Source organism: Denticeps clupeoides, chromosome 6 (genome assembly GCF_900700375.1).
Source record: "Denticeps clupeoides chromosome 6, fDenClu1.1, whole genome shotgun sequence".
Taxonomy (NCBI): Eukaryota; Metazoa; Chordata; class Actinopteri; order Clupeiformes; family Denticipitidae; genus Denticeps; species Denticeps clupeoides.
Genome location: NC_041712.1, coordinates 6,221,412 through 6,503,255, shown reverse-complemented (window position 1 = coordinate 6,503,255; position 281,844 = coordinate 6,221,412). Strand labels below are relative to the sequence as shown.

General features: G+C 43.6%; 5 protein-coding genes across 22 annotated transcripts; 1 reads left to right on the top strand and 4 right to left on the bottom strand.

Annotated features, from left to right (window-relative positions):
* Positions 1-48,475: 48,475 nt before the first annotated feature.
* Positions 48,476-223,927, top strand: tenm2b (teneurin transmembrane protein 2b). Of its 10 annotated transcripts, XM_028982317.1 has the most exons (32): positions 48,476-48,670; positions 78,829-79,099; positions 91,066-91,125; positions 95,392-95,667; positions 102,739-102,786; positions 162,237-162,461; positions 173,176-173,392; positions 184,244-184,482; positions 194,456-194,578; positions 196,170-196,375; positions 197,325-197,520; positions 199,351-199,452; positions 201,821-202,015; positions 202,548-202,748; positions 203,792-203,977; positions 207,334-207,480; positions 209,701-209,911; positions 210,003-210,122; positions 210,345-210,606; positions 210,988-211,255; positions 211,901-212,044; positions 212,585-212,837; positions 213,133-213,153; positions 213,530-213,762; positions 214,990-215,144; positions 215,688-216,562; positions 216,808-216,983; positions 217,896-218,131; positions 218,940-219,236; positions 219,913-221,533; positions 221,712-221,842; positions 222,258-223,927. In XM_028982317.1, the coding sequence occupies exons 2-32, from the start codon at positions 78,874-78,876 to the stop codon at positions 222,987-222,989; spliced, it is 8,382 nt and encodes a 2,793-aa protein (XP_028838150.1). In that variant the 5' UTR covers positions 48,476-48,670; positions 78,829-78,873; the 3' UTR covers positions 222,990-223,927. The 10 variants fall into 10 exon arrangements, with proteins under 10 accessions (XP_028838150.1, XP_028838152.1, XP_028838151.1 ...); XM_028982319.1 differs by lacking the exon at positions 91,066-91,125 and having other exon boundaries at positions 222,258-222,989; XM_028982318.1 differs by lacking the exon at positions 102,739-102,786 and having other exon boundaries at positions 222,258-222,989.
* A 730-nt stretch (positions 223,928-224,657) lies between these two features.
* LOC114791843 (cysteine-rich and transmembrane domain-containing protein 1-like) lies at positions 224,658-229,029 on the bottom strand. The gene is made up of 3 exons (XM_028982328.1): positions 228,952-229,029; positions 228,013-228,343; positions 224,658-224,958 (listed from the first exon to the last, which is right to left on the bottom strand). Exons 2-3 carry the CDS (start codon positions 228,335-228,337, stop codon positions 224,855-224,857), a joined length of 429 nt encoding a protein of 142 aa, XP_028838161.1. The 5' UTR covers positions 228,338-228,343; positions 228,952-229,029; the 3' UTR covers positions 224,658-224,854.
* Positions 229,030-231,119: 2,090 nt separating this feature from the next.
* Positions 231,120-235,861, bottom strand: mat2b (methionine adenosyltransferase 2 non-catalytic beta subunit methionine). Of its 3 annotated transcripts, none has more exons than XM_028983781.1 (7): positions 235,201-235,263; positions 234,648-234,842; positions 234,438-234,552; positions 232,881-233,027; positions 232,599-232,792; positions 232,042-232,155; positions 231,120-231,813 (listed from the first exon to the last, which is right to left on the bottom strand). In XM_028983781.1, the coding sequence occupies exons 1-7, from the start codon at positions 235,261-235,263 to the stop codon at positions 231,637-231,639; spliced, it is 1,005 nt and encodes a 334-aa protein (XP_028839614.1). In that variant the 3' UTR covers positions 231,120-231,636. The 3 variants fall into 3 exon arrangements, with proteins under 3 accessions (XP_028839614.1, XP_028839615.1, XP_028839616.1); XM_028983782.1 differs by lacking the exon at positions 235,201-235,263 and adding an exon at positions 235,749-235,861 and having other exon boundaries at positions 231,637-231,813; XM_028983783.1 differs by having other exon boundaries at positions 231,637-231,813; positions 235,242-235,731.
* A 4,486-nt stretch (positions 235,862-240,347) lies between these two features.
* eif4ebp3 (eukaryotic translation initiation factor 4E binding protein 3) lies at positions 240,348-242,945 on the bottom strand. The gene is made up of 3 exons (XM_028984035.1): positions 242,613-242,945; positions 241,381-241,542; positions 240,348-240,887 (listed from the first exon to the last, which is right to left on the bottom strand). The coding sequence occupies exons 1-3, from the start codon at positions 242,743-242,745 to the stop codon at positions 240,856-240,858; spliced, it is 327 nt and encodes a 108-aa protein (XP_028839868.1). The 5' UTR covers positions 242,746-242,945; the 3' UTR covers positions 240,348-240,855.
* Positions 242,946-243,796: 851 nt separating this feature from the next.
* On the bottom strand, positions 243,797-272,116 carry ankhd1 (ankyrin repeat and KH domain containing 1). Of its 7 annotated transcripts, none has more exons than XM_028983221.1 (35): positions 272,056-272,116; positions 271,689-271,970; positions 266,086-266,239; positions 260,822-260,978; positions 260,301-260,463; positions 259,961-260,108; positions 259,412-259,645; positions 259,236-259,330; positions 258,789-259,026; positions 256,473-256,664; positions 256,188-256,297; positions 255,924-256,011; positions 255,354-255,481; positions 255,054-255,197; positions 254,814-254,916; positions 253,498-254,388; positions 252,865-252,998; positions 252,543-252,654; positions 252,098-252,243; positions 251,749-251,891; positions 251,422-251,635; positions 251,126-251,301; positions 250,878-251,040; positions 250,626-250,721; positions 250,349-250,465; positions 250,075-250,237; positions 248,961-249,468; positions 248,693-248,848; positions 248,148-248,297; positions 246,416-248,043; positions 245,434-245,622; positions 245,014-245,265; positions 244,752-244,927; positions 244,497-244,661; positions 243,797-244,403 (listed from the first exon to the last, which is right to left on the bottom strand). In XM_028983221.1, the coding sequence occupies exons 1-35, from the start codon at positions 272,113-272,115 to the stop codon at positions 244,344-244,346; spliced, it is 7,935 nt and encodes a 2,644-aa protein (XP_028839054.1). In that variant the 5' UTR covers position 272,116; the 3' UTR covers positions 243,797-244,343. The 7 variants fall into 7 exon arrangements, with proteins under 7 accessions (XP_028839054.1, XP_028839057.1, XP_028839055.1 ...); XM_028983224.1 differs by having other exon boundaries at positions 245,449-245,622; XM_028983222.1 differs by having other exon boundaries at positions 252,865-252,995.
* Positions 272,117-281,844: the final 9,728 nt, after the last annotated feature.

The following is a 281,844-nucleotide window of genomic DNA, read 5'->3' as shown; positions in this document are numbered from 1 at the left end:
AAGCAAGGCATCCTCAGGATTGACATTAATAGATAATTACAAGTAGTTGTAATTACAAGTAATTACAAGTAGCAAAAATGTGTTTTAAAAAATAAGAGGAGCCTGAGCACGCCATTTCTGGATTATTTAAACCCACGCCTGTCACATTTGCAAACAATGGCAAAGATACTGCTATTGTATGAACTGTTTATTTATCTGAGGACACATTTGACCTTACACTAGCGAGCTAGCCCCATGTTTAGCGCAAAGTACTGCCCTAAATTGCCCTAATTGCATTTTAAAATGTCAGAAATTGTCATGAAGTCAGATTCCAATCCTGTTCCATTTGGCAGAGGTAACATTCAGTTGAACTTGTAATGGGTGAAACTGGTGAAGCAGCCATGAGACCAAAAACTGAAAATGGTTTGTTTTTGATGCACACAGAGCAGAAATGTCATAATCGCAAGCAATTCAAAGATATTGGACATGTGCTGTGGATGGCAGAGAATAACTGTTTGATTTGAAGAACTGTTTCTACACATGACGTCGCTACATAAACACACCCTGGGAGGGGAGGTCTGCAAATCTCAGAACGTTTGGCAAAGCACAAGTTCTGCATTGCTGTGCTGGGCAGATAAGAGAGGGTCTGTGGTTTCCAGAGCACAAGGCCACGGCGGAGACAGAAGGGCACACTGATGGGTAGGAAAGTGAACTCCAACATCTTTCCCTGAAGAATAATAAAAAATAAATATTGACCTTAATTTATGAGAAAAAAAATCTTTATAAAAAATGTATATATTTTCATGTGAAAACATTTTATTTCACACATTACAGCAAAGTTACTAACTTTGTTACAAACTGATTCTTTCAATCTGATTCTTTGGTGCAACTGGGTTTACCAGTTGGCAATTATTCACATGCCCAGGGTGATCAGGACCCTTCAAAAGTGAACCTGTGTCTCATGCTCCCTGTCGGGAATTGTCGTGGTAATTTGTGTGGATCACTGTAATGTCTGGAACTTCCATTTTTTAATTCACGCATTATTATACATTTTTATACATTTTATACATTTCATAGGTGTTGATAAAACTACAAATTTGGATTAGTGTTTCACAAGGGCCTTGCATGAGGCATTTTGTGGCTTTTGTTTCAATATGACAACTGATCCAACAACATCCAAGGTTACATTGGAAATGTGTTATTTCCAAAATAAGTTTATCAGGTTAGTAAGTAAAGAGTTTCCCAACTAGTTTCTGACCATGGCCAACTCAGCATCAGCAACCCTTCCAACCTTATGTTTGTGTTAATATAATGTATGTAAAATAGGAATAGCATTGGTCCTAGAACTGAACCCTAGGGTACCTCACAGGCATATTTCAGGTTTGCAACTGGCAGAGCTGGACCCACATACTTGCAAATATAAAATTATGTAAATGGATTGCTTTTCTAGCTTCTAAGCTTTTGAGAACCATAACATGACTAGACCATACATGCTATATGCTTGCCGGTAATAAAACCAAAGCTGTTTTCAACTAAATAAATCAAGCCATCACCCTGCCCATGTGGCTGCAATGATATCATTTCCAACGGGCAAATGTTTTTCATCCCTGCAGTGCTGCTATGAGGCAGTTAAATAAAACATTCTCTGGAAATATTAATGCTTCAATGCATCCCCCAAGCCATGTTTCCCTCGGATCTGTAGGCAAGGAGAGAGAGAGAATTTATGAAGTACCAAGCCACCTCTGGACACAGTTTAATGGAGAAAGGCAATTTTTAGATGCCTCGACTAATTAATGACCACAGGTAGCAGGGTATTAGAAGGCGAGGGAAGGGAGGGAACAGTGGTTACGTGCAGAAAGCCTTGAGTTCACATCCCTTAGACAAAACTCAGCTGTGGGACCTCTGAGCATGTTCTGCTTATTAACCTTGTTTGATACAGTGAATATCCTGTTGTGGAAAGGGGAAAAGCTGATAAATGTTATTCCGCCTCACTCATGTTCACTGACTTAATTAAACCTGGGCATTTTCAAAGATCAGTGTCGGCTTTTATGGAGTATAGCAGCCAGGTCACTCTGACAGAGATATATGCTACAGATTTTTTAGGTGCATCGACATCTTGAGAGGGGATAATGGAGGTGTTTGACGCATGGGAAAATGTACAGTCAGGGCAACAGATTGGAAAAAAAATCTGAACCCTAATTTATTTCACCAAGACTTAACCTACATTCAAAAAAATGTTCATGAATTCCATTATGATACTTTTCACATCCTCAATAGATGTAATTAGCAGCAAGGTTAATGCCAGTAGTGCCATGGACCGGACTTCTTGTCCTGCACACCAGGTGAAGTAAGTCAGGATCCTCTTAATGGGATGGCATAACATAGAACATTTAAAGCAATTCATAAGTGGCCTGGCAACTATCTCACTTCCTCAGTTCCTACAAACGTGGCAATCCAGGCAACCTATGCTTTAATTCACTCTGCATTGCCTCAATGTAATTCTGAATTGCTTCACAAGTACTAAGGCAGTGTGAGTAGGGTTTTGTTTTAAGTTGCCAATATACCTGACTTAACCCATGAAGGACTCATTAACTCAATTCATCATGTAGTTACAATAACTTTTACAAGAAGAAAAAAAAAAAAAGCTTTGTATCAGACATAAATGCTTGCATTTATAGCTTGATTGTGTTCGAGAGTGTGTACAGTATTGATAGAAGGGAGTTTAAAAAATCTAAACTACCCCAAAATGTTTGCTCACCCCTACTCTAAATCATCTTGAGATGTGTTCATGAGAAGCTCATGTATCACTCTCACCTATTTATGTTCCATGTTATTAATAGGGTGCCATGCGCTACAAATCAATATTCTTAATATCAATTTTGCTGCTTGGCAGGCTGAGACCGAACATTTGCTTCAGGCTGAACTTATCATTTAGAGCTGTCTGAGGATTGATTCTGTGATCACGGATGGTTATTCCCAGAATGTAAGCAGAGCAGGAAAATGTTTGGGATGTGCCGGCCTGTTTCCAGCGATCAGCCATTTAGATTAAAAGTCTTGTCACTGATGGTAAATCTCAGCTCTGTCTGCCAAGCGATAACCTGCTTAAGTTCAGGATCCAGCTGGGCTCAAGATAGGGGTGGCAGTATCTATTAGACATCACATACATATTTTAAGGGAAAAATTGATTTGTGCTGAATTGAGCCTGCAGCCCAAAAAAAGGAGATGCATAATTTGGTGGAGCTATTTAAATATACCTTTTTTTAATCGGACATGGGCTTTATTTTCTCGATTATTTCTAATCACACCAGTCAAACATCCCAGGAAATATCCAGAATGGTGAAAATGCTTATAGACACCCAGCCCCAGGGATTGTTTATATATCTGGTGATTGTGCACTCCCATGGCAAGTCAATGGCCGGAAGGTCGTTTACTAAAATTGAATTCTCTCCCGGGTCAAAGGTCAGATTTTCCTCTCTCAGTCTCTGTGAAATTGCTTTGTGTGTTGGCAGATACAGTGGGCTGCTGTGTAGCCGTGCTGATGAGGCCACCGGAAAGATGTGAGGTCACGGACAAGAGACGCGAGCAACAATCTAGTTTCCCCAAGTCTGAGGGCAGCTGCCGCTCCCCTCCTGCCACCACAATCATCCCTCCTCATCCCACCATGGGTTTATTTTTACCACGATCTGCAAGCCCTGCCTAGGCATGTTAGACAAGGATGACAACAGCAAAGGTGAAGGTGAACTCCAGTGGTGCCATGAAGATTGCTGATTTTTAGGTGGCCACGTGGATCTGAGCTCATGAAGAGCCCGGAAAAGAAGGAGCCTCCGTTTTCTTGAACTTTTTTTTTTAAAGAGAAAGACTGGCTGAGTGTGGGAAGGGGTTAATGGGGACTGCAAGGGCTCACCTATTAATGGACTCTGGGATGGCACTGGGAGTTGGTGGTTCTCTGGGTTGATGCTGCCGATTTCGGTTGCAATTAACGAAAGAGCTGCATTAACAAAGGGCCAAGGTAGATTAGCCTCTACACTAATGAACATGGCAGCACAACAGTGATTTTCTAAGTAAATTAAGTTCTTAAGTGGAAACCATTTCTATAGGAACAGTCCGCTTTAGGCCTAAATGTTGATGTGAGATGGTTGAACCAATGCTAATATTTTCATTCTAAAAGTAGAAATTATTCTTTTAAACCTAACGCCTGTATCTGTTCTACATAAAAGGAGACTGTGGTGTAGGTAAGACATACATTTAATTTATTTATCTTGTGCAAAAGGCCTGGCGTGTGCCAGATAAATGCAAAATTATGCGAGCAAATAGCAGTTTCTCATTTTACCAGTGATGTGCTAATGTCTGCAAAAGCCAGCATGCCTGCAAAGAGCTTTGATTAATTTCTAACTAATTGTCCATTTTTTTTACTGCATGAAAAGGCACGAATGCCAGTACAAGCAGATCTGCTGCTATGTCTCTCAAAGGTAAACCAGCATTTCATGTCTTAGGTCTTTTAATCTAACACAAAACTGCTCAATTGTAAGCGCTGTGAGCTCTAGCTGTGTTGACATTTTTTTCAGGCATCTGCAAAGTGACCTTCACCAGTGGTCATGATAAATTATGTGCACTTTCCAAAACTGACCTGCACAGAAATCCCACTGGAAGGCAGGGCACTGAAAGCATTTTTTTTGCACTTGTGTGATGATTTTTATTAAAAGTACTTTTTTATCTTTTCAGACACTTTTAACACACTAATGCCATTTACTGAATATGTTGTATATGGCTTATTGTATTCACTTTCAATACCACTAATAGTTTGGAGCTGACATTTTGACAAGATGAATCCTGAAATTAGTTGCATTTCACATTAGGCCGCATCTCATTAAATCTCATTCTGCAGGGTCACACTCAGTACTCGAGTTGAAGGGGGATGAAGGGAGATGAAGGGTTAGTAGACTATCAGAGTGCACACACACTGTATTTGAGTGAAAATTCAAAACCTGACTGCTTTGGGAGTAAATCTGAGGAAAACATCCACACCATGTGTGTTGTTTTAGAATAGTAAATTATATTAATTATGTATTTACTTAAACAACAATGCAAATGGTACGCTGTTGATCTCCCAGCGGTTAAGGAAGCGGCCACGTAATCAGAAGGTTGCCGGTTCGAATTCCGATCCGACAAGGTGCCACTGAGGTGCCACTGAGCAAAGCACCGTCCCCACACACTGCTCCCCGGGCGCCGGCCATGGCTGCCCACTGCTCACCAAGGTGATGGGTTAAATGCAGAGGACAAATTTCATTGTGCTTGCTGTGTGTAACAATGACATTCACTTCACTTTCGTTTCACTTGTACCCGCATATGCCTCACACCAGTGCTGATATGTCACGGTTGGGCTTGAGTTCAAGAGTAATTACTGATGCCAGGGTGGCTGATGGCCACTCTTTAATCTAAATAATAATTACAAATAGCTAAACTGTAGCCCAATAATTGATCATCTGAACGTCTGAACGTTTCATCCGCCTCTTGAGCGGAAGCATTGGGCAATGGCAATTACGCTAAAATGACACTAATCAGCCTGATTAGTCAGTCAACAAAATAAAAAATTGTGGCATTATTTATCGGCCAACAGATTAATTGGTGGACCGCAAATTAATGCCACAAAATTTGCTGTTTATCTGCAGCAAACCTGGTGCTCCTGAACAACCTGGTGCTCCTGTTGTTCTCCTGTAATAGAGGATTCGGGTTGGAGACGCATACACTTTTGTTCCAGCAATCAACTCATTCATCATCTTCCAAAAGAGACAAGCATCTCTCAGATGCGTCCAAGCTTTAAATCCAGGGAAGGGTAGAAACCGACTAAAGGAGGTAGGGCAAAATATGGAGCAGGCGCGGCGGTGCCGTCCAACAGCCTCATTAAAAGTGATCTCTGCGAACACCTCCACCTAAGCAGTGGACAGCAACGTTTGCGTCACGTCTCACTTTTTCAGACAGACCTGCTTGGTTAGTCTAGGGCTGCTGTCCAGGAGGAGTTTTAATTTGTCCACATTTGCCATGCAGTGCGGAGAATGGTGGGAGTTTTCACCTGAGGGGCGCGGGAGAGAGACTCATTTGGCCCCTTTTTAAAGACACCACCTCCCGTCCTGGTTCCACTAAAACCAGAATTCAGCATGATGGAGCTAACTCGTCCGTGGCATATATAATGAAGCAATTGAAGGAAACTATAAGACTGAGGAGGGGTGTGGAAAGAAGGAGGGACTAATTGGAGGAGTGGAAGCCTCAAAGACACTTTTCCCTCTGCTGAGGTTCTACTTCACTCACCCACATAACGCCTTCAGACACACTGTAACACACTTGTTCGAGGGACTCCGAATGATGTCTTTGAATAGTTTGCAGACGTTTCATTTCCCCTTCTTCAGGAAGATTTAGAGAGGCGAGTTGCAGGAGACGGGGGCCAGCTGAGTTTCTGCCTGCTCAGAGTCGGGGGGAGAGGTGGATGTCCCTAATGGAGCTCTGTCAGCTCGAGCAACTCAGCCCGGCCAGTCATGCATGCGCAAGGGCCGCTCCCCCGGCTGCCTAAAAAGCATTTCCGTGTCATTTGCCAGTCTAGACTCCAGCCTCCTGCCGGATTCGGCCTGTCCTGCACAGGCCCAGGTTTGGTTCCACAGCGTCAGACAAATGCACTTCATTTAAATCTTAGGGAAGAGAGTGCGGACGTGAAACCTAAAGCCCTGTGAAGCTCCTCATTGAGGTACAGACTCCTCTTTACCAGCCGAGGTTTGGCTCCTTTTCAGAAGACCACGTTTCACAAGCACTTCTGCAACTGCAGAAACACTTGAAGGCAGTGAAATCATCTTCCATTTGATGTGTGAAACTCACATTTTTCACAATATGCTGGTGTCTGGGCTACAAGCCAACTATTCTTTTAATACCACCACACGACACTTTTTTTTTTTTTTTGATTATTGTTTGTTAACGCTGCATTGTTTTTGCTTTTTATTTGGAAATGACACATGCAAATGAGCCACATTCTAGAAGCAGTTGTGAAAAATAAGAACATTCAGGCCAGAGGCATATGTCTGAAATAGCAACGCTGTTGCTCTCATTTAAATAGTCATGTCAATAAAGGTTTAATCACCTTTTTTAAAGTAGTGAGTTGCATGCTGTTTTCTGTCAGTCGCATCCAAGATGAGGGTCACAAGTTGCTGCAGTCCAACGGCGTGAGTTGCACGTGACTGGCTGGAGCTGGAGCTATTACAAAGAATTTTAAATAATGTTATCACAAGGTCATAGAGTCAGTACTGGGAACAGAGCAGGATAACTAAAGAAAACTTTTCATTCTACTTCTGTCTTTTGCACCAGTAATTTCATGGGGAAAAAAACAAAGACTGAGTGTCTGGGCCCACGGTATATTCTCCGTTGATTAAAATCATGCCTTTTGCAACCAAGACAGTGATAATATAGAATATATTATAGGATCTGTAATCCGAGTACAAGAAATAGTTCTTAATAGAGACCTAGCACTGCTAGACTTCCATTTACTTTCATCATCACATCACCCCGCTGGGATTTATTTCCCAGCAAATGACTCATTCACTGTAATTTACCCCTAACATATCTACAGCTCAGTGACCAATAAGAAACAAGTACTGAGCAATGCTCTGGAAAACATATTGTTAAGTGTCATTGTAATTATGGTAGTTTATAATAATAATTATAATAAAAGACATTTCCTTTTCCTTTCCAAAACTGTGGATTGTACCGCAAAATATACAGGACTGATCCTTTGGGATACCATGTTTGTACATAATTTGGGAAAGTACATAGTTGTACCTATGAACCTGCACCACATGGAAATGATCCCAATTAACCCCAATGTACCAACAAAAATAGTGATGGAATGGATAGTGGATTTGACCAATTTTTCCAACAATGGCTGATGTTCGTGTTTGTAAAAGTATTTTTTTTTTCACAGCAGCGTAACACAACAAAGGATAGAAGGAATGTACATGAAAATACATCAATGACAGAAAAAAATCACAGACACAAAATATATAGCAGCGTATAGCTCATTGGAGTTGAAGGTTGCCGGTTCGAGCCCAGGCTTCCCGTGTCTGTGGCTCCTTACGCAAGGTCTTTAACCCCCAGCTCCCTGGGCAACATAACAAGTGAGCTGAGCTTTGCAGACATCTACATCATACTCATATGTAAATATCATTTTAAATTCCAGTCATGACAAGAACACAGTTCTGATTTAAATTGTACAGATAGCTAAGGTACAAAATAGTACCTGTGAGGACAGGTACAGATTGTTCCTCAGAAGGGCCCTGCCCCAGCGACAAGCATCTGTACCCATGTAGGTACACAGTGGTACTTCCATTTCACTGTGTTCAAGACCCAGAAACAGTGTAGAATGTTACATCAGATATTGTCTTTGTTTTCAGAAATATTTATTTTTGTTTTATCTCTTATCCATTTATATTAAAGAAAACTATATTTTCATCTAACAGCTGTAGATTTTATCAATCCATCAAATTTGACCATCTGCGAGTCTGCACTTGAACTGTATTTTGGACGTGGAACTTTCACACGAATCTGGATGTGTCACTGCTGTTTGTCTCTCGCTGCTGTAGGGCCTTGCCATGTCCAGGAGCACCCGCTGGTCGCCGCCCCTCGGTTCTATGGCATATGTACAACACTCTGCAGGGATGTGAGGCATTTCCATCCTAGGGAGCGGAAAGGTGAAAATCCACCTTCTCAAAAGTGGCACAGACCACTACATCCTCGCATTCTTTCCTGCTCCCATCCACCTGTGCAACCGAGCACAGAGCTTCTCCGTGGCAGGTCATTATTTCTGCAGCCGGCCATTTCTATCTCTGCCCGCAACTGGAAACCAGAACTTTATTCTCTCTTTCTGTTTCCTTTTCATTTTTTTTTTTGTGTGGCTGCAGCGTTTTCAGGAGCAATCACAGCAAAGTCCACATGTGCTTTAATATTTGATGGTTTAAATATTTATCTTAAACCTGCCCGCTGTGTCCCAGCTCACTCTTCTCAGCGAGGGGTAACATCAGATGAGAGATTCGCTGACGGTGAGATGCTGAAGGACAGAATCTTGTCCCAAAGCAATTTTCCAATTTGCCCAAGACAGTGTTCTTTTTCTAAAATGAGTTTGGTTTTCTTAATTGCTTGTTTATTCTTAACAGTTGGTGGTCGGACTTAATTCTATTTTACATAATCCTGAGGACTTTACTTTGGTGTGTTCTTTCTTCTTCCTTTATTTTTGAATGCACTGTCAGTCGCTTAAGTAATCTCAGTGGATGCCACCTTTTATTATTTCAGCTCAGAAACTCAGCTTCAAAGATAAAACATGAAAGGGAAGTGTTAATTTTGTAAATGTGAATAATTATTTGGAAATTGAAGAATAAAGAAACTTTGCACAGAACCTGGCTTTCTATTTAAACTAGAAGTGTTGGGAATGCCAGAAGGTTTTTTTCCTGTTGAAGAGAGTATGCATTTGTGTATGAAGTCGTGTGGACAATAATAATAAATGAAGCACCATATATAAATCATGCATGTGTTAGACTGTGGTGCTGAAACATACATGACTCGGGTGGTAGCCTGGTGGGTTTTACACTCGCCTATGAACCAGACGACCCCAAAGTCACAGGTTCAAACCCCACTTACTACCATCGTGTCCCTGAACAAGACATTTAACCCTGAACAGTCTGCATGGGGACTGTTCCTGTAACTACTGTTTATAAGTCAATCTGTATTAGGGCATCTGATAAATGTCATAAATTAGACAAGTTCAAGCACCAGCACCACCAGGAACTGATGTAAAACCTCTTAACAAGACATCATGTATCTCGCTACAGGACATGAGTTCTATCCAGAACAAATAGGAAACATGCACACGCTATCTGCTTGCCTGTGTAACTGATGCAATAGCCCACTGAACTGGAGGGCACATCTCTATCTCATGAAGCCCCTACCATCTCACAATAAATAGTGTGACAGAAAGTGAAGTGATTGTCAATGTGATACACAGCACAGCACATGTTGCACACAACAAAATGTGTCCTCTGCTTTTAAACCACCACCCTTGGTTGAGCAGTGGGCAGCCATGACAGGCGCCCGGGGAGCAGTGTGTGGGGACGGTACTTTGCTCAGTGGCACCTTGGTGGATCGCAATGCGATCTTCTGATTACGGGGCCGCTTCCTTAACCGCTAGGCCACCACTGCCCCAGCAAAAGGGTTAACTTAACAATTTATTGTTGTTATGGTTGTCTGGGGAGAGATCAGTGTGTTTGCGTTGTGGGTGTGTGCGCTTTTTTTTTTAGGCTAATGGAGGGGAGGAGCCAAGGCCTCCTTGTTACCTCGTCAGCTGTTGTCAATATAAGGAAGCTACCCAGATATTTCTTACTGGCCTGGTGCTTACTAATTGACATAGACTGAGCATGTTGATGCAGTGGCTTTGAGGAAATACACCTCAAAACATGGTAAGCCCTGGTGTATAAGTCATCAATTTCATCAATGGGTAAAGAAGAGAAGTATTTCCCCTGCCTTCATTCATGCTTAATGTGACAAAACCGCCACGGAGAACCAATCACATTGTTTCCTGCTGGCAAAACAACAAATTGGCTAGCGTCTGCACTGTATATTTGTAAATTTGTAAAGTTCGGCTCTTCAACTTTGAAAAAGTTGTACTTTTCTCCACCTTCTGCCTCAAGCAAAACAACAAAAGCAGCAGGCCCATGGTTCAGTCTGTTAACACATGATGCCATCCCATTCAAAGTGAATGAGAAAAGTCTCCATTGATGCCAGAAGCATAAAGGGCAGGGTTACACACACCACCACGAGCAAAAGACAAAGCTTCAGTCAACTGTCCACGGTTCTGGAACACAGACAGAGCAAGATCTGCGAAACTGTGAAAGTGATGTAAGCAACCCAGACGATCCACACGAACCACACATTATATAAAAATAATTGTAATAACTATTTATACATAATAAGATAGATAATCCTTCATATCTACATGCACAACCAGACAGGGGCATCTTATTATTTATAAATGTATGATTTTATAGAGTAATCAGATGAATGCGCTGGGCTTCTTGAGGCTGTGTCAGACGTGACCTGAGAAACCATCCCTGTTGCATAATGCATGATACTGTAGCCCACCATGTTAAATGCATACAGCGTATATCAGGGTGGGGCCCAAAAACTAGGCCAGTCTCCATTTTGTCAAAACAGATGTTCTCAGCAGGCACAGTCCTCAGGTCAGCTCCTTCATGGGAGCTCTCCACCACTTTTCCTTCAATCAGAGACCCCGGCTAATCGAAAAGGGGAATTACTGACCGAGAGGCACTGGGGCAGGCAGCAGCCGTCCATCTGCTTGTCCTCCCACGGTTCGCGGTGACACCAGGAGACAAAATAACATTTCATAAGTCTGTACATGTAAATGAGAATTAGGTAGCAGCTCCCATACACGTGTTTGCCTGCTCTCAGCTGCATGTCTCTGAGAAATGGGTCTATGCTGAGACTGCAGCAGCACCACTGATGGACGTCACAACCGGCCCAAGGAGAAAAAAGCAGAGAACCGATGGAGATGTGTACACAGTGGTTTTTAAAAAAGGCTCTAAGAGAATGTACACTGGCTAATTAATCAGAACACGATAATATACGATTGTCTAAAACCTGTCATTCACACTTTATAAAGCTTAGACTCACCGCCGTTCCCAAGGAGAAGATTGCAGATTGTTTGCCCTGTTTTCACTCTAATCATTGTTTGCAATTATCAATTGTTTGGTGATATTGGCATATACCAAAACTATTGTGTTTGTTGTTGCGATGATTGTGGTTCCCAAACTGTGTGGTGCGGCTGATTCCATTGGAGTCTGAACAATAAAGGGGTGCATAGGAGAAAAAACTTTGCAACCGCACTATCATTTGGTGTGTGTGTAACACGAGCAAGATGAACATAAAACATTTCTTGCTGAGACCAGGGTGAAGTGGTGATGAGAAGTAACCTAAAGGACTTGAGGGCAGGGTCAGAGTCATGTACTTCATGTTTTTTGGCGTTCATTTGTCATAAAATGAGCTTTCAATGCTATTGACAAAAATATTTTGCCTAAAATGTGGATTAATTAATAACTTAAGGGCAGTCGAGGCCAGGCAACTGGCGTCCTACTTATATATGACCATTTCTTAAGCAGTAGATCAAGCAGACAGTAGGAGGTTCTAGAATATTAATGAGCTCCGAGATGGCAAGAGAAACAACATTGAAAAATGTGTTAGTGACTGAGGTGTGAAGGGTTATCTATGATTGATTTGATCAAGTTTAGTATCAAAGCAATGTGAGAAGACCTGACACTGTTCTGCTGCATTGGGGCATGCTAGTCGACAGTGTTAAGGGCATCTCTATACTTAAGAATGTGCTCAGTATAAAGTTGCTTGTGAATTGTAAGGTCAGTTCTTTCATAAAGCCGCAAAAGACGCCACCCAGAAGCTTTCATGGATCTGAGATCCTGTGTGTACCAAGGACAGGTGTTGGTGGCTGGAGCCTGCATCTTAGATGTGGTCAAATCACATTTTATCATGCAGAGAGCCGTAAAATTCAAAAGGGTTCGCATACAGTCAATCCGGAAAGTATTCACAGCACATCAATTTTCCCATATTTTGTTATATATTCCAAAAGGGATTAAATAAAAAATTCTTTCCCCCAGAATTCTACACACAACACATAATGACAATGGGAAAAAAAAACTGATAAAGCCTCTGCCATGAAACTCAAAATGTAGCTCAGGTGCATCCTGTTTCAACTGATCATCCTTGAGATGTTTCTGCAGCTGAATTGGAGTCCATCTGTGGAAAAAACAGTTGATTGGACCTGACTCTGAAAGTCACACATCTGTCTATATAAGGTCCCACAGCTGACAGTTCATGTCAAAGCACAAAGTCAAAGGAATTATCTTGAGGCACAAATCTGGGGAGACAACCACCAGGACTCTTCCAAGAGCTGGCCAGCCACCTAAACGAGGGAGAAGGGCCTTAGCCAAGGAGGTGAGCAAGAACCCGATGGTCACTCTAGCAGAGCTCTAGAGGTCTTTTGTGGACAGAAAGGAACCTTCTTGAAAGACAACCACTCTGCAGCAATCCACCAAAGACAACAACCCTAAGGACACAGCTAGGATATCAGAGGAGTGGCTTCAGGACAACTTTATGTCATTGAATCTGACTGAACATCTCTACGCTGTGAATTCTTTCTGGATGCACTGTACTTTTTACATTTACAGTATTTAGAGGCACCCTTATCCAGAGAGCGGTGACAGGGACAGTCCTCCTGGAGACACTCTGGGTTAAGTGTCTTGCTTAGGGACACAATGGTAGAACCTGTGACTTTGTGGTCTTCTGGTTCAGAGGCGAGCGTGTTACCCATCAAGCTACCACCATTGCCACTGCAATTCAGCAGTATTCGGCACCCCCTACTGCTGTTCAGATAATGGAATTTATTTTTTGTCTTGTTTCTTTTAGTAATTTTTATCTTCTTTTGGAAATTAGTTCAGAATGAGGAATAGCAAAATATTTCCATATTTTTGGACATCTAGCACCACTTATCAAATGGTTTCAAAGCAATTAGTTTTTTTCAGCATATTCAAGCAGCCACCATTAGAGGCATGAATAGAAGACCAGAGAACAAAAATACATTTTCTCTGGCAAGAATAAAAGAATAGTAACCATATCTTTGATATGCAGTGTTGCAATGAATTGCAAGACAGAATGAATCTCTTTCCAAAACATAAAAAAAATGTATCAACACAGTAATCCAGCATGTTTTCTTTTGATAAAGTATCTGTAAGTGTTTATATATGAAAAAGATCCCCAATAAAAAATTGGGTCTGGTTTTAATATCTTAACTTGTCAACATTTCAATAGATTTCAACATTTAAAATGCATTTTTAGATTTATATAAATAGAATTTATATATATAAAAAAATTTGACTTCCTAACTCCCCTTGACCAGTGATTGCCCTGGATGAGCCAGCTGGTACAAATTTGCTCATTCACATGTGCCGCTGTGACACCCCGGGGCCATGGTGCCATCACAGCAGGAGCATGCACCTGATTATGGCATCCTGATCCATCCCAGCTGCCACCTATTGGGCTCAATGAATCGGGACTCCATAAAACCTGAAATGCAGCACGCAGACATTGCTGCGGCATTGATGTGGACATTTACTTTATCCTTGTGTGTTTTTGGTCCTGGCCTTGTGTCTTACGCCTGCTGGTTTGTTCTTGTTTGTTTTCTTAGTTTTGGCCCTCGTGCTGTTTTCTTTGGTATAATTTAATAAATCTCTGCTGTTCCTTCCCGTGCCGTGACTGCAGCCTGTTTGGTTTGGGTGATCAGCAGTACTCACAGGTTATCTTGCATATTAAGTAAAAGTTTTTATTTCATATGGATATTCATAAATACTTTACATTTTCAACAAAAAGATGGTGTATTGCAGTATTGATAAGTAATTATTTAGGGCTTTGGTTTTTCCCAGTTTTCCTGAATGGGTGATGTCAAATAGATTTTTATATTTATATATGATGTAATTGTGTACTTCAAACACAAATTACTTTTCTGTTGAAATTAAGTGGACAACTTTGTAATGGAATTGAAGGACCTTGTCTCTCAACAATATTAACCAGTTTCTTTATGCTTGATAAAACTACTGTGTTTCTGGCAATGCAATTCTATTTAAAAAAAATCACTTTGACATTAGGTTTGAGCTCTAAACTAATGTAAGACTAACTGTAAAATCTCCAAAAATGAGGTTTGCTGCTAGTTTCAAAATTTGATTATGAATAGTTCATGCACTGAGATGAAAGTCTGAGGAAGATTTAAGTGCAATTTCTCAGAAAAGAGAAAAGCTGCATTTGTAATCAGTAATTTCCTGTTCTCATTCTGTGTTGTGTTCTGAGTTAGCAGTTCATGCTTCACTCAGTTTGTGAATCAGAAGATCTGCTTAAGGTGCACTTTTAGACCAGTGCTTTCGGGGATTTATAATTCAGATGGTTTTGCTGATCCCTGGCGAACTCATAGAAGGGGAAAGCCTGGCTTTTGAACCCGGAACCACAGCTGCCGCAACACATAATCCAAAGGCATTAAAATGTCGGAACCCCCGGGCCAAGTCGGCTGAATGAGGAGGGCCCACATCGTCCTCCATACCCTGGCGATCTCACCCGCTCAAGAATGACCACAGATTTACATTTTTAAGATAATGCTCATGCAAATTCAGAACACTTCAAAGAAGATTATGCTATCTGTGCACCATCCATTCACAGTTTGTTCTGTTTCATCCTGCAACTGAAACAAGCATTAACTTAAACTCAAAATAATGTTCAACAATCCCAGCAAAACATTGCACTGCCATGGAGATTTCAACACCTATTTTGAACATTTATCCAAAGAATCATGTCATTATTTGATTTTTCACCTGCAGCATCCTCTGCCGACTGAATTACTCCCTCAGAACATGAAGGGATCCTTCAATCAGTGTGCAAAAAATGAGAGGATTTTAGAAACTATGGCACATTAAACCTGCACAAACATTAAATCACGACTCTTCGTCTATTGAGTTCCACAGTCTGACAGCTTTCAGTTTCCTCACTGCGGGATTATTTGTGCACAGAAGCACCTGTAAGCTCTGTCTGTAGAGAATTTGTGCTGGGTCAGGGATGAGGATTCACTTGCATGTCGATGTAAACAGATCTGGGAGATCCTGCCATAAACAGATCCAGAGCTGCTAAACGTGATGTGTGATGCACGAATCTCATGCTGTTACATACATCCAGTATGTAAACATGCAGATTTCACTCCCCTGTGCAAGCTTCAACCCTACCACTTCCCACTCCAGTTTTCTGACAGTCCATCCACACGCCATATCAGCTGCACAAAATATTGTTTTGACACTCATTCCCTTCCTATTCTTTACATCTGGCCCAATAGTCCAAACTGTAGACTTAGATTGTTGCCCCTCCACCCTACAGACAGGGCTGGTCACTCAGCAACCATATAGGCAGTTATCGGGATTCACTTAAAAGAAACGAATCTTCAGCAGCCCTCAGACATAAAAACTGCTCGTGTAGAATCAGCAGTCACATCTGATAAAGCCATTATAAAGATTTCAGATTTTTATTTTAAGCTTTAAAAGCTTTTGGCTACTTAACACTTAGGCTACTTATACCGTTCCGATCAGTTCTGGGAGGAGAAAGGCCTACACAGGATATCAACTTCAACATGTCATAAATTAGGGGACAGACAGAAAAATGAAGCTTTCAGATGCGGCAGGATGCCATGGAAACAGGCCCTCAGGCAACATCCCTGTGTCTGATGACCAAAGTGGATCTGCAATCCTGGGAGCAAGAAATGGATATGCAACTGAGCTTGTGAATGAAAGCTTGTGCCTTATGTAAGTAAATACATGCATTAATGGAGAAGGACGATGCAAAGTGAATAATCATTGAAAGGGCTGCCTGTTTCTGATATGCATGAAGTTGGCAAATGCTGTAGCTTTTCTTCTAAAATTATGTTTAGTTTGATCATTCATTACTAACACACACACAATAAAATATGAATTTATGATTAAACATATTTCTCAAGGTTTTTAGTGATTTGATAATGAACCCCCTAGGATATTTTTTCCCTCAAACACAGCTGCCTTAATGCCTGAAAGCTTACTTCATTATCTGAAAAATTGTAATTTTTTCAGAGAAACTATTTTAATTAAAAATGACTGTGCACATCAGTCAGTGTGGTGTGTCTTGTCTACATTGTCATCCAGTGTCCTGCACTCTCATCGGCTGGAGCTCATCAGTGACTTTTTTGCATGGTAGATAGCTGGTTGTTCAAAATTGGTCCATGTGTGACTTTATCAATGCATTCGTGACTGGAGATCAGCTGATTAGACTTGTGAAAAGTTGTGACAAGTGGCTCAATATAGCTCAATTTTCCTAATTGTATTGTAAACACAAAATGACAACATGGTTTGGGTTTTCTATCGGCTATTTTTCTCACACATTTGTGTAAGTTCTCAGAGGAAAAAGGCCTTACATAAGAGATCAACCATGTAACTTGCATAAGAGATCATAGGACAGCCAGGGCAAATTAAGCTTTTACATGCTGCAGGGTACCATGGAAACAACTGGCAGGATGAGTACATTTAGATTTACATTTACAGCATTTATCAGAACTTACAACCAGTAGTTACAGGGACAGTCCCCAAGGAGGCACTCAGGGTTAAGTGTCTTGCTCAGGGACACAATGGAAGTAAATGGGATTTGAACCTGTGACTTTGTGGATTTCTGGATCTGGATAGGCGAGCGTATTACCCACTGAGCTACTTCGACCCCATGTAATGTGCAGTTTGAGTTGTATAGTGGTCTGATGATCTATTATTATAATATATATTTTAAATGTGTCTGTTCCATACATTCCAGTATATCATTAAGCAGATGTGTTTAAGAAGAGGAGTTGTTGAATGTGTCAAATGTGCCGGATTCATCATGAGATCTGATCATTTGTCATAATTTGGATGGAGGCCACCTCAAGAGTCCCATTTGTGATACGGCAATTAAGGAGGTGCCTGAAGTTTAAATACTGCCGGATTTCACCCCACATGCAGTCAAGGTGCTGTGTTCTGTATTCATTTCTGATAAATGTTCCATGCAATTTCCCCTCTATGCCAAATGTTTTCTAATTTAACCTTCAAGTCTAAAATGCCTAACTACACAACAGCTAAAGGAATAAATATATAAAGCAAAGCAATGCTGCTGTCTGTTTACTCTGGAGTCGGGTTCTGTACGTGTCTGATATGGCTGTGCAGTAAACATGTAATTTATTGTTACCACAGTAAATTGTACAATGCATGATTCTCAGAGAAGCTCAGAGGGTAGTCATGCCAAAAGGAACTGAAAGGCCATCTGATATGCTGATATTCCTTCATTGTCTTATGTTCTCCTCGTCCTAAAAATTAATAGGGTGTCAAGTAAGAATGGTTGAGAATCTGTTGAACCAATTTGTTCTCTCATAATTATGATTATATTATTTAATTACCTTGAAAACACAGACAATTGTAGCCTTAATTGAACAAATCATAGTGAATTGATCCACAATTGAATTTATACTGTAATGTACAGGTCAAGTGAAGCAGAGTGCAGACAGAGGACACGTCCGAAATTTTTATCTGGTGTGATGTAAAAAAAAATGCTTGCATTAAGTGGAAGGACGAGAGAACCTCTTTAAATACACAAACTCCGGGTCATATTTCTGGAAAAAATTATTCCATTTCGAGATGCATCGTCCGACTGACAAAAGTTACAAGCCCTGCTAATCTTAGCTTTATCAAACCCGAGGGTGCAAAATACTTTTAGTTCCTTAGAAGGCAGAGGTATGAACAACAGAGTCCTTGTCCACATGTTCAGTTGCATAATAACTTACAGTAGGCAGGGCTGCATGTTAAAAACTGGTTTTATGCGACAGTTTGCTGGGCTTTCGGAGTGGCTCTGATACGCGGCATGTGAACAGTTGTCCAACAGCTTGCTCATGATCTGATGAAGCATTATGACTGGAACAGCTCGCCTCCCTTTTACCTCATTGCCACCGACTGTATCCATTTTAATGGGGTGGAGTGTACGGCGCAACGTTATTTTGCCACAATTTAGCTTGAGCGCAAACCTGTTAATTGCGCTGGTGTTTCAGGCCTCGGCTTTTAGCGAAATATCTTAATAAGCACAGTTTTGCATCACGCCGCTTCACATTTAATTAGCGGAGGCCCTGTTCTCCCATCTGCTGTTCTCCCATCTCCCTGTATCTCAATTTAGTCCCGCAATCCAGAAAACACTGTATCATTACCATAATAGCTGGATTTTGCATTTTAAAAGTCTTTCTCAGAAATTCCAAGCAGGTAAAATGGGATTTGTGGGAAATAATGTGCAGAGTGGGAAACCACTGAAAAGACTCTTACACTCTTGTTATGTTCATATGATTATTAACCACAGAGAAAGATTTTAATCCATGTGACTACTGGAGTGAAATAGACTGTTGAATTGAGCGTGTGTGTGTGTCACCTCCATCTCATACTTTTGGTCATCATGAAAAAATCCATTGTTTGGATAAAGAAAGGAAACCAGATATGAAATATTACTATTTGTGTAAAACGTGTCTTTTGAACTGACGTATTTGTTGGCTACTTTAAGCTGAAACTTTTGTGTAGAAGCATGTTCCATTAAAATGCCGCAGACGTGGGGGTTGATTAAGGTTCTGTGTACAAGTATGTTCTGCACTGCAATTGTACCACATCTGAGGCCAGAAATGATTTATCAGAATAAATGAGTACGTGGGGACACTTGTACTTGTGATAGTTGGGCAGCTGCTACCTCCTTAAATCACTGAGGAATTTTTAGCTCGTAACAAAGAGCCTAATGAAAAAAACATAGAGCCAGTCAGAAAAAAAAAAAGAATTTTCTCTGCTTTGTCTTACCAAATATGCAATTGTGCTTGAAACATTGTTTGAACCAAGAATACCAGGAATTGTGCACATAACATAACAAAATATGACCCACTCTATGGTCACTGTTCTCAAAAGAGCAGCACTACTCAATAAGTGGGCGTAACGTCCCCCTTCTGTTGGTGTGTAATCGTTTGTCACGCAGAACTCAATCTTTTTGAAGTTTTTGTGAACAGTTTGAAAAAGGAGGAGCCAGACAATGTAGCTGTAGAGTAGATATGATGCCCAGTGTCCCGGGGTGGCCTCTGCCAGCCACGACCCTGAGTAAAAGGATTAAATCGGCAAGGATAGTAAGTGAATGTGAATGGGACAGACGAAAGTCCCATCATCTGAATTGTCCCTAAAACTCCTGTACTGTTCGTCTCCATCTATATGTAGGGCTTGTACGTGGACAGGACAGAATTTAAGTAGCAATAAAGGACAGTATAATGAGCAAAATAGACACAGATGCGTTAACTGTCATTTTTATGTAACATAAAGTGCAACGATTAACTTTGACAGCCCTTTTTGTACCATTGAATATTATGCTTAATATCTAATATTTAAAAGTATAGCACATGGCAGTGGATGTGACTAATAACATTTTCCCCTTTAATGTTGGACTTCTTGTTAATAAGGCCTCTTTGCTGATCAAATTCTTCTTTTTCTCTAAATAACCACACAGTTGTTATCTCAATTGTACATTTGTGGATATATTCATATACATATTTATATATGTGCTAATATTTGGTGCTATTTACCTCTGTTTTTGCTGCTATTACTTCTGTTTCTATCCACTTTCTGCCATAACAAATGCAATTTCCCACTTGTGGGACTAATAAAGGTTGATCTTATCTTAAAACAAATTCTCTTCTCAGCACTGGGTGCTGCACTCTCCTCCGATGGAGCCGGTTTTAAGGGGACGAGGGGAAGGGCGTCTCGCTGCTCATTATCTGCCTGTGGAAAGTTTCTGTTTTGCATTTCTCCATCAGAACATCGAATGCTGACCGCCTGATAAAGGAAAGTTTCGGCCATTTAAGTAACAGGGTGGGCCACTGGATCTGGAGTCTGAACAATGATTCTTTTGAATCAATTTACATATCATGTTTTCCAAGTCGGCATGCTGCCTTTTGAGCACTTTTTCTCCCTGCAAAAATTTACAAATTTTATTGGCACCACAATAAACATTAATACACTGCGGAGTCCTTCTGTTGGGTTAGTGATAAAAAAAAACAAAAAAAACAAATTGTGCAAAAATCGAAAAAGAACAAATACAGATGGATTATGTTTCCAGTCCAAAAAATTTACAGTGTCTATTATTTATTTTATTTTGGAGTGATGAATCTCTCTCAGGGATTTTCCTTCTCCTCCTGTGCTGAGTGGAGGACCTCAAATTGTTTTGCAGATTACAGAAGCATAGCCGGAGGAGCACTTTTATTAATATTTATGTGCACATTAATCTTTGGGAGCAGCTGTTTGACCTCATCTCAGTGATTCATACATAATGGATACCCGATTCGTAGATGCCACAAGAACAGTGGGGGGGTGGGGGGGTCGAGACTTCTTCTGCTGCCTCCACAAGGATCCGTTTGGGTGTGTGAGTTTTTATAATAGGGATGTTTATCAAAGCCATGAGATTAAAGACACAAGACCGAGAGCCTGATAGCTTCACGCCACAAAGCCTTGTCTAACATAAATGAATCAGTGAGGAAGGGAACGGAGGACACATCCTCTGCTCCTTGGTAACGGGAGGGTGGAATCGTCTCCAGACGGGCAGAGGAGCAGGAAAGATCAAGTCGTGGTGTGACGATCAGATCTTTGCAGCTCATGGCAGTCACACTTGTGAGTCCATTGCACGGCACGTCTGCGCATTTGTTTTTTTAATTCAAGCCCCAGCTAATTATATTTCCCATGCTGTGAAGGAATATACGGAGCTCCATTGTCAACAGCAATTATGTTGTTTACGTGGACAGTAGCAGGACGCCCCTCGTTTGCTGTCAATTTCCATTCGTCTACAAAGGAAAGCAGCTGGAAAGCCGCTTCTCGGTGGATACGGATCAGACCGCTCCCTTCTTCCTTTGTGGTTTTCCTTTATGAAGGAGGTGGGGGGTCAGTGCAGCAGGAACGCGGTTGTATACATTTTGACACACGTGTGATTTTACATTCTTTCTTGCATGACGATTAATGAACGGAGCGACAATGAAAAGAAAGCGGCTTACCCACAAAGTCTTACACTAAAATGAGCAACCTTTCAAAACGCCCTTTTTAAGATTAAACTGACCGTGCTTCAGTTCTTCATTATACACATAGTAGTAGTGCACATACAATAAGTTCTGTACTTACTGTTAGTGTTAATCATGAAGATTTGATCGATTTGTACGTTTTGTACAACTTTAAATATGTGACATTTGTGTGTGTCAGAAGTGAATACAATTCATAATGAAGGGTCATTTATTCAAATATGAGTTTGATTTTTACAAAAACTATAAAATGACTAAGAAACATTGGCAAACCCACACTTCATGATGCACCAGATACTGAAGAATATCAGTTTTATTGCATCTTTCATCGGTGCAGCGGATTTAAAGTGACAGACTTGCCCTTTGAACTCAATATACATTTCTGTATTTATTGAGTACACTTTTTATTGTGCAGTGAATTGGTGACACTGGACTAAGTCAAACCATAGTGAATCAAAATCAGATAAAAGCATATCTAGGGCAAATTAAACATTAATTTAGGGCTCTTTCATTTAAATATAATTTAAAAATACTTTCCCCTTTACATCTATAACAATTTACAGGCAACAAAATGTAACAAAGACCAGGTGACATTTTACCATTTCTGTTTTTCTTCTTTTGCACACCTCTCAATGATGCCACCATTCCCAGTTTTGACTGTGCACCCCAGACCACAAATGAAAATACACGCATATCCGGTAAACTCCTGCCTGAAATCAACTCTTAGACAGACCAGGAGCAAACACTGTATTACAATAGTTCATACATTCATACAATATAAGGACACTTGTTCAAGCCACACCGTTACATGTCTGTATATGTCAACATAAGGCACCCTATTCATGTCCATGCGTTGTTTATTTCTATGTATTTAATTGTATATAGTATAGTACATGCGTTCTTTAAGTTTAGTATCTATTCTCCAGAAAGATAAATATATGGTTAGTCTATGAGTGTGCCTCTGCGTGTGGGTCTAAACTGAATCTGTAAAGTGTAAATCTGTTTTGTACATGCATATTTATATATTAACTTCGCAGCATTAGGCATTCAGAACAGAAAAGTCGATGAAGAGGCCGTCACGCTGCCATATGGCCCTGCTTCTGGTGTCAGTAATGTCTTTCAGCGTAGAAAAAAAGTTCTCCAAGATCATCAAAGTATTTTGCAGCCTGATGCACAGCTCCGCTTCATCTCTTGGCAAAATGTATTTCCTGGAAAGAATTTACCAACAAATGTTCCTGAATATGTAGGAACACAAACTGTATAACATTATAACTAAATGATTTACTTTTATATTCCTACCGTCTTACTAGCATATATTTCTGAAGTCGCCGTTGTATCTGAGAATCTGAGACATTTTTGTCTTAATTTTGCTCAGGCATGTGCCTTGAGTGTAAACACACACACACACACACCTACACACACACACACACACACACATACATGCATGCGGTGCCTGTGAAAGCAGATGGCCCTCCTGCGCACGAACTCTGACACATGGAGGACTCTGGGGAGTGTGTCATTATGCACCAGTCGCACCGCGGCGCTCCCAGAGTGCGCCCAGGGAGCGAGAGGCAGGCCACCAACTGTTCGCACTCTGTAAAGTAGCAGAAAGCACTAAGAAGTGATAATTACAGCATGAGAGGAGCCTGGGTGCCTGGCCTGGCCCGGCCCGTGCGTTGTTCACTGTTTTCACCGACTTGTGCTGAACTTTATTTGCTAGAATGTCCCCCTGAGGGACATTGCATTTGACCTCTAGTAATCACACACACTGATGGTGTTCTAGATTTTAGTCTATAATGTCAGGCAATTTTCTCATCCACACTTATCCTGGTGGGGAGCTGGAGTCTGTCCCAGTAATCTTCAGGTGCAAGGTGAGAATAACCTCATGAAAGGGAGCCAGCATTGTACTCCTCACTGAACTGTGGCACAGTTCACCTCCAACGTTCCAGAATCACCTAACACAGCCAAGGAGGGTTCAGATTCGCCTGACCTAAAATGTCTTTAGCGCTCTGGGAGAGAACCTCAAGCCTAAGTCCTTTATGGAAGGAGCAAACATTTAGCTTTTCCTTTACCATGAAATTTTACAAGACCTGCAATTCTTTGTGTCAAGAACAACATCTCCATGCTAAGGAGACTACCAGCATCAGTGCTAAAACAGACATCAAGTGGATTTACAGAATTTAACCGATACAAAACCCACTGCTTTCTAGTGGAGGACCTAATTATGCCTTTTTTTGTGACATTTTTGCTGGTCTGTAATTATTTCTGACACCCAGAACGTCAACTTTCAAAATCTACCTTAGCAGGCAACACTGAGATCTCAAGGTCCCTCTTCCATTCCCATTTGTTTTGTTTGGTCATAACACACTGCTCCCCGTGTGCCTGTCATGGCTGCTCACTGCTCACCTGGGGTGATGGTTAAAAGCAGAGGGCACATTTGGTCATTGTTCACATCAGCAGATATCACATCACGTCTGCTACCAGACCAGAGATTAACATTTACGTGGACAGGTGTCCTCATTGTCTTATATCCAGCACAATACCCACCCTCTGTCTTTGAGGCATTTATTAATACATTTCTGAGGAGCGCGAGAAATATGGAATACGTTTTTGACTTAAGCATACCTGCCCTATACCTGCTTGAGTCTATAACATAATCATCAGGCATGAACAGGAGGATAACAATAGAAATTTTTTTTCGCAGTTGATACTGATGTCCTGTGGCCATTGTTCCTGCAGCACTGCTCTACTTAACAGCAGAGGAATGAAACTGTCTGGCACTGGCAGGTTGTAATGAAAGGATTTTCTCCCCAGGGGGCTGAAGGTATTGCCGCGGCAAAACATTTCATCCCATGATTTTCATTACCGTCTGTCCTGTGCTTTTCCATTTAAGCTACGGGACATCTGACAGACACCAGCATTTAATGCATCTCAGACATAAGCAATACGTCTACTGCAGCTGCCGTGCTGTTGTGTTTGTTTTGTGTGTGTGTGTGTGTGTGTTTATGTGTCACATATTCTTCAGCAAGTGCAGAAAAACCATCTAGAAATTGCTCTATGCTCCCCGTCAGAGCAACTTGATGAATCAATCAGGCCTTATCAAACAAGCAGAATGGAGGATGGCAGGTTAGAGTGCATCTGCCGAACTGGGCTAACAAGGACTGCAGCAACTTCTGTAATCTGCAGTCTTGACAATGCTGCCAACTTTCGCAGGAATCACAGCAGCCATCAAACTGACAGAGAAATTCAGTTACATGGACCAGACAGCACAGAGCCAGGAGGAGGCTGACGCCAGGCCGAATACACACATCATCAAATCAAGTGTTAATTCATCAAATCCATTGAGTGTATTCTGGTGGTCAGCTGACAGCTTCATAGACATTTAGTTGACAATTAGAGAGTCAAAGCACTGTGTAAAGTCTTCTTCAAAAGACAATTAATGTTAAAACTAAAATAAAATGGGAATAAAAGACATAAGTACCAAATTAGCCCATAATTGCAGAACAATGTTCTCATACTTAGCTCATATTGCACTTTTTCCTCAACCTATGTTAACATTAACAATTTCAGTTGGCTGTATGTTGGCAGCTTGACAAGAAGTGCAAGTCCAAGTCAGTTTATTTATAAAGCACCTTTAAATAACTAAAGTGTTGTACATAAAACTAAGGGCTAAAGGACTACAGCAGTAATCATAAAACAATAAAATATAAAAACAATAAAACTTAAAAACAATAAAAGGAACAACACTATTAGAAGACATTATGGCTTACTGAATACTAACAAAAAAGTGATAGAGGAAAGGTGAGTTTTTAACCTTGATTTCGGGTCTGGGCCTGCATGCCCAAAGGCTCTGTCTCTGCATGTCTTCAGCCTGGTCCTAGTCAAAACCGACTGACCAAAGTTGTCTTGCTGGACTGTAGTTGTGGAGAAGATCACGGAGGTACTGTGGTGCTGACCTGTTAAGAGCTTAATAAAAAAATCCACGAGATCTTAAAGTTCAGTGGTAAACAGCAAAGCGAGGCCAGAATCGGGATATGTGGTCACAATTGCGCTTGTCAGTGAGCTGCAGTGTTCTGCACCAGTCAATGGATTAAGGACTGACCAATACCGAAGTATAACAAATTACAATTATCCAATCATGATTTAATGAACGCATATATTACCTGCTCCAGGAGAGAGATAAGCTTTGATAACCTATGGCCCTTAATTGATAGAAATGTTTTTTTTTTTATGACAGAGCTTACTTATCTATCAAAGGTCACACCAATATTTTTTACAGATGAATGGAGATATGAATGGACAAGCGATCCAGAAATGCAGTGCGATCATTCGGCCTGACTATTGCCAAATAAAATTACTTTAGTCTTGCTGTCATTGAGATCTAAAAAAATGTTGCTCATCAAAGCTTCTATCTCACTTAAGCAGATGATGAGAGGCCAGAACATCAGAGGCCACTAATAGGTTTATTGGCATGTAGTGTTGGAAATCAGTGAAAAGCTGAACTTTTGACCCCAGGGGCAGTAGGTAAAGTAAGGATTTAAAAAAAAAAATGCAATACTAGCACACACACATGCACCCTAGGGTGACCAGATTTGAGCTTGTGAAATAGAAGACACCTTAGTGTGAACATGGCAGAGATGGGTGCTAGCGATACTTTCACTTGTACGAGTGGCTGCGAGTGAAGTAGGTGTGAAGGATTCACAAGATGTGACAAACGTTCAAACAATTCTAAATCCCAGGCCAGGCATAATTTCCAGGTCTCATAAAGAGGACATGTCCATGGAAAAAAGGATGTCTGGTCACCCTAACAAAATACTGAAGTGAAGAGCACCTTTTTCCGTTCTTTTTTCCGTTCTGTTTCCAATTTTCTTTTTTCTTTTTGGTAATGACACCCATCCCAAGCCAGTACTGCTCAACATACCACCTCTCCTGTCAGCCAAGGTTTATATGTATGTGTATTCAGGGTCAGACATTCAAAAAAAAAATATATATATATATATACAATAAGGAAAATAAGGAAGTCCAATAAAATAATTGTCAGTGTTATTTTAATAATGCGTTATTGCAATAATAATGCATTAACTTGCCCAGCACTACTTCATTGCCTTCATTTCCAACTCGGTTGCACCCATCATTCTGGAACAGGGTCAGTTTGGACTCATCACCATTGTCCATGGATTCACAGACAAATCCCTCCCTAACATGTGCCCTTCTTATGGCCACAAAAGCTGCTCTCTTACCACGGATTATGTGGGAATACTTTAAACAGAGGCTTGAGTTTTATGTTCAGCTGCTCATTTTATACAATTAAACTTCACCAAACCTTAAATGATCACTGATCACAGTCATTCAGGATAGTTTTTCCACCACTTTATGGTTACTTTATTACCCAAGTAAATTTAGCAGTAGTTTCTTGGCTTTATTTGTTTGCTTGATACAGGTCAGACTTCTTGAAAGACAGTTTAAAGGTCCCCTGACATAAGTCAAAGTCAATCACACTTCTGTGACATCGAACTGTCCACTTAGGAAGCAACACTGATAATTAATTTCACATGCTGTTGTGCAAATGGAATAGACAACTGGTGGAAATTATAGGCAATTAACAAGACGTCCCCAATAAAGGTGTAGTTTTGGAGGTGGTGACCACAGACCACTTCTCAGTTCCTATGCTTTTTGGCTGATGTTTTGGTCACTTTTGAACGCTGGTGGTGTTTTCACTCACAACAGAAAAATAAGACAACCTAGATCTGAATGAATGGAATGTTAATATTAAATACTTTGTTCTAGTTGTTCGTTGTTCATAGTTGAATATGCTGACAACATAATCACACAAGTTATCAAAGGAAATCAAATTTATCAACCATGGTGATTTGGATTGGACTACAGGCTGATCCAACTTTGATGTAATGACCTTAAAACAAGTCAAAATGGGGCTCAGTTATGTGTGTGGCCTCCACGTGCCTGTATGACCTCTAAAGCAATCAACGCCTGGTCATGCTCCTGATGAGGTGGCAGATGGTCTCCTGAAGGATTTCCTCCCAGACCTGGACTAAAGCTTCTGCCAACTCCTGGACAGTCTGTGGTGCAACATTGTGTTGGTGGATGGAGCGAGACATGATATCCCAGATGTGCTCAATTGGATTCAGGTCTGGAGAACGGATGGGCCAGTCCATAGCATCAAAGGTTGCTGGTTCGAATCCCGGTCCGTCAAGTTGCCACTGAGGTGCCACTGAGCAAGGTACCGTCACCACACACTGCTCCCCGGGCACCTGTCATGGCTGCCCGCTGCTCACCAAGGGTGATGGTTAAAAGCAGAGGACACATTTCATTGTCACCTGTGCTGCAGTGTTTCACCATAACAACCACTTTACTTTCACCCAAGCCACATGAGGTCTAGCATGGTCTTACATTAGGAGGAACCCAGGGGCAGTGGTGGCCTAGCGGTTAAGGAAGCGGCCTCATAATCAGAAGGTTGCCGGTTCGAATCCCGATCCGCCAAGGTGCCACTGAGGTGCCACTGAGCAAAGCACCGTCCCCACACACTGCTCCCCCGGCGCTGGTCATGGCTGCCCACTGCTCACTCAGGGTGATGGGTTAAATGCAGAGGACAAATTTCACTGTGTGCACCGTGTGCTGTGCTGCTGTGTATCACATGTGACAATCACTTCACTTTGCACCAGCATATGGTCTCACAAGGGGTCTGAGGATATCATCTTAGTACTTAATGGCAGTCAGGCTACCTCTGGCGACCACTGCTGTGCGGCCCCCCAAAGAAATGCCACCCCACACCTTTACTGACCCACTGCCAAACTGGTCATGCTGGAGGATGTTGCAGGCAGCAGAACATTCTCCACAGTGTCTCCAGACTCTTCCACGTATGTCATGTGTTCAGTGTGAACCTGCTTTCATCTGTGAAGAGCACAGGGCGCCAACGGCAAACATGCTGCACAGTTTCGGGCTATAAGCACAATCCCCACCTGTGGATGTCCGTCTCATACCACCTCATGGAGTCTGTTTTAGACCATTTGAGCAGGCACATGCACATTTTGTGGCCTGCTGGAGTTCATTTTGCAGGGTTCTGGCAGTGCTCCTCCTGTTCCTCCTTGCACAAAGGCGGAGGTAGCGGTCCTGCTGCTGGGTTGTTGTGCCGTCCTGGATGAGCTGCACTACTAAGCCACTTGTAGACTCCGTCTCATGGTACCACCAGAGTGAAAACAACATCAGCATTCAAAGGTGATCAAAACATCAGCCAGAAAGCAGAGGAACCGAGAAGTGGTCTATGGTTTTCTAATTCATTTGCACGTGAACAGCATGCAAATTTGTCAATCGCTGTTGCTTCCTAAGTGGACAGTTTGATTTCACAGAGGTGTGATTGACTTGGAGTTACACTGTGTTGTTTAAGTGCTCCCTTTTTTGAACAGTTTATTTTTATTTATTTTAATTTACGTCAGTGTAGACACTCTTGGGGTCGTCTGTACAGCTGCCATGCACCGCCCCTGGAGGCCATTCCTATCTAGAGCTTCCAGAGGTTTCTCTCAATCACCTGCCTGAACTGATTAGCATTTGCATCTATTATCTGTCCATGCAGGCATCTAAAGCAATCAAAATCGCATGCAAAAAAGCATCAGAATTCACGGCACATTATCGCTTCTTTACCTAATCTCCCCTGGCGTGCTGGGGTCTGTTTATCATCGGAGTAAGTGGACTTCTCCCTGCTTCTCAGGGAATGCTATAGACTTAAATTGTATGTTTTATGTGGCTAGTTTAATTATTTGTCAGGTTTGTCTGGTTGTGCTCTCTGCATCCTCTTGAAAATGCCTTCTGTCTTATTATTCCTCTGCACAGTCCTATTATCATAGTTGTAGACACGCACTGCCCTATACTTTTCCCCGTTTTTTTTCCTCAGGAAGATTCGCCAGGTAAGCATTATAATTTCCAGGTCAATTGCATATTCATGGACACAGGTAAGACGGGAGTCTGGATGCTCTTTGTACGTACATATCAATGCAGCTGTGCAGCGGCTATAAGAAAATGTTCTCAACCTTTTGGACTTTTTCCCACTGTGTCACACCAGGGAATTAAAATTAAAAAAAGATTTCCTGCACAAATTACTCCTGTTGAGAGGGAATAGAAATCTGCATTTTCAGAGACTATTCTAAATGGAATAATGGCAGAGCGATCCACCCATACCATTCAGCTTCCCTACCTGGTAGGTCCACCTTTGGCAGCAATTACTGCCATGTGTCCATTCTGGACTTCTTGGTGATGGTGCATTTGGTCATTTGGCTGCTTTGGCACCAAAGTAATGAGTACCTTTGGCCAACAGCATCGTTTAGTTCTTGCCACAAATTCTCTGGGTGTCTACATTTTGCTTAGGGATTGATATACATTTGAGTGTGTGGTCCTAATGGACTGTGAATGTCTTCTGGTGCTTGCAAACTGTAGACTAGAAATAGATTGGTGTGGCAATCTATTTCTAGATCTATTTCGTTTGGCCTGGCTGATACAAGAGTCCGATACCTTCAAAGAACTCTACAAATATGGTGTACATGGAACATCTTCATAGCCTATATGGTGTCATATTACTGTGGAATGCACCACATTTATATATTTATCCACTAATTTATCTGGGGCAGTGGTGGCCTAGAGATTAAGGAAATGGCCCCATAATCAAAGGGTTGCCAGTTCGAATCACGTTCCGCCACGGTGCCACTGAGCAAAGCACCGTCCCCACACACTGCTCCCCGCGTGCCTGTAATGGCTGCTCACTGGTCACCTGGGGTGATGGTTAAAAGCAGAGGGCGCATTTTGTATCATAATAACAATCATTTCACTTTCAATTATGACAATAATCAGGGAAATCAGGACATAGACAAGGTAAAAGGGAATGTCTGGTCAGGAATTTGGGGCAACAAATTGTGGAGACTGAATTTATATGGGGGTACAGCAGCTGGTAAACATATTTTCTTAAAAATAGCATGTGTGTGTTTTTATTCTGCATTTATTAGCATTGTCAAGTTACATCATAGGAATTAAAATTAAATTAAGACGAGAGAAACAAAGCCAGCTCCACTTCTGTCCTCCCCTCTCCATATGAGTTTCACACTGTGAATTAGGAGGCACAGTGAATGAAGCACAGGTGAAAATAACCAAAGTAAACTAAGTAGGACAAAAGCAAGTGAAAGAGGAAGTGCTGATTGGAAGGTGGAGGCAGGGGTGGGACTGAAGGTGTAACATGTCATTAATTGTCATGCCCCAAGGCCGTTAAAGCCTGGTATTGTTATTTGTACTGGGAGAATGAAGTAAACAAGAACAAAGAGTGTAAAGTGAAAGTGAAGTGATTGTCATTGTGAAACACAGCACAGCACATGGTGTGTCCTCTACTTTTAACCATCACCCTTAGTGAGCAGTGGGCAGCCATGACAGGCCCCGGGGAGTAGTGTGTGGGGACGGTGCTTTGCTCAGTGACACCTTGGCGGCAACTTCAGATGAAAGGTCCGCTTCCTTACCCACTAGGCTACCAAAATGTAATACAATTAAAACACATGGTTGGTAAACAATTTTGAGTGACTGTGACTGGTGATCACTTTTGATTTGTTGAGTCATATCTGTACTGTCCCGTTTTGTACAGTCTTTTTTTTTTTTTTACAAGAAATGGCTCGTTTTATTCTCAACAGCTTTTGACATAATGTTTCAGTGCAAAACAAAACTGTCAAAAAGTATTCTTAATATTCAAAGCTTGGTAAAGTCCACTGAGTCGATTTTTACAAATACATAAATGTTGTCGCCTTGTCTTATGGGCTTCAACTGTGACTAATAATGGTACCAGTACACTAGACCTTCACATCAACTGCAACTAGTGTCACGTTCCTATAGGTCTAGGGATCTAAGAACCGCGACAAGGGTGTGGAGAGGAGGATACAAACAATGCTTTTATTTACAGTGAGCTAACAGGTACACTAAAACAGCGGACTCGGGACAGCTAACCAACATCAAAACAGCCTAAAGGAAGAGGTGGTCCAGTAGGGATAACTCAAACATGCACACAAAGGGCACATAAAGCTAACACAGGCTAACAACAAAGGATCTATTACACAAAGCAACAAGAGACACGAATGAGATCCCCTGACCCTGGGGACCTCTCAAAAGAGTAAGGGCATAGTAGACCCTGAGGACCCCCCGAACACCATCTGAAGTCTCTTTATATAGGTGGAGGTGACCAATAGGCAGATGGTAGGTGGAGCTGGTAGGCATCAACTCCTCCCACAAAGTAAACCTAAAAGAGACAGCACACAAAAGCTCAGCCAGCCACACAGAACACGTGGGAGCGTACGTCCAGGGACGTAACACTAGACCTCTGCAAACATGCCTAAGATTCACCCTGAGACTAAAGTGTTGATTATCAAGAGGCTGAAAACCAGATCCACTGCTGATGTGGCGGACAGCTTCTTTGTGTCTCAGCATCAAGTACAGAGGATAAAAAAAATATTTGAAGAGACTGGAGACGTTTTTGACTCAAGACAACTGCTCAAGAGGACCGTTTGTTGGCTCAAAAATCCAAGGCCAGCCAATTTTGTAGTGCAGCAGAACTCCATGAGACCTGGTCACCTGAAGTCCCTGTGTCAAACATAACAGTTTGTCACATTCTGTCTTGAAATGGCCTCCATGGTCGAATCAGTGCACAGAAGTCAGCACTAAACTAAAGACAATTGACAAACCGTGTGGCATTTGCCAAGGCCCACAGCCTGCTAAAAGGATGGAAGCTGGAAAAGTGGCAGAAGGTGGATTTTTCAGATGAATCTTCTGATGAACCACCACAGTCGCCACAAACATTGCACGCATGGATCCGAGATTCACCCAGAAAGCAGTGAAGTTTGGTGGAGGAAAAACGTCTGCGGTTACGTCCAGTATGGGGGTGTACGAGAGATCTGCAGGGTGGAAGGCAACATCAATAGTATGAAATACCAAGAAATCTTAGCTACCTTTTGTCATGATCCGGTCCGAAAGGGGTTACATTACACATGACAACAGTGAAACTTTTGTCACTTTTGTCATGTGAAATGTTCCCTAATCATTTTCACCTGTGTCAAATGTATAAAGCTGCCCTGTTCGTTTCTGTTTGCCGTCAGGTCTTTCACCCATTAAACCCCGGTTTCGTGATGTCAGCGATTGCGTCCTTCCTTCCTCGTCTCCTCGTCACCCTTCCGTCCTCCTCTCCGTTCACCTGCCTTGTCATGGCCGCATGGTTGTGACACCTTTTATATTCCCAACCATAAAAGAGGCCAAATTCTGCAGCAGGATGGTGCTCCATCACATTCTTCCATCTCCACCTCAAAGTTCCTCAAGGCGAAGATGTGAACAAGAGCATGTGTGGGGTAGGATGAAAGAGGAAGCATGGAAGATGAAACCAAAAAATATTGATGAATTCTGGGAGGCATGCAAGACTGCTTTCTTTTATATTCCTGATGACTTCATCAATAAATTGTATGAATCCTTGCCAAACCGCATGGATGCAGTCTGTCAAACTCATGGAAGTCATACAAGATATTAAATTTGGATCTCACAGCACCACTACTTAATTTACTGACATATGTTTGTATTTGCAGTAAATTTGTTCAATTTCTGTATAGGCGACAAAACTTTTGTCTTGACAAAATTTGACTTTTCTGTCTTTTTTCAGTGAAACTAATTCATTTCAATGCATTAAACATCATTTGGTAGGATTTTAGCTTTTCATATGAGCTATTTCTAACACCAATTGATTAATTAAAAGTCAAGGTTAATAGCAGGTATTTCTACAAAATAGATAAGTGACAAGACTTTTGTCAGGGACTGTAAGTGTGTTCTAAAATATGGCCTTGGTTGACGCTCAGATGCTTTTTTTGGTAGACATACATTTAATATAATAATCAACAAAATAACATAATATAATATTTGCAATTTATGGCTCAAACAAAAGGATTAGAAAATGGATTGCTGATCTCAGTTATAAATATATTTTATATATTTATATATTTTCTTCATGCACTGTGCAACAAGAACTGAGTATTGTATTGTATAACTGAGGGTGTGGCCATAACAAAGGCACTTGGTATTGATGGTGATTATTAAAAAATGCACTGATTGGACTCCAGATTGACTGTACACTTCTCACACATAAAGATTATCTGAAATTACTAATCTTAAATTTATAGATTTCACAAACTTGTGAGGCCACAATGCTAATCCCTGTGCCACAGTGCTGCCCGCTCTGTGAGGCTGACCTAATACAGTAGAAAAGATATTAATGTATTATTTAGAATACATCACATGGATAATTATAATATAACAAGTGGATGAACTCAAACTTTTTGTTTATTAAAGGTTATCTCAACATGCTGCAATAGAAGAGAAGTGGGTTGTTTTAACTGTGCCGGGAAGTGGTCCAGTTTTTGGAGCCATAATAAGGAAAAGTAGAAGCCTTTATCTCCCGTCATGATCCCGCTGTTTAATCCACTCCGTTTGAATCACAGGGAATGATGCTGGATTACTGTCATGGCAGACAGTAGAAACCCATCAACCAGGAGCAGCTTTTCATTTCCCTGGCCATGGCTGACATATGCAGAAACTGCCCCTGTCAGATAACTGCTGTGTCCATGTGTGTGTCTGTGTGCACTCACATGTACACATTTTCCATACATTCTGTGTCCTTTGCTCTTTTGGACTGGTTGACTTGGCACATTTCAGATATTCTTGTCCTAATGCAGGACTCTGAGACTGACGGCAACAAATAATGCTGAGGAAACAAAGAGATAATGGAAAGTCTCTCACACTTGTGGTTAAAAAGGACTGGATTAGTCTTTTGGCTCTGCAAAAAAAAAAAAAAACACCCAAATTAAATGAAGTGCAGTCGTGAGAAGAATTATGGAGATAGAGTAGCATCAATAAATATTTATAAACTAAAGGAAGAGAACAAACCTTTAAAGCCAGTGGCGCTGTCCAATGTCCTGACATTTGACACAAAGGGCTAAAATTACATGTTTTTCAGACAAGATCCATTTCCTTTTGTTTGGTCTAATGGATAATAACACACCAAACACTCCAAACCCTTGAATGACTTAATGCTTTTAGAAAACGGTGGCAAATGTCAAAATCTGACCAACTACTGTCAGATGGGTTTCTGTGTATAATTATTATGTTCTTTTATCAGAAAGTTCCAGTTAGATTATTATAAATCTAAATACCGTAATCATCATTTTGTTGAATTTACTCAAAATGAAGTGCAGAAAGTTATTGTTATATTCTTCTTATCATTTTCTTTTTAACAATGTATGTGTGACAGTGATTTAACAGTCGAAATCATCTGCTGCGTTACCATGACCCTCACATTAGCCTTTCTTTGCTTCTTTTCTTTCCATCCTCTTATTGTTTTTTCAGTGGGTCAGTCACTTAACCTGTATATTTTTATCCTACCTTCTCTGGGCGAAACCCCATGAGTTTTCTCAGTGTACTTTCCATTAGAGAGATGTAAGACAATGACCAGCATGTGAAAATAAGAGCCAAGTCTGCTTCATTAAAGTTTAAAATTCCAATCTTGTTTCAGATGCTGGTGTTTTTGTAGCTTTTCTGAAATATTTTTGATTAGTCAGTTACGAATGGATAGGATAGCAAGGCCCGCCATAATTTTAAAAGGTGTATTGCTCAAACATTCACTTTAATGTGAAAAAGGCACTTCAAATCTCAACCCACACGAGGCTTTGAGGTTGGAACGTTTTGATGGTGGTTTGAAACGGTCAAACGTAAACTAAAGGTGTACAGTGTCTTCAAAAAGAAGTAAATGAAAGCGGTTCGGTTGTTAAATCAATAGCCAGAGAACTGACAGGGAAAATCAGGCTAAATGAAGGCTGCATATGAAACACTCCACCCACCTGTCTGCGACAGTCAAAACTGATCTGCCTGTGGCATGAAGCTCACTGCCACCACGCAAGGCCACACCACTGTGGAATATGGAGGTATTCATAATAATAATAATCATTTTTCTTATTATTATTCATAATAATAAGAAGAAAAATAATGACAATAATAGAGACAGTAAAGGAATGAAAAAATTTGGGAGAGGAATTAAAAACAAGAGAGACTGACTGTCCTGTCAGACCGGCACTGGTGTACTGTGATTGCAGACATCATTTGAGTTTAGCAGATCACCACACACCAGCAGCTGGAATGCCGCCTCATGTGTATTTTTGCCATGAACATGCCAAGAAATTGGACACCAAAATAGCTTTGTCCATGATTCAGCCTATACTAAGCAATGTCACTCCCGCAGCCGCTGGCCACGCAATAAGGCAGAATGATCTTTAAAAGACATGTCAGAGAGACCTGGCGAGATGCTCAAAGAAAATGTCAGACTGTAAAGAACTGTGTTATACTTAGAAGTATGTTATATTGTCCCAGGTTCATACATAAATCAACTTTTAAGGTTCATACATTCACATTTACAGAATTTAACAGATGCACTCTATCCATATCACCTTACAATCAGTAAGTACAGGGACAGTCCCCTGGGAGACACTTTTAAGTTTTAAGTGTCTTGCTGAGGGACACAATGGTAGTAAGTGGGGTTTGAACCTGGGACTTTGTGGTCATACAATACATGTGTTGCCACATGTTTATCAAAAAATTTAATAAAAATAAAACAATCAAATTAATTCAAGTTAATGAATTATGAAAAAATAAGCTCATACATATAGCAATGAAAGTACATTCATCAGTGAAGTGCATTTGATTTTGATCACAGTCATGAGAAATGGTCAGTAAACAGATGGAAGGAGTTTCTGACTTAAAAAGACTATTAGCCTTCAGAAATGCCATGAGGGTGTGTGGTTGTGTGCGTATGTGTGTGTGTTGCATGAAGGGGAGCAGGAGTGCAATAATGTTTATATCTAGAGACATTTGAATGTCTGTTTCCTTTTGACTGCTTCAGTCCTCTTCTAGATTCGCCATCTGTCTGAGGTTTATGTAACCCGCAGCATCCAGGACTCAACTAGGCCAGCCTTTCCCCCGTCTGCAGCAGGGGGATTAAACCTGGACTTGGACACTAATATCCCCCTCAGCACTTCAAGACAAATGCCTCCCTCTGTCTATCTCTCTATCCCCTCACCCTGTCGTTCCTCATCCAGCTCTCTCTCTCTCTCTCTCTGCATTTCAATACAGCCAAACCACACACCCAGCACTTTGGGACAATCGGCTCTGTGTCTGCATCAGTCCAGTACTGTGACTGCCAAGCAAAGAGCCGCCCCATGTTTGTCTCTCACCGCTGCCTCAGTTAACATGGCTCCTCCCCGTTCCTCCCGCCACTGGCCGTGTTGACTCTCAGGCTGTTGTTGCCACTCGGATGGATGCTTATCATTACAGACCACCGGGCAGCTTTAGGAAAAATTTAGAGTGAAATTCATTACATGCTTGGGATCAGCAGAATTTTAAAGTGAACGTGAAGTGATTGTCATTGTGAAACACTGCAGCACAGCACACGGTGACACAACGAAACATGTCCTCTGCTTTTAACATCACCCTTGGTGAGCAGTGGGCAGCCATGACAGGCGCCCGGGGAGCAGTTTAGAAATAAAAACAAATATCTTTGTGTTGTCTATTCATGTTCAGTGTCACATAAGGCAGCCTCACTGATAACAGGCCAGAAGTTTAATTTTAGAATGCATCAAAGGAAAGAATAACTGGATAAATGAGTATTGTCTTCCATTTGAGGTGCAACATTGCTAAACCCTGTGTTTAAGGTTCCTATTAGGGTTAACTGTATCACTAATAAAGGTATATGTGAAATATTCTCAACCTGTGATGATAATTGTAGTAATCATTTAACATATTTAGAATGAGGATGGTTTTTAGTTTTACCAGACAATATAAGTAGCTAAAGGTAACTAAATCACTGCAGTAGTATGGTACTAATAATCTTATCTTGTGATACTAGAAACGTCATTGATAGTTTACGGCCACTGGTCACACCAGTTGCTTCCTGCCATTAATACCCTGAAACAGACAGTTCCTCTTCATTAAAAGGATGTTAAAAGGTTCATGCAGCTGTTTGGCCGGAGGTTCAGAGAGAAACCGCCTTTCAGAGAAAGCATATAGACACTTAAATCATCACTTTGCATCCACTTGTACTGAGATACTACTTCAGACATGAGGTACAGACACTACATCATAAAAGTCTCTAAAACCTCTCTGTCTCATTTCTCCTTTTAAATTTATGCCAAGCATATTTCATTTTGATTAAAGCAAACTTCTCTTTTCTCATGTTTCTTTGTCACATAGTAAAATAGGGGGGCTTTATTATTTAGCAGTGCATTCTGGGAAAATATGAGGTTTTGGGTGTTAATGCTAATGCAAAAAGTTTAAGTTCTTTATAAAAGACACAGGCGATTGTTCAGCATATTGCAGGCAGGTTTTCTCAAAATTTCATTGGTCAAATGATGTAGTCATAATAGCATTGCTTATCATGAAAATGAGAGAACATTCCATTTACTTATTTGATCTCACGCTTCTAAACTAGTTCAAAGCAGTTCTACCCTTTGACTGAGTCTGTTGAGGATTTGCTTTGCACTTAATCAGAAGCTTCAAAATGTATTGATGAATAAATCATTTTCTATCTAAATATAGAAAAAATAGTCACATGCTGCGTATACTTGACACCAAGCACTAGATGGTCCGCATGTGCAGTATGCTATGGAATATGGTTGTACATGGTTGTGTTCATTATATGTATAGCCGGGAAAAAAATCAGAACACACTCAAAAGGAAAATATGGGAAACACAAAAATTCTGGGAAAAGCCACAGCCTCAGTCATCACCTGCAACTGTTGGCCCTGATCAACTCCTGCAATACCCTGCACCACCATCACTATACAAGAACTCCCCTGTGACAACTTCCCAGCCAAGTCTCCTCCTAACCTGATGTGTTCATTCGCTGTATACAGAACTCTGAACTCTGTGGGAATGTATCGTTCCCTTCTAAATCTGTGATCTGGCCTGTCTGACCAGTCCATCTGTGTTCCCTCAAATCTCATCTGCCTGACCTTTTTTGTTTTTGTATATTGTTTTGTATATCATGACAAAAATGAAGCAATAAATATATATAATTGTCCTTGGATTGTATTGGAATAACTCATGTGTAAAAGTATGGAGACTGTTGCTAATAATACAGGGAGTGCAGAATTATTAGGCAAATGAGTGTTTTGTCCACATCATCCTCTTCATGCATGTTGTCTTACTCCAAGCTGTATAGGCTCGAAAGCCTAATACCAATTAAGCATATTAGGTGATGTGCATCTCTGTAATGAGAAGGGGTGTGGTCTAATGACATCAACACCCTATATCAGGTGTGCATAATTATTAGGCAACTTCCTTTACTTTGGCAAAATGGGTCAAAAGAAGGACTTGACAGGCTCAGAAAAGTCAAAAATAGTGAGATATCTTGCAGAGGGATGCAAGATATCTCACTTAAATTGCAAAGCTTCTGAAGCGTGATCATCGAACAATCAAGCGTTTCTTTCAAAATAGTCAACAGGGTCGCAAGAAGCGTGTGGAAAAACCAAGGCGCAAAATAACTGCCCATGAACTGAGAAAAGTCAAGCGTGCAGCTGCCAAGATGCCACTTGCCACCAGTTTGGCCATATTTCAGAGCTGCAACATCACTGGAGTGCCCAAAAGCACAAGGTGTGCAATACTCAGAGACATGGCCAAGGTAAGAAAGGCTGAAAGACGACCACCACTGAACAAGACACACAAGCTGAAACGTCAAGACTGGGCCAAGAAATATCTCAAGACTGAAGGTTTTATGGACTGATTAAATGAGACTGAGTCTTGATGGGCCAGATGGATGGGTCCGTGGCTGGATTGGTAAAGGGCAGAGAGCTCCAGTCCGACTCAGACGCCAGCAAGGTGGAGGTGGAGTACTGGTTTGGGCTGGTATCATCAAAGATGAGCTTGTGGGGCCTTTTTGGGTTGAGGATGGAGTCAAGCTCAACTGCCAGTCCTACTGCCAGTTTCTGGTACAGGAAGAAGTCTGCATCCTTCAAGAAAAACATGATTTTCATGCAGGACAATGCTCCATCACACGCATCCAAGTACTCCACAGCGTGGCTGGCAAGAAAGGGTATAAAAGAAGAAAAACTAATGACATGACCTCCTTGTTCACCTGATCTGAACCCCATTGAGAACCTGTGGTCCATCATCAAATGTGAGATTTACAAGGAGGGAAAACAGTACACCTCTCTGAACAGTGTCTGGGAGGCTGTGGTTGCTGCTGCACGCAATGTTGATGGTGAACAGATCAAAACACTGACAGAATCCGTGGATGGCAGGCTTTTGAGTGTCCTTGCAAAGAAAGGTGGCTATATTGGTAGCTGATTTGTTTTTGAATGTCAGAAATGTATATTTGTGAATGTGGAGATGTTATATTGGTTTCACTGGTAAAAAAAAATAATTGAAATGGGTATATATTTGTTTTTTGTTAAGTTGCCTAATAATTATGCACAGTAATAGTCACCTGCACCCCTAAAATATCTAAAAATAAAAACAAACTAAAAACTACTTCCAAAAACATTCAGCTTTGATATTAATGAGTTTTTTTGGGTTCATTGAGAACATGGTTGTTCAATAATAAAATTATTCCTCAAAAATACAACTTGCCTAATAATTCTGCATTCCCCGTACATGGCATTTAGCTAATATTAATAGTATTATTAAATGAATAACTAAGCAATGCTTTAAAGTAAGAAAAAATATTTAAAAGTATCAACAGAATGTAAAAGAAACAAGTATTGTGTTGCACAGATTTCGGGGATTTATTTAAAAAGTAGAAAAATTAGTCTGCACTGTTCTTATTCTCAACGCAAATAAAACAAGAAAGAAAAACGATCTGCTGCTGTACACTCACAAGAGCTGAGAGCCCCTCACTCATGTCACAGGGTAACATTGACAGAGAGGGCTCTTATTTATTTACTCATTGTGAAATTCATTGTATTTTCTCATCAGCATATGTGGGGTTAACATTACGACTTTTTGAGGTTCACATTTTTTGCCTGGCAAGTGGTGTCTGGCATGATCTCCAAGCTGGGGGTGAGTTATTTGAGGGTGGCAGAGCAGAAAGGCCTGTCCGTTTCATTAGTGGACAGATTTCTGGTGATATACTGCCCCCTATTTCGTTAAGCATTAATTCATCAGCAGGCCAAATCTCACACGTTACTCCTTTTGCACTGAATGGACCAACCACCATGATAAACCGAATATGCTTGTGCATTTAGGCAAAGTTGTGCACCAATTTGTCAGGTAAGCGTCTAAACATTTAGTGATTTTAATGTTTTCATCATCGGATGGAGCATTGGATGCAGGTTATATAATAAAACATAGATTTTTCTTGTGAAAATGACAAACAGCCCACATGGAAAATCTCTTGCATCTAAAAAGCAAAGATGCTCAGATGGTCAAACTTTCATGAGTGGGGGACACAACTTTTCAGGGCAATGTGTGTGATCGCTTCATCAGACATAGAAACTCTTTGCAAATGAAAGAAAAAAACGTTCCAGGTTTGTAATCTGTGGTAGCAGGTCAACAGAGCCAGAAACAGTTCGAAAAAAAAAATCCTAATCCTTCAACATCCTGTTAGCAAAACAGTAAAACAGTCACAATTTTAAAACTACTTGCATTTGAGTGGGTCTGGACACCATGGGCTCATCAGAACCTGACGTTTTGTTTCTAAAAAACATCATTGACAGAAATGATTTTACACCAACAAAAAGGGTTTTTCACTTCTGGCAAGATAAGCTGCAAGCAGTTCTTATCAGTTATGTAAATCCTGAGGAAGCACTTGACCTGTGACAAAATCCACATGCAAAGTCTATTATGGTTGAAAATAGGACTCATTATCACAAAGAACAGCACTTGCACAGATTATTTTTTTTTGTATGAGTTTGTTTTTAAATGCCATTAGAAGGAGTGGTGGCATGTGCTCCCCGTGCATAAATCACCCGCTACCCCCCTGCCCAGCTGAGCAGTGGATGAATAATACATCCGCACATTTAATCCAGACGGACAGGTCGACTAATGTTTCCGACATCCGAATGTGTTTGCACAGTCTAATGAAGGCGTTGTTCTCCCCGTTGTCAGGCTGAGGAACTGGCCTAACACATTTCACTTACAGCATTTGAAATGAGACTCGCCTGCGAGGTCTAAGTCGTCGGCGACCTTTGCTGATGTTTTGAAATGTTTTAATTGCATATTAATTTCACATCACCTACCTGCTGATCACCAAGCACCACCAACACCGATGCACCGTGCCTGCACCGCCTCGTCACCACCGCACTTAAAATCATCTGCCGCCGAGCTGGGCCAAGCATCGTGTCATGAAGAACACGGCTGACGTGGAAGCACTTGTTGGCTGGAGTCCAAATTACACATTTTTTTTTGTCAGTCGCTTTCTTCATCAGAAACACCATTTTCACCGCTGTCAACAAAGTTTAAGGCAAACGCTGTCTTTGTGCAGGTCAGAGACATGATGCTGCTCTCCAGGGAAGTCAAATTGCATAAAGATTCGGATGTTTGAATGCCACTGATTACACAACTTTTAATTGGAAGTTGATGCCATGGGCCAAATTGTGAAAACAGTGTTGCTAAATAAAAGCCAAACCAAGTCATTGGCTAGAATCTGCATTTGCTTGAGCCCCACCTAGGGTCTGTCTGTACACACGCTGGCTGATCGGTGCGTCCGGGACAGCTGTGGGAAAATCCCTAATCCACGATAAGGAGGGTGGGAAGGTCTGCGCTCGGCTGTAGCGGGATTGACGGAGGCGGAGGGTAAGTGGGGTGGCTGCGATGGTGTTAATAACCACTTTCACTCGGCCCAAGGAATTTGTCCAGTCAACAGATTTGCTCTCTGAGCTCCACCGCGTGAGGGGGAGGTGGGGTCAACCAAGTTGGAAGACTGGAGAAGATAAAGGTGAGTGCAACATCAAAACAGGCCTTTGAAGTATGTTCCACCTCTCGGGGAAATCTCTCACTGACAAGCGTGTATCCCTCATATCTCTCCTTGCTGCTTCTTCAGTTCATCTGCTCGCGTCGTCCCACCTCCCCCTCCCTAATGTGCATGGCTGTGCCTTGACATCAGAAGCCAGTCCGCCCTCCTGATGATGCTCGTCTGGAGACACATTCGCAGACCTTCAAGATGCGCTCCATCGGCCAGCATCTCCTCTTGCTTCTCTTTTTCAACGCTGTGGCAGGAAAAGAAAATACAAACACAGACCGGCTCCTAATCTGTTTGTAAAAAAGCTGCGACTGGGCCAGCTGGCCCTCTGGCCTTGAATGGCGCGGGCTTAATTGAAAAGAAAAGCGAACACTAACTCTTGATCTTTTTATTGTCTCCATTTTAATTACAGGGTGGAATGACTGCAAATTCAAATGCGCGGCCAATTGGCCATGTGGCAGGGACCGCTAATGGGGTGGCGGGAGTTTGTAGTCAGTGCCACAGTGAAAACAATCAAAGAGGACACCATATGATGTTCAGCGATTTTAGAACGCTTTATAGAGCATGTGCTGGCCTGAATTATTTCTACAACGTTCATTGCAAAAGGACAACTGCGAAGCGCCCTGATTGTTGTTAAAGAGAAATCTCCTTCAGTTATTTACTTTCTACAGTAATAGATCATTATGTGTTGTCATCAGTAATCCGGTTCAGTTCAATAGATAAAAATACCAAAGACCTTTAACTGACTTACACAGGAGGTGCTTATATTCCAAATTATTATTGATTACTGACTGTCATTCAATGTGAACACTGCAGTCAAACACACATCAAGTGAGCATTTTAACTACAATCAGTAGAGGAAACCTGAGCACCACCTGTACCACAGATTGAGAACCAAGTCTTTAAAAAAGTAAATGGAAAAGGGGTGTGTTTGAATTGATGCATAGTTACTTTGAGTGAATGTCTTTTAATGCATAAAAACCTGGAATACTGTGGTCCAGGGTGACAACGGCATCTACAGTGCATGAGTGTCACTGATTGGCTGATACGTTTACATTTAAGGCATTTGGCAGACGCCCTTATTCATGTAAAGAATTTATTAGATTACATGACCTTCAGTTACAACAAAACTGAACACTTATACTTGTATAATTTACATTATAATAATTCACCTAATTGTATTTTTTTGAAAAACAGGTCAGCCTATAAACATACTACATAAACAAGTGCAATAATAATTTCACACAGATTTTAAAAACTAAAAACACACAAACCTGCACACACAAAATTTTATCTTGATTACAGCCATTGAGGTTAAATGGTTCATTTGTTGGCAAATACGTTTACAACAGATTTGTAACAGATCTTTGCCAGCTTGGGGTGCACATGTGTATAGTTTTTATGGTACACAGATGTTCTTTTGGTCATGATATCTCATGATATTTCCCAGTTTTCTTTGTAATAATTTTCCTTGCACAGAGAGCCAACAAAGGAAATCCACTTTGTTGTTTATAATGGGAAGAATTCCAGTATTATCTCCTAAGAAACATATTACTGGCATTGTTGGTATTGAAGAACAAACGCAATTTACTAGAATATGAACACAAGCCTCTTAACAGGCATCTCAGGATCACTGCCAATAGGAAAACAGCTAAGAATCAGTGCTTTAAATCTAGCTATTAATAAACTAGTCTTAAGATCAATGTGTTATTGAGGATTTAATTTGAACTTTAGATTTTAGGGCTGCTGGATTCCATACAAAACCTAATGGAATCTGGGTTGGTGTGTTTCAGCAAGGATATACTGTTCTCATGAGCAGACACATCAGACATGTTTCATTTCTAACGAGAGCCAATATGAATCATTAATGTGGATGCCGGCTTCACTGAGCCCCGCCCCTTTCTTCATTCCCTCACCATGAGCCTAAACTGTCCTTGCACTGAACAGTGTTTTGCCACCGGGTATAACGATCTCCACCATACCCAATTAGCAACACACTGAGCTTTGCTCCCAACACCACCTTACCACATACTGTCTCTAGACGCCTCAGGCTGTTCTCCACAGGAGGCTACCCTCTTACACACACACACACACACACACACACACACACACACACACACACACTTTGAATTCTTCACCCCTTTCTCAAAGATTGGGGTATTTATGAAATATAATTTAATATTTAGCCTGACCTTGGTGTTCACTTTTCCCATTAGTCTTCACCTGAGGCTTTTTGTCCAGCTCCACCCCTGTTATGTCACGCTCAAAGTGACCCTTTTTTCCTAATATTTACCCATTTCCTTGCCAGGTGACAAAAAGGCTAACGCTGTGTCCATGTTCAGTGTTATCATTTACATTTTCCGTTCCCTCCACTGCACTTGTTTTACCAGCTGATTTTACCCAAGGATGACTGGTCCTAACAGTCTGAAGGCTCTGGATGGGGTGATTATAAGACTTATCACAAATATAGAACAGATCCAAACGTTTATTAGACCAGTTCAGTGAATTCTGGCAAGGGAGTTTTATCTAGGATGTAGATATAAAGGTACAGAATTAAACTATAGCAATGAGTTGTTTTTGACCGAAAACTACATTAACATGTTTTCCACATCAGATGCTATTTGAATGGGAGGCAGTCAGAGGCAATTAGCTGTGCTGGGATCTAAGCTTTGCAGCGCTGGTTCACACCTTCTGCTGCCTAGTGGTTCATCTTGTTGGACAAAATGTTACTTTTGCATGAATCTAAATGTGATAAATGGTGGTAAGTACCTAAGCTATGCTAAAGCAACAAAGTATAGGGACGCACGTGCTAATTCTTGATTTCAGATGTCTCATTCAGGCTCGTTGCCACAGGTAACTAGGTGGTTCACGCCTCTCTGAATCAAAATGGGTCTTTCTGAAGAGCGTGTTGCATGCCTGCTGTGATGGGATGCCAGCCTTGCAATAAGGCAGTTTGTGGGATTTCATGGGTGCTGAATATTCCTTGGTCAAGGGTGCGTTGTAGTCTTTGTATTTAGGAACAGCAGCAGTTCTGCCATGAAGCAGTCAGATGGACAAGTTGGGGTTGACTGCTGCCAGGAGAACTGCTTTGTGGCAACTGTTAAGTTTGGTGGAGAAGGGATTATTGTTTGACACTGTTTCTCAGGGTTAAGATTGCTCTTCTAGTGAAGAGAAATCGTAATGCTTCAGCAAACCAAGATATTTTGGACAAAGGCATGCTTCCAATCTTCAGGGTGCAGATTGGGGGAGGCCCATTTCTGTTCCAGCATGACTGTGCCCTGGTCCATAATGACATGGATTGATGAGTTTGGTTTGGAAGAACTTGACTGGCCCTTACACAGCCCTTACGTCAAACACCTTTGGGATGGACTCGAAGAGATTGAAAGATCACCGACTGACTTTTAAACACTCTGAACAGAAAACCCACACAGAAACACTTTAAAATGATCTGGAAAGCTGTTATGGGGTGGGCAACTCTATATTGAAATCTATGCATTTGAAAGCAATGCCATTAATGTTGGACGGACAGGCGTATCAATACTTCGATTGGCTGGAGCTTCTGTGGTGTCCCTGGTCAACACGCTGTGACTCCAGTTGACCCATCTGTGAATCTGTGATTAATGATTGGTGGTCATCATTCTTGGAACAACTTTGCCACTTAAATGGCATAAATAATTACTTTTGGGGATTACATCCACGGCACTTGTTTGATCAGCCCAAGTTCCCTTTAATGTATTTATTCTTTGCTGATGTTCTGATGTCGTTGCATGAAGCCAGACCCACCCACAGACATAATCAGATGTGCAAGTGTAAAAGGCTTCAGGAAGTGGCACTCATATCGAATGGCAACAAAGCCTCTGGCGCGACCTCTCGCTATCAAAGTCGGAGTCACATCTTTCTGCAAAGAGCACTGGATTTTCCGGTGGAGGCCGGCATGGGGCTGCTCACCGAGAGGGGCCGCGTCACAAAAAGAACGGATCAGACGGAGGGAGGATCTTTTATCCTCCCATAATTACACCGGGGCGTCCGGTCTCCTCCCCGCCGCATGAATCACTCCAATCAATATCGCTGTGATGTCGCTGCTTATCGTGACGCTGGCGTTTTGAGCGGTGATGTGTTTGCTTTGGCGAGTTATCGCCCCGGCGACTATTTCTATTATCTGGGTTTCGCTGGAGGGCTTTGTCGCCTGGCAAAAAGCCAAATGAGCACAATCTGTCATCATCCACAGGACAGGCCATTCCGAGCAGCGGTGCTCCGCAGGAACTCCTGTGTTGTGTTTTATACACACCGGCTCGCCGCGGCACACGCCTCCGCTCCCACTGAAGCTGATGTGATTGATTTTCGGCGCCGGACGATTGGCCGACGGAAATGGCGGGCGGATGTGGCGCTTATGCCGTATGCTTAATTGTTTCCCTGTGGAAGGTGAAAGGACAGTAGTTAGCTTTAATCGGCGCGCCCGGCGCCAGCTGGCAAGCTGCGGCGGGAGCCATTTATGAGTGTGTCTCTCTCCATCAATCTCGCTGTTTCCAGACCTGCTCCACAGATTAGCGTTGCTCAATGTATGGCCTCTCATTTACGGGGATCCAATAATTTTGAAAAAAGCAGAAACACAAAGATAAATACATCAATAAATCCCATATAAACTGCCCGGCGTGGACGAGTAGAACCACTGTGTAACGTTGCCTCCGCCCAAAGACTCTCAGTAGGAACAATGGCACCTCACACGCCCCCGAATTCTTTTGCAATTATAGCCTGGCCAATCAAGGCAGTGCTGCAGGCTGCCATGCCATCATGATGTCCAGTGATGGAAAAAAATCATGATCGTTCAGTATATTGAGGCAGTCATGTCGCTTTTCCATCTGAAGCAGTGAGGACCCTGGATGAAAGTGAAAGTGAATGTCATTGTGAAACGCTGCAGCACAGCACAGCACATGGTGACACAACGAACTGTGTCCTCTGCTTTTAACCATCACCTTTAGTAAGCAGTGGGCAGCCATGACAGGCACCTGACAGGCAGTGCGTGGGGATGGCGCTTTGCTCAGTGGCACCTTGCCGGCACGGGATTCGAACCCACAACCTTCCAATTATGGGTCCACCTCCTTACCCGCTAGGTCACCACTGCTCCATGACAGGTGCATCACTTCACACGCTTTCCCTGATGTACCCATCACTCATCCGGAGCCCAAAGTTCTGGTTGTGTAGTGGAACTGCTTTTACTTTCGTCACCAAATGGAGCTCATCTGTCAGTCTTCTGCCATTTGACTTTTTAAATGTTCTCCAGTCACAGTCGTTCAGCACGGTTTTCTGGCCAGTGTGGTTTTCCCAGTAAGATGATGCTTCTCAATTTTTGCCTGACGAAGGTCAGTAATTAGACCCTTGTGACGTCGGTGACATCTTTTCCATGAGATGTGTGTGAAAAATATTAATCACCGCAGTAATCAACCTCTTTTTTACTATTTAGATCCAATTGATGACGTGAATTATTAATATTATTCTTAAACTGAAAATAAAAAGCTTTTTTAACTATTATTATTCAGCCCTTTAGACGTTTGGAGAAGGTGATCCGCATGTAGACTCGAGTGAAGATGAAGATCCTGAGCAGGATCGGTCGCCTCCAATCAGCGGCGGCAGTGAAGGCGCGTGCGTGCGTGCGTGCGTGCGCGCGTCGCGCAGTCTCCGGCGCGCGTCTCGCCGCTTCGCGCCGCCTCTCCGGGGTCGCTGTCACATTCCGACCCACGACGGCGGGATCCGGCGCCAGATCCTCCCGGCCGCGCTGCTCTTTGCCCACAGACTCGCTGCGATGTTTAGACCGTGAATCCACAGACTCGCAGTTTCCAGGTTTTTCACCTTAAAGCAAAAGTTGGTGAGAGTGATGTGACGAGCTCGCGGCAGAGAGAGCAAGAACCCGAGCCCCGAACCAGGTGAGGTGTGGGTGTGGGGGTGTGGGCGTGGGTTGTTCCTACAGACGTAAGTATTTGTGCGGTTCGGAGATGTCCGCGTCCCGCCGCTGATCGGGATTCGTGGCGCGTCGTGGAAATTGCAGCAAGCAGCAGGAGCCTCCGGGCGTCCCGAGTGGCGGTCAGTGTCATCGATAGCGTGCGGGTTCGGTTTCTTCCGCGCTGCAGAAGCCATTACTAACACTCATCATCATCATCATCATCATCATCATCATTAGTAGTAGTAGTAGGGTCTCATTAAAACACCCCCGTGTTATTATGTATTTTTATCTCTGATCTGACTGAACTGCTGCATAGAAACAGGACAAAAGGACGATTTTATTCTGGGGATGGGGGGTGTAAAATAAAAAAAATAAAAGATAAAATGAGCAACATTTAAGTTCGGGAGCTGTAGTGCTGAGCCATTTCGGTAATAGGGTTAGTAATGGCTTTATTTGGTCTGGATGACGTCCCCCTATTCATCATCAACTCGGAGTCATCAATCATCCCAGATCTCTGCGTGCCATCCTGAGGATCACACAAAGTGGATTTTGTTTGTTTTTCGTGTTTTTTTTTACCCCCTGCCCCCCCAATCACATCTTTGGCACCGCGGTCCCTGGCGGTCGTCTTCCCCTGGAAAAATGCAGGACCCTTCCTGCATGTAAATCCGTGTCTCCGGCCTGGAGGAGGCGTCAGCTTCCTGGGTGCTCCGCTTTGTCAGATGGCTGTTTACAAATGCACGTGTCTATGATTGAGGGCCCGGTATATGCACGGCACGCCACAAGCACCATCGTTATAATAATCTAATAATCAGCACATCTCAAAAGCGCCCTGTGTGGAATTGTAAAAGGGCGCCGTGAAAGCAGGCGTCAGCAATACAGAACGTACAGTTCACTGTAGCCAAATGAAGGGTCGGTGCTTGTCTTCTTCTGTTGCGATGACACCCGCAGTAGAAGATCTCACCTGCTGTGTCATGGGGTGCATTTAAAAAAATAATTAATTAAAGCATGCAACCGAATAGCCCCGACTGTCTTGATGACACGAGATTTTGGGGAAAAGAAATACACCAGGAGTGCATGCAGGGTTTTGCTGCAACTCTGTAATTGAAGGTTCCCTATTATGAAAATTTCACTTTGTGAGAATATTTAACATTAATACGAGTTCCCCGAGACTGTTCGTGGTCCTGCAGTGGCTAGAAATGGTGATGGGTATAAAGAGTGCTTTATTCATTCTGCTTTGCCATTCAGAGAGCGGCACCTCAGACGGTCGGATCTGGAATTTGTCCCCTTATGTCATCATAAGGGGAAAAGTTCCCTCCCGCCCAGAGAATTAACCACCGACCGGCATGGCTTCCAACCGTGCAAAGCATTGGAGTTGCTCAGTGATTGGATGTTAAAATAAGCACAAATGTGTTTTTTTTTAGTTACATCATGCAAGACCAGTGGGTTAAATTTTTATTTTTTTAAAAACGCCGCCACGACTTCCTGTCTGTGCCAAACAAATGTGGTTGGTGAATTGTGCTCTCCTCCTGTTCCCGCCTCTCTCCTCCTCATTATCATTTAAAGCTACAGACACAGAAATGGTGCGTCCTGGGACATCCAGTCCTGGGACTGGATAAAAGTGGCTGTAATTCCACACCATGGCTGAATTTCCGAAAGAGACTTCAGATACACTAAGACCGATATAAAAGCAAAAGATTTCATAATAGGGGACCTTTTAAAGTAATGACGCAACCCAGCAGCGGCCCCACCTGGCCCTGGAGCACCACCTGTATCATGAATCAGCGGAGCACCAAAAAGGTGTCCTAACATCCTGGGAAACTTCACACATGATGTAATATTACAACAACATTTTGTTATATTGCGAGAAAAGCAAATGAAAATGCGTATCTATGTTGTGAAAAGCCCCCTGGTCACAGAAACTCACGTTTGCATAATGTAGATCATGGAGATAAAGGTGAACAACTGTTATTGCATATGAATCAGGACCGAATGTACACACGATATTTATGTGAATTTGTCCGCCGCTCGGTTAATTTCTATCTTTAAGTGAAGTGGTTGTCACTTGTGATACACAGCAGCACAGCGCTCGGTGCACACAGTGAAATTTGTCCTCCACACTTAACCCATCACCCTTAGTGAGCAGTGGGCGGCCATGACAGGCGCCCGGGGAGCAGTGTGTGGGGACGGGGCTTTGCTCAGTGGCACCTCGGCGGATCGGGATTCGAACCGGCAACCTTCTGATTACGGGGCCGCTTCCGCTGCATTCATGTGAGTGATTTTCAGATACATATCAGGCATTTATCATTAGGGAAATTCAAGCACTTTTGGGAGGCCCCTTCCACAGATTCACAAAAGCCAAATAAATGAAGATGGGTGTGACGTCCCGATAATCCTCTCCTGGCTCGCGAGCGGGTGTGTGGTGTGGTGAGGATCCCCACAGCCGTACCTGCAGCGCGCGCCGGCCCTGCAGCTGCCTTTAGTGTCCCATTAAGCCGACCGCTCTCAACAAATTGCCGAACCTGTGCCTGCACCAGAACGGCTGCGACGCTCGCGCGTTGAGGGCGCTGCTCTCGTGTCCCGCGGCCTGACAGATGCGGCCAGCGATTCCCCGGCTGCGGCAGATTACAGATTAAAGGGATGTGGAGATTTGCCGCAATTTCCTTAATGCAGCCGGCGTAGACGGCAGCGGCGGGATGAATTCCGGCTGCGGGTGGCAGATTATTTCTTTGTATTTTTTCTTGTTGCCATGCTTGCTGTAGCAACGGCGCGCCCAGTGCCCTCGGGGTCACCCCTGCTTCCCCTACAGTCCGCCACATCTGCATGGCGACCCAGTTCTCTTTCTGTGTTTAAGGCCATATGTTACTCAGAAAGGAGCTGTTTCTGAGTAACGCGGCTCACGCGGGGGTTTACTCCTGCAGGGAAGATCTCAGCTATTCCACCGATGCGCTCGTCTAAGCGGCACTTCAAGACAATCGCCTGAAAGAGGCCCTCGATGTTGTTACGAGAGCGCAGCGTAGCGCCGCTTGCAGCGTCAAAGGATGTTCGGGGACGGGACGCTTGCGTGAGATACGTTGATTTTAATTGCCTCTGATTGCCTGTAATAGATCTGGCCCTTCCATTCATCAAACCCTAAGTATCTTGTTTCAACCATCGAGATAAAAATCCACGACTTCAGAGTTTATTATATTAAACTTCTCTTTCCGTGTCGTTGGCCATGTTAAAAACATAAAACAAGCTTGCTTCTTGAGTTCTGGCTCTCGAGGTACCTCTGGAGGCTTTTTAGGGATCTTATTAAACTGTGGTATTTCCAGGCTGGGCAGGGCTCATGCCTGCAAGGTAATGGAACGTAGTTTTGAATTAATAAAATCGTGCCATCAATTATCAAATCCTCACAGGCTACAGGTCCAAAATAGCTGCTGTGGAGGGCATTGATTTTTCCTCCCTCAGCTGATTGCACATGAATGAATCCCCTCTGCATCCTCAGCTTATAAGAACGTCGACAGAGAATCATGGGGTGCGCTCTGCCTTTTATCATTTTTATCATGTTCTAGGCATTAAAAAAAAACCTACATTCCGTTGAATGGCATATTTCAGCATATTGTTTCATATTCACTGGCGACCCTTCAACGGCGGGGTTTAATCACAGCTTTTTGCTTGAATTGTATGTTGCGTGTTGGCTGTGCTGAATGTTGATGTGCCCCAGGCAAATATTCTCCAGCACTCATGCCTGCTCACTAATGGCAGGTAAGATGTTGCTGTGATTCGTATTCAATTCACCCCCTTATTTATTTATTTGCTAATTCTGCATAGCAATGGTGACTCTTTTCAGTGATCTACAGAAACTTGATTTAATACAGCATTTCATACAGAAAAGGTCATGGCTCCTACGCCTACATAGAAATTTGTATTCTTCATTCAAATTGTATAAAGTGGATTGTTAAACCCACTCCCCAGGTAAACACTGATATGGTGCAAGATTGGTGCTGACCAAGTACAAGCCTTCATGTTAACAGCATTCCCTGATGGCCGTGGCCTCTTCCGGCAGGATACCGCGCAAAAAAAATGTTTCAAGAAACAAGTTTGGCCTCCAAATTCCCCCGATCCCAATCCAATTGAGCATCTCTGGGAGATGTGCTGAAAGAACTAATCCAATTCAATCCGATATTATAGTATCCAATACCACAGGACACCTTCAGAGGGGTTCTGAAGACCATTTCCCAAAACAGGTGTGACCTGTTCTGGCTGGGCAATAATAGGCAGCCGGTTTTAATGTTGTGGCTTTATACAAGAGATATGAACTGCAAATACATCCAGATGTCAACAGTTGATAGGGAAGGTTTTTTTTCACAACCTGCTAGAGGTAAATATGTCAAAACTCTGCACATGTCTTCTTGCAACAGACAAATTGTTTTAAAAACGGCTTTCCAGAAATAGCAGCAGTGGGATTTCCTGTAAGCACAGCTGTCCAGTGGAAGTAAGGTGCACACAGCCCGGCTGCCCCTACACGGCCAGGCCTGGCTCTCCTCAGAATCCTATTAGGGCATTACAGGACATATCTCTATGGTATGCTTCAGAGTGCTGAGCCTAAACCCGCCCAGGCCCCCACTTTATGTAATTTACTCTGATTTAATCCCGCATCCCAACAGGCCGGCAGGCACGCACTGACAGGCCCTTTGGTACGCTGTCCTTTCCCGCTGTTTCAGCCCTCCGCAAACAAGCTGCCCACTGGTCTGGAAGTGACTGAGAGCTTCTACTTAATGGCTGGACCAGGACCCCGGGGCCAGTCATTGATCTAAATAAAGAAGGAACAGTGTGGGGGTCTGTTCCCCTCTTGGAGGCTGGTCGGCACGTTCTTTCGCCTGTTTAGTATTGGTAATTAGGGTCACGTTTGGACGGCTACGAAATTAGCCAACCTGAAATATCTTGGCCTCTTTAGTATCCTTGGGAAGGTCCTCTGGTGTCCGCTGCCTTAGGATCATGCTCAGTCATGATCAGTCCGGCCACCTCCCTCACACGCCCGCCTCGACCATGACTGTCTGCTACACGCTCTGCGAGTCTTAAAACGGTGGGTCAAATGTCAGATTAACCCACGACTGAGCCGCCCCTCTCCTGTCATCGCCACCGAGGCGTCCAAGCATTGCCCGGCTTTGTGTTAGCCTCAAGCTCTAGCTTCAACTTCCTTACAGTCTCTTGAATAAACACACACACACGCGCACACACACACACACGCTTATTGGACCATCAAAGGCATAAGGCTGGAGTCCCATCTCCTGCTTTAATGGCCCTGGCTACCCAACCAAGCCCCATTTCCAAGGTAATTTCCCACCTCACTCACCTGATGTAGAGCCTCAGAGTGAAAGGCGGTTCACGTAGGTGTGTGTACGCGTGTGTGTGTGCGTGCGTGTGTATTTAAATGTTTGCTTGTTTATGTATTTATTCGGTGCGTTACTTGGAAAAGTTTGTTCAAGCGGAGCCTTGTCGTGTTAGAGGCACTTTATGGATTTGTAAGCGGGCAAGTGTTCTGTCAACCGGGAAACTATAAAATGTAAAGTGGATGGCATTGCCAAAACACGCATACACACTCACACACACACACAGACACACACACAGATAGAGATGCTCTGGCAGTGTTTCCTGCTATTTACAGTTCCTTGCACAGGCGTGCTACAGGGAGAACACCGTTGGCTCGTTTTTCGTAGGTGAGGGAGTCTCCGCGAGGGTTGGGGAACAGCACCTGAACCTCATGCGCCTGCCACTGCCTCCTGGAACTATGAATAAAAAGCCCCACCCCACTCGAGCTAAAGACGGCCACCACTACCACTTCTTGAGCGTTGCGACGGGAACCACTGGCAGCTGTCGATGGCATCAGCCAAACGCCATCAGCCAGCCGGTGGGGTCATGTGGGACTGGCAGTGGGCAGAGGTGTGGCGATGAAACATTAAACCAGAGCGGGCAAAGGGGTGCACGGGGCCATGGAGGGGTTTCACGCACTTGTGTCGCCATATGCCACCGAGGTGTGATGTGATGACCTTTAGTAGCCATAGCAACACCCTGTCAGTCGTTAAATCCGTGTGGAGATGGTTTGGAGTTTGCAAGTTTTCTCAGTAAATGGAATGCTGAAGGAATGCTTGCCATATTTTGTCAGCAGAGAAGAGCTGCCACTTTTTGATTAAAAACTTCCTTGGTCAGAAACTAACTTTTGGGATTTTATATATATATATATAGTACCCTCTCTCTGTGTTCCTGTGAACTGTTTGAATGCTGTTCTGTTGGCAAAAGAAGATTTACAAAAGAAGTATTGACTGCAGGTGTCTCAATAATTGTGGCACACATTTAAACATAAAGTTGACTTCAAGGTTGTATTTATCATTTCGTTGTAATATGTTGTTAAGGCTTTTGAAACGTCAGGGTCATTGTCAGGGTAGGTGTATTAATATATTACTTACATTTACAGCATTTATCAGACGCCCTTATCCAGAGCGACTTACAATCAGTAGTTACAGGGACAGTCCCCCCCTGGAGCAACTCAGGGTTAAGTGTCTTGCTCAGGGACACAATGGTAGGAAGTGGGATTTGAACCCGGGTCTTCTGGTTCACAGGCGAGTGTGTTACCCACTAGGCAACTACCACTTGAAACAAACAATCAAATACAAACAATCAAAAGAATCATCGGAGTTAATCTTAATCCCTGTATTAATGGCACTCTTATCATCCGTTCAACGTGTGTACAGTGGTAACAACTCTGCCTCTGAGCTTGGACAGTGCAGCATTGCTTTATTGTTTTTGTATGGGCATACGACGACACACGTGATATTTCTGTGCCTAGTGCATATTAGAATAGGGCTTTACTATTTACAGCATAATATAATGACTTCTAGATTAAGACACTTCAATTTCTTGTTTCCAAATCCGACATTTAATCTAAATCCTGTGTATTGGACTACAGTGATTAATCTTTTTCTTCTTCCCAAGCTCTTGTTTTCTGAAAAGGTTATAGTGAGCTTTGCGATTGCTCTGCTGTAATGATCTGTTCCGCACACAGTTTACACGCCGTGTTCTGCATGGGGTGGTGATGGATGTGAATGTAGAAGACCAGGGTTTTTATTATACTGAACATGTATATATGAGTATAATGCTGAGAGAAACTTTTGTTTAAAAAGTGCTGCATTTTTCCTTCAGAAGCATGAAAGGGACAATCTGACTAGCACAAATATATGAAGGAAACAAGTAAAAGCATATTTAACCTTTCAGATGTTGCTGCAAGAAGCCTATGATACACAAATGAAAAAGGTGTGCCTAAAAGTAAATACAAATAGTCCAAATTTAGTATCTTTACCTATATTAATCAGACAGAATACTTATAAAGGGTGGTAGCGGCCTAGTGGGTTAGACACTCGCCTATGAACCAGAAGACCCAGGTTCAAATCACACTTACTACCATTGTGTCCCTGAGCAAGACACTTAACCCTAAGTGTCTCCAGGGGGTGACTGTCCCTATAAGTACTGATTGTACGTCGCTCTGGATAAGGGCGTCTGATAAATGCTGTAAATGTAAATGTACAAAGACTAACATTACAAATGCTGCAAGTGCATTGCTGTATGTGGTGGCCTAGCGGTTAAGGAAATGGCAATCAGAATGTTGTCGGTTTGAATCCCGATCTGCCAAGGTGCCACTGAGGTGCCACTGAGCAAATGACATGACATCACTTTCACTGTATTCATTTGCAGTGACACATGGTTATAGAACACGTACAGAACATGCATAGATTTAGAAAGATTCTCAACTGACCCTGAAAAATCCAGTCTGTTTGGCCTGATACAAACATTTCTTCAGCACACTTACAACACAATGCTGTGTGAACCTGTTTCTACTAATTGCAAGATATTTGGAGAAAGAAAATTAAGACTAGAAAAGAAATACGAAACAGAGTTAGTGCTACTATGTGCCATTCTTATCATTGTCATACACACAGCACAGCACACAACAAAATAAGTCCTCTGCCTTTAATCCAATGAGCAGTAGGAAGCCATGAAAGGTGGAGTAGTGTGGGGTGATGGTACCTTGATCAATGGGACCTCAATGGAACCTTGCCAGTTCCGGATTTGACCTCACAACCCTTTGGTTACGAGGCTGCTTTCTGACTGTTCCTTATGTTTCCTTCCTTTTCTAGTTTTAAATAGTTACCGGTTTTCTTTGAAAATGCAAATCTGTGATTAGATCTTCTTTCTAGTCATCCCTTCCTTCCCCTGTAATAAGTCATAATGTATATTTCAGATATTCTGTTTAAAACAAGCATTTGAGTTCATTCTCTTTCTCTGTACAGGGATCTTTCAGTGATGACTTCCTCCAGGTGTTCCCTAAGGCTCAGTCTTTGGCCCTCCTTGTATTTATTATTTTGCCTTTGGCCAAGCACTTCAAAAAATGTTTTTGTACCATTCTGGTTTTGTACCATAAACGTAATTCCACCCTCGTCTGCCTACTGGTGTCCGTTCTACATTCTCAAATTTCATAGACATATCAGTTTTTTCTCAATTGGCAATTACAAAGTTCCTTCTTCCTCCCTGTCATGATCTGGTCCAGAAGGGGTTTCGTCCTTTGTAATGTTTCCTAATCGTGTGCACCTGTGTGTGATAGTATAAAGCTGCCCTGTTCGTGTCTGTTTACTGTTGAATCATTGTTACATGTTACCTGTTCACCTGTTATGGGATGTCCCCCATGTCCTGTTCCTCATGTATTTAAACCCGTTTTGTGATGTCGTGCAAATGTGTCCTTCTTCAATGACAAGTCTTGTACTCATCAGGGTGGTAGTAGCCTAGTGGTTAACACACTCGCCTATGAACCAGAAGACCCAGGTTCAAATCCCACTTACTACCATTGTGTCCCTGAGCAAGGCACTTAACCCTAAGTTGCTCCAGAGGGAGACTGTCCCTGTAACCACTGATTGTAAGTCGCTCTGGATAAGGGCGTCTGATAAATGCTGTAAATGTAAATGTAAATCTCAGATCACCTGCCTTGCCATGCCAAAAGGGGACTCCCCAGGTTCCATCCCCTCCATTCCTTACATCAGGACCCTATTTTCATTCATTTTATGATTACCTCCTGTATCAGTTATTGCAAATATCTGCTCTCTGTTCTTTATAACAAACTTCATATTTTAGCTGCTTTATCGTTACATCCACTTCTGTATAAGATATTTCTCCTGTATGTTGCCTAAATTTTGCTGGCTCTCAGTTGAACACTGTATTGATTCTGCTTCTAGCTTTCAAGACTCTTCACAATGTAGCACCTTTGCATCCCTCTGATCTTTTTCACATCTGAACACCCTCTTCTGCCCTCCCCCTCCTCTGTCAGTCTTATTATACCTTCTCCCTGCCTGACTACCATGGGGTTTAGATGCTTCATCTATGCTGACCTTGACCTCTGGAACTGTCTGCCACAAGACATCTATAAAAATTGATTCTCATCCTGCCTTCATAGCCTGCCTTGAAAAAAAACACCTGCTCGAACTTGACTGTGCCATTTATCTGCATACATTTTTACTGAAGTTTTTATTATTATACTGAAATACGGTATGTTATTTTTTATGTCATTGGCTTGTTGAGGTCTTGATTTTTACTTTGCTTCTGTAAAATTACTTTGAGCTGTGTGCTTAGATTAATATATTGTGATTATGTAATACTTTGCATATTCTGGGTTAAAAGTCACTACTTGCTCAAAAACACTGCTGATGACAAATTCTGTAAAGGTAAGTGTGCTATATGGAGCATTTTGCCACTTCACATATATCGTCATCTCGCTTTGTCTGTTCCCGTATGGTTGTCCGTTTAAATGATTTGGGAAACGTTTGACATTGGACGCCCTTCCAAATGCAACCCTCCCCATTTACCTGGGCTGGGGACCGACAGTATGTGGTTTCCTGTGTCCCCAATGGCTGTTTTTTTGCCACTTTACATATAATGTTATTCAATTTAACATATCGTTCAAATCACATTTGTGGAAGTGCAAAAAATTCTTACAAAATTGCTTACTGCTTGTCATGAGTATGATTCATTTCTTTCACCTTGCTCGTAATTTGGTCTCTGTTGCCAAGTAAGGAAGGTATTAAACCTGTTGATTGATTCTTGTCTGTCTTTGCCACTGGGCATCAGCGGTTTTAAAATTACAGTCTGGTATTTACTTTATGAATGTCCTCTTTACCCATCCCTTATTTTGCCCTGTAGGGTTAAAGTTCCAATTACCCGACTGGCAGAATCCACAAAGTGCTGTAAGATGGAGTCGTTCTCTCCCTGCTCTGACACAGCTGTTCTCATTGCAGCCCATTTGCATGCTGGGAAGGATTCAAGTCTGATAAAAGTGGTGATTTATGGGACAGTGCTGATATTAATCCCTGATTGCTCGGTAAATTGAGTCTTATAAAATGAGTTATTTCCTGTTCGGCGCCAGTCTCTCTGCACTAAATCCCGAAGGTTTAATGTGGTCCTCGCAACAGTACCTGCGAATTGCTCAGTTCATATTTGCTCATATTAAAACATTAAAAAGTGGGCAATAAATCCAATATATGTCTGCTGTTAGATAGAGCCGTCAGGTGTGGCTTTCTGACTCTCATCTGTAATGGAGGACCCAAACTGGCCTTCAGAGACCTGACTATTCCTTTCAGTACTATAGCTGACAGTAATGAGAACTCAAGGGGTCAGCAGGGCAGCCTAGCATTTCTTGCTATTGGTCATTAGATAAAGACTTATGGCAACACACACCATTATTTCAGCCTCTTAGTCATATCTTGTTTGTGTGTGTGTGTGTGTGTGTGTGTGTTTTTTTTTTTTACAGATAAATCCAATGAGGTAACATCTAAATAAGGGATTATTTTACTGTCTCGTTTTCCAGCAGGAGTCCCCTTTCAGGCACAGCCTTTTTCCCATTGGCTAATTTCTAATAGCCTATAGCTGTTTTATATTTATCGCAATTATTTTTCAGACAATATTGAAGGATGTGTTGGGTCATGATTCTAAATGCATCTTTTTGTATTTTATAAACCATGTAACCACATTTCTGACTATGGATTGTGTGGCACAGAAGCTTAATTTTTACATTCTGTCCCAGCGTTCTGATGCCTCTCATCTAATTTATATCCAGTTAGAACAATGTGAAAGATGGTTAATAACATTATTTGGAAAATGTGTAGCCTGAGCCCATCAGGGGAAATGAGAGAGTGAAACTTTTTCACTTTTGCAGTACGCAGCATCAGCATGGTGTCTGTTTTTCCTTATTGCAACAAAAACATATGTATGTTTTTTTCAGTGTGTTCACTACATATGAGACAGTATGCTGTGTATCTTGTTTTAACATTTAACCAGTTAAATTAATTGAATTTTTACATGTAATTTGTTGCCATATTTAGTGGTTCAGTAATTTATATAGTATCTGGGTTGTTGTTGTTTTTTAATTATCCCAATTTTTGGGATGAATGGAATCTAGCAGTTATATGAAAACTATATGTTCATTACAGAAAAACTTTTTTAATCATGGATTTCAACAATGAATGAACAATTGGTTAAGTGCTATTCTTAGATTTTTCAATAAAATGTAATAATTTAATGTGACTTGTGTGATTAGGTAGGTTTATTTAAAATAAATGCTGTATTATGCTTATGGGTCTCATAGTTGGGGGACAAGGGGAAACAACTGCCTAGGGCCCAAATGGATGGGGGCCTTTTTAAAGCCTGAAATATATCTTGGATCGAAAAATGACCGTGTATGAGTAGGTACTAGGCTATTCTGGAATTGCTGAAGTGGAACTTCCTGTCCAAGTCAAGGCCATGGGGCTCAAGGAGAATTTCTGGCACTATAATTCTAGCAAATATTTAGATGATCAGCACCCAGGCAGATTTATTTCTCAGCACCTCGATGTATATGAGGTGAAGAGCAGATAATTGTCCGGCTTTCCAACCACAGGTTGGACTTTGGCTGCGAGATGGGAGCTTTAGCTTTGAAAAATTCTGGCATACTTTTCAAAATGGATGACCAGGGGAGGGATCACCTCAGTATATGTGTGTCTCTGCAGAAAACCATCAGTCTTCATGTGGCCCGCATGAGGCTAATTTCTGATGGAACAAATGCAGTGTCGGCACATTAAGCGGAATGTCCGCCAAAACAAACATGAGGCACAAACCGCTGCATGACCTAGCAATGCACATTCGGTTATTTCACATTCACTTTTGAATTAAACCAAACATTGGCCGCATTGACAGTCTTTTCCGGTCATTTTGGAATTTGGCTCTCACGGCGTCAGCCGACATAACACAGAGGGGTCGGGAGCGATCTGCTCTCATTATTCGATTTAAACAATAAATGAAGCAAAAAAATAATAATAATGGCCCATGCCTGGAATTATCTGGGCTTTGTGACTGCAGCCAAGGCTGGACGCTTTCCAGCCAATTGTCTGGAGCCAAAGGCCAGGGCAGCGAGGAGCGCTGGCGCAGCGCCGGCTGCTTTTCCCGCCCTTTGGCCACCTCTGTGCAGAAGCCACCTCTGAGTGTCAACTGGTCAACCTAAGTCCTGTGCCGATGGACCCCTGGTTTTGCGCTGCCTGCGGAGGGGAACTGAGCTGCACTTGCCCTTGCCTCCATGGCGGGGGGCTTGACAGATTTTTTTGTTGTTGTTGTTGTTGTTTATCTGGGTTGGTGTCCTGGGCAGTGCATGACACCGTTTTACTTTTCCACTGGTGTCAGAATCATCTCAGATCATCTCTGGTGGTCTTGTCTTTGTGGGTCAAATTGCCCCTATAGGCAACAAAGCACCAGTTGCACTCACAAAACTGCATAGCGGAGTAAGTGTCCTCAATAAATTATGCATTTTTCTGTCATTTTCAGAACTTTTGTAATAGGGACATGGGATTTTCCCCATTTTATGCTTAATTATATTAGTGCTGCAATTACACAAGGCCTTTCTAGAAAATTAAGCTAAACCAAATTGTCACACCTGGGCCTGGGCTGGATGTGACAAGAAAGAGACGTGTGAGCGAGCTGGCAGGTGGCGTGGTGACGATGGAAGCGGCGTACATCTGTTATTAACATTACTAAGAGATGTTTAGCTTCGCATGGATGCAAGATGCAACCTGTTAGCGCACGTCCCTCTCAAATAGGCATTATAATCAAAGGGAATTAAAAAAATATATATAGCTCCAGGGAGAGTGAGAAAAGTGGTTGTTGCTACGACATGAGAGAAGTGGGGAGGAGGGTTCGTGTGTTCATTGAAATGCCGGGCAGCACTTTATTTCTGTGCTAATCTTCCATTTCACATCTCAACACATGCCGACAGATTAAAGGACCATCAATTCCCAAGGACCCTTGATCGTGTTTTGGTCTTTTTCAATACAATTTCCTTACAGAAAGAGATGTGCACATCCTTGACAATAAAATATTCATTGCACCGGCCAGTGGCATAATAAAAAGAAAAGAGCCAAATCAAGTTAAGGGTAGCACACTTCAAACCGCAGCTTTTCGGTCTACCTGCTCTCCTCTTCCATAAATAGTTAAGGGGAAAATTCCGACTCTGGTGTTTTACTGGAGGAGATAGAGCAGCATGGCTCACCGGCATTGATCAAGCAGGTGAAGCTAAATAATTAAAAGCTCGATCTCCTGAGGACAAATGAAGCGCCTCTTGCCGGCTCGGAGTCAGAGTCCCTGTCTGCCCCCCTTCAGCATTCTGATGTCCTTGTTCCTGTGATACAGGGCCTAATATTAACCCCCCCGAGTCTTTTTTTTTCGATCATTAATGGGCGTCTGCTGAAACGAGAGGAAGCCGGCTCTGTGCCGGTTACATTGTGGAGATGTTTTAATCTGAGGGAGATAAAAAAAAAAGAATAATAACTTCAGTAGCTAGATGATCGGGGTCTAGTGAACCAAATGAGGGTTTTTTTCAGTGATAGAGATCTTAAAGCACTTATGTAAGTCGCTCGGGATAATGCTGTAGGATGTAAATTTACACGAGATTGGGTAGCAGCTGCGGTGAGAGAAAAAAAAAGGCAGAAATTAAAAAAAAAGCTGCATGTTTGGTTTATTCACGTGACTGTGCCGCACGATTCAGCATTATGCGCCTGCTTACTCCCTTGATTGGGTTTTGTGTTTGCAGCATTATTATCGAATCTAAATTGTGGACCACTGTCATGTAGCTGCATTGCAGCAACCAGCTTTGTGCGGAACACCCACAATGAAGACAATTAAATGAGAGCATCAGGACTTTGAGGGGCTCCGGTCCCGTATTCAGGACCGCAGTTTGTATTGTGCGTCTGTGTGTTCCTTTCCTGATTTCCTACCTGATGTACTGTGTTTCCACTCTGTTGCTGCCTGGTCGTTGTATGTATTACCTTGTCCATGTTACTGCACCTTGTGCCACGTGTTGCAAAACTACGTTTTGTCAGTTTTGTCCTGTCCTGTGAAGCTGTGCCTTTTGCGTCCTTCATCCATGCCATGTCGCCACCGCCATGACCGAGAGCTCAAAGTACTTCCTGCACTTGGGCACAATGGGGGAACTAAAAATAATAATAAAATAAAAAAGTTTGGAGATGTTAAGAAATTTTTAATTGTGATTTTCTTTGCTCAAAGAAAATGTTTAGTGGTTTTTGTGAGCACCATATACACATGGTGCAAGCATATGCACTGCCTTAAGAAGCATGGGGGCAATTATTATGCTGTTGGAAAGCGTCCCATTTGCCAAGACTGCCATGATAAATCTGCGGATGTCATGAAAACTGCCCTTTGCTGGTTTTGTCCAAAAAACCAAGGGCAATATGGCGTTGCGCCGAGAAGAACGGGAAGAAGTCAGTCTTAAAGCATTCTTACCCACAGGAAATAACTCAGTTATTGCATTAGAGAAGAAAAATGTGATTTCTATGGGGATTAATTCAACAGAAAAATTCTGTCCTTACATATTCCATGACTTTGTTGATACATGATACATTTTGTCAGTGTCAGTGATATTAAGATAATTATTTAAATAATTAGCCTCCTGTTTACATTGTAAATTCAATGTGGTTAAATTCATGTGTTAAGTGGTGTAGATTCTCTCATCCACCTTATGTGCCTTTGCAACTTTGCCTTGTGACGTGTGTTTAAATCACCGCCCAGTGGTTGTCCTGTAAAGCACAGTGAGCCCAGACGGGAGGTCCCTTGTGATTAAAATAAAAGTTGCTGGTTGGAAATAAATTGTGTCTACTGAGATCCGTGTAAACGGGTTGCCTTTATTGCTCCAGAAAGTATTGTGTTTCATTTTTTGCCCCCTTTCCCTACTGTGTAAAGATTACCAATACTGTAGCAAGACAAATATAATTGGCATTTTTTTTTTTTCAGAATCGGACATCTTAAAAGCTCAGGAATCAGAGAGCCATGTAATGAGACAACGCTGCTCTGTTTGTCTTTATCAAAGGAATTATGGGCATTAACAGGAGGAGCTGTCAACACGGCAAGCACAGTGGCTCTGTTGTTTAATATGACACTCTAATCCACTGGGGGGTTTGTCAGAGAGAAGCAAAAACCGGGTTAGGTAATAGACCATTTCTTTCAGGGGCTTCATAAAATGCTCTGTTTCTGCGCCACATAAAAGTGAAATCTTTTTAGATTAACCTCTGTTCGTAGTGTGGATTCTAAAGAGACACTTCTATTGTTACATAATGGCTGTATTTTCATGCTTCCAAACAAAAGATTGTGGAAGTTGGGTGGGTGAGGGCGGTCAGTCATTTATATTGTCATTGTGATAAACAGCACAGCACACAACGAAATGTGTCCTCTGCATTTAACCATCACCCTTGGTGAGCAGTGGGCAGCCATGACAGGTGCCCGGGGAGCAGTGTGTGGGGACGGGGCTTTGCTCAGTGGAACCTCAGTTGTACCTTGGCAGATCAGGATTCAAACCTTCTGATTATGGTTCTTGTTTCCTTACCAGCTAGGCCACCACTGCCCCCGACTAGTGAAATGAATAATAAATGTGCAAAGGAAAATAGTGCAAATACTGCTGTGAAAAATGGAATGGTCCATTAATAAATAATATTACAGATAGATAATAGTGTTCAGGGTGTGTAGAGCTTCCCTGATACAGTGTGTGTTGTACATTATGATGCGGTTATAACAGATCAAAGTTCTGTCTCATTAGAAAAAAGCGACAGCAGGACTACAGCTGTAGTCCTGCATGCAGGATGAATCAGTTTTCTGTGTTCTCCTTCCGGACTATGGCATTTGAAGTTGGACAGCCAACTTTAAATATTTGTGAGCTTTGACAGATGGATTGGAATTTGACACCAAAAGATTATAACTTTTTCAATGCTTGATCATTTTGGACTGTTTTGTTTAGTACCAAAAAATTATATATATATATATAAACCGTGTGTGTGTATAATATATATTCACTAGCCAGCCTTATCTTCATTGTCAGTTTTTGTTCCTGCAGATTGCAAGGACCTTAGTGAACACACACAATCAGTAAGGTCAAAGTAAGGTCCAACGCTGTTTTAATGTGCAAAATTACGTCTCTGAGTCTTTTTGGTGTGTTAACTGCCACTGTTCACTGAGTGAATCACTGTAGCACCACAAACGTGATGCATTTGATAAAGAGGAAAACAATGAAAACAACAGTGAAAGTGTACAGTCCCAGCTGACTTCTCAGTGTGTGTGTGTGTGTGTGTGTGTGTGTGAGAGAGAGAAAGAGAGAGAGAGAGCGCGTATGTCAGACTCTCAGACACTTTTATCTCAGAGTAATTTTACTAGACAGACAAATCTGATTACGGTCAGTGGAAAGGCAGTGTCATCCCCCTTTTCACAAACACTACTAGACTCAATTACAGCCGAGTGACTGCCCTGCCAGCAGGGATAGAGACGTTCAGCACCCCGAAAAAAAATGCGGCGTGGTGAAGTGAATGTGAAGAGATTGTCATTGTGAAACACAGCACAGCACAGCACTCGCTGACACAACGAAACGTGTCCTCTGCTTTTAGCCCCGAGAAAAAGGTACACACATGTACAGGTCTGCATATTGACAGCTCAAACAAAGCTGTTTCAGAAGAAGGAAACCAACTGAAGGAATAAAAAGAGAGCGTGTACAAGGACACCCAGATAAGGCGAAGAAGACTACAGCACAAGAAAGTACCGAAATTAACATTACCGGGTGGACCTGACAGCCACGTAAAAGGAGACACAAACAGACACAAGAATGTCCTAAATGAAATTAACACTATAGGAGTGATGATGATGGCTGGAAATAGGTAGCATGTGACATTGCACAAACAAACTGTGAGGACAGGATTTTGTTTTCTCAAAGTAATGATCCTGACCTTTAGCAAGATTCCCTGGCTGCCTGTAAGCGGATCTCCTGGGAACGAGCTTCCAGTGCAAACAGGAAATACATGGAACATGATGCTTTTTTTTCTCTTTAAATTTCCTTTTTCTTGGGGACCTGGCAGTCCACCGTTTATAGCGTCCACCTCAAACACTTCGTTTCCTGCTCATTGCTGAGCTTTGGTGTGTTTTTTTAATATTTTCCCCTGTATAATATATGAATACAATCTTAAATAATTCATATTGTACATTTTGTTTTGGATTTTGCTCGGCCCTGGTTGGAGATGGAATGTTGGCTGATGAATGATTATCCCCACCAATGCTAAATTAAAACCCTGCCGGTGTTAATGGTGCATTTTAATTCCACCTTTCCACCTGATTTTATTACAGTAGAGCAGCGTCGACCCGTCACACGTGGTACTGGGCTCGATGGTCGTTTTAGTCAGTCCCTGGTGCAGTGGGCTAAACCCAGACCTGTTGCATTTTACTTTGTGCTTTTTCATTATTGCTCTGGTGTTTAGCCGCGCCAAATTAGTTGATTATTTGACTAAACTGGTCTGTTTTGCCAAAAACGTTAGAGACTGCAGCAATACCATTCATATTAAGAGGACCTGAATCAGGACCAGTATTATTAGCTGTAAAGTAATGAATGGTCATATCTGTGGTAAGTTTGCTGGTGAGTCATTGGTAAATGATGTAATCTCACTGTCATGCTGGCAGGACATTGCGAGGAAGAAGGACGCATATGCACAATGTCACAAGACAGGGGTTTAATACATTGTCACATGACAGGGGAAACTGTCACCAAACAACGACCCAACGGCAAACAGACACAAACAGGGCAGCTTTATACAATCAAACATAGGTGAACACGTGCAGGAAACATAATAGCACAGGACCAACATGAAACTCCGGATCTGGAATAGCCCCTGCCAGACCAGATCCTGACAATCACAGATATGTTTTCTCTTTGTACTGCACGTATTTATGTTTACTGTCATTCCAAAGGAATGGTCTAATGGTTCTCCAGCCAGGAAGGATCTCTGAAAATGGAAGAGGTCCAGGTAGAGTGCACCAAAATGCAGATAAGTGACCAAAAGGCAGCACAAAATCAGGAGATGGTTATAATCAGGTAAAAACAGTGCATCCTGCCTTTATTCCAGGTCTTTGGGTGTTTCCCTCTCAAAAAGTGACAGTGTGTGGTGTTTCATCTCTCCCGTGCCAGTTGTTAGGAGATGTTGCTTTTTATGCTTTTTCACACCTCACATCTCTACATTGGTGGTAGTAGCCTAGTGGGTAGCAAACTCGCCTATGAAACAGAAGACCCAGGTTCAAATCCCACTTACTACCATTGTGTCCCAGAGCAAGACACTTAACCCTAAGTTACTCCAGGGGGGGACTGTCCCTGTAACTAAGTCACTCTGTATAAGGGCATCTGATAAATGCCATAAATGTAAATGTACATTACTCTTTTGTCCTGATACGTTAGCTCTGTTTGTGTAGAACTTCAGTTTCTGAATTTGATTTTAGCAAATCATCAATTTCCCCTCACTGAACGAGCCTGGTGGGCTTTCAAATTTAGCATCCCTCCCTTTCTTAAATGTCCCCGGTGTCAGTGGTAGTAAAACAAGTCTTGTTGTATCTAGATGTCAGGATGAAATGATTTGCATCCCAAGCCAACTCCATCCTTTAACCACTACAGATAACACGAGAAAAAAAATGTGAAGAATTTAGCCGAAGGTGTCTGCCACAGTTATCTCGCATTGACCCTAAAGTGAGCTCTTTGGTGCAGTTTTCTTTGTAATGCTGGTTTTGATGTTGGATCTTTGTGTCTGGCCCTGTTTGTCCAATGCTCCCAGCCGCGGTGAAGTGAAGTGCTGGATGAGGAGAGCAACACAAAGTCAGCTTCTGTATTTTATCTGTGGCCGCGCTCCCCTTCAAACGTCCACTGTGTCGAGGTCTGTCTGATCATTAAAAGCAGGCTTGTGAAGTCCTGCAGGAGTCGGAGTCATGTTGTGCTGCATTGGGCCGCTCTGCTTCCCGGGTTTGCCCTCGCTGGAACGTTTGGCCTGCCTTGCATTGAGTCTCCCTCTGAGTCTGACCCCTGGACTTCGGAAACGGCTGTGATCCCTCTTACCGACCGCAATGCCCCTGACCTTGAAAATCAGAAACCCCACCCTGACTGGCCCCCCTCCCCTATGGAGGGACGCCAGTGGGGGTTGTCAGACTCACCAAGCTTAGATGAGAAGTGAAGGCAGTGGGTTTTTTGGCAGGCCGCAGGTCGCTGGCACGCACGTGTGATCCCAGTGGCAACCCTTTGTCTGAGCCACTCATTGTCCCACCACCTCACCTGGCAATGGTTCATTCTCCCACCCCCAATCCTGCTGAGGCAAATGCTGTTTGAATGTGCTGAGGTGTGATGACCATTTCTGTCAGCACCACTGGTGTAGTGAATAAAATACAGTTTAAGGGGCAGACTACAGATTTGTGGCAAAACAATATTTAGAAATTTTATAAACCTCAATTTTTTCATAATGAGAAAACTCATAGCAAATCATAGCAAAGCATGGTCAGAGTCTGTTGATTTTTTGCAGGTTTCTACTGCAGCTACCTCTCTGGTCATGATTATGTCTAATGGAAGGCAATGCAGGCATGTTACACCAACTATTATGGAAAGGCAAAGTGTCTGTGTGCGTGGGTGTGTGTGTGTGTGTATGGGTGAGAAACATATGTGACACCTCTGACAAGTTAACCGTTATCCATCCAGGTTTACCATGCCATTTACTATAGAATGTCATGTGATTCATTGCTGTATGTCGTGTAAGTGTTTCCGTTCCAGTTTTGCGAAAGACAGTTCCCTTTTTCTCATGCAAAATGAACCAAAGTGTTTAGTTTAAACTAAATAAAAACGAAAAATTACCAACCGATGTGCACAGGCAGAAACAAAATGAGAGGCTTTCATTGGTTTACATCATATAACGCAGCATCTTCTTTCCTCAGCAGAAAGCACACAATGAGCTGCATGAGAAAGAAGTGACAGATTTTTTAATTAGCTCCTTTGTCATTCTGACTGACCTCAGCTTGTTCTCAGAACACAGAGATGGAAAGGGCTCCTTTTTTTGTCTCAACGCCACCCTGTGACAAATTCACACTAATCGGTTCTTGATAATTAGGACTTCTGGAGAACCAAGGGCTTCAATCAACCTCGCAAAAAGGTTACGTGATCTTCAACAGCTTCCGATCAGAATCCTGACAAAGGGCATGGGAAAAAATGAGGGAAATGTAGAAGCTTGAGTGGGACTTTTAATATATGAGTTTCTGATTCATTTCTGATCCTGATTAGAAAATATGTATGAAGCATTACAGCTTACATTTACATTTAAGGCATTTGGCAGATGCCCTTATCCAGAGCGACTTACAACATGATTTCATGTTACAATCAATTAAGTAATCAGTTCTGGTTCACTAGGACTCCAACCATGAATGCAAATCATTTTATACGCTTGGCTATAGTTTTTCTTACATAACTCAGACTATAAGAAGTATTGTCTGAGTATTAGTGAAGCAAAGCATTGTAGTCCTGGGTCAAATTTCTTGAAGACAGTGTAGAGAACTTTTTGATGGTAAAGAGTATGTGTTACTGTGATCTTAGTGCCTTTCAGGAAATCTGGACTCCATACAAAGAGCCAATATGCCATGGCCAAATTCGTTTTCATGCTATATTCTGCCTTCATTAAGTGGACTCTGCAATGTCATCTTTTACAATATTTTGCTTTAATTCTTTTATTCTATGTAGAAACCTTTGTGTAACTGAAAAGCATGGACTAAAGCATTTTTCCATATGACATTGGGAAAGGATACTTTTATATGCACCAATGTTTAGCGGTAGTAGCCTAATGGGTAACACACTTGCCTATGAACCAGAAGACCCGGGTTCGAATCCCACTTACTACCATTGTGTCCCTGAGCAAGATACTTAACCCTAAGTTGCTCCAGGGAGACTGTCCCTGTAACTACTGATTGTAAGTCGCTCTGGATAAGGGCGTCTGATAAATGCTGTATATGTAAATGTAAAATGTAAATGTAGCCACATTAAATAAATAGACAGACAGGTATGTTGCCACAAAAGAATAACTTCAGTTGCATGTTTACTGATGTTTATGTTCTATAGTGACATAATGCTGTCATAGTCTGATTCCTTTTAAATAAGTCATAATGGTTACATGACAAAAATAAACTTGAGAAAGATTCAAGCATTTGCTTCGTAAATATTTGAATGTGATTTTAAAATATTGTTATTGTTACAACAAAATAAAGTCCCTCCAAAATAATGAGCATATAAAACTATCATGATGGCAGGGTGTAGTGTAAAGCCCAGGAGTGACACGCACTTGGTGCCAAGGCACCTGATTACGGAGTTCTGATCAGTCTAGCCTAATTGGTTTCGGCTTGGATTGATCAGGACTCCGTAAGAGCATTCCGTCGGTGCCCAGTCAGCATGGCTTCATTCATGTGGGCTGAGACGTTACGAGGACTAGATGCAAGAAGAATACAGGACATAGGAGAGAAATAAAGGATGCAATCACTCAACTCACAAAAAAATGGATTTTACTTACAACATGCCACATGGACATTTGGACACAGAATAAAGTAAAATACAATGAGGGCCAGACACAATGAGGATACAGTTATACACTTAACACAAGGTGCTCACAATTAGGGCATCAGGAACACGCACACTCAATACCGAAACTCCAGACCGGAACACAGAACCTGAACACCCTGCAAAGTCAGTCCACGACAAAAAAATTTTTCAGTATATTAATTACATACCTGATGTGAAGTCAAATATTTCTATGTATTGTGTTGCAGAGATATTGATCTGCAACTAGCATGCTAACCAGCTAGCAATGGCGCACCCTGTAATACAACTGTGTGCCACAAGAGGGGAGTTACTGGGACAAATTTGATTTGATGTAGTCAGGGGTTCTTTGTAACAGTGAGACATTTAGACTAGGATATTGATCTGCCGATCTTTTGTCTTTTTCCCTGTTTCTCTGTTTCCCTGCTGCTCTTTTTATTACGATCATGTGAGGTGTGATTTACAACTGATATTGGGGTGTGTCCCACCACCCATTTGCGGCTCTGGCAGCTTGGCTGTCTCCACTTTGGCTGTCTCCACTTCTGATTTAGAGCACGACACAATCGAACGCACTCCACGTCCACCGTTGGTTCCATAACTGTAAAATAACTCATGTTGACAATGCGCTGGCACAGGCACAGTGGCAAAGCGAGGTGCTCTCTCCGTGGCTAATTTCCAGAATTTCGGACGTGAGCGAGAAAGAGGGGGAAAATAGGAAACATCATTGCTGAAATTGGGTACAAGGCAGAGTGACACTCCTGCAGTCCGGATTGTACCGTGTGTAGTGTCTGCATTCTAATTTTATGGCACTTGGCGGTGGAGAGTGCAGGCCACTCCAGCCTCTTGGTAGGGTTGTCTCGTATGGAAGAGCGTTTGGAGAGCAGTCCCATTATCTGGCCCTGAAGGGGTGTGGAGGGTGGGAAGGAAGTTGAAGTGGCCTGTGGACAGCCCTTTAGATGGGACTTGTGAGAGGACTACGCAATTGTCCTCGCTCGCTCGCTTTTTTTTTTTAGGTCCACTCCCGCTTTCCCTTTCTCCCTGCCTCATCGTTCCTTGTGTTTCCCTGTCTTCATTAAAGCATCTCCTTCTAAAAACCTTTCAGGCAGGGCTGAGTGTGAGCGTAGTCCACATAAAAACCTGCGCATGATGGCCCACTGTTCCAGCGTGGATGCTGCATTAAGGAGGGATGCAGCGTCAATGCAGTGATGTTTTAATGCCTTTTTTTGATTGAATTCGCATATTATAATATAATAGCTGATCATTTTTTAAAAGAACATGAACTCTGTAGTACTTGTGGAGTTACACTGGAAAACCATTTTCATCACTTTTGTTCACGTTCGTTTTGGACATAAAGCATGGCTTGATGACGCACTTGAGCCACCACTTAGCGTGACCCCGCCCCCTAACACTTAACACTTTAAAAAGTAGATTGCATTAGCACTAGTGGTGCTCCCTCTCGGTTATGAGTTATTGCATCAGACATTACATCAGTTTACTAGCTTACGATCTCTGGCACAAGTTATGCTAATCAGGAAAACATAATGACCATTCTATTGCAGTGGTAGCCTAGCGTTTAAAGAAGTGGCCCCATAATCAGAAGGTTGCCGGTTCGAATCCCGATCCGCCAAGGTGCCACTGAAGTGCCACTGAGCAAAGCACCGTCCTCCCACACTGCTCCCCGGGCGCCTGTCATGGCTGCCCACTGCTCACCAACGGTGATGGTTAAATGCAGAGGTCACATTTTGTTGTGTCACCGTGTGCTGTGCTGCAGTGTATCACAATGACAATCACTTCACTTCACAAAAAAAAAACAACCTTAGGGGTTCATGTTCTCTAAGACAGAGCGCACTTATTTGCACATACTACAACCAGTGCCAGAAGCGGAAGACCAGTGATGTGTACTGGGGAATGTCATTTTTAAAATTCAGCCGCCAGACAGGTGGCTGGGCCGCCTGAAGCCGCCATCAATCACCACAACCATCATCCCTTCATACTCTGTCAGGGCTGTCGTGGGAGGCTCCAGCCTAATCCAAGGTCAAGCAGGAGTGCAGATTTTCGATTTGTTGCGTGAGCGTGCATGGACGTGGTGTGCAGAGAAGATGCATATCGGCAGGATGAGTGACTTTATTCCCATGCTGGCTAATTGAGATACTGAAGGGCTACGCAGCAGCTGCGTGAAATCAGACTCGCTTTCTGACCTTCTGTCTGTTTGTTTGGGACATGACAGGCCACCATGTGGCGGCATGGACAAGGAAAAATGCCACATTAGCAGACATGGTTATCACAGTGGAGCATTAAAGTCGCCCAGGAGACATCACTCACTCCTGCCACTTTGAGGCCGGGCTACACGGACCTTTCTGCAACATTAAAAGCTTTCACAATAAGCAGCCTTGCCCGAGGTGCCTGGGATTTCGGCGGCAAGGCAGTTGACATTTCTCCCTACCGCCTTCCTGTTGATTCTGTCAGAAACCCAGGCTGACTTATGAGGCACGGTGGTGTGGACCCTCCACAAGCGCTACTTCATCATTCAAAGCAAGGAATAATTTGTCAGTTCACGTCCTGACATTTCTGCTGTAATAACCTTTTCAATTAGGTAATTGAGAGAATATCCAACGCATTTCCATCTTCGGTGTCCTCCCATGTCAGTTGGTTGAATGCCACCTCTCTCTAATTTCAACCCCTCCACATGCCCAGCGGTAATTGCCTTATATATTTCTTTGGGCCGCTCTGAGCGTGTTTCGACTCAGCCCTCCCAAACAGAATTAATGGCTTGACTTTCATGGCACACTTGCGCCGGTGGCTCAGAATATTCAGGCACATTTTCAGCAGATGCAGTCAGCACGGCCATTATCATTCTCTCATCGATCCGTCTTCTGCTGTTATACTCCTTCTTTTCCAATCAATGAATGTTGGGGGGGGGGGGGGGAAACACTTGAGGTGTTAAAAGGAAAAATGAACTCTCATGTATTTTTTTTCTGCTTAATGTGCTGCTGGTGCCTATTATCACTTCTTGTGCCATGTGCACGAAACATTGCAGGGTACCTGAGGGGGGACAAAAACACTGTCATAATGCAAAGTTTTCCCCCAAAATACAAAGTAGAAACATTTACATTTACGGCATTTATCAGACGCCCTTATCCAGAGCGACTTACAATCAGTAGTTACAGGGACAGTCCCCCTCTGGAGCAACTCAGGGTTAAGTGTCTTGCTCAGGGACACAATGGTAGTAAGCGGGATTTGAACCTGGGTCTTCTGGTTCACAGGCGAGTGTGTTACCCGCTAGGCTACTACCACCCAGAGAAACTGCCGTTATCTCTGACAACACAACACAGCGTTAGAATCAGAGCGCTTTTAGTGCCGTTTACTTTACTGTAGTAAAAAGTTTCGTTTAGTGTACTTTACCGTGATTGTATGGCATGAAGTTTTTTTTTTTGTAAACAAAAACCACATTGATAAGGTTGGATGAAAATATTTAATGCGTGCAGTTTAAGCCGAGCAGATTTAGACAGGTATTTAGAATAATACTGTTCAACGCTAATAAGATTTTCTTAAACTACAGAATACATTTTAAAAATAATTTAAATCTCTGTGTTGAGTTGTGTTTCTGTCATGACACACTGTGGCATGAATTTGTGGATTTGAAGTTTGTTTTAGCCCTAGTTATTTTTATTGTCTAGCTTTGCATATAAGAACACAAGTCACATTTGGCTGAACAAATCTATGATAGCTGCTGCTTGTGGTAGAAGCTAAGGAATTTTCACAAACACAGAGGACCTCGGCAGGCTTCCTTATTTGCAATTCACATCTGATTTGTACTACTCATGCTAAATTGTGTTGTTCCTGATTGAAAGAAGCTACCTGTGTCTAGTTTCATTAATTACCTTGTAGCATTGTTAATAGATTGCTTTGAGATGTACCTTTAAGACACACTGTATTACATAATGGGGCGGAGCTATCAGCTTGCACTTGTGTGATTTTCTTTCATTGAGTTCTATGCCATGTTGAGATTGGAAGGCTTGTAATAAGTGCCGCTTGTGTTTTACTTTCACTTCTGAATGGAACAGTGTCATTAGGGAACATGTGAACTCTTTTTTGTTGTTCCGGTCATCGTAAGGATCAACACTGGACGTTAATGTAGGGCTTGGGATGGGATGTTTGGGATTCTCTGGTGTATGTAAAGTGGGCTTTAGAAAGTCTTCTGTAGAGACTTCAATTGCAACATGCAAGTCCAATGGTGACACGACCTGCGCCAGTCATTGTCAGAGCACCGGTCACAAAGTTGATCCTGTGCCACCTCCCCTACCCACAAATCCTTTTGTTTTCAGGCAGATTAAGGCGCTCAGCGCTCGGCCCAGTGGGGATTTTGGGGGATTAGTTTTAATGGAGCGCGAGGACTGACACTGCTTTGGTGAACGTGCATGAGTTGTTTTTCTCCTGGTGGCACTGGGCCGGAGTCCGTTTTCCAAGCTCCCGGTCTCTCTCTCAAATCCTAATGTCATCCTCTCAGTATTCCTTAATTGGTATGTGTTCACCTTCCTCTTTCCCCTCTATCTCTCTACCTCGCTGTCCTTGGCTTTTACATTGAAATTGACAATCTTTCATCTATTAGCTCTTGCCCAGTGTTTATGTATGTGACTGATAGTAAATTATACACGCACACTACATTACCATGAAAATTCTGTATACAGCAACAGGTCGAATTTACCTGTCAAGGGCACCCTTGGATACCTGGCAAGCGTTCAGCATGGGGGCATAAAATGATGACTTATTAAATCTCTCTCACACACGCAGACTCAGTTCTCAACATGACTTATGCGTAAAAATACTGATACATTATACGTTTTTTGCAGTAAACATTTATTAGGACCTTACTTGCACACCCCAAGGATATCCCAGTGGGCTCAAAGCTGGTGAAGTCCAGAGCGGAAGGGCACCCAGCAGCATATGGCGAAACCAGACCACTTTTATTTGGCTGGGATCAAGGTTTGAATCCCACGCTGTTTCTGAATGGCCATTTCTAGGAATACTGTTGGCTGGGTTCCTTGGGTTGGGAGCAATGGATCAACCCCTGCTGTCAATGGGATTTTTAAAACATTTGGTAGGGAAGCAGCATGCTATACTCCAGCATGCTATGCTGCCTTTTTACAAAGTGCTGATTTCTACAGAAAATTATCCCCCCAGAAAAGGACATATGTACGCATTAATTCATAATAATTACAGGTATAATTTTCACCATTATGATTTTGCAACCTGAGTGTATTTTATTTCTCAATGATCAAACATGACAGAGCTGAATTTTAATCTGTACTCACGACACGTGATTTAATTGTATTCAGTTGTCAGGCAGATCAACTGACTCAGCTGATCCAATTACAGTTTGGTGTTTTCTTTGTTATGAATGGATTTCTGTCTTCCATTCAGAAAGAAAGTGAAGTGATTGTCATTTTGAAACACTGCAGCGCAGCACACGGTGACACAACAAAATGTGTCCTCTGCTTTTAACCATCACCCTTGGTGAGCAATGGGCAGCCATGACAGGCGCCCGGGGAGCAGTGGACCATTGCGATACAAACCATTGGGCTGGTTCTGGAGCAACAGTGTCAGGATGGAAAGGAAGAACAAGATCTTTTGTAACCTTGCTGTTGCTTAGCATTTCCTACTATCACTGCTTTAGTGACTCACCAGAGTGAGGTTTGAGTGAGAAAGGCAGGATTATTTAATGATGTGTTACACTCTTTCAAAGCCTCCACCTCAAAACTGTTTGGCAGACTTTACATGTGGGGGTATGTGCTAGTCTTTGTTCTTCTGGATAGATGCATGAAACAAATCCGTCATTGTCCCATTTATGATTTTGCAAAAGGATGTGGGTAGTGTCTTTGTAGACAATTCACAATGGATATTTAATTACAACGATTCGTCAGATAACATAAATAATTTCATATCAAGACATGATTTGGATTTAAAGAACCTCTGACTTTCACGACCAAGCACCGACTTTGAGTTCTTTATTCCTGTTTAGGCTCCAAGGAAATCAGTGATCTTGTAACATGTTGAGTTTACAATTCAGAAAAGTTTATCTTTTATCGCGCTCTTCCCAACTGGGAGAAGTCTGTGTATTAGTTACTTTTTCTAACTTTCCAAAACCAGTGTCCCAATTGCCTCTTCTCCTTTCAGATCTGTTTTCATCAAACCAACAACAGACACAATGGCTCTGTCTGTTATGTGCTTGCATTGTCCCTAAAGGGTGGCAAGAATGGTTTATCTGTGCCCATGTTTGTGTAGCTCTGGCCAGGCTGCAGTAGTGCCGCTTAGCAGACAGATGTAGAGTGGGAGTGTGTCGCTGGGAGCGCCTGGCCACATTTAACAAAGTCTGCTATCAGTGACCATCTCTCCTCCCATTCTCCCTCGTTCCTCCTTGAGCCATGGGACACTGAGCTTTTTTAGTGATAATGAGCTGGAAGCGTTGTGACTCTCTCACTTCTCCCCCTCTCCCTGCTGCTCCATCTCTGGTCTCCAGGACGTGTGTTGCTGACAGCATGCGGAGTGGTGTGGTCTGTGTGATCACTGGGCTTCAAGTGCACCGTGAGTGCTGCTGATGACAGTAAATTCTCAAACGCTGCCTCTGACGGCTGCTGAGGAAGAGTTCCCCTCATTGTGTCCATGCTGAGACCTCAGTATGCTGATGTATAGGAAGCGACAGCTCAGTTTAGTTTGTGAGAGTCTGCATTATTACTGCACTTCTAAATGTCCTTCTAAAACATTTCCAGACCATAATTTCTAAAAAGCATTTCAGGAACAACATGGCCAATATCATACCATATCATCATTACATGTAATCAGAGTTAGGTAGTAACAAGGTACATTTTTCCAATACATTTACTTGAGTAGCTTTTAAAAAAAATAAATGTGATGGGTTAAAAGCAGAGGTCACGTTTTGTTGTGTGCACCATCTGCTGTGCTGTGTATCACAAAAACAAAATCTCTTTCACTTTATTTTTCATGGGATAGCTGCACTTTTTTTACAATAAATACTAGTTGTAAGTACATTGCATTCACACGTATTCAAATAAATAACATATTCAAATATGCTGTATTATTGATAGCAGCTAATTTACGTCTGGTCCATCCAAGGCTGGAAAATAAGAAATCAATGGTAGTTAGCTCAAATAAATCTGTCAACAGGAAATATAATCATGTACACATTAAATTGCATCTAATAATCAAGAAATGTCCAAACCATTTGTTTTTGTCACATGTTTCCAGCTGGTCACTTCTGATCACTACTGGTCCTCAAATATTTACTTCTCTACAATTTACAATGTATACCTGTTTATGTAATGTATGCCAGCGTACTACTACAGCCCAAGTTCTAGCAGTGTACCACAGCTTGAGGACCAAGGTCCAAGCAGGAAGAACAAAATAGTCACCTTTGTTTTGTATTATTCATGCCACATTATACATTTACTTTGCCTTTATTATGGCTCCAACCTTTTTTTTTTTTTTATCGTTATACATTCCTGACTCATACTTACATTCAACATGCTCAGTGACACTGGATAAAAAGTGCAGACAATGTGTATTCCCCATCTGAATCCTCCTCAGGATACCTGGTGAGGATCTTTAGCATCATCAATTTCTGAAATACCCTCTGCCTCAGTAAGATCTTCCTCTTCATCAGCATCCCTTTCTGGAGTCTCTCCGGAGCCTGGGATGAATCTTGCTGTCACCTGGAGCTCATGTTCCTTCCTCTTGGAAGAAAAGTTTTGTCAGAGAGTAATGTGTTCCAGTCGAGGGATATTATGATGTTTGAGGAGGTGGCATGGACCTAGTCAAAATGCAAAAGTTCTTCAGGAGGGCATATTCCTTTTAATATCCACTCCTTAGTATGTGGGTCTATTTGTCGGAAATGATCTATTAATTGTATTTATGTAGTAGAGCATTTAATTTAATAATGTGAATTTAATAATGTACACAATAGCATAAAACACCTTGGAATTTTGCATCCAAGGTTGTGCACACCACTTCCCACATTCTTAAAAGAGCCTCTCAGAACTGTCCCTTGACCCCACACACTTCTTTCTCTTCAGCCTTCTGTGCTGTCAACCTCCGATGTGCCCCTTTACATTCCAAACAAGCGCTGATGGGTTTTCTTCTCTCTCTGGCTTCATCTGCAGGTGACAGACGTGAGTGGACCAGGACCTCTGGGAGCGGCCGCAGCCATGGACATGAAGGACAGGCGGCGGCGTTCCCTGACGCGGGCCGGCTGCAGGAAGGAGCTCCACTACGCCACCAGCACCCTGGACGGCGAGGAATGCTGCGTCCCCACCCAGAAGTCCTACAGCTCCAGCGAGACTCTGAAGGCCTACGACCACGAGTCGTGCCTGCGCTACGCAGGATGCGTGGCAGAGCTGGTGCATCACGAAAGCGAGGAGTACGTCAGACAAGGTGAGACATATCTCACGCCGGTCCTCACTACCTACCTTCAGCCATCCACACACATGCCCACATACACAGAATGGAACATTTCCTGTGTCTACAGGAATTGAATGAGTCAAAAACTTGGACAGTTTTGTCATTAATTTCACAGATGGCTGAACTTGTGATATGAAAGGAACAAGTGATTCTGTTAGTCATGTGCTTTAAACCAAGTCATGTTTCATTTTTTTCTGTTTGAAATAATTACCAAATAAAACAATTCACAGAATCATTTAAGATAGCTGGCAATGCTGATAAGATAAAGATGCTGCAGTTCTGTAGCAGAATAATTAAGCAATAATGAGAGGGAGTGTATTCTAGCAATAATGAGAGGAAATGTGTTTGTAGATCAGCACAGCAGTGCTGATATTGAGCGCGTCTTTGCTATTATAGCACTGTAATGAATCCAGTAGACCCAGGCGTGGAGTCAAATTGCCTTTAATGCACAATCCCGAAAGCACAGCTCATTAATCCAGGCCAAGGTCAAATCCAGTATACAAGTTATAAAAGCATGGAAAGTGGTGCACGGACCGTACACATACAGAGTTTTAAAAAAGGTAAAACAGTCCTGACATTGCCATGGGCTATTACTTATCAGGCATGTAATAGGATCCTGAAATACACAAACATGCTACAACATTCAATTCTTCAAATTTGCTGGAGTTTCCATAAACAAAAAAACATTAAAGTAAAAGGAAGAAGATTGTGGACCAGTGAAGCTAGGTGTAACTGCTTAATCAGGAACAGCTTCAATATTGCAGTGAAATGCAGTGGTCATTTGTGATCTTCTAGTATCAGGATCGTAAATGAACTAATTTTTTCTTTTCAGCTTGCTTAAATGGTGTTATGTAAGTTAGATTTGCATACAGTATGCACACAGGGCATATAGGGGTCATTTTAAAAGCTGGGTAATACTTTCTTAATCAATAGACTGAACAATCATGGGATCAAAACCAGAATTTTTTTTGTCCATGCATGTAACACTGGTGTCTCTCGAGCTATATAGTATAATATATTGCATAATATGAAAGGGCAATACAGTAAAGGGCACAATATATGTGTTATATACTTGACACACATCGAATATAAAGTGCAAACATGCTTTGTGTAATGAATGTATATTTAGTTGAACACATTATGCAGATAAAGAGATACTGATTGTATGTATAGGGTAGCCTGGAATTCTGCATTAACTTGTCATGTTTATCAGTAGCTTCATGATTAATTAAAAAACATAGTGAGATTAAGTTTCCATCATAAAAAAAATCTTTCATTCATGTCAGTGGTTAGGCAGGCAACAGATGGCAAAGAAGGAAAATGCTACTTAAAGAGATGTTAAAAAGAAAAAGGCTTTTCAGAATGCAAATTCCAGTCTGGTTCTCTTTTATACCTTTTCGTCATGTGAGATTTTCTACATGCTGAACAACTTCTGTACAAACTTGATCGTTTTAGACAGGGAAAACAATGTTCAAAAATCTGATGAAAACCACAATTATTCAGAGCTATTATGTGTATTTTGTAATCATCAGACATTGTTCACAGAACAATGGCAGTAGCTGTTACCTCAAGCAATGTTAATGCAAATTTGTCATCCAAATAAGTGAAAAAAAAAGGTCTGATTCGAACTTTGACTTGTTGAGACCCTTATCACCCAACTTCTTCGTGTTTAGCTGCTAATGCAGAAATGAGCGGATACGCCAGCGAGACCCATGCACCCAAACTCATGACCAGCGGGGTCTCAGCTGTCATTATTGTATCATATCCCTCTCTATTCTGGAGCTGAGAAACACTCAATCTCACCCGCTTTATGGCCGCTGCGGAAAAAAAATCGATTGCTGCATGAATGTGCAAGACGCTGTGATAATTCATGTTCGACACCTCCAGCTCCTTTGAAACGGAGGCAGGAGTTAAGAAAGGGAAGGGTCCTCTGAAACGTCCTCAAATGAAAAGCCAAGCAGAGATGAATTCAGCCACAGGCAGGTGACCTTTGGCAGCGGCCGAGGTTTTTTTTTTTTTCTGATGAATGAACAGAATAGAGGTCATCAGCCTTGCACATGTCTTTGTCCTCCTTTTCTTCCTGTTTTTGTTGAAAATTGGGTGTTTTTTTTTTATTTTCTATTTTTTTACGAATTATGAATTATGAAAATGTCTGCAAGTGGGCCAGTGAGATTAGCTGTTTGGCGTGTCTGGCTCACCTGCCTCATACAGTCACGTTTGCTAAATTTTGTGGGTGGCTAACCTTTTGATGGCTGGAGTGATCTGGGTTAACACAGCACTCCGAATGGGACCGACTCCAATCCGAGCCAGAGCCTGGAGCTTTGTCTGTGGAGGTTTTTTTTTTTGATGTGGAATTAACCGCAGAGGCACCCATTTATTTCGGTAGCCTATTCATTCCGCATTTTCTTTTTTGTGCCGTTCACTCTGCGAAGATCAGCTCAGACAAAGATCAAAGCGAGAACAAAGACTTGAGTCCTCAGTCAGTCTGAGATTTAATGGCGGCCCTTGCCGGCAACTGGCTGCGACTAGAAGGCACCCAGAGCAACGTCTGACCTTGTCTCCTCACTTCTTCACCTGCTGTAAAAATAACCCGGGATATCATGTCCCTGCACATACTCACACGGTCTGCAGTGTATTACGCGGGGAACCAGTGATGGAGACAGCAGGCACGGGGGTCAGATTTTAACAACCTGACCGTCCTGTGTGGGTCTATCCCAATTTCACCACAGACAAAGTGGGCTGCCACGAATCACTGCCAATCACTTGTGTTTGATGAGGAAGAGGTGCTGCTTTCATTTCCTGATCAAACAGAGGCCATAGAGATGGTTTCCTGTCTGCAGTGCTGCTTCAGAAGAAAAACAGTTCTGTGATGGAGATAAAACAGGAAGGGAGGTGAGAGGTTGTTGACCTTTCATTGTCCATAATACACAGCAATATTCAATGGATAAATAATCCATTGGAATGGAAAATGTAAATAAATAAATACATTACAGCTGAAAAAGAAACATCATTGCTTATTAGTACAGTTCCTGACAAAAGTCTTGTCACTTATGTACAAATTGACCTCAAGTGGCGCTTTTTTTTTTTTTACAAGAAATGCCTCATTTTATTCCCAACAGCTTTTGTAATTGGTGGGTGTGTGGGTGGTTGTGGCTTGTGGGTAACACACTCGCCTTATGAACCAGAAGACCCAGGTTCAAATCCCACTTACTACCATTGTGTCCCTGAGCAAGACACTTAAACCTAAGTTGCTCCAGGGGGGGACTGTCCCTGTAACTACTCATTGTAAGTCGCTCTGGATAAGGGCGTCTGATAAATGCTGTAAATGTTGTAATAATGTTTCAGAGCAAAACAAAACTGTCAAAAAGTATTCTAATATTCAAAGCTTGGTAAAGCCCATTGAGTCAATTTTTACAAAGACATAAATGTTGTCGACTTGTCATATGAGCTTCACCTGTGACTAAAAATGGATCAATGAGGTCTCAGGTGTGTGTAAAAAGAACCCCAGTACACTAGACCTTCACATCAACTGCAACTAGACCTCTGCAAAAATGCCAAAGATTCACCCTGAGACTAAAGTGTAGATTATCAAGAGGCTGAAGACCAGATCCACTGCTGATGTGGCAGATACCTTCAATGTGTCTCAGCGTCAAGTACAGAGGATAAAAAAAGATTTGAAGAGACCAGGTCAGGCACTGCTCAAGAGGACCGTTTGTTGGCTCAAAAATCCAAGGCCAGCCCATTTTCTAATGAGGCAGAGCTCCATGAGACCTGGTCACCTGAAGTCCCTGTGTCAAACATAACAGTTTGTCGGATTCTGTCTTGAAATGGCCTCCATGGTCGAATCAGTGCACAGAAGTCAGCACTAAACTAAAGACAATTGACAAACCGTGTGGCATTTGCCAAGGCCCACAGCCTGCTAAAAGGATGGACGCTGGAAAAGTGGCAGACGGTGAATTTTTCTGATGAATCTTCTGTTGAATTACACCACAGTCACTGCAAACATTGCAGGATACCTACTGGTGCCCTCATGGATTCGAGATTCGCCCAGAAAACAGTGAAGTTTTGTGGCAGAAAATTCATGGTCTGGGGTTACATCCAATATGGGGGTGTACGAGAGATCTGCAGGGTGGAAGGCAATAGTCTGAATCACCAAGAAATCTTAGCTACCTTTTATATTCCCAACCATAAAAGAGGCCAAATTCTGCAGCAGGATGGTGCTCCATCACATACTTCCATCTCCACATCAAAGTTCCTCAAGGCGAAGAAGATCAAGACGCTCCAGGATTGGCCAGCTCAGTCACCAGATGTGAAGATCATTGAGCATGTGTGGGGTAGGATGAAAGAGGAAGCATGGAAGACGAAACCAAACTCTGGGAGGCATGCAAGACTGCTTTCTTTGCTATTCCTGATGATTTCACGAATAAATTGTATGAAACCTTGCTAGGACCTAAATTTAAGTTAAAGCAGCAGGGGTAGACCTACATGGTGGCTATGGACTGCCAGTTATCCAAGATATTGAGAGAGCATCTTGCATTCATTTGCGAATGTAAATGTCAATAGTAAAAATAAAACATTTAAATGCAGATAGAAGAGCTGCCTGTTCTGCTGCATCAAAGACTCATCTCTCATTAAAAAGATGCAGAAAAATACCAGCACAGAAATATTTTTTCCCCATGACAGCGGGCTACACCCGTCTCCCGGTATTGTGTGTTTCGTCTAGACCATGAATGTAAGATGACACCCTGTTTTCAGACATACTTTGAGAAAAGCATCTGGGCCAGTAGCCTTACTCACTTGCTTCACAGTTAGGTCCCTCCTTCTGGGGAGGGGGCTTCCTTATCTAACATTGGATGGGAACAATATTTAAAAGCCCTGTGTCGTGGTATTGCGAAATATCATCACTCGCAGGTGTCCTCTTAGCTCCAATAGTCTACTTTGTAACATATTTAGGTAGTTCAGCTGCTGACTATACCATCTGCACACAGTGTCTCTATCAAGAGCCGTGAGGTAGGATGGTGAGACAAAAAAAAGTGATAAATTTCTGCTCATAACACAACGCTGACATTTGCTAGTGCAGTCAAAACATTCATACAGCATCAAGTCTTCCTTTAACACTCATTTAGTTGATCCCACATTTACACCCAGTTTGTCAGTCTTAACACTGACAGTGTTGCTTTCGCTGTCTGAAACTTGCTGTGCACTTCTGAAGTTTTCACAGATTAATTTTTGATGTGACATGGTTCACATCCATAATAACCTTAAAATGATTGCCATATTAGCCACCAGTACTCAATTTGATTTTACTCTACCATTCACGCTTCACATTTCACATTTTCTCACATGTCTTCAGGGCCCCAGTAAACCAGGCCCAGTCAACCAGTGCCATGTTGGGTAAATTCACAAGCTTTTCCGAACGTGGCAAGGTTTCAGAGGCCATGTAAACCATGGCTGCTTTGGCGGGGGCCATATGGCGAGGGATGAGAGCAGATCCGGGGAGTAGCAGTAATGACTGTGTCGAAACGAGCAGGCACAGACCCCCGGCACCTTAAACACTCCCATTGCCCCCATAAGAGCAGTTTGTTTCTCCACAACATCTGGTGCCATGCCCTTGTACAGTACCACTATGTCCGGCACTCACCAAAAACAGATTTCCCAAACTGTGCCACTCTAACTGTGTGTGTGTGTGTTTTGGTGTGCATGTAAGCTTTTTTTGTAATAACATCATATGGGCAAACTAATTACCCCCAAAATTTACATTTATCTGGAAATTTTAAAAAGTTAATTTGGTTTAGGTAATGAGGTTAGGTTTATGCTTAAAGGTCCCCTGAAATTTTCCCTTTGTGAGATTATTTAACAGTAATACGAGTTCCCCTAGCCTGTCTATGGTCCTGCAGTGGCTATAAATGGAAATAGGTGTAAAAAGTGCTTTGGCCATTCTGCTTCGCCGCTCAGAGAGCGGCAGCTCAGATGGTCGGATCTGGAGTTTGTCCTCTTATGTTGTCATAAGAGGAAAGGTTACCTCCTCTTTCTCATGCTTTGTCTGCCCAGAGAAATTCCCACCCCTCCCCTAAAAAAGTAACTCCAATGGGAAAGCGGCTGACACGACTTGCTGTCTTGTGTCAGTATTGTGGTTGGTGAATGGTGTTGATGTCGTCATTTCCACCAATGCCAGTCACTTCTATAGGGCACTCCTCATTATCGTTATTATTATCATTAGGCAGTGGTGGCCTAGCGGTGAAGGAAGTGGCCCCATAATCAGAAGGTTGCTGGTTTGAATCCTGATCCGCTGAGGTGCCATTGAGCAAAGCACACTGTTCCCCAGGCACCTGTCACGGCTGCCCACTGCTCAACAAGTTTGATGTTAAAAGCAGAGGACACATTTTGTTGTGTGCAATGTGTTTCACAATGACAATCACTTCACTTTGACTTTTTCCACTCTCATTTAAAGCTATAGACACCGAACCTTTGGAACCAGACATGGAACCTTTAAAAAGATTAGGTCATTGCGCAATTCTTATCCTTAGTCTTACCAAAAATGTCTCTCTGTGTGTGTGTGTGTGTGTGTGTGTGTGTGTGTGTGTGTGTGTGTGTGTGTGTGTGTGTGTGTGTGTGTGTGTGTGTGATTAATAGTTCTGCTTCTATCCAGATCAGAATTTTTTATAATGAATTATTATTTTACCCTCTTACAAATTGTCCTCGTTACAAACCGTATGTTAATAGGAATGTCAATATGTGTCATGATTGCGATTTTTGATCATTTCCGTGATGTTGACGGTTCGTGGAGTTGTGTTTTTAGGATGCAGTATTGATGAGAGGGGGCTGCTGATGTGTTTATGCTACACTACAGGAATATCGAAGAGCTTGAGGCTGCACTGATGGATGGGGGTTTTGGGGTGGAGTAAAGATGAGTGGATGACGTTTGTAGGAGATTCAGTTAAATGCTAGAGAAGAGGTTTTGTGGTAGCAAGTTGGAAGCAAGGTGTTTATTTCATGTTAGTAGTAGTAGTAGTACTTATATTAATTCCCGTAAGTCCTTACAAATATTCATACATCCTATCTATGTGGGCAATAAGCTTTAATGATGTTTAGACAAGGTGTTTCAGAGGTGTTAAAAAAAAAAAAAGTTAGCTTCCTTTTATTTTGAGAGTGAATATTACACATGGCCAGATGAAAATATTAAGATACACATAATATTTTGTAATCATAATTAAGCAATTTTAAAATGTGTAATTAATTCTTAATTTGAAACAAATTCCATCATTCAGTGTCATTATGCTGTTGAATGTCTTTATATGAATCCATGTAAAATGTTCCTTTGGTATGTATTAGTTATGTAACTATAATAGTTCCCATGTATGTATAGTAATGTCAGTTTTTGTCTTTGGAAATAAATCCATCAAAGACGTCAGAAGACAGTTCTTCTCATGTTACTTGAACATTGGTAGGTTTTTGCTTGAAACAGTTTGGCCCATATGTGTGCGTCGCCATCTGGGTCATTTCATTAAGGGCTCCTTGGTGCACTTTCTGTTCCAGAGCAGACCCTGGTGCTCCATCACTTCCTGCTCATAACCCGCACCTCGTATGGATGATTGATGGAAGGCAAAGTATCATTCCGCTTTAATGATTCAGAGCAGTTTATTCGGTCATTGTAGCTGTGGAGCTAAATCCCAGGAATAAAGATTTAAAAGCCACAGTCCTTCAACTAGGAACCATTCATCACAGGGCGAATACAAAAAACACCAGAATTTAATTCCAGCAGACCATTATCAGAGCATAATTTTAAAAAAATTCTGGTTTAATTATTGTGTTTGGGGGTAACCATGGAATGCTGATTATTCCTGATTATTCCAAGGTGTCTCCTCTGTAACCTCTGGAAGATGTGGCATCTTCTAGTTTGTAGATTACATTGCTAAGAGCTGTGGCGTACAAGGCCTGCCTGAGAAGGCGAATTTACACAAAATCTCAGTTTCTGTGAGGATAAAGACCCTCTTTCTCTACGAACACCACTCTGGTGGCCCAGACTGGCTGATTATCTGCCCCTTGTACGCCTTTGAAACGGTTATCTGGTGAGATGCAGAATCAGGAGGGGCAGATTTGGCCTGAGAAGCTTCAATACTTAATCTCCTCTGAGCCCCACATCCCAAGCCTGACTTGGCTACAGACACCGCGCCATGTTGTCTCCAGGATCTCCAGGCATAAAGAGGAATCAGGACTGATCTTCTTCACATGCCGTACATCAATAAAGGAAGGCACTGTAATACAGGATTTTTTTTTCTCCCTCTCCCTGACTTCGATTTCTGAAACGGGAATACCGCAGCTCATTGGACGACTTGTTATCCCAAATCCATCTGTTATCTGAAGTCAGCTGCCATTGCACGTGAGTTAAAGAGGTAACAGGCAGATGGGGACAGCCTGTCTGAAGGCCAGCTATCGAATTTAGTAACTCAATACAACAATTTGTATTTTTGTGATCTACTTTTAGTCCCACACATCTCTTTTTCAAAGACCCCATTAATGCTCGAGTCAGACCTCTCATTGGGGTACTCTTAGCCTTTAAGTGGCGCTCTTATTTTGCATAAGATAAACGATAATGCAGCCAAGTGAACCTTGATTTTCACCCCCCTCTAGACCCTAATGGGCTTTAATGCAAGTTTCCAGGCATGCGTGAGCCTTGGAAATTAACCTGGTGTTGAAAATTGGCCCTCCAGTTGCAGAGGCACCACATAGTATCTTGAACCTTCCTCTGAAATGATCGGCCTTAAGTTATTAAAAATCGTTTCCCTGACATCATTTCAAACAATAAAAAAAATGTTATGTTACAGTACTCAGCTCACGCTAAACAAGACGTAACAGAGTTTCCTGCTGTTGACTTGTCTCGTACTGACTTTTAAACAGTTGGTTTTATTATGGCCGTGTGAGTTCTGATTACACAGACATTTTGGAACGAAATACCTGAGGACAGCAATAAAGGGAGCGGGATGCACTTTTATGTGCTATGCACGACTGTAAATGCTGCAGATTCACTGGCCAAAAAGAGGCGTGAATTAATATTATCACATGGAGCTCATTTTTATTACGAGTAAGCTTTAGTAAGTAGTTTGCAGTGTGTTGAGTTTAGCAAAATATTACACATTCTCACCGGTAATAAGTAAGCACAGCGTGTGAAAGTGAGGTTTACTTTAAATTTTGTTTAATGAAGTGAATTGAATGACCATAAATCTTTCTGACTGAATATTAATTATTTAACTATAAAGTAATTAGAACTAATCAAATAAAGCCGCAGGGTAGATTCTGGTCTATTTTTCATCATTGGCTGTGATTTGTAATCATTGTTGGGTTTATTTGGAGCAGCCGCTTTACCTAGTATCCAAACTGGAGAACCCGGAGGAATTCCGAAAGTCGGAATCCGAAAGTGGGAATTTGCCCCTCTGTGTAGCTCATATATATTAAACGACTTTTACATGTATGCCATTTAGCCAACACCAAAGGTCTTTTACAGTCAGTAGTGACAGGAAGTAACTCAGGATTAAGTGTCTTGCTGATGAGTGTGTTACCCACTAGGCTACTACCACCATCCTATCACACAAATATACTTCAGCAGACTTGTGATCGGAAGGTTGCAGGTTCAAATCCTCCAATGTCAAGGTTCCACTGAGATCCCCTTGAGCAAGGTACTGTCCCCCCTCTGCTCAATAAAGGTGATGGGTTAAATGCAGAGGACACATTTCGTTGTGTTACAGGCAACCATGTTGCTCTACTGGAGTGTCCAGCATAGACAACTCCTCTTTATTTATTATTAACGCAGGTACAACGTGGAATAAACACATGGAAGGGCAGTCCAGGGGGTTAAATAGTTAATGGAGAGTTCAGTTGGATTGCTGCACTGCCGCAGGCCTACGATCACATTAGCATTACTCTGTTTATGAATTTTAAATATGATGGGTAATACAATGGTTCACATTTCTGATTTAAGGGTATGCTACAGAATAAAAACTAGGCCTCTGTGTTCCTACATTTGGGAGTGGAGGTTTTAGGCACTGTGTTTTCTTTTTGTGCTTCTCCCATTTTGTACATTTGGTTGCCTCCATTCAGCTTTAGTGAAAGGTGAAGATGTAATTCAGTGAGTGAGATGAACATGCACCCAGACCCTTTCAAGAATCACTCTCAGTGAATAAAACACTTTGAAATGACCCAAATGCTTGTGAAAGGACTGGAAGTCAAGGAACCTTTTTTTTTTTTTAGGGGTGTTGACCACCATCAATTCAGGGTGTGTTGACTATCATCTCCCAGTGAGCACTCTATGTGTGATGATGATGATAATGGGTGAGCCTCGTCTGATCAATAAACAGGTTTTGCTTTGGAGGAACCAAAGATTCCAGAACCAAAGATTCCAATTAGTACAGGTTGGTTAGTACAAACCTGAACAAAAGCTACATGGATTGAGTTTTGCTGATATGATGCTGTTTAGTTATAATTTTTAACATGTTTATGCTCATATGACACCCATTCCATGTGTATTTCTATGCAATTATTGCATTAATGAGATGTAGTTACTACAACGTTTAGACAGCAAAGCAGTGGACAATGACTAGAAATAATGATAAAAAAATATGTGCTTGTTGAGAAAAATATTTCAATAAAAGCAAATAAAAAGAAACCCAGTCTTTGATTACAATTATTCAATTCCCACACGTCCCTCAATGAGTTTTAGCAGCAGGAAAGTCAAAACCCACAGATACCAAGTGTCAGACATTTTAATTAGCAGCTCTGATCTCGTTGCACATCCTGCTTTCCTGTTGTTTTTTTTAAAAGATTACTGTTGTTCTTTTGTGCAGCACGCGGTTTCTCCAGTGTCATTAATATGCATGTTATTAAATAAGAAATAAAGTGACCGAAGTGAAGGATTTTTCAAATGCTATGAGGACACATATACCTGTAGGCGAGGGAACAATGTCCAGTTGCCATAGCAACCACACCCTCAACAAGTGAGTTCCTGCTCGCGCTTATCTTGCATGAGATGATATAAAGAAATGAGGCGGTTTTGTCTTCATCTTGAGGGAATGCGCCGTCTCCTGTTGGACGTGGTGTTATCACATGCAGAGGGCTCTGTCAGGGGAAGCCACGGCTCTGCATTTAACAGCGGCCTGTTAGCACAGAGAGTGCACTTGACTCACTGTCCTCTAAACCATGAGTGTTTTTGTTGCCGCACTTTTAGTGAAGCACACAATGCCATTCTTCCTCCCCGATGCAGTCAGCAGCGTTTTATAGCACAAGTGTCAGGTCTGACTGCACACAGCGGGCTTTCCCAACACGGTTCATGTGCCACTCACTGTGGGCTCTGGTACATCTAACACTGTGGTGTGCCCCCCAATTTACTCTGTTTACCACAACCAAGAACAGTACTACAAAATTATATTACAAACAAAAAAATTACTTGGCTATATATGTATGAACTGTATTTGTGAATGAATGATTTTTGCTGAAATTGTGTGTATATAAATGTTTCAAGAAAACTGAGGAAGTGAATTAATGAACAAGCGAATAAACCAATTAATGTATGAACTTATATTGAAAGATGTCCTTTTTATAGTTATCTGTATCTAAAAATAGGAATGCAAAGAAATGATGAGCCAATGAATGAATGATATTTACTTAAAAGATATACATTTGCATTATGTATAAAATGTTTCTGAGTAAGATAAGTTAAAAAATGAATGAATTACCAAATAATTTAATTATCAGTTTAAATAAATAAACATACATGAATTAACATATTTAACATATTTAAATAAAAATACATTCCCTGAAATCTAAATAAATATTTAACAGCAAGATGAGTGACTGACTGCATGAATGAATGAATCTCTTTTAGCTACACTGTATGCAAAGAAATAATGAACGAATGAAGTAATCTTATCATGTTCTCACTCATCCAGCTTATGTGGTGCACGCTCCTGTGGGTCTCAGGTACTTCCTGTCAGGTATGCAGTATAAAGGTACGTTTCCCACCATGCCCAGATCTACTGCCCTTGTGGTTGCTACTCCCAGCCCCTGCCACCTGACGTCAGAACTCACCCTGACCCCACGTCCCATGTGTAGCTGAGTGCTGTGTGTGCAACAGTGTAGTCCGCTGTGTTCTCCGAAGAACCTCCTGGTCCCAGTGTAAATCTATCCTTATCATCCCATTAATTGCTCTATTAATTATTCACACAAATCTGTAATAATGCATACTTCTATCAGGTCTACACATCTAATATGTGCAATTTACATATGAATGTGTAAACAAGAGTACACAACATCACAGTGTCACACAATGCGTTTTAGCCACTCCCTCTGAAGTGTGACAGTCTGTGTGTTCCTATCATACCTTGTGGATGACATCTTCCATAATGAATGATGTTATATTATTTCTGCAATGTGTTGCCTGATTCAGTTGACATGTGGATGGTGATGGGTTGTCACCTCTGGCACCATACTGCGTTTCCCAATAATATGCAAATTTGTCAAATTACGCATGCAAATCACTCAGTGTGGCAGAGCAGGCAAATACTTGGCGCTGGTGTCAACTAAATCAGCCATGTCAATGAATTGTCTTCCGGCTTCGATCGCTGAGTCATGCAACTCAGCGCATCTTATGCAGTAAAAAAAGTGAATGCTGATAAGCTGATGAGCCATCATTATGAAGTTTTGGCCCATGGGATGATGTGATAGGGATTTATGAAATAATAATAATACCAAAACGGGAGTAAAAAGGTCACAAGTGGACTTATGAGCCATAAAAGACTGATTCCCATTACGTGCAGCAATTAAGCATTGTATTTTGCTGTGTTGAGTACAGAGTTGCTGAAGTGATTGCGCTGCATCTTTCTAGTACCTGTTGTCTTTGTAACTCCCACCCTCTCAGCACACGTGTTTTACCTGCTGCCTTGCGACACATGTACATCACAGCCTTTTTTTACTCCATTAGTACATTGCGGCTCTCAAATGAGTTGTTTTTTTAATTAGTTGAAATCCCTCTTCTCAGCTCATTGCGAGAGATTGCACTTGTAAAGCTGTTTTAATTAGTGTTGGAAATATATTGGTTGTGGTTGGCTTTTAAAGTTAATTGGTTTTTTGGAGCTCATACTTAATTGGACGTCAGTTTATTGATTTCATTTTCATGCACTTTGGTGTGAATTTAAGCCAGTATGGCATAACATCACTCATTTGATAATAACTAATACATAAATAAATAAATAATCATACTAATCAAAATAATCAATAGGTTTTAGATTTTACACAGGTGCAAATTTTATAGCTGACTTACTCACCACCAAGTCCTGTTACTTGTGGCTTCAGGAGGCCATCCTGGGACACTGGGCACAGGGCAGGGACTCACCCAGGGCAGGGTGCCAACCAGCTCTAATCCTATTCTGGGAGGCAGAAGTCACCCTTCTACTGAGTATCACTGAGATGTAATAATACAAAAATTGTATTATTGTGGTACATACATTGGTGTTAGAGCTGCATGTGAATCAAGCATTAAAACTATAGTATGAAATGTGCAATACAGTGAGGCTGTGTGGCTTTAATGTTTATTTAGATTTATCTTCTACAATGTTCTCTGGCCCAGCTGTTCCTGTGCAGCAGGTAGGCGGCAGTTGGTCATGTGACATAGTGAATGTAAACAGTGTAATAAAGCAGAATGATATGTCAACGTGTCATTATAGTGAGTTATTGTTACTGTCAGGAGGCCAATAAAATGCCAGGTGGGAACATACTGAGGGAAAATGAATTTATTATTATTTAGAAAATGCAGCTGAACTAGTGCTTAACACACTTTACGCAGTTTTCACTAGACAATTTAAGATGTAGCACATCGTGAGTTTTGTCTTCCGGACCTTTATAAATAATACTTCTTGTTGAGTGTTTCTGAAACACAAATGTCCAATATTAATTATGTTCTTTTAAAACAAAATTTAAGATAAGAAGCTCTCCCACACCCTACTTCAACATTCAGAATGATTTAAACCCACTCCTGTCTCATGTGCTGGTGTAGCACATGGTCCCCCTCCTGTCCTCCTCCATTTCTCTCTGTTCTATACATTCCTAAATACCCCTTTATCAGCAGACATCACAAACGCGGCCTCTGCAGTAGACATCATGGGACCGCAGATTGCGGCTGTAGTAACACGCTCACACATGCTCTGCATCTCATGTAGTTTCATGGACACATCCCATATTAACACTCCACAGATCAGCCCTACAGACAACTCACATTTATTATTAAGCAACTGCATGTTAGTAATGCAGTAACTACATGGAATAAATTGATGGAAAGAGAGCCTGGGCCTACTGATGAAATTTTAAGGTGACATTTAGTTTTAGTATGAATATCATTGTTTATTGCCACAAACTGCAGTGACACGACCAGAGAATGATATTAATATATTATATTAATTCACCCTTGATACCTGTATTCCTCTGAAGCACAGTGTATTAAACAGTATGTAATGCTGTGTACTTCCCAAACCTGAAATGCAACAAATGAGTAGTACTTTTACACTACAATATTTTTATGTTATTTATAATATGGTATTTACAACAATATACTGTGGGATGTCCCATTATCATAATTTGATATCATGTTGTTAATGTACAATGCTCTCCCAGTTTTTCAGTGTTACATGTGATATGATGAAATGGCATAATATTCTTGTAATGTTTGCATAATGCTTTAATATTCATATTCCTTTTGATTTCCTTAGTTGATATAGGCCATAGTGTCCTTCTCTAGCTCCACCAAAAAGGACTTTATTTGTATTCATAGTCAGTTGCTCTTTTTTTTATCTTCATCTATTCATAAACAGCGTGACAGCACTGTCTTTTTCTACTTTTGAATATTTATTCTGCTTCCAAGGTTTTTCAAGACTAAAAAGAATAACTGAACGACCACAGAATGGTTCTCTGAGCTGGATGCCCTTTGTCGTTCAGTGGAGATAAATGTTCAGTTCTGAGGAACTGAAGAAATATCACATCGGTAAAAAATTATGGCTCCTTTAAGCCCTGACCCTCTAAACCACAATCCACCAAAAAAGGGTCCCATATCAAATATGAAAGTCATTACACACGCTGTACACAGAACACACAAAAACCATACATGAATGCACGCTCACACACAGAGAACTATACAGAACTACACAGAACTGTACAAGGGTCAAAAAATTTTGTCCTACTTAAAATGATTACAGAGGTCTGTAATTTTCATCACTTAAACTGTGAGAGACAGAATGTAAAAAAATCACATTGTATGATTTATTTGTATATGGTGCAGAAAATAAGTATTTAGCACCTACAAACAAGCAAGAACTCCGTCCCTCACAGACCTTCGTCTTTAAGAAGCTCTTCTATCCTTCACTCGTTACCTGTATTAATGGAACCTGTTTGAACTTGTTATCTGTATAAAACACGCCTGTCCACACCTTCGAACAGTCAGACTCCAACCTCCACCATGGCCAAGGCCAGCGAGCTGTCTAAGGACACCAGGGAAAAGATTGAATACCGGCACAGGACTGGGACGAGCCAATCTACAATAGGCAAGAAGCTTGGTGAGAAGAGATCAACCTGTTGGAGCAATTATTAGAAAATGGAATCACTGACAATCTCCCTCGACCTGGGGCTCCATGCAAGATCTCATCTTGTGGGGTACAAATGATCTTGAGAACTGTGTGGAAACAGACCATAACTACACGGGGAAAACTGGTCAAAGAGCTGAAGAGGGCTGGGACCAGAGAACTAGCATTAACACACCACGTGGTCAGTCCAGCAACAGCCCCAAAACCTCACAGTTCTTGAGAAGATCTGCATTTAAGAATCGGCCAGGACACCAGCTACAGTGTGTGCAAACAGGATACATTTGACCTCGGTCATTTTGAAACAAGGTTCCATTACAAAGTATTGAGGTGAACTTGCTATTCACCAAATACTTATTTTCTGCACCATTATACAAATAAATTATTTAAAAGATATACATTTTTTTACATTATGTTTCTCACAGTTGAAGTGAAAATTACAGACCTCCCTCAAATGGGACAACTTGAACAATCGGTGGCTGCCCCACTGTATATAAAAGTGTAGTTTTATCATAAACCAAACCCAAACATTTTCATGGAAATGTCATGATTTGTGTCCCCTTAAAACGTGCATACACACACACACACACACACACACACACACACACACAGCTTCTACAGTTTAATCACGGTGCTCTTGTGCATTTGCAGGGAGCTTTGCTCAGGCGGAGCTGGGTGTGTGTGATCCACCGGGCCAGCAGGGCTCTTACCGCGGCGACCTGGTCCAGCTGCAGCACGGCTACAACCTCAGCGCTGCCTCTGACAACGACTCCGACCCTGAGGGGGTCATGACCCCGGAGCGAGCCGTGCAGCTGTGGAGCGGCCAGGGCCTCAAGTCCCGCCACAGCTCTGGCCTGTCCAGCCGGGAGAACTCGGCCCTCACCCTCACAGACTCGGAAAACGAACACAAATCTGATGATGAATCCGGTAGGAGACCTTTTTTTTTTTTTATCTGTGTTGTTGTGTGCTGTGGCTCGTTTCTAAAAGGCTCGTCAATTAGAACTGAAGACACCCCGGATGCCCTCGTTTTACCACAGTGAATAAATGCTTCTGATTCCGCAGCAAGCAAAGGCTCAGAAAACAAACGATAGAAGCAGTGCTGCAATAACATATCAGTCATGTGCTGCTAAAGTCATTGGGAAACACAGGATGGCTATGTTGTTCCATAAGGTGAGGTCAGTTTTCAGTTAGGGTCAGACTCTTGCTTCTGTTCATAATTAATCTCCCAGCAATAACTTTGCGAGCAAACTTGAGCAAGGTTATTTATATGTAGCGCATTGAATTAACATCAGAATAAGCCCCAAAATGGACATTTTTTTCATTGCAGCTCTACTGACCCATAAGCAGACACTTCACAGACACATTATACCAAACAATGCAAGCATAACGCACAGGGGTGTATGAACATATTTAGCTCGTATATTAGATGGGTTAGACAGGCAAGGCCAAAAAAAGAACCTAAAAATCTGCAGGTATGCACAGGCTTGTGTCAATGGGCACAACTGAAATGTGTTCACTGTTTTGGGGCACGTCTACTTCTGCTGAAATTGGAACTCCATATTTAGCGCTTGTTGTTGAATTTCTGTACGTTTGTGGTTCTTACATATTAACACTGAAATGAATTACAGTATGCAGGTAAGACAATTAATATCATTTAATATTGGATTCAAATTGTGTTCACTGTTTTTATTTTGTTTTGACGGGGAATAAGTCAAGATGACAGTTTGGACATATTGTTGCCAAAATCATTATTTCTCATTATTTTTGGCATGGCAAATGCCTGAAGTGCACCCCCATATTAATAATTACAAAATAAACTGTATCTCATGATCTAGCGTTGGTGACGTTTGTGACCTCCTCCTCTTAATCAGCACCACTTATTGACAAAGCTACGTTCTAATTATGAACTTGATTTTAATGTTGTTTGAGCACTTATTATAACCCGAACTTCATGATTGTGGTTATAAAATCCCCCAGCAGTCCCCCAGCTACTCGCCTGTGTATCTACACAGCATCTGCTGGCTTTTTCACGTGTCATGATGTCTCCTCTGGCTCCCACTGAGTCTCCTTGGCGCAACATGTGCGGCTGTAATGCGGATTTTTTATTTTTTTGGGGTCCCCGAGCTGGGCCTGCGCGACACCTTGAGTCGGCCGTCGCTGTGCGCCTGATCGGCCCGTGATTTGTAGGTAATGGAAGCCGATCCCGTCATTTCATCCCGGGTTTAGGCCGCCACATGCCAGGCAGAGCGGAGGCTCTCCGTGGCGTCACCGTGGGTGTCGTGCGCGAAGCTGCGGCGCTAACAAAGGCGCCCTCGCACGCTCCTGCTGGGAATGCTTCAGCAGACGCTCGCACTGGGGATTCATTTGCATTGTTGCGAACACAGATCCGTGTCGGCGTGAAATTTTCCACCGCGAAGCTGACTGATAGTTCTTTTCATTTCAAATTGTGTCATTTCTTTTTCTTTATTAGAAACACTAAAAGCTAACTAGCATGCACACAATTTGCCTGAGTCACGCGAAGCTTAAAAATGCGCCCAGTCACCGCGTCCACCGATTTGATCGTTTTTATTGTTTCGAAACGGCCTGTTTGGTTGTGTGTTTGTGTAGATTGAATTTAACGCGAGCACAGCGAGGCTCCAGGGGCTAATGCATTCTCACCATGGGAGCTAATTAATAAGGACAGCCGAGCTAGAGCTCGACTTGATCAAGAGACCAGCGCCTCGCCGCCGGCGCGGCATTTAGCGAACTGCGCCCGGCCACGCCGCTGAGCCGGGGCGGCCGTGGTCGGAGGCGGTGGCGGCGCAGAGCGCTGATTTAATAAGCCTGTCGCCGAGGCATCTTCCTTGTGCTCATTAGCCCTTCATCCGCCTTTACTGTCGGTCGCGGGTCAGAGAGTCTCCCCGAACGCGGCGTCCGCGGCGTCCACGGCGTCCGGCCTTCAGAAAGTAAAGCGGTTCGCATCGAAACGGCGCGGCCATTCAGCTGCACGGCGGTGGCTGACATCTGAAAACCTGCTGGGAGCCGGGCCACGGCGAGGAGGGCCCTGAATCATCTGATTAGTGCCGCTCCCATTAAAGGGTTGCCCGACGCTGCTTTGTTTTGCCGGCCCTTTGAAGCTCCTGTCAGCATTCGGTATTACACAGGTCATTATACCGGGCTTTAAGGGCAAACGATTTCAATTAAAAATGATCAAGCGTGTTTGCGATATTTACGGTGACACCACCCTCCCAGGATCTTGTCACTAATTCCATCCACCTTCATTAGAGCGTAAAATTAGACTGGTAGGAACGTGTGTAGAGGAGAGAAGTGAGTTACAGCGAGATGCCTGAAGTTTCATGAAGCTCCACACAGATGCTTGCTCTTCTTGTGATGTAGGCATAAATATTATTTAACAAAATAAAAGGTTTTGAAACGTTAGCGATAACTGGAAAATCAATTATTTTTTTTATGTGTTATTTTCAATTTCTGATAACTGGTTAATAAGGATATTTAGTGTTCCATTCCATAACATTTCAGATATTTTTGATGATATTTATAATAATGTAAGAAATAACTACATGTATAAGAGTGTGGTAAAATGGAAGTGGAAGTGATTAATATTGTCATTGGGATGCACAGCATAGCACAGCCCACACACAACAAAATGTGGGCACCCATGAGGTGCTCGGGGAGCAGTGTGTGGGGACGGTATCTTACTCAAGGGGACCGTAGTGGCACGGGATTTGAACCCACAACCTTTCTATTGTGAGACCGCTTTTTTACCCACTGGACCACAACTGTCCCATGGATTATGTGTCTAAATCCTAATGACCACAGTCAACTGGCTTCACTAAGAGATCATTTTACAAGTGATTGAATTGTTAAAAAAAAAATAAATAAATAAATTGTATGAATTGAATATACATCTGTCTGCACACAGGAAAAATAGGCACCGCAACGAAACTCTAATCATTCTTCTAAATTGGTCAAATAGGTTAATAATTTGATGACAGCCTTGAGAGCACTGAAGCTGTTCTAATCAAACAACAACTTTGTGGTTTTAATTCCTTACCTGATAAAGTGGGAGCTGATTCCTGCCTTCTATTCCTCAACTAAATTCTGAAGCCATATCCTGATTCCACTGAACCACGTCATTGTCCTACTGTAGCCCCAAAGTCTCAAGGATAAAAAGTTTTCTGGATAAAACGGAGCTTTGGAATGAAAAGAGGAATGTTTGGCTTTGTTGACTGGTGTATAACCCTGCGCCTGACCGCAGCGGTATTTAACGTTTTTTTTTGCCTCGTGCTGTGAACTGCTTCGCTCAGTTAGCTACCAATTTAGCTTTACTGTATTGAACTGCATAACTGTGGCCAGAGGAATGCAGCAGGTTTATTGGACTCTGAAATTGCACCATGAACACCTTAATTCAGCATTTGTGACTCACCATCTTGCTCAGCTGTTTCATTGAAAGAGACTGCAGAAGGTTTTGTAATGTATTGCAAAGGGGAATATGCGGTCAAAGCTATCTTATAATAGAGTCGCTCTGCGCTGACAATCCAGAGTTGTTGAGCTGTGGGTTCGCTGTTTATCTGGGTGACCTGGTAGAAGTGAATCTGTTCTATATATTGTCATTCCGAGAAGTGGCTTGTAATATTGGCCAGTATTTTCTTATCACTGTAATATAGTATAATGTATAATAACAAGTCATAACAAGTAACAAACTGATGCAAAGAGGAAAGGACTTCTTGCTAAATATCGGCGTGCTTGTTGTGTGCTTGTTGTCAGGTCCCCGTCGAGGGGTAGAGAACTTGAACAACAAAGGGGCGGGAATCGGTAGCTGGAACCAAACCAAACCAAAGACCAGTGCGAAGCAACAATTAACAGCAGGAACAGTAGACACACGAAAAGGAGATTATTTTCAACAGGAGCGAACGCACAAGGAAAAGCGCAAAAAAAATTAATACAGCACGGAACAGAACTCCAAATCACTCCAACTCTCCACAACAACACAACATCTCCTCTCCTCCATGAGCACTACAAAGCAATCTTTGTGAAGGAGCCACCCTTAAATGCATCCTGTGGACGTCGCATGATGGCATGGGCGGGGTCTCCAATCACCAAGCCTGTCCCCTCAAGTGTCCTCAAGTAAAAGGGAAACAGACACACACACACACACACACACACAGAGCAGAGAACACAAGCCACTATGGCGGTAGGACTGCTCAGACTGCTCCAGTCACCTCAGCCTCATTAATCGGGAGAAAGTGAGAGTGGGGAAAGTAAGGTGTGCTCAGTAATGCCACCAGTGCTGGATCCTGTTTTCATTTCTTTCATTTGGACCAGATTGCAGTGTGTTTCCAACACGTGACACAGCAGAGGTGCAGTGTGTGCTTCAGATCACCCATTTCCCGTATGAGGAAAGATTAGCTCAGTGTGATAAAGACAAAGTCAACTTTGAAAAGCTGCACCTTATTAGTTCCAATTTATCGGTAATAGGCCTAATTCATTCATTAATGATCTGAATCAATATTAAAAGTGTACTGACGGTACTTTAATGCACAATAGCAGAGGAAACAGGTTCCTATTGGATATAAAGGAGATCATTTTGCTAGCTGTTGTCTGAAGAGTTATTTAGTTCTTAAGCAGAGTTTTCTGCCTTCAGTAGAACAAGGCAATATGCTGGGAATGTTCCTGGGGGAACTGGTTCCGTGCTGAATCGACATCATCCCACGGTTTCTGCAGGCCTGTTCCACCTCGTCCCTCTGGGCCGAGATTTGGGGAGCACTCAGTGGGCTGCACTGTTGGTTTGTTGGACCATCCGGAGGCGAAGCTTTGTGGCATGCTGTTGGATGACCTAAAAAGTGTACTTTAAGCCCTCCATTGTACCCCAAGGACATATTTCATACGGCCTGAACTTCTAACACAAGACCGGATGGTTCTAGGCATTCTGACATTTCCATCTACAGCTTGCGAGCTGAGATCCACAAGGTTCAGGCCAGGCACCAGTCTTGGTAATCATTTTCCTGCTTTGATCTTCTGCCCAAGGTTTCTGGGGTGCATAGGTCTTCACCTGGCTGTTGTAAGGAGTAGTTTGATTGGCGAATGGCACTCCAACCACCTTTGCCGCCTCGTTTGAAATTAGACAACTGACCAGAAGTTCTCCACTTTCTACAGTGTCTAGAAAACCTTTGAACTGTACAGCAGGGAGACTACAGGGATTGATGCTACCATATCTTTCCGGAGTTTGGACTGAGCCACGCATGTGGATCACCTTTAGGCTGATGGGAAAAGCAGCCATGTTGGTGGCCACATCTACCTGGGAAGCTAAATGTAGGTGCTGTGGGAAAATGTAAAGCAGGAGCTGATCTGCCGCGTCTTGCTTCCCACGTCCCCCCGGCGAAGCACTGTGGCTGGCACGTCAAGTCTCGTAAGGGCATCCGCAGGAAAGAGGACCGCGGCAGCTTCACACATTTAAAAAGCGCGACTCTTAAGGAGCGCCGGTACGCCGCCGCCGCCTGGAAACGTTTCCCAGACGATGTCGCCTGAGAGCAAGTCTGAGCATCAAAAAGACGTCAAATATTTAGTTTTGTTATTCCGCCGCTTGACCCATTTTCACAAGGCGGGAAAGTGTTAAGAGAAAGAATAAATAAAAGTGGCCTAATTTTCGGAGGAACACCTCGCGAAGGCACATCGCACCGTGACGGATGCGGGCGCCTGACAATCCGCCGCGTCGGCCCAGGTGTGACAGCCGCTAATGAATCTACTAATGGCACTTGTCCCCAGCGATGCGTATCCGTCCGGGGGTTTTTTTTTTTCTATTCTTTCCCCTCCTGCCTCCCTGCCATGTTCTTCTGTGATTGTTTACAATCCATTAGCATTTGTGCGGCGCTTGAATAGCGTGCGTTTGGCGTGGCGAGCGATGGCGGCGGTGCCAAGCGTTTATTTAACGTGTCGATGGCGACAGCGAAAGAGGTAATTGAGAATTGATTTGGCAATAATGACTTTTCATACGCTCCCCGGCAGAATGCTGATGCCGTGTGATTAGCTTGCGAGATGGCAATTTGCCACTTAATGGGGTCTGCCCTTGTCCCCTGCACAAGTAGAACCGACTGCCTGGGACCTCAAAAATGAACGGTGTTTAAACGTGGCCCAGCGAGGTAAAGCACCGGCGAATCCTTTCTTCCCCTGCTCGGTGCTCCGTCGGTTAGGGCCGGAGTTAGGACCCGGGAAATCGCTCTCCGCCTCTCCTCCGGCGCCCCATTTCTGTTCTATTTGAGAGCCTGTGCTCCATTTTCCCTCCACACCTGAAGAGGAGAATTAATGTGGACTCGCCCCACAGCCACGGCCACCGTGGACGTGGTTTAGTCCCGGTCATGTTCATTTTCATGAGGCCGTGAAGAAGGAGGAGCCTTGTTCGGGAGGAGGGGCTTTATTCATCGTTGCTGTTTGAATTTTTTTTTTTTTTGCTGCGTTACATGAAAACCCACAGCAGCAAAGTGTTGACCAACAAAGAGTGGAATTTAGGCGCAGCTCTGGATTCCAAGCTGTTGGCGAAAGTTCAACAAGTTCAAAAAGCTTCTCTTTAATTACTTGAAAATTGTCCTGATCCTGAAAGGTTCAGTATGTAACATCGAGCTGTGAGAATGCTTATTACTACCAAAACCCGTCCTTTCCCATCTGTGTGTCACTCAGCTGCCTGTTTCTCCGTCCAGCCAGTGGTAATTTCTGCCTCTTGGCTGCCATCATAGGCTCATTGTAATCATTCGTATTTATGGGTGAGTATATTGTAATGAAAAGAGACTCATGAATACTAAAATACAGCCCCCTAAATGCTACATTCTGCATTTATAATGGTCATTATGTGCCACAGTTTGAGCTGAAAAGCCTGAGTGATAATGATGGACGTGTTTGTTGTGTGTGTGCTGCAGATGCCATTTGCCATTCTGTCTATTTATTTATTTATTTATTTATTTATTTTTGTTGCCATTTTGACATCATTTTTATTTTTCTCATCTCAAGCCTACTTTGACGATGAGGATGAGGACCCATACAGTGAGCACCATTTCAGTAAGTGTGTGTCATTTCCAGTAATCAGTCTTTTGTGTGTGTGTGTGTGTGTGTGTGTGTGTGTTTCATTTTCATGAAGGTGTGGAGGATCCATCATCAGAGGTTGACACCTGTCATGTTTATCAGTCATTGTTCTCTTCCTTTTATGTTTTCCAATTTCTTTTTTTTTTTGTTTTTTTTACTTATATGATGCAGTGTGTGTGTGTGTGTGTGTGTGTGTGTGTGTGTGTGTGTGAGCAATAAATTCACTTCAGGCGCTTGCGTGCACTTCAGTCTCTAAAGGTGCATGTGCTCCATGGAACAGGAGCAGAGTACCCACCACACCTCCGCCATCACCTTCCTCTTCTCAGAACACTCCCCAATTCTTTTTTCCCCCTCCCCTCGCTGAAGACTCCAGTCGCTGGGAGACAAATTGCACTCTTCATCATAAAGCACTCATTATGAAGCCCATTAATCACAATGCTTTAAACAAACCCAAGGCCAATTAGCCTCGCAGGGCACGACGCCTGAGCTTTCAGTCTGTCTATCGGTGGCACAGTGCAATTATTTGAGCAATTGCCTTCAGAAAAGCAATTCGACAATGATTTTTCCAACATTGCATTCTAACACTGTTCGCGCCGTCGTGTTGTCTGCATTGAATAAAACTGCTTAGCATCTCTTTTATTTTCCTGCGCTCTTTCAGCGCCGCATTTGTTCAGGTTTGCATCATTGTTACTGATGTCCCAGAGTCCCAGGATGGGTAGCTTAACAAAGTGTTGAGGGTTATAACTCATATTTGTCATGCAGAGGAGGAGATGCGACGCAAGCAGCTGGAGCCAGGCATGATAAAGGACCACCTTTATCTTCCGTAAACTACTTATTCACTGTGGTTCTGGGTTTGACGCCTGGCATTTTGGTGGTTTGGCTCTGATGTAGATCCTGTAGAGCTCAGTTCCTGCTCTGCTGAAATTCAACTGATCTGCCCCCCCACACACAACACACACCTCTGAACACACCTTGTTGTTTCGGGAACACCCCTTGTTGGTTCGAATCCCGATCCGACAAAGGTGAGCAAAAGCACCGTCCGCACACACTGCTCCCCGGCCGCCTGTCATGGCTGCCCACTGCTCACCAAGGGTGATGGGTTAAATGCAGAGGACACATTTCACTGTGTGCTGTGCTGCTTCACTTGTTTCTGCCTGGTGCACAGGAGTTTGTGGGTACTTTGTGTTCGTTTGTGTGCATGTGATTGTATGTGTGTGTATCTGTGTATGTCTATGCATGGGGGTGTACATTTTTTATTTTCATGAGTTTGTCACAGAATGTGATAGATCTGCATTATATGACCAAAGACACAAAAATACATCTGAACTTATAATGTGCTGAAAGTTTGGCCTTTTAGTGTATCAGGCCAGGCTACTTCAGACAGATTGCCAGGAGTTGCTCGGGGTCTGTACGGTTCATGTAGTTTGTCGTCCACCACAACTCTACCATGCTGTACCATGAAGGTTCTGAAACTGCCCCACGAACAAACTTCACCTGCTACATCAGGCAGAGGAGCTTCATTTTTTTTCATAATTTCCAATGAGAATAAAACAGCACTGTTCTCAGGCACAAAGCCTGACAAATGTGTGTTGGCACAGATATGACTCATTTGTAATGTGATTAGTATTTCACATTGCGCAATTTATTCATCCAGCTCTTCTAGTAGAGAGCAGTTGTTGTCACAAACCAAGAGATTTTTTGGTGCCCAGGACTTCACAAATGCTTCAGTGTGTGTGTGTGTGTGTGTGTAGAACCCTGCACATATGTGTGTGAGTGTGAGTATTCATGTTGTTCCGTCTGTGCATGTGTGTGGTGATTCTCTCTTATCTGAACTGATGAACAGGGCTCTGCTGTCGTATCAAACAGGGTCTCCATTTTTCAGCCCGGCAGGGGGGCCGTGCTCAGTCTGAATCAAAGCCTCCCTCTGTTCATCGGGCTTACGCTCAACTCGGTTCGCACCTTTTCATTCTACCACCGATTACTCTCTCTCTCTCTCTCTCTCTCTCTCTCCCCTCTCTACCCCCATCGTATATATACAGCACTGCTCCGCATGCAGTAGTCATACATGTGCAGGCATACATGCCTTCCTTGCGCACAATGTCTCCACACATTGTCATGTGTTCAAAAAGGCCATGTGTTTAAAAGCTCTTGAGACAGATATTCATGTGATGTGTGATTTTCACAGAGCTAGAATTTATTCAGCTGATTTATTTTCCTCAACTCTCGGTATGGCAGACTACAAGCTAATAATGTCAAAGCATTTTTACACAAGGAAGAAGGATCTGTAGCTCATTGTAGCCTTGATTCAAGCCCGGAAATAAACAATAAAAGCTAGTATTTTGCATTTAATTCAGTTGTTTATTAGCTAGTTACTTTTGATCCGATTCTGCATCGCATCTTGATTTATTGCTGATTAATTCCCAAATGCGCTTTTCTCATTGAAAGCTATAGGCCATGTTCACTGAAACATGTATTATTTTAACATTTAACATTCTTTTCACTCATGCACACACTTAATATTGAAAATGAATAAATACAGTCCACTAAAAAGCCTGATTTTAGTGTTCAGAGCGTAGTCAGTTTTCATCTCAGATTCACCAGTCGCTGCTACTCCACTAAATAGATTTTATAACGTGTAAAATAACTAATAACTATGGGCAGTGGTGACCTAGCAGGTTAGGAAACGGACCCGTAATCAGAAGGTTACCAAAACGAGTCCAAATCCGCCAAGGTGCCCATGAGGTGCCACTGAGCAAAGCATCGTCCCCACACACTGCTCCCCGGGCGCCTGTCATGGCTGCCCACTGCTCACCAAGGGTGATGTGTTAAATGCAGAGGACATATTTGGTTGTGTCACCGTGTGCTGTGCTGCAGTGTTTCACAATGACAATCACTTCACTTTCACTAACTAGGTATATATTGACCCATTTGCATTTATTATCTGAACAAAAAAGTGTGATTATAAAGAAAGATGCTGGTGGATGATCGGCCCTCCTACTCTGAAGTGCTGTAAGAAGAGAAGGTCTTGTCGATCCACTTTCTGTCATTTTAACAATTCCAGTCCACCCTGCCCCCAACCCCCCTGTATAGCAGCATTGCTGCCAAGCTCCATCCTCTCTCTCTGAACACTGAAGGTCATTGAGTCATAATATGCTGCTTATTGCCGTTTGCATTACTGCCATCATTTTGGCTTATTCATCCCTTACCTTGCTGCAGTTTACCCTCAAATTTACACATACATACTGTGTAATAAAATAAATGTGCCAAGACAAAGGCATGTCTAAGGTTATTAATGTATTTACTTTCCTACATGCACTAAAGATTAGAGTAAGGAAGGATTTTGAGAGAAAGTTTTCCCTGAGCCTGGTGAGGGAAACTAATATGCTAGATTATATTTCAGGATGTATTGCTCTGGCGTTTGACAGCAGAACACTAAATGACAAGTTGGGATGCCAATCTTCCTCTTTTTTTTCTCTCACATCTTTCTATTTGGTCTTTTCAGACTTGGCTGTCGCCACCTCTTCTTCTTCCTCCCACCTGTTTTTCCCTTTTTTGTTCAATATGAAACAACAAATGAAAGACGTGTCAGAGCAGCAAAGGTGTGGGGAAGACAGGGCTTCTGCTTTTCTCTGTTCTGGCAACACACACACCTCGCACATGGCTTTGAAAAGAAACATGGTCTATTTAAGAGAAGCCGGGAGAGGTGGGTTGTGTTCCAGTCATGATGAATGGTTGGGTTTTTACGTTGGGAGCACCAGGATCAGCTCATGTCTTTGTTGGAAGCTGTGCATTGCTGAGCACTTGCGGATGAATCTTTATGAGCATTAATCTTTCAGTCTTCTGAAGGTCGGGCCTGTTATATGAATATAAATAAAAAGCCTGTTATTACAGTGTATGCATAAAACAACATTTAGATTGTAACTACGTGTGTGAAAAGTTCAACCATGAAACATGATGCTTGTGAAGTGAGGCTGTGCTTTAGCAGCGCAAATAAGAATTTGCTCAATAGACTTGATCAGTAACAGCACATCAACTTGGTTCTTTGTAATATTTGCTTGTAGGTAATGTGGAAAGTCGTTTGGTGGTCCCAGTAGCAAGATGACAAACAAAAAGAAAAAAAAGAATTTGGCCCGACCAGACATGTACGGCTTTTTTAAAGCTCGGCTACAAGCGTTAGACTTAACCTGTGCATACACTGTGGTTGCTTTCCTGGTTGTTTCCTGGTGTGGGGTAAACTCATGGGTCAGATAGTGTGTAATTATGTACACATTTTGCCATACATTTTGTTATTCGTATAAATATGCGTAGGAAGAGTTGTAAGAATCTTTAGTTTTGTGCATATGCAGCGGTTATAAATGAAACCCCTGATCTGCATCATACGTGAACCTAATCAAGTATACTCAAATAGCAGATCTTCCGATAACCCCAAACTGTCTATTGGCCTTCTATTATATCCAATGTATTCCTGTGAATACAATCAGCTCACAGATCAGGCCTTCATGGTTGTTTGAAGAACTACATTGCAGTGATTGGACCAAGGAAACATTCACTTTGGACTCACAACACAAGTAGTATCAGCAACAACTGATGAACAAAAAAAAAAGTAAAACCTTTGTGCTCCCAAATGGCACCCCTGCTTTTGCCTCCCAGACTGAACAAGAGTCAGATCTTTGGGTCGAGATTGTTGGCTTTGTGTATATTGGTGCTTAAAAATGATTTTTCTTTTTCTCCAACAAATCTGAATGGATAATGGCCTCAACATTCAGTTTTAAACCAAACTGGACTTTTTTAATCAAAGTTAGTACTTCACACAGAACCATATGGCTAAACTTGAATTTCGGCTACTGGAGCATATAAACACTTTTACTGTCAGCAATTTTTCTGATACAATTTGTTATAGTTATCAAATAGAGCTCACCATCAGACAAATTATCGTTTTTACATCTTGATCAATATTTCAGTGTGTAACATATTTATCTTCATCATAACACCAGTGCTTTCTTTGGTGGTCTGTTTTTTTTTACTGTGAACTTTACTGCCATGGTCAGCCATCCTTAATCTTATATTGTACATTTCCTCTTTTATGTCCATTTTTAACATGTTTAACAGCAGTACACTAAAAAAAACAGAGTTCAGAAGCTACTAAGCATCAGTTTTTCAGTGATGGGGAAGAGATCAAACAATTTCAGCCCAAGTAAAGTGAAATCTGAGGGTAGAACCAGGCATGGAGGCTGCCTTTTATAGACCTGGATGAGGAAAGGCAGTCCATGGTTTAATTATGCTTCTCATCTTTATCATAGCCATCATCATTACCATCATATTATAGTTGTAAATGTTGACAAGAGATTAATTTCAATAAAACTAATTTCACATAAGTATTTCACAAACACCCAACACTAGACCATTTTCCAGGAAATTATCTCCTTCTTAAAATGCTCTAGTCAAAGACTGAGCTAACATTAACTGGATAATGAATTATCTTCTCAGATTTGCACTAAGCATTGGGTTTGTTTGCTAAAAATGCTGAAGTGAGTGAGCAAACAAAAGGAAAATCAAAGCTACCAAGTTTATATATACGCCCCAGTTCGAATCTCTGACTCGCCAAGGTGGCAAGAGTTGCACAAGAGATCCTCTTGTGCAAGGTACTGTCCCCACACACTGCTCCCCGGGCACCTTTCATGGCTGCCCACTGCTCACCAAGGGTGATGCAGAGGACGTATTTTGTTGTTTGCGCATTGACAATCACTTCACTTTCACTTCACTGTCAGTCCTTGTCACTTATGAGGTATATCCCAGATCATTTGGCCATCATGCCCTTTTATTTTTTAATTCTCATTAACAAACGCAAAGTTGTGCACTTGTGCATTTTGCTTCCTCTATGATGTGACATCAGTAGTTGGTGTTACTACCCTTTGTGTTCAAGACAGTATAATTTCTTTAAAGTCAGGGATTAAATTGTAAAATCAATCAATTAACCAAATCAGTCAGCTAAACATGTGGCAATGGTCATCATTTACATTTAAATGTACATTTGCAGCATTTAGCAGAAACTCTTATCCAGAGCGACATACATCAGTGCTTTGTAATCCCTATCTGATCTTGTATAGTTAGGCTTAAATCAACAACAGAGAATATCAACTACATACATGGTGCACACAACAAAATGCATCCTCTGCATCACCCTTAGTGAGCAATGGGCAGTTATGAAAGGTACCTTGATCAAGGGGAACACAGTGGCACTTTTCAAGATTTGAACCCGCAGCCCTTTGGTTAATTGTCTGCCTCCTTACCTGCTAGGATTTAATCATCGTTTGAAGGGTCTCAGTCGTTCTGATGACAGGGGGAAGTTGGTTCTATCACTGAGGATCCAGGATTAAAAAGAGTCTTGATGCAAGTTAAGAGCAGAAAGATTAGAAGGAGTAGGTCAGTTCTTCACCATGATGAGGAATGTGAGCAGTCACGGGAAGCCCGTGCAGGTGTAATATGTGAGATCTTTGGAACTTTGTAGAAAAATCTTGCAGCAGCATTCTGGATCAGCTGACGAGGTTGTATAGACTTCAGCAGAAGTCCAGCCAGTAGAGAGTTGCAGTAGTCATGTTGTCCAGAGACTGGACAAGTAACTGAGTAGGATCAGTGGTAAGAAACATTATGTTGTTATCAACTTCACATATCTATTGATTTATATATTGAAACACAAGCATTTACAGTTGTGCAAACTACGATTCAAACTACAAACTACTGCAACCAAGGCACAGGTTATACACCATGACAAGTCTGAACACATCAACTATACACAAGGTAGATATACTGCATCAGCAAGATCTTTCCCACACACAATTTTCAAAGCAGACAGGCTTCAAGGTGTGCTGTTCAAGAAACACAAAGAAACTGTCAGAATCGTACACACAGTGGTCAGCCAAGGAAACTTGCAGCAGAAGACAAAGACATCAAGCTTATTCCCTTTTGAAATTGTCCAGCAGTGCCATCAGCTCAGAGCTGGCAGAATACACCCAAGGTACACCCATTCACAGTCCGGAAGATTCTGGCCAGAAGTGGTCTACATGGAAGAGTTTCAGCCAAAAAGTCATACCTCAGACATGGAAAAGGTTTTTGGAAATAATTGTCTGTAGCAGAAGGCAGAATGTTAACCAAAGGCCCGTAGAGCAACACAATAATGAGCGTATGCAGGCACCAGTGAAGCATGCCAGAGGTTCCTTGCGAGAATGCAGTTGTTGATTTGGTCAGGATTAATGGTGTCCTCAGTGCTGAGAAATTCAGGCAGATTCTCTGCAGCAGGACAACGACCCCAAACATATAGTGAATGTTAATAAGAACTATCTTCAGCATAAAGAAGAACAATGAGTCCTGAAAATGATGACATGATCTCAACATTATCAAGTCTGTCTGGGATTACACGAAGAGACAGAATGATGTGAGCAACCATACAGGCACAGAAGATCTGTGGTTAGTTCTCCAAGATGTGTACAAGCGTACCTAGAACATCTGATGCTGCCTTGAAGGCAAAGGCTTGTCACGTGAAACATTGATTGGATTTAGATTTCTCTTCTGTTTACTGCATTTTGTTAATTGATGAAAAGAAACTATTAGCACTTTCATTTTTGAAAGCATTCTTAGTTTGAAGCATTTTACAGCACAGTAGTATACAGAAATCTAAATAAAAATAAAGCTTAGTAGACTTCTGCATCTTGAAGTGGCCCTAACTAGCCTTTATGTTAGTCTTTAACTATTTCTTCACAATCTTTAATGATTCTGGATGATTTTAAAGTACATCACATGCACAAACATCATTAAAGATTGCATCTCTGTCTTGTTATAATTATTCATGTCATTCTTTTGATCTTACTCTAGCAAACAAAGCTCCATGCTTCCTGTGTTGTGCGGTGTTGAATGCCTATTCAAAAATACTGACCCAAAGAACGCACTAATCAGCACTAATAAACTACCATATATAGTATAGCTCATGTCGATATGGTGCAACTGCAAATGTTTTAGAAGCTCATGTTCCAAACATGCATGCCTGACTACAGCCAAACTCTGTACTTCTGTGAGAATGACTGCTTGATTTAAGTTGCAACTTTCGGGCTTTATGCCACAACCTCCATCATCTCACCTCTGCTCATGCGGTGGGCCCTTCCTCAGCCCCTGCAATGCCATGGGCAGCACATTTTCAGTTAAGGTTCTTGTGAAGTAAAATTTTTTTAAAGCTGCAACCCGAGCGAGATGAATACTTTTTCCAGCCTCATTATCATAACTCACATCTCCTGAAGCCCACCCCACTCTGCCGCTAACTAACAGATAATATGCCTTCTCTTTGGGCATGGGAGACTAATGAGGAATTGAAGGCCTGAATAAATTGTAAAATTGCCAGATAATGATCCCATCTGCAGGAATGTTTATAAAGGCGGCTCAGAAAGCAACCGGTGTGCCTCTCCAGGGAGTTTGTTCGGCAGAGACTCGACTGGATCTGTGTCACGGCTGCATTTGCTCTGTCGATGGGCGAATCTGCAAAGCCGTCATCTTTCTCCCGTGCTCCCCAGATACATTTCCCTGCTGCATTGTATGGAATTGGCTCTCTCGAATTGATGCCAATTATTATGGAAATGGAGTGGCCTTGCGAACAGATTAACCCAGCTAAAAATTACTAATGGACTTTGGATGACATTGGCAACCTGGCAAATCTTGCACATGTGGCACAGTGCATTGTGGGCCATATCCTCCCAGAGCAGGAGTGGTTCTACACGCAAGCCATTTCTATTTCTTCAAGTTCCGGTGTGGTTTGGAGAATCACAGTGTCATCTCCTTCTGGGCGGTGACCCCCATGATGCATCCATGTAGACGGATTCAGAGCCTCTCTAAGCTGGCCCTGGTGCACCCAGCTGATAAGCTTTCAGTAAAGTTTTACCAGGTTCCTCCTGGACTGCTACACCACAGATGTTCATAATGCTATATAGGCACATTAGAAGTATATTATGCACTGTAATGTGCATCAGACTCAAGGTCAAGTACATCTAAGGAAAATTGTGGTTTGAGATAGAAACACACCTGCTAGACAGGGCTGAATATTTTCAATGATTTGTAATTTGTTATAATGGCAGCCTACTGGAAACACAGCAAAGCATGATGTTTTTCATGAGCAATAGTAAGTTTGTGTCTGTAATACTGAGTTTCAATTAATCACCTTTAACTCACAAAAGTCATAAAAAAATTTAAATTATAATAATTCTTAGCATACCATAAACAGGATCACCAAAAGAGGGTCTTAATTCCATATTAAGTGTTTTATTATGAATTTTAAACAGAAAATATGTAGTGTACTTTGTGTTACAATGCATTACCATGCTCTAAATTGATTGTTAAACTTTTTTAGGTAGCATGATATTAACGAATGCACACATTTTTGCACAAAACGTTTCTTTTTCTGAGGCTAGATTGCATGGAATACACTAACTGTAACATGGTATATTGTATACAGTAGTAAGGCTTTTTTTTAGCATGCCTGATGCGCTCAATCAGCAATTATGTGTCCTCCCTGTTTTCATAAAAACATGCCCTACAGCACAATTTCTACTTTGCATCCAGTTTCACAATACACCCACAGGGACTATTGATAAAAGCAGGGAATATTTATTCTATTTGTCATCTGTTTGTTCCATGGCGACTTTCATAATTTAATCTTCACCCAGCAGAACAGCCCCGCAGTCGATGAATTGATTAAACCGTAATGTGATACACCTGCATTTGCACTTTCTCATATTTGCATTTAGAGCACCGCTCCACAGTCCTCGCCATGCAAGGCAATAAAGATGTGTGTTTAAAAACTCTAGCGGCAGTCTCAGATTGGGCTCTTGCCTGCTTCCTTGTATGCATGCGTGTGTGTGTGTGTGTGTGTGTGTGTGTGTGATTGGGCAGCGTGTTAGGGCGGTTGCTGAAAAAAGAAATGTGCAGCGCAACAAACGATAGTTTCAGCATCCGTAATTAATCTTCAGCTGTGAGCTGAAAGTCACGCTGGGCGCGAGAGCCTCGCCGCCGAGCTCTCTTTCCCCTCCATCTAATTTTACCTTTTCTTATTTTATCCCCCCGTCTTGTTCTTTATCTTGCAACTGTCTCGCGCGCCCACGTAAATTCCAACAGCTGTGGCCTGCGCCAGTAAGCTGTTTCCTTCGCTCTGCATATGTTAAGACATATTGAGTTTGCTGAGAGGGGGAGGCCTGCCGCAGAAAATATCCTTTTGTTCTGGCGACTTAGGAGGCCTAAACTTGTTTGAGTTGTCTGTTTTGAACTTTTTCCCCCCATCTTTTCCTCCATTCCGCCTGCAATAGGCTTCATGAATTTCTGAAAGTAGGTCAGTGACCCCGCCGTCAGACCGGCAGCGTCTGCAGAAGCTTATAAGCTAATTTTACCGTGCGCTAAAGACAGGAAGTGATGGAAAACGGCATGGTGAGGAGAGGAACAGAATGAAAATGGATGAGTTTCTCTGTCCAGACTGTCGCGTTGAGGTGAGGGGATTTTTCCAATGTGTCATTTGGATTGATCTATAGCTCCGATCAGCTCTGTATTTGTTTTTTTGTTTTTTTGCATTGGCATTTGTGGAAACTGTCTTTTTATACTGATTCCATTCAATGCAGTTTCATTTCCTTTGCTCATTCCAAAAAATAATGGTCATGATTACTAATTTAGCTAGCCCTGAATTTAGAAAGGCATCAGGAAAAGGGGTGAACCCTTCAAGCTAAGGCAGGTGAAAATTACCCAGAATTCCACTGGCATGTCAAGAATATCTTGCTTTTAAATCACATCAAATCCTCTTTTGAGTTTTTGTAAGCAGGTGCTAAATATAGACGTGCAGCTCATTGGCCCAGTAAAATGACAGTTATGGTCAGAATGAGCGGAAACCTGAGCTTTGAAAGTGGGTGAGCAGCAGGTTTGGTGAAGTAGGGGGTCTCCCCCCACCCCATCCCCACCTCACCACTCTTCCACAACTGTCTGGGCTCCAAGCTCTTAGTGTCACAGCACAGAAGACGGCCCATCAGTCACAGTGCTCATGTGTGCCTCGTTAAACACACACACACACACACACGATGGCCTGAGCAGCCTGCTGCCGTCCCCCACTGTCACAGGGAGTCAGCCCACCTTCTGTCCGTCCTCACCCATTCTCACCTTGACGTCAGGAAATCTGATCGTCACCTATGAATTATTGATTTTCTGCAAGGCTGCTCTCTGTATTATTGTGGCTGCTTGCGACTGTTCTCTTTCGCAGAGTTAAAGGCGAAGTTACTCACTTCCTGCAAAGTCGTTCCAGTCAGCTGCCATTGGCTGCAGGCTGGTCGGAGGTCCTTGACTCAGGTTAATGTGTGTGTGAGGAGGAGATGGCAAGGCCAACTGGCCACAGATGCATATGTGTTTGTGTGAGTCTTATTTACCTCTACTGCCGAATTAATCATCCACTTCTGACTGAAATACCTCAGCTGTACCATGGTAATTCTGTTAAAATCTATTCAAACTACACTGCTCAAAAAAACGAAAGGGAAAACTTAAACAACACAATCTAACTCCAAGTCAATCACACTTCTGTGAAATCAAACTGTCCACTTAGGAAGCAACACCTACTGACAATCAATTTTACATGCTGTTGTGCAAATGGAAAAGACAACCAGTGGAAATTATAGACAATTAACAAGACGTCCCCAATAAAGGTGTAGTTCTGCAGGTGGTGACCTGTAGTTCCTTCTCAGTTCCACTCCTCAATTGATGTTTTGGTCACTTTGCTGGTGGTGTTTTCATTCTAGTGGTAGCTTAAGACGGAGTTTGCAGCCTTCACAAGTGGGTCAGGTAGTGCAGCTCATCCAGGATGGAACATCAATGCGAGCTGTGGCAAGGAGGTTTGCTGTGTCTGTCAGCGTAGTGTCCACAGCATGGAGGTGCTTCCAGAAGACAGTACACCAGGAGACGTGGAGGAGGCCGTAGGAGGGCAACAACCAAGCAGCAGGACTGATATCTCCGCCTTTGTGCAAGGACAGGAGGGGCACTGTCAGAGCCCTACAAAATGACCTCCAGAAGACCAGACACACTGAGCACATGTGACAGACTTGTGACAGAGTCTGGAGACACCGTGGAGAACGTTCTGCTGCCTACAACATCCTCCAGCATGACCAGTTTGGCAGTGGGTCAGTAATTGTGTAGGGTGTCATTTCTTTGGGGTGCCGCACAGCCCTACATGTGCTCACTGGAGGTAGCCTGACTGCCATTAGGTATCGAAATGAGATCCTCAGATCCCTTGTGAGACCATATTCTGGTGCGGTTGGCCCTGGGTTCCTCCTAATGCAAGACCATGCTAGACCTCATGTGGCTGGAATGTGTCAATTGTTCCTGTAAGACGAAGGCATTGATGATATGGACTGGCCCGCCTGTTCCCCAGACCTGAATCCAATTGAGCACATCTGGGACATCACGTCTCGTTGCATACACCAACGCCACGTTACACCACAGACTGTCCAGGTCTGGGAGGAGATCCCTCAGGAGACCATCCACGACCTCATCAGGAGCTTGTCCAGGTGTTGTAGGGAGGTCATACAGGCACATGAAGGCCACACACACTACTGAGCATCATTTTGACTTGTTTCAAGGACATTACATCAAAGTTGGATCAGTGTTTTTCCACTTTAAGTTTGAATCCAAATCCAGACCTCCATGGGTTGAAACATTTGATTTCCATTGATAATTTTTGTGTGACTTTGTTGTCAGCACATTCAACTACGTTGAACAATGAACAAAGTATTTTTTTCATTCAAAGAATATTTCATTAATTCAGATCTGGATGTCTTAATTTTGTGTTCCCTTTATTTTTTGAGCAGTGTATTATGAATTCTCTGTATTGTGCATCCAAAACACATGCGGGTCAAATCATTATTATTTAAACAAATGAAATTGGCTAAATGTGTGGCTTATTCAAACAAAAGAGTGTCAGTACATCTGAAATATTTATGACTGAAGCCCTTCAGCCCATACAAAACAGATTGCATCAGTGGAACAGCGTGTTTCCCAATCTTTCATCATTTAAGGGCTTTACGGATGTGAAAACCGACCTTCTCAAGCTGATTTTAGAGAACAGCTCCATGTCACTTGACCTTGATGTTGATGGACAGCATACAAGCTTCCTTCCCTTGTTACTGATGCGGGCAATAGCATTCTATTCAAACTGCTGCAGGTCAGGATAACTTTTGCAGGCAGGAGAATAACACACAGCCCTTCAGGATTAGGCGGGGATTCCACGATCAGAAAATGACAGAACATTTGATTTTGACCAACATGTTTCTTGCAGACTTGGGATTGACCTGATTTACCTTTACTCATTTAGGCTATGCTCCTATGCAGAGATACGTCTATTTGTCAATGTCAAGAGCAATTTATCAGGCAATTGTACAGGGGCAGAGTGGTCATCTTGAATTCAGGCCTTATTTTTGATGATCTGGTGGGGCAGCGAGAATATGACATTTATGACTCTGTACAAGTCCATGTAATAAAAGAATCTGAAAGTTTTGACCAAACCAAAAATTAGGTCTGCTCATTCACATTATAATTATAACAGTGAAGTGTACAGAGTATGATTAATCATATAATATTATTTATATAATATAAAATCATATAAATCAATCACAAATATGGATATTCTTCCCTGCCAGTAGGTGTTAATTTTAGATACATGTTTACAATAAAATATAAGAACAATATAAAAAAGTATCCAGGGACCTTCTAGTATACTTCGATATAATTGTGTCTTTACTACTTGCTTCACATACACATAGACTATAATATTGGCATAATAGGTTTTTAACCAATCTTAAGACTGTCAAATACAGATGGAGTAGCTGCATGTGTTCTGGATTCTTGTGCTTTTCCAAGGATGCATCAGGTGGTGACTGTAAAATTTCCCAGAAGGCATTTCACACATTGCAAATAAGCAGGAAAGCAGACCTCAAATATCAAAAAATGTTTGCCTTTCTTTTCATTTTATATGATTACATAAATACTAATAAAGCATGCCTATGGTGGTTATTTAAATACTGATCACAATTTATTTGAGAGTGGAGAATATTTAAATACTGATCGCCATATATTTGAGAGTGTAACTCATGCATAACTCATAATAACCTATGAAATGGTTATTGGCATGGTCGCTCTCACACTTTCCCAACTCATCACGCCTCAAAATGAGAAGAAAATGCAGCATTTTACACCCTTAACCTCAAGTTATCGCTGCCGCATGGTGGAAAAAAAGGTGTTTGATGAGCCAAACACAGCGTCTGTTTTGAGGTGACGATCCTGGTGATTAATCCACGTCCGGACCAGGTCCGTGTGCTCTTCTCCCACAAAAATCCCCTTCTTCCTGAGTGCGGGGCTGCAAAGCAATGTGAGATTTAATTATCCAGCGAGACCAAACGCATATCGGTGTTGATGATAATCATTAGCGCCCGGACGAGGGCCCTCTAAACGGAGCTGCATGTCTGCCATGCTAATTCACCGAGTTGTGTGGCGGGCAGCTTGTTGCTGCCGTGGCCTTTGTGCTAAGAGCGTGCAGATGGTGTGTCGGTCGACTTCTGAAGTTCCGCTCCTGCCTTTCAGGATGCAGGGAGAGGGAATGTCCTTTCTAATCCGCTTTCACGTGTGCTCACGCATCACGCCATGGCGGCCCCTGCTACACGCATGCCGTTGCGGCGAGAGAAAAAGAGTTGGACGCCTCACAGAGGCAGCGAGTGAACGCGCTTCTGTGTGCATATGGATCATTGTACATGCTGTACCCATTCGGTGGCACCGCTGAAGCCCTGCCAAGAATACCAGATTGTCACTGAGCCTTGGGTCTGCTGTAGCACGGCTCGGCGCGCATTTTATCTCCGAGTTAAAGAGCATTCCGAACTTCACACGGCAGAGGCCATCCATATTTTCCCTGTCCTCACTTAAAGTCGATGGGGAGCGAATTGCTCAGTGCCCGATAGTAGTTTACTACTACTACTGAAAACGACTAATAATTGTAATAACCACAACCTCAGCACAACACTCACATTTTAGGGTCATGGCTGCAGCCATCACCAGGCATTTTATTCTCGCTCTGCACTTATTCTTAATTATTAACTGTTATATACTGTTTTTTTTTTTCTCATCATGTGCCAACGTCCTGTGTGCATTGGGAAAGAGGCGTGGTTGAGGTACAAATTACACATTTGTAATGAGGTACAAAGTACACAGTAGTATAGTGACACTTTATTTACTATTTATATCAACCAGTTAAAAATGAATGTTGGCTGGATGTCAGAATAAAATGCTGCCCGGAGCTGTTACACATCACCAGTACTGCCCATGTGAAGTCCCTGGTAGGAACATAACAAGTCATGATTAGGGTTCCATTAGTCCAATACTCATTAATGAGTGCCAGTCAGTAGAAAAGTAAAGCTGAAACATGTCATCATCAACCATTTCTCCATTTCTACAATTCCATGTACTCGACACCTCTGTCTTGCACCGGACGCCCCCACAAATGTCATTTGCACTTTCCACGTCCCGCTGTTTACCAGATGAAAGAAATTGTGCCCTCTGTTTTTAACAGGGCATATGCTGACTTTTTTTTTAATTAAATCTCATGGTACTTGTACGGGGACAAGGTTACTAAAGGTATCTTGTAACATCTTGTAACACAAAGCTCGAACACATCCCTAGAAACGTTTGTTGTGTTTAACAGTTTCACCGGCATTTCGCCCATTATGTTCATTCACCTCAGGTGGCCTTTATTTCCTCTCTTTCCTTTATATGGGACTTCATTTCTTCCTGGAATGCCTGTGCCTGCTAACTGGCTGTAGATTCGGTGTAATTAATACAAAGAAAGGAATAATCATAATTGAATTGAATTGAAGGAAAATTCTATTCAAAGTTTACAGCACTTGAAGCCAGAAGGTATTCTGTTCAGTTGCAGCACAACAAGGCAGGTATTTAATCAGGACTGTCAAACAAAAAAAGAAGAGTGTGTCCAACGCGTAGGTGACGCGTAGGACACATGGACATGTTTTTATTTGGTGAATTAACTGCAAAACAAAATTCATTTCAGTTTTTACATTTCCAGACCCGCTGCTTCACACTTCCAGTCGCGACGACTGTTCAGGAGCCCTAACCCGGCGCTCACATCCGCGTCGACATGCAAATGTTTCTCTTTCTCTTACCTTTTTTTTTTTTTTTTTTTTTGCATGTCATATGTAAATTGGCAAGTATCTAATTAGTGCTAGAAGATTAATCACTCTTGGGAAAGGATAGACTTGAGGGTGTCAGCGCTGATGGGAGGGTGAGGGGTTGGCGTATAGATGCCACAATGTGACAAAGATGCCAGGGAAGATACACTCTGTTGCGCAGATGGGGGAAGAATTTGGGGGGGAGACGGCACGTGGCTTCTTTTGCAGACTTGCTTTGCTGCACCGCTTACTTCTCCAGTCAAACCTCATACGTCTGCCTGCAGCTCCAGAGGCGGCATTATTATTTTTCAATAATGCAAAATACAATGCTCCTTTGAAAATAAGTGAGAGATTATGTCCTCAAAGCGTGTTGCAATCTTTAGGGGTGTTTTTCCCCATAAATCTTCTTTTTCCATCTTATTGCATTTTGACAGGGTAATTTGACTGGCTTAAAGTAAGCAATTCTTCTGGAATTTGCAACTGGCGAACAGAGTGTTGATTAAAGATCACGTTTGTCCTCCAACTATCTTAAACCATTTTAAACGCAACATGTCACAGACTCGCACTTCTGGATAGCCTTGCGTCAGGTTTATTTTTAACCATGTCATAGCTTAATTAACATTGAATGCATGATTGGACTGCGGTTGGTAGTTTAGTCTGATGCAGACGTTAATCTCCACACGGCCTCCACACGGTTGGTTAAGCATGAGAGGCTAAGACCGTAAAGCACTTGGCTGAGGGCAAGGCAGTAGGGTGTCGCCAGCAATGTCTGCTGCTTCAGTGGCTTAGAGGATCATTCTTGGCTGCGTGGCATGACACGAGGAGACATGACGTCTCTCCATCTCATGTTTAATTGGAGGAATACGGTGCAGTGGGTGCTGCACACCCACACAAACACACACAGGAAGTGTTGTAAAGCGTCTGGGTTCTATGTTTGTTGCAGAGGTAGGAGGGTGCACAGGAAATTCGTCAACAGTGTGACCAGCACAGATTTCGTTGAGGCGCTTCAGATTGGCTGAGCCGTGTAACAGTGATATAACTGGTGGCAATCTCTTCCCCACTGATTGGCTGAAGGGGCAGTACTGTATACGTGCATCACTTTCGACAGGTAGTCCAAGGGGAGCAAGTCATTTTTTATGTATGTGTGTGTGTGTGTGTGTGTGTGTGTGTATATATATATATATATATATAATATAAATACACAGGACAGGCCAAAAGTTTGTACACACCTTCTCATTCAATGTGTTTTCTTTATTTTCATGACCATTTACATTCTCACTGAAGGCATCAAAACAATGAATACATGTGGAGGTATGTACTAAATAATTCTAGTTTCTTCTAATTAGCCGCCCTTTGCTCTGATTACTGCTTTGTACACTCTTGGCATTCTCTCGATGAGCTTCAAGGTCGTCACCTGAAATGGTTCTTCAACAGTCTTGAAGGAGTTCCCAGAGGAGTTTAGCACTTGTTGGCCCATTTGCCTTCACTCTGCGGTCTATTTCACCCCAAACCATCTCAACTGGGTTCAGGTCCGGTGACTGTGGAGGCCAGGTCTCCACTTTTTGTTAAGTACATAACTCCACGTGTTCATTCATAGTTTTGATGCCTTCAGTGAGAATCTACCACATTGAATCAGAAGGTGTGTCCAAACTTTTGGCCTGGACTGTACATATAGAGACACCCACATACATTAAAGCACATTACATTTACAGCATTTACCAGACGCCCTTATCCAGAGCGACTTACAATCAGTAGTTACAGGGACAGTCCCCCCTGGAGCAACTCAGGGTTAAGTGTCCTGCTCAGGGACACAATGGTAGTAAGTGGGATTTGAACCTGGGTCTTCTGGTTCACAGGCGAGTGTCTTACCCACTAGGCTACTACACACATTAATATGATTAGTGTGAGCTTTGCCATAGTCTTTTCTCTGACTGTAAAATGTTAATAATATATTTTTATGCATTTTTGTTCCCAACAAAAATATAGTTTTTCCATATTTCCATACAGTACTGAAAATTGTAATAAAAAGCTGCAGTCTATAAAAACAGAACAGGTGGCAGGACTAGTTGCATTCCCCATTCATATATTTCACTTCAGCATTTCTCGTTCAGCTGAGATGAGCCCGTCTTTATGTAAGCTGTGTCAGAAAGACAAATTGCCGAATGCACGTTGTGTTTTTCTTTCTTTCTTTTTTTTTCTTGTTTTACATTGCCGATACGCTTCGATTTCTCGAAAGGCTCCACGCCATAAAGAGGAGCTTGGCAGACGTGGGAATTAGCACATGGCACTGCACATATACCCTTATTTATGTCTATATGTTGCACGGTGGGAGCCCATTTATCATGTCCGGCTATTTTTAGTGCGGCACAGAGCTCCCGCTCCTCCATCTTTTTCATCTGTCGTATTATTTTTTTTTTTTTTATTCTTGCCTCCTGCCTCCATCTTTTATGAATAATGGAAAGTTGAAGCCTAATTGCGTCCACTTGATCAGTCCCAGAAACAACATTCATTCCAACACCTCGGAATGAAAGCGAACCGCACCAACGTGGTCTAGATGTATAAACAACCTCGTTCTAGGTTTAAAATACAACCTCTTATCATGGCTGCCACAGCATGAAGAAATGAGTTCATTGGATTAGGAGACTGTGTGTGGTTTTTTTTCGGTTTCGTCTCGCGGGTCTGTGGACTTGTTTTAGAGTTGGAATCACATCAGTATTGATTTTCATTGCAGATATAAAGGTAATAGAGAAAGTAATTGAAAAGTGAAAGTAATAGGGTGGGTAACAGTATTAAACAACTGCTTTGTGCCAGAAAGTGACGGGTAGGTAGTAAATGGCGAAGGGAAAGTATTAAATAAAGTTTTACTGCCTCGTGCCTCATGTAAAGCTGGATTGGTTTAAAGCTTCTTTTTTTTTTTTTTTTTTTTTGCAAACCACTACAGCTCTGTGAGTTGGCAGTGTTGGATACCATGAGCTCTCCATGGTGCTGAACCATAAAATCGAGCTCAACAGGCTACGGCGTCTGTCCACAGGTTCCTGAAGCCAGGTTCAGTGTATTTTTTTTTTTTTTTTAATTCTGCATGCATGACGTTTACTCAGATCCCGAGCTGCTTTGTAGCCGCTTCACTAAGCTGACTGAAAATCAGAGGGCCATGCCCGTCCGGTGTCTCCCATCCGCAGGGAACTGAGGCACGTTTGGAGCTCAGCAGAGATGCCGGCGATGCCCCCGGCCTCTAGACCCGAGGCCCTGCTGGACCAGGAAGCTCTCCCACTAGGGAGGAAATGGTGACCAGCATGGTCTGCCTGTTTGCTTGGAACCCAGTGTGGAGGGAACCTTAAAGTGGCAGATTGGTGCCACACAGGAGAACTGGCCAAAGGACGTGTCAAAAATCTCAGCTCACCTCCCTCAGGACGTTTAGGAGGACCGCCAACAAATTGTCCTCAAATATATGCTGGTTTTATGTTCTGTAAATAGGTTTCCTGAAATAATAGTAATACGTGTAACTACTCTCAGTAATTATCATGGATTATTTTTTCAAAATCACCCTTTTATTGATAACACTGATATATCTCACTCACTTTCCACCCGATAGTCCTACTCAGGACGGCTGTCACTGGGCACAGGGTGGGGACTCATCCAGGGTGGAGGGCCAGCCCACTGCAGGGTGCACACACACACACACACACACACACACACACACACACTCACACCTATGGACAATTCAGTTCACCTAGTGTACATGCGTTGAACGGGGGTGGGAGGCAACAGGGAACACGGAGGAGACCCGCACCAGCTTGAGAGCAGGCAAACTCCACATACCCAAGGTCCGAGCCAGGATTCCAACTCACAAGGTTGTGTTGCTGAGACACACTTATGGAAAAGAGTTTTTGTGCATGTCCGTAGGACCTGGGCGGCTTTTCGAACGGGGTCACCGACCCTGGCCCTGGATCTCACAAAATGTGTCCAACCGGGTTAATAAGCGGATGGAAACGAGTTGAGAGAATGATTCGGAGTGTTAAAAAAATCGTGCATGAGAAGTGCCCTCCAGGACCAGGGATGCTGACGTCACTGGAGCCGGAATGAGGCTTTAATGTAAAAAAGCAGCACACCCCACACCTGCTGGAGTTAAAAGCCGAAGTTTGATTCTTGCACCTTTAATCAGGTGTTTTCGTGTCGATCACGCACACATTTCCCCGCCCGGGGAATTCGCGCGTTGACGCTACATCGTGGACCGTCCCGTTATTCATATTCCTTGCCCTCGTCATCTCCGCGCTCCCGGCCACCACACCCCTCCCCTCCGCCGCGCCTCCCTCTTTGTTGGGAGCAACTCCGCGCGTTCCGCCCCGAGGTGCGCGCGTCGCGGGACCCAGTGCGCGCGCCCGAGCCGAGCCGCGGACCGTGGCGCGGACGTCGCGACGTGGGCTTTTTTTTCCTCGTCGCGATCGCCGTCGTCGTCGTCGTCGTCGCCGCAGTCAGGTCGATTCGGTTGATTCCGCGAGACGGAAGTGCCGTGGCGGAGACACGCGTGGAGGGATGCGCCACCGAGCCCAAGCGCGCGTCCACGACCCAGGTAAGCGCGCCCCCGTCTTCTACTTTCCTACGGCGGCGGCAGGTGAGTCAACGGGCGCGTCATTCAGCAGAGCTTTTCACCATATCTGCCAAACGAAATGATTAATAAGGCTTATTATGGTGCCCAAATGACTTGTTTCTGGTGGTGTGGATTTTCATTGTGCTGCATACATAGTTGGGTGTGCAGTGGGTTGCATCAGTTCAGCCTCCAAGCTCCTTTCCTACAAAATTAATTTCACATTGTTCATCACTGACCCTTTAATTCTTTCTTTCTGTCAGAAGATGGCAACAACAGAAACCCAATTTACATTTGCGGTGTTAGTGAGCGACACCACAGCCGAACTTATCTTGCACATCATGCCGTATCTGTGTGTGTCGGCATCGGGCTGAGCTCCGCTTCAAAATTCATTGCAACAGTCCCACGGATGCACATGTTTCAAAAAGAATGTTGGCCGCGGTGCGTTTGGATGCAGGAGAGCATGGGTGTAGCTTTGGAAAGTGGTGGTGTGGTACGTCATTGTGAAAAAAAATGATCGAGTTTCTTCATTGTATTTCACTTAAAATGCTTCCCAAATATAATATGACTTTTTTTTAATAGGGAAAGTGAGAGAGACATCCCGACTGTCCCAGCATTAATTAAGGGCTACACGTTCAGGCTTTTAGATCCCGGGTCCCCAAAAATGGCCCCAAAACCACGGCTTGCCCTTATCATACAGTATAGAGTCGGAGTCACCGTATACCTTACAATATGATAAAATACGTTATTACATGGCCCACGGTAAGGATAACATCACAATACAACAATTCTGTGATAATCAATATATACAGTGATACATAAGCAGGCATTCATTAGTATTAGACTCACATGTACTTCATTTGAGCAGCGCCCCTCAGAGGGGACATGGAGTGCCAACGCCGGCTAGTCAAATCGGCAGCCACTGGTAATGAATTTAAATACCAATTTGGCACCGGCGCACCGATTATCGTGTCGCTCGAGCAAGGACGACGGCATCAATGTTTTGACCCGTCTCCAGTTTAGTATGTATTGCGAAGGCCTGCATGGATATGGATTATTGATGCAATTTAGAGATTTTTTATCCGTGCCTTGATGTCCTGCCATGCTGGAGATATGTAGCAACAAACACTAAATCTAGCTCAAAATACCATCACAGGGGGGAGCAGATCACTGGATGGGAGCAGATAGTGAGGATATATTGCCTCGGGCTCTTCTGAAATTAAATGCTTTTTCTGCCAAGACACAGCCTAGCAGGTGTTATGGTCAGGTGTGTTCTATTTCCTTTTCTTTTTTTTTTTGCTATCCCTCTGCGGTCGTGGATTTCATGGAAGTGTGTGCTCGTGTGCGCCCGTGTGGGTTTATCATTTCAGCCGTCAGTCTATTGGGTCTGACACATGGTTGCACTTGGCCCTGCACTAAAAAAATTCGATCTTATATTTTTCACAGCATTCATGTAACTGTGCTTTCTCTCATAAAATCTGCAAGAGGTGATATTTCACCATTTTTCAAAATGTGATGCGCATGATTGCCTTGATGCATAAGTACATGGACAATGTGGAATGTCATTATGCCAGAAATAGGATTAAATATTGCAGATTATATTTAAGAATGTATGTCATTTTTAAATATGAACGGTGTTAAACTGTAGTCAAGCATTATGAATGTCCGTATCCTAGTAATCATGTTTTATTAATAGATTTCCCAGTGCTGTGTCTGTATTTGTGTGTGTGTGTGTGTGTGTGTGTGAGAGAGAGAGGCCATGTGTGTGTGAATGCCACTGCATCCTTTTAACAGCAGGGCTCCGGTCCTTTCCAAGAATGCAGGAATGTGTGTATGTGTGTGTTCTTCCTCCCTGAATGTCATCTGTCTATGCATTTTTATTTTATTTTTTTTTTTACTTTACACGAGCCTCTTAAAATTAGACTGGCATGAGGCAATTTAGCTGAGCCCCATACCCATAAACCCCCTGACACACACGAAGAGGGCTGCCTGATTGAAAAGCTTTGCCGGGCCCACGGTCCCTGGCCCAGCATGCATTATTAGCAGCGGTGGGGATGCGGTTGCGTGTGGCACGTCCCCCACCCCCCACCCTGGCGGCCCGCGGTGGGCCGTCCAGCCCCGGCGCTTCATCTCTCACCTCCGCTGCAGAGAGAGAGCTGCGGTTTCAGGAAATAAAAAGTGGGATCTCTCAGCCTGTCGAGAGCCAATGAGCGCACACACGTACACACACGTACACACACGCATTCCAACTTAGGGTAGAGAAGCGCTCACGCTGAGCACACACTCACACACCCTCTCAGGACACTCTTACAGACACACACAGACAAGCCTTTATAAGGTGTGTGTTCAAGTTGCACATACTCACAAATTCAGAACAGGCTGAATGCCATCCTGAACATTCACGCACACAAACAGCATTACAGACATGCTAACCTATATACACACTTAAATATTTATATTTGAAATGAGGACACAGGATAATACTGTATCAAACAGTGTGTATCATAAAGGTTTGTTTAAAGCGTTCTATTTTTTGTGCCCAAAAGACAACTTCCAGAAAGACACTCCGGTTTGTGGTTTTGCCATCTGTTGGGAGATTTGGTCCTCGAAACGCTATTAATAAATCCCCACATGTATTTGGTTTTGTCTGGCATGAGTGTTCTAATGACATTTAACCAATCACGTTGTTTCCCATTAAATAAAGATGTGATTGTCATTTGCGTATGAGATCAATATTTACATGAACAGATATCATTTTTTACCTTTTTTTGCCGTATAACCTATAGTGTGGTACAGCCTTACAAAAACACTCACTGATGCCTACACACACATTGACTGCTATGAGATTTTTATTGACCAAGAACACGGCAGGCAATGTTATATTTGTGATTTGATTACAGTAACAAATGAGGCTGAAATTGCTGAAATTAACTGAACATTTTTAGTACACTGAATTAGATTAAACGCCGCTGTTTGTATTGTCTGCAATCATGTGTGAACTCCACACAGGACCAATACGCGCAACAATAGATTTAGTAAAATGAACAATTATGTCACTGGAAACTAAATGGAAATTTTCAAATTCGATATCAGCCCCTTAAGCACAAGCATCGGCCGGTGCTGATTATGTCAAAATGGCCATAATCTTCCCAATGAATCTGTATTCTACCGACACAATGAGGTGCAATCACACACACACACACACACACTCACTGGAGAACAGTGGTCTTGCTCTATTCTGTGGAGCAGAACGAGTCTGGAGAAAATCTTTTTTTGTTTGCCTGGATTCATCAGCCTGTAAAGCCCCTTTCTAACCGTTCAGACTAATTACCGCCACTTGCGCATCCTTCCTGGCCTTAAAAAAGGAAAAAAAAAAGTTTAAGTAGGAAATATGGAATCCATTAACCTTGCAGAAAAGGGCTACTTGCTCACATCTCATTAGAGGCGAGGGGAATTGAGTAACACAGGAAAATCTATTATTGTTTTAATAAGCTGACAATTTGTTAATTTGCGTGGTCTTTTTTTTTCTTATAAATGTAATTTTTCATCAGTATCGTCTTAATGGGATGTACACAGAGGGAGCAGCTCAGAGGTGTGGAGGGCACACACACACACACACACACACACACACACATGAATTCTAAAAGCAAATCCACTCCTACTTTTCTTAACTGGGCTCAGATGGGCGCTTAATTGATTGATAGACACTCGGCTACGAGCTCGCGGTTTTGTTTCTCTCGCTGCGCAGCGGATTAGCCGCTGTAGCCGTGTGATTGATAGGTCTGGGTTAAGAGCACTGCGTTCAAGTCTGTCAGAAGGACAGTAAAGTGCATTGTTTCGAGCCACTACTACCCAGTACTAGTAGTAGATCAAAAATCGGACTGACTGGACACGTTGGACTGACTGGCGACGCTAAGAGCCGACAATATGATTTGCTAAATTATGAAGAAGGGCTTAAACTGTTCCCGCTAAATCATCTCTGTTATCAGGATTTTCATTTCCGCGCCTTTGACGAACGCACGCCTCAGGTCCACTCGTCTGGTTTTGGAGGAGGGGGGTGGTAGAGCACACGGTAAAGCGTTGGATCTGTTTCTCGTGTCTCACACACACACACTGTACAATGTAAAATGGCAGCTGACCGAAGCTCTTTTGCTCTGAACGGCCAAGATGAGACCCCCGTGATCTAATTAGATCCACCCTGGCCAGGCCTGCTGTCTGGAATGGCGATGCAGGGACATGGACGCCGGGATCCTCTCGATCTTGCAGGTTGATTTTGGTGCCGTGCCCCCCGCAGCGGCGCCACTACAGAAGACGGTGAATTATGGCTGTATTGGAGGGCACTCTGGATTGTTTCTCATGCCCCTTCACCTGGAAATTGAGGCCAGCAAGCCGGCCGCATTCCCAGAATGCACTGCAGTGGTGTCTGGACGTCCGGGCGAGGTGCCACCCAGACCAGCTCTCTTTATGTGTTAAACTGAATCCCACCGAGGTCACTGTTCTCAGGTCAGCGTGGACTGCGGCGAGAGCAGAACTGTCGCTGGGTGATGGATTGTTTTTCGTGCAGCCTCGCTCCCGCACCACTGCCAGTGTGCTGAGGACTCGGGTGGTGGGGAGGGGGGTAGGAGTCTGTGCCCGGCCTGTCAGTCTACTGGGACTCCCAACTCAAGGGCACATGTGCATCAGGCCGCCCTTCATGATCTTCGTCCTCTTCTGGGCGTGTGCTTGCGCATGTGTCACTGCTGTATTATTAACCTTGTGGGGCCAAAATGTCACCATGATGTCAGGAGGAAAATCCTGGCAGAGCTACCATGCAGGGACATCTAGCTTTTTCAGCATTTTACAAAATGTAATTTTTTTTTTTATCCCACCAACAGTGCACAAACATTAGGACTGGACGATCTTGATTTAGCTCATTCTCTGTGATCGGTTTTGGTCATTTTTCAATAATAAATAGAAATGAGCCCGACATCCAAAGTCTCCCAGACGTTCCATGAGTCTCCCACATGCTGTCTGCGAAATGAATGGAATCTCGGCACATAGAGCAAGCAAACAAGAGCCAAAATGAGGCAGTACTGTGTACATCGCGCACATCGAGAGATGAGTTTCAAACAACAGGACGAGAGAGACAGAGAGAGAAAAAACGTGCATGTGTACGTATCAGATTCCAGTGCGGACGGACGGACTGCTTTTATTTAACTTCTGAACTCACCGGTTCAGTGGAGCATCATGGCAGAGGGAGAGTGCGCAAAAAGTGAGAATATAAAACGCATTTCACCTCAGACTGCGGGTTTTGTACGTTTATTCTGGTTGAGGCGCTGCAATACAGAAGAAATGCAGGCAGTACCATGCGACGTGGTTCACTGTGTGAAGCCAGCAAAAAACGAAATTATCTATTATATATATATTATATATAAATTACTATATATATAGTCATATTATTATATAGTCATATATATTGATATATATATTATATAAAAAATGTCATCTAATAAAGGAAAGTATATTGTGATATTGACTGTTTATTGAATAGGTTTTGTGTGTCTGTGTCTTTTACACACCACGTTTTTATATGAAGGACATGTTCCTGTGCATGAATTCAAACATCAAACTGAATTCACTCACCTTCAACCCCTCCGCTTCTTTTTCGCTCTGCCGCTTTTATGTTTTCCCATCAGCCTTTCACCACCAAGCCTCCCTTTTTCCCTTCTTAACACCTCTTCCCTTTCACTCTCAACCAGGTGAGAACGAGGGTGGAAAGGGTTTGTGGGAGAACATGTCTGCTCTTGTGCGTACTCTAATTAGGCAGGAGAGACTCCGCTCCTCGGTTTGCCGAGGTACCACTGCAGCGCCCGGTGCTGACATGCCCGTTCGCAGAAGGATTCGCGGATCACACTGGAAGTGTGAATGGCTGAAGCTGCACAGGGCCGCTGTTCAGTTGCATTGTGGTCGTCTGGATCAGGAAGCAGATGTTACCGGGTACAGGAAACGGACCCCGTGGAGCTCCTTCCTGTAGAACAACTACTCCTTGTCCAGACCCAATTAGCGCAGATTTGTTGCAGAGAGAATTTATAAATTTGACAGTGCGCATCTGATCGAGTCATGAGAAAAATATAAAAATCCGGTTCAGGCCGGTTGCAAAAAGTGGTGAGAGTTGTCAGCTCACATGAGAACCGCCGATAAAATGGAGAAGCAAGTGGCAGAGGAAAGTTTCTGAGCACAACGAATGTTGGCTTTTGACTTGTTAAACTGTCATTAGCATAGTAAGGCACCATTTGTGTCATCTGTCACCTGGATTATGATGTGCCGGGCTGAATAAAATCCAGAAGGAGATCCAGTTCTCTCCTTCATGCCATTTCACATTGCAAAAATTTACACAATAATGTCAGTTATTGCAAGAAAGGGAGTTTTCTAATAGGGGTTGAAATCACATGTAATCCACCATGCTATATTGTTGCTATATTGATGGGATAATGCCCAGGATAATGATGATATCCAGAGTAAACCTCTGGAGTTAAATTAAGAAAGTGCTGCAACATTATCTTTTTTAAGCTATTTCTCAATTGATGTAGTTGTGTTTGTGTAAAAGAGAATATGTTTTTGTTCAGTATTCTTGTGGAACTGCTGATTTACATATGAAGCAAAATCATTTATTGACTAAAATTGGTCAAAAAACAGAAAAAGTTTTAAATTCTGTATCTGCTTGTGTGGTGTTTTGATTTTTAAACCTAATCAACGTTTCAGATGCAAACAATTTAAAGCATCTTCACAGCCATACCTTCCAAGATAGAAATAAGATTTATGACAAGTGGAATGCTGAACTTGTTGGCTTCATGCAGTGCAATTTTGGTGTTTATGGGATGTTGACAACATCCTGCCCAAATTTCATATGATTTCGATGAACCGTATCTGAGAACGATATGGAAAACTAAAAGCTCACACTTGCTGCGAACACTTGGTGGCGCTATACAAAACTGCCAATATTTTGGAATATGTGGTTAATGTATACTGCACTAAAATATATATATTTTTATTAAGAATCAAATGATATATTTTCTTCATATTTCTTCATTGTTTTTTAAAAAGGTCTTAAAAAGTCTTAAATTTAAGATTAAAAATCCTGGGGGTACGCTGTAATAATAAATAACTCACAATATTACAGTATCCCAGACAGTTTGATGTAAAGATAATCATTATACCATAAGAGAATAAGAGAATATCTGCAAAAAATGAATCACTGCACCTTTTGAAACACCCAGGTTTGTGCATATCAAACACAAATAATGCTGCCTCTTACTTTTCCAGCTTCTGGAAATCCTAGATTCTGTTTTTGTAGACCCTGAGGTCTTCTCTGATACTGTAAATGTAATTCAGACTGGAGAATCTAGTTTAGAGTAGAATCATTTGGATAAAAAAAATTCCCAGAAGAATTCTTAAGGCAAAAAATATATATGTATTGCATGTATGCACTGCATTAATAAAATAGGTAGGTAGTGAGTGATGAAGAGGAGCTGTCCGTTTGGGGTGTCGATTGCGGGGGGATTAAGCTGTTAAGAAACAGGCTGCACTTTAAACAGCACTACAGAACCCCGGCCGTTTGTAACACAGGCCGAGCAGGTAGCCAAGGCGGAGCCGGTGCCAGGGCAGGGATATCGCCTTGTTTCAGGGACAGTGATGAAGAGGAGGCCACACTCCTTGTGAGAGGATCAGCTCGCTGACAGGCATGACAAACAGCCTGCGATAAACCGGGGCCGCACCGAGGAGCGATCGTGCTGCGTCTTCATCCATCAGGGGCCCTCAGTAGCCTCACTTACCCAGCATGCCTCACCTCACATACAGACATACACATGCACAGACAAACTAAATTCTTCATTTAAACATGTACGTATGTACGTATGTATGTATGTATAAATATACGACTATTCTATATTTATTATGTTTTTTATATTGATGATTATGAATATCAGAAAATTGTATTTGAAATAATTAAAATGCTACCTACGACCAATAAAAAAAATCTATCTATTTACAAAACATAAATGTCCAACATATGGACCTTTTCACAATGTCTCTTGAGATTCGCTCCAATTTATGTTATATTATCGAATGGCCACAGACCATTTGCTCTCCGCTATAACAGTGACATCCTGCGCTTCGTTTTATCAAAGCAGCATGTTTTGTGCAGGTCTGGAGAAGAAGTCTGTTTGATAGCCTTACACTGTATGTTTATGCAAAGCTGGCAGAGTGGTGCAGTTCTGCCACCTTGCCACCTGCCAAATGAGTTTTCATCTGGGAGCTCTTCGCTGCTCTGCTTCAGAAACCTGGCACCCGCACCGGTGGCGGCTGCCGCTCCTGTTATGTGTGCCGCCGCTGAGCAGGTGGTCTCTCGCATGCCCCTGTAAGTGGGATTTCTGATTGTTTGGATTGCAGCATGTCTGAGTCACATCAGGGCTTTGTCCCCTGTGTCACTATAAACACTCCGTCCTCTCTGGGGATGGCATGTAGAAGAGCAAATTCCATGTTTTTATGCCATTGTTAGTGGCCTGGTAGATCAGTGGTTCTCACCGCATTAAAAGCAACACGGTGGCATAAGCATGTATAACAAATTTACACAGATAGCAACTTTATTCATGTCAGTACTGGCAAACAATAAAGGGAGTAGGTGTACCACAGTTTAAGAAGTAAGGCAGTAGATCACATTGAGCGAGAAAATGGTTGTTTCTGATGGTATTATAAATGATTGTATATAGCGTCTATCACAAGTGTGGCGAGTGTTTCAGGTTTTTGACATTTCTGGACTCCAGCCATGTCCACATGGGGATGTAGGTGAAGAGAGGGGGAAAGGAGCAGGTGTGACATGTTTGCCTTTGGCCTGCAGTCTTTTTTTCCCCTTTGGTTTCTTGATCCTACGCTTTCGAGTTGATCTTTGGCGAGAAAGCAGGGGCTCCGAGTAGATTTTCTATTGCACGGGAACAGTGGTCAGCCCACTTTAAAGTGCCATTTTGGACAGATCGAGTCATGAGCCTGGCATGTGTGTCGGGAAATTGCTCATTAAAACAGAGTCACCCCATTAGTTGCTCTGTGGTGATGTGGGTATGAAACGTGGTCATTGCTGGCTCCTGCATAGCTTAAATTTATTTCTCAGAATAATTTGGCTTTTTATCTCATCCTGGGCTCGATAAAAATAGGTCTCCTACGAAGGCTTCAGCAGAATTTCAAACAGCCCAATTCTTAATCATACAAGTTGTCCTTGGGAGAGCTGCTAACTGTGGTTTGTAACCTTTCTCACCGCACTTTTGTAGAGGTTCAAGCACTATTCTCATTTTAAGAACAGAAAAGAAGCTGAATTGATATAAATGGTGACTGCCTGAAAGCACAATTTGCATTTAACCATTTATCTGATTCTCATTTATCTAAGATGACTTCACTAAGTACAGACTTAATCCCCTTGGACCGTCACAGGGGTTAAGGTTCTTGTTCAGGGTCATGAGTGTTGTTCATTGACCACAAGGCCACTGCCGCTATAGATGGATGAACTAATCGCACTGCAGCACGGTAAAGTCTGAGGAGACCCCTTTTACAGGGGGAGACCCCTTTTATCTACACTTGTCAAGACACATTTATAGTTCTTGACATTCTCTCAAACACCTGACATTAGACAATGGGGATGGTTTATCTATGTTGAGCACTTGTTGCGGCTTTTCCTTCATTCCTCTTAAAGATTATCTGATGTAGCTGCTTTTGATAACTACAATAGTGTGTAGCTCGGTTGTGAAGTTAAAGAGCAGCAACTGATTCATAAAAAATTTAAATGTATTGCCTTGCGAGTATTTGGTTCAGTACGCAAATGGTACTTGGTAGTGTTTTGATCAAATATTATTATTGTAGTAAGAATATATATTGTTCTAAAAAAGGGCACATAATGATACATGTTGAGTATGATAGTTCCATAAACAAAACAATAATTTATAATGTAATATATTTTTATATTATATAGAATTTATATTATAATGACATTATCTGTCACTTTGCTCAGTAATCTTAAGTGCATGACTCATAAAAACATGAAAGCATATAAATAATACTACAAATAAATAAATAATAACATATAGGTACTTGGGTCTGACATATACATACATTGACCTTTACATACAGTACAGGCCAAAAGTTTGGGCACACCTTCTGATTCAATGTGTTTTCTTTATTTTCATGACCATTTACGTTGGTAGATTCTCACTGAAGGCATCAAAACTATGAATGAACACATGTGGAGTTATGTACTTAACAAAAAGTGGAGACCTGGTCTCCACAGTCACCGGACCTGAACCCAATCCAGATGGTTTGTGGTGAGCTGGACCGCAGAGTGAAGGCAAAGAGGCCAACAAGTGCTAAACACCTCTGGGAACTCCTTCAAGACTGTTGGAAAACCATTTCAGGTGATGACCTCTCGAAGCTCATCGAGAGAATGGCAAGAGTGTTCAAAGCAGTAACCAGAGCAAAGGGCGGCTATTATGAATATAAACTAGAATATAAAACATGTTTTCAGTTATTAAGTACATAACTCCACACGTGTTCATTCATAGTTTTGATGCCTTCAGTGAGAATCTACCAACATAAATGGTCATGAAAATAAAGAAAACACATTGAATGAGAGGGTGTGCCCAAACTTTTGGCCTGTACTGTACATTATATCCAATCTTGTGAAATAAGTAGTGCCATTGGTAGAAAGCCACCAAGCTCTCGATACAAGTGAGATGAGATTATTTGAGTGTCCCCACCCTGATTGTATTGGTGCTTAACAGGTTGATCCCCCTCAGCAGGGGTACAGTGGAGCAGACTGTCTCACACCACTGCTTTCGGCCCGGGTGATGAAAGAGAAAAGCCTCATTTAAATCCTGCGATGCCTTTATATCGTTACCCTGAAGGAGAAGCCCTGTCTCTTCTCTCCCCGGAATATCCATATGAGGGGAAGAGCATCACATGCTGTCAGGTTTCCATGCCAACAGGTCTGTAGTTCTCATTAGCAGAAATCTTAGGGGCTTCTTTTAATTACGATTGAACTTGCCGCCCTAGTGTGTGTGTGTGTGTGTGTGTTATATTTTTGTGTTCGTGTGTCATGCTTCTTTGTTGCTTCTGAGGCAGATACAGCTGTGTTTCTTTTCTTTTTTTTTTTTAGCGCATGTCTGTGTCCTTTAGGTGTCCTGGGTAATTGCCAGAGATAAAACTGGGTACTTTGCAGGCATCAGGCACGTGCTGGAGTGGGCAGCCCCCGGGCCGGGCCTTTCACAGGGCTTTCAGAGGACGCCCAGCCGCGTCCGACATGCAGCCAATCCTGCCCCCTGCCCAGCTCCAGAAATGGGTTGGCGCAGTGGGGTGAATCTGCCCTTTCTTACTCCCCCTCCGCCCCGCCCCCTTTCAGAAAGGCATCTGTGAGAGCGTCACCAAGGGGGACAGCAGGACACAATCACTTTAATCTGCATTTGACACAGAGGCACGAGCCAGTTTTGATCCGGTGCTCACTCGCTAATTTAACCAGGACCTCCTTGGGTTGGACAAGTCGGCACTGGGTGTGTGTGTGCGTGTGCGTGCATGTGTGTGTGTGTGTGTGGGTGGGTGGTAGTGTGAAGGAGAGACCGGTGCATACTGGGGCAGTGCAAATGGATGTGGGTGTATGTGTGGGTGTAGGTGTGAATGAGCGTGTGAGTTTGTATGTGTGTGTGGGGGGAGGGTGTGACAGACAGTGTGTGTGTGTGTGTGTGTGTGTGTGTGCGGATCAGAGCAAAAATGAGGGAATGTAAAAGAACGGTTGAGAGTGTGTGTGTTGGAGTGCTGCAGCTGTAGGGCTATAGCTCATTTGTGCACATTTGCATGTGTGTGACAGAGCAGCCTCTGCCTATAGGGAGGAAGTGACACTGAGTGTGTGTGCATGAGAATGTGAGCATGAATGATGGCCACAGGGAGACGGTTTGAGGGTGTGTGTGTGAGTGTGTGTGTGTTTATGCATGCAAGAGAGCACGAGGAGCAGCTATAGGGATACAGTGAATGTGTGTGTGTGTGTAGGAGTGTGTGTTTTCCCGGGCGCTCTGCCCTCTCTGGCTGCTGTGTGCTGGGCTGCAGCTCTGTGTGTTTGAGGCAGAGCCCATATTGATCCTCCCTGCAGCATGAATGAGTTTAATTACCTGAGCTGCTCTCTGCCATGCTGCCATAACTGCTCCCACGGGGTGCACTGTGTGTGTGTTTGTGTGGTTATTGTTTGTGTGTGAGGCCTGTAAGGGTGTAGGCTGCATTATTTGCTGGTCTTGGAGCGTGAGGGTTTGTAACCTCTACACAAACAACAGCCCCCGTTTGGAACCGAGAAAGAGGCGCGGGTGTAAAGTGGGGTTAATTTAGATTTTCATGAAATCAGATTGAAAGGAAACTCATGTCGGGGTGACAGTGAGAGGCAGACATGACAGGCTGGAGTGGGCTGAGTCGTGGGTGGCCGTGTTGGTTACATGCCTTGTTGTCCTTATTTAGTTTGGTTTGGGTTTTTTTTTTTTTTTTCCGTCTATCGATTCCTGGCTGATCTGTGGCGGATTCTGATAAGTGGAGAAGCTCTCGTCTGCCCAAGCTCTGATAAAATCTCACAGTGGAGGAGCAGGGGCTGCTATGTTGTGGCACTCTGCATGAGTGTGTGTTTCTGTGGGTGGGTTATTATTATTTCTTAACTGCCCAGAGTCTCCTGATTTACTGTTATATCCACGCAACGGCGCCATCTCCTGCATCATCATCAGGCAGTCAGCTTCCTCCTACGCACGCGGGATCAGGAGCCTCTGGTCCATGAATTTCAAGTGACGCCAGGTCTATCTGACTCCTTCAGAAAATTCTTGTAGGTGCCCACTGATAGCAGGAGGCGCTGCAGCATAGACATAACTGATCATTTGCTGCCTTCCGGGTGAACAAGCCAATCAGTTTCAGCCAAGGGTGGGGGCTGAGACTCCAACCAGACCTACACTGAGTCGTGACACGAATAATCCACAAAGCAGCGAACTGTTGTACATCATAATTGATTATTGACCAATTGGGTTCTGGTAATGCATTCTTGTTTGTTACTATAATATTATTATGGTTTTGGATATTGTGATCTTTTACACTTTTGGTTACTGGTGGGTTAGACACTCGCCTATGAACCTATGAACCAGAAGACCACAAAGTGTCCGTGAGTGTCTACAGGGGGACTGTCCCTGTATATACTGACCGTAAGTCGCTTTGGATAAGGGCGTCCAGAAAAATGCCATAAGTGTAAATGGAAGTGTGATATTACAACATAATGTGTCCAGTGTTTAAAAATAAAAGCATGATGGGTACAATATTGTAGGCATTTTAACTGATAATTTAATTTAACATTTTCAAAAACAGGAAACACCATCAGGGTTGAACTTTAGAGTGCATTTTTTGGGCGCAATCTGCTGTTGTTCTGTAAAAGCGTGACCCTGTGCTCTTATTCTAGCCAACAGTTAAACTAGTTTGGATTTTTTTATACGTCTGCATAAAATAAACAAAATTCAAAGCTGGGATTAGGGTAAAATGTCTGGGTTTACAAAAGAGTGAGGGAAGTCACTGATGCAATGTAACATCAATGTATGTTTAGAGGGTGGTACTAGCCTTGTGGTTAACACACTCACCTGTGAACCAGAAGACCCAGGTTCAAACCCCACTTACTACCATTGTGTCCCTGAGCAAGACACTTTTCCCTGAGTTGCTCCAGGGGGACACTGTCCCTGTAACTACTAATTGTAAGTCTCTCTGGATAAGGACGTCTGATAAATGCTGTAAATGTAAATGTTCGGATAAAAAAACACAACACAGAAAATGCAGAACATCAACTCTTTACAGACATGAATACAAACGCAAATAGATAAACTGCCTGTAAGATTAATGGCATCCATAAATAATTTCAATTAAAATCCGATTTTTTTCTTTTGGCCTTTGTGGCCGATGATGTATTCCCCTCGTCATTGTCCCTATCTGTTGTATACATTTAATGTGACCAGCTCTGAAACCATGCGAGAGGTGATGAATTACACCTTTTCCTGCTGTATTAAGTTATTTCATGTTCCCGTCCATCGATTTGTGCAATACGATGCCTTCTCAGGCGACACAGTTTCAGTCAGGCGTGCCTCATCGGTCATGTGTCACCCGCACGTGTCACTCCGGCCACATCAGTAATCCATTTAACACGTGAGGGTCCTCCGTGCGGCCGGCAGCCTGAGGAGTTACCGCCTCGCCCAGGTGTGCTGCAGGAGCCAACTTTCTTTCACGCCCCATTTATCTCTGCCCGACCCTGGGGAGCCGTAATTTTCCAGCCACACCCAATTAGGTCCCAGGATGAGTGACGAGGGCCCGTTTTCACAGTCGGGTGGCCGGTGCACCCACACAGAATTACCGGAGAAGGGGCGGACACACCGTGCCTTCTTCCATCCGGCAGCGAGCAGAGCATGAGACGAGCATCTGCCTACCGGTGACAGGCGCCGCAGAACCGAGATGTGGCGCGCCCCGCCCGCTGATGAATAACTGCATTGTTCCATTGGGTAGTGGAAGAGCTGCCAGTCACCAATGCCGCTGTAATATTGGGCCTTTATCCAGAGTGACACATCATTCCATTCAGTTTCATTTCCATTCACACTCATAACTCCTAAATTGCCGTTGTGTACGATGGTACGGCACTATTGTTGGAAGATAAAGGACGCTTTCAATGCTGCCACGGCGACGGGAGGTAGTGTGACGTGAAACTGATGAACGGGAAGGCGAGGAGACGTTCCCTGTCTCTGCAGCCGTCTCTGGGGGAATTCCGTGGCAGAAGGTAGCTCTCCGCTATTTCCCCTTAACGTGCCCTTAAGCCACAATCGATTTCGAGCATCTGTCAGATATTCTGACACGGACACAGTGAGTGCTGATGAGAGCAGCCATCGCCTCCTCCCCCAGCGCGGTCAGCGGCGTCTCGTGCATCCAGCGTTAATTAAAGCCTCGCTTCCTTTCCCTCTCGCAAGTACGCATCCATACCCACCAGCCCCACCAGCCCCACCAACCCTCCCACCCCAGGGGGGTGGAGTTGCAATTCGCTTCCAAGGTGCACACAGGAAATGAAAGTGACGGGAACCGAGGGATGCGGACACTCTTTGGAACTCTGCAACTGTCTCCCTCGGGAAGGGGGGTGGTGTCTAAGCAAGTGATCCAGAAGGTCACTAATGAGGAGTGGAGACACTGGAAATCAGGCTTAGATGAGACTGGCTTCGGTAGATGTGTGGAAATGTCACCTCAGACGCCATCGCTCAGGACCTGGGCCACAGCGGTTTTATTTTAGTCATGAAATCTTGCTTACTTAAGTTAGGTGTGGCCCAGTTTTTGTTGAATGGAAATATAACCTGGACAACAATCGGAAGTGGGACCCATCTTATGAAAATGCTACAGGTCTCTCTGCTTACATGGAGCCACCAGTGTGGAAAATGTTTGTTTTACCCTCCTCCACACCTGGGGTAGCACTGCGCCGAGGCGAGGCATTATTCAAATGACAAACAGCGCAAAGGTGACATGTGGTATGCAAAAAAAAAAAAAAAGGAATCCTCTTAGACAAACCTTCCCATGAGGAATATCTACCCAAACAATGGGCTCATTCAGAGCAGCGGTGCTGGGAGGGTGGCGTTGGCGAGGTTGTGGTGTGTCGAGATGTCTGATCCGCAGGTCATTTGCTGGTTCTTGGTTTGTGGAGCATGTTTGCATGGTCTTAATGTGTTTGTGTAAAGTGGAGACGATGCTAATGTGGTTGTTTGCCGCCTCATTGACCTTCTGCATTTGCATGCTGGGCGTTGCATGCTAACTGCTGGCGATGACAGGTCATTTTGCATATGTGAGGCCATGATAATGAATGTCTCCTGTAATACTTTTAAGTAAGGTCTCATCGAAGAAAGGGCACAAGTGTGGATTCATGAATAATAATGCAATAATGTAATCTCTGTAGCTAATTCGGACAGTAATGCATGCAGGTTATCAAGTGATCTAAATCACAGGAAATGGTGTGAACGTGGTTAAACCCCCCACTCTTTACTTACACTGTGCACTTTATTACACTTTTACTGTGTAAAGTCACAGACTGCTGTTTGTTTTTGGTGGGTCCTAAACCCTTAAAATCCCGAGCCTGTGTACCTTCTACATATTATCTACATTTACCTTTTTTTCATTCGCTTCTTCACGTACATCTTAATTCTTTTTATATAAAGCTACTAAAAACAGATGCAAATTGGGTAATTCAGTTATAATTATTTACCCTATGATACATGAATGAGACATTTGATAAATTTCGTTGTTTTTGGTTAATAATTCGCTGGACCATTCCCTGCTCAGATGAGTCTGATGACCAGGAACGCAGAAGCCCGCGGGCGGACTGGTGTGTTATCCCGGAGCGACAGCGATGTCCTGAGGGAGTGTTAGTTTCTCAGCCTTCCTCTGGCAGCCTTCCACCACCGTTTTTGGTGTCGAGAGCAGGATTTTCGCTCCCACCGAAGTCCATGCTCCCTGATTGGCACCCGCTGGTGCATAAAGCCGAGAGAAAATGGCCTAATGGCAAAGGGATGTTCCCCGCCAAGAAGAGAGCCGTATCCGCCGGAACGGGAAGGTGGAGGGCAGAGGTGCGCCGCTATAAGAGGCGTGTCAGGCGTGTTATGGCATTCCTGCTTTATTCATTTGCTCTTGTGCTTGACAAGCGCTTGGTTGTTGCGAGCTGTTGATCGCCGCGGAGCATTCGCATTTACCATTTACAGCTTCCAAATGTTCTTTTTTAAAATTTCATTTCCTTCCCTGCGCGCTGTTTGAAATGTGGAAGGGCTTCTATGAGGCTCACCGCCGGCGCTTACCCTAAAAACAACTGCAGATCCTTCTCAGAGCTCAGCCAAAGCGCGAGGGGCAGAAGGCACCGCTCTGAAGTAGCCTGCGCGGTTATTTCTGCCGTTTGTTTACGTGACTCTCCTCCGGTCGGTCCTGGGAGACGGTGGTTTCCCACTTCCAGCCGCCTTGTTGTTCACTCTTCACAACGGAACAGAAAACGGCCTCTCTCTGAAGATCCAGACTCCCCGCCCTCGTCTGGAGATGCGCTCTTCTGCTTCTTCTTCCTCTCAGAAGAACTCTGTCCGCCCTCTCACCAGCTTGACACGAGAACGCTGGTCGGGGACGTCCAGCGCTGTCTGTATGACCTCAGCTTTGAAGAACACAATATAAACACAAAATAAATGATTAACTGCCTTTTATTTCCTTTCATTTTCTCTTCATTCCTCCCCGTTCTGTTTGTTTAGCTGTGTGCGATGCTGCAATTTGCATAAATACACATAAGGGGAGTTTTTCTGAATGATGGTGCCTCAGGATGAACCTTTTTTTTGTTTTGTTCTGATCAAAAGGAGCATTCGGCAAAAGCAATGTGTGTTTTCATGCTCCTGTGGTTTTATTTTCCCAACTGATGGATCGCACTGTTCATCAGACACCCTCCCAAACCACCACCTCCACCACCACTGCCACCATTTCTAATAGTTGTACCTTTATTCTTTGTCATGAAACATCAGTTTCAGAATATTGTATTGTCATTCTCTATCATCATCGAGTTTGAAGATGGTGAATATCGTAACCACGCCCCACACCTCAAGCTTCACCAGTTGCTTATTATGCTTTGCTGTTTTTTTTTCAGTTCTGGTGAAGCTCTGTTGTTAACAATGCTTCACTTTGCTTTATTGGCCCACCATTGAACTGAATCAATTTTGGGGTCATCCTGTACTTGGGCTTTGAACCAGAGTGACACATGCTGAAGCATGAGGAGGGGTTTTAAGAAGAATATTCTATGATAAAGCATGGGCAATGTTTGCTAACGTCAATTCAAGTATGTCCAAGTAAATGGATACAATTATTATCTGCATCTCGGAACCCTTTATTTGAAAGGGGAGCTTCCAGGTCTGGGGTCACGGCTCTACCCACCAGGCCACATTGCTGCCCTACAAATGATACGTAATGTGGGATTATCAGATAATTCGAGGTCTAAGGCGAACACATAGCATTTTGTTATTTCAGTAAAAGAAAGGGAGCTGCTGAAGGCGATCGCATTACTATTTCACACATAGATAAATAACTGCCCAGTAAATCCCTCGTGCACAAATTCAACAAATGGGAATAGTTCAGGCACCAGCTACTAGGGTCACTCAAATACCTCAGTACCTTAGGATGCCCTCTTCACAAAGCCATTCCACTTTGATGGCTCCGAGTGAAAAATTGAACCCCCTCGGACTCGCCTGGTGAGCTTCGGCTGCCACGCCGCCCTGCATACCCATGTGTCTGAGGCGAAGGGACATCTGCTGCATTGTGTATGCCTCTGGTAGCACCGCGTTTAATTCTGAAGGCTGTAATCAGGCCAGACACTTAAATGAAGCCTCAGCATGATGCCATGATCAGTGGAGCACCTCCGATATCCCCATGCATAAATCATCTCATGGCCCAGACGTCTTCATTCAGACGTCCTGTGTCTCTTTGCTTTAAAGCAATTCAGCTTCCTTAACACAGTCGAGGGCTTTTAAGCCCTGAAATGTCAATTTGGTTAATTGTATTGAACCAGAGTTGATTAGCCATGGCTATTGCACATAATCACTTCTCGTGCCACGCTGCAAAGGGTCCTATAATAGTTCTCACTTGTGTAAAATAAGTATTTGTTTTTGCGTGTGAACAGGAATTTAATTTAAATGCGCAGTAATTAATTCCCCTTTTTGTTTTCCCTGGAGCCTTCACGGAATTCACAGAAATCTGTGATGCTTTTGGCTATTACAGCACGCTTTCTGGTGAACTTCACACAATGTGTGTGTGTGTGTGTGTATACTTAAGAGCTCAAAAGCCCATAGTGCCCACTTAGTGGGTTTTAGGTCATATCGCATGCCCTACTTCCACCACCGCTGTTCTAGGACAATATAGCACTCCCGCACCCATAAGACACATTCATATATTCATGCGTTTTATGTTTTATTTATTACGGTGTGTTTAGACTTTGCTGTGATATCATTGCCTCTTGATTGGAAGGAGCTTTTATTGGTAAAATCCATCACATTAAATGTAATCCAATCTTGAACCTTGAGTCTTGAATCTTGAATCTAATCAACATTTTGATTTCAACCACTGGCAATGTGGGCCTCAGTGGAGTCAGATCGTCCCACACTGACATTTTTTCTCCTTCTACAACGCCCACCGAGAGCAGCTGCTCATGTTTGGCCACGCCAACGGCCAATCCTGAAAACACGGGGTGCAGCCAGGAGTGATATTGACTGTACATACATTCTGCTGCAGAAATAGCTCCCTTATTTGTTATTGGTCTGGGTCCCATTTGCCTCCGCTGTCCTTCACAGCATGATAGAGCAGTCACGTTTAATTGGATGGCTCAGTCTGGTGACATGGGCAGGCAAGAGGGATTCTGGGATTGTGTGGGTCTAAGAGTCAAACTGGCCGGCTGTAAAAAGACAAATCTACGCCAAGTACATGTTTTGTGCTTCTTTCTCCCTCCTCTCCCAATTTCCTGCCTCGCCCAGATGACAGGGACCATGCATCTCCAGATCTCCATTATGATTAGCACAGTGCTTAATGACTGGTTCCTCCTAATTCTGAAACCTGGTTTTAGAATTAAACAATAATTAAAAGGGCTGTCAAAACTATTATTTTTGTTACTTCCTGTGTGGGTCTGAACTGTGACATGGATGCAAAATTCATGCCGACGCAAGCCATGCGTAAAGATGAAGACGGAAACTTTTGGCCAAATCTTTTTCTTGCACATTTACATAATTATTTTAATAGAGACACACGATTGCCAGGACACTCAAATGCAGCAGTAATCGCAATTAATTCATTGCAAAATGTGCTAAACATTTGTTTGAGTTTGATTGACAGCCCTATTCTTTACATTTATGTAATCACAATGTATTAGGTACTGTCAACTGAAGACATTATTCCACTGTAATAATGTTATTATCAGCTTGCATTTTCTGTTTTCTTATATATTATATATTCATTTATAAACACAAGATAATACCACATAAAGAAGTTTGTAAAAAGTTTCATGAAATAATCTGTCTCTCTAATCTCCTTGCCTTTTGTTAAATTGGAAAAAATATAGCAACACAAATGTCATTTTCTTCACCTTGTAGAGTTTACAGGTACATTCATATGCTATGCGCTGGATAATGATCTGTGCTCTGAGTGGCTCTCTCTGAATACCCAGGCTGTTGGTTTGGGAGCATTGCAGTGCTGCACATTGCTCAGCAGCGATACCCAGGAACAATAAGAAGAGTGAGTGAGAATCGATACGCCAGGCCTCAGTGGGAGGATCAATAATTACTGATTTAAACCCCCCCTTTTACTTTTCACAGGTCAAATAAATTGCTTGTTACAGCAGACAAGACAATGGGCAGTGGCAACCAAAAAAAAAGCATAAAACTGGTTATGACATGGATTTGGGGGAGGGACGCGTGGCTCGGGTTCGGTCCGTGGGATCGTGCTGGCATCCACCGGTTGATCGTGAGCTGTCAGCGCCACCCCCGCGACGCCCCACTCACAAACACGCTGCCTGACCGAAACACAATGAGTGGCCGACGTCCGGATGGCTTATCCTGCTTAGCCAGCAGTGGACGAGGGAGGAAAGAGGGAAGGAGCTGAAAAGAGCAAGGGAGGCGTCGCGGCCGGATATTGTCAGATAATAAATCACCATCCCTCTCTCCGGGATTATTCCTGACTGCACTCATTTGGACAGGATCAGGCCTTTTGTTGTTGTACCAGGGTTGTCCTTCCTCTATCTCCTTCACAAAGGGCCCGTCATCCGGCGGGGCTCTGACATCCCTCCTCTCCGCGATCGATAGGTCACTTCTCTTATTAGAGCCGCTATTTATTTCTGTGGATTTCCTCTTTTCCATCTCACTTCCCTTCCTCTTGTACACTCCATCTCCTCCTCTTCTTTACAGTTTTTCTTTTTCCTCCTGCTTTCTTGCCTCCTCTTCTTGGGTAATCGAACCCTTGATATAAAATGATCCAAGAGATTTCCTTCCACTTCTTGTCCCCTTTTGGGTTTATTGACATCGTCAAGCCCCCTCCCCTTCCCCGGCGTCTTCTCTTCAACCTCAATCTCTAATATCTCCTCCTTTCCTTCATTAATGTGTCACCTTTATCACGTCTGCTGAGGTGAGGGCCAGACAGTGAGTACAGAGGAGGGAAAAAAGACTGGCAGCACGTCAGGCCACAGACTGACAGGGAAACTGAACAGAATATCTCAGATGTTGCCCACACGGGTGGGGTTTAAAGACCACTGACATTTTTGCCGAGACTGTAAACACTCACAACCAATGTTTATTTTCAGGAAACGATTGTCTCCGTTCCCTTGGAGCGGGCCGTTCTCCTGTCCCGAAATCTGAATATTGCAGCAATTTTACCCAAACCGATTCTTCGCAGGGAGACATTAGCATACATATATCCCATAATGTATACAGAATATTGTGTTCTGCCACCCTGTACAAAAAGCACCTCACAGACACATTATTTCACGGAGGCAAAACCTCCTTTAAAACAAATACATCCCATCATTTCATTCCCCTAAAGGAGTATCACATGTTTATTAAAACATTACATTTAGATAAAACGTCCAGGTTTCTGAACACGCACATCTTAGTTAGTTTGCACTGTGCTAATAAATTCAGGTCCTGCTTTGTGTTTCTTCATTTCCAGGATAGCTGTTGGGATTTTATGTGTATGCATTAAGAATTTTTTTTTATATATAACTAAATAGCATGAACCCAGGCATGACCACCACATCAGAAGGTGTTATTTAAGAAGCATGAGGTAAATATACAAAATGGTCGATGTGCTCCCTAGGAGACAGGAATGAGGGTGTAATGTAATATTGGCCTTTCAGTGTATTAATGCAAATATCATTCATTTGAAACTATCTAACAGCACATTTGACTGCGCACTTTATTATGAATAAGTAATTTTGCGAGTTAGTGCACATTTGCATCACAAGGCAATAAAGAAAGTGTGGGCTTTTCCACTGAACTGCACACACTTTCTTCTACAGTAATTTGCATACATGTGTTCTTTGATAAACCCAGTAAGATATCAGTGGGGGGTCTGTATAAAGTATGTCTGTCTCATCATTTATTGCATTTGTAAGAATTGTTTTATAATACATGAATTGATGCATCAGTACTTTTTTACATTATGGCCAGTTTTAATACATTAAAGAAGTTACATATAATTTAAGCTCAGCTGCAACAAGTTAATGTGCATGAACTGCATGATTTGAACCAATGATGTCCATAAATTGGGGACAGGTCATTATAAAGTGGGGGCATTTTTAGGTTGTTTGCTAGGGTTGGTGAAACCTGTCAGTCAATGCCGGTCAAACATATTCATAACAAGGACCTGGAAAAAAATTATGATGATAATATTAATGACAAATGTCTACAAAGTTTAATTTCTCCAAATATTTTTTACATTTTGTGGATGTGGGAAGGCATTAAAAAAAAACTAAACATAATGGATGCATATAATTATAATTTACAAGATATACATCATATAGATCTGTATTATACAAATACATATTTTCAACTTGCATGAACTGACAAACTTTACCTGCTAAACTTTTACACCATGAACTAAATATCCAGAAGGTAAGACAAACACCCAATCCCGGGATGAATTTCCCAACAAGAGCGCATTTCTCTTGGTTTGAGAAGTGACATCATCGCTGCAATGGCTCATTACTCACTAACAAGGCCCATCACAGGAACTCATTAACGTCCTGCAGTCAGATGCCGCAGGAGTAAATCACTGTCCTCAACACACACTCTCCTTTTGCCACGACTTCCCTCCCCCTGTCCCTTCGTGCCCTGTATTTCGGACGCCTGTACTTCCACCCGTTCTCTCGGGCGTCCTGTTCATCACTCTCGTTGCACCTTTTTCCTCCCGCCCTCTCCCCTCCACTTCCCGTATTGTCCTGCCTGCGTGGAGGTGTGACTGCAGGTTTTAATTAAACCTCCACAGCTGGCAAGGGCACATCAGATCCTATTTCATCAGCCGCCCGGCCTCCCGCCGACTCCACGCACGGAGCAGAGGCTGGCAACCAACCCCAGCAGCCCGTCGGCCCAGCCTCGCCGTCCCGACTTTCGCTACCGCCATCCATCTCTGTAACGTTAAAACACAAACAACACCGGAGAAGGAGAAAAAAGAAACAGCTTGAGTGAGAGAAAATCGAAACATCAACAATTCTCTCCCATTGTGGCGCTAACTGTTTGATGGATGGTATTTGCCATAAAGAAATGGGGCTTTTATGTCTCAAAAGGTTTTCTAATTGCGGGAGAGAAAGGAGCCAAAGCTCGACCATATTGCTGTAATGGGATAATGGTAGAGCTGGGCTGAAGCAGAGAGGGTAATCTGATTCTCCGCTTTGTTCCTGAGCACCGGCCGACCCGTGATGGACACTCAAACCTCTGCACCGAGGCTGCTGCGGCTCCTGGGGGGAAAACGGGATGGAACATTCCGGAAAAGAGGTTGCTGATGTTCCTCTGGAGAATCTCTGTTTGGTGTTGGCACCGTGGTGTTTCTGTTTTCAGTATTTTTGCATACATGGGTAGATCAGTTATAATGGTCCAAGGTCAACGGTGAAGTGGTCCTCAAACAAGGGCGTGATGTTGTATTTCCATTCATATTTCCAAAAAATTCAAACTGTAAATTGGGGTGGTGGCTCTCATGGTGGCATGGCGGTTAGCCTCCAAGCTAGTCAGTTGTCCAGAGGGACAAAGCTTAGCAGGAGAGGACCTCTTTCCAATTCATAATCAGTCCACAGTGAGATCCTTCTTTCCATTCATTATTGAACTTTTTGCCATCCGTATGAATTGTAGAGGCGGGTGTTTTATGATCACATGATAAAAGCATTTGACAAAAGGCAGATATTATGATAGACGTGCAGGTTTGAAATTCTCATTCATTGCAAGTTCATGCTCATGAGAGTAGTGCGGAACGATTTTAAGAAAATAAATTATTGCAATTGCTGTCTAATTTTCAATTATTCACTATAATATTTGCTTTTAAAACTGCAGCATAGCTGTACATTGAAATATAATGTAACTAGCATACCATGAGTTGAGAGTGAGTGTCCTTGCCTGTGTTTAAGTGGGCGTGGCTTTAACATGGGACACATCTGATTGGTGAGCATGATAACACAGGGAAATCAGCGCAACGTGATTGGACTCCCCCACCCATGGGGGTGCCGGTGCTTGCATCCTCACACCCTGCAGGCTAGAGACATTAATCATTGGAGCAGAATCTGGCAATTTATCGCAGGCGTGGCAAATTTATAAAATCGCATTTATTCAAATTGCGTTTTCGGCAATGTATATGCACATATATGCACACAACATGATTGTTATGTCATTAGAAACACTGGTAGAACATACCAGAACCCCAACTTTGCACACCAGACCAGACAGGGACCATTTTGTACTGAGTAAAAATCAGGCCACGTCAAAATGTACCCTTCCGTGTTTTACGGCTGGTCATTAGGCGCCTCGAGACGAGACCGTGGCAATTATCCATCCGGATCGTCCCGATTTCATGCCCTGTCGGCGCGTTCACGTGCAGTCAATTAATCGGAGAAACTCAATCACCAGGTTTCTTTACACAAAAAAAGGTGCGGTGACTGGCTCCCCAATTAAGGCCTTAAATGTGCCACGCGGTGCTATGGAGGCTGTGGATTACACAGTTTGACGCGGTCTAATTAGCCGAACCCCTTTTTGCTGTCTGTGGTGCATCTTTCGCACAGTGAAGTGCGTTGTGATTGTGTGGTGCCGAGAACAGGAGCTTTTGCAGAGCCGATTGAAAAAGCAGGGCCTTTGAGGGTTATAAGCGTTGTAAACACTGTCTTAAACTTCAGACCTTCTCTTCTCCACCTTTTTTGCGTGTGTGTGCTTGTGCGTGTGTGTGTGTGCCGGGAGGCAGTGGATAGAGTTTAACTTTGCATGCCTCTCGTTGAGTCTTAAACGTTAATTCTGAAAAGACCACCACCATCCCTTCGCTAGTCTCCAAGGAGGCCTGCCAGGCAAAGCCCGTTCATCTGCAAAGGCTGAATATACAGACACGCACACACAAGGAGCTGCACACACCTGCACACCTCTACTCTCCCTGCCCTCTGCGCTCTCTGGGGCTTTTCTCCGGCCAGCGCCGTTAGTTCTCCTCTCAACCTCCTTTTCAGCTCCCTCTAATAAGCTCAGGGGCTGGGCTGTGGGCTGAGGGGCTTGGGGAAGCCTCCCCGCTGGTCGCTATCTTCTCTCCTCCACTCCAGATGGGATGTCATGATTCAGTGGCTCTGCCCGTCAAGGCCTTGGACCGCTAAGTGAAATTTAATGAGCAGGGACATCTACTTTATGAAGAGAAATCTGAGCTTGGTGCAAGGATGTAAGAGATTAGAAATGTGAGCGGAGGTGAAAAGCAAAATCCAAACTGTACCGTCGCATTAGGACGAAAGTGGGAAAAGGTGATCTTGGGCAATATGCAGTGCCACTGAGGTATGTTGCGAACTGCTGTGCCAAAATGCAGGGTTCGGTTTTAATTGTTCTTCAGTGCCTCCATTGAATGAATGTGTACTAAATTTTACATTGCATCACCACATGTATGATATATGCCAGGGGATCCTTATCATCCCTACAAAGGGCTGGTGTGACAGCCCTAGGGCAGCTATGCCACACAAGGTCACTAGGCACAACCATCCGAAATAATCATTACCAACTGTATTCAACAATAATCTGCAAATAAGTGCAATCATAGCATGAGAAATTACATTTATCCATTTTCATTATTTGTGTGGGTCCAGTGGAAAGTGAGTGTCCCTTTTGATGTTATGTAGGTTCAAGATGTAAATTATTGGTGTGAGTGAGTTTTAAAGAGGGTTTTTAACCCTATATTGCCTTTATTTTAATTGCATATGTAGTTTCATGATGTGAAGCTTCGTGAGGTGAAGCATTGACTTGATGAATATGACATTGTTTTGAAATATATTCTGTAAATGATGTAAATAAATGAAAGTAGGTGAAACAGCACAGGATATTGCAACTTCCCTTTTTACAACTTTAAGATTCAGATTATTTATGTGAGTGAGTTTTAGTGAGTTAGCATTTTATGCTTTATTTCCATGAACTTTTGAATATAACTGTTTTAATTGCATATTAATTTTTAATTTTCTATAACGGTACTTGCTAATTAGACCCTTGGGCAAATATGAATATTTGAAGGTTGATTCTGTGGCATGGCTGAATGACTGAAATGAATTGGGTAAATTATGTAAAAAATGTGACGGTAGGGGAAGCACTCAAGTACACTACTGTTTTGTTAAAGCGTGCCATTTTAAAAACTCAGCCGGAGAAGTGGAAGGCAGAGACACTTGTTCTATTAACTCTCCACGGGGACGGCACTAGGCACAAAACGAAATTATTTACTGTGTCTCTTCGGGGGTGAGGCGAACACCAAATTTGCGCCCTGTCCTGAAACGCTGTTAATGACAGGAACACTGGGTGTTCATTACAGCGGGGCGACGCATGATTGAATTCGCCCTGTCATGTGTGCGCGATAGCAGCTGTGCCACCTTACCCCCCGCCAACCCCACCCCGACCACCCACACCTTCAGCGTCAGCCGGGGCCAAGGGCTCACGAAGCATCGCCACTTACAGAAACATTAGCGATAATTGCATTTTGACTTCATTAAGGACGACCAGTAAGAAAGCAAATTGGATGTGTTTATGTGATGCCCAGCAGAGTGGAAATATCCCATTTAGTCGGGGTTGGGGGGGGTGGCGTGACTCACTCCTGTGATATTTGATTGGAGGAGCTGATCACAGCATGGACGTTCGGCATGGCGGGGGGCTGAAGGGCCAAAATGACTGTGTGCACACAACGAAAATGGAAACAAACAAATCCAGAGAAATGAAGAGAGTGAGGGAGGGAAAGTAAATGTGGCCACCACAGCGAGAGAGGGGAGAAAATGTTGGAGCGGTGCACATAACGAGAATTTAAACACGGACTGACACACCTATGGGGATTCATCTCGGGGAAATGTGAACAAACCGCTCGCTGACACTGCACAAACTTCCCATCTTGCTGTTCTTTTCCCCCCTCTCTCTCTCTCTCTCTCTCTCTCTCACATGCTCCTCTACTTCCTACTGAGCGAAAGTAATAGGACGAATGTGTGTGTGACGTCTTTTCAAAGCCGTCTCGGGGTAGTTTGCCCAGTGGTGCTGTTTTGACAGACATGCACTTTCTGGAATAAGAATGCATTTCAGAGTCGGCGGTGATGCTGGCGGCGGTGGAGGGGGGGCGGCAGAAAAAGACCATCCAACGCCACCCCGCCTTCTCCTCAAAGAGAGGGGAAGCGTGAAGCTGCAGAACACAGGGACTGATGCAAGAACGGAGGGGTAGAAGGACATCAGTCTATCCCCTTCATCTTCAGAGGAACCCTCTTCAAAGCCGCCACAGCCAGACAGCGCGCTGCCGAGCGATTAAAGGCCCGATACCTTAATTTGTAGATGGCCGCTTGACAGTATTGCAGCGGGGCTTTTGCGTGAAGTGGATCTGTACGCCAGGTATACGCCTCTGGACACGATGAGCTCTGAAAGAGCCATTTGGAGCCGCGACTCAGCGAATCGTTGGTTAGATGGCTTGTAAACAACCAAAACGACACACGGGGGGGGGGGACTAGATGTTTCTAGCTGGAGCTGGAGTTACGGGCTGGAGAGTCAAACGGCACTTGGCTCAAGTGACTCCGTAAGTGACTGCTGTTTGGCAGTCTGCAAGCGAAGGACGGAGGAAGATTGGCTTTTGGAGGGGGTATGGGTACTGTATGGGATCAATGTCTTCTTCCTCCTGAGCACAGGAGAGGGTCATTAATGGAGCTAATGTTCTGGTTCCAGTCACTGAGTTCAGGGAGGTAGGGGTTCTCGACTCGAGGCAATGTGTGTGTATGTATGTATGTATGTGTGTGTATGTGTGTTTGTCCTTTGTTTTGTCCTGATCCAAACTTGCATTTATTTATTTAATATTTACCAGGTTATTTATCAGGCAGTGTTCTTCGATTCAAGATTAAAGGGGCCTTATGAAACTCGGATGTATTTTAATATGCATAAATTGACTTTTTTGGGCTTTGAGAAAATAAATAGAAATGTGCTGCCTATCTGTCTTGTGTACACATTTCTGGGGTGACAAGACATTTATTTTGTGTACGTGTGTTGGAGTGATTGCATGCCGAGGTATAGGTTGCATATGGAGGGAGGGGACATGTCCCAAACAATTATTAGGGGAGACAGAATTCGAGTATTTGTCCCAACTCATTTGTATGAACATTGGATTGATGTCATACTAGATCATTCAAGATGTTCCTTCCCGAAGGCTGCTTCTGCAGGCTGGCCAATTGAAACGTAACATCTGATTGGCTGCGAGACTCATGTCATGTGCTGGCAGGAGGAGAGAGCTGATCCGTGAGCTGACAACGGTCAGTTATCAGGGCCGTCGGTCTACACCTCCAGCATGGGCCAAAATGTAGCCTCTGTGAGAGCATAAATGAGAGATATTGTGTCACCAGCAGCTCCATCATCAGCCTTTCGACAGTGGAAACGCCAGCTTGCTAGTGTAGAAATCCCATGGGGCTTTCACCAATAATTAACAGTTTTTTAGTGTGTAGTTGTGTGTTGTCTTACTCAGGCTCTGGCTTGCATTGAAAACGAGGGTGATGCGTTTTTTATTAGCACATGAAAAATGCAACAATGAATGCTGGAAAATGGAGGAATAAACGCTCCACCTACAAGCTGGTGGGCGGAGTCAACAAAACAACACACCCACATTAACCCCCATGCAACACACATCTCAACAGTCAACTGCTTAAATCCATTTCCTTTTCTTAAGTCTAGTACCCATAGCGCACACAAAGCATGCTGGCACAGTCAGGTATGCAGGCATTTAAAAAGCTGAACTTGTCTGGACCGGGTCGGGCTCATTCAGATGAGGTTAAATAAACGCTGCATGCAACGCTTTCCAGACGAACATTAAACAGCGGCAAGTTGACGGCAGTGAATTGGAATGAGCTACAAAGTGCAGCAAAAAGTTAAATGCCGTTCAGAGGGCGTTTATTTCGAATGTCCGTGTGGACAAGGATCAGGCAGCCACAGTCACTACTGGTGCTCTATCGAGTTGCGCTACCATAGCGTGAATAGGTCACCTAACCCTAACCGTGTCCAAGGAAGTGTAGTTTAGGTGTAGGTAAACCTTATAAATCCCAACCCTGTGGAACTGCACACGTGCAGGAAGGCTGGGGAGCGCCTGTTGATAGGTAGCATGATTCGATATGTCACCGTCGGAACAATCCCCAAGCCACTTCATTAGGATCTAATCATAAATAAATCATATAATCACAAAAAAGAGGCGAGTTAACTCACACGGGCACACTCAACACACCACCTGCAAAACACAGCACGACACTCAAAACCATTTACACACTTACCAAGACAAACCCGAGACCAAAAGCATAACAGAAGCCAAGACTTTAACTTAAATAAATGAGTGGCTGAACCCTTCACTCATAGGTTGGTGGTGCAATACCAGAACCCTCTGATGCAGACGCACTGAAATAGGAAAGATGTCAGGTGCCATCAGCGCTCCGGAACTGTTCTCGGCCGTATCCGGTATTCCCGCAATCCACCGTGACACCTACCAAGTACAGTTGTAGTGCACGTATACGTGCATCCATATCCTGGTTATATGCATTTCTAAGTGTGTGTGTTGTATATTAACAGCTGACGTTCAAATTCACATTTTATTTGTCACATACATAGTCATACACGGTATGATATGCAGTGAAATGCTTTTTGCGACTGCTACAATATTGCAAATGTTGCAAGTATAAAATGAAGACCAATATGCAAATATTGCAAACATAACCAAATATTACACTTTTATGTCTTTAACATAATATATGTGTAACTGGTAGGGTGAAGGTGTGGAAATGTTTAAAAAAAGAGCAGTAAAAAGCGCAAAGATTTTGTTCGGTATGTGGCTGTCTGGGTATGTGTTTATGTTTTGTAATTATATCTTAGTGGGGACTTACACCGTTTTTATAATACATGCAATGTTTTGGTGCTAGTGTCAGTGGTGAAGATCATGTGGTGTGTTGGCTGATGGGAAGTGAACAGTGTAGAGGGGGGTCCTGCAGTCAGCTGCGTAGGAGGCTGAGGAAAGGCCTGACTCTCACACTTTTAATGGCCGCTGGAGACAGCAATGCGAAGCATGTTTTAACTGCACTACATATAGCAGAAAGAGGGTGAAAGATTCTGTGTGTGTGTGTGTGTGTGTGTGTGTGTGTGTGTGTATAGTAATAAGTTTTGCTTCGAAATCATTATTGTTCAGATGAACTTTGCCCTGCTGTAATGATAATGGCAACATGTTTTACCACCACAGCATTTTAGGTTTTATCACTTTCCTCTGGTACTTATTTTTCACCCCATGGACCGCTGGACATTCTGTATTGCTCTGGCGCCATCACATCATATTATTCTGCACCAAGGGCTGCAGTGAATCTGGTTTAAATCCCAAGGAGTTGCGTGGAGACATTTCTGCCGTCATTCTGGGTCATTTTTCCACAGTGAGTGACATCAAAGGACAAGACTCTAGGTTCTGGCTCCTGCCGCCCGTTCCATATTCCACCATCACCTCCACCCCACACACACGAACACACACACACACCCGCACTGTCTCCGAACGCTATTGTTCGGTTTACACCACCGCTCCGTGGCTTGTGTCGATGCCACAGCACACTCCCATGGTCCTTTGTGGGCTCTGGCAGCCGAGGCCTGTCTTGGTTAATGAGGACGAATGCCTGCGCGTGGGAAGCCTTGGCTCTTTGTACTGTCGCTGTACAATAGCAAGGTTCCTGGAAGCAGTCAAGGTATTGCCACACAGTAAACAATCCCCGGCCAAAAAAAAGGCTTTTTTTTCTGAGGAGGGAGCCTCTTTTCCTCAAATTAAGGATAATGATATGATTGTTGCTTTTTTTTCTCTCCCAGACGTCTTTACTGTACACTGAGCTATAGTAATAACACGTTATTTTGCGCTCTGCATCCATCCAGGATTTCATGATTTTACGATCAGATCAATAAACATACATTCAGGTTTGTCCAGTGGCCACAAATTTCCTGCACATTTGACCAATGAGTGTTAAGTCTCATGAGATGCTGTCAATATTGCCTCTCTGGCGACTGCTGCGTTTATGCGCACGCATGCGCACAGTCCAACCAAATGTTACAACGTTTGAACGTTTCGTACAACACCGCATCTTTATTCACGTTTACAAGTGTTCGAAATGTGATGTAAATGTTTAAATCATGGTCCACCAGATGTCAGTGTGCAAATCACAACGCGCCGTAAAGCGTGCGCATGCGCACACGCGGCAGGAACGTCAGATGAGACGCGTGTCTGGCATTTACTGACAAACACGAATCACGTAAAACCCACGCCCGACAGGCGCACATGTGCGTGGGGAGGCTATCGGAACTTCTGCGTGACCGGAGTTTGAGGTGCCCATGTGACGTCGCGCAGCGTGCGCGGGGAGGTGGGTACCGGCGCGACGCGGACGACGGAGGGCGGCGCGTGTGCGGGGAAGGGAGGGTATATTCCGTCCTGGCTGCGGAGGACGGTGGAGGGATGATCCGCGCCGTCGGATGAGCAGCATGGAGAAGAGGAGAGGTATTTTTTTTGTCATGTCGCTGCTGGTGTTGCGGTTTCAGCGAGAGACCGAGCGCGTCCGCGGTAAAGTTTTGGAGACAGACGCGACGGATGCGTGAGAAGTCGGAGGTGGCTGTCTGCTGACCCACTTTCGGATTTCAGGGGGGTGACGCTCGCAGGCTGTAGGCTGCCATCTACTTTTTTGATCGGCGACAGTCACGTGACAGGGGTGACGGGCGACTTTGGAAGGTGCAGTAAATGATGGGTTTGGGAAGGGAGGGTGCGGGACGTCTCCCGGTTAACCAAGCCCGGGGCTGGAACGGTGACTCTGGATACCAGGAGGTGATCATGATCAGGGTGATCTGATGATGCATCACAATGTCCTTCTTCTTTTTTTTTAATCGTCCATTTTCCTTGGTATTCCTCTTCCTGGAGGCATTCGGTGCAGCCTTGCCATATTAACAACCGCGGCCGATTAGGTTCCTGGAGAAAGCCCCTGAGATCCATCACCCGTCCCTTTCATCCCACCATCTTCATCACCGGCATGGAGCCGGTCTCTGGTTTGTGCGGTGCCGTGTGCGCTTTTCACCACGTCGATTTGAGGATGGTGCTCAGTCACCCCTCGCAGACGAGGGGCATTGATTTAACTATGAAAACAACTGGGCGTCCTGGTGACGGCCAATATTTCCGTTGAGCGGTCGCTCTTCTGTCTTGTGCCGGGCGTACGTCGTGCACTGGTGCTTAAAGAGTCTGAAGGAACCTGCAGTGCAACCGAGAGAAACTATTCAGCACATTAATAGTAGAAAAAGACAGTAATAGCAGCGATTGCTGCTATATTGGTATATTTTATTATTGTGTGTTAGAATAATTTAATTTCACGTCTCTGCGGTAAATAGATTTTTGCGTACAGCAGCACGGCAGTGTAGACGTTTAGGAATAGGACTTTATTTTAACCGTGGGGCGGAGGAAGACCCATCAACCCTGCAGGAATTCTTACAGTTCAATAATTATGAACAGTAGTTGCTTTGGACCTTTCCCAGAAGAAGTCCAGGTCAATGTGTAGACCATCTTGGATGGTAAATGTACCTCGCAGGCATGTGACGGGAAAATCGCTTCATTATCTGTTGTTTAAAGGTTAACAAAATGCTAATGAACCAATGCGAAAATGTTATCAAGTCTTACATGCCCAATATTTTGATTATCATTATAATTTGATTACAGTTATTTATATTGAAAATTGAATTATTAAAAAAAACAATGTCAGCTTTGTTTCAAATTTCAAATTTTAAAAGGAAATAATATAATGATTTATAGAGATTTTTATGACCCGTTTGAGGTTTTATTTCATTTTGGAAAATATGCAGCTGATCATGGTGGGCGTGGCAAGTAATAACATATGAATATGTGCATAAAATGCATCAGTAAAGAGAGTGTATGGCAGATCCCATATTTCAGGACTGTATTCAGGAACCAATTTTGAGCTCTCTTATCTAAAACTTTCTGAGAGTTTGAAGTCCATTGTGTGTTCAAAAGGATAAGAGACCGCTTTCAACTTCATAGTGTCTCTTTTTTTAAACAATGCGCAATATCTCGAGCCGTCTGTGGTTTTTTAGCGTTTGGATTTATTTCATTGCTCACTTGTTCACGTCAAGGCGAGTGTTTTTCTGCTGCTGTTGTTGTAAGTGTGGCATCATGTCTGGGCGAGGTGGTTGCATCATAGCGGCGGGCTGCAGAGGGGAAGGATGGCGGTGAGTCCCCGCTGGGGGACCGGCGCCGAGCCACAGCGGCCCCCTTCCTCTCCCGGGGCCCGATGATGCAAAGTGCCGGGCCGCTTGCCTCAGCGCCGCGGCCCCGCCCGCCCGGGGCCCGGAGCAGCGATGACCACCGGCCGCGTCCCGGTGCAGGCGGTCAGTAATGACCGTGGGAGGGGGGAGGGGCCTGTGGGCGTCTTGCCGCGAAGCTGTCAGGCCTGTCGGGTGTGACGGGCATCTGCCTCACAGCTTCTCAGCTCAAACACGCTGACAGTCATTCCAGTGGACAGCATGGGGTTATTTTTAATAATTCATTATCAGCCCACCACTGTGTTGTCTTATTAGTGTGTGTGTGTGTGTGTGTGTTTGTGTGTATGTGTAGAGCATTTTTTTTATATACAATGTTTTGTAACTAGATGTTGTAAAACTATTTTTTAAAACTTTTTATTATTTATACTGTATAATATTGGCATATTTGTTCAAAATCATAACATTTCATTGAAATTCGAAAGCAGCTCAGCCTTCATCAGTCTGATTTAACACCCCAACATCAGTGTCGGCATCTGTGTGTCAGCCAGAAAACGTGTGTGTGTGTGTGTGTGTCGGCCGTCACAGACAGCAGGGGACAGGGTGGTGGAAGGGGCGCGGCCTTATCGCCTGTTGACACTTTACAGTGAAGCTGCTGGAATCGGAGGTGAATTCATTAAGACGCTGTTTGTGTGTGTTTGTGTGATAAGTCGTGACCACAGAGACCCGCGTCAGAAAAAAAAACGAGAGGAAATCCACCCCAAAGGCGGCGGATTTCATACGTTAGATTTATTTACCCACCACCCCCTTCTCCTCTCCGATTCGGAGTCCTCGCTGTCCCCACGCACACAGCTTCACTCATCATGTCATTGACGTGAAGAGTTCTTAAAAAAACTTGGGCGGGGAGACACAACAAGGGGCTCCAGATAAATAGTCTTGAAAGTGTTTCTGTGGTACGTGCATTAAGAGCTATCAGCTGATAGAAAAGACCCCGAAGGGCCGGGAGCATCCGTCTTTTTCCGCAGTAATTGCTGATGAAGGCGCAGCCATTGGCTGCCACGTTCTTTCGGGGGTGGGGCGTAAATTCGCAGCAAGGCAGCGTGAATTTTACTGAAGCTGTCGGTGTCTGTTCCGCCGTGTCCATTATCAGCATCATGTGTGTGGTTTTTTTTTTTGGTGACGTACTCCATTTTTAAACGATTGTCTGTAGCGGCACATCGGAGAGGGTGAAGGAGAAAGCCGCGGCGAATGTCACCAGGAGGTTCGCGGACTGTCCCCTCCCGCCGCGCCTTTGAAGCGGAGAGGTCAAATCTTTCTGACATCGGTGTCATATTGTATTAGAGCCAGCTGCCGTATCACATACCGCCACATCAATTTTTTAAAAGGAATCAAAGCACAATGATCCTCCAAAATACCGGACGGTAATGATAATAATAATAATATGACATTTTCGCAACAGTATATCACCGGGAGTAGTTTAACGTGTGTGTGTGTGTGTGTTGTTTTTTGTAGGTTTCTAGTCCAGCGGCAGCAGCTCCACGACAGTAAATGCCGAAGGGGCTAAGAAAGGTCAGAGCAATATATGAGGGTTCGGAGGTCAGAGCAGGGGTTCGGTAGCGCCGGCAGATGGTATGAGCCAGGTCCTGGTCTGCCCCGACTCCGGCTCCCGATTGGCATCGCTCTCATTTCCTGTCTCGCCGAGTCGCAGCGCTGCACCGACTGTCGATTGTTGGGCGACCGCGATTGGTGCTGCGTGCCGAGATCTGCAGGCCGCAGTGGTGGGTGCGAGGTTTCATGTCGGGTGATTCGTGCAGCTGCGGAAGTTCCCTCGCTGTTCTGCCGCTCCACGGCATCATAAATGTGTACAGAGCGTCAGGCCGCCGCCCTCCTGCCAACGAGGGAGAGGGGGCGCGGCGAGGGCCGACCCCGGCATTGTGCGATGAATCGCCGGGAGAGCGTGACTGGAGAGGCGTTCGGAGCGCCGGCGTCGAGATGCAGCCAGGGTTCCAACACGGGCGTGGCCCGGCTCCCTGGCCCCGCCTATTTTTGGTTGACGGAGCGGAGGAGAGCGTGATGGATGAGTCGCCCCGTGTTGCTGCTGCTGCTGCTGCTTTCTGTTTTACCCGAAACTCTGACTTTTTTTTGTGCCTGCTTATTATTATTATTAATATTATTATTATTATTATTATTATTATTATAGTAGCCTAGTAGTAGCCTAGTGGGTAACACACTCGCCTATGAACCAGAAGACCCGGGTTCGAATCCCACGTACTACCATTGTGTCCCTGAGCAAGACACTTAACCCTGAGTGTCTCCAGGGGGACTGTCCCTGTAACTACTGATTGTAAGAGGCTCTGGATAAGGGCGTCTAGTAAATGCTGTAAATGTAAAGGTAAATGTATTATTATTATTATTGTGTTTTCACTCTCATCTAAACCAAAGGTGAAACCCAAAGCACGTCCATTTTTGAAGGGCTCCCGGTCCAGAAGCGAGTCCAGAGTTTACGGGACTTGATTCCGTTTGAAGCGTTCTGAAGACGGCGGCGTCTAATTGGACGGTCCACCCCCTTAATGGGGGAATAATGGTCGTGTCCGGACAGCGCCACGCGTCTTCGTTTGTGTGCGTGGTGTGTAGGAGAGCACCCCGGTATTACCCCGGTGTTCAGCGTCGAACCCACGTTCAAGTCTGATCTTCTGAGGGTCGGCATTTCTTACCTTAATGTTGTGGATTTTATTTCCTGAAGGTTCTCAGGTGAGCCTCCTCTGGGTCATGTCTTCAGAACATCCATCAGAAGGTGCTGCAAGTGTTCAGTAGTAAAGAAAATCGCAGCATTCCGATGTTTAAATGTGAGGCATTAGCATGCTAATCAGCTAGCAGCATTTTGTCAGTAAAATTTGGTTTATTGTCATTCGACTTTATTAGCAGTAGTAGTTTTATTAGCATTTTTGTTTTAGTAAAATGTTTAATTGGGCCGGATTTTACTTGCTTTTGTTTGTGAAGATAACAACTTTAGTAAAATATTTAACCTTTTTAAAATGCCTGGTGCAATGCATTGGGCTATTTTGAATGAGAAATATGAAAAGAATATGGCAATGTGTGTGCAACAAAAAAAATCTGAATTGGACTGGAATTCCTGCTCTATTATTTTGAAATTAACCATGAAGTACGGCGCTGTCTATGTTATAATGGACTAATGTTCACGAAATAAATGTGAATGAAGAGGCTTTAAGTTGCACCGACCTGCTTGCAGTTTATTCAACTGTATTTTCCCATCTCTATCTATAATGTGATAAAATGTAATCTGTAATTAGTTTTATATATAAAATGAAATAAAATAAAAATTTTATTCATGGTCAAAAAGTGAAAATTACATTTATCGTTTCAGCACCAAAGCGTAGAGAGAGATTTAAGACATTTAATTTAATAAAATGGCACATGAATAAAAAAAAAAAGTTATAAGAACAGAACCTTGAGAATTATTTTTTAAGAAGCATGAGCTATTTAATATTGTTTATAGCAGTATGCACATACTAATTGCTTGGTTGACTTAACAACATTGTTATTATACTGGGCCACCACCTCTGGTATACTGGCCATCCCAGGTAACTGCACTGGAATCGTAATGTCTACACTGGAACCATGGACCCACAACGTGTTGTGCTTGTATTAATATTGTAAAACAATACATTGTCTTAAATTCAAAGGTTTATATTCATGTACATCCAATAAAGAAATTTAACACATACCAATACAAAAAATAATAATATTTTTATCACATCCAATAAAATTTGAATAAATTGAACTGATGAATTGACGTTATTAGTAGTATAACTAAATATAATAAAATACTAAAGACCACTGGCTTTATTTATTGATTGGGGATGAGAACAAATGTATAAATTGTACCTGATTAAACTGGGAATTCAAGTCTCTCATTTTTGTAATGTGGTATCTGGGTTGTTTTAGTACATTTTTTGCACATTTCTGAGAATCACTGAAGTAAAGGAATTATAATAATGGTTCAGAAATTGTCCTGGAGTTCTGAGAGTTTCATGTGAGCTCAGAAGATATAATTAGAGACAAGAGCATGAAAGTGAACCGGTGACAATTTCTTTATACATTTGGATTCTCCGATGCACGTTTCACAACTGCCGTGTTACTTGTTCTGGTTATTGGTTATGCTGGTTATTGCAGTGTGTGTTTGTGTCTATATAAATGTGTGTATGTGTAGATTGACAGGAGTGGGTGGCTTTTGTCATCAAGAAAAACTATTACAATGGCTTCCCACACTGACAGTGAAGAGGAAAAAATGTACATTGAAAACACATATTGCTTCACTGTATTTTACAAGGTCAAAGTCAATCACAAGTTTCACAGGGATGAAAAGCACTACATGATGATTAATTTAAAAGGCTGCACAGTACATCAAAGCACAAGGTTATCTGAGAATTCAAAAGCTTTCTCTTCCTCTTTAGAACATGTTTCTTGATCAGAGACTTTGCTATATCTTCTTCTTTTTTTTATTTGTCTTAAATAATCCTATTGTTCCTGAATTGACCAATGTTGGGTATGTGAGAAACCTTTCAGGTGCACAATTGGCATGAGAGAATATGTAGTCGTACACTTTCTCCACTTTACCACAAAAATTCAGTGTATTTGTTGAGCGCCGAAGACTGTAATGGTGAGGTTTTGAGGTGGCTATAAGCTGTCAAATTGAATTCACATGTGAGTTGGAGGTTCGGATCCTTTTGTTTAGCTTTCATGGCAATCGCAGATGTTGCTAACTTGCTTTGAGCATGCAGGGTAAATGTACGTCTCCATGCCATTTATTTACAAAAAGACTTTTTTGCTTCTCTTTTTTTCTTTTGAACATATAATGATAGTTTAACATTTTTAAAGCAAAAAATAGTTGGGTCTAAGTCATTAATTTAATAACCATAATAAAATTGATATGGTGACACCAAACCAATCTAATTGTGAGCTATTTTAACCCCCCCCCAGCACCTCAGTACCCTTCCCTGATTGTCCCTGGTTGATTGTTCCCAGGTCGGCCTCTCCCTCCCACCCCCACGTCCAGCCTGCTCCCTCCGGCCCCGCCTCCGCCCTCCGGACCCTCTCACCCCACCACGCCAGCGATCAGGGAGTGCCAGGTGCCCCTGCTGGAGGGCAGTTCCTCCCACGCCATGCTGGACCCCCCTCCAGACGACGAGTTCTCCCCAAACTCGTACCTGCTGCGGGCCTGTGCCCCAGTGCCACAGCCGTCCACGGCGGGTAAGAGCTCCACCTCACCGCCTCCTCCGCTCCTGACATCCACCGCCATTCACCTCCTGCTTTCCATCACTTCATCATGCAGTAAAATTCATCCAGTTGTTTATTTGATTTTATTTTTTTTGTATTTATATGAATATTTATTTTTACTGAATTCTAGTTATGTACTCACAGTATATTTTTTCATCATCTTTAACAAATATTTATTTGACAATTGTTTTTTTTACATTACACTTATCTGTAAATACCTGTGTCCTTTCTATTATTATTGTAACTGTGGGCATTTTAACAATTACTCTTAATTAACTTATTTAAATATGATTCATATTTGTATTTTATGTCTTTTGTGGCAACACTGGGGAAAACAAAAGCTGTTGTTTTTTGTGTCTTAGCACAAACCTTTTCTTAAGTAAATGTCAACCTTCGGGTGCGTACATGTTTACACTTCTAACATATTTTAATGAATATTGGACAATAATGTATAAAGGCGGCACTGGATACAGTTTGGATAAAACCGTTTCAAGGTGAATGTGAGTGCACATATCCAAATATCTTCAGATAGAAGTGATATCTGAAAGAACAGCGAACAACAGCGCTCCTCTTTAATCGGTCTTTATTTTAAAAAAGCAGAAATGAGATTCGCAGGAGGCTGAGTTAGCCTCAGTGGGAGAGGTGAGAAAAAGAAGGGATTTGGGAAGATTACGCCGATATCACACAGAGTCAACGTTCCTGTCGGGCGATGTGGTGAGCACCGAAGCGCCCTCTCCGACTTTCATGTCTGTACGTTTGCATCAAGTGCTTCTTCAGACCCAGGGCGTCTTCCTCACCTGATTCAGGGCCAATGGCGATGTTTACAGAATACAATTCATCATAAAATATCATGTTAATAATACCAGCTTTGATTGCACTGTAAATGTGCTCCCTGAAATCCTATTAACCTGCAGTTGAATTAAACTAATTCTTACATTATTACATTTACAGCAAAGTGGCAAAAGGCAACCTTTTCCACACTCATGTCAGATTTTAAAATATTCTCCTTCACAATCACAGAATAAACACACTCGCATGCTCATTATTGTAGTAGTTTCAAAATTAATAATAATAAATAAATATATATATATATATATATATATATATATATATATAAATAATTACAAATAAATGATTATTGTGTCGTTTTTATATAGTTTATTCTATAGAACAACAATATCAGTGCAGAGACAATTAATTCGATTTTTTACATTTCAAACTAAATTTATGAAACAGTGCATGACTTTAAAGGAAGGCGGGCGAGCATAAGACGAAGACGAAGATGATGTGCTGGATTGTGAAAGGCTTGTAGACCATGTTCAGTGGAGATGCTGCAGGCCTGGTTACTGCTGTATGTCAGAACGCCTCGGACTCTGTCTGATCAGCTCCGCTCTAGTTCAAGCCCTTCATTTAAGAGGAGATTGTGGGTCATCGTCTCAAGCCCTGCCAGGATTGTCCGTCCACTTGTTCTCTGAGGCGAGGTTATCCTCTCCCTAATCTGACTCATCGCCTCGACGCCTTTGATGTTTAAAGGCCACGGCCTCCTGTCGTGAAAGGGGCCATGTGGTGTGTGGTGTGAATGGAGCGAAGCGCCACCTCGCCACCTCAAAGGACACAAAGTGCATCGACTCCGCCTCATCCCTCTGTGTCTGCCAGGCCAACTTACTTTTCAAAGGGCAGTGGGTATAGAATTTATGCTATAGCAGCTCACAGAGTTGACTTTCAGAAAATGAAGATGTGTGTTGGGCGACTCCACATGCACCTGGTCGAGATGTAGTTTTATATATGTTGTTAGTTTAACATTTTATAACTAGTTCTTTCTACTTTTTTTTTTTTTTTTGCTTGGATGCATTCGTTGGTCTTCAGTAAAACTAAAGACTAAATATTTTATTTTAGTTGCAGAGGTTATGTTTAGGGGTAAAAAAAAGCTTGTGTGTATGTGTGTGTGTGCGCGCATGCCTAGTAAGATACCATTAAATGTTAAATGCCATCGCTGTGCACTGAGTGTACTCATAATTTTATTACGTGGTGGATGTTATTTCTCCACATGATAGTAATAATTTATTACACGCTCCTGTGTAATGTGTGCAGTAGCCGCTGGTTCACACCCAGACCCACCAGCCCTAATCCAAGTCCACTACTCAGCTATATTTATATTGTATGGCTACTGAGAAAATATGGTTTGAGATGGGATACGTCACATTTCTTCAGATATATGTACTTTTCTTACTAAAAAGTCTGAGGCCCAAATTAATTTAAACGTCTTTATGATACAAAACAGATTTTTCAATCCCAATGTTATTTTTAAATAATATTTATCTAACGGATCTTAAAATAAAAACACAATATAATGACAGCTCAGATTTCTTACAAAGATTATGTGCATGGCTGTGGACATGTTTTTTTTTCTTCATGTGCAATCATTTTGATGTACATACTAGTAGATAGATAGACAAATAATAATTTATAAACATACGTAGAGGGATTGATTAGACCTAGTATTTTGCATGAAAGACATTTTGTAAATATCTGCAATATTATTTTCTGTTATGCATAAAGTAGGTTTCTTTAGAAGCTCAACTATATGATCATATAGACTTAAATGATAGTGTATTGATAGTGCCATAGTACTAAAATAAGCCACAGGCCCCAAATGTTTTTTTTTATTTTAAGACACATTCATGCTATGCACTTGCACACTTTTAAGAAACTGTCAGTTTAGTTGAACCATTTTTTCATGCATCCCTTTAAATGACTCTTATGTTTACATCTTCATACCAATATGTGCAAAATCTGAGCACGGTCCGCCTACACACATTTACAGAGTTGTCATTTGGACACACATTTATAGCCGCTAATTTACAACGAATAATTGCCCTAATAACATTACATGTATTTTATATTTTATGTATTCATATTTTATGTATTATACATATGCTGCTGGCCTAATGTTGTCTGCAGTGTTGTTATTAGGCTAGTGGTCAGAGCTTGTGGAGCACAGAAGGGTGAGTAGCTGGTGCGTTAAGCGTAGTCTGTGTATGAAATATTAAAAGCATCCTTGACATCATCGGTAGGCTTCATTTATTTATTTAGGACTGTTATCATGCCATTTTAGGCAGTCACAGATGCATGTGGCGCTTTGCTGCATGCCATCCTTATTTCAGTATTAAAAAGTGTACCTGCGCTGAGGTGTATTCAGGGCGCTGGAGTAATGTGTGAAATTTGGGGCTGGATTGTGCTGTATGTCAGCGACTGTGACACTCCACCGCAATAAAAGATTCATGGACTCTTTCCCTGCGAGGCAGATGGGATATACAGCAATATGCAATGTTGTTTTTTTTTTTAAGAAAATATGGACCCATGTAAAAAAAAAAAAAAAAAAATGCCAGCATCTCGTTACGGATGTCAAGTCTTACTATGTGTTTTATTTCCTCATGTGGAAATGTTCAGTTAAACAGAATCAAGCAGAGTATGCGTTTAACGCAGATCCTCATCGCACGCGAACATCTCCAGATTAGTCTGGCCCTAATTCGTTCGAGTTTGCCGAAATAACCCTAATTAATTTGGCTAAGAGCTAGACGACTCCTCCAGCCGACGTTTGTCACTGGAATTCCTGGTAAATTACGGGAGCCATCTTTTCTGCTTTACTTGACAGCACGGTGACATGCGGGTTGCTGGCTGTGTGCGCACCCGGTCGATGGCACCGGCAATGCTGCCGACTCTGCGTGTAATTGGTATGCGCCGATGGTATCGCCACGCTAACCTGGGCTCCGTGAGCCTTCAGCCCTCGTCCCCGGGTCCCGAGTCGCCCGGGTGCCGTTGAAAGGGATGAGGTGTCTCTGGTGAAGCTCGGCAGGGGGAGCGCCTGCTTGCTTCGTGTCCCGTTCTTCCCCTTTTACCTTTGTTCCCCCTCTTCCTCTCCCTCTCTATCCCTCTCTCTCTTGCTTTCTGAGTGTATATCCCACCTCACCCACTTTCTTTTTCCTCTGCATCTGAGTCCCTCTATATCACGTATTTAGGAGCATGTGTGTGTGTGTGTGTGTGTGTGTGTGTGTCTGGAACAGCATCTGAGCAGCATTAGCCTCTGTACTCCAGGAAAGAGCTCGGCTCTTAGCACACTAATGCTCCCCATGCATTATTCATCTGTTTTTTTTTCTTCTTCTACTTCTTCTTCTTCTTTGCTGTTCTCCACTACCTCCATTTCTGGCATATTTTTGGTCAAACACTAACAGGGAAATCACCCTGAGGGTTCGTGCAACGTATTCAATGTTTGATCGCCTCAGCGCTCCCGTCGCTCGCCGTGTCCGTGCCGTCCTGCCGCCTGAATAAGTAATGGTGACGGTGCGGGCGATGACAGGCCGGAGCGGAGCACGGCTGTGCCCGGCGTAATGGAGATAATTCCGGGCCCGCTTCTGCAGCCTCACCGCCGCAGCGGCGAGCGGCCCGCTTGTTGGGCTAATTAGCTGAGACGAGAGGACGACGTTAAATACACGGTGAGCTCCCGGCGCTGGAGAACCCGCGCGCACCCTTCCATCATCCCCCCTGTTTTTATTCCATTCCGGCTTAAGTGCTGCAATCCCTGCGTTTTAATTAAGCCCCGGACAACGAGGGAATTGAGGGGGAAAAATACGATCCCGGGGACAGGCCCGAAGACTGGGGCTCTCCGAGGATGAAGCGCGTTCATTTAGGCGCCACGACACCATGGGCTTCTCTGACCACATCGGGGACGACTGACACAGTAATCTGCCCCACGCTGTGTAACATTAAAGTGAAAGTGATTGTTTTTGTCATTGTGACACACTGGCAAGGTGTGCACACCACTTTGCACTAAACCCATCGTCCTTAGTGAGCAGTGCAATGGCGCCCGGGGAGCAGTGTGTGGGGACCGTACCTTGCTCAAGGGGACCTCAGTGGCACTTTGGTGGTTCGGGATTTGAACCCTCAACCTTTCCTTAGTCCCACTACCACTGCTCTTTAAGCAGCGAACGCCAAGACTTCAGACCCTGTACAACAAATGTACAATCCACAGAATACAACTGGTGTTCATGGGCTTACATTTACCCAGAATCCATGGTGGACCGACGATTACGGTGCATTATGGTGCAGTGATGTCCTCCAGAACATCATGAGCTTTGTCAGGTAATAGTGAGGAATTTTTCTTTCTTTTTTTCTCACTCTAATTTGCATTTTCTCTGAATTCTGTTTAAGGCTTATGCTCAGATGGCGGCAACAATCTATGGACTTTTTATTGTTAAAAACAATACCACAGATTCTCTGGGAATGCATATGCATGCCAAAGCTGATTTCAAACTGAAAATAATTGAGTACAGTAGGTGAAAGACATTTTCCCATATGCTTTAGAAAATAGTCAAATTCTTTTGTTGACTGCATAACCCACAATCCAGACTTTGCATAAAACCCTGTAATGGTATTTTTACGGGTTGAAAATGGCTGAGAATTCTGTTTAAGGCTCATACTGACATGGAGTCAGCCATCTGCATGGTCTCTGCATCTCTGTGGAATTTACTTAAAAGGGATGTTAATCTCCTAATCAGTGAAAGCCTGAAACTGAGATATATTTTGACCGCCGTATCATTATGACTGAATATCTCTCACCCCGCGGCCGTGAATGTGCCGTCGCGTTTTCCTGCAGTTTCTGCAGATTAATTTTATAACATGGTATATATCTTTATCATCAAAATCCCTGCATGTCATATTGAGGGCGCGGCGGCCATCCGTCTCTGCCGTTTGATTAGTCTGACCTTTGTCAGGCCCAGATGTGTTCCCTGCCATTCTAACACATGCGTAGTGACAGTAGGCGTGAGAAGACAAATGAGAAAAAGAAAGACTGCCCACCGCTCATACCGGCTCATTTATATTTTAAGCAGGCTGAGTCAGAGCAGGCCACAAAAAAAAAGGAAAAGCTCAAGTCCCAGTTTCTATTACCTGGCACTGTCTTGGGGCTCCTCCTGCCACGTTTAGATTGAGTCTTTTATCATTCCAAATTGACATTTATGCTTTTACTCGTATTGTTTTTCCAAGGTTCCCACCGCTCATGTTGGGCAATTTATTTTAATCCTTGTCATTCCCTGCCGCAGTAATTTCGCCAGTGCTGCGCACAGCCAACAGCGGCCCACCCTACACCTCCACACTGCCCCTCGCTGCCTCCGAGCTGTAATCGCTTTCTGGCCTTCCGGTCCTCCTCCCTGCTCCGTAACGTGCATCATCTTATGTGCTTACATTATGTTGTATTATATGCAGAAATGTATATTTTTTAGATGCAGCTTCTTATTACGCCACATGTTGAGTTTGGAACCGTAATAGATTTTTCTATCCTGGCATCCTGGCGGCCCGAGTCATTTCATTTGCAGCTGCCAGCTGTTTCCACACAATCCCTTCATCACAATCTTTATCCGTTTCAGAAAGAAATGCCTTACATCTTTCTTTCTTTCTTTCTTTCTTTCTTTCCGGTTGTAAAATAGGATGAGAAAGCGTCACAGGCCGAACAGACCTTTTCTGAGCGCTTGCTGTTTTGTCTGGCGCAGAGGTTTGCTCGCCGAATCAAAACTCAATTATTCATAAACAGTGCTAAATGGTGGGGAACGGAAAGCTTTGGGATAAGAACGGCAGAAGAGAAATAAATGTCGGATTAGAGGATGGAGCGTCTTCACAGCTGTATCACAGCGAAAAAATTGGTATCGCGTGAAACACAAAGCCGCCGGAAATGACTTTATTATTGATGTTAATAGATCATGTATTATTTTAGAAATCTCAATGCTGAATTTTATGTTTTGTTTCAGGGTTTTGTAGACGTGAAAATGAACTGAGATTTTCTGTATAATCCTCGTTTACACTGGAGCTATAAATTGGTACTCTCCCGTTGTCTCAGAATAATTAAAAGCACCGTTTAGCTTTTTTTTGGGGGGAGTGAATTCGGGAGACTCGGGCCCGAAATGAAATGCATCTGGAACAGCGAGCAGCGCTTGTTCGCCTTCCTCTCTGGCCCATTGATCTCCGCGTTGGTACGGAGGAGAGCGGCGTCTCCCTCTTTAGTAATTAAACTCGGTTCCACCTCTCGCTGTGTGAGGGATGTCGTCTGTGACGATTAACACGCCGTGTCCCCATAGCCAGAGGAGCTTGAGTGTGTTGCGTTGTTCTTCCTGAAAATAGGAGAAAATAGATATAAAAATACACATATATGGTCATCTCCTTTCCAAAAAATTTATTTTTTCCAAATTTTGGGGGGAAGGTAAACACTGCATACCAGAGCCGTTCTCAAATTTTAAAAAGACTACATTACAGCAGGTGAAAAACATGTTTTGTGACATTTTCTCAATAAATATTATCCTATCGACTCTCTACCTCACATCACAGACACTGTAACGTACGTCCAGTCCGTGTGAGGTGAAATAATCCTGCGGCTCTTTTAAAGGCGCCACTGGTTTTTATTGGACCCCCCCTGATGAGCTGCAGCCTCTCCCCGTCAGGAGCAGTACAATCAAGTCTCTGTTCTCATATTTTATCCACCTCATAATGATGCTCCTTCAATGCTGAAAAGATCTTTCTTATTTTGCATATGAAAGGTGCTTTATGAGCTCTTTGTGGATCCACTTACTTGTACTTGTACTGTATATCATCCTATATGCTTTATTATATTATATTGTATTATATACATAAGTGTGTATTTTAGCTGAGGGCTTGAATTATAGATGTTTTTTTCAGCCACTGACTGGTCACTAGTTTTTGTGCAGAATAAACATGGGGTTTATTTGCTAATGTAATATTGCCGATCCGCAGTGTTTTGATGGCCACAGATATGGGGTGGTAGTAGCCTAGTGGGTAACACACTCGCCTATGAACCAGAAGACCCGGGTTCGAATCCCACTTACTACCATTGTGTCCCTGAGCAAGACACTTAACCCTGAGTTGCTCCAGGGAGACTGTCCCTGTCCCTGTAAATACTGTACTGTAAGTCGCTCTGGATAAGGGCGTCTGATAAATGCTGTAAATGTAATGTAAATGTAGATATAAGTCATTCAGAATGAGGAAGTAGCATGTGTGAGAACTCTCAATCATTGGGCTCCTCCGATTCATTTACTTTTTTCATTTTTTTAAATGTACACTTTATTCTTTAAACAGATAACTACCAAGTGGTTCTCTCTGCTTTCATCTATTTTCTTGATGATATTATAATGTTTTGAGTTGTGGTTGTTAAAGACATGTTGAAGATGTGTGATGTTTTTTCCAAAGCATTGGTGGAAGTTGACTGGTTTTTTCATTTTAAGATCAGAAGATGATGATACTAGAGTCAGTTCCACAGAATTTAATTTTATATATATATATATATATATATATAATTTAACCCAATTGTTTGACAGATAAAATAGGAGGGGAGATATTTGATGATGATATCAGTTTATGAAATGAACTGCTGCACATGTTAAGCTTGACTTGTTTGTTTTTCTGTGGCTAATAGATCAATTATAGATCAACGTCTCTTCTGATAAATTATGCCAGCAGAACACAGTAATGTTGTCACCGAATCAGTTCACATGTGGTCTATATAACTGTTAATGATGCAAGAAAATGAGTATTAAGGCCACATCTAGACACTGATGATTTTCAAACTGGTGATGAATGATTGTTAATCAATATGTTGCCCATACTTTTTTAAATCCTTTTATTTGGGGTGTTAAAACTGAAGTATATGCTAATGCCAATTAGCCATGATTCTAAATGTATTTTAATTGCTTGCATTCTCATAGAACATGGTACAGTATTCCATCAGGTAGAAGATTTTGTAGTGTGACCTTCTCGGCTTTGGCATGCTGGAGAAGAAACAACAGACATGGTGGGGCTTTCTAGATTCTGAATGGAGCCATGACAGTACGCCTGCAGCATGCAAAACCTTAACCATGCACTGTACAATAAATCCAATTTAGCTGTGATAACATAATAGGTTTTTTTTTTGTTTTTTTTACGGTGTACATGAATTGTGAGCCAGGCCTCCAGTCTGCTTGTTCCTTTGCTCGCAGAATGCATTTGTCATGCTGTCCGTTCCTCCAAGAGACTAAAACGGGAGCCCTGAGATGCGCCACATGCACCAGGCCGCTCTCAGCCATCAGGATCCAGAGGGGACGCTGCAGTTTCCTCAGCTAATGGGTCCCATAACAGCATTAGGTGGCGATCAACCCCTGCGCTGCTGCCCATCGGGGATGTAATTTAAGAGAAGAGTAGGTCCTTTGTGCGTCGGGGCTATTACACACTTTACAGTAGTCATTCAGATGTAATCTGCGCATTACCGTTCTGACTCTAGCCACTGTTTGTGCCGCGGTCCCCGGTTTGCCCGCGAGGAGACCGGCTTTGTCTTAAACCCATCCTGCTGTTTTGCACCGGGGGCCCGGCGTGCCATTTTTTTTCTTCCAGCCCGACGTGTTGGCGGCCTATTGAGAGCCAACGTCTATGGCTGTCGGGTTGATTTTGCCTTCCGTTTCACGTCACAGGGAAATGGGAGGAAAACAAAAGCTGACGCCCTATATCTCAGCTTCGCCAAGGTTATCAGAGCACATTAAAGCACCAGTCCCAGAATGCCTTTGTGCAGCTTTCTGTGTGCCTCCAGCCTGTGAGTGGCCAGGGCTGCTTTGATGGACGCATCTCACGGCATAATCCACCACACCGGGGGCTTTTGTTGTTGCTGAGATTCCTCCGGAGTTCTCAGCCTGCCCTCTTTGTGCGGACTTGGCACTTTTGCCGCTCTCTGTTTGTCCATCTCTGACACAGCGAGGACGGAGAGATTACATAGTCTGGACCTGAAAGCGTGGCTGATCTGTCCTCGGCCCGGTCCCTCTTTCATCTCGCCACTGCTGCTTTCAGAAGACCTCACGAGGCCTTTGAGTCTGGCCTTGTGTCTTGGGAAATGTCTGGTGTTGAATGCAAATTTCCCTAAAACCCACGCCAACCTCTCGGAGCTAATGCTGTTTGTGGAAGTACAATTGATCTGAGCGATCCTGGCCCTGTCGCGCTTGTCCGCTTTGAAACGCACACCGTACTGAAGTAAACAAAGACGAGGGGAAAAGCAAAAGCAAGACAGGTTTTTTTTTTTGTTGTCAGTGCGGATAATCGACTCACAATAGTAAACAGTGTAATCTGTAGCATCACCAATAAAACCTGGAAACGCCGTTGGTCAGTGTGATTTGTTGAGGTGCAACTGAAGAAATAAACATTTGCTTTTCCTTTTGTTCTCTAGCTATACAATCTGTGTTTTTATTCCAACACCAGGTCAAAAAGTCACAGACCTGCGATTGTATCAAATAGAAGCGTCATTGATATTGTTACAGTGCCTGTTTTTAATAATAGCAAATATTTCATAGAGTTGTTATATTTTTTATTCAATATCAAAGCAACAAGAATAACAATAATAACATAAGATTATCTATGTTTTATGTGTCACATATTTGGAATAAAGAAACAAATACAATTTAACACCACATCACATTATTACAGACAAGTGCTGCTATACAGAATTTCATGGTGTCTTAAAACTAAAAATGCTCTACACACAAAGATTAAGAGTTTTACCGAAACACCTATTGTCTATTCAGAGCTGAGTGCAAAACATGCAGTGACATGAGCGCAAAGGTTCAATAGAGTTGGTGTTTATTGATATTCATCTCCTGGTCTCTTCCAGGTGCATCCAGCCACCACACCCAGTCCACGCTGCGGCCTCCCCTGCCTCCACCACACAACCACCACCAGTCCTCCGCCAACTCCCTGAACGCCCATGCCAACCGGCGCAATGTCAGCCACGCCCCAGCCGCCGCTCCGGGGGACGGGCCCTCCACGCCAGAGTCTGTGCAGCTCCAGGACACTTGGGCCCTCAACAGCAGCGTGCCTTTAGAGACACGGTGGGTCTGACCTCTGCGTATCTGCTGGCAGCTGAAACAGAGACAGCGAATTATTTATCCATAGATAAATAATTAGGAACGCATCAGTTAGTTACTCTAAACTGCCAAATGGACGTGTGGTTGCCAAGCTGGGTGGAAAAATCTGTGGATTAACATATTTTTAAAATACTTTTGGAAAAAGTGGAAAATTACAATGCTGATTAGAGAAGCAGAATAAAATGATTTATTTTAAAAATGTAGTAAATAACATACAAAGCATCACATGTTTTTAATTCCAGATTAGCCCAGCTAGGTAACTCACCCGACTCTGTTTACGGATGAAGACAATTTGGTGATGTCTGTGAAAGAAGTGGGAAGAGCAGAAAGATGACATATCTGGCACGACTTTGAGCATCGTAGGAAGTTTTTTCAAGATGTTCATGTAAACGGATTCAGTTTAACCCGCTGTACAATTTTTAGATATTTTCAAGATATTTGCTTGTCCAAAAATGTGATTTACTACCACATTTCTACAACCACATGATTTGATTTTGATTTGATATTCTGAGCAGGAATTGTTATAGTGTTTGGGGCACCATTTTGGATTATTAGATTAGTTTTTAGAAAATTAATTCAGTTAATCACAATGCATCAAGAATTATCTCTAGAATTTAGTGTATATGAGTTCATGTTATTCATGAAAATTGACACTTTTGTGTAACATATCTGCCTTATATGTACATTTTAAAATCGGACATTTCCAGGCTGCAGCCCATCTGCTGCTGCACACAGTTTATCTGCCACCCACTCCCCTGTTCATCAGCCGCCTGTGAGGACCACTGCTGACGGCGATCTGATTTAGGTGTCACTGCAGTGACACTGACATGGTAGTGGGACGTAGTGTTGAGTTGGCTGGGGTGTCACTACTGCTGAGTGGTCCACTGATCCAAAAATATCTAGCCGGCAGCCACCCCGTGGTCAGAAACCGACGCGTTAGAAGAGCACAAGCTTGGCATGTTGGGCCATTGCGGTCTGTCATACACAGGTGTCTCTAATAAAGAGCCCGTTAATGAGCTTTTATAAAATGATACACTACTGTAGCTGTGTGAGCGATCTACATTTAGGTAGCCTTTCCCTGTGTATCTGCCGTAAAGGTTTATTTAATTATTATGTTATGAAAGTTTGAGGTTGCATGATAATTGCATGATAATAACTCTGACGGTGCATGATAATTTGCTCCGTTTTTGGAAGAGCATGTTTGTCAGATCACAATTCTCAGTGGCATGATTGAGCTGCATGAAATAAAATAAAAGGTAAAAAAAAATGAGCTGTGCAAAAGTTTTGGCACCCTATTGTTTGTATTAATTTGATGAACTGTTTTAATTCTGGATGGCTGCAATTAGCTTATTAGACCTCTTCAAAAACATGCAACCAGTTATTTAACATAGGTCGTTGTTATGCTGTATTGTGCTCCTAGTGACCTTAAAAAAATATAATTAATTGATATGAATTAAGAAATCATCACACAGGTTTGGGTCGTAAGAAAAAATGTAGTTATGGACATACAAGGCCACAGGGTCTGTCAGGGTGTGCAGGAAAGGTGTGGAAGGCCATGAAAAAAAAGACATGTTAGTGGCTATAGGAGGCATCTACTGGCTCTTATTTTAGCAAAAGGAGGCTATACTAAAAAACTGATGGGATGATTCCTTTTTTGGGTGACCAGTTTTAAGCACCAGCCAAATTTTCCTTTAATACACATTAAATTGGTCATATTGATCCAAAAATATTTCACTTCTGAAATTTTGATCTTTACATAATCTATAAAATATGTTGAAATGAAGCTACCTCAAAATCTGATTTTTATCAGGGGTGCCCAAACTTTTATAACTTTTACATAACCTGAAGGGTGGAACTTTAACACTGAAATGTGCAGGAGGCGATTTCTTCTTAAACTGTATTTTTTAGATGGTGGTACAAGCTAACAAGGACACACAATAATTTAAAAATATGGTTAAAATACATAAATACAGATCATTTGCATGCATATGCATACATAGAGACAGTTTAGACCTTAGTCTATAACATAATAAAATAATAATTAAAATTTCATTTAATGGTTTATAGCGCTTGTGGTAGGGGATTCCTTTGCACTGAGTCTATTATTAATGTCTGTTATGACTGATTAAGTAATAAAGAAGAGCTAAATAAATAATGTATTCAATTCATAATAAATATGTGACAAATATTTAGAACAATATGTATGAAGCTATTTGGGACAAATAAGTTGCTGTATTCCAGGAACCACTCAAGTGGAAAGAATACTCCAGAATTACATGTGAAAACAATTTTAGCTTTTCAATAGTGGATTTGGATTTGTATATTGACAGTAAACATAAAAACAGACAGCAGGTTGAACTTGACTCCTCAGATCAATTGAAGATCATTTACAGACAAATCAGGGATGTCATCTTTGCTGCTGTTGCCCATATCAAGTCACTGGGGTTAGAAAAACAAAAAGTCCAGTGGCATCTTCAGAATCGTCCGCTTTTGCGAGGCGATTCCTCTTAGAGACCCTCGTTTTCCACATCTGGATCGTCCACAGTTTATTTGTGGCCAAAAACTCCCATCAGACCTCAGCGGGTCACACACCAGCGATATACGCTGCAGAGCCCCTCCTCTGTTTCTTTATCTCGCACTCCCACCTTCTCCCCCTCTCGTCCTGTGTGTGTGTGTGTGTGTTGAGGGGGGTGGGCGTACTTACTATTCTCCTGCTGAGCCAGGGGTCGCTTCCCCGTGTTGCCGAATTACACCCGGTACACAGCACATGCAGTATTCATGAGGTGGCAAGGGTGTACCCCTCAGATGTTTTATTCACGGCTTGCCAGCGCCGCCGAACCGGCGTGTCAGGACGTCCGCGCCGGAGCGAGCCCCGCTGTCCGTCCGTCCGTCACACAGTGTCACCACCGCAGCGGCTGGCCCCTCGACATGCCGCGGTTTATTTCTCCCCTTGTCAGAGCGGAGCGGGCCTGTCTCAGAAATGGGTCATGTTATCTGGAGGCAAGTGCAGCGGCGGCTTGGGGAGGTTGCTGTTGGAGACTTTTTCTTTCTGAATTTAGATCGCTGTGCAGGAGAGACACGGTGAGCCATATCGTGACAGACTGACGCAACATCGTAAACGCGAAATGCGCATCTGTCACAATAATGGCAGAGCCGCCGTTGTTTTGGTAGAAAATAATGGCCGGCTTCGCACACAAAGGCCGCCCAGGAATGAAATGCGATGGTGGGCGGCTGCAGCGTTAATATTTCTGACAGCACCGCGGACAGCTCCAGTTCAGTCTTCCGGCGTGAGGGGCTGGCTTTTTTTTTTTTTTTCTGGTTCCATCCTGGTTCCAAGCTAGGTCACCATCCTCGCCACACAAACACAGACTCATCGCTCAGATCCATCCATGAGCCTGCAGACATCAGACGCCCCTTCCTTCCATCCCTCACCCGTGGCCCGACACAAGCCTCTCGCTCAGCACACAGATTAATGGCTCCTGCTGGGGCATTGGGAAGTGACCTCGGTGACACCTCACCGCTTATTTTGGGGTTTGTCAGATGCCCCTGTCACAGCTGAATTGTTCACATCTTCCCGAGCATGAGTACTGTACATGGACAAGGGCAAACGAACACACACAACTGCATCAAACGGTTATCTGATAAGTATTGAACTTTGCAACTACTCAACATACTTCCTCAAATTTGGACAGGCAGCCACAAGCATGATAACATTTCAGGACGGACCACATCAGCAACCCACGAGTACAAAGTAAAGCCCATAGTTCATTTCCATTGTGTCCATTGTGTTATTTCAGGAATAATTAATTCTGCCCCTAATTTTATAGTAATTCTACAATAAACTGCTGTGTTTTACTAGTGTAGCTCTCAATTAATGAAACATTATATAATAATGTACAATGATGAGAAATTTAATCAGCACAACCCTATCGTTTATGTTACATTTATATTTAGATTTCGTTTCATAGTGGATAATGGTAAGGGTATATTTAGGAGGACAGTAAATGGCCATCATTAATGACACTCAGTAATATTAATTATATAAAATCAAAATGGGGTTAATAGTTATAAAAAAAAGTAATTGTATGAACTTTTAGAGGTCAAATCTCTTGAATAAAGTGGCCAGTGAGCTAAAATGGATCGTACTGTACTGTATTTTTGTGACACCAGTGCTGCCATATGAAAACTCTTACTGCGGCGGTATGCAAATGAGCAGGTGTGTTAATAACCTAATGGCAAAGGTCGCGTTGTTAAGAGTCGAGCCGGGACTGCTGCTATTCCCAGACACATTCCTCTGCAGCGTGGCGCACCTCGCACACGCCCCTGTTTCCAAAAAGAGGACAGGGGAGCAATGAAAAAGAGACAGCGGCTAATTATGAAAAGGGGTTGTTTTACATAAAATTCATTCGCACTGCCGGGCAAATGTCAGAGTTTATGACTTTTTCAGGGTAGTGAAATGAGGGGACGAGATTTCGGCAGCCCCAGAGTGCCTTGTTATCTGTCCAGCCCTCTCGCTGCCCCCCACCCCCCCCCGGGCCAGTTTAACTCTCCGATTCCCATCCCTCCCCCCCATATGAAGACACATTCCAGCCCTCTCCCTGCAGGAAAGACGTGTGATTAAACCTGCAGGAAATATTTGCTCATAGACCATCAATCTTGAAAGAATACAGATTTGTTGGGTTCTAAGAGATCGACGCACTGTGACATATTGTTCCCTTTTACCGAATAAGCAGATCAGAGGATCTTAAATGTCATGAGATAATAGTGTCTTGCCGGGCAGATGTTTCATGTTGTAAGGAGCCTGAGCCAAACACACTTACATATTTATGTTAAGTGTGAACATCCATTGAGGAAGACTAATGAGTGTTAGATAAGAGTCGCTTGATGTAAAGTGCTTGTGTTTTCTCCTCGGTGGTTTAAGTGTGGATGGCTCCTTCCCTGTTGGGGCTGCATTGAGAGATGCATTAAATGCGATTTAAATAGCTTTGCCCCAGCAGGCGTGGCGCTATGAAGGCCTGTAAAAAAAAAATACCAGCTGTTTGTCTGCTCTTCACACCACTAGGAAATGAAGCCACTGTAAACTCGAATTAGTAAGACAGTTAAGTATGTTCATTCTAAAAAATCCGATGAATGACTTTGCAAGCCAGAGGCCCAAAAGAAATAAACACTATACTGCTCTTTATTAAAAGAAAAGATCTACAAATGTAGGTGATTGGTTGTTGTGGTGTAATGAAAAAAACTGTAAGTGCAGTTGAATGGAGATGAAATTTTACAAACGAGTTTCATCAAAACAGCTACCGATTGTCTTTATTACAGCACATTCTTTTCAACAATTCTTGGAAATAACTCTCAGCACATGCAAAGTGAATGTCTAGTTCAAGTGTAAAATTGAAAACCTGACATTTACATTAGCTTTTTTAATGTTTCTATGGTTCTGGGAAATTCGTGGGAAAAGCATCCTTTCATCCTTCATTCCTCTTGCCTGTTTAGCGCTTGTGGGACTAATAAAGGATCATCTTATCTTATCTCTTATTCAAAATGTATTCAGTTATCTATTTATTTAATGGGTTTGTTTTTGTCATTTTTGGTTATAAATTACAGTCACTCACTTTTGTCTGAAGCAAATAAAAAATTTAATGGGTATATAATTTAGAAGTAGTGGAAAAAGACAACACCAGGGCAAAAGGGTAAATGACACAAACATTAGAGGCAGTGAGGAAAGACACACCCACCACACAATCCCATAATGCAATGTTAAGTTAAAATTGGAGCTGCACCTCTAGTAAGTTTCTTGTAATGGTAAAACTAATTGATTGATTGATTGATTGATAAGACCCTTTATTGCTGTTGCTACAAACCATGTCAAAATTACTACTGAAACTTGGCCATCGACCCGACCATACAAATATACACAACACATTTATATTTACAGGTCAACCGACTTACAATCAGTAGTTACAGGGACAGTCCCCCCCTGGAGACACTCAGGGTTAAGTGTCTTGCACCGGGACACAATGGTAGTAAGTGGGGTTTGAACCTGAGTCTTCTGGTTCATAGGCGAGTGTGTTACCCACTAGGCTACTACCACCCTGTGTTACCCACTAGGCTACTACCACAACACAGTACATTGGAGGGGTGGACAGGTCAGGCAGGTAGGGGAAAAGGTCAGAAACAAAAGCAGGGTTCACATTAGGATAGAGGAAGGGGATTAAAAAAAAAGACAACCCCCAGATTGTACTCCCAATGGGGTAGTTCAAAGCAAATCCAGTTTGCTTGTTTTTATTCCAAATAATACATGTTCGTTTGTGATTTATGATGCTGGCGTGCTAATGGAAGAGCGAGCAGTTGGATGCAGTCAGTCAGGAGCAGTTCTCTTTTCAGATGTCACACTGCGCCATGTTTGAAATTAGCTGCTTTTTTGCTTTGTTTTTCACATTGGCTGGAGGAGAGTTTGGCAAAACTTTAAAAGTTCATTAAAGAGCCGCTGTGGACCTTAAGTAGCCCTTCATGCTGCTCGCCGCAGAGATTCCGGCCCAGAAGAAAAGCCGCAGACTCCCTGCTCTTGATATTTCCACCAGCACGACCTCCGGAATACCAATAAATCTCTACGCCCGCGTTGGATTCCCGTTCATTATCTGTTAAATCCGAACATGTTAATTGCTCTGGTCTCCAGCTCCATCTCTCCGGGGAAAAAAGGTGTTTACTGTGAAAACGAGCCTTTTACGTGCCTTTTTTTTTGCTGTTGTTTACCGGCGCCCCGTGAGGTGTCTCGACGGGCTGCGTTTATTCTCCCGAGTGGCACACTGTGGCCAATTTTCCAACAGGAAGTGAGAAATGTTTACAATTAAAACTGATGTTATTAAAAGGTTTGGCCGGACTCGGAGAGGAGGTCAGCCGTGGATAATGAGAAGATTAAAAGCTGGAATTGTACAAAACAAGTAATGCGCTGTGAGAAGGTGTCGGTGTGAGCGCCTGAGAACGCTCTGATTCCGAGCAGCAGGTTGACCTCAACCTTCATCTTTGAGCTCAGGCCATTCGTATTTCAATTTTCCATTTCAATCTCATGGCCCAAAACTGAAGCTCTATCAAAATAATTAGTCTCTTCAATTCTTGCATTCTAGAAAAGGCGCTTGTCAAATTATCTGCTCTCCCAAATTACATATTGCATGTGCCCAAACTGCATTAACGGCAGAAAAAAAAGTACTTTTGACAGTTTATTACAGATAATTACAACCTTCCTGAGGCTTTTCTTCTAGACATGATTTAATATTGCATTAATAACTCTTAATATTACCTGTCTGCTTGCGGTGCCATTAAACAGGATTGCACTTGTGTAGCCGGATGCTATATTTGGCAGCTCTCACTGGGCAAATTGCACGGCAAACCACATTCTGATGAATAAAATATGACTGGGTAATCAATTAATTTCCCCCCTGCTCTCCGCGATGCAATTAATGGCCACCACTCTGGCTTTTGCCTGTTTGTTTATTTATTTCTCTGATTTTGACGGCCAGAGCGGCTGTTGGCAGTGAGTGACAGGTCTGTCAGAGTTCCGGCGCGCGATGAGCCAGAAGCCGGGGGCTGCTCCGACCCGCGAAGCGTTTCATTAACGCGGGACGGGGCCCGGAGGAGCAGCCGAGGTTAAGTGCCTGGGGTCAGCGCGGGGAATTCACCACCTCCGCCGCTCTTTATTGGCCTCTTTGGTGCTGGTCCCCACTGCTGTCTGTATCGTTCTTTCTCTAATAAATGTAATAAACGTCATTTAAAGTGCCGTGCCACAGTGGCTGTGCGGTGGCTGGGGAGTTAATGCCGAGCTGCCACCACTTGGTTCAATGTGGTGCAGTTGCTCGGTGAAGTATGGGGCCTTTACACAGCGATGAGGAACAGGTAGACAGGAATGGCATGGCTGCGGTATGAACCACCAGGGGAATGTTCCTAAAGAACAATTTCAATTTTGCACACAACTTTTGTCACTCTTCTTCCCCTGGACATCACCTGTCTAGTACACTGTCAGTAGATCAGTGACAGTCACAAACTGTAAGGATCTGCAGCGAGGTCTCAAAGTTCGTAGATAGGCGGAGCAAGATTAAGCATGTCATCAATTATTATTTGCTTTTATTATTATTTTGCATTTAGGAGCAAAAACTATGCAAAAACAGAGTGTATGCAATCCTTCCAGTGATTAATAAGTGCAATATTAACAATTAACACTTACTGTATGGGGGGTGTCAAAGCCCATTGAGACATACTGAATGTGATTTTGGGTTAGATTAGAAATAAATGTAGTTGTGTATTATAGACGAACATATCATTGATCTACTCTAGTAAAAGTATATGTTTGTATATTTAAATATATTTTTGTGTGTTTCATTACCACTTGGTATAGATAGAATTTTGATTATGTATAGCAAATATCTGGATGTAAGACATGACAGAGAGGAACATTGGAAAGGATTTTTCTTCTCAATAATGTGTTATATATATTCAACTAAAACTGTAATACTACATAACTGTGAGATTGTTGAACCGTTGCACGCCTACTGAACACAGGCCTATGGGCAAGGCTGGAAATGTGCTAAATCTGGCAACATGGGGATCTGAGATGTGGACATTCAAAGCAGCAGAAAGAAAAGCGGAATAGATTGTCTAGGAAGATGGATATGGATGAAGCTACCAGGAATGGTCTGCAGAGACAGGATTGGGAATAAAGATTGACAGGGTGAGGGAGAGGATGGGAGAAATAATAAAAGTAAAAAAAGTAGATATGGATAAAGCAAGCGGTGAAAGAGTTAGAGTGAGCTGCTGAAAGTCACCAAAGAAGGTGAGTTAGGAGTCCGAGGGGAGAGAGAAGACTTGGAATACTGAATGGACTGGGAACACAGAGGGAACTACAGCCAAAGTCTTGGAAAAAGTCACGGCGAAGCTGTCAGAAAGACTGAACTAAACTAACCAACTCACCACAGAATGGCTGTTATTTAGTGGAGACAGAGTCTCCATTTTCTCTCTCTGTCTCTCTCTCTCTCTCTCTCACTCACCTTCTTTCTCTCTGTATTTCTGTCTTTTTTTCTTGCGTGTTCATGAACTGTCACTTGATTGCTTGATATTGCCTTGTGGTTACTCCTGAAGGCTGTTAGCCTCCTCCACCCGATTTAAGATGAGAGGCAACAATGAGCAATTTTCAAAGCTTGATGCCACAGAGTGCTGATGACCTTGGCTGCACGGTGAAATAAACAGCCGCGGACTGCTGATTTGGAAGAAAGAGAAAAAAAAAAACGACAGCCCCCAGACCAGGGAAGGGGGCGAGTTCTGCTCAGTCCATTTCATTAACGGAGTGGACTGTCGTGCAGCACATTAGACTCTCCCGACTGCGGACCTTCACCATGCCAAGCAGCAGCTCACGATGATTTATTTATAGCAGACCTTTATTCAGATGCAGCAGCTAAAGCACAGCAGGACAAATAAAGAATAAAGGGCCACACATCGCCATTGTATTCATTGTATGAAGTCATTAATTAAGTCAGTAATACCACTAAATTATTCATAGACAACCCAATGTAATATAAAGTCAAAATAATATTTAAAGCAGGCAAGTTGGATTTTACAGTAAGGCTGGTGCGTGTTCTGCTGAAATGGTCTGGACTCCAGCATGCGTATTCATATCTGTAATTGTTTTATGAATAATGCACCTGGCCTGATGGTTGAGCTTGGAGAAGCGTGTCTGATGGTTTTAACCTGCTTGAAATACATTCGTGGCAAGGTAATTGGCAGATGCCTTCAGATGATCAGTTTCTGCTGTTGGACTTTGAAGAGGGAATCTCTGGGCCAGAGGGTGGAGAGGGGGGTCTGATGGTGTCCAATTAGGATGGAAGCCAGAAAACAGTATCGTCACCTCCTTCTCTTCTTTAGTTTTAGGGAGTATGTGGGCGACAGAATTTTGTTGGCTGAAGGAGACCAGGAGGTGACACCACAGGGCAACTAGGCAGCCGTTGGGGTTCGGGGGCAGAAGGTGCAGTGGAGAAGGACGTAGAGGGCAGGTGGGGTCAGGGCGAACTTCCTCCCCCTTCCACTAGACTGATGGAACGAGATCTGAGGGCAGCGTTCTCCAGACTTAAACATCGGGTGACAGCCTGCGAGCGCATGGCCCTGCCATCAAAGCCGTGTGGTCGAACGTCCTCGGCTTTCATCCCAATCCCATCTGCCCCTGCAAACACCACCCCCCAGCCCGCGCCCCACCTGGTACCAACCGCCTCGGCAACAGTGTTTACCATTCACCACATTCACCAGAACAAATCTCACCTCTAATCTCCATTCAGCAGACCCATCTCCATACTGCAGAATAAAGGAATATGATATTATCACGCTTGCATAAATCCTCTGAATACATTATTAAAATGAATATTATATTCAAAAAAGGTGCTGTCTTCCGAAATTCTGGATCTAGAAACAAAACGCAATACCGCTAGATGGTACTAAGTATGATACTTTGTATATTGAAAAAGATGGGTCATCTTACTTTCGGGGTCGCATTATAATTGGGCCAGTTCCCTCATACATGGGAACTATGTATGCAGTAAACCACTTTGCATCTCCTCATGCCCACACCAATCAATTCTCAGACTGTGGATTCACAGTCGCTTATTAAACTGCACTGAAAAGACCCAGTTTAAGCTGGTGTGTATGTGTGTAAAGGTGCATCTGTGTGTGGGTGTGTTGCTGAATAGCCTTTCACACACACACACACACACACACACACACACCAGAAAGCTTTGAAACTGTATAAATATAAATTTGATCCTTTCTCTCTTCCCTCTCCAGGCATTTCCTTTTTAAAACCCCCTCTGGAACTACCCCTCTGTTCAGCAGCTCCTCCCCTGGGTACCCCCTGACTTCGGGCACAGTCTACTCACCGCCCCCACGGCTGCTGCCCAGGAACACCTTCTCAAGGAGCTCCTTCAAGCTCAAGAAGCCCTCCAAGTACTGCAGCTGGAAATGTGCGGCCGTGACGGCCATCGGCGCCGCCGTCCTCCTCACCGTGCTGCTCTCCTACTTCATAGGTAGGACCGTGTGTTTCACCTCACCCTCTCCTAACAGGCAGAGTGTCAAAACCATGCTCCTTAATCCAGAGTCCAATACAGGTGACCTGGTCCCTTCACCCACAGAATGCAACATTTTTCTACCTCTGGTGTGCTTATTTATATTAGAATTAGTCTAGACAGAATAACCTGCTATCATCATCCTGTTTTCACCAGTACAGAGATGTGCAGAGATGCTTCAAAGGGACTCATACATAAACAAGACATACAAGGTCACCAAATTCAGATGATGTGCATGATTTATTATGCACTTTTCAGTTTTGCTATGTGTGTGGATCGTTTTGGTTCATCTCAGCCCAGTCTGGATTTGCATTTCCAAATGATATGAGCTGCCTTCTTGAGGCAGTGGTTAAGTCTAATGAATGTTCTAGTTCATTCTATGTAGTGTCGTCAAGGTCATCCTGCATACAGTCTTTATGAAATAAGCCAGTTCAGGGAGTGTCCAGGTGGCACACTTGACTTTGACTTCACTTGCTGTAGAAAGCATATGCCTATGCAGTACTGTTGAGGTTTATGTATGCATGCGCATGGATTGCAGGGTGAATTGCGGGTGGCTAAATACACGTAGGAGGAAACATATTAGCAGTATTGAAATAGCAGTGGTATTTGAAGGATATTAAGGTATTAATATCCTAAGGTATTAAGGATAGAAATTAATTTCAGCTCATAATGGAAATTGTCTGGCTGGGCACAGGCGAAACTGACAGTAGATAAAACAGCATTAGGTTTATCGCGGTGATCGTGCAAGTTTTTCCAGTTTGTGCTGTTGGGATTGGAGCACAACAATTAATCAAATGTGTTAAATTACATAGTTGCCATGCAACAGTAATAGCATCAACATCAATGTTCAATGATTCTGAGCTCATAAAATGATTTAAATTTTTTTCATGATATGATTCTGTCCCAATCTGAGCTGCAAACAAAAAAACTTTAAAATGAAATTTTATCTTGCTAGAAAATAAAAATCATTAATTGGATGTTGCCACAGCTCTGACTTAAACTCTGGATCAAACAGGAACAATAAGCCATAAAATCCCTGTTAACCAGTTTCAGATATGAGACACTTGTGGGCTTTTGAACCCACATAGATGAACGCTACAGCTGCCCAAAGCCTAACCGGGAACGCTTTGTAGGATGCTAGTGGCATACTTACATTTTCAGAAAGTTGTTGGCCATTGGGCATCATGAATCATGTCACATTCGTATTGATTTTAACCAATTTGCAATGCCTTACGTGTAGCTGTTCAAAATATCCCACTTTTGGCTGAAAGTACCTGCATATTACATATTAATAATATTTCAATACATACAATATCAACATTGTTTTGTTTGTTACCATTTGAACACATTACACTTATCAAGTTTGTGGAAACTGTTGGGAAAATATTGAGCTGGGCCAAAGCTCAAAATAACTATTTTCCCCATGTCAGACACGCTATTGGGCTAAATTCAGACACACGGTTCGAAAAGGTTCAAGAGCTGCTGCATGACACCATGAAGGAACCTGTTGTTTTGCCAACGTTTCGCCGCGGCATCTCGCTTCCCCCCGAACCCCCCCCTGTTGTTGTCGTGCGGCATGTCTGACTCAGGAGCCGAGCTAGATTAAAATTCGAGGATATTTGATGGAGGATATTGAGAATCCTGCATAGCGATGAGGACGGTGAGGGGGTGACATGTGACCGCTGGCCAGCGGCTCATCAGCGGCGGCCTGGCTGAATCCATTACTGGCGGGTGGAGGATGTAATATTCATGCTTATGACAAATGCATGACCGTCATGAAGGGCCCTCCAAAGCTGGAATGAATCACACGCCACTCGAGCGGCTTGCTGCTGGAGCATATAATTAGTTGTTTTATGCCGTGACTCACGACTACACAACAGAATAAAAACATTGACGGCATCTGGGCTTTTATCAAATACAATTTAAAAGGAATTAATCATTTAAAAAAATTCATTAATTCTTAATCCAGATGGCACACTGACATAGTTTTATTCCTTGTTCATGTGTGTTTATCGTATATATATTTTTTCTTCTATTAGTGTTGTAAAATAATAAATACATCACTGTATTAAACACAATCAATCTGATGTAAACCTGGCATGAAAGAGGCATGGCACAATAGAGTTTACAAGAATGAAGAGTTTTTTAATGTAAAAAAAGGTACCAATGTTACAGAAAAACCCAGAATTAAAGCGATAGAGGAAGAGAGAGAGGAAAAAAGCCAGGAACCAGGCTTTAGCAGCCTGACCCAGGAGAAACAGGGGGAGAAAGGCCCAGAAAGCTGGGGGTGGGGCTAAACCCCCCCAGCTCCCGGTGGAGGGGGAAAAAGAGAAGAGCCTCAGCCCCCAAAAAGTTGCCACAGACCAATCAGGATTTGTCCTTTTATGTCTCTGCTTTGTCTTACTCATCGTGACACTTCAAGCCATTTGCTGGCTTGTGGCGCCTCTTGTTTTGGGGGTGTCGCAGCTTGACAACGATACAGGCAGGGGACCTTCACGCAAGACAAAAGCACAAATAGCCAAGGACCTGGGATTTCCCATCTTACGGTGTGAAGCATCAGACATTCCACCCAGGTTCATCAAAGCGTAATCATGAAAAATACATAAGAATATATACAATTTAATAATCATGTGGGACGATTTCACTCAGTATTTTCACATGGTGGCAACGGCACTGTGTGCCAAGTGGAGGATTTGCCGTCATGATGCCGAATGGGAGCAGACATTGTGCAGCGTCTGCAGTGGGATGGTGTTGGCTTTACAGATGGTTGTGTTTTCAGGCTCTGTGAGCAGCCACATTCACAGTCATCATCTCTCAGCACTTTCGCATGCACATTTCCTCCCTCTTTCTCTTGCTCTCTCTCTTGGTCACACACACACACACACACACGCACACAGTTGGCTGTTTGCTTAAGGCAACACAGAGAAGCAAAGAAAAGCCTTTTCAGTGTGTGTGTCCATGTGTGAATTTATACACCAACCAGACACAACATGAAAACCACTGACCGGTGAAGTGAATAACATTGATTATCTGGTTCCTGTGGTACTTGTGGGGGGGGGCAGTCAGGTCTTGAAGTTGATGTTTTGGAAGCAGAACACAATGAATAAGTGGAAATGGCTGAATTGTGATATGTGTCCCTGGTATGCTGATGAAAATCCACTTACTTACAGTCACCAGGCTGATCCCTACAATGGACACATGAACCATGAAGCAATTTGGAGATGTGGACAGAGATCTTTGTGTAGGAAGGAACCTGAGGAAGAACTTTTCTGATAACCTCTGTATATAAAATCCAAGGTCTTGTGTACCTCATACAGTGATGGGTAATCACCGTTTCGGTTGCACAGCGGCGACATGCAGTATTTTGTTGTTTTAACATTATATGAGTGTTTACCTGCAGATGTGGTGTGTGGCTGTATCTCTGCATCCTTTTTTAACTTCTGTTTCCAAAGTTAATAGCATTACACACAGGGTTTCACAATCAACCGGTGCACACAAAGGGCCATTCAGCCCCTCGGCTGCTTGTGTTATGAGCACTGTAGCTGGCAGCTGCTGTGTGTTCTCATTGTATAGATCGTTTTTACCGTTCCCGTGGAAATGGGTTATGCAGAGATACGGCACCCAAAAAGCATCCTTGGGCTGAGAGGTTGATGGTTGCTAGGAGACAGGTGAGGCAAGGAGAACAGGTCTGGTGTGTGTGTGTGTGTGTGTGTGTGTCTGAGTGAGTGTCTGTGTTTTTTTCTGTGAGTGTGTGCGTGTTTTAGAACAGCGTGACTAATTTACACTAATTGGCGGAAGAGGGTCCAGAGCTGGGTAAAGGATTGGGGTTCTCTGGGCGAATCCAGCTGCCTCCTCATCTTCATATACGCACCAGCGCTCCATATCCTGCGTTTGGAGGCGACGTGAGTGATGAGCTGCGCTGATTACCGATGAAAAATCAACTGACTGCGGGCATGAGGCAAGCAGAGGCGGTGATTATTACACAAACACACACAGAGTAAAGTAATATTAATGTTTTAAATAACGAGAGACCCCAATGGTAGATTCACACTCATACAAGTCCAATCTTTTTGCTTAGATATACAGTTTGTGTACTGTACTACGCTATAAACTGTAACCCAAACAGCAATACTTGGTAACTGTTCCCTTGTTTCATGTATATGAACCATTACATTTAACATACTGCATAATAAAATATAGTGACCATGTACCACGTTAAATCTAACTAAATTTTAAAGCAACGTTTATTGTAATTTCAGCCATATAAGCCTAAGCAGAGGGATTAAATGATCAGTTAACAGTTCATTGTAATGCGACTTGTACTAATACTAGTACTACTACCGCTGATACTACTACTTCTAATAATAATAATAATCATAATAATCACAGCTCTTATTTTTTATGGCTGTGATTTGTGAACAGTAGAGTATGCCTTCTAAACAGTGTCAGACTGTAGTCAGTAAAACGGAGAGCAGTGTGTATGTGTGCTTTGCTGTAAGTACAGTAGTTCAGTTTCATGTGGAGGACAGGACTTTTAAAGTGTAGGCAGGCAGTGGTCTAAGTAGGCTGAAGTAGGTAGCAGGTCTCAAGTTAGTGCACCTTTTTGCGTTTTGTGCCATTTTGTGCCAGATTCACCACTTCAATAGAAAAACTGAAAACAGCATTAAATCATTTCATGTATTTTAACACACTTTGTGTAGTGTGACGTTTTGACATTTCATTCTGTATTTTATTCAGCATTTAAAACTGTACTTTAGCATGGCAGTGATGTACATTATAAATGAGATAATACATTACAAAAACACATTTAAAAATACAATATTTTTCATGTAAATATTAAATTAGAATGGCAGTGTTGGGTTAGTATTTGGGTTGGTGTCATTCATCATGTATTAATGGTACATATTCATAATTTTGTTAATTTCCTAGCCTATACTTAATATACATAATACAGATCTATTGAGAGTGTTCAGTATTTTGATCTGCTCAATGGGATTAATGTGTTGTTATATATGTTATACTGAATTAGTGAATTTGGACACACACAAATGAGCCATGATCATCATCATTTCCCAGAATTCATTGCACCCGCTCTCTGTATTGCTCTCTCTGATGTTTATTTAATCTCTCATCCCTCACTCTGCACTGAAACATCTCCAAGAGTCTCCCCCCCGGCCCCGACCTAAACTTAGCTTGGTTCCTGTAGCCATATATAATGCGCCAGTAGGTTATCTTCAGATGATTCAGAAGCAGCAATCTCCAGTTCACAGACGTTTGGTCTGACTCCCTCACACTGACTGTCTTCACATTTGCCTGGATGGAAATGACACTTCAGAAGTATTTTTTCCCCTTTTGCTTCTGCTTCTCCTTCCTCCTTTCATTCGTTCTCATAAATATTGAAAATGGTACGCGGTGGGCAGATGGATGCATTTAGGTCAGTTTTTATAGGGCGGGGCATTTGCCGAGTCACAGTCTGATGGCCAAGCGCAAATGCAAGGTCACAGAAGGATGCATGTGCTGCCCAAATAAATAATTAAATCAATACAGAAATCGTGGCAGTACTGTAGAGTACAGTTTCTCACACTGTCACTCACCTAATTAGTCCTGTGCCCGAGCAGGGGAGGCGGGGCAGACACACGGCAAGCCCATTCGCTGAAAAGGGTGAACAAAAAAAAAAAAGAAAGAAAGAAAAGAAAACTCATAACTGGAGAGCTGTAATTATGCAGAGGAAAAAGTGCGTCTGGGGGAATGATTGTTGCGTTCAGAGATCCTGCCAAGCCAAGCGGAATAGATTGGATCCGTCTCGTCACACTGCTCTCGCTACGCCCACGCTTAACCCTCGCAGGAGTGGGGGGAGTGGGGGGGGGGGGGGGGGGGGGGGGGTCCGGTGGGCTCAGCCCTGTTCAGATTCACCGGGAGCACACCGATGGGTGACAAGCCGACAGCCGCGTGCTCCTCACAGGCAGACGCAGCATAAATATATCCACATGCATACACACGTGCCATATACGATGGAAATGCGTGTGAATATGTACACATTTGTGTATTTTTGTATTTTTTGAGTTTACTTCAAAATGTCCTCACAAAAAATGTGGTTTGTGTTATGCCGTATTAATTGTCCTCACAAAGCTATAGAAATGTGCATGTGTTAGTGTGTGTGCAGTTGTGCACCAGTTCTGCTCTTTGTGCGTTGCGCTTCGCTAAATATGTTCTGTAGAGAACCATTTCAAGGTTCTTCACGGCTCCCTGTGGGGGAAAACCTCATTCGCTGTGAAGATGAAAGGGTTCTACTCGGCACTGAAATGGTTCTCCTGCAGGGATCAGCTGATTTCAGAGCTGCTTTCATGTGATTGTGCGAAGCAAGTGAAGCAGCAGACAGAGAGATTGAATAGCGGTACAGCTTACACACCTATAATTTCACCCCCAACTCTCCCTGTCTCTCCCTTTCGCTGTCCGTCCCTCTCCGGGTCTCTCTGCCTGCACCCGTCACCTCCTTCCTGTCTACGTGTGGTCCCATGACTCCCGTCTCCCTCTCTTCCACTTTGCCGTCATGCTTCTGTGAGTGTGTGTGTGTGTGTGTGTGTAGGTTGAACACCTGCTCAGCGCGTGCTGTAACCCCAGCGAGAGATTGCTGTGAAGTGCCGGCATGTTGCATCAGGCGGTTAGGTGTGTTCTCCTATGAGAGCGCGGCCCCCGGCTGCTTTCGTACGATCGCGCGGCGGCGGCCCCGGGGACTGGGCCGAGGCCGCGACCGCAGGTCCTTCCCCTGGCGAGAGCTCTCCTTGTCGGCCATGGCCGGCTCAGCTCAGCTTTGTTGTTCAACTTCAAAAAGCCCGAGACGAGACGTCTCCGTCCACACCTAACCCACGTTCAGACAGAGCAGCGCGGCCTCCTCACTGATGGAGCCCAGAACCAATTCAACATGTTCCACAACATGTGTTCTCAGGAGAAGATTCAAATTTCTCTTCAGGATTGTAAATACGTGTGCCTGCATATGTGTGTTCTGTGTTTATTCATGTGCCATCTATCCATTGGTCCATGTGGATAGTAGGTTTACTGGGTTGTGTGTGGTGTATAACAGTTTTGAGCCATCTCACTAGTGCTCCTTGTAAATATCAGTGGTGATGATGATGTAGTGTGTCCTTTGTGAATCTTCTGCATGTTTCTCTGTGAGTTTTGTGCTAGAATAACCGTGCGGACTAATTCTTCTCAAACCTAATTACAGCACACATCAGTATCCTGGCTGCGGGGTGCAGCTCGGTAGGGAAATTAGCGCAAACATGCTGTAGCTGTCGGTATCCGGGTTCGGGGCACGTTTGCGGACTTGGTTGGACGTGGAGGCGACTGAGCAGACTTGGGGGAATTGGGATGCGCAGTGGCGCACGCTGCAGGGTAAAGTTTGGCTCCGTGGCGGGCAGTTGGGCACACAGCAATGGGGAGGTGACCGGGGTCAGTCACATCGGTGTTTGGATCGTCAGAGGTGCAGGTGAGAGGGTATGGGACAACATTCGGAAACATTCATGTTGGTAGAATCAGCCAAGGAATAGCTAAAAGAGTAGTCAAGGGTCAAGCAATGGTCATATCAAATCAATCAGTAAACACAAGCAGCACTGTGGAGAAAACCAACAATGAGCGTGTGTTGTTCAAGACAATGCACTTGACCTTGACCTTGAGTCTCCTTCCAAGTGGTTGTCCATTTTAAATTCAGGTGAGCCTACGTACATGTTAGACAGTACATAGTCAAACAGTCACGTATTGACATAAAGTGCAGGTGCAGGTGCGACATAAAGAGCGGCTCTGGACAATTTTGGGCTTAAACAATCAAGTATCTGGCAACAATTGTTGTCAGTAGTGCCCTCCTGTCTCCACTTGATTCTGTACTAGTTGAGGGCAGCTTGTCAGGTGACAGGAAGGCCCGATGTCCTCAGATGAGCCTTATTCCCCTCCCTTTTGATTGCACCTGAATAATATTAAAGCTCAGCAGGAGGGACTGAATTATACGTAAAGATTACATAAAGTGTTATGCGCCCTTTCATGAATTTCTAAGCAGACACATTTTATCTTAATTATTCATGCTTATTGCAGACCCCAGAAAATGAGTTTGTTGAAGATTTCCCAATGACGTGATTAAGCAGGCTAAGTGTGTTGAAGTGACAATCATGCGCTTAACCCTGCTGTGGCCAGCATTCCCCACTGTGCACTGGCATGTGATGCGTTTGTGGCTGTGAAAGTCTCCGGCACCTAAAAGAGGGCTGATTCCCACCAGGAGTGTTGTTCCCAGCAGAATGTTAGTGACATGTGGTATGTCGACCACGTGACCACGTGAGGGATGAAAACCTCAGGCGCTGAGGCCATGGAGCAGTTTCATCTACTGACAGGGATGGTGCAGACATCATGGTGATAACACTAAGGTGCAACACACTCATTGAATTCATTGAAACCTTCCCTGTATCCACCTCTCCTCAGTTCTTCAGGTGGTTCTAGTAGTTTCAGCTGTGATCTTCTCTAAGGAAGAGGGACAGGACCCACTACCCCTCCACACACAGTAAAGAGCGCCCTCCACTGGATGACTGCCACCATGTCGGCTGAAGTCACTTGTGTCTCATGGTTGTTGTTTTTTTCCAAATGCAGCTGTGTTTCTATACAGTGTAGAATAGAAGGCAAACAGGAAGCAAGCATGATGAAGAGGTGAAGGGTGAGGGAGAGGAGATGGGTGGAGGAGGGGTAAAGATTAAAGGAAAACAAAATAAATTGTTTCTGGCATGGCACTTATGTGTGTGTGTGTGTGAGTCAAGTCAGCTCTTTCCTTTGACCACAGAGCCTTCCATCCAGCCTCACCTGTCCTCCATCAGCCCAGGGCGGCCTACAGAGGGAGGGAAGCGTGAGAGTGAGTGAGGAAGGGAGGGAGGGAGGGAGGTAGTGAAAGGGGAGGTGTGGATGGAGGGAAGGCCATTGATTTAGCCGGGGATGAGATTGAGGTGCGATTGCTGAGGTGAGGCTGAAGGTGAGTCATTATCACCAATACTGCAGACGTCTGCATCTTGCTTACTGTGTGTGTGCGTGTGCGTGTGTGTGTGTGTGTGTGTGTGTGTGTATTGATGCTGTGAACCTCTAGGGTTAGGAGTCCTGCAATATGATAAAATATCAATTAATTAATCCTGATATTATCATGAAATCTTCGTAAATGTAAATGTCAAATGTTGTTCAAGCAATAAAATATATTTATATGTCGCTGCTGTCTGGTGAAAATGGATTTTTTCCTCTTTTTTTCTTACACACGGGTATAAGTGTTCAGCTTTGATACATTGATATTGGATGCCAGCATCTGGAGAGTGTATCACTAAAGGAACTATAACAACTTTTTTGTCCCACCTCTATTGTCATCCTGTTTTGGGGACATTAAACCTCCCACAGTGAAACGCACAATGTAACATCCAGTTTACTAATTCACTTCTGCTTTAATCAGTTTCCCTTCCGCATTTTCCTCCAATCATTAAGATTAATTGAGCTGCAGTCTGCAGCACTGAACAGATAAAGTTTCTTCCTGTGCAGTGTGTTCTTGAGTGTAAAGCAAGTTGGGCAATGGGGCAGTGGTGGCCTAGTGGTTAAGGAAGTAGCCCCGTAATCAGCAGGTTGCCAGTTCGAATCCCAATCTGCCAAGGTGCCACTGAGCAAAGCACCGTCCCCACACACTGCTCCCCTGTGTGCACCGTGTGCTGTGCTGCTGTGTATCACATGTGACAATCACTTCACTTTCACTTTCTTTCTTTCTAAAGTTTTTGTGTTCCGGTTTTCACCAGCAAAAAAAAACAACATTCTCTTAAATTGTCATTAAACTGTCATTGGGTATTGGGCTGTTGTGACAGGTGCCAGGTGTCACTCTGTGCTTCAGGTGCGTTCATCATATTCCTTTTCTCCGCTCTCGTTCAAACAGCCCTGAACCTGCTGGGTCTCAACTGGCAGCTGAAGCCGACGGACGGTCACCTCGTCAGCAACGGGCTCAGCACTGGCATCCCAGGCATCGGTGACGTGGCAACAGTGCCCTCCGGGGGCAGAGGTAAGAACTCGACGCACCCAAACCTCTTTTTATGTCTCATTTTAACTGGTAAAACGGGACCATCAGCCATTCCGAACAGAAAGATGATCCTCGAGAGAAAAAAAAACGAAATCTGAATCCTCCCACACACCCCTGCACCATTTTTCTCTCCCGGCCCTCGTCTGGCTGCGCACATCTTAATTTTTTTATTTCAGAGTGGGGTGGCAACACGTTTCCTTGCATCATATCTGTCTATGGCAAACAAGAAGAGGTGGGGAGTGGGCGGGAAGTGCTGTGAAATGTGAAATGGTTTGGGACTGGAATGCTTCTTCTTGCCTCATTTCAGACATTCCTAGCCACTCTCTAATGAACAAGGTGATGTTGGCTTTGATGGAGGATTTCTGGAGGCCCTGCGTAGCTGCAGCAGCAGTAAATAAGCCACGTGTTCAGTTCTTTCAGATGGGCTTTCAGTCTTGTCCTTGGTTTTTTTTTTTTTTTTTTGGGGGGGGGGAGGCACGAAAATATGTTTATTTTGCTGTTTCTTATCTGCCGGTGCTGGTGAGGGGTCTGAATGGAGCTCAGCAGTTCTGCTCACCCTGTCTGCATCACCCGCGACTTCTGGAAACATACGTTCAACAAGCCCCTTAAAGCACGTTTATTCCTGTAAATCCTAAATGTCACATACTCTATGACGTTATGTAGCGCCATGAAAAAAACAGAGGAGAGCTCTTCTGGACGGCTACGCTCGGGTCAAACTCTGCCATCAGCGCAGATTTGTGGCTCTTGGTAGGACAGAGAGGAGACACGCAGACTTCCACCCAGCATGGGCCCTCCAGCGCCGCCACGTCTTGCTCCGGATCGGCTCTCCTCCGATGGGGCGTGCAGGCATTTCAGCGTAGCCTCACCCCGTTAGTCGCTGTGCATTTCAGCGTAGCCTCACCCCGTTAGTCGCTGTGCATGCACGTGCGACTTATTTATTGAATATATACGTGTTTTTTGGGGATGATCACAGTGTAGGGGAGTGTGAGCAGCACCCCTGCGGTTCCCCGTTTGCCGCCCCTCCCGCCGACGCCAGAGAGCGTTCGATGCCGCAGCTTATTTCCTCGCATCAGTCTCAAGTAACAGCGCGCAGAGTGACAGTTAACACCAGCCACTCCGCTTCCTGCTGCTACCAGCCTCCCCCATCAACCTGTGTGTGTGTGTGTGTGTGTGTGTGTGTGTGTGTGTTTATGCTAGGCAGTAGTTTCCGAGGCACTCATAATGTTGTTGTCACACGGAGCCAATTGGAGCCGGGTGTGATTTATAGCGGCGGTAAACGGGCCTGAGTTCCTGTTCCTCGTGGGATGGCAGTGACAAACAGGTTTGGGAATTTGTGTCGGCCCCTCTCTCCTTTTCTTTCTCGTGGGGAGAAGCTGAAGCTGCGTGTGTGTGTGTGTGTGTGTGTGTGTGTGTGTTGAACGTCAGCACACCTTCCTGAGGGAAAACGACAGCCTTTGTCTGGGGTGCTGACATAACATTGCGCCCATCGCTCTGTCATTAGTGCGGAGCGGCACCCACTTGTCACAACGTTGGTTTCTACCGTGGGCCTTCAATCCTCCTCTCTCTCCACCAGGGCCCTGGGTGTTCCGAAACAGCAGCATTAACATGGGCGAGCTGGAGGTGGGGCAGCGCGTCAGCCAGGACGTGCCCCCCGGCGTCTTCTGGAGGGCACTGATGCGCCTCCGCGAGCCGCTCTTCCTCAAGTTCAACATCTCCCTGGGCAAGGACGCGCTGTTCGGGGTGTACATCCGCAAGGGCCTCCCCCCGTCCCACGCACAGGTACCCACCATATTGAAAATGTGCCGCGATTCCCTCGTTTACACTCGTCCCTCTACGGCAGCACGGGGTTAAATGGTTTTGTCCAGGGCACAATGGTAGCGGCAGGGTGTGTAATAGTGGGTCAGCTGCAGGGTCTGGGCAGTTTATCGATGAAAATATATCACGTTGTCATGTGCGTGTATCACGGGATCATTTTGTTCCCAGCAGAATTTTGCTCATATTTTACATTCATCTTATTTTTGTGTGTCCATGTTCATATTCTTAAAAACCAAATGATCACAATTGAGTACAAAGTACAAAGTACAAATAAATATGTTCTAAGGGTTTTGTTTGCTGAAAAAGCTATAATGTTTAAAAAATGACAAGTTTAATAAGTTATATTACGTGTATTGGTGAGAAATGATTTAGGCCCAATCCACACAAGAATGTTTTTCTCTAAAACGGATAGAACCAGGGGAACCAGAACGGTTGTCTTCTAAAACGAGTGAGTTTCCGTGTGGACTGCGGGTGTGGCGGGGGCTTAAAACAGCGTTCTGGCCGCAACATTTCAGTTAAAACATTCTCGTGTGGACGCGGCGATCTAAGTCGATCTAATCAGCAGTTCGCCATGTTGATGTCGGAATTCAAGTCGCCATACAAGTCAAAAGGCTTTTTTTTTTTCCAAGCGGGCTTTTAATTTTCTGTAGAGCTGTATATGCTTTCACAAACAGCCCTGTTCTGCTGGTAGGTGGCTGAAGTGGCATCAACAGCTTCTCTGCTGGTAATGTGTGTGTTATTTTCTGTTACTCTTTCACTCCCCTTTCTCTCACACACACACTGTGTGTCTGTCCACCTTTTCTGTTTCTGTTGGTCTCTCAACAGAGCAATATGTCACTTATACCTGTTTTACTCTCTCTGTGTGCTTCTTTCTTTCTTTCTTTCTTTCTGACTGTCATTCTTCTTTTGTTAGTACGACTACATGGAGCGTTTGGACGGTAAGGAGAAGTGGAGTGTGGTGGAGTCGCCGCGTGAGCGCCGCAGCATTCAGACGGTCATCTTGAATGAGGCCGTGTTTGTGCAGTACCTGGACTTGGGCACCTGGCACCTGGCCTTCTACAATGATGGCAAAGAGAAGGAAGCAGTTTCTTTCAGCACCGTGGCCCTGGGTGAGTCTCCAGGCCGCTTGTTCTTCGGTGGGAAAATGCTTCCAGCTTTAAGAAAAGTCCTCCTTGTTGGTACAAGAACAAGGCCCAGATGTTAGATGTTTCTATAAGCGCAGCAAGGTCTGAGTCACAATGAGAGCTTCAGGGATCCACATTGGAATTAAGAAGAACCCCATGATGTCAGCTTTACTTGTTACACATAACCAACAAAATGTGCATACCGATTTACATAAAGACGCTAATTAGATGCTGATTAGACTCAATAATCTTTACCATCAGAGGCGTTCCTCCAGCTAACCATCAGCTACACAAAATGAAGTGGCGGGTGTCACTGCAGACGGGCATTATTTGAAACTATTTTACATATATTGATCATTTTATAGGCAAGCAATTCAACAAACTGTTGGCAACAAAGTCGAGTAGCAGAATGAAGCTGTTAAAGACTCATCAGTAAAGTTCCTGTGTGTGTGTGTGTGTGTGTGTGTGTGTGTACTAAGAATGCTTTCAAAATGATGACTGATGACAAAATGATGATCAGGCTCTGGGGGTCCATCTCAAAACTTCCAGGATCTGCCTGTATTTCTCAGCATTATGGACACCATGAATCCTGACAACATCTTCAACTCCATTTATAGGAATACAGAAATGCAAAATGTTATTTTATGTTACGTGCAAAGCAAAATCTCATTGAAATATCCAGGTATTTCTAATGTGATTACCTCTAAAATGTTGTGAAATTGTTACTTATTAGCTGGAAAGGTTGACGTAGCTGTTAATTAGTTTCATCAAGGCCATCAGTCTGAATGCCGCACCAACCTGCTAACGACGTGTGCAGATTGAGCATCAGTCAAGCGCAGGCTGGAGTTACGACAGGGCCCGACGCCTGTTCCATCGCCTGCATGGCGCCGGCGGGAGTGCTTAGCTTTAAACAGCTGTTGCCTAATGATTTAGATAAAGAGTGCTGGTGAGTTGAGGCATGTGGGACCGCTACACAACGTTAGCAAATATTCGCCTTATTGAATGGCCATCTGTTATCGACGCTTGCACTCAAAGCGCAGATTGGGATCTATATGAAGGGTACAAAGGGGGTTTGGAAGAGGTAAACGTTTCACAGATTCACTGAAGAGTGAGCAAGAAGAACAAAGTCAGGCTGTGGGGCAGCATTATGCATCACCCATGCATCAACAGGGCAGAAAATTGACAAGAAAAACAGAAAGAAATAAAGTTCTAGAATCAGGCAAAGCCTATATAAAGCTTTATTGTCATATTTAGAAAGTACAATGAAACTCTTACATCTCGGGCACTGTTTTGAAAATGGCGCTAAATGCAACATATATTTAAGAATATATGTAAATTGTAGAAAAAGTAACTACACTTTTTGTGTAATTATTTCTGTTGCCGGAAGTTGACCTTTAATGATGTTTTGAAAAAGGTGATGATTGACAGCTCTCAAACATACTACTTCCTCATTCTGGATCATTTAAACCCCTGGCCGTCAGAACTTCATTAAAGGCCTCACACCAGAGTACAAGTCCCACACTTAGAGCATCTCGCTGCGATGAGGACGAATTCGACTCGCACGACTTTCTCTAAAACCCCCTGACCTGTCAGAGACCAGCTCACACAGCCTATCACAGGAGCTAGATGATTAAAAAGAGTCTACCTGCTGGGAGTGGAGACGCCAACTTTCCACATTTTACCAAAGTTTAGAGCATTTTCATAAGGCAACAAACTCTATAAATCCTGACAGTTTTGCGAATGAGTGCTGCTGCCCTGCTTTGTAGTTAATAATGTTGTGCTGTAAGTGTCTCAATCCATCATACTCAATTACAGATTCCATAGAAGAATGCCCCCAGAATTGCCATGGAAACGGTGAGTGCACGTCGGGAGTCTGTCACTGTTTCCCAGGCTTCCACGGCACAGACTGTTCTAAAGGTAGAGTACAGCAGTGAACCTTCCACCCGGCACTTGGTTTGAATGCAGGCTTTTTAAGTGCATTTGAGTGTGGATGTTGGACTGTGTGTATGTGTGTGTATGTGTGTGTGTGTAGTAGTAGTGACTGCGGGGTGTGTGAGGGGGCAGCGGGGCATTGGGGGGGCAGCGATGCCCAAGTCATGCACAGATCCGAGCGAACCGCTGGCGCAGCCATTTGCATCCGATCCTTCCTCTAATTACTGATGGCATATATCATCCCATAGCTCAGCTCTGCTGGCATCAGGCTTTTGTCTGCAGACATCTCTCCACCACTCCAAAGTTTGTGTGTGTGTGTGTGTGTGTGCTGTGTGTTTGCTCTCATTTCTGAATATGCAAGATGCCGTTGTTTGCATCGGCGTGTTTGTGGTTTTTGGACTTCAGTCTAATGATGAGATTCCCAAAATCTTCTCAAATGAGTTTTTTGTTGCTGTTTCTGTTGTTTGTCTGTGTGTGCATACACTGTGTACATGTGTGCATGCAGATTTCTTGGCATGAGAAGCATTTTGAACCCCCACTACCATCTACATACTGCCCTGCATAAACCTTTAGTAATCACTATACTTTGGCACCTCATCTATTACAATGGGCTTCAGTATTACGCGAGAAAGAGAACAAAGGACTGCTTGAGTTGAACTCTCTTCTACTGCCATACTAAGGGTATAAGTCATGCAAATGTTTTACAGATAATTGTCATTTTTGCTGTTGAAATGTGTACGCAGTGTTGACTTCTATTCAGCTGAACTGGCAACGCTGAACCAATTTAGCAGGTACTCTGGTCTCTGTCGTTTATATTTATACACTGATTATCACTTCAACTCAGTTATGGTGCCAGCACGTGGAGGAGCACTGGCAAGCCAACAAAAGAACATTAAAATACAATTAAAACACATTACAATGGGTTTGGCATGGGTGGTGACATGCATTTACGTTACAGCAGTTGTTGTAGGTACCATTATAACTGTAATCAGTTTTAATTGAATTGTAAACAGTTTTGAAAGAGTTTTTTTACTGTATGTGATCACGGCCTCCATTAAGATCTGAAGGCCGGAACCGTGCCTTCAGAAACACAGACACTGTTAGATGTGTCCTGCATGAATTCAGTTAAAAAGACCGTGGATAAGGTTCACTCATGGCATTGTTAAAGGCTAACAATAGACTTCTGCAGCCAACGGCCTGTCTCTGCTTTTCCTAACTCTAGTCAAAGACGAATCTATGCTTTTTACACCCAAAAAGACTCATTTCAACCTTTTCTGCTGCGCTGCTGCAGTAGACGCCTCCATTCCTCAGGAATAATATCCAGAGTCGTATAGAAAGTGTATGCATTTTTACAGAACTTTTTTTCCCCAAAACTCAAAGGTGACGCATGACATGTTGGCACTTAATAACAGTGGAGAACAGCATATCTCAGTATAAGGTGTAGTACAGTGATGCTCAGTGTGTTACTGCAGCTATGGGATGGTGTTCAACTGCATGCTGAAATCATATCATGCTGCTTGCTGATGAAGTGTCATTGCGCCAACTCTAATAGCACTGGGAGGACTGAAAACCATTTACATTTAAATTATAAGTAAATTGAATTCATCCCTCTGCTGTAATAACATGTATGAAATTTGGCTTCCTGCATTTATTGCATGAACGCAACATAAAGCCTTTCATCTGGTTAAAATGATATGATATATTATAGCCTGGGTGAATTGTTAATAAAACAAAGTGCTATGCACGGTCATGTGTGATCATCATTTGGAATTTATGTATTAGACCATCATACATTCTCTGTTGCTATAGCAAAACAATCTCCGTAGCCATAGTAACAATGAAAACAGCAACCTCAGGTGTATAATAGCCTGTTTTAATTACTATATGAAAAAGATGAGACGGTACTGCAATATTTGACTTTCTTTGGTGTTGGAAGGCATCTAGTGATAAAGATAGATGTCTGAAGAGGGACGCTAAAGACATTTTTCCAGTACATATCTGGCTCAGTGAAAATGATTTTATTTCATACATGAGATATATTTTCCTGAGAGCAGGTAGAGGGCTGTGAAACCATGAGAACAGTGCTATGGTATAACCATGGTGCCTGACCACGCCCTGTTAGAACCCCAATCCCTGGTCTTGTCCTCACTGAGTACCTAATTGTATCCATCTGTTGTTCCCTGTATATGAGACTGCCTTGTGTGTCTCATCTTTTATTGTGTACCACTTTCTTCACGTGATGGAAGGTAGTGCGATTGTTTTATGTTTCTTTGCTTGTAAGGATATGTTGTTTTTGGTTTGTTACGTTATTTTGTTTTCTAAAATAAAATCCTGCCATGTTTTCTGTGTCCAGCGGCCTGTCCAGTCCTGTGCAGTGGTAATGGTCAGTACAATAAGGGCACATGCATCTGCTACAGTGGCTGGAAGGGGCCAGAGTGCGACGTGTCCAAGGGCCAGTGCGTCAGCCCGGACTGCAACGGTCACGGCACCTGCTCCGACGGAACCTGCACCTGCTCACCCGGTTACCGGGGCGATAGCTGTGAGGAAGGTGAGGCTGGATTCCAGATTTGTTCACCACTGGTGCTTTGATCAGAAACTGAACCATGCTGAGGCGGCTACAGGCTGCATCCATAAACCTTTACAGCACAGTTTCATTAATGAACTGAAATGTAGGAAGAAGGTGTTTCTAATAAAGTGGCCAGTGGTCCTTCTTCAACAAGACTCCTTGTGTCCTGAGCAAATGGAAGCAGTAGAAATATCATCTCAAAAGGCAATTTTTCCTTTCTACACTGAGACGCCGTCTTACCCTGCCATGCTGAAGGCCTGAGATGAGCAGTTTAATATCCCATCTCGGAACGTGTCAGGCTGCAGTGGGCGCATCATCGCCTGCTTGAGTGGAGGGATTGAATGCATTTTTATTGATCCAGCTTTAAAGAATTGGCCAGAATTTGATTCTCCGGTGTTCGCTTGGTTTTAAGTGCATGAGGGAAACAGTGGAGCTTCCCAGAGGGAGATGGGAAATGGGAGAAGAGGTGGTGGGGAGGCTGGGTTTCTCACCAAAGTTGTCTTCTTTTTTTCAGTGGACTGTCTTGACCCGACATGTTCTGGCCACGGCACGTGTCTGAACGGACAGTGTCACTGTAAACCCGGCTGGGCGGGGCCACTATGCGACATTCCGCAGGCACTGTGCCCAGATCAGTGCAGTGGCCACGGCGCGTTCATCCCTGACACGGGCGCCTGCAGCTGCGACCCGAACTGGATGGGCCCCGACTGTTCCACAGGTCTGTGGATTTTTTACTCTCAGTGGCAGATCCCACAAGATGTTAATATGTTTGGAATAAAATGAAAAATAGAAATTCATTCAACTGATAATATATAAAATGAGTACATGAGCATAATACTGACACGATTATAGTATACAATATATATTAACATTGGGGTTGAGGCAAAACACTTTTATCACATTCCCTGGTACTGGTACCAGGGAATAAAAACAATGCACTCTAGCAGAGTCCTAATGATGCAATGTCATTGAAATCCGAAAAATCATGGAAGTTTGATTTATAAATGTGCAATGTGCAAAGGCATCAATTTTCTTCTAAAACAGTCTCATAAATATAGCTAAGTATTAATTTATTCTAAAGTTCCTAAAACTGTATAAACTTCCCAGTGTTAAGGAACTTCAGTGTGCTGTCCTGACTGGTGGATGTACGGTCTTTCTCAGGATTCTACTCACACCTGGTGATTCCAAGTGTGTAATTTATGTCCGCTCTCATCAAAGTGGGGCACTTGAGTCCACCGTTCCAGCTCATTGTAAAGCACCCAGCCTGTATGAACAGTCTGGTCAGTTTTAATAAGAACATCTGCAGCTCATATTCCCTTGTGCCTTTCTGGAGTCGGAGTGAGTCAGTTGCTTCTTTCGCAGTAATTTGGAAATCAAGCGGGCTCTGATTACACTTCTGATTTGATTTTCTGATTTGTTCTGTAGTTTTGCCTCTTTTCCTTTCGGTCTTGTAAGATTCTCTGTGGAGATTTCTTTGAAAAGGGTTTCAAAGTCATTTTGTTTCATTTCTCATCCAGCTCTTTTTATGAGGGTTTTCTAAATTTGCTTGTATTTGCATGTGTTGTACTTTTTCTCAGAAGATTTTGGCTCAGTTCTGGCTCAGTTAATCTGCTGTTTCTGATCATTTAAAAAATTATATTTCTGTTTTCAGTTGACTTTTTAATGGCCCTGTTTCTGAATGCGTGCCAATTTTACACTTTCAAATTCACATTCTTAGTCATTTTGCAGTTCCCTTCCAACATTGACTCTCTCCCTGTTCAGAGGTGTGCACTGCCGACTGCGGGACCCACGGTGTGTGTGTAGGGGGGATGTGCCACTGCGAGGATGGCTGGACCGGTACGGGCTGTGGCCAGAGAGAGTGCAGCCCCCAGTGTGTGAAGCATGGGACGTGTCGAGACGGGAAGTGCCAGTGTCAGCAGGGCTGGAACGGAGAGCACTGCTCCATCGGTGAGAATGGCTGTACCTAACCCCACCTGCACAGGACCTCTTACTAAGAGCAACCATAACCCAGCAGCAGCAGCAGAACCCACACACTTAATGACAATTAAACAATCCTATAATCAAGCAAGCACACACACTCCACCTACGACCCATTCTAATTACTGTTATAAGGCTTTTCATCATCAGCAACCCCTAATCACCATTATCAGACATTCTGACCCTTCTCTGACTGTCTCCTACACACCCTTCTGACCAGTGTGACTGACCAGTGCCCACATGGCCAGATCTGGTTATAATAATAAGTCACCCTCTAATACATACCCTCCTCATTGCACCCAGTTTTATATTACTATAATTATTTACAATCTATTCAAAATTCACTTAATCAACAGTAACAAACTACAACAGCATTGTTATGTACAGATCCACGATCATGTTTTTTTTGGACTGTAAATAAATAAAGGGATAAGAGCTGCCAATATTGTTATTTTTAATTGTTAACCTTCAAGCATATTTTAGATGCGCTTGCTCTTTTTACTGCTTTTTCTTCCTTTATTCAGTACTGAAAACCGTATGAGGAACACCGATGGTCACTGTTGTTAACACTTTAGCCCCAGGCCCTTTTGGTTCCCGTCCTTCTGACCAGAAGTCATGCAGGGGTGGGACTATTCTCAACATAAGGCACAATGCGATTTTGCAACCATACCTTCATTGCCCGTGTTGCTATTAAAGTCTCTAAATCTCTCTAGTCTCTAAAGAGTCTAGAGACAGCCACAATGTTGTTCAAAATTATAAATGTGTTATCTTAAAATGCCTTAAGCAGCCCTTACTGTCTCTCGAGTCCCAACAATGCAGAACAGGTTGGGAGGTCAAAAGACAGAAATGAAAACATAAAGTCGAACAAACAGGGGGGTGAACGCATTCTACACGAATAACAACATTTACACACAACAGCAGCCCCAGTGCCATACGATAAAATATTCATTGCATTTCTTTTCAATTATTTATGCAAAGCCCTTCTTTCCTATCCCCTACCTTGAGAAACCCAGAGAAATTTGCATAGGAATGAGAGACGAGACTGAGAATCACCCTGAAGCAGAAAACAAAAACCTCTCTGAGGCAGCATGTAGAAGCTCCGGCGCTGTACATGCATACAGTACGCATCCCCAGCAGTCACATAGAGGAATTGTTTTCATATTTGGCTTTATTTCTGCTGGATGAATTAGCTGGTTTATCCTTCACACATGCACACTGTTAAAAAGTGTTCTGCCAAACAGAGAATTATTCTCGGTTCATTAATCTTTCTGGAGAGGGAGTGATGTACCATTACTCTAGTTTGAAAAAGTTTACATCTGAAACACCTGTCTAGTGCTGCTAATGTGACCATACACAGTTATGCCACAATACTCAGTGTTATGCCCTCTTATACTGAGCACAATCGGATCGAATAAAATCAATTTCCCGATCACTTACTGTACCTTTCATACTATTTTTTTTAAAATGATATAATGCCTTACTAATTAATTGATGAGTTGTCCCATGGCCCAGCGATTACTGTAACTCAGATATAAACCCTTTCAACAAGTTATAATCAAACTAAAATGGAGGGAAGATTTACACAGTTTAGTTGATCTACACAGGATATTTATTGACTGATTTATGGAATTTTTTCTTGTTTAATACGGCTTTTTTTCAATTACTACATCACAGACCAAAACAATAGACATAGACAATAGACAGATCTGTACAACATGTTCATGTTGTATGTTATACTTATTTTACAACTGCATGTTATCCCTGGTGATGTAAGAGGGCTGAATTTCATTGACTGCAACTATATATAATAGCACTAGGGAAGCCCATTAAATTGATGTTAATATAGACAAAGGCTCTCCAACCCTGGCCCTGGAGGCCACCAGCTCTGCACACATTAGTTCTACAACCACACTTGACACAGCCTGGGTAGCAGTTCTGGGTAGCAGTAAACCCCAAGATGCGCTGGACAAGTGCCCTCCAGAATCAGAGTTGAAGTGCCCTGAAACACACGTTGGACGTTGAGGTCTCTGTGATGTGACACAGCACAGTGTAAACACATGAAATGTGTTCTCAGCATTTCACTTTCGCATGAAGGAGCATTGGGCTGTCTGGAGAAGCAGTTTGTAGGGATGGTGCTTTGCTGAAGGGTACCTCAATGGCACCTTGTCTGTTAGTGGATTCAGACCTTCCTTAACTACTAGGCTACCATACCAGTACCAATAAGTTACTAATGCCCTTAGTAATAATAAAAAAATAACACTCCTGAAATGGGGTGAATAGGTCAGAATACCATTAGACTTAGAAAAATTCTCTCATCTGCTGTTTTTTCTGATGTGTGTGTTGTGTTGATCTCACCTGGTCAGGTGTGTGTTCAGCCGCTGCATGCGTGAGGCTGTCGTGGTGCTTAGCACCGTCTTTTCTCTGTGTTTGTCATCGCGACAAGGGCAGTGGAGAACGCTTGGTGTCTATTTCTGTAGCGCCAGCCGCAGGAATATTAATGGCCGTGGCCTTTCCTCCGCCCGTCTGCCCAGCAGTAGGTAGAATACTAATAAATGGGCTGTAGTAGGCACGGCGTACACACTGCCCTGCAAGGAGAATACTAATGCCTGGCCCTCTTATCTCTGGCGCAGGCCACGCTCGCTATTCTGCCAGATGAATATAGCATGTATAATGCACTGTAGCGCGCTGGTGCCTGATTCAAGGTGCTTATACGCACCAATGATTAAAAATGGGTTAGAGCCGCTGTTGAAGGTAGCTTTGGGATTTTCTGGGGCTTTCTGTGGGATTTGTGTTACTTATTTGCACCCTAAAACTGTTATTGAATGACCTTCATGATATCAGCATGAAACAATTAATGCATTTCAGTTTAGTTGGAAATATTAGTGTTGGTGTAAAGAACAAATTAATCAATATGATATTTGTAATGTTTACAGTTGCAAAAATGTCAAAAACAATTATTTAGCAGTTGCCTTGTTTGATAAATATTTTAATCACTTTTTATCAATGAAAAGATAATAGATTTTTCCCAGAATCCCTTTGTAGAATAAATTAAAACCAGTCCAGTGGTCAGTGATAGTATGTTACATCCTCACCCCAAATAAGAATCTCCCAGTTCTGCATCCGCATGGCTCAGAATCTAATCAGGATCCTCCATAAAGCAATTTCCCATCGATAGAATGCCAGACTGAAGACCCCAGAGTCAAATCAAGCGAGAATCGATGCGTACAGCAGCACTAACTGCTCCAGAGCTGAGGTTTCCGGACTGAATTATCGTGCTGTCTGACTTTTCCCCCCTTTTCTTTTCCTCCTTTGTCTGCCCCCTTCAGACGGCTGTCCCGCCATGTGCAGTGGCAACGGGCAGTGCACTCTGGGTCAGAACAGCTGGCACTGCGAGTGCTACACCGGCTGGAGGGGCCCGGGTTGCAGCGTTGCCATGGAGATCTCCTGCTCCGACAACAAGGACAATGAAGGAGGTGAGGGCCTTTAGAAGTGCCACACACGCACGGGAAAAAAGAGTGAGGAATTAAAGGCTTTTACAGTATTCCCACCTGGCATCCTTCCACAAGCTTTTGCTATTTATTGTCTTTTCTTTGAGTCACAGATAATTAGCGACAGATTGTGCTTGCAGTGTTCTTGCTGAAGATTGAATACTGCGGTACCCTTTCAAGGGGCCTGTTGCTCAGCCTAATTAATATGCCACTACGCTTCACAGAAGTGTCACATTTCACTAATAGATTTACTGGTAATATACATATTCATGACATTCATAACACCCAATACTCAGAAGCTGGCAAAAGCTCCTTCTGAGCATCACAGGGAAGGCGGGATTGAACACACTTGTTACTTTCCCTTGTGGTGCGTGCGCCCATTCACCCCCCACCCCTTCCGTGTACTGGGATACAAGATGAGAGATGGCAGGAAGAGAAGCGATCACTTCTCAATGGTTTCTATTAGCGCATCCATCTCTATGACTGCAGAGAGGGACGGCAGGGAGATGATAGAGCTCGGCGAATCGATATCCCATCCTCTGCACTTACACGGGACAGTGGGTGTCGGCTTGGGTGAGAAGGAAAGTGAATACCAGAATACCAGAACACTCACAACTCACTTATGTATTTATAATGTGTGTAAGAATTAGAAAGTATTTTTCAACATCTTTAAAAATTATGAATGAAATTCTTGTCCACATATTGTTATTATTACAACTGGATCTCTTTACTGGAAGCTTTAAATCCTTGGATCTTGTGATTCTACTTGACAGGAGGCTAAATTCTTAATTTTTTTTAGCCTATATAAATCAGAAAAATGTCTCTCATGCGAAAGTTCAAGTTTGAGGAAGATATGAACGAGGCAAAGATAGGTACAAATTGAGAAGCCTAATATGTGTTCATATTCATTTGTCTAGATATATAACTGCAAGGTGGGATTTCATCATCCTTGTGTACTAAATTACCTTGATTACTTTGACATTTATACTAACCTCAATAAACACAGATTGTTTTATCTATTAATTTATTTATCTGAAAAACACTGCTGATTTTCATGATTTTCATGATAACTATGTTTTATAATATGTACTTCATATTAAATTATTCTGAACATATCTTTCAGTAAGGATTTGGGATATGACTACGGAGTAGGTTATATTAACAACAATACATTAAGTAGCATGAAATGATTAACAACCTGCATGTCTGTGAACCACGTTACAGTTGTACTCAGTCCGAATGTTCGTTATTAAGGATTGTATTTCAGCTCAGCTCGGTTTGAGTTAATGCGGCAGAGATGGGCGTCCGCCCTCTGCTCTCCTTGGAAAAACAAGCAGATCTGTGGCTTTGTAGAGCGAGAGTCAGCTTCTTTCCCTTAAACCCCGGTCACCAAGGGAACTGAGTGGTGATTTGAACAGGAGCCTTAATGCAGACAGAGCAAGTCTCATCTCTCCTCGCCACCAGACTAACAGGGTCACACGCTCAGAAGACACTGAGCTCTTAAGAACGGCTCACTTTTACAACTCTCCATTACCTGCACTCCTCGATGCATTTATTTATACGCTCCTTCATAATCGGACTCGCCGCGTCTCCGGGGACGCGAGGGCGTGCGGGGACAGTGCTGTTAGTGGGTCTCCAGTCTCTCTCTCTCTCTCAAGCTATGGGCCTTCCTGCTCACTCCGCCCCCTGTCCTGATTTCTCCCGGCTCACCCCAGTTCACATGGCGGGAGATGTGAGAGGGATGCAACTGTGAACTCGGTTAAGAAGCTCTGAATCCAATGCCTACGATTTTGCACAGGAAATCAAAAACATGTTATTTTTTTTTTTATAAAAAAAATAATAAAGCGCTTGCTCTGAAGGAGAGGTGTCAAGAGATCTGTTCAGGGTGGGAGCGCGAGATGAAAAGCCAGAGAGCCTGTGGAGGCTGCGTCCTTTCTGACTTTGATGCAAGTTTGATGGGACTGTAATTAAAGGAGCGGGGAGCCGGCCACTGTGCTTCATTAAGGGCCAGAGGGGCTCCTCGCATTCATGTCCTCATGTTCTGAACGCTGCATCCACTTCCAACCATCTACTCCACACTCACTGGCCTTTATATACTGCTGTGTGATGCTCTGTAGTATTTGAACTATTCCTAATAATGTGGCTGCCCAGTGTGGAATTAAACGAGTTAGACATAAATGTGTTTGCATTTGTGATACCCTGCAGATGGACTCACAGACTGTATGGACCCAGACTGCTGCAGTCAGAGCCAGTGTCTTTCCAATCCACTGTGCCGGGGGTCACGTGACCCTCTGCTGATCATCCAGCAGAGCCAACCACAGCTGCAGAAAGTGAGGTCATTTTACGACAGAGTGAAGATGCTGGTGGGGAGAGACGGCACCCACATAATCCCAGGGAGTAACCCTTTCAACACCAGGTAACCACGCCCTACTCCCTGCCTCTTCATCTGGACAACCCCTGCTCTTCTGTCTGACCTCCCACCTCCCCTCTGTTTCTTTGACACACAGCCTGGCATCTCTGATACGAGGACAGGTTCTGACAACAGATGGGACTCCCCTGGTGGGTGTTAATGTGACATTTGTCAACTACCCCCAGTACGGGTACACCATGACACGGCAGGATGGAACGTGAGTGTCTGTATGACTATAAACTGCTCAATTACACCAAAGATATCTCTTTATCCACGTTACAAGCCAATAAAATAGAAGTAATTATAATAATTTATGATTTAATTAGTTGATTAGTTTGTGTTAATAGTAAGAGCCCAATGAATAGTGATGATGGCATAGGATTCCCATGAAGGTCAAGCTGTCCAGGCAGTAGCTGATACTGGGTGATGTTGTATGAAGGTTTGACCTGCTGGCCAATGGTGGAGCTGCTGTCACCCTTCATTTCGAGCGCGCCCCGTTCCTGAGCCAGGAGCGCACGGTGTGGCTGCCATGGAACCGCTTCTACGCCATGGACACGCTGGTGCTGAAGACCGAGGAGAACACCATCGCCGCCTGCGACCTGAGCGGCTTCGTCAGGCCCGACCCAGTGGTCGTTTCCTCCCCACTCTCCTCCTTCTTCAGCTCCAACCCTGCACTTCACCACATCATCCCTGAGACTCAGGTCAGCTGCCTTGATTCCTAAAAATGAATAATGTAAAAACTTTAAAAGGAGGATTATAACAAAGTAGATCCTTCTTTTTAGAATGAATCCCTCCGTCATATCAGTTCATTTGGTGTTAATGCACCAACCATGGCTTTCATGCTGATTTTCCTGAAATGTTGCTAGGCAACCCTTACCTTTCAATGTACTGCATTACTTGATGAAAGAACCTAATTAGTCAATTTAATTATTTTTAATAAATATGTGTGTGTTTAATAGCATTTCTGTCACTGCTGTTTTATTATGTACATAAAAAAGTACTTAATCTTGATAAAATTGTGGTACAATCCACCATCTCTCAGGCTCTATGTTTTTATTTCTCTGTCTTTTTTTATGCGGCAGGTTCTTCATGAGCAGATGGAGATCCCAGGCACCAGCCTGAAGCTGTTCTACCTGAGCTCCAGGGCCTCTGGCTACCGCTCGCTACTGAAGGTTACCATGGCGCAGGCCGTTGTCCCCCTCAGCCTGGCCAAAGTGCACCTGATGGTAGCTGTGGAGGGACACCTGTTCCAGAAGTGGTTCCATGCCTCGCCCAACCTGGCCTACACATTCATCTGGGACAAGACGGATGCCTACAGGCAGCGGGTATATGGGCTGGCTGAGGCTGTAGGTGAGTAGCCGACCGGGACTGTGAATGAAAGCTTCTCTCCGCTCTGCCCTGGAGATATTCTGCCACACAGAAACAGAGCCTGCGGCCCATTTCAGGCTAACGGGCTAAGGCTTCCTCTCCGGCTTGCTCCTCCAGAGCCAGCTGGAGCCGTGTAATATGTGCTTGATAGATTAAATGAATGCATTACCGTCCCTAGATCAGTGATCAACCATTTAATTAAGTTCTTGCCGTCAGATGCTGTGTAGGTGTGTGAAGCTGCTTGCCGCAGGGTTTCAGTGTTTGCTCACGCTGCCAGTAATCGCTGAATCCACGACGCACAGGATTATGGGGAACAACATAATTAGCTTTCCTTTGCAGTGGCACAGGCCTTTTACACACTGTCCCTGATTGCTTCGTCTTAAGAAGCCAGTTAACCATGTCTCCAGTGGTGCTGTGTGTGTGTGTGTGTGTGTGTGTGTGTGTGTGTGTGTGTGTGTGTGTGTGTACTAGAAAAAACAATTTCCACACAATATGTCGAATGACAGACAACACTGACATTACAAAATGATGAGGCTGAAAGTAGGAGTTGCTTTAGGGATAAATATAACACATTAGCATATTGGTCTCTAAGATATTAACTTCAGACTGTTCGTGTGTGGTTTCCAGTCTCTGTGGGGTACGAGTATGAGACCTGCCCAACTCAGGTCCTGTGGGAGAAGAGAACAGCCGTGCTGCAGGGATATGAGCTGATTCCCTCCAACCTGGGCGGCTGGTCGCTGGACAAGCATCACATGTTCAACGTCCGCAGTGGTACGCCCCCTGCAACCTTATATAAGCACCAGCATATGTTCATATCGCAGTTATTATACACATTTTCATCGAAGTGTGGAGCCACCTCAGCAATTGGTTTGAGTGATCACATCCGAATGTATCTTGGTATTCTCCTACACTTTCTGACCACTTGTGAGTCCAGTCACATAAAAATAGATTTTTAAAGTCAAGTGACAACTGCTTGTTTGTCAGGTTTCTCAGGTTGTCCAATAGTCCAGACCAGGCTTTTGATGTTCCCATCTCAGGACATTAGGGGTCCCACTGATAAAAAATTCTGCTCATCCACCGTGAGCAGCCTCCCAAAGTGACAGGAAATATGGGACAGGAATTTATAGCCGGGAAGCGCATCAAAGTAGAACAGGAACATGGACAAAAGACAGGCAGGGAGCTTTAGAGAAATAATGGGTGAGCTCGTAGTCTCACTCTCTCACTTTCTCTCTCCCTGTAATGGCTTCTCTGGGAGTGGTGACAGTGCCACATTGCTCACCGGGACTGTTTGTTATTTTACAACTGTAACAGGAATCCTACACAAGGGCAGCGGGGAGAACGTCTTTGTGTCCCAGCAGCAGCCGCCCATCATCACCACTATCATGGGAAACGGGCGCCGGAGGAGCATTTCCTGTCCAAGCTGCAGCGGCCTGGCAGACGGGAATAAGCTGCTAGCACCTGTGGCCTTGGCGTGTGATGGAGATGGCAGCCTGTACGTGGGCGACCTGAACTTCGTGCGACGGGTTTACCCCTCGCTTAACACAACTGCCATCCTGGAGCTCCGGTCAGTTGAGTTGGGGTACTGAGAATGAGCCTGTATTACACGACTTTAAAGTATAAATGGTCAGAAAATTAGGACTAGGGTAACATAAAATGATGCGTATAGTATAATGTGGAAAGCAACATATACTGTAACAGTACTGTTTGCAATAATTGTTAATTATTTCGATATTTAGTAATGGTTCTCCTTGGTACCCTTTTCGTTAATTTGCTATGATCTGTTGGGGGATAAATAAATTATTTATTTACATATCTGAATACTGATGTTACGTTTTTCTCTCAATGCATTTCACATGAAGAAACAAAGACTTGAGACATGGGTAAGAGAAAGTTTCATATTTAAATGAAGGCATATCCTGTTCACACATTCAGAGCACTCCATATGAGGTCATTACTACTTATACAATTTTATTCTTGTTTGGTTTGTGCATATTTCTCTGCACATAGCTCTACACTAGTTGCTTGTTGCGTGTTCTGCATTTTTCACAATCTTAGTCATTGGATATGTGTAGTTCATATGCAGAGATAAAGTCCTCTGAAGTTATTCATGTAGAGTTTTAGAAGTAATATCAATGTGAACCCTTCTTGCAGGAAGTCATTACATTAAATTCTGTGATCAGTCATTTCCTGTGCATTGTGTTCTTTATTTATTGTCTAATGTTTTATATTCTTTATTCTTATTTTTCTTCCCCAAAGCAACAGTCCAACTCACAAGTACTACATGGCAGTGGACCCAGTGACTAAAGCGCTGTTTCTGTCGGACACAAACTCACGGCAGATCTACCGTGTGCGCTCCCTGACTGGGGGGAGGCAGCTACTGGACAATGCCCAGGTGGTGGCAGGGACAGGGGAACAGTGTGTCCCGTTTGATGAGGCCCGCTGCGGGGATGGAGGCAAAGCCGTGGAGGCAACGCTCATGAGCCCCAGAGGTTGGCACATATTTTTGCTCAAAAGAATGTTTAAAAGGTTAGAATGCTACCAAGACATGATGCATCAAGCAGCTGGCACAGACTGGGTACTGACAGATGTCTGCGGGCACAGCTAAATTTAATTTTTTAATTCACCAATTGTGTAGCAGTTTTATTTTTGATTTGGTCTCACAGTGATTGCAATTTGGAGGTTTCTCATCTGAGAAGAAAATCTGTTGTTTACCAGGAGTGGAAAACTTATTTTTGAGAGCTGGACTGATTCCTGGTGATGTAATGCACTCTATTTGAACCTTGGACTAAATTATTGTATACATTTGATATGGAAATTTGTGACAGGCTTATATTTGTCAAATGACAAAGACACAAATATGATTTGAAAACATTAGTTTTTTTGTGTTCACACAGTCCTGAAAACATCTGTCACATTAAGAGCTGAGTCAGTTCAGGCCCAGTATTAGGTACCAGTTGATCTCATATCCATCATGTCTTGCCTTTTCCTTTTAAGAGGGTGATTTTGTCTCATAATGAATTTAATCCTTCTATATTTAAATGGATATTCCTTTCAACCAGAATCAAATAGTCAGAAAAATGTGGCAAAGGCTTCATTTATTTTATTTATTCAGTTCTGATATATGCACCCAAAATATACATTTCTGTCTATTTTGATCGACTGTCAGCATGAACCTTGAAAAGTACATGAGTCCTGTCTAATTTTCCCTCGCTTTCTCAACCCTGTCATTTCATCCCAGACCTTTCACACACAGTCTTGTGCTCGGCCTTTGATGTTTAAGCTGCTATTATCCTGTCACTAAAACAAAGCCTGTGCCCTCAGAGACATTCACAACCACCTTCACTCAACCTGTCTTACTTTTTCCCAAGAGTTTTTCCTCCCTCATCATCGCTGTTCCAGCAAACAGTCCCACAGGAGAGAACTATTTTTTTGGTTTTGTTTTTGCTTGTTTGCCTTTTAATGGGAATAATTAGCAGTCAGTGAGAGTGGAGCAGTGACCTGGAAAATGGGTACCAGCTATGACACCGAACTGCCAAAAAGAGTGTCACACTGTCAGAATGAATATGTCTGAGGTCAAATAGGAAATATTCACAGGGTGGGTGTTTAGATAAATAATTCCAGCGTGTGCCATGAAAGCAGCATTTCTGTTGATCTTATTCTCATCTCATGGAGTCTTTAGTGCAGTCACTAAAAAGGTCTTCACTCTCTCCCCTAAGGCATTGCTGTGGATAAGCAAGGGCTCATGTATTTCGTGGATGCCACAATGATCCGAAAGGTAGACCAGAATGGCATCATCTCCACCTTGATCAAGACCAATGACCTGACGGCCGTAAGGCCCCTCAGCTGTGACTCCAGCATGGATGTTAGTCAGGTGAGCCCTCTGCGGTCATTTCAGGGGTTTGTCATCTCAGGTCTCAGATCCTTTCACCTGGGTTACCCCCAATATCACATTATACGTTTCGCTTTTGTCAGTCACACTGCCATATAATTCATATGAACAGTTAGAGAGCTCAGAATAAACAAACACACACTGCTTTTGATCAGGCTTGGGTCCAAAACAAAGAACTGCTAAGTCAGATCCTCACTCAATATTGGGTAGCATTTGACCGTAATTAATAAATGATAGATAATTAAACTTAAGTGAAAAGGTTTTCTACTGTTAACTAGGAATGTTATTATAATAGATTATTAGCTCTGGTGTCATTTATGTTTTTCATGATTAATTTCAGAAGCAATTGTGAAGATATGTGAACCTTAATTCTAAACTGTTTTTCATGGACATAAAAATAGCAGTTTTGCTGTATTCACCACATAATTCAAACTAAATACATCATTAATTATCATAACATTGTTTGTTAGCATTAAACAAGGCAAAATCTAAACATCTGCTTTCTCGGTTTCTCTCTTGGTCCAGGTACGTCTGGAGTGGCCAACAGACCTGGCGGTGAACCCTATGGACAACTCCCTGTATGTGCTGGAGAACAACGTCATCCTGCGCATCACAGAGTACCACCAGGTGAGCATCGTCGCCGGGCGGCCCATGCACTGCCAGGTGCCGGGCATCGACTACTCCCTCAGCAAGCTGGCCATCCACTCGGCCCTGGAGAGCGCCACAGCCATCGCCATCTCGCACACGGGAGTGCTCTACATCGCAGAGACGGACGAGAAGCGCATCAACCGCATCCGGCGGGTCAGCACCAGTGGCGAGATCTCCCTGCTAGCCGGGGCCACGTCAGAGTGCGACTGCAAGAACGACGTCAACTGCAACTGCTTCTCTGGCGATGACGGCTACGCCGCCGATGCCGGCCTGAACGCTCCCTCCTCGCTCACTGTGTCCCCTGACGGCACACTGTACGTAGCTGACCTCAACAACATCCGGGTGCGCGCAGTCCGGAGCAACCGGCCCACAACCAACCCAGCTGGCCAGTACGAGGTGGGATCTCCGCAGGAGCAGGAGCTGTACCTCTTCAACCCGGAGGGCCTCCACGTCCAGACCATCAGCCTCGTCACCGGTCAGCCGCTATTTAACTTCAGCTATGGGCCCGACGGCGAGCTGGCCTCCCTCACTGACGCTGGCAACAACACGGTCAAAGTCAGGAGGGACGGATCCGGCCCTATCAGGCTGGTTCTGCTGCCGGAGAACCAGGTGGTGACCCTCGGACTGGACCCTGCCGGAGGCCTGCGCTCTGTGTCTGCGCTCAACCAGGAGGTGGCGCTGTTGAGCTACTCTGCCAACAACGAGTTGCTGGCCTCCAAAGTGGACGATACAGGCTGGACCAACTTCTATGAGTGAGTGTCCTTTGAGTGAAAGGTTATGCTGGGGCTTTCAAATGGGTTTCATCTGTAAAAGAATGTTCTACAACATGTGAATTTGTGTATTGCGCTGATCTCTGTTTTGGTGCAAGGGCGCCATCTAATGTATTCAAGGGAGAACTGCTCCACATGACTCACGAGCTAGACCTAGAAAAACTTGGAGAGATGGAGTATCAGGTCAGGTTCCCAGAAAATGTGTCCCTTTTTCCCCACCGCGGCAGATATGACAGCGAGGGCCGGCTGACCAATGTCACTTACCCGACGGGGGTGGTGACCAGCCTACACCGCGAAATAGAGCAATCCATCAACATCGACATCGAAAGCTCCAACAGGGACGAGGACGTCACCGTCGTCACCAATCTGTCATCTGTGGAGGCGTCGTACACTGTGGTTCAAGGTTAGCATTCGCTTATGTAACACACCCTGAAGCTGTTTCTTCCCTGTTCAACTGGCACCGTTGGCCCCCGAAGCGTTTGTTGTATATGCATCAATCTCTGTGTGATTTCTGCACGGTGACTCACACTTTGCTGGCAGAAGGGAGAAACGTCCATTACTGATGCACAGAAGATCTTTATCGCAGCGTCTGGATGCCCAAAGCGGCGCTCCCAGCTCCCCAAGCGTACCTCACCCATTTAAGCCAAGCGGACAAGAGGCAGAACAAGTAATGGCTTTGCCACAAATCCAGGGGGAGGGGGACGCCATTCTCTGCTCTGTGTACATGTGAAACCTTGAAGAGTTTTGTATCTTGGCGATGCGTATGATAGCGTGCCCTCTGGGGCTCATAAAAAAGTAGAGAAGCTCACAGGCTTCCTAAAACTAGACACTTTATTTCCATCTAATGCAGCAGTTCTGACTGAAATGGCCTTCACAGAGTAAATCTGCTTGTGAGAGCTGGCAAAGTTTTCCCGCTCCGCTTTATCAAGATAAATGGGTTTGAAAGCTGTTAAAAGCTGTCGGCCATGTTTTAACACTGCTCTGAAATGTACTATCCGCGGGCCTTTGAGCTGCGAGATGATTGTGTTTCCAGGTACATTTCTCTCAAAAGCAGTTTGTGATCTCGTTATTGCATGTAAATGAAATTTGAGTCGGCCACTCGGCTTCTTTTTTGTGGAGACTTTGGCTCTTTTTTTCCCAGCAATCGCCTAGAAGACGGGTACACACATCCGGCTCGGGAGACAGCCTTTTCCCCTAATGCAGTCCATGGAATCAGATTTAGTTTAATGTCTTCTGTCATATTAAAACAGGGAACTTGTTTCCATCTCATTCTCATTAACTCCTGCATCCCTGAAATGTTTTGTCCATCCCTCAGACCAAGTCCGGAATACCTACCAGCTCTGCAATAACGGCACCCTGCGGGTCTCGTATGCTAATGGCATGGGCATCAGTTTCCTGACGGAGCCACACATCCTGGCTGGTTCGGTCAGCCCAACCATCGGGCGGAGAAACATCACCCTGCCAACAGACAGCGGCCTTAACTCCATCGAATGGAGGATGAGGAAAGAGCCTCTCAAGGGCAAGGTCACCATATTTGGCAGGAAGTTAAGGGTGAGCAGAGCAAGGCCTCGGGTGTCATTATTTACACACACACACACACTCATATTACGCTGTGGTAAAATGCCAGTGAAGAACAGAAACTTCCTTATTGCAGCGAGTCTCCTAAACTTGTTGTCTAGTGCTCATGTACTATTACAGTTTTTGGCCAAAGTAACTCAAAGGCTGGAGAGTTTTTTTTTTTTAATTCTGAAAAACATCTATTATGCGTGTGTGCCATATAAAACCATCCTTTTTCCATATTGCAGCCAAACTGAATCTTTGTGTATCATGATTCCATTTAAACTCCTTTAGGTTGTAGCTACAAAGTGGGTTGTAGCTGTGATCACATTGTAGGATTTTTGTCCTAAATTCTTGACAGCATTAGCCTTTGTTCACACAGGCATAAAATGGTGTCTGCTCGTAAATTCATCAAACATTGGTCGTTCTTAAAGATTTTCTGCAAGGCCCCACTTTGTAGATAAGACGACACCATTTCGGTTATCTGGAATTAATTGTAAACATCGTAAACTAAAATGGACAAAGTGACAAATCACCTATTCAGTTTAATTATTGATAGTATTTTTACTGTTTAAAAGGCCCTGCTGCAGTGACCCGGGTCCCCAGAGTGGACCCTGCACCTAACGTTGTACATTCACACCACCAGCTCATCGTTCCTGTGTTGGAAAAGACACGGCTTTTCAAGATCTCTTCATGCTACCCCCCCCTCCCATTCAATAGCTCCAAAAGTTTGGGAACTACTGATGTAATCAATAAATGAGGCCGCAGCAGATTCATGTTACCTCCCTGTCCCATTCCTCAGTCCCACAGCAGAAACCTGCTCTCCATTGACTTTGACCGCAACACGCGGACGGAGAAGATCTACGACGACCACCGCAAGTTCACGCTACGGATCATCTACGACACGCAGGGCAGGCCAGCAACCTGGCTCCCCAGCAGCAGCCTAGCTGTAGTCAACGTCTCCTACTCCCCCAGTGGACAGCTGGTTGGCCTGCAGAGGGGCTTCATGAGTGAGAAGAGCGACTTTGACACCTTCGGACGCATCCTATCCCGTACGTTTGTGGATGGAAAAGTGTGGAGCTTCAGCTACCTGGACAAGGTGAGTAGAATTATAAATATTATCAGACAAAAGTTTGGAGGCACCTACTCATTAACGGGTCTTAGATTTTTTTAGATTATAGAACAAAACTGAAGACACAGGACAATAAATAACAGACGTGAGGTTTTGTAATAAAACAATTAGCATAAAGTTGAACATTTACGTCCCTCCAAATCAAGGAGCTTTTGAGGTGATGGCAGAATTTCTCACTCTTGTCTTCTCTCCACCACCTGAAGTTAGACAACGGAGGCGGTTTCCAACAGTCCTGAAGGTTCTTGCTGAACTTTCTTATCATTCACTCATGATAATGAGAATCTCATCAAGCGGCTTTTGATGATGACAGTAGTGAACAAAGCAGCCATGAAGTTGGCAATTCAGGCAATTCAAACATGTTCACATAAACGAATTGTGCTACTCTGTGGCGTCTTCACCTCTCATGACAAATCAGGTTAACCACCTAAAATTCCAACACAGAGCTATTTTCAGGTTTTTTGTGTTTTTGGTTTCCATATTGTGTAAAATAATCATAATTTCAATCTTGGCCAATTTTTTACATAACACTACTTTAAGGGCAAATGAAATTGTTCAGTTCTGAGATGGCTGACTGTGACATTAATTAATCAAATTTTTATGGAAATTTTGCATAATGTCATATCATGTTATGTTTTCTCCTCAGTCCATGGTGCTCCTGCTGCAGCAGAGTCAGAAGCAGTACGTCTTCGAATTCGACACTTCTGGTCGGGTCACATCGGTGACTGTGCCCAGCATGGCCAAGCACACCATGTCCACTCACGTGTCCATTGGCTACATTCGCAACACCTACAACCCCCCTGAGAGCAACGCCTCTGTCATCCACGACTTCCACGAAGATGGACGACCCCGGGCCACCTTTCACCTGGGCACGGGCCGGCGGGTGATCTACAAGCACGGCAAGCTGGGAAAGCTGTCGGAGGTTCTGTATGACGGCACAGCCGTCACATTCGGCTACGACGAAACCACTAGCGTGCTGAAAATGGTAAACCTGCAGAGTGGCGGATTCTCCTGCACAATCCGGTACCGGAAGCTGGGTCCCCTGGTGGACAAACAGATGTACCGCTTCTCAGAGGAGGGCATGGTCAACGCCCGCTTTGACTACACCTACCATGATAACAGCTTCCGGGTAGCCAGCATAAAGCCAGTGATTGGCGAGATCCCGCTGCCCGTGGACCTGTACCGCTACGACGAGATCTCAGGGAAAGTGGAGCATTTCGGCAAGTTTGGCATCATCTACTATGACATTAACCAGATCATCACCACAGCCGTGATGACCCTCAGTAAGCACTTTGACACTCACGGGCGCATAAAGGAGGTGCAGTACGAGATCTTCCGCTCACTCATGTACTGGATGACCGTTCAGTACGACAGCATGGGTCGCGTGGTAAAGCGCGAGTTGAAGATCGGGCCGTACGCTAACACCACACAATACCGCTACGAGTATGACGGTGATGGGCAGCTTGTCGGGGTCAAGGTTAATGATTGGTCCACTTGGCGCTACAGCTACGACCTCAACGGCAACTTGCACCTGCTGAACCCAGGAAATAGTGCTCGGCTCTTACCGCTACGCTACGACCTACGCGACCGCATCACGCGACTGGGTGACATGCAGTACCACCTGGACGAGGACGGGGTGCTGAGCCAGCGTGGCTCAGAAGTCTTTGAGTACAACTCCAAAGGTCTGCTGGAGCGAGCCTACAGCCGCATGGACGGCGGCTGGAGTGTCCGCTACCGCTATGACGGCCTGGGTCGCCGCGTGTCCCGGAAGACAGATGACGGCGAACATCAGCAGTACTTCTACGCCGACCTGAACTATCCGGCTCGGGTCACGCACGTCTACAACCACTCTGGTAGTGAGATCACCTCCTTCTACTATGACCTGCAGGGCCACCTGTTCGCTATGGAGGTGAGCAGCGGGGAGGAGTACTACATCGCCTCGGACAACACCGGCACACCGCTCGCCATCTTCAGCAGCAACGGCCAGATGGTAAAGCAGCTGCAGTACACGGCGTACGGCGAGGTGTACCACGACTCCAACTCCGACTTCCATCTGGCCATTGGGTTCCACGGGGGCCTGTACGACCCGCTCACCAAGCTGGTGCATTTTGCTCAGAGAGACTACGATGTCCTGGCGGGTCGCTGGACTGCACCAGACCACACACTGTGGCCAAAAATTGGCAAAGAGCCGGCTCCCTTCAACCTGTACATGTTCAAGAACAACAACCCGCTCAGCGATATGATAGACGTGAAGAACTACGTTACCGGTAAGTACTGGGAATGGGAATATGATGAAATAACAATATGTTGCACACCAAAACAATGATATCACAATGCTTACAATACGCTGTCACGTACTGCATGACAGTTCTCAACGATATTTTAAAAAGAAGAATTTGTGCGTTAATCCGTTCAACCCTTTATTTTTGCTTGCTTGTCCTGCAGATGTGAAGAGCTGGCTGGTAATGTTTGGGTTTCAGCTCAGTAACATCATCCCAGGATTCCCCAGGCATCCTCTGCACTTTGTTGATCCTCCATATGAGCTCCTTGCTAGCCAGGATGGTGACAACGTTCAGGTGAGCCAGTGTGTTGATGCAGTAACCGACTGCAAAAGCCCATTTCCCATCAGCTGGTCTATTCTGCAATTCAGCAGAAATTAATAAAATGGGTGGTAGTAGCCTAGCGGGTAACACACTCGCCTGTGAACCAGAAGACCCAGGTTCAAACCCCACTTACTACCAATGTGTCTCTGAGCAAGTCACTTAACCCTGAGTGTCTCCAGGGGGGGACCGTCCCTGTAACTACTACAAATGCCGTAAATGTAAAATTGACTTGGAGCTCCTGTTACATCATGGCAATGAGAGCTATCGTGGGAGAATAGCTCTCCCCACGGTTCATTCATTCCATTCATTCATGTCACGTTAAAGGAATTTTTAACAAATTGACCTTCTTGCCTGCGGCCGCTGAACTGTGACCTTTGCCCTCTCTTAGATTATCACTGGGGTGCAGCAAGCAGCTGAGCGACACAACCAGGCTTTCATGGCCCTGGAAGGACGGGTTCTCAGCAAGGAGCGGCGAGCCAAAAGAGACAAGCCAGGCTACTGGTTCGGGACGAGTGTGGCTATCGTGGGACGTGGCATGATGATAGCGGTAAAGGACGGCCATGTTGTAACAAGCGTGTCGGGCGTCGCCAGTGAGGACAGCCGCAAGATCGCCCAGGTGCTGAACAACGCCATTTACCTGGAGGGCACGCACTACACCATAGACGGGCGGGACTGCCACTTCTTCGTCAAGCTGGGCCTGGCTGACAGTGACCTGCTCGCCCTCGGCCTCAGCAGCGGGCGCAAGATGCTGGAGAGCGGCATCAACATCACGGTCAGCGGACGTTCGCGCCGCGGCGTCACCGTGGAGATCCACACCTCCGCCCTGTCCTTCAGCGTCCGCTACGGCCTGGCCGGCGACGTGCTGGACAAGGAGCGCTCCCGGCTGCTGGAGCAGGCCCACCAGAGGGCGCTGGCGGGCGCGTGGGCCCGGGAGCAGCGGCAGGCGCGGGAGGGCCGGGACCGCCAGTGGACAGACGCCGAGCGGCAGCAGCTGTTGGCCATGGGTAAGGTGCCCGGCTACGACGGCTACTACGTGCTGCCCGTGGAGCAGTACCCAGAGATGGCCGACAGCAGCAGCAACATCCAGTTCCTCAAACAGAACGAGATGGGCAGGAGGTAACAGCGCACCTTGCCTCTCTGGAGACATGCCGCCAACCGGAGCTTGAACTCCGTATTGGATTTTTTGGATTTTTTTGGAAAATATTTTTCAGTCATTTTTGGTTGGGGGAACCGCACCGAACATCCAAACAGAACCCACCAAATAAAAAACAGAGGGACCGAATTCTCAGACGGCTACAGCGAGCTACTCTACGTGTTCTTATAAAAGAGAATCAGAATCAAATTTAAATGTGGAAGCTGGCGCAGTGCCACGCCCACGCGGCGTCACGTCACAGAGGGCGGGATTCTGGAGACTTCACCGCGAGGAAATTCAGGAAACGCGTTGCATCGCTTCCCCTTTCCCTCTTTTTCTTTCCTTTGCACTATATGACAATCACGAGAGGTCACTGCGCTTTCCAGAGACGCCCGAGGAGACTCTCTGTAAAATATGTAATACTTCCACATTTTTTAAAGAATCGTCGGGACTGACATCAACGCGCAGGAGGTAACGAGTAGTTACGTGTTGTTTATACTTTACATGAAGTCCTTTTGAAACTGTGAAACACATATCGTCTGCGTGTGTGTGTGTGTGTGTGTGTGTGTGTGTGTGCAGGTGTGTGAACACTGACGTTTGTTCAGCACTAGAATCATCTTCAGAAATCAGACGTGTACATTTCTTGCAGAAAGTGATGGTTTAACGGTGCGTTTTGTATAAAAGCTTAAAGGGAGGAGAAAAAAAACACAACAGCAGCATAGCGAGGATATTTACTTTGTGCTCATGTGACATTTTAAATATTGCCACAAACTCAACATCATCGACTTTTACCGAGAAAATACTCTAAACCGGCCTCTTTCCACGGGGGACGAGTCACAGTGTGGATGTCAAAGTTGGAACTCAAGTCACTTCAACACAACTGCAGTTGGGCGGGGATTTTACTGAAATAAACCATTTGAGTAAAACTTTTACACTCGTTCCTTCCATCACACACGGTGCATTTTAGCGCAGATATGTACTGCACACGCGGACTGTTTGTGCTTGTAATTCTGGCTGCTTGAGCGTGGCCGCTTTAAATAGCCGACGGTGCAGGAGGGGTCGTCTTACACTGCACTGCTGTGTCAGGTTCTGGGGGCACGGAGGACACGGGTGCCATCAGCCATTCGTGTTTTTTTTTCATGCTCATTATTAGGTTTACATTTCATACTTTTTTCTTTTTATGTTTGCAGTGTTATGTGTGTTTCCGTAGAATGTCTAGCTAGGACCTCTGAGGGACGATATGGATTCGCAGGCTAGATGCTCTTGGCCCTGCGTTGGGACAGTGACGTAGTCCCTGGTTTCAGTAACCCAAGTCAATAATGTTACTAATGTGCAGGCTCACACACATCCATCGTTCTTCATAGAGCGAAGACACATCCACACATACGGCATCGAAGAAAAGAACAATAATCTCATGTGGAACATTTGAATATAAATACAGCCTAGTAATGGCAGGCATATACAGTAAGTGTCAAGCGATGAGCATTCGTGATTAACAGTGGTGGAGTCTGTGGTTTGTAGACGTTCACTTTTATTTTGTCCAAGTGAGTGAAAAAGATTATGTGCAAAGGTGGGAAAACAACAGACTCGATTCACAGACAACAGAAGATGTTCACTACATGACAGATTGGTTTTTAAGGCTCAGTTACACAATAATTCAGCAGGGGCGTTTATTCAAAAGCTAAAATGTAATAATTTAAAAATACAATTTATGTGATTTATTTCATATATTAAACTATGTGTAATAACTGTACATCTACACTAACAAAAGCTATACAAAGATCTTTTTTTTCCTTAGTAAAAAACACGACGTTTCATCATGTTTTGGGTAAATCTGAAGGTCAGGGGTCACACTAGGTTAACATGTCCCAGAGGCAACAGCAGCAGAGGGCCGTCCAGCAGGCTGTCAGGCAGGTCCCGTCAGAGGAGGTGTTTCTCCGCTCCTCCACCACGTACACTGAGCCGGGGAGACAGAAGAAGCAGCGTGAGAAACGGAGGTGTTGTGAAACAGGAAGGCGGCGGCGTGTGTGTCCTCACGCTCTGTGGTGTGTAACGCACGGTTGGGACGCGCGCTCCAGCCGTCACTGCACCACTAACAACACTGTATGCAGACATCTAAATATTGTATGAAGCAAGTTATTCAAGTGTCAGCCCAAGAGCACATTATGTAACTCGGCGAATTCTGTAACCATGACTATTTCAAGGTGGATCGTTTATTAGAAACCATGTGGATTAATGCATCACTGTCACACAAGTCCTGGGAATAAACATGACCACAGTCCACATAAAATGTGCCTGTCAGCAGCCGAATTTCAGATTTTATTCCTGACCAACATGCTGCTTGTGTGTGTTGTTCGAGCTCTGACTGAGGCAGAAAATGCATTTCCAGTTTGTGTGCATTTTCATGCACAAAATATAAGCTGCTTTCCAGGTGTATACAGGCGGAAGATGGTTGCGGTCCAGACCACTTACAAACCAAGGAAGGAAGATTTCTTCAACTTCCCTCATCATGCAATCAGAGTGCGAGACTTGGAACAGTCCTCGTCTCGTTTTCAGCTTGTACGATTCCAAGCTACGTTTTGGTCTGGTTGGTCTGGTCTACTTACTTTTCAAAGGAATGGATCTCAGACATCATCATAGGTTCTGGGTGCATGAAGTGCTACATGTTATCATTATACAATGCTCAAAAATAATTAAGACATCCTTTATTAAATACGTCTTATTTATATATTTTCTTATTAAATACTTTGTTCTTTACGTAGTTGAACGTGCTGACAACACAAATCACACAAAAATTATTAATGGAAATCAAATTTATCAACCCATGGAGGTTTGGATTTGGAGTCACACTCAAAATTAAAGTGGTAAAACACTACAGGTTGATCCAACTAATGTCATGTCCAACAATGTAATGTCCTTAAAAACAAGTCAAAGTGAGTCTCAGTAGTGTGTGTGGCCTCCACGTGCCTGTATGACCTCCCTACAACACCTGGACATGCCCCTGATGAGGTTCTCCTCTCAGACCTGGACTAAAGCATCTGCCAGCCAGACATGATGTCCCAGATGTCCCGAATAGCATCAATGCATTCGTCTTGCAGGAACCGCTGATGCTCTCCAGCCACATGAGGTCTAGCATTGTCTTGCATTAGGAGGAACCCAGGGCCAACCGGCACAAGGGGCCTGAGGATCTCATCTCGGTGCCTAATGGCAGACAGGCTACCTCCAGTGAGCTGTGCAGCCCCCCAAAGAAATGCCATCCCACACCATTACTGACCCACTGCCAAACTGGTCATGCTGGAGGATGTTGCAGGCAGCAGAACGTTCTCCACAGTGTCTCCAGACTAAATGTGGACCTGCTTTCATCTGTGATGAGCACAGGGCGCCAGTGACTAATTTGCCAATCTTGGTGTTCTGTGGAAAACGCCAAACATGCTGCACGATGTTGGGCTGTAAGCCACCCACCTGTGGACGTCAGCCCTCATACCACCCACCGTTTGAGCAAACACATGCACATCTGTGGACTGGAGCTGAGCCCCAAGTGTGGGTTGTAGACGCCGTCTCATGCTACCACTAGAGTGAAAGCACCACCAGCATTCAAAAGTGACCAAAACATCAGCCAGAAAGCTGAGAACTGAGAAGCGGTCTGTGGTCACCACCTCCAGAACCACGCCTTTATTGGAGATGTCTTGATAATAGTCTATAATTTCCACCTGTTGTCTATTCCATTTGCACAACAACATGTAAAATTGATAGTCATTGTTGCTGTCCTAAGTGGACAGTTTGATTTCACAGAAGTGTGACTGACTGGAGTTACATTGCGTTCCCTTTATTTTGTTAAGCAGTGTAGTTTTCATGTTTCTGTTATTTTCATGTTGCCACGTTATACAAAAAAAAAAAAAAAAAAGTCTGAAAACTGACAGACTGTAAATGGCCCCTGTCAGAAGTGACACAGTGACACCTCCAAACACATCTTACTTCCGATCCAGAGTGTCTCTATATGCTATAATTATATACCATAAATAGGGACATAAGTTACATACAGACTGCAATTAATGTACAGCTCAATGGAGGAAAAAAACAAAAAAAATTATATATATATATATATATATATATATATATATATATATATATATATATATATATATATATATATATATATATATATATATATATATATGGGTTTTTTATTAAGCTCCCATTCTAATAAAAAATATTAAAAGCCCTCTAGAAAAAGGGCAGAAACAGTAAAAGCTAATGAAAATTCCACCTAAGAGCAGCTAGTAAAGTTATTTCCGGGTTATGTTGAGGGCGTGTTGCTGGTGTAAATAGGATAAACGTCCCATTTATCTCCTCACGAGGCAGTTACCATGACAGCGACAAGAGAGAACTGGTCACTGTTTGGATTTTTTTTAAGCAGAAGCAGCTCAATTCAGACAGATCCCCCTCACCCAACACGGACTGTCAGGTTCATACATCTACAAACAGTCCACACCGGCATACATTCTGCTTTAAATAGAAGTTTGGATTATTCATGAGGAAAACATAATTTATATGAAGTGCTCTCTACACAAAAACCAGGCCAAAAACAAAACCCACAACCGAAACCAACGGTTATAGTGTGAAATATGTAACATATCACAAACACCATATTTAATAAACATATTACATGCTCTGCAGCATTCTGACAACCACTTTCAGGTCATTATCAATATACCAAAAACAGGCCTGTTCAATTATTAATAAAGATGCCGTTTCTGCACTTTACACAAACAAGTAAAAATGTGATTTATCTACCACTGGTGAAGCTCAACACAAAGCATAACGCACTGTTATTTTCTCTCTGTGTGACTTCAGTAAAATAGTTCAACTATCTAAAGTGAAAAGGGCTCAAACTGGCCCACAGCAGAAGGATTAATGAATAAAATTCACCACCATGGTAAAGTACCACACAATCTGGTGTCATCTACACTCACAGACTACAAGAGTGAACAATAAACAAAAAAACTCAAACCTGTGTTTTTTGGAGCTTCACCATACACCACTCCCGGTGGGGGTGGGGCGCCCTGCCACCCGTACTGTGTGGGCACCTGGTACCCCTGGTATCCTGGCTGTGGGTACGATCCAGGAGGTCCTGGGGGGAAGTTGGGGTAGGCTGGGTTGGGCTGATCCATCTGGGGTGGGTAACCTTGGCCCTGGAAGCCTTGGTGTGGATAGCCCTGGGCCTGGAAGCCTTGGGCAGGATACCCCTGAGGGCCATACATGGTGGCGGAGGAGCCAGGATAGGCCGGGACGGCGGGCCCAGGCCCGGCATATGGCGGTGGATGATCAGGATTCATTTATACCTACAGGGTGACACAAAAAAATCCAGAATCTGGCCATTATGAACAAGAGCTTCATCTTCATTCATTTGAAAAATGATATTTCATTCATGGCTGTCATGTAACCAGGGAGAGTTGAGGAACTACAACTGGTTGGTTGTAAGCAGTGAAACAGCGAAGCCTCCCAGAATTCCAGGGCATCGGGATGCAGCATGTGCTTCTGCTGGAGATCTTGAATGAGCTCTTTGTTGCGAGATGTTAACTGCTGCACTCCCCCGCCATGCACAGCATTAAAACGCCCCTCACCCTCCACCCTTTTACACGGTAACAGCGCCGCCTGGCGGCGGGCTGCGTGTGGGTCCGTGGACCCAGGAAGAGAAACGTTACCTGTTACCAGGAACAAACCAAAAATAAAATAACACGAACATACCGACACCAGAATGAGGAGCTTTTATTCCGCTCGCTGCACATCATCACTCTTCAATTTAAACTAAACGTTGTAAACCTTCATAAAATACGCGGTGACAAGTTACGTACCTCGGAGAAAATTATTCAAATTGCTTTAAAACTGATCTAGAAAGACGAAATGTGTGAAAAGATAAAAAAAATGCGCACAAGCAGCGGGAAAGTACCTTCAGTTTCAGCGCAGGAGCTCCTCACCAGAAGACGCTCCAGCTTCCAACTTGTAGGTGGTCGTGGTGACGTCATCGGGGCAGCGGCGGGTCAGCTGACGTCTCCTACGTCACGAGTCCCCGCCCTTCCGCTGGCCACGTGAATGGAGGTCATTCGGTCATATAAGATACAGATGCAGTAAAAAAAAACATACGGAGGTGCCGTTTGGGTGTTTTTTTTTCTTTTCTTGGTCACTTCGCGTTTTCTAAACGGCTTGAAGATTATGGGTCATGATTAAGAAGCTGAAAACAGGAAAAACCGGAAAACAAAGAACCTAATGTGCGAACACAGAATCCAGATCCACCCCGGAACTCGAAACGTTCGGGTTTTGTTTATTAGATGATCAGCGTGACTGGCTGGATTGTCTCCGGCAAAGAGACTTTGCATAAAATGTGAAGTCCTGCGAATCTGGGTGCAGTCGTGGCCAAAGGTTTTGAGAATGACACAGTACTGTTTTTCACCAAGTTTGATGCTTCTGTTTTTATTGAATGTTATAAAGACTGATCAGATGAATTACAAAGCCCCTCTTCGCCATGAAAATTAAAACCATCTCCCTGCCATGATCCTCTCATTAACACAAGTGACAGTGTTGAGGAGCCCACGGCTGGAGATCCTTCTGTCATGCTGACCGAGTTAGAATAGCCGACTGGATGCTTCAGGAGGGTGAGGCTTGTGATCATTGTGCTTCCTCTGTTAACCATTTACATTTACATTTATGGCATTTGGCAGACATTTAACCATGGTTACCTGCAAGGTGACGCCACCATCAGTCCTGCCCCGTGCCAACAGTAAAGCATCCTGACACCATTCATGTGTGGGGCTGCTTCTCATCCAAGGCAGTGGGCTCACTCACAAAAACACAGCCATGGATAAAGAATGGTACCGAAACATCCTCACACAGCAACTTCTCCCAACCACCCTAGAACAGTTTGGTGAAGAACGATGCCTTTTCCAGCATGATGGAGCACCGTGTCATAAGGCTAAAGTGAGAACTAAGTGGTTTGGGGAACAAAGCATTGACATTTTGGGTCCATGGCCAGAGAACCCCCAGGACCTCAGTCCAGTTGAGAACTTGTGATCAATCCTCAAGAGGTGGGTGGACCAAACAAAAACTCCAACCCCTGATTATGAACAAATGGGTCGCCATCAGTCAGGATTTGGCCCAGAAGTTGATTGACAACACGCCAGGGCAAATTGCAGAGGTCTTAAAAAAGGGCCAACACTGCAAATATCGACTCTTTGCCTAAACCTGATGCAATTGTCAATAAAAGCACTTGAAACTTATAAAATGATTGTAAAGTAATTACACTTTAATAAAGTGAAGTAAATGTCATTCTGAAACACTGCAGCACAGCACATGGAGTCACAACAAAATGTGTCCTCTGCTTTCAACCATCATCCTTGGTGAGCAGTGGGCAGCCATGACAGGCGCCCGGGGAGCAGTTTGTGCCACTGAGTGAAGCACCGTCCCCACGCACTGCTCCCCGGGTGCCTGTCATGGCTGCCCACTGCTCACCAAGGGTGACGGTGAAATACAGAGGACACATTTCGTTGTGTCACCATCTGCTGTGCTGCATTGTTTCACAATGACAATCACTTCACTTTTACTTGGCGGTTTGGCGATTCAAACCGGCAACCTTCCGATTATGTGTCCACGTCCTCACCTGCAGAGAAACTGACAAAAACATCTAAAAACACCTAAGCAGCAAACCAGTATTTTATGTCATTGGCTACGACTGTACAGTACCAGTCAAAACCTACTCATTTATGGGTCTTGCATTTTTTACATTATGAAGACAGAGGATTATGAAATCAGACATGAGGCCATGTAATAAAACAAAAAGTTGAACGTTTGATTCTCTCCAAATCAGGGAGCTTTTGCTGTGATGAAATCACAGACATGAGGCAATGTAATAAAACATGGCCTTGAAGGTAAAAGGAGGCGACTCTGAAAAAACAGATTAATGAACCGTACAAAAATACGAAATATGTTTCTTGCATTAGATTCTTCAAATGGCTCCATCTTCGCGTCCATAACCACCAGAGTAGGTACATCCAAGTTTTGACTGGTAATGTGAATGTGTGTGCGAGTATAATTTTTTTTTTTTTTAAAGAATTGTGGGGGGGAGAGCAAGAAGCATTGACGTTTATTTCAACAGATTACAGTGAAGCATGGCAGTGTTTATATGACCAACTCACTGCTCAGCACAGCGCAAACACACTCTTTACAATATTTTTTTTACGTCAATGAAACAATGTGAAATTAGAACATTTTATAACACATTAATGCAGCAGTTTCTTCCTCGCCTGTGCAAACTTTACATTGTAAATGAAACCTAGGACCACATAAAGCAGTGCAACTTAACACTCAACACATGACGTTTCAGTAAAGGTGTCAAGAGGGAAGTCATTCGTTTTCTCAGTGTTCATTAACACTGAGTTTCAGTAGTCGTAAGCCGATCCAAACTAAAGTATAGCATTGCAGAAGAATCAAGATGGACCAAGTAAAAGTCTAAATCTTCGACTAATAACCAAGATGGAAAAACATCAACAGTGATGGCTTTACTTCAACTCCAAATGGAGTTGCTCCTTCAGCATCATTTCCCGTGTCAGACCCGCAACATTCCTCTCTGGACTTGACGGGATCAGTGAAAGACCGTCTGCCTCCAGCGCCTGTCCTGCAGGAAGGGCCACAGGCTGTCCCGGATGGCTGCTTTGAAGGGCGTGGGCTCCACGCTCAGGCCGAGCAGCACCAGCCGGGAACACTCCAGCTGGGCGTTGTGCGGCCGCTGAGCCCCGGCGCCGGCAGGCTGCTCCGTCAGCTGTAGTTAGTATAAGAAGCACAGACAATAAAACGTCCCATTTCATTTGCATAACGCATTTCAATAGTCCCACCACTTCAACTTTCAATTAAAACAAAGTTTTTCATTTGCTGCATTGTATGTTCTTGGTTTGATATTAACTGGACTGGAACTGTTAATATTCGCAGCCCAATTTAACACCAACATGGCAAACTGGCGTAAACCCCCCTGCAGCACACCAGCTCTTACCGGTATCAGGTGGCTGCTGGGCAGATTGAACGCGTCCGCCATCGCACAAGCCATCTCATACTTGGTCATTTGCTCCTTGCCGGAAAAATGGAAAATGCCTCTCAGCGAGGAGTCCTGAAAGTCATTGGTAGTACGGAATTATGTAAAACTTTTCACTAAACCGTGTGTGTGTATATACTTTTTTCACAATTCAATTCATTCGAATTTGACAATATTTAAGTAAGACAACCTATATTTTTTGGAGCTTCCACTGCATCTACGATTACTTCCCTCAGTGGAAATATTTCTGTGTAATATTGAAAGTGAAATAGTGCAGCGCAGCACACGGTGGCACAACAAAATGTGCCCTCTGTATTTAACCATCACCCTTGGTGAGCAGTGGGCGGCCATGACAGGCGGCCGGGGAGCAGTGTGTGGGGACGGTGCTTTGCTCAGTGGCACCTTGGCGGATCGGGATTTGAACCGGCAACCTTCTGATTACGGGGCCGCTTCCTTAACCGCTAGGCCATTTTGGCAGAAAATGAAAGTACAATTGAGTAGCGTTGCCTTCTGCCCACCTGAAGCCTTCTCTCGGCCATGAGGCGGCAGACCCGCGCCACGTCGCTGGTGTACGTGGGGAAGCGCTGCTGACAGTGGTCTATGGTGCAGCTGTCAGAACCTTCCTGCACCAGGTCCCACAGAACCGACACGGCGCTCTCCTCCACGCGCTCCACCTCCCCAAACAGGATGGGCACACGCAAGATGGCCGCCTCTGTGGTACACAGGCCAGAACCCGGCCAGGCGACACTGTGAGATCGTGTGTGTGATCCAGCCAGGGTGGAGATGTAGGAGCCACAGACCTGGGTTGTGTCGCAGGACCTCGCGCTCGCCCTCCAGCTTGGTCTTCCCATAAAGGTTTAAGGGGTTGGGGGCATCGTTCTCTCCATACGGAGGGTTCCGGCCGTCGAACACGTAATCGGTGCTGATATAGATGAGGAATATCCCAGCTGACAGCAGATGAGAGGACATTTAAGTCATCGGCTCCAGGAACTTAAAACTGCTGAAACCGTTAAACTCATAAACACACATTTTTAACACATTTTTAACCACAAATGCTGAAGACAGAAGCCTGATGCACAAACTAAACAAGAAAACACCCACCACACCACTGCCATTGGCTAACTGTAGGCCTTTCCCCCACAACGGAGAACATTTTCTGTTGCCCGTGGTTGCATGAGCTCTGACTATGGGATGGAACTATGGGTAAGAAACTATGAGGGAGGTATCTAGAAGGAGGAAGCAGGGTGTGTGAGAATGCGGTCAATCTCCCACAAGCATTTTTAAAACCATCAATATCAATCGAGCCCTAAATATTAATATGTGGGACGCACGGGCCAAAAATGACAAAAAAACGGCCCCACCCGCACAGGTCTGACTGGTTTCAGGCACGTCCCGCAGTAACTGCAGCCAAAGCACCGTTCTTGCCGCAGGCTCCAGTGTGAGAAAGTAGGCGTGGTTAACGGCAGGACTGTGCACCGCCCTCATAATCCCACCGCACACAGAGGTCAAAGTTCAACAAGTTTGATATTTCATTTTACGACCTTCAGCAGTCTATTCTGCAGGTGCAGGCTATTCAGGACAAGGACTAAGTGAACCTTCATTTGGAAATGTATCTTATTATATATCACGAGTTGAAATGTCAGCAGTCAGTGCTCATTAAAAATTCTCATTGTTTTGTAATTGATTTACATTTTGGAAGTATGAATATTTATTTATGCAATGACGTTTGTTTCACTTCAGACATTTTTGGGATAGGGGGGCAATTGTATTGGGGTGATTGACACACCTCATTGTGTTTTGGACCATGTAATAGTCCCATTGTGTACAGGTTTGCCTTATATTGGGGCCAATACCAAGAGACAACCTTTCTCAATGTGGCATCAGTTTCAACGTTCTGTAGGTATAAAAAGCTGGTATTGTCAGTAAGTTCCAAGTTCAGCATTCAAACAGCCATGAACACACGACGTCACTTAATGGACGAGCAGCGTCACCTGGCCATGGTGCCTTCGGGTCAGTGGCAGTCAGTCAGATGTTGCTCGTGAACTTGGTGTGTCTCAAAGTGTCATCAGCAGACTTGCATCAAGACACAGAACTACTGGCAGAGTTGGAACACATTGACTCAGAACAACACCATGGGACGAGTGAGGAGCACGAGACGTCGCTGTCATTGCAGCAAATGGTGAAGCACTGACACTGACCCTAACTTATTGTGAGTAGTGTATATGCACCTTGCTTTTTATTGTCCTTTTATATCTCACACATGAACAAAACCCACCTCCTCAGATGTCGCCCTTTTTAAAAAATATAAAAACCGTTTACAACCGTTCCTGTCCCGCCCGGTCGTGATCATCTCTGACCTGCCTCTTTGGCCAGAGTGGCGGATACATGGACGTTCAGGTTGAGGGCGGCTTCAGTGTGGCGCTCCACAACATCCGGCCTCCTTTCCGCAGCGCAGTGCACAATCACATGAGGCTAAAAAGGAGCCACGAGAAACGCTGCTAGAGGTTCAGATGTTCGTGCAAAATGGACCACGATAAAAAAGGAAAAAAATACTCCCGAGCACTTACCTGGAAGTCCTGTATGACGCCTCTCAAAGCTTCTTCGTCCAGCAAGTTGCATCGGAGGAACCGGGGCCGAGCCCGACTGTAGCCGCAGCCCAGGCCGTCCCAGGCGTTGTTCTGGAACTCTTTATAAACCGCCCGGCCAAGCAGCCCGGTGGCCCCGGTCACCAGGACGCGCCTGGACGGGACGTCCACGTTCTCCTGGAGCACAGACACATCATCACTGCGCTTACACTCTCCGCTTCTTCCTCCTGGGGTGGGCGTGGCAAGGGTTCATGACCTGTAGCTGTTACAGCAGCACAATCTGTCTAATCTCTGTTCTGATCCAACTTCCTTTAAACTTGAAGCAGGTTTAGGGTTTCATTCAAATCCTTCCTGTTTTTATTAATGTAAATTAGATCATTTCAGTATTATTGCCATTCTGAGTATATTTAATACCATTTACACCACTCAGGTGTTCTAAAGCGAAGTGTTGGTGATGCGCGGGACCTCGGGAGCAGCAGGAAGCAGCAGGAAGGCCGCCATGAAGACGTCGTGGACGGTCATCACCGCGACTTACCTGCACCAGCTCCGCGTGTCCGGGGGTAAAGCGGATCTTACACTCTTTATCAGCGGCGCGCATCGCTGCATCTCGTACGCGGGAGGGCCGCGGCGGTCCGGGGATCTTTCCCGACCGCGGCGACGCGTGTGACGGCGACCAAACGGAGATGTTCGAGGCCGCCAACGCTGCGAAGCAAGTGCGCAGGCCGCCAAACAGCGGACTCCGCAGAAAATCTGGCGCGTCTACCCGGTTTCCCTCGAGCTATTACATTACCCTCTGAAATCAATATTTTCCATTCGTTGCGCTTCGAAAGGTATTTTAATTCATCAGACCTTCCTCCGTCATGGGACATTTCGCTGCATTGGATACATCTACATGGCTAAATTCAAGACTTATTCATACATGTGCAGTAAAGGCGCTGGCCGACAGCACAGTTCCGCACACCGACCCAGTCACTGAATCGGACTCTGATGACACTGAATCCAGAAAGTTACACCGCAGCCTACCGACCACCACAACAAAGCTGGGGGGGGGCGTTGTTTATGTTGTTTAATCGATCACTATACCTCGCTGTCCGCATACCGAAATCCTGGCATCTTTTCACGCCGTAGCGCTCCGAATCGGTCTCCGCAGGTGTCGCGTAAAACAAAACAAGGATTTTTGAGAGTCGTCGCGGCGCACTTCCTGCGCAAGACAACAACGCGCGTCAGGACCACTAGATGGCGGTAGTTAATCCTTGTAAATATAAACACTAGGTGGCGCGTCGAAGGGGGCGTCTATGGGGGCGAATGCGTCAACAGAGCCGCCATCTTGGGAGGGGCTGGCGCTCGTTTTAAATGAATGGGCGTCTATCAGGGCCAAGGTGGAATGCAGGATTAAAGGGCCATAAACCGGCAAATCTGAGAAGCGTCAGGCCTGTATTTACGACCGAGCCACGAATAAATCGATATACAAGCGTTTTTTGAAAATATACCACAATTTTATGTTTAAAATGTAGTTTATATGTATTCATTTTTTCATTCGAAATAAACTTCAACTGCACTCCTACTACCTGCAGAACGATACAAATACAAACACCACAAAAAGGGCAGAAAAGTTTGCTGGCAATACCTGGCAATCTTCACGATAAGACCTGTAGCGTTAGCACATATACATTTATATTTACACTTTTATCCAAAGCAACAGGTATTTGTATGGATTTGTAGAGAACTATAGATGATGAACTGTACACAATACATTTTTCAGACAAAAAAATACTTTATCGTGGAAAAAAACATGCAAGTGGAGGTGCAATTTAAAAAGTACCAGACTAAATGCTTTATTAAAAGAGTATTAAAATTGTAAATGTAAAAAAAATACAAATATGACACTAAATCTAAATAACTGTGCAGTGGGTGTCACTACAAGGTTGCTACTAGCCAAATGATTGCATAATACAGCAAATGCTGTTTCATTGATAAGTGTGAAATTAACAATAAATAAACCATATTAATTTATAATACATAACATTAGACCAACAATACAAATTACATTTCCATTATCCATTTAGTTTCACAATAGAATTATAATTTATAATGTATCACTGTAGCACATATTGAATGTAAATGGACAAAAACATATACACAATAATAAATAATAATAAACAATAATAACAGTAAGGTCAGCCACAGCATGTTCCTGTTGGTCATTCAGAGCTTCTGGTTCTCCTCCATCCTCCAGTCTTCCAGCTGCTTGCTTCCTTCATCACTCATCTTCACTGCAGTCAGCCCCAAAGCCAGCAGCTCGGAGGCTCTCCAATGATCACACGCTGAAGGCAGCAGTTCGGTCCCATGAAGGAGAATGCACATGTACAGTATGCACTGATACTTAATTACAATTAAAATTAAACATTGAGTGTGTGTGTCACTCTTACAGACAATTATGGCTACACTGAAGATCTCAGTAGAAAGTTCTGCAATGAGAATCTACAGTATCTCACAAAAGTGAGTACACACCTCATACAGGGAGTGCAGAATTATTAGGCAAATGAGTATTTTGTCCACATCATCCTCTTCATGCATTTTGTCTTACTCCAAGCTGTATAGGCTCGAAAGCCTACTACCAATTAAGCATATTAGGTGATGTGCATCTCTGTAATGAGAAGGGATGTGGTCTAATGACATCAACACCCTATATCCGGTGTGCATAATTATTAGGCAACTTCCTTTCCTTTGGCAAAATGGGTCAAAAGAAGGACTTGACAGGTTCAGAAAAGTCAAAAATAGTGAGATATCTTGCAGAGGGATGCAGCACTCTTAAAATTGCAAAGCTTCTGAAGCGTGATCATCGAACAATCAAGCGTTTCATTCAAAATAGTCAACAGGGTCGCAAGAAGCGTGTGGAAAAACCAAGGCGCAAAATAACTGCCCATAAACTGAGAAAAGTCAAGCGTGCAGCTGCCAAGATGCCACTTGCCACCAGTTTGGCCATATTTCAGAGCTGCAACATCACTGGAGTGCCCCAAAGCACAAGGTGTGCAATACTCAGACATGGCCAAGGTAAGAAAGGCTGAAAGACGACCACCACTGAACAAGACACACAAGCTGATACATCAAAACTGGGCCAAGAAATATCTCAAGACTGATTTTTCTAAGGCTTTATGGACTGATGAAATGAGAGTGAGTCTTGATGGGCCAGATGTATGGGCCCGTGGCTGGATTGGTAAAGGGCAGAGAGCTCCAGTCCGACTCCGACGCCAGCAAGGTGGAGGTGGAGTACTGGTTTGGGCTGGTATCATCAAAGATGAGCTTGTGGGGCCTTTTCGGGTTGAGGATGGAGTCAAGCTCAACTGCCAGTTTCTGGAAGACACCTTCAAGCAGTGGTACAGGAAGAAGTCTGCATCCTTCAAGAAAAACATGATTTTCATGCAGGACAATGCTCCATCACACGCATCCAAGTACTCCACAGCGTGGCTGGCAAGAAAGGGTATTAAAGAAGAAAAACTAATGACATGGCCTCCTTGTTCACCTGATCTGAACCCCATTGAGAACCTGTGGTCCATCATCAAATGTGAGATTTACAAGGAGGGAAAACAGTACACCTCTCTGAACAGTGTCTGGGAGGCTGTGGTTGCTGCTGCACGCAATGTTGATGGTGAACAGATCAAAACACTGACAGAATCCATGGATTGCAGGCTTTTGAGTGTCCTTGCAAAGAAAGGTGGCTATATTGGTCGCTGATTTGTTTTTGAATGTCTGAAATGTATATTTGTGAATGTGGAGATGTTATATTGGTTTCACTGGTAAAAATAAATAATTGAAATGGGTATATATTTGTTTTTGTTAAGTTGCTTAATTATGCACAGTAATAGTCACCTGCACACACAGATGTCCCCCTAAAATATCTAAAAATTACAACAAACTAAAAACTACTTCCAAAAACATTCAGCTTTGATATTAATGAGTTTTTTTTGGGTTCATTGAGAACATGGTTGTTCAATAATAAAATTATTCCTCAAAAATACAACTTGCCTAATAATTCTGCACTCCCTGTATTTTTGATCAAATGTGCCCACTTACTTACTTATTAGGAATTAAAAGTCTTTTTGTCTTTTGTAAAACGTATCATTTGTGCTGTCAGTAGGCTGGTAGTAAATGGTGGAATGGAGTGGGGCTGCTGCTGCCAAATTTGGAGTGGTTCTGCCCCCATCTGATGTAATCCCACTTCAAACCTTTGATGAACCTTGAGAGCCCTGTGATGGGACTGGTCTTATGCCAGATACACCACAGCGATTAGGTTCCAGGAGGTTTCAGGGTGTACAAACGGTCTCAAAAACAGCAAAATCCTATCGTACACACACAGCCTGGTCAAGGATTTAAGATAAGAATTTGGGACAATCACACTGCTGAACTGCGATACACAAGAACTTAACCTGTTTTATAGTAATTCACAGTATGAACAGCTTTCTTAAAGTTGTCTCACTTTACATATGCACAAAATACTTGACGTAAGGGGTGAACAGGACCTCCTGTGTGCTGACAGAATTCAACACATCTGAACATGCACTTTCAGGAAAATTCCTACGAGGAAAAAGCGCTGTGCCATTGAGTGTTTCCAGTATCTGGCATGCCTTTCTCAGAAACGGGCCGACTGTTTGTTAGCACAGAGCCCCACCCACCCACCCTTCCCAACTCACACTCCCCCAGACTGGTTTATTTTTCAGGTCTCTTTCAATATGCTCGCGTGTGAAAGGAAGACTTGTGTAGCAGTAACGTTACATAAACTCATTCATTAAAACATTCATCCACACATCAAGCTGCGCTTCTCAGTTCTCATCAGTACGCAGTAGCAGGTTAATAGAAGGACTTTGTCAGCATTCAACCCATGACAAGCAGTATAGGAGACTTCCCAGCATCAGAAATGGAGATATTCTACACTGAATTTAGAAATATACCCAGGACACTTATTCACACGATGGCATGTACCAGACGCTCTTACAGGTTAAGAGTCTTGCTCAGTGACACTGGGGTTTGAACCTCTGACTTTGTCACCTTCTGGCTCACAGGCAAGTAAAGTGAAGTGATTGTCACATGTGATACACAGCAGCACAGCACACAGTGAAATTTGTCCTCTGCATTTATCCAATCACCCTGAGTGAGCAGTGGGCAGCCATGACAGGCGCCCGGGGAGCAGTGTGTGGGGACGGTGCTTTGCTCAGTGGCACCTCAGTGGATCGGGATTCAAACCAGCAACCTTCTGATTACGGGGCCGCTTCCTTAACCGCTAGGGCACCGCTTAGTGTCTTACCCACCAGGCCACTATCACGTTATTTTCAGGTGTTATTGAGCAAGGGCTGATTGCAGATAAAATGTAGATAAAAAGATGGAAATTTTCATTTCAAAAGTAAAAAAAAATTTATTTCAAAGTAAAAAAAAAAAAAAAAACACTTTGGAAAGGTGAACTGCACACTTCAATGTCAACAAAACATCTTGTGACAACAGTCACACGCCTTACTAGGAAATTTGTCCCAAAAGGTCACATTTGTGCAGTTCTCAACACCTATGTTTGGGTTCATGTCCTGCAAAGCTTTTTCCAGAGTTAAAAAAAAACACATATTACAGACAAGCAGTATTTAAGGCTTATTTCAAAGAAAAGATGTATTTTGAAAGAAAGACAGTACAAAAATGTTGGTTTCTAGTTTATTTTTATTTGCTGCTGGATAGCAGAAGGTACAAAAGGAAAAATAAAGATAGTTGATCTCACGCAGCCCAGAAAGTACAGAAGACTGCTGGACTGGTCTCAACGGGAGGCCGTGCATAGCCGTTAACCCCTTAAAGCCTCAGAGCAGAACAGGCTGCCCACAACCATCAAACATAAATCACATGTGTATTAACCCATATTAAAAAAAAAAAATAAATGAAAGAGAGTAACCAGCGTAAAGGGACGACGAGCAGCTGAAGGCCTGTCAAAATGCGCGTCTCTTGCCCAGCCGATCCGTTCAGATGCCTCCCTCAAACTCAAATGTTGCACAGATACCTTCAAAGTGTGGACAAACTTCAACTCCCTGAACCTTTCATTGTTCTTACAAATTCACAAGGAGTGAATCCAAAACGGGAGCCACTTCCAGACATGTGGATTATGGCCACATAACAAAAAGCCGAACTAAACAAAAATCCCTGGAGAACAGCCGGAAGCTCAGATGTCCATCTCAAACTGGCTGTCATCAGCTGTTAGGAGACAAAATAGATAACATGAAGAATCTGAGGAGGGGGGAGTGTTTTAAAACCACAGGTTTTTTTTTTTTTCTTTAGTAAAAGACTATTTATGATCAATGTTATAATACTATTCATTCACTTTCATGAAAATACAAAAAACATTCTAGGACATTCTAAGCAGTGTCTGTTTATAACCAGACATGGTGACTAGTCATGTGCGGTTCTGTTTGCTGTTCTCATGGAGGACATCACACCTTCACCTTGAAACTTGGCCGTGCAAAAAAAAAAAAAAAAAAAAAAAAAAAAAAAAAAAAAAAAAAAGTACCTGGTATCTAGGGCACTATCGGCAACTATAGCCTGTATGTACATACACACGATGAACTCCAAACCCGTTCCTCTGGTTCCAGCCCGAGGCAGCAGTTGGCAGAAGCCGCCTGTACATGAATTCTATAGGTAGGTTCCACGTGACTAGATCCTACATCTTGAGGAGGTGCTTGGGGCTCACCTGAGAGATCCTTACTGTTCTCCTCCGCGTCCTCTTTTGGCAAGGGGTGTGAGGCAGGTACAGTCACCCCTGGGATCTGGGGCAGGCAGATTGGGGGGGTGCGAGCGATGGGCGAGTTCCGGCACTCCAGCAGAAACTTCCGGTCGTACGTGATCCTGGTTCCTGGTTTGATTAAATACACGGAAAACATAGGTATAATCCAATCTAGCAACGAATAAGTATGAAATCTGATCTCGCAGTGCAGAGATCAACTGTACAAGGACATATGCAGAGATACAGAAATATATTTACATATACAAGGGTGTTTAATGCTACAGAATTAACCCTGCATCAGGGTTCAATAAGTTTTTTTTATTTCTATTCCTATGACAATCATTCCATGCTTCCCATATAACATGCAATTAGTAGTTTGACCAAATTAGACTAAAGAGTGGAGAGTAAAATGAACATTTCATGTGTGCATGTCCTGCGCATGTACTTCACGCCTGCGTTCTGGCCCACGGGATCCAATCACACGATGCCAGTAAAACCATGCACACCAGGATGGCCCAACCAGTCAGAACAACTGGCAAGAGGGACTCACCATTCAGATCTACTGCTCATACATAATCATGCACGCTGCAAGAGACACGTATAGATAAGGAGCTTAACAGTCTGTTTATTGATATCCAGATCACTGAATTGATATAAATTGTTGATTAGAACTTTTCCTGTTTAGTGTTTGTCTTAGTAACTAGTGAAAGTGAAGTGATTGTCATTGTTAAACACTGCAGCGCAGCAAACGGTGACAACGAAACGTGTCCTCTGCTTTTAACCATCCCCCTTGGTGAGCAGTGGGCAGCCATGACAGGCGCCCGGGGAGCAGTGTGTGGGGACGGAGCTTTGCTCAGCGGCACCTCGGCGGTTCGGGATTCGAACCGGCAACCTTCTGATTAAAGGGCCGCTGTACATAATGCCAGGCATTATATAAATATGCGCGTCCGTGCATTTCTTAGTTTGACGGAGAACGCGGGTTCCCGGGCGTAATGACGCGCAGGTGAACTCGCCAATTAGACGTCGGCAAGGCGCATGCGCGCAGAAGGAGGTCCCCATTCCTCCACGGGGGTCTTCCCCCACCGCAAGAGTCACATGCTCTCGGCGCAACGTGAAAAATAAACCAGAAAAGAAAAGAAAGAAAAAGAAAACAGCAGCAGCGGACGATCAAAAGACGAAGCCGAGGCGCGGAGAAGTACCTCCCGGGGTGGTGGAGAAGAGGGTCCCTCCGGGCGTCTGGCCGTAAGAGTCGGGCAGCTGCGGCCAGCTCTGGGTGTAGAGGACCCGGCTGGGAATGGGGCAGCCGGAACCTTCCTCGCAGTTGGTCGACATCGTTGTTGACTGCGGAGCCTGCAGGGATCAGACCGCACGACCCAGCGCGGCAGCTATTGTGACGGCGCGCCTCGCGCTGCACGTGCGCGTTATTTAGCGCGTCTGAGGCGCTGGGCGGGGCCTCCGGGCGCGCGCCCGCACGTCGGTGTCGCAATCAGCGTGTGAGTCTGTGTGTGTGTTTGTGTGTGTGTGTGTCTGATCAGTCAAGGTTAGTAAACAGCGCCGTCCCGCTGACGTGATCGCGAACCCTGCTCCCAGGCTGCCTTGCGCTGGGGTGATTCTGGACGTTTCGATGACGTCACTGGCCAGGTGCGGCCATTCCCAGGTGTGAACGTCAGTGGTGAGCGTTACTCAATGTCCAGTGTAGACACTGACCAAACAACCTCACGCTACTATTAAATGTATAGCAAATAATTTCAGGAAATGTATGGAATTTATTCCGTGCAATTTGTCCCCAAGGTGCAGAAACTACCCCACCTATGTGTCAAAAACTGTCAAGATATTCGGGACTGTAAGGTTCAGAACAGGTTTAAGATCTTATTCTGAAGCAAACCCTCCCCAAAGGCCCACATACGCTGTAACTAGAGCAGTAGCTCTGAAAGTGGGCTGTGCAGGGCACTGGGGTCTGTGAAATGTGGGAAGGGGCTCCACAGGGGCCACTTGCAACAGCAGGATTTGCTTACAATCACGTTTTTTTTTAAGTGACATTTAATTTGAACCGTGAAGACCTGCAGAAGTACCATGTTCTAATGACCAGGTTCTTTTTTTTAATTGAGAAGGTCCTATGATGTGATACAGCATAAGGTTTGTGGCGAAAGAAATTCTTCCCTCGCCTGAAAAAGTTGGCGAACTACTGTACTAAGAACCATAAAAATGCTCCCAGCCTGAGCATAACATTCCTCGCATGGTACAACTTCCCTACATCTGGTGTGCTTTATTGTGCTTTTCACCTCCTCATATATTCCACCCACTATATAGACCTATAGAGCTTCAACATGAGATGGGACACACACACACACACACACACACACAGTTACATACCAGGCAGATGATCAGTACATTTCCAACTTTTTATTGAATATTAAGGTAAATATTTCACATTAATACAGGCTACATAAAGTAGAGCCACTATACGACATGAAATTTACTCTCATTTTAACCCTTTTTTCAGTATGTAAACAATTATACATGTATTTACCACTCTAAAAGGTCTGATTTTTCTCTCTTTATGTAATCATCTAGGTTCTTGGCCGGGTATAAATAGCGCACAGTTCTACTGAGCCCTGCGGACCAAAAACACCTTACATGGGGCTTCAAAATGGCTATACTACGCAGAGAATGTATCCTGTTGAACAGGCAATCGATTTGTTCATAGACAGTGGTAAACACGTTAAAGCCCATGTTGGATTTTTCGCTTTTTTTATTTAGTTAGGCACATCAAAAAGTGTCCATCAGGCCAATTAGGTTACTCTCTGTCTGAATGGTTTGGGGGGGGACACTCTTAGGTTAACATCTTTGCAATCGCGTAATTCTCTTTTCAAAACGTCCTCTCTTTAACGTGTGTTTCTTGTTACTGGTCCTATGCCTCGATCGCTAGGTTAGTTGACATGATTCAGGTGCACACTCCCCACGTGAGGCGCCCAGGTTCCGGTCCACACCTGCAACAAGAACAGCCAAGTCTCAGGTCAACAGAATCATGGAGTGTCTGCACAAATGTCCCCTTCACTACAAAGCATCGTCTGACATCTTACCTGCTGCGGGTCTGAGTTCTCTGCAGAGTTGGGGACAACCTTTAGTATGGGGTTCCATGCCGGGTCTGTGGCGTGAAGCCCATTGTACACGGGACCCCCAGGACCCTCAGCTATAGGTGGGTGTGGAGGCATCATTGCCCCTCCATACATGGACATGGGCAAACCCTGGGGAGGGGACAGCGCATGATTGTGTTAAATTAAAAATCCCTCCAGGGTCATGTGAGGGGTCAGAGTGTTAAAGCTAAATGTTCCAACCTTGGGGAAATCCATGAAATTGGTGGGCATGGGCTGGTGGAACGTGTTGGATGGCGCCACGATACCAGTGTCATCTCGCTCCATAGCCTGGTGCTGAGAGAAGGCAGACTGCTCTGGCAGCTGCTGGGGCATCATGTGCCCTCCCATCAGGGGCTGAGACCAGCCAGACATGGCCTCTGAGAGGGACAAGAGCCGCATCGCGGCGTTAAAACCCTCACGTCACAGGCAAATTTGCTCTTCAGATCACCCTGACCCCACTCACCCGTGGCACTGCCCACACCAAAAGACCAGATGCCCCCTTGGCCCACTGTTGGTGTGTAACTGGTGGGCAGCATGGTGTGGTTTACTGAGCCGGTCTGCCGGATGCGTGCCAGGCGTTCTGTGCCAATGGGCTGGGGCACTTTGCGGTCCTGTTGGTTGGAGCTGCTGGGTTTGGCCTGGATCTGTGGCGTAGCGGTGGACGTGCAGTGGGGCGAGGATGCCCCAGAAGACACAGAGGGCACCGGGGACTCACCTATTAACACAAAACACACACACACACACACACACACACACACAAAAAGAAGCTTTAGTCTAAGGCCCTACACCCAGGCGCCATACGCTCTTCTACATACTGCGTGCTGGAAGAGCTCTGAGCGCAACCATGTGTCCGTAAACTGGGTTCGTGATTGGGTCCCCTTGCCTCTGATTCTCTTACAGGAGGTGGAGGCGCTCCAGGGGTGGGGTGAGAAGTGCTGGCGGTTGAAGGAAGGAGTCCCGACTGGGGCTGGACCCTGCAAGAACACTGGGCTGCCCGAAATGCTTGTGGCGAAGCTCGTGAGGGCCGTGGACGAGGAGATGGAGTTGCCCGAGGGATCTATAGGGTGCATTCCTGGGAGGACCACAAGAGGGTCACATGTCCACATCAACACGTGTTCAGCTACTGTTATTTATTCACTCCCCATTAAACAGAGCTATGCATACATGCCGCAAAAACGTGGGAATGAATAATGAGACTGATTCAAGGTCCTCAATTTCACTCAACCCCAAGTTCTGACTGTATAAGCTAAATAAACAGTCAAGTAACGGTACGTAATCGTCTGAGATCATACGTGATTTTCTGCCTGTCGCAGTTTGATGCAATTCATGATTTATGATTCCTGGTGCGGTTCTCAGAACATTTCAATCATATTCTGTCTGAAGCGCATGCTGATCAAAGATGATATTTTTCTCACACGGTTTTCATCGATTTTAGGCGAGTCACAGAGCATTGGTATATCCCTATTTATCAGCCATAATTAAAAAATATTTATATCAGCCATAAAGTAAAAATATAGTTTACTTGTAACAAATATAGCATATTATCTCCATAATATAGCAGATCTTATGGAAATGCTTTTTTATGATGAAGTAGCATCACAATCGACTGCTTTTCAGCCAGTGCAGTTTGGTGGTTGATGTGAGACGTTTTTCCCCATTTTTGTGGAGGATTAAAATAAGACTTAGATGGTGATCTAAGTACAATCAAAAATATACAATAAAAATTAAAAATTGATCACCATAGTACGTGCACACACATTTTTTTTTTGGTGACAACTGGATTATCTTTTTTTTCTTTTATAAACCTCAACCAAACCTTCTATAAAACGTAAGCACCACACACACACACACACACACACACTCACCAATGGGGCTGGGCATTCTCTGTGAGGCGCAGCGGTACCCTGGTGCCTTGGAACCATCAGGAGGGGGCAAAACGTTGTCGATCTGCCCCATGGCTCCCATGTAGGTGGGCGGGGCACTATAGGGCTGCTCCGGTGGGGTACGGGTGGGTAGGGGGCATGCACCCCACACTTGGTTGTTGCCCACCTGGGTGCTGTCGAAGATGCTGCTGATATGGTTAAACAGTGTGGCAGGACCAAAGTTGGGCGGCAGCTGGGCCTTCGCGCCGTGCACATGCATCTGGGAGCCGTTCATCATGCCCATGTTGGAGGACATCTGCAGGGACACCGGCGTCATGCCCACAGAGGCCAAGCTGGGCTGCGGAGGCGGTGGCTGCTGCTTCAGGGGCTCCTGGGAGGCACCGGGCGGCACGAAGACAGACTGGTGCTCCGGCAGCGGGGCTCCAGGGGCCATGGGGTAGAAAGGGGCTGTAGGCTGCATGCGTGGAGACACTCCAGGCGTGGGCGTTGCGTACTGAGGTAAGGTGCTGCTGGTGTTGGTGATCGTGCTGCTGCTGGTGGGCACCGGGCGAGAGGCGGGCAGTGGGGCGCAGGCTGGGGAGGCAGCAGAAGCAGCAGAGCTTGGCTCGCTGCTGGAGGGGAAGGGCAGGGACGCCTGTTGCTGCCGGCTCTCTGTTTGGCCCGGCAGTGGAGGCTGAACTGTGGGTGACGCAGGGAAATGCAGGGACCCAGTGGAGGCGGGGCCTTCTGACGTGGGACCTCCGGAGGGCGTGGCCAGCTCGGCTGAGGACTTTTCCTTCCCAGACGTGTTGATGGTGGCCTCCAATTTGCCTGACTGCGGCTGCTGTGCTGGGACTGCAATCGGCACAGGAGGCGGAGTGGGGGTGTTCGGTGCACAATTAAGGGGTGCAGCGGTTGTCTGAACGCCACATACGCTGCCGGAGGCTGTTGTGACCGCCGTCACAATACAGGGCTTTGGATCAGTGGAGAAGAGCTGCTTCCTGACAGAGGAAGGCGTGGGGGTGCTGGAGGAGGTGGTACAGGGTGAAGATGCCGTAGAGACTGCCAGAGCAACACTGCTCGGGGTGGGTGTGGCATGTTCGGGGTGCAGGGGTGCAGCAGGAGAAGGGCGAGGTGCAGCAGCGCTACTGTGTTTGGGAGAGCTGTTGGCACTGCCGGGGCTGACTGGCCGTACGGGGAACGGCCCCCACGTGTTGGGAGACGGGGTGAAGGTGCCACCGAACTGGGCCATAGGAAGGCGAGGGTGCCGGATCATGGTCTGGGCTGCCAGAAGCGCCAGCTGGGGATGGGCGTAGGCCAGTGGCAGGGAGACAAAAGGAGGCCTGACTCCAGAAGCCATGTTCTTCCCCAGCTTGCCACCCTGTTGGGATGTGGAGGATGAGGACGACTGAAAAGAGACAGAGGAGGGCACCACGGCGGGCAGGCCTTTGGAGCTGGCCGCAGTTGTGCTGGTTGCCCCAGTAGAGGTGGTGTATGTTGAGCCGATTTTGGTGTTGGTTCCAGGGGTGCGGATGTGATTTCGGGGAATCAGGTCTTCCAGTTCTTTGGCAGGGTCCTGAATCAGAGCATTGATGAGCTGAACGGCGTGCCGTGTGGACTCAGTGCCACCTCTGATGAGGGAGAGAAAAGATTTATTTGATCAGAGCTATCTCAGCTACACACAACATGCAGTTTGTCACAGGAGGATGTGCTGCTCATAGTCAGTCCAAACTACCTGATAGTTATCATCCTTTCTCCATTTTTGTCCTTCTGTTTGTCCACATCAATGTGTGCACCAGTCACATCCTGGATCGCTGTGATGTTGCAGCCTCCACGCCCCATAATACGAGACACTACTGAGGCTGGGACCGAAAGCTTCTTAGACCTGAGGAGCAGAAAAGAGCGCAAGGCTTACATTTACTAAATTTGCTTACAGGGGATGAAGGACTAGCAACTCCATTATACTCCATTGTTATGTATATGATATTGCATTAGAACTGGCAAAAGTTAAGGGAAAAATTGGCCTTAAATGCCCAACAGGTCTGAACATGCCAAATAAATTACCCCTTCCAGTCTATTAACACTTTCTAATTAATAAAAGTGGTTCCATTCAAAAATCTCTCTGAGCACAACCGAAAACAAACTATTTTGCTAACAATAAATTAAAACTTCACATTAAATATCGAATTATTTGAATCATAAGTTTATAAGACTTTTGAAATGCTAGTGTAAAAGAGCCAGCAGCCAATACAAAATATTCAGTAGCCAAAGTAACCTTACCTGCGAACTACTTCTTTCCAGCCGTCCTCTCTCTTCTGGCCTCTCTTGGGGCTGGTGAGGTTCATCTTGCTGTTGGGTGAGGTCACAGGCAGTGAAATGGTCTTGAATGAGGAAGGCAGGGAAGTGGCTGTGAAGTCACTGATGCTGTCATGAACTCTGTAATAAGAAGAGAAAGGAACACATTTTACTGGGAACGCGCATAAGAACATTTGATCAGAGAGTGCATCTGTAAATCAGTTTATTATTTGATGTAAAAGCAGATTCTTACTTCTGCTGTGGTTTGGAAATGGACACTGTGACCTTCTCCTCTCTGGAGCTCTGCAGCGAGGGACCCAGCCTCTTCTCAGAGACCAGCTGTGGCTGTGTGAGGCCTGGGGGAGCTGATGAGGAGGATGAAGATGACGAAGAGGATGAGGAGGGCAGGTCGTTTAGTTCCTGGCTTTTGCTGCCGCTGCTGCTCTCACTGTTGCAGTCGGCACTGTCCAGGTTGTCAGAGTCGCTGTTCCCGCCCGGTGCCCCCCCGCCCCGGGGCTCTCCGTGGATCTTGTTTTTGTCTGCCTTCTGCTGGGCCAGTGCTACCTGGGGGTCTTGAAGTATGATTGGCTCACTCGGTGAATCCTTGGTCTTGTTCTTTTTGTTCTTGCGGTTGGTGCTGGGCGTGGTTACCACATTGGAGCGCTTCTTGCCAAAAGCAGAAGTGAAGGTGGTGGAGGTCGCAGAGATGCCGATGGTTGTGGTGGTGGTGGCACTGGGGGGCTCTATAGGGACCTCTGTTTCTGAAGGAATATTAAAAAGAGGATTAATCAGGAAGAGACTTCTCGCCTAAGGGATTTACACATTTAAAAGTAGAAAGCACACACACTTCTTCTCTATTTAACAAATCCATCTGATTTCTGTACTATATAGCCTCTCAGCAATACCAACTGCCATAAGAGATGTATTCCATTTCTTAATATATCTGCTGCCTGGTCCAAAAAATGTTAACGACCAAACTCACATACACAACCAGTGCAGTTTCTGGAAAGCTGAGTAGACTCTAATGTAAAAAAAAATATTTTCCATAAAAACAATCCCAATATGCATAGAAAAAATTAATTATTTTTTTTAGAATATTGGCAAGATCACTTTTATAATTAACAGGACTTTACAATTACGCTATTTATCAGATGCCCTTTTCCAGAGGGGACTATCCAGGACACAATGTTAGTAAGTGTTAGGCAACTGTGTTACCAAACAACCAGCCCATTATAAGTCGTTATTTAACATTAAATATCAGTATCAGTATTAGTCAATATCAGTATTAGTATCAATACTTATTTGTGAGGCTACTCTTCACATCATAGAATCACCAGGAAAAAAAAAAAAACATCAACTAATGGTACCTTCAGCAGAGTCCTTCTCCTGGTCCTGCATTTCGCAGACTTCCTTCACTTTAGCCTCCTCCTCCTCCAGCTTCCGCTTCTGCTCCTCTTTCTTCTTCTTGCGCTTTTCCTTGCGCTTCTCACGCTTGGCTGCCAGGGCCTGCTTCTTGCTCTCCTCGCGGGACTGTGGGTGCCGCACCAAAAATGAACACTCAGATTGCAGTAGCTGGATTTCCATACCATGAGCAAAAACCCAAATTTATCCGAGTGCAGATCCACAGGGCTGCATACAAACCTTCTCCAAGTCCAGCTCTTTCAGCAGGATGCTGGCGTTCTTGTTGGCCTCAGCCGCCTGCTGGTCCTTCGCTTTTACTATAGTCTCCATGCATTGGTGGCATTTCTTCAGCAGCTCCTGCAGACAGGCAGATACAAATAAGTTCATGCACATTTCTGTTCACATGATACTGACAACACTGTCCAATCAGTTATGAGTGACCAACAGTAGACATCTGTGCACATGTGAGTGTGTTACACTGACAAAAAAAAAAAAAAAAAAGTTGGAATTGAAGTACCTTGTCAGCAATGGTGGCGATGTATCTCATGCACTCAATATCAGATGGGAACTGATTCACTTCCTTAACCAAATACTGCACCACTTTTACATGACCCTAAAAAAAATATTAGAGATTACAACTGTAGTCTGTGATTAGCATAAATCAGTGACTATGCTACAGGTTGATAGTTACAATTTTATATTACTATAGGTTCCCATTTAGTTCAGTTTTGTTGATAGGCAACATGTGCAGGGGTTTAATGTGTAGTACCTTGCGGAACGCTGCCATGAGGGGGGTTATCTTGCGGTTGTCTGCAGCATCCACATCAGCGCCTGCCTGCACAAGCAGCTGAACGACATCAAAATGGCCACCGTTTGCAGCCAGCCATAAGGGTGTGTTCCCCTTTTTGTTGCGCACATCAATGTGGGCCCCTCTGCAAGGAATGTTTGAAAAAAAACATGACATCAGATGAGGCAATCACTTAAAAAAGCATTTAGCTCAGCAGGAGCCAAACCAACCTGTTAATGAGCAGCTCGCAGAACTTGTAATGGCCTTTATCCGCTGCGATGGTGAGCGCAGTGTCACGGGAGGAGGGCACAGGAGGGGCGTTGACATCGGCACCTTTGTCCAAAAGCACACGGCCTACTTCTGCATAGCCACCGGAGGCTGCCTCCATGAGTGGGGTCAGGCCCGTCTGTGGGTGGGTGGGGTATGAGAAATAGAATTTGGACATACAGCAACACAGCAGAACAGAGATGCCAGCGGAGATGCAGGTTCAGCTGTGAACAGACAGGAGTCAGATGCTCATACTGACCTTGGCACGGTGCTCCACATTAGCCTTGCGATCCAGCAGCAGGCTGACCACCTCGGCACGGCCCTGGAAGCAAGCCAGCGTGAGCGCAGTGTTGCGGTTGGTCTCAATCTGAGCGTTGATGTCAGAACCCATGTCCAGCAGCAGCTTCACTGCGGGAACGTGTCCATTCATGGCAGCCAGCATCAGAGGAGAGATGCCCAGTTTACTGCCAGTCCTGTTGTGAAGATGTGATAAAAAGATATGCTTTACATTAGTAATGCACAGGCTAAATATTTTACCATTGGAAAAGTCTCATGGAAGCAGGTATTCTGGACAATTTAGCTGTACCTTGAATTGATTTCAGCACCAGCGTTCAGTAGGATTTTGATGATGTTGACGTAGCCTCCTGAAGCAGCCAGACTGAGGGGAGTATAGTCAGAAACATTACGGTGCTCTTTATTGGCTCCACGAAGCAGCAACAGTTCAACCACCTGTGAGCCGAAAAAAGACAAAGAAAAAAAAAAAAAAAAAATCCTTTAGTTTTCATGCTGCATAATATAACATTTTATATATCAATATTCAGATTTTACAAGTATTACGATGGTGCAGTATCTATGTGTGTAGTGTGAGCTGAAAACTTCATAATAAGACTAAATATGAACAGAGCAGTTCTGTAGATAGGAGTTAAAAGCAGCACCTCCTGTCGTCCCCCGGAGCAGGCTAGGGAGAGAGGCGTGTCTTTAGTCCTCTCTGACTGGGCTTCAATGTCCCCTCCTTTATCCAGCAGGATCTCCACAACCCCAACATGACCCGCTGTTGCAGCCAGGATCAAAGGAGTAAAACCTGGAGGGAAAAGGTACCAGTTACACCACTGCAAACTCAATAACACATCAAATCACGAGTCCTAATGATACATTTAAATTATATTCTGTATCAGTAGCATAATGCAATGCAGCAACAATAAAAAAATACGATGCATGTTCTAAAAATGCAATGATTTTATGTAAGTTAACACTACTATGGCTCCATTATACGAGTCACTGTAAGGACGTTTAATTGTGGTTGGTCATTAAGTGACTCCAATCCCAATAAATGGCACACACGCTTAAATATAAGTCTACAGAGACCCACGGAGCCCATACCCTTCTTGTCCCGGTGTTCAATATTGGCCCCACGTGCGATGAGCACAGACACCAGCTCCTCGTGACCACCAGCACATGCCAGCGTGAGTGCGGTATCATGGTTGCTCTCCGTCTGAGTGTGAAATAAGACAAATAAATCAGACAAGCAAATCAAATCAACTACAGCGCAACATAAAAACACCTTAAATTACAAATTTGGCAAATTCTCTTAACTCTTCCGTACACCTTAAAGATGTTTACATACAGTGGAAATATTACTGGGGCAGTGAAGGCAGAGGGTGTATTTTAATTCCCCCCACTGTGTGGATGAGCAAAAGCTTACATGGGCATCAATGTCAACGGAGGGGTAGAGCGGCAGCATGGAGGGTGGGGAAACGGCGCTTATGGGCGTCTGAGAAGAGGGCTGAGGTGAGGGTGAGGTTGTAGTGGTCAACATAGGCACTCGGCTGCTCACTGCTGTAAAAAGACAGTAGGAGAAGGAGGGTTATAGTTACACCGGACTCCTGGGGGACTGTACCCGTAACTACTGATTGTAAGTCATGATAAGGGTGTCTGATAAATGTCGTAAATGTAAATGATTATTTTGCTTGCAAAATGGTTGCTGGTCCACATAATTCTATACCTGTCTGCCTTCATAATAAAAGTTATAGAAAATGGGTAAAAGTGAAAATTATTGAGGTAAACGAATATGTGTATTTTGGACATAGTTGTATATATTTGTACATATTTATTAAGATTCTGTAATGATTTTTGGAAATTGTGATGTAAATTGATCTATAACGGGATCTACTGAATCATCTATGCCTATTTAAATTCTTTATTTAATTTTCAGTGCGAAAACCTGACTGGTTTTTGCCAGTTTTTCACGTTTCAAAACCATCTCTACCGTGACTATATAAATCTGACTGAAAGGTTTTATTTGCACTGCTCAGGGAACATCTTTGTGTTCACACACCTGCCATGATGTCATCCAGTGTCTCAGTCAGCGTCTGTGCGGGCGTAGCCACCATGAGGCTGTCGTTGGCCTGGGTGAGGAGGCCCTGGCCCAGCCCCAGACCCTGTAGAGGTGGTCCCAGCATCACCCTCTGCAGGTCGGGGCTGGCACTGCCAGGGTACTCAGCGCTGCTGAAGTCGGTGGACTGCTGACTGGCCAGAGGCTGGATGGGCACAAAGCCTGTGGTCTGCAGTGGCGGGGCCGGGGGTCCCTGCAGCATATGTGCCTGAGGCGGTGGCGGGGGTGGGGGTTGAGACGTCTCTCTGTACAGGATTGTGTCCACCTGTGGAAGCTTGGCGTAGTCGGCGTCCTCGTCATCCTCATCTTCCTCCTCGTCATCCTCTTCATCGTCGCCTTCCTCGGCAGGCAGATGCTGATCGCCCTCATTGTTGCCCTCACCATCCGTGTCGGAGCCCAGCTGTGTGGCTGACAGGGGCAGGGGCGTGCTGGGCAGCTCCACCCCTGCCGCCAGCCCCGTCTCTTCTTTTAGCCCCTTGGCCTCCATGTACTCTTTGGTGAACTGCTGCTGGGTCTTGAGCTGCAGCTGGCGCTCCACCTTCTGCAGCTCTTTGAGGATCTTCTTCTTCTTCTGCACCTGCTCCTCTCGGCTCTTCTTCAGCTCCTCAATCTTGTCTTTGGTGAGCGGCTCACCCTGGATGAGCTCAAGAGACTGGAGCTGGGCCTTCTCAATGGCGCTGATTCGCTGGCCCAGCTCGTTCAGCTTGCCCTCCGTCTCCTCCACAATGCACTCCAGTGGCTGGTACGAGTGAAACGGGGGCAGCAGGTCGGCATCTAGCCCACCAGGCGTGACTGTGCCACTCTGCAGAGGGCTCAGCCTCTGCTTGGACACACCTGGTAGCCAAAAAAAGAGGGGGGTTAGAGAGAGATAGTGAGCCTAAACTTAATTAAAACGTGTATACATAATCCAGGGTTCAAATATACATTCATTATATTTCATAGAAGCAAGACACAAAGGATGTGTTATTATAAGGGGTAAATTATTTCAAATATGGAGCTAAATCCCCCCATATCTGTCAAAGAAAAAAAATCAACAAGTTAACCACTTTCCTGTGTGTTTTTCCACTTCTAATCTTGCTACACTATTTTATTTTACAAGCCGTAATATTTTGGATAGGGGGAAGGAGAATCAGAGTAGGATAAATCATCATTTACAAGTATATATGTAAATTTACGCCTATAAACTGAGTGTAGAAAAAAATTACTAAAAGGGCTTCCATAGTTAAGTATTTACACATAAACATGCAAATGTAACTAACCTTTGCTTGCAACGGGTGGTGGGGTGGCAATGCTGGAAGGTACTCTGTCTGGTTCCTGTGGGGGAACCACCATGGCCAGGGCTTGGAATGGGACTCGTGGAGCCTGTGAAAAACCGAGCAAACAAAAAAATGTTTGTGCCGCGCGCGCACACACACACACACACACACACTCAAACAGGCACAAAAACAATTCTAAAGCAACATTTTTCACAGAGAAATGCATGTCTGATGTGTGCACACCTGTGACGTATCATGGGAGGGGGGTGTGAGCTGTGACAGGTCTGGGGTGGGGACAGACAGGATGTTGTTTGGGTAGTCGAGCAGGTAAGAAACCACATTAGTGTGGCCACCCTTAGCAGCTTCAATCAACATGGTAGAGCCATCCTGTAAAAAAAAAAAGAAAGAATAAATAAGCAGAAATTAATCTTTTCATTTTACAACGTAGTCTCTTGTTTTAATCTAATCTTGCTACACAGAACATCCCCAAAACATCCAGGGCCAAGTGAGAAATCAAGGCTATGGCCTAGAAGTGCAAGTTACCTTCAGTCTGTGAGTGGGGTCGGCTCCATGAGCCAGCAGTAGTTCCACCACCGCCAGGTGACCTCCAGCGCAGGCGAGAGAGACCACTGTGTGGTCATTATTTGCTGTGGCCCTGTTTACTTTAGCACCTACAGACAGGAAAAAAAAAAAAAAAAAAGTGTAAGCAAACTTATCCACACAAACATACATAATTAGTGAAACATTTTAGGGACGCACCATAGCAGATTTTTGAAAGAGTATGAGTGCTCATTGATAACATGTACCAATAGCCAATAGTAGAATGAATTAAGTAATTTTAAGGTGATAAGAACTCAACATTTCTCCAACTTCATCAGAAGACATGACAAGAAAGTGGACGCGAAAGCGGTTCATAAAACACATTTTTTGTTTGGAAACAAAACCACCAATAAATGTTAAATCTACATCTAAACCCACTTACATTTATGAGAATTTGGTTGCATATGGAATACCAACATGTGAGCATGGTATTGGGTCAAAACTAATTACTTGTACCTAAAATGTTTAATTAGGTATTACAAGCACTGGATTTTCAAAATCTAAAAAAGGTACCTTTGCTAAGAAGGAACTGGACAGTGCAAAGATGTCCTGCTCTGGCTGCTTTCATCAGAGGGGTGCGGCCTCCCTCAGACTCATGTTCCTGCAGGATGTAGAGTAATATGTAAAGTAAGGAAAAACCACTACGCTCATTCAGTTACACTCACTTCATGTGAAACAATCAAGGTACTTAACATCAGGCAAAATGTTCCTTATTTCATTTGTGTGGTTTTTATGTGTTATTAAACAGCCAGAGGCAGAGGATGCAAGGACACCCACCAGGTCAGCGCCTGTCTGCAGCAGCACGTCAGCCACATCTGTATGTCCGTTCTCACAGGCGTATGTCAGCGCTGTGTCACCCGTTGCCGTGGTTGCATGAACGTTAGCCCCTATAGAGAGGGGTATTAAAAAAATTATTTAAACAAAAAATTGACTCAGAGCTCACCAACCCAATACAGACAGGCAGACGATCTAAAGGCCTTCAGCTTATCACTTCATTTAAACATGTTCCCCAGCAACACACAACTACAAAAACCCATAAAAGCACAACTACGATCAGCTCACCTGCGGTAAGAAGGTATTTAACCAGTTCCAGGTGCCCCTCCTGCGCCGCTTCCATCAGTGGCGTAGAGCAGCCCAGCTCAATGTCAGCTCCAGCCTTGATGAGAAAGTCAGCCACCTCCAGAAAGCCGCCGCAGCAGGCCAATGTGAGCGCAGTCTCCTGCGTCTCCTCTGTCTGAGCGTTGATGTTTGCACCTGTACAGGGACAATCCGCATGGTGAGGTGGTTAAAGAGGGAACAATACTTTTAGTTGAAAACATTTATAAAAAAATAAAAAAACCTGGAAATAATAAACTCAAAAATAACAAATAATAGTTTTAACATTATGTCCATGCTAACCAGCTATCAGAACCTCCTGGGTCTTATAATAACAGTGTGTACCTCAAGTAGGAGAGCTACTGTAGTCCAGTCAGCATTGTGATTCACATTAAGGAAAAGAAACAATGCTGCCCTGATCTTATTTGAAGGTCCGGTCATTCATAGGTACTGCTCTACAGTGATTACTCCAGTGAATGGAGTAATCAACACAGATAAAGGATTGGGCTGGGGCACGCCTCGTAAACAATTATGGCAATGCAAAAAGTATGTGTGCGATGCGTTGGATCTAGGGGTTTTGAAATGAATCTTATAACCTATGCAGACGTGGACGATGCAGTGCAGAACATAACCGATTATATCATAATGACATGATTTTGTCAACAACTTTAACCGTGATTTATTTTTTCACAACCAATAGAGTTAAAGCAGTCTAGTGTTCAGTATGCCCCTTCGAAACACACACACAGAGTGGGAATGAAGGAAGAACGGATCTTAACAGTCCCTGAGTGCCCAGAGATCTACAACACAACATTATCATATTACCCCGAGTTTAAAAGACCACGCCTATTTTTTTGTGCTGAGCCCTGTGGCAAATTTGGCGCATTGAACACAACATTGCACATACCGTGTTCGGTCTGAAAGCAGCTTTAGAATGGCCGCATGAGGTCAGAGCAGACTGAACAGTGCTGATGTTTTAGGCTACTGTTGGATATCTGTGTAATATATGATGATATATCTTCACCTTCTAAAATAGTCACAAAAAAATATTGGCAATATTGACTTCACGATGCTGGTCAACTGTGGTAAAGTACATTTACATTTACGGCATTTATCAGATGCCCTTATCCAGAGCGACTTACAATCAGTAGTTACAGGGACAGTCCCCCCCTGGAGCAACTCAGGGTTAAGTGTCTTGCTCAGGGACACAATGGTAGTAAGTGGGATTTGAACCTGGGTCTTCTAGTTCATAGGCGAGTGTGTTACGCACTAGGCTACTACCACCCTAGGTACAGATCAGCTGATAAATTAAATTGCCTGCCTGAGTTAAGAAATATATGGTAACATGTTACCATGACATGAAGTGTCACCATGGTGGAGTCTGTTGTTAGGACTGGGCAAAATTCTATCATTTTGCCCAGTCCTAACAACAGACTCCCAATGGCATACAGGGCCCTAGAAATAAAATGTCAACTAGTTGCAATTGTGCAGGTGTATGATTGTTCATTTTGTTGCCATTTAACACATTACAATTTCAGAATAAAGTCCTTTGTCAAAAAAAATAAATAAAAAATGCCACTGTTACTCAAGAACAAAGTGATGAAAAAATGCTGCTTTTTCAGAAAAACGCAAATCTGCTCACATTATGTCATCTTAGTGTGCGTTCTACTCCATATAGGTATGAAAGAAAAAAAATTATATTAATAACCTATGGAGAAGTGAAAAATATGAAGCAAAAAACACTGTGGTATCAGCAGACAACCCACCTTTCCTGGGTTACCACCCGCATATTGATGGAAGCTCCCTGATGCTCACAAATTATACACAATAACCAAGAAAGTTTTACTGTGAGAATGCATGGGACTAGCATTTATGGTATTGGCATTAAATCACTGAAAAGTAATTATTAAACTGGTTTATAAAAAAAAAAAAACTATCCTTCTGGTATTGACATCTACAATGTTCAATTAATTCCCAGCCCTACCCAAGAGAAAGTGATGTAAACCAATTAACATGTTATTTATGTAGCTAACTTCATCAATTACAGAATTTAATCATGTTTAAAAGTTCATTGTTTTGGAAACCTCTATGGAAGACAGATTGAAATTTCAATTCACAGAGCTGAAGAACTGTACAAAGCAAATCAAATAAAGAAAATATTTAAACTATCATGTTGCAAAATATTCCACTGTCCACCCATCTGAAACCCGCGGGGGGACTGCGGGGGGAAAGGAATCCAGAGAAAGTGAATTTTGGAAAAGTTTGACATTGTCTGATGTCTACCTTGTGCCAGGAGCAACGCCACCATTTCCTCGTGGCCCTCGCGCGCCGCCTCCATCAGCGGGGTGTAACCCTCATCGTTCACCTCCTCCAGGTTGGCGCCCCTCTCGATTAGCAGGGCGGCCAGCTCCACGTGTCCGCCGCAGGCAGCCAGGGTCAGCGGGGACTCGAAGGAGTCTGCGGGCATGTTCACCTGCGCCCCACTGTCCAGGAGCAGCCGCGCCACCTCCACATGTCCGTCCTGCCGAGAGGTCACAGCTAGCGCTTAAAATCCACCTTTATTTTGCGTGTGCCTATGAGGCGTGTCAGAAAACTGGGGAGAACTCGTTCTCTGTGCTTACTTTAGGGCGTGTCTACAACCTGTGTACTCCATACTTAAGGACCATGAGCACAAATGCAGAACAAGCATGTTCACATCGTAATGGTGTGAACATGCACAGGCTCTCTCACCATGCAGGCCTCCATGAGGGCTGTGTGCATCTCATCTGTTTTGTGCTCCTGGTCAGCTCCCGCCTCCAGGAGAAAGCGTACCATGTCCAGGTGCCCTGCAGGAGACCACATTTAACATCAGGCTGAGGCTACATTACACAATGTCAAGAGTTCACGTCCACTACTAGCACACAGACCTTTATAGCAGGCCAGCGTGAGCGCGCTCTCCTTGAACTCGTTGGAGTGCGTGTTGATCCCGGCACCATACTCCAGGAGCACACGTGCCACCTCCACGTGGCCGGCGCTGGCTGCCTCCATCAGAGGGGTGTGTCCATTTTCGTTGTGATCTTCAATGTTAGCTCCCTCCTTCAGCAGAACTTTCACTACATCCAGGAAGCCTCCTGCGCAGGCGTACGTCAAGGCAGTGTTACCTGCACCACAAAGGAAACAAGGGGCCAGGGGTCATTTAAGTAAGCACATAATGTCTTATCCTTAAGTGGGCTTCTCAGATATATTCAATCTCTTGGATTTGTCCGGACCAGTGTGGGTGCAGAGTTTTTGAATAACCATTATTATTGGCTGAGTTTTATTATAGACTGCCTAAAAAGTCCACACAATGGTCCTAAATAGACCAGACTCCTCAACCCTGGTCTTCAGAACACCACAGCAAGACAAGTTGCCTGTTCTAGCTGACCAAATGACTCACATCAGTGAGGCTGGTAAACCATCTGGACCTGAGGCCATACCTGTGGAGGACTGGGCGTTGACGTCTGCCCCATGGACCAGGAGTAGTTTGACTATGTCCACGTAGCCACCGCTTGCTGCTGCCATCAGGGGGGTGATATCGCCTTTGATACCCCTGTCTTCTACATTGGCGTGCATGGCTAAAAGCACCTGCGTGAAAATTTCAAGAATAACTAAGGTCAAGAACGAGAACTAAATCTGGTAGCCTCAAAACACAATTACAAAAAACATACAAAAAACAATTATAATAACCAGTAAAACTGAACATGTATAATATTGTAGTATAACATGGATTGCATGATGAACAAGTCCGATCAGAAGGACGTCCGTGTACGACAGTACCTGTGCAAGTTCATAGTACCCAGCCGAACAGGCCAAGCACAGCAGGCTCTCGCCCTCCTCTGTGTGTTCGTTGACGCTTCGCCCCTCGTCCAGCAGCTTGCGCACAGCGTTGACGTCTCCGTCGGAGCAGGCCTCAGCCAGGCTACGGCTAAAAATAACCAGACTGCTACAGTTACTGCGACTGTGCAAGGGACAACTACTAGAGTAGCGTACACATAGTACTCGGCAAACCTGCACAGCGCAGACTAATCCTCCTTAACAAAGACAAGTCAGCTTGAGTTCATAAGCAGGAGAAACATTGCATGCTAATACAGGTTACACGTTCGGAAACATGCAGTGTGTACTGCTGTAACTCAACAAACATAAATGATTCAAACATGACCCTAAGACTGAACTATAAGAGTGTTTAATTTTCCGCATTGGTGTATTGAATAATCAATGTCACATGGTGCAGGGTACAGTGACCTCCACGTGTCTATGGGTGGGTCTGTGGGGGGGTAAGAGAGAGAGGAGATCCATACTTGTCTGCCTGGCTGGCGTTGAGTGTGTTCTCGGCCCTCATGCGTGTGAGGGCGGCGGCAGCTTCATCCAGCGCGCAGCTCACCGACGACGTCAGACGGCGCAGCACCTCTGGATCTGCGAAGGCTTTACCATCGGCAGTGGACAGTTTACCAATGCCTGCAGTCCGCAGCCAACACCAGCATTCACACCACAGCAGCCGCAAGGCCCAGATGCAGCCGTGGTTAGTGTCAGCCCATCACCACACACACACACACACACACACACACACACAAACAAACAAACAAAGACAGCAAGCCTGGGTTAACATGTGTTCAGTCCATGCACATCAGGGTGGGGGGTAAGGGGGGACAAAAATCAGGAGCACACAGTGGACTTCCCTAACAGTACAGTGCAAAATGAAAAGGTGTGGGTTTAAGGGGCCTTTGGATCCACTAAAATTTGGTGGGCAGGAAGTTAGAGATTTGATAAAGAAAACACAATCTGAACAATGAATATATAAAAATGTATGAATATGGATATAAACAACTAAATCAATACATAAAATTGTTAAGTCTGATGCATTTCTAGGTCCAACTTTTTAGACGAAAGAACAAGAAATAAATTTTCAATTTCTTCACCTACTGAGCCATAATGTTAGATTGGCTAAATTTAATGTAATTTAATGAGTCATGTGAGCAAACTATGCAAATTTAAGAAAATACCAATCTTTCTGCAGTGTGTATATAGTTCACACAGCCACAGAAATCAGCCCACATAACAGACACCATTCTGTAGTGGACAACAGGCTCACATGATCTGATGGGCTGTACAACTGGTTTACTTATGCAGACAGAGAACCATACAGTATGTAGGGAACAAAGAGACACAGATACACACGCCATGATGCATAGTCTTCCTCTCTCTCTCTCTAACACACACACATGGAGAGAGGGAGAGACAGAGCTTACTAAAGCCCAGTGCTGAGTCATGAAACGAGCTGCCGCTGCTGTATGGAAATCCATTGTTACTGTTAATCTCCCTCTTGGTTTTCCTACATGCTAACCATCAGCTCAATTGGCAGAGCAACCCAGTACCTGTTCACCATTACACCCCAAATCTATTTCACCCATCCAACATCTCTGCTGCAGCCACAGCACCTTTGAATGTCACAAGGCAACATTGAACGTTTACAACGTTAGGCCTCCCAAAGAAACACTCAACATTTCATACTTTCAAATCCCAAAGTTGATATACCAAAAACCTATCAAAAAAAAACTATTCGCTATTATGTTTTTTTTATTAAAAGGTGTTACTGGTCCCCTAATACTGTATCGGAGGTCTCATTAATAAATGTTGAATAATCTCACAGAGATAATAGGGGACGTTTAATGAAATCACTAACTTTATATATTTATATATATATAAACTCAAAATGAATACAGAGAAAAATGTTTTGCTGAAATAAAAAAAATAGTAAATTTTTAAATACCTACAAATTGAGTATTTTTAATACATCTAATTGGTAAAAACATATTACTTTTGTCTTGTGTGGAGTGACATATTGTGATATTGTTCTAGCAGTAATCATATTGTGCCCATGTTCAGTCATAATAGCCTGAATTTAAACGTAAAGAATCATGCATTATTACTTTTGCTATTTGACTTAAAATAAATGACATTTTGAGTCAATAGTCAGACACTATTAATCTTATGATCTGGTAGATCATTAACATTAGTTAATGATCCATCAAGTCAACCCATGTATTAACCCCCTCCCAACAAATAGCCTTCAATGAAAGTCTTAAGAGCACAAGTATTTTTTTTTTTTACCATGTACCGGTATATTTATGTTTAACTTTTAAAATGATGAAAAGATCTATCTGAGGAAAAAAAATACTGGAATGTATTTTTCTTTTTTCCCCCGTAACATCATGCAGCCTTAAAACAGGCTATATCAAATGAAACAAACGCAGTCAAAACAATCTACTGAACTGAACACATCAGTACAAACTGCAGCTTCAGTCAATTCTCATGCTGGACAACAGTCAGCATGGTCACCCTGACTGGTCCTCAGGTACACAGGCCCAAACATGGCGAAGCTGTGCTGCACTATTTCTCCTGACACCACTATTAATGAATTCCACAGCATGTGATACAGAAAATGTGGGATCAGACCAAACCAGATAGCCTTTGCTCAACAATGCAACAACGAGCACATGGACGACCTTTGGTTGTTACCAACCACCTCCTGTTTAAGGAACAGCTGAATGCCGAGAACACCTGCTGTTACAGAGATGCTCTGGTTCTTGTGAAATTCTCTCATCCTTACACTAGCCTATTTATCCTGTTCCACCTGTGGGTTTAAACTTCAGAGAGTATCACTGGGAGAGTGTAAGTTCAGATGTGACATAGGACTTCATAATAGAGATGACCAATCAAATGAAGCCCACAATTGAGTCCCTGACTTCCTGGACCGAGAAATTAATTCTTCACAGTCCAACCCATCCCATAATTCCTTCACAGAATAATGGTGGTTGCTGCAAAGAAAACTACGACCAAAAAAAACATTTTGAATAAAATGTTTCTTCAAATAAAAGCTTTTAAATGCTAATTCTATAGCCTTCCAGCCTCTATTGCTTTTTTTATTGTGGATTGAGAAATGGGAGTAAATATCATAATGCAGGCTGGGCTTTGTTTTTCTCCATCTCCCTTGGGACTTATGACATGGCTTTTTAGCTGACTCTGGTTGTGGAAGTGGAAAGATCAGGAGACCCATATAACATATGAGGTCCAATAGGGGTGTTACTGTACAAGATCAGAGACTAAGCAGTTTGTAGTTGATACACAGTAACCCTATGATAAGGCAGCGTTCACCCCATGACCCTCTGCTAACAACATAGCCTCCATGCGGGCTATAGATCATTAACATCTACCTAGACTTCTCACTGTAAACATCGTACTAGTGAAAAAACAAAAACGGGCATTAGGTGCCTATATTCAGCCAAGGCTCTAGCTCTATAGGAATCTCTCTCCAACCCCCTGAAATTTCTATATCCAGATTGCAGCGCTCATTTGTGAACACCTGGACAATGCAAACATGGCCTGGCGTGACTACAACCGGTTCATAATGAAACATTATCTTTTGAAGTAAATTAAAGATAATGTTACTGCAGCCCACCTGCACAAGGGCAGCGCATAAGCAGCACATTTCTGAGCTGTTAAGAGTGCAATTTTCCCCTCTGGAAGACTTAAAAACAAACAATGAATAATTTATAGCCAATTTGAAATGTAATATATTTCACTGCATTTGTAACACGTTTCACACTAATGTACAAGAAGGCCTTGATGTGATTCTTAATTCCAGTGTACTCTCACTGTGACAGATGCCAAACCATTAACATTAGAGAGAACTGTGACATATTTGGCCGTATAACATGACCTGGGTTTTTTTTTCTATATGTTTTTGGACTAATGAATGTGAAAAATTGGCCAGTATTTCCAAATATTAAGACAAGCACCCCAAATCAGGGAAACATAGATTACTTGAAGTAGAACACTAATGAAAGGTATCTGCTGTATTTGACACCTGACAGAATGAGGCGCTTGTGAATGATTTGACTACTTCAAGGATTCTTAACTGCTAAGAGATGTCCCCTGGCAAGAAACTTTAAATGTAATTTTTTTTTCTGTCTAAGGAAATAAGTACATTTTGACATCATGCAATTAACCATATTCATTAGAGTGACCACTATCATTCATTTAAAAAAAGAACCGTGGACACATACAGTTTCTCAGACAAAAGCTACATTTTTTTGGTTTGCTGAGTATAGAGCAGTTCAATCAGGGTTTTGCAGGCTTTTGTGGGGATGTATTTGTGAATTTCACAACTGGCTGACCAGGCCCAATAAGCAAGATAATGTATAGAGATATAAAAGCATATGTACATGATCACATGTTTATAAGAATAGCTAATCAGGCTAGTTCTATAAAATATTTTGCTAAGTTGAGTGAAAAATGAACTACAACACCTTTCCTTCGGGTCTGTGTGCATGCATGCATTATAGTGAAGGTCACATTTCTGGCAATCCAGTTACAGCGGCTGTTGACTAACATGAGTGTTTAAACAAAACTTAGTTTAAACTTACGGTTATTGGTCAAATTTGCATGGGCATACAGAATTTGTGTGGGTTGGTTGAATTTATTGCACTAATAATAGATGAAACCGTGACACTGCAAAGTCTGGATCAACAGAAAAAAATCTTGATTAACTCATTTGTATTTCCATATACAAAAACTTAAGCTAACAAGCTCTAATGTTAGTACATTAGTACACAACACTATATATCATTGTCAATTCCACTTATTTGCTTTGGCCCAGTTCTTAGTTGATATGAACAGGCATTATTTTAATAGAATCGTTATGATACAAGAACAGACAAGTGATTCTACTTCACCAAGTACATGAATAATAAGATGAAGCAATATAATGGCGTGCTGGAATCCACTTCACTAAAAGGCTACCATTGCTACAGCCTCCTTGCCAAGAATGAGTCTTGAGTCCTGTTGCTGGCTACTTGTGACTGCTTAGCCTTTAAGGTCATGTATTTAACTCATACTAATGTTAAATAATCTCACAAAGTGAATATTTCATGATAGAGAACCTTTAAAAGGTTCTCTTCAATTTCAGTTTGAAACTACAAATTATTTAGCAATACAGAGAAGATCTGAAACTCAAGGTTAGTGATTGCCACTATAACAGTAATTGATTGATCACATTTAGATTTAATCAGTAAGATTTTAAGAGGGGTCCACATGTAAAGAATATGAATATATATTATATATATATATATATATATATAAAATTTCCAAAAATAAATGTTAAGGAAAATGTATCCTGTATTCCAACTGGTAGTCGCGTCAAATCGATATTAGTTAGCTTAGTACAAACCTACTTTGCATCCCTACTATTTATGTATAAATACATGTACAGTGTATTGGAGAACTCAGGCTAACCTTTCACTGAATGTTATACCTGTATAGCTGAGCAAGTGAGAAACTCGCCTACTAAATTTTTGTTGAACCGCCCTATTCTGTTACTGTGGCAGGATACCATTTTACACAAAAACCTATTACCCTTCAGATACAGAGATAGTTAGTTGTATTAACATGTCAAATCAAGGGCATTTAATGTCAAAATGAAAAGCACCAACAGTGAGATTAAGGCTAGGCATTGCGCGAGTGTGCGCGCGCACACACACGCAAACACACATACACACACACACACCTGCAGCCTCTAACAAGGCTTCGAGCCGTGCTTGTGTCTCTGGGTCTACTGTTCTCAAGTCTGTTCCATCTGCAGCGCTGGACAGGAGCAGCTCTGACGCTGTCTTTAACACGGGGTTATCCAGGTCTTCTTGATCTAGTATGAACGACTCCACCTGAGGGTAGACAACAGAGAAGCATTAATGTTATTTTTCTGTGAAATTTCTAAACTTATAGATTGGTCCCTAGTGTACAAAATGAGGGATTCCTATGATGGACATTTTAAAGTGCTCATGTAAGTCATTCTGGATAAGAGCCTCTCCTACATTTTGCAAATGTAAACGGTTACCGTAGGTTTATGAAATTCCGAATACGAAAGTCAAGTCATTGTCACATGTGATACACAGCAGCACAGCACACACAATAAAATTTGTCCTCGGCATTTATCCCATCACCATGAGTGAGCAGTGGGCAGCCATGACAGGCGCCCGGGGAGCAGTGTGTGGGGACGGTGCTTTGCTCAGTGGCACCTCAGTGGCACCTTGGGGGATCGGGATTGGAACCGGCAACCTCCTGATTACGGGACCGCTACGGGTTACCACTGCCCCTATGATATGATATTTGCTTTGATTTAGCCTGACCAAAAGACTGTTTTCATTTCAATATTTCATCAGCAAATATGAGAGTATGGTCAAAATGACTCATCAGGTTCAAATGGACAAACACATAATTATTACACACACACAGCTCAGTGTGGCACCTTCACGGCCCCAACCGAACATGAAAACCCCACACACCGAGAAGAGCCAACCCCAAACCAGCCTAAAATAGCTCTCCTGGCACACATGCCCACACACTGCCGCAGACAGGTAATTAACGCACGAGGGCACCAGCGGCAGAGTTCATCCGCCCGCCGCTGCCTGCCCCCTCTCCCTCGCGCGGCCTGGAGCTCAATCCGAGAGGGGTATTTAGGCTCTGAGCCTCGGCAGAATTATGGAGCTAAGCGGTGAGATGAGCTGATCAGCGGGTTTCCCTCACTTCCCCTCACGTCCCGCCCCCCTTCCCTCTCGCACTTTCCCTCCCCCCGACCTTGACCCGCCAGCCAAATGCGCTGCCACTCACAGGGCGGGACGTCCCATTCTCACTCGGCCTGGCCTCGTACGGGAGCTGTGGCAGACCCAGACACAAACAGGGTTACTGTATCCAAAAAAGCCTTTCCAACTGTACTTCTGACTTGGAGAAAGGTCGGGAACAGCTGCTGCGATGGCGAGCAGTGGTGACCAACTGCCAAAGCAAGCACCGTTTTCCCTTCTGCCAGCAACACTCACATCACCAGCAATCTTCCTCGTTCTAATGCATGGTATAGCAGCAAGGAGACAGGTCAAAGGAGTGCTAAAGATAGAATTGAACTGAATTGGCATTATCCAGCATTAAGGAACGTACCACTGGCCGACACCCTAAGCTAAACCCCATTCACAACAGCACGCTGCATCTTTACAATGATTAAAGCAGATTACACCTAACAATACAGCCATGCACATGCCAAATACACAGACATTCATATAGAAAAGGGGGGAGAGAAAAAAAAAAAAAAAAAAAAAACTCACTTCACAATTCCATTACTAAGAAAGATGACAAACATAACCTGTTACAATTTGCTTTATATATGTGTGTTAGTGTGCATGCATACACACACACACACACACACACACACACACACACACACACTTTAAATAACAATAGAACTGATGAACACTCACCACTCAATCTACTACAGTGAATTTCAAAATTTTCCACAATGAGCACAGTCTCAAAGAGTTTCTCCAGGTATTGCCATGGTAAGCAAGAGTAAAATACAGTAGAATAGTGCAGTCTACAGGTTTAAAAGGGAAAAATGTGTGTTTATATGCAGTTTACTAGTCTAATAACCACACTGCTGGAACGTCTTTTCTAATAAGAACTGTTATTCTGATGGATTAATATTTATAGACATCAGCATGGAGAGGCAGGTGGGCACATCAGCAGGAAAAGCCCCCATGGCAGCTTCTACAGCCTGTTCACACCAACTCGCAAATGTTTTAGTGTTTTGGTGGACGCATGGCTGTGGGCAGTGTTCATTTTTGGCCATGTACTGATGACACCACCAGAACAGGCGGCTTTGATTCTCGGCCATTAATTTGACTCCGACGCAGATGAGTGTGTTAACAACACACACTCCCCTCAGACAGGGCTGCACACACTGGAATGTGAATTAAGAGCCTGTTGCAGTCAGACGATCATGTTTTAAACGCTGAAACACTGGCTGCTGAGTGCCTGTTCAGCACACTAGCAGTTACTGAAACAAAGAATAAGATCAGTCACATTTCCTGACATTTCATTCACTACATTACATAGCAAGGGGAAAACACAATAATAAAATATGTTGAGATTATTTGAAGTTTGTAAGGAGTGGTCTTGAAGGCCCAGTTTTGGAAGAGATGGATGCTGGACGGTAAAATGAAACTCTGGGCCAAAAGGAGTGAAACCCCCCCCACACAAAAAAAAAAAAAAAAGGCAAGAGGGTGTGGTGAGCACATGTGCGGGGAGGGTAATTAAAAGCATACTGGGACATTTTGATGTGTTGAAGCTGTGGCGTGGTCTCTGGGACTCGGCTGTCTCAGGGTGTGAGGACATGGAAAGGCCAGGAAACCACTGACATGTGGTTGGGATGTGCAAAATATGAGTGAGAGAGAGAGAGTGAGCGAGATAGACAGAGTTTCTGATATTGTATTGCAATTTTCAACCAAGATCAAACAGATCTTGTATATAATACTAAAAAGTGAACTTATCTGTGCTTAATACACATGAGTATGTATCACCAGTACTTATTTTTGTACAGTGGATAACATGTCAATTTTATTGCAAAGTGGGATTCTCTGCGATTCCTGCAATTTCTCTTTTAAGTGTCAATGAATTGCTTTTAAATCATTAAATGTTAACCTAATATATTCTGGTGGCGCAGTAGATCACTTGTTAAACAAATAAGCCAGAATTTCCATTTGGCTCCAGCTCCCAGGGTGCAGGACTGATGCTGGAACTGCTGGGTAGAGGCGACCTGAGTCGGACCTGATAAATTCAGGGTTTGGTATTTTCAGCTTCGTCCAAACAAGAGACCTCTCGTATGACATGCCTCTGTGCTTCTTAAAAGTGTGACCATTACAAACAGAATCCCCAAATGATCACAAGTGTCTAAAAGGAGAACTGAGAAAACACACACACATCTCCCGACCTTGTTCATGTGATTACAGCTGCCACAGCTGAATTTTCAACCAAATGACCCACACATTTCTAATTAACACCCCTAAATTACCACGGGTCCATGTAAAGGAGGTGAGAGAACCCCTCTGAGCAAGACTGACACATTCCTAACTCACTGTCCGCAGACCCACTCGGATCAAGTGCTGGAATCGGCACTACTTCACATCGAAACCCGCCTACCTCCCTCACACCAGCCTCTGAACCAAGAACACACACTCTGCCCACTACCAAACTGTCCACAGAGATACACGCCCAGCCAACAGCATTTCATCAATTTCACCCAAATCCTCAGACACGCACCCACACCAGCCCTACTCACCGCTGTCCAGCAAAGTCTGATTACAACAGACATTACTACTCTGTCCAGGGGTGCTTATGTCTAGAAGCGTAATTATTTCTGTAACAATTCTACCCTGATCTGAATGGAATAGCAGAACTGGTAAATGTTTGTGTGTACATGAACGTTTATGTGTGGAAAAGTGATCATCAATACTCTTCTGAACTTATAAATGAAATTGTAATTCTGGCAATCACGTAACGGCTATAGTATTTCCTACTTTAATGCCATCAAAAATGTAGCATGATTTTACTGTCATAAGTGTGATGAGTAATTAAATGAATATTTAATAATTAGAATGTTTGGCCACAGACTATGAGGCCTAAAATGTAATATTTTTTGTTCAAAAATAATAAAAAAAGGATGAAGTGAAGCTTGTGGTCTGAAGTACAGCGAGCACAACGATACACACAGCCCAAAGGACCCTTGGCCGTCAAAAACAATATTTCCTGTGTGGGACCATACCTGAGGACGTAACGTCCGCTCGGCACTGTCCCCTGCTCAACATCACAACCTCTTCCCCCACTCTGAAGAGGAAACAAAATACCGGCGACACAAGGGGACACGCGACATTAGAAGTTATAAATGGAAACGGACGCAGACACACCCCTGCCCTGCAGACAGGACCGAGGGGGGGAAAAACGGGCACACAGAGGGTAGGTTCATGCATCACGTGAACTCTGAACTCTGACATCACTTCCACCAATACGCGCATGCTGGGATGTCCTCCTCGCACTGTCAATTTACGAAGCTACACAAACATTTACTGAACTTCAAACAACTGCAAACGCTCTTAATATAACATTTCACTAAATATTTTAACCCCCCCCCCTCGTGTAAACACTAACAATGTACACTTAACTACATATATCCAGTCCAGGAAAGAGACAATTTCATAAGTTTATGACGACTGTACAAATACCGATCTTTGCTATTCATGGCGCCAGAGACCCTTTTGGAATAAACAAAAAACGTAAACTATTCTGGGGGAAGGGGGGGGGGGGGTCATCTATATATATTATTAAAATAAATCTTGACATTGATCTTCAGTTTGTCAGTCGTATGAACAGAGACAACAGAGTTTTAATAAACGTACGTTTCAGGCGACACTAAGGTGGAAAGACAAGTCCTCGACGACTAATATATTATATTCCGATATCTCACCTAATTATTAAATATATGACTTAATTATATAATCTGTTACCCGGCGCTAAAAAAAAGGAGAAAAAAAAAAAGAGACAGCCATAGCAATGCTTCAGCATAAAACCAGCGACGTCCAGATAACTCTCCACCACGCCACTACGCATCTTAAATGTACAATCCCGAAAGGCCCGGACAACAACTAGCCCAAGTGCCCCGACTCAAGCGCTCTTCGGTGGGCTAGATGCCCACTCTCAGTCGGCAAGCACATGGATGTGGCGAACAAGACGAACGGGGGTGGGGGAGATTTTATATATTTATATATATATAAATAAAAGCTGACAAGCCGACGTGCAAGGGTGCTAGATGGCCGAGCTAACCGCATTTACCAGCTAGCCGAGCCATCTGTTCGAACACCCTACTGCGAGGAACTGGCGTACTGCGGCCCAGCTCTCACAACACTGCCCCTTTAGCGCCTGCGCTAACTATTTACCCGAGAAAACTCGGTCCACGCACGAACCCGATAGTTAGCAGAGCCGCTAGCGGGCGCGTTACGCTAGCCGAGCTAGCCCGAGATGGCGCTGCCCGCTAGGCCGTGGCCGCAGCCATCGTCGCAGCTAACTCGCTACAAAGCTTCCTCACTTGTTCCTGTTTATTTTGCTGGCGTTCGGCGGATCGCTACGCCACACGCTTCGCACACAACTCAATTCGCTGACAAATAGCGTGGGCAAATGCCACTGGTTGCCGAATATGCGGCTAATCGGGCTGGAGGACGGACGGGTCCGGGCGGCGGCGAACTGCCGAGCAATCTCGATTAGTTCCCAGCGGCGCGCTAACGCCTGTTAGCTTACCTCAGACACCTCGTCCTCGTCGCTGCCGGAGCCGGGACCGGAGGACAGCACTGCGGCTGCGGCGAGTTTGAAGTCGAGCCTGTCTGCCGTGGGCCCGCCCGCCTCGCCAAACAGGCGGACTTTCTTTCCGCCAACGCCGATCCCTAGGCCCCCGAGTCCGGCTCCTGGTGTAGCTCCAACCCCCATCCCTAAAGCAGGGGAGCGCGGAGTCACCGAGTCAATCTCGTCCTCGAAGCCGTCCGTCAGCATTGCCGTCCCGGCTACTGCATCCTGCATACTTCCCTAAAGAATATGTATATTTGTAAAGGTAATGCAGTCCCTTTACTTTCTTCTGGGGTTAAATTATTCTAAAAGAAACCCGTTTTACTTCAGAAAAAATCCGAAAACTCTCCTGAAGCGAGAAGAGAATCTCTTTCCCCCAAGCCATTAACTTTCTAACAACCTACCCTGCTTCGTTCCATTTCTGTATTGACCCGCCTCTAGTGTAATTGCGTGAATATTATTGGCTGCTGTGGCAACACTCTGGTCTGTGATTGGCGAGACGTGCCGTAAGTCAGGCGAAAGCACGCAACGTCAAGGTAGGTTTACTTTGAGGTTTAACGCCAGGAACCATATGTCTTAAACGGGGATTGGACAGTGGCACGCCTGTCTCAAACTCCCACCTCTCCAGATACGCCCATATTTGTAAAGGTTTATTTGGGTTAAAGATAACTGTTATCAAGAAACAGAAAATATATAAACAATGCAAAGCCTAGTGTTGTTCACATGGGTATACAGTCATGTTTATTCGTTTATTTAAGCTTGTTTTACTTTTATGGTTCATGATAACTCAAATTACTAATTTGGTGAGTGGAAATAATGTTTTCATTTATTTTCACTCATGCATCAGACATGAGGCCTGATCAAGTGCCTCATAATGGCCGAGTAGTCGAGTAGTTTGTTGTCTGTCTGGAAAATACCCATACCAGCAGTGGTTTTCTGTGGGAATTGTAGTTCTGTTTATTGTGCTATTAAATCTGCATGCATAATTAGTTTTACCCACGAACAGTTTGGGACATTTGCTTTCTTAATTAAAGAGTGAACAGAAATGTTAATAGGCAGATACTACATCAAAGTCTGTAAATAAAAAGTAAAAAGCAATGAGTGTAAAATTACATAAATTACAACATTCAGGAAAAAATTTCAATGTTTTATTCTTTCCCATCTGCCCAATTCTTCAAACAAATGTGTTCTTGATCACAATATAAGAATATTTGTGATGTTTGAAAATAGGCAAAGCAGAACGGGTTTTGAATCTAAATCTCAATGAAGGAAGTGATATGCAATGTACGTTTGTGACTGTTCCCTGATATATTGAAATGTTTAATTTTGTCTTTTTACAAGTTATAATGTTACAAAACAAGTTACTTGTAACAATGACAATAAAGATATTCTGATTCTAATTTGTGAAGAAGTTGTATTTTAATAGCAGTGAATTAAATAAATGTACAGAGATTTGTGATGTCAACCATGCAATTCACTGTCAAAGATAGATCATGTGACACATGGTTTCTGTGGTATGAGCTGTAACCATGATTGTTAATATCCTTGATTGTTAATATCCTTTGATCAGCAGTATAAGAGTAAATTGTTATTACAAATATATAATATGCTCATAATTGTACATTTCTGAATTTCTGCAAAAACCATACAAGTATGCACAAAAAATAGTTTGTTTGATTAACATATATAGTGAGCATTTCTATCACAAAATGTATTAAACTATCATTTATAATATATTGCCCAACTCTCAAATCTCTGTTACTTAAATGAGGATCTAACACAGTTATCCCAGTCTATCAAACGTTTCATGTAGCAGTAATAATGGAATATATAATGGAATTCAAAAGTTGCATCATGGCTCTTTTACAAGTGCAATAAAAGTTTTTCTGAACATTTTGAGGCTGGATTCACTCAGCATTACAGCCTTGATGACCTCTGATCATTGAAGGTCAGTGCACTTGAATGAGGCTGTATCAGAAGATTCCACTACAGAATGTCATGGCGTCTGTGTGCATGTGATCCTTTTCTTTTGAAAGGACAAATCAGACAGGACCACCCCTGCAGTGGCCACCCCTTACAGTCCTCTACACTCCCCTCTCACAGCCACAGAACAGAAAAACTGTCAATAGAACTTCTCTAAGGGAAATTTCTCTCCCTTTAGATGCCCTTTACAGACATGAGGCTGAAACTAGCTGGCAGGGAATGCTTCTTAAGAAGCATCTTAATTTTGGTTGTATCAGGAAGCCTGAACAATAAATAAACGTTTTAGAAAAAATGTTGATGTCTGACATTTATTAACATGAATTCAGATCTGTCATGACGCTTGTTATAATGAATGAACAGGTATTCCAATGCTTGTAAGCCCACTTACAAACCTGGTTTTAAGAGACTAATTAAAGTGATTGATCCTTGTTCCCTGCTCACTGGCTGCAGAGAGAGGGAGAGTTCAAAAGGATTTGCAAAGTGTGTCATACCACATCAGATTTGTGGTCAAGTTGTAATATTTAACCATATTTAAGCCTCACTGCCCACTTCACTGACCAAGATTGGAACTTAAAAAGCTAATGTCTTCAAATTGCCTCTTCTTTCTGAAGATCACAACGGACAGTAGATCCGTTGTGATCACAACGGACAGTAGAATGAATATAGTGAAGGCCACATCACTAAGTGGGCATGGCTGCAGTGCTCTGCTTTACTCAGCAGTTGTTGTGTGAAGGGATAAGTAAAAAAAAATGTTATCTCCAGCTTAAAAAACATTTTTATTTAACAAAAATAAGATCATCAATATGTTCTAATTGATTACATGTATGATTAGTTGAGTGATGGAGTCCATGTGTGAGACATTGAACCCACTACTAGAATTCACTGATTCACTCTCTGGTGAAGTTTATATGAGTGCATCTGACATCAAGCTGATGTTGCACATTTCCAGCACACAGAGTTGAAACTCAACTCACAAAAAGCATAAAGATGACTGTCATGGCACAATTTGATGAAAAGTATGCTGACCAGAAAACTGATGACCTGCTTTTCTTTTCCCACATTTCAAGGTACAATACAGCAAGCCAGAAAAGATTAAGAGCAGTAGTTGAGATGCTGGGTGAAAACCAAGACCTGTTCACTTCAGTCAGAATAAAAAAGCAGTAGCTGCTGCACTTTGCAGTTTCTTTAAAAAGTCTTACTCTAAGTCGAAAAATAATTTATTGAACATTTCTGAAATAATGACTAACGGATTTGTAAAGTCTTTTTCACAGATTGGGGCTGATTTTGGCATCTCACACAAGGACCTTTTCAAATGTTTGAAATATGTAATTTAGTTGATTCTGTATTAAATGAGAATTTGGTGCACTTAATGCAGCCATACATTTTAAATATTTTACTCTCTACTAGCACTCTTAAAGGCAAAATATCTGAGATTTGCTATTTGATACCATATTCTGTACTTCTACAGTTAAACCAATATGGGGACATGACTTGAAGGTCCTGGAGATTGCAATGAGGTTTGCAACAGAATTTTCCACAAATGTGCCTCGATCTCTTTGCAGGAAGAGAATTTAAAGTTTTTGCATAAATTGTGAACAAACACAAACTTTTCCAAAGCCAAGTTAAAAAAATTCTATTTGAGCCTATCGAAGGCCTGTTTGGCACGCAATGAGATGGCCGTAACCATATTATTGGTTATTGGCCATATTAAGTGTAAGAGTCATCTCATGTTCTCTGCAGAAGACCTATTTTTGATAAAGCCAACTTGATCTGAATGTATTGGGTGCAGCATTATTAGGGTTTGGTTAAAATTTAGCAATCAACATTAATGAGACTAATGGTCTATGATTGAAAAAATCTGATACCTTTTTTTAGGGATCAATGATATCAGTGCTTCTGGGAGAGATACAGTTTCAAATTATTCTGAATACACAAATTCAAATGACACTGAATACATATTCTTCAGAATGGGGGCAATAATATCAATATACACTGCTCAAAAAATAAAGGGAACACTTAAATGACACAATGTAACTCCAAGTGTAATCAAACTGTCCACTTAGGAAGCAACACTGATTGACAATCAATTTTACATGCTGTTGTGCAAATGGAATAGACAACAGGTGGAAATTATAGGCAATTAGCAAGACGTCCCCAATAAAGGCGTGGTCCTGCAGGTGGTGACCACAGACAATTTCTCAATTCCTATGCTTTATGGCTGATGTTTTGGTCACTATTAAATGCTGGCAGAGCTTTCACTCTAGTGGTAGCTTAAGACAGAGTTTTCAGCCTACACAAGTGGCTCAGGTAATGCAGCTCATCCAGGATGGAACATCAATGCGAGCTGTAGCAAGAAGATTTGCGGTGTCTGTCAGCAGAGTGTCCAGAGCATGGAGGCGCTACCAGGAGACAGGTCAGTACATGGAGGAGGCCGTAGGAGGGCAACAACCAAGCAGCAGGATCGCTACCCCAGCCTTTGTGCAAGGAGGAACAAAAGGAATACTTCTAGAGCTCTTCAAAATGACCTCCAGTCCACAAATGTGTCTGATCAAACGGTCAAAAACAGACTCCATGAGGATAGTATGAGGTCCAACGTCCACAGGTGGGGGTTGTGCTTAAAGGCCACATGTGACAGTCTGGAGACAGTGTGTAAAATGTTCTGCTGCCTGCAGCATCCTCCAGCATGACTGGGTTGTGTCAGTAATGTTGTGGGGTGTCATTTCTTTGGGGGGCCGCACAGCCCTCCATTTGGTCGCCAGAGGTAGCCTGACTGCCATTAGGTACTGAGACAAGATCCTAGGACCCCTTTTGAGACCATATTCTGGTGTTGTTGGCTCTGGGTTCCTCCTAATGCAAGACAATGCTAGACCTCACGTGGCAGGAGTGTGTCAATAGTTCATGCAAGATGAAGGCATTGATGCTATGGACTGGCCGCCCGTTCCCCAGACCTGAATCCAATTTAGCACTGGGACCTCATGTCTTGCTCCATCCACCAACGCCACATTGAACCATAGACTCTCCCGGAGTTGGCGCATGCTTAATCCAGGTCTGGGAGGTGATCCATCAGGAGCATGTTCAGGCATTGTAGGGAGGCCATGCTTGCACATGGAGGCCACACACAATACTGAGCCTCATTTTTACTTGTTTTAAGGACATTACATTACCAAAGTTGGATCAGACTGCAGTGTGTTTTTCCACTTTAATTATGAGTGTGACTCCAAATCCAGTTCATGGGTTTAAAAATTATCAATGGAAATCAAGTTTTTTGTAATGTTGTTAGCACATTCAACTATGTAAAGAACAAAGTATTTAATAAGAATATTCATTCAGATCCCTTAATTTATTAGCAGTGTATTTCTTATAATACTCAACTGGAAATCCATCCTTTCCTGGTGATTTCCCATTTTTCATTGCTATAATTGCTGGATCTTCCAAGTGCTCAGCTTCTTCCAAAGATAAGGTGGGCAAGGATATATTAGAAAAGTGGTGTTTCAAGTGTTGATTACTACAATTAGATTTATTTATCAAAACTCTCAGAAAACCACATTTATATCTTGAGAACTGAAGAGCCCTTTAATTGAAGCAATGACATTGAAAGCACTCTGTTGTTTCAATTTATTGAACAAGTTAATCTGGTGTCAGTCTAAGTGTTGTTTTTTTTAATCAAGAATTGTGTCCAACACTTGATTGAAATTGCCTGCCGTTATAACTTGCCCATTTGTGTCAGATAATTCTGTTTAACTTATGAAAAAAGAGTTTTTTTTTTTTGGTGCATAAATATTCCACAATACCACCTTAACACCATTAATGAGTGACGTTTTACAAATAATTGTGCCTGGGGTATCCTTAATCTCGTTAAGCTTAACAAAATAAATGCTAGGTCATCTTTTTAAAATTTTAAATCTGACAGAACCATTTTTCTTTTGATGGGATTCCCACATCTGTTTATGTTCCATGGCCCAATATTAACATTTTGTCCTTTAACTCCACATATTTAACCGGATGAATGTAACATAAGCACATTTATACTCTCCCCATTCTACAACTGTTGTCATACCATTAAACAAGGTCGAATAAAAAAAACACATATTTAAATAATTAAAATCACTGTTCTCAGCAGCCAATTAAGATAAAAATAAAAGATATTGCAATTTGGACCATGGAGATCCAAGCCAGCTAACCATTAAATCAAGCGAGCGGTCTCTGCCCACCGTATCTGTGCCATTCACTAGTAACGAACTGTGAACTCATTCATCTATTTCGAACATGTCTGGTGTAAGCATTGTTTCTGGACTGATCTTCTTTGCCCCTTACTACGCCTTTTGGATTTTCCTTCTGCCTGCTTGATCTCGATGTTGCCGACTCCTTTTTCTGACAAAGACTACGATTCCAGCACGTCCTCTGATACCCCCGAGACCCATCTAGCCCAAAGACCATGTTTACAGCCAGTGTCCTTCCACTACCAGTACTCTGAGGTTGGTGATCCATCTCTATGCTAATGTGTGTTTGATGTCCCACAGAAGTTTCTTTTCATTGTTAAAGTTTTTTTCTTTTCATTGACAGGTTTCTGAACATATTGGGAAAGAGACAATATGCACAGCAAACACTTTCCAGTGGAGGAACTTTATCAGGATGCAAATTCAAATAACGCCTCCAAGACCCTCAGACTGAGCAACGGTTCCCCACAGGGACGCTGCTCCGCCCACCGCTGTTCACTCTGCTGACACACGACAGTGCTGCACAGTACAGTTCAAACCACATCAAGTTTGCAGATGACACAACAGTAGTGGGGCTCATAACCAACAACAATGAGTCTGCCTACAGAGAGGAGATAAAACATCTGGTGGATTGGTGCCGAAGCAACAACCTGACTCTTAATGTCACAAAGACCAAAGAGATGGTTGTCAAATTCAGGAAGAAACCGACTGTCCCCACCCCACTGCACATCGACTGATCTGCTGTTGAGGTCTTCAGCAGCGTAAAGTTCCTGGGAATGCACATTACAGATGACCTCTCCTGGAACCTCAACACCACCTCCACCACCAAGAAAGCCCAGCAACGTCTGCACTTCCTCAGGAAGCTGAAGAAGACCAACCTCCTCCCTCCCATCCTCACATAGTTCTACCAGGGGACCATTGAGAGTGTTCTCTGCTTCTACAACACTGTCTGGTACGGGAACTGCACTGTCGCTGAGCAGAAGGCTGTCATCGGGGTTCCACTCCCACCCATCTCCCAGCTCTACGAGAAACACCTCATCCGTCGAGCTCAGAACATAATGAAGGACTCTCACCACCCCTCACATGCCCTGTTCTTCCTCCTACCCTCATATCAACATATCCACTTACATGCATCCTACATAATGTTGTCCTGTTATGTCCTGTTCATTGTACAGCAAAGTTTTACTTTACTCTTATAGAGATACTCTGTAGTATTTACGTTTTAGTTTTAGTTAGTATAGTTTAGTGAGTATATACAGGGAGTGCAGAATTATTAGGCAAATGAGTATTTTGTCCACATCATCCTCTTCATGCATGTTGTCTTACTCCAAGCTATATAGGCTCGAAAGCCTACTACCAATTAAGCATATTAGGTGATGTGCATCTCTGTAATGAGAAGGGGTGTGGTCTAATGACATCAACACCCTATATCCGGTGTGCATAATTATTAGGCAACTTCCTTTCCTTTGGCAAAATGGGTCAAAAGAAGGACTTGACAGGCTCAGAAAAGTCAAAAATAGTGCATCCCATCTTGCAGAGGGATGCAGCACTCTTAAAATTGCAAAGCTTCTGAAGCGTGATCATCCAACAATCAAGCGTTTCATTCAAAATAGTCAACAGGGTCGCAAGAAGCGTGGGGAAAAACCAAGGTGCAAAATAACTGCCCATGAACTGAGAAAAGTCAAGCGTGCAGCTGCCAAGATGCCACATGCCACCAGTTTGGCCATATTTCAGAGCTGCAACATCACTGGAGTGCCCAAAAGCACAAAGTGTGCAATACTCAGAGACATGGTCAAGGTAAGAAAGGCTGAAAGACGACCACCAATGAACAAGACACACAAGCTGAAACGTCAAGGCTGGGCCAAGAAATATCTCAAGACTGATTTTTCTAAGGTTTTATGAACTGATGAAATGAGAGTGAGTCTTGATGGGCCAGATGGATGGGCCCGTGGCTGGATTGGTAAAGGGCAGAGAGCTCCAGTCCGACTCAGACGCCAGCAGGGTGGAGGTGGAGTACTGGTTTCGGCTGGTATCATCAAAGATGAGCTTGTGGGGCCTTTTTGGGTTGAGGATGGAGTCAAGCTCAACTGCCAGTTTCTGGAAGACACCTTCTTCAAGCAGTGGTACAGGAAGAAGTCTGCATCCTTCAAGAAAAACATGATTTTCATGCAGGACAATGCTCCATCACACGCGTCCAAGTACTCCACAGCGTGGCTGGCAAGAAAGGGTATAAAAGAAGAAAAACTAATGACATGGCCTCCTTGTTCACCTGATCTGAACCCCATTGAGAACCTGTGGTCCATCATCAAATGTGAGATTTACAAGGAGGGAAAACAGTACACCTCTCTGAACAGTGTCTGGGAGGCTGTGGTTGATGCTGCACACAATGTTGATGGTGAACAGATCAAAACACTGACAGAATCCATGGATGGCAGGCTTTTGAGTGTCCTTGCAAAGAAAGGTGGCTATATTGGTCGCTGATTTGTTTTTGTCTTGTTTTTGAATGTCAGGAATGTATATTTGTGAATGTGGAGATGTTATATTGGTTTCACTGGTAAAAATAAATAATTGAAATGGGTATATATTTGTTTTTTGTTAAGTTGCCTAATAATTATGCACAGTAATAGTCACCTGCACACACAGATGTCCCCCTAAAATAGCTAAAAATTACAACAAACTAAAAACTACTTCCAAAAACATTCAGCTTTGATATTAATGAGTTTTTGGGTTCATTGAGAACATGGTTATTGTTCAATAATAAAATTATTCCTCAAAAATACAACTTGCCTAGTAATTATGCACTCCGTGTACATATTTTTCTTTTATGATTGCACTATTGGGGGTCTGTGTGAAACATTATTTTAATACACGGTATACTGTGTATACTGTTGTACTGACAATAAAACAATCTTGAATCTTGAATAAAGCATTCGGATGTGCTATGTGTGGATTGCCACCGGACACCTGTTTCATGAAACACACATAATGTAAATCTTGCTTTATCGTGATTTTTACCCCAAAAATATATGCTCATTTTGATACATAAGGTCCAAGGTGATGAGGGTGTCTCCCCTGGACTCGTGGGTGGACTTTGACGCAAGAAGAGGTAAACAGAGCTGGAGGGTTAAGATGAAGAGGAGGCTTATAGTGAAGAAGAGGTAGACTGGTGAAAGTTTGAAGTGACGGAGGCTTTCCCGTCTTCTAGACCGGTCATACAGCTATACCTCTGAGCATGCTCTTTGCTGAAAGTTAGGCCTCTTAGTTTTGTAAACTCAAAATTCTATAGAAATAGAACAAGAATTGCTGGTGTCTCTTGTAAGTCGCTTTGGATAAAAGCATCTGCTAAATAAAGTAAAGTAAAGTAAAGTAAAAAGTACCTCTAATGCTCCCCTGCAGTCCACAGCACATTAACAGCATGGTGTCTAACTGCTGGGAGACTCAGCCCTTGCAGGCTGCCACCAGTCCCAGCACCCCGACCAATTTCCCAGGTCCACATGATGGGTCACACAGGGACAGGGTCTCTTGGTCTGCTGGCTGGGAGTGCCTAGTCCTCCACAGGACAGGTTTAATCAGGATGACACCAAGGCCAGAAATTGTGTGTCTGCCCCCACCAGCCCCGTCACCTCCTTGGACATGTTCATTGTTAATAAAAACAATAACACACTTACATGTCACACAGATTATTAAACAAACAGATGATCAATATAATTTACCCCTCAATAGCAATCCCCCATAATTCCCTTATACATGTCAGACACATGGTGCAGACAACCAAAATAAATGTCTTAACATAAGTCACAGAAAGTAATACAATAAAAGATACATCTAACTAAAGGGCTGGAGACCATGTGGGACACCCTGCAGCTGAAAGAGGGTCTAATGGGGTCTACTGGAGTTGGGAACTTGTAACTGTG

What these genes read in the sequence shown, in the direction of transcription:
- tenm2b (XM_028982317.1), top strand. Translation starts at nt 78,874, where the DNA reads ATGGACATGAAGGACAGGCGGCGGCGTTCCCTGACGCGGGCCGGCTGC. An exon ending in CGGCACAGACTGTTCTAAAG is followed by an intron (nt 199,453 to 201,820) that starts GTAGAGTACAGC and finishes TTCTGTGTCCAG; the next exon opens with CGGCCTGTCCAGTCCTGTGC. An exon ending in AACAAAGACTTGAGACATGG is followed by an intron (nt 213,154 to 213,529) that starts GTAAGAGAAAGT and finishes TCTTCCCCAAAG; the next exon opens with CAACAGTCCAACTCACAAGT.
- LOC114791843 (XM_028982328.1), bottom strand. Translation starts at nt 228,337, where the DNA reads ATGAATCCTGATCATCCACCGCCATATGCCGGGCCTGGGCCCGCCGTC. An exon ending in TGAAGCTCCAAAAAACACAG is followed by an intron (nt 224,959 to 228,012) that starts GTTTGAGTTTTT and finishes TCCCCGGCTCAG; the next exon opens with TGTACGTGGTGGAGGAGCGG.
- mat2b (XM_028983781.1), bottom strand. Translation starts at nt 235,263, where the DNA reads ATGCGCGCCGCTGATAAAGAGTGTAAGATCCGCTTTACCCCCGGACAC. An exon ending in TGGCCGAGAGAAGGCTTCAG is followed by an intron (nt 232,156 to 232,598) that starts GTGGGCAGAAGG and finishes AATGACTTTCAG; the next exon opens with GACTCCTCGCTGAGAGGCAT. An exon ending in CCAGCAGCCACCTGATACCG is followed by an intron (nt 231,814 to 232,041) that starts GTAAGAGCTGGT and finishes TACTAACTACAG; the next exon opens with CTGACGGAGCAGCCTGCCGG.
- eif4ebp3 (XM_028984035.1), bottom strand. Translation starts at nt 242,745, where the DNA reads ATGTCGACCAACTGCGAGGAAGGTTCCGGCTGCCCCATTCCCAGCCGG. An exon ending in CTTCTCCACCACCCCGGGAG is followed by an intron (nt 241,543 to 242,612) that starts GTACTTCTCCGC and finishes TAATCAAACCAG; the next exon opens with GAACCAGGATCACGTACGAC. An exon ending in GAACAGTAAGGATCTCTCAG is followed by an intron (nt 240,888 to 241,380) that starts GTGAGCCCCAAG and finishes GTCTCCTAACAG; the next exon opens with CTGATGACAGCCAGTTTGAG.
- ankhd1 (XM_028983221.1), bottom strand. Translation starts at nt 272,115, where the DNA reads ATGGCTTGGGGGAAAGAGATTCTCTTCTCGCTTCAGGAGAGTTTTCGG. An exon ending in GGTGCTGAAATCAATTCAAG is followed by an intron (nt 251,636 to 251,748) that starts GTACAGCTAAAT and finishes TCTTCACAACAG; the next exon opens with GACTGGCAGTAAACTGGGCA. An exon ending in AAGAGCTGGACTTGGAGAAG is followed by an intron (nt 250,238 to 250,348) that starts GTTTGTATGCAG and finishes CGGCACCCACAG; the next exon opens with TCCCGCGAGGAGAGCAAGAA.